The sequence below is a fragment of the Bufo bufo genome, chromosome 9 (assembly GCF_905171765.1).
Source record: "Bufo bufo chromosome 9, aBufBuf1.1, whole genome shotgun sequence".
NCBI classification, from domain to species: Eukaryota; Metazoa; Chordata; class Amphibia; order Anura; family Bufonidae; genus Bufo; species Bufo bufo.
In genome coordinates, this window is record NC_053397.1 from 164,513,091 (window position 1) to 164,756,883 (window position 243,793).

The following is a 243,793-nucleotide window of genomic DNA, read 5'->3' on the forward strand; positions in this document are numbered from 1 at the left end:
ATACCAACAGGGCAGCTTGAATATCAAAGAGTCCCAACTGCAGTCTAGACTTAGTAAAGGGCTGTGCTTAAACATACCCACTCAGCCATACTTAGGACAGGACATCAATATTACATTGATGGGGGTTTCCAGTCACCCCAACTGATCAGCTAAATAATGGGGGACAGCACACCAGCTATGTCAATGTCCTCCTCAATGTTTATCTAGGCACATCATCTTATACACAGCTGTGGCTGTGCCTGGTACTATAACTCAGTCCCATTCATGTTTTACTGGTGATCTGATGAACAAATTTGGGTTTGGCAATGCCTGTAGAATGCTAGCCAATGAAGACGGTGGACAAATCATAGGACTCCATAACAAAGCTTATTGCGGCCTGGTCCCCCCGGGAGATTTTCTGCCTAGGTACTTGCTCATTATGCAGCATCCCACTGCAATCGGGGTGTAAAGCAGTGCTTTCATGTTACATATGCATTTCATATATTTGTGCTGATCAAGGAGTTAATAGGCCATATTTACATCTGGAGCGTAATAATATTACAGGCTATAGCTACTAGAGAGGGGTCGTTGATCCAGGGAGTTATTCTGATTGCCTGATTGGAGTCGGGAAGGAATTTTTTATTCCCCTAAAGTGGGGAAAATTGGCTTCTACCTCACAGGGTTTTTTTTTTGCCTTCCTCTGGATCAACTTGCAGGATAACAGGCCGAACTGGATGGACAGATGTCTTTTTTCGGCCTTATGTACTATGTTACTATGTTACCACTAGATTGGGCTGTTGCCCTTTCTATATGGAGAGAAGGAGTTTGGACAGAATAGTTCAGTGTGTGTGAGTCTAAGGGCTCGTTCACACGACCGTGCCGTTTTTTGCGGTCCGCAAATTACGGATACGCAAAACACGGATGCGCCCGTGTGCCTTCCGCAACTTGCAGAACGGAACAGGAGGCCTATTATAGAAATGCCTATTCTTGTCCGCAAAACGGACAAGAAAAGAACAGGACTCTTTTTGCGGGGCCACGGAATGGAGCAACAGATGCGGACAGCACACAGAGTGCTGTCCGCATCTCTTGCGGACCCATTAAAATGAATAGTTCCGTATACAGACCGTATGGAACGAAAAAGACGTTCGTGTAAACGAGCCCTAACAGCAGAGAGGAGTGAGCACATGTTAATTGGGAGAGCTGAGAGAAAAGTCAGCCCTAGAAAGGTACCAGCCAGAGAAAGTCAAGAGAAAACAGAGAAGGCTCAAAAAGCATGCCAGATGTAAAGGAGGAGGTTTAGAGACAAGCTCTGTGGAGCACTGCTGTCTGAAAAGGACGGGTGAGTCTCCATAGTCATGTGTCAAGGAGATTAAAGTCTTATGGTACTTGGACACACCTGGGAGCAGATTGGCCATCTGCATAAGAGAATATCCAGTTCCCACCGAGAACCTTGTGGAAGCGTACATTGTAAGTATGTCAACCTGTAAAGAAGGTGAAGAGCATAATCTGATGTTGACGTCCACCCTTTGGTTGCATTGTGGAAAAAGAAGTGATACACCCCATTCCTGGATGCTTGTGCAAGATTCAGATAGAGAAGTGCAGTGTAAGGGGAATTGCTTTAAATAGACAGCTTATTCATTCGTTGCCCTCAAAGTGCTTCTTTCAGATTGCCCAGAGAGCCTACCACAGATAACCCCATACTGCCTGCTACAGATGCCCTTTAGGGCCTACCTAAGAACACCCCCAACTGGTAACACCAATCTGGCCCTTCATTGCAAACCACTAGCTATTCATTCATAACTTCTAGCAGGAATAATAGGGGAATGGAAAAACATAGTCAGATGCTCCAGAATTGTAATTACATGGGAAATACAAGTAGTTACTAAAGCAGACATTTCAGGGCCCCTTCCAAATCTTGGACAAGCACTGCAATAGGCTATAATAACAAAATGGTCTTATACTCACCAATTTCTCTGGCGCTGATCTGGTCAGCTGCCTCTGCTTGTTTACACACTGTTTTCGCAGTGACATGCAGGTATATGGAGCGTCAATGCTGCAGCCAATCACTGTCCTAAGCATTAGACCACTAAGGACAGTGATTGGCTGTAGCCAGGGCTGTTCCTTAGGGGGCCCACTCATTTCTTCACTTCAAAATTGTGGCATTCGCTGTCCCTTTAACATCACCCTGCCTTGACATACTGCCACTGTGCTGCCAGATCAACTCGTTTACCTTCCGATCCTGTGAACGCGCGCTCCTGTGAGCGCGCGTTCACAGGAAATCTCGGCTCACGCGAGAGGACGGATCGATGCGTCCAGGAGGAATAACCCGGCCGCCCGCAGGACGCATCCCTGCGTTAGGCGGTCGGGAGGTGGTTAAATATAGTGGTGCTGATACCCAGATGTAGGATTGCCAGAGTGGTGTAAGGGTGGCCTAATGTCCCTTGGTGGTGTGGCTGTGCACATGTCACGGCGCTCCTACCTGGTTATTCTTGGATCCCAGACGTGGTCGTCCGAAGTAGTGCAAGAGGAGTGATTAACTTGGAGGGGATGGTGAAAGAAATGGAGTCCAAACTTGATATAGCGTTGCACAACAGCTTTACTTGAATAAACTTGCACCAAAGACAATCTTCTGGCTTTATCTTGGTCCTCAGCAGACTTTGGCTTAATTTTTGGCAGGCAAACCATCTCAGCTCTGCGACATCTGAACTTTCTCAGGTCTGCTATGCTGACTGGATTAAATAGAAACTTTTCCTTTTCTGCTGAAGGCTGCAACTTAGATTTCTGTAGTCTGACTCTCACTGTAATCCTAGGAAACTTCTTCCTGGCTTCAAGCTTACTTGGCTTGGCTTGTTTGGCAATGCAAGCCCAGGAGGGGACATGCAACCATTTAGTACTCACAGGCAGGGTCTGTCTAGACAGGTCGAGGCCTGCTTCCTTCCCCAGCGGGGAATAACCTCTCCCCAAGGAGGGTGGGCTCGACTAAGTACACAACCTCTCCCCTAGGAGGGGAAGACTAGACTGACCTTCCACTAACTAACTAAACTCCTCTCTCTCTAGAGAGGGCTGGAATGGAACTAGGAGGTTCCTCTCCAGGGAAACTAGCTCTGCCAATGTTGCCGCCATCTGCTGGTGAACCAGGCACATTACATCTTAACTAGAGTTGAGCAGACACCTGAATGTTCGGGTTCGGCCGAACTTCACAAAAAAGTTCAAGTTCGGGACCTGAACTTGACCCAGAACCCCATTGAAGTCAATGGGGACACGAACTTTGGAGCACTAAAATGGCTCTAAAAAAGTAAGGGCTATCTACATTGGCTGTGGACAGGTGGCTGCGCTTCTCTTTGATAACCCCCTCCTGCCGTGCTAAACACACGTTCAGACAATACACTGGCTGCAGGGCAGGCCAGCACCTCCAAGGCGTAAAGGGCAAGCTCAGGCCATGTGCCCAATTTGGAGACCCAGAAGTTGAAGGGGGCAGACCCGTCATTCAGTACGTGTAGGCGTGTGCACACATACTGCTCCACCATGTCGCACGTCCCCGTGATGTCAACGATCCAATTGGATATCTTCTCTATCAACTTTCGATGTTATTTTATGCGCCTACCATAGTGATCACGGGTAACGGAGAATCAGGGTTCAATGCCGGAGAGGGAGCGTGAGAAAGGGATACCACACCCAAGGCAGGTCAATGGCTGCAAAGTGATTGAGCGGAAATGTGGGACAAGTTGTTAAAGCGGAAGCATCAAAGTAAAGTAGGGGGCGCGCGGCAATTACCCACTCCCGACTCGGGGAGGTAGTGACGATAAATAACAATACAGGACTCTTAAGATGCCCTGTTATTGGAATGATTAATAAAAAATTACAGGGAATGTCACTGCCGTATTTTGGATTTGTAAACGTTAGACAGGAGAGACTCTGCTGCCGCTTTGTTGACTCTAGATAACTTCTGCCTGATCGCACGTCCCCGTGACGTCCACGATCCATTTGGATATCTTCTCTATCAACTTTCGATGTTCTTTTCTGCGCCTATCATGGTGATCACAGGTGGCGGGGAATCAGGGTTCCACGTCGGAGAGGGAGCGTGAGAAAGGGATACCACATTCAAGGGAGGTCAATGGCTGAAATGTGATCGAGCGGAAATGTGGGACAAGTTATTAAAGCAGAAGGATCGAATGAAAGGAGGATGCGCGCGTCCATTAAAGACGAATTTTAGAAATTTAAGTCCCTGTCACCTATGCAGAGCAGGGTTTTTTCATCAGCAAAAATGGGCTAATGTCACCCACCAATGGAAAAGAGGATTGAAAAAAATTTTGGTCCCTGTCACCTATACAGAGCAGGGGTTTATTCATGGCAAAAATGGTAAAATGTCACCCAAGAATGTAACAGACGCTTTTGCACCCTGCTCCCTCTTTTGCTGTGCTGGTGCCTCTGTGCGACCACCGCCTCTTCCTCCGAACTAGACAGGTCACTTGCATGACCTTAATTCCATTTGGGGTCTAGTACTTCATCATCCTCCACATCATCTTCCACCCACTCTTCACCCCTGCCCTCCTTGTCGGTCTGCAGACTGCAGAAAGCCGCAGCAGTTGGCACCTGTGTTTCGTCATCATCAGAGACCTGCTGCGATGGTCTTCCCATGTCCTCATCCTGAAAGATAAGTGGTTGGGCATCAGTAAACTCAATCTCTTCCACTTCTGGGGCAGGGCTATGTGAATGGCCCACGAAAACCCTGCCAGCAGAGTCATCAAAAAGCAGAAGAGACTGCTGCATGACTTGGGGCTCAGACTGCTTGCCTGATTTGCAAGGGGGTGAGGTGAAAGACAGATGCCCATGGGCTGTAGGTGCCAACTCTGATCTTTCAGCAGGAGACTGGGTCGGAGACAATGTAAAGGAACTGGAGGCACTGTCAGCAACCAAATCTACTATTGTATGTACTTGTTCTGGCCTCACCATTCGTAGAGCCGCATTCGGCCCTACCAAATACCGCTACAGGTTCTGTCGCCTACATGCACCTGTGGAAGGTGTTTCACTTGTGCGTGTAGCTGGCACAGATCGACCACGTCCTCTCCCTGCAACAGGAGCTCCACCAGCAGCACCACGACCGGGGCCACGTCCCTTATTTGATGCTCTCCTCATTCTTTGCGTTCACCCACCAAACTAACAGATAGTTTATGTCAGGCGACAATGTAACCGCCAATAGTCAACAATTAAGTTCATTGACAGTAAGGCTGTGCCAGTGTCATAAAGAGAAAAAAATTTCTTGAGGTCACAGGCGAGTTTTATGCAATTACTTCACGGTCACAAAAAATGTTAATTTGTCAACCAACAATGTAACAGCAGTATTGACTGGTTGTATTGGACTGTCAGAAATGCAGCAAAGGTCGCAAATCTAGTATCTTGCACAAAATGGGTGTTTTTTTAATACCAGAATATAACAGCAGTATTTAACGCTTGTATTGGACTGTCACAAATGTAGCAAAGGCCGCAAAGGTACTTCATGAAAAAAAAAAAAGATTTTTTCAACCACAATATAACAGATGGATTTGACAGATTTTCTTTCACTATCACAAGTGCAGGGCGAAAATGTACTTTTTAGCAAAAAAGAAAAATTATTTGTCCCCATAGAATCTAACAGAATTTAATTGGATTGTACTTTACAGAAAAAAATGGGAATATGTCACCCCCTGGGTCCCTGAACTCACAGACGGATTCCCGATATTATTTTCCCTTGCCCTGGCACATATTCAGTGCAGGTGCACTTAAAAAATTGGTATATGTTGCCCACTGAACTAAAAGAACAAGGTTTTATTATTGTCCACATATGCAGTGCTGGTGCACTGAACTTGCACAAAATGGCCGCTGACGCCCACCTAACTCACAGACGGATAAAACTTATTTTTCTGTGTCACTGGGCTCAGGGCAGGGTACAAAAATGTTGCACTGCACCCACAAAACAAAATCACAGTAGATCGCAGAGTTATTAATAAGTTGTGATGTGAGATTATTTCTTTCCTATTCTCTCCCGCACAGCAGCAGCATCCTCTCCCTACACTAAGCACAGCAGAGTGACGTGCAGCGCTACGTGACTCCAGCTTATATAGAGGCTGGGTCACATGCTGCACTGGCCAATCACAGCCATGCCATTAGTAGGCATGGCTGTGATGGCTTCTAAGGGCACAGAGTTAAACGCTTGTTGATTGGCTGCTCTGCAGCCTTTCAAAAAGCGCCATTAAATCGCCGAACACCGAACTCGAACCCGAACTTTTACTGAAAAGTTCGGGTTCGGGTCCGGGTTCCAAAAATCCTAAAGTTTGGTACGAACCTGAACTTTACAGTTTGGGTTCACTCAACCCTAATCTTAACACAACTGTTGCATAGAAATAAATATACATTATGCAGGACATGGAAATAAATACACATGATGACACAGGATGCACCATTAAGGATAGCAGAGGGGTAAAAAGAGTGGTAATGTCCCCTAGCGGGGCGTTACAGATGTCACTGCGCAGGATGTCCAGGTGGGTGGAGCATCCGTGCGTGAGTACAGCCTGTACTGTACTAGTGGGGTGGGATCAGCAGGGCCGGCTCCAGCCATAAGCAGAGGATGCCACCGCGTAGAACGCCACCCTTGCTGGGGGCGCCGGCGTTCTGGAGTCTGGCCGCCAATGGCATTGCGAGGGATGTCACCCGCCGGACCCAAGTTCCCAACACCACTAGCACCCGCCCCCTTGTACTTGTGTCGCTGATCTGATCCTGTACGTGCCGGCTGCGCGGGCATGAGTTCAGTCACTTCGGCACGCAATCCCGTGAGACCCGTGACCTCCTGAGGTGGGTCTCGCGGGATCACGCGCCGCAAGACGGGATTGCACGCCGAAGACACTGAACTTAACTGAACTCATGCTCGCGCAGCCGACAAGTACAGCCGACAAGGAGGGGGGGTGCTTCAAACTACATAACGGAGGGCAGTCTGGGGGCAAAATTAACTTGTGTGGGGGCAAAATTACATAATGGAGGGCAATGTGGGGGCAAAATTACTTAGTGTGGGGGCAAATTACTTAGTGGGAGGCAAATTACATAATGGAGGGCAGTGTGGGGGGCAAACAACATAATGTGGGGCAAACAACATAATGGAGGGCAGTGTGAGGGGAAAATTAATGTGGGGCAGTGTGGGGGGCAAATTACATAATGTGGGGCAGTGTGGGTGGAAAATTACATAATGTGGGGCAGTGTGGGGGGCAAATTACATAATGTGGGGCAGTGTGGGGGGCAAATTACATAATATGGGGCAGTGTGGGAGGCAAATTACTTAATGTGGGGAAGTGTGGGGGCAAATTACATAATGTGAGGCAGTGTGGGGGGCAAATTACTTAATGTGGGGCAGTGTGGGGCAAATTACATAATGTGAGGCAGTGTGGGGGGCAAATTACATAATGTGAGGCAGTGTGGGGGCAAATTACATAATGTGGGGCAGTGTGGGGGGCAAATTACATAATGTGAGGCAGTGTGGGGGGCAAATTACCATAGATAATTAGCATTTATCTAGGGTGGCAAAAATCCTTGCACCAGCCCTGTTTACAAGGCACAGATTACATACGGAGGATTGATCACAGCAGGGGCGAATGGGTTTTTTGCGACTGTTGTGTCGCAGTCGCAGTGCGACACCATAGACTACCATTATATAAATTGTTGCACGACATTGGTGCGACAAAATGTAGCAGGCCTCTCCATAATGTGGGGTTATCCAGTGCCAGTGCTAGCTTCCTTGCTGTCTTACATTTAGACAATTTTCTATGCCTAAAACAGGCGTAGAACATGATGGCCGGCCCATCCCCTTACCTGCCCACTTTTCTAGACCTGGCGGAAGTCGGGACAAGTTACAGATTGCAGAGCCAGCAATACGCCTAATATAAGCCTATTTCTGGATAGTAAATGACCACCTAAGTGCATTAAACTGAAAGTGAGTGCCTTTGTGTCAGTCTCCTGCACTCACTTTCTTGCTGCTCTGCCTGTGTAAGTGTTTAATGCACTCAATTTCTGCCTCTTTTATGCCATTAGTTTTTGCTTGTGCTCAGTGCATAGGATCTTTTTTTACAGTTACCAACTGAAAACAATTGAAGATGTAAACTCTCTATGTAGTGAACCCCCCCAAGTGGTGGCTACCAGAGAATGCCCTGGATGTATATCAAGAACAGAAATTGGAGCTCAGAATCGGACCCCCGTCACCCTGGGTCTCAGAGCAATCATGTGGTCTGTCTCCATGGTACCTATGCCACTGCTGGAGTGCATAACTGCTGCAGAGCCCAAAATAAACGGTACACCTCCTTGTTTGTGTGATTATTGACCAAGCACCGCCAGCATTTTTTTATTTTGCCAATCGCAGCTCAATAGCATTACCTTTTCCAGGTGTTCTTTTTCTTTGTCCAGTAGTTTATTTTCTTTTGTGTTTCAGATGCGCCATCTAGTGGTCAAAATAAATATTATATCCTAAACTGTGTTTTTGGATTAGTGGATGATCTCTCACTTAGTGTAGCCCTGCATACTCTATTTAAAGGGTTTGTCTCATCTCAGAGAATGGGGGCATATCGCTAGGATAAGCCCCCATTGTCTTATAGGTGCGAGTCCCACGACTCCGGTCCTGCCACCACCAACGCGCTCCCCAAAGAAGTGAATGGGAGCGCGGATCCGTCTTGCCCCCGGAAGCGTTTTTTTCCGGTATTGAGACCCTATGACGGCTCTCCATACTGGAAAATAGAAACGCTAGTGTGAAAGTAGCCTTAGCCTAGTTTCACACTAATGCTTTTAGATCTGGCAGGCATTGCCACCTGGCCCCATTCACTATAATGGGGACCAGTGGAGATCCAGCCACAACCCGCGAATATGCAGAGAATCGGCTGGCTGAAAACCGCAGCGCACACGTTTGACGGATATCCCCCAGTCCGTACTATAGTAAATGGGTCTGGCTGGTATCAGATAGCGTCTGGCAATGCTGAATCCAGACATATCCGGCAGGCTGCTCCGTGCTGAAGATGTCTAATGCTAGTGTGAAACACGCCTTAGGCTACTTCCACACTAGCGTTTTTACTGGATCCGGCAGGGTTAAGCGAAACGCTTCTGTTACAGATAATACAACCGTCTGCATCCGTCATGCTCCGCACCACATCGCAGATAGAAAATCTCTGCTTGCAGCGTTATTCTGTCCGCGATGGGATCGCAACCAAATGAAACGGAATGCATTCTGGTGCACTCAGTTCTCTACAGTTCAGTTTTGTCCCCATTGACAATGAATGAGGACAAAACTGAAGCGTTTTCTTCCGCTATTGAGATCCTATGACTGATCTCAATAGCGGAATTGAAAAAACAGATTTAGGCCCCCTGCACACGACCGTTTTTTCCCCCCGTTTACTGGCCGTTTTTTGCGTTCCGTATACGGAACCATTCATTTCAATGGTTCCGCCCAAAAAACGGAATGTACTCCGTATGCATTCCGTTTCCGTATTTCCGTTCCGTTTAAAGATAGAACATGTCCTATTATTGCCCGCAAATCACGTTCCGTGGCACCAAGTCAATGGGTCCGCAAAAAACGGAACACATACAGAAATGCATCTGTATGTCTTCCGTTTCCGTTCCGTTTTTTGCGGAACCATCTATTGAAAATGTTATGCCCAGCCCAATTTTATCTATGTAATTACTGTAAACTGTATATGCCATACGGAAAAACAGAATGGAAAAACGGAACAGAAACGGATACACAACGGAAACAAAAAAACGGAACAACGGATCAGTGAAAAACGGACCGCAAAACACTGAAAAAGCCATACGGTCGTGTGCAGGAGGCCTTATACTATGTAGTTTGTGCCCCAAGCATAACATTGTATTTGCATCTATGTAAAGTGTGTGCACTTGTCTGCTTTGACTATACACCAGTTGTTTCCTCCACAAATGACTTTTTCTCCCGGCTAAAATAATGGATCTCTGACGGAGCTACCAAAAAGGCCGAATTCACACGGCTGTGGAACACGGACGTGAGCGGTCCGTGGTATCCCGGCCTGGCATCCTGCTGACAGCAGGAGCGCACAGCGTCATTGGTTGCTATGACGCCGTGCTCTTCATGCCGCCGCTGCACTACAGTAATACACTCGTATAGATCATACCTATGTATTACTGTAGTGCAGCGGCAGCAGGAAGCGCACGGCGTCATAGCAACCAATGACGCCAGGGCGCTCCTGCTGTCAGCAAGATGCCAGGCCGGGATACCACGGACCGCTCACGTCCGTGTTCCACGGCCGTGTGCATTCGGCCAAAGGGATGCAAAATGAGCATAACGGATGCTCAAAGTAAAGGATCTGTTATTTTTATTTTTCTCTTCTTCTGACGGATCAGAACCGAAAACAAAACGGTGATGTGAAATGTAAACAGCACTAAGGTAAGGCTGACACCTAGTGGCCAATTGTGTTAGTGCTGATGGATAATATGCTGTTGGGGGCACAGGAAATGTTTGGTCACATTATGCAGGTCTTCGAGCTATAGTGAAGCCCCATGGTGATAAATAAGACTGCAGACAAACCTCATGTTGAGGCACGGAAATACCGGAGACTGAGAGAGAAGCCATGCTCAACATGGAGATACTGGGGCACATTTACTATCGTGTTTGCACCTGAGTAAAAAGCCTGTTTCCAACTCTTAATTTTTAAAGAGGTTGTCCAGGTTTTTTAATATTGATGACCTATCCTCAGGATAAGTCATTAATATCAGATTGGTGGAGGTCCAATACCCGGCACCCCCGCCGATCAGCGGTATGATGAGACGGCAGCTGATCAGCGGGGGTGCCCAGTGTCGGACCCCCGCCGATCTGATATTGATGACCTATCCTGAGGACAAGTCATCAATATTAAAAGAAAACCTATAAACGGACACTGAGAGCTGCTAAGCTATAAAAATTTTATTTTATTGAATACATGATTTAAAACATCCAAAAAAGATGACAGACAAATGCAAAAGGTGCAGTACAATCCTGGGAGAATTTATAGAGTACAACAATATAATGAAGCAAGTGACCTAAACATAAGAGCCTAGAAGCGAAAAAACCGCCATATAAGATATAGATTTAAAAAGGTATCCACTATCCATGAGAGTGCAAATAATATCATCAGGTGTAAAGTGCAAGCTGCAATATAAGCAGGAAAAAACCAATAGCAACTCTCAGTTGTGAGTCTTGATTATATATATATCTTGTTCAATCAGATGCAGCAGAATACCATAGTAAAGTGCAAGCCACATGGGATGACAGAGAAATATAGTAAATGTTTGTGCAGAAGGCCCAAACCGCTAGGAAAAACATCAAACAAGCGGAAAGAGACAGAGGTCACATACCGTATCTTAAAAGTAACAAATCCACAGGAAGACTGCACACCCCCAGAGGAAGGTTTCAAATCGAAACGCGCGTCGGGGTGTGCAGTCGTCCCGTGGATTTGTTACTTTTAAGATACGGTATGTGACCTCTGTCTCTTTCCGCTTGTTTGAGAGTTGCTATTGGTTTTTTCCTGCTTATATTGCAGCTTGCACTTTACACCTGATGATATTATTTGCACTCTCATGGATAGTGGATACCTTTTTAAATCTATATCTTATATGGCGGTTTTTTCGCTTCTAGGCTCTTATGTTTAGGTCACTTGCTTCATTATATTGTTGTACTCTATAAATTCTCCCAGGATTGTACTGCACCTTTTGCATTTGTCTGTCATCTTTTTTGGATGTTTTAAATCATGTATTCAATAAAATAATATTTTTATAGCTTAGCAGCTCTCAGTGTCCGTTTATGGGTTTTCTAGTTGTTTCTGAGTTAAGCTCTTGTGAGGGGCTCTTTTGGTTATATCCTTGCTTTACGCAATTCTTTTGTAACCTATTTCTGTATTTCATCAATATTAAAAGCCCGGAGAACCCCTTTAAGTCTCATTTACCAAATGATTTTGCATCTGTTTTGGAGGCATTTGCGCCGGTTGCACCTACTTTGAGTTTTAAGACTAATTCAGAAGATATCAAACTTTTGCGTCTATTTTCTGACCTGTTTAAGGGTCCATTCACACATCCGCATTTTCATTCCGCAAAATGCGGACCCATTCATTTCTATAGGGCCGCACAATGTGCGGCCCGGATCCGGAATTGCGGACCCACACTTCCGGGTCCGCAATTCCGATCCGTAAAAAAATAGAACATGTCCTATTCTTGTCCACAATTGCGGACAAGAATAGGCATTTTCTATTAAGTGCCGACGATGTGCGGTCTGCAAAATGCAGAAACGCACATCACCGATGTCCGTGTTTTGCGGATCCACGGATCAGTGGATCCACAAAGCACTCACGGACGTGTGAATGGACCCAAAGTATATGTGCCTTATTTTGCACCTGATTTAGTTGTAAAAACAGACTAATTTCTACTTCACTCCAGGGCAGGTGTACTTTTCTGTCTCTGCTTTGAGTGAGGAGTTGCGCCAAATTATGCCTACTTTCATTGAGACATGCGCCTAATTTCAGCTCACTTGCGTCACAATTATTATGTGGATACTAAGTAGACAAGGCTTATTGAATATGAACCTGTTTTACAAGAAAACAACCACTAGATGTCAGACTTAAACCAAAAAATAAAAACCTGATTTTGAGACGCAAACATTGCCAATACGCCTGTTTTTATTTTTTACTCCAAAAAATAGGTGAGCTTGATAAATATGCCTCACTGAGTTGAGACACGCTGCAGATATTCCTGAGTGTAATTTGCTAGTAGTAGAGGTGAGCCACACTAGCCATATCGGTGTGCCACTTTAGGACCTAGATAGAGTAAGGGCTCATGCACACGCAGCCCGTATTGCGGCTCGTAAACAGCGGGTCCACAATATATGGGCACCTGCCATATGCTCACCATTTCACGGATGTCGACCGATTCAAGCTTGAATGGGTTTTCAATCCGGAAGATACGGTGCAGAAGAATGGAGCAGAAGGCCACGGAAGCACTACTGAGTGCTTCCGTGGCATGTCAGTCTGTGCCTCTGCACCGCAAAAAAATTTAACATGCTCTATATTTTGCGGTGCAGACGGATCGCAGGCCCATTTAAGTTATATAGGTCTGCATCCATCAGCACCGACCACACGTTGGGGACTGCAAATTGCGGTCCCCTATGCATGGCACGGGTGGCACACATTCGTGTGCATGAGCTCTAAGTTGCATCTGAGCAGCACAGAGGGTTTGAGGACAGAACAGGGCCATCTAGCCCCTGCATCCTGGAAGCAGCCTGTTAAGCTCCATTCACACGTCCGCAACGTGTTTTGCGGATCCACGGAGCCGTGGATCCGCAAAACACGGAAACGGCAATGTGCGTTCCGCATTTTGCGGACCGCACATTGCCGGCACTAATAGAATATGCTTGTTCTTGTCCGCAATTGCGGACAAGAATAGGACATGTTCTATTTTTTGGCGGAACGGAAGTGCGGACCCAGAAGTGCAGATCCGCAATTCCGTGTCCGGGCAGCACATTGTGCTGCCCCATAGGAATGAATGGGTCCGCAATTCCGTTCCGCAAAATGCAGAACGAAATTGCGGACGTGTGAATGGAGCCTAAAGTTCTCATCTGGTGGAGAGGGATCTGCTAAGCCTAAGTTGCACTGGTGCAGCAGGGTTAAAGAACAGATGTAGCAGAGCCAGTGAGGCAGCAGAACTGGAAAAGTAAGGCTACCTGCACATGGGTGCATTTTTTGGTGTGGATTTCTGTGCATTTCCGCACCAAAAAAAACACACTTGTGGGTTTTGGTGCAGATTTTCTGCAGATCTCATCCTTTCATTAAAAATAGTAAAATCTGTACAAAAAAAAATTACCCAAAAAATTTACATGCTGTTGATTTCAAAATCCGCACGGCAGGTCAAATTCCGCAAGGAGGACAAAAGCAAAGTGCATATGAAATGTGTCTGATCTCCTCCACTTTGCTGGTGCTGTATCACCCTGCGTTCTTTCTGCATGGGAATCTTCATGGAAAAAAGACACATAATTCACAGTGTGTGCAGTTAGCCTAACTAAGCTGGTGATGTAGCAGAACTGTAAATGTTGCAGAGCTAGAGATGTGACAGAGCTGGCCATGTAACACAATTGTAGAAGTAGCAGGTGGTGATGCAACAGAACTATAGATGTACTAGAGTTAATAATGTAGTGGAGCAGAAGATGCAGAGTCTGTGATGTAGCAGAGTGGGAGAAGTTGCAGAGGTAGGTATGTAGCAGAGCAGAAGATATTGCACACCCTTTGTTATAAAGCCTCTAAATATGGTCTGGCCGTGGAAATTAACTTCAGTAGTCACACAATTGACTAAGGTCCCTCTGTTTGCAAAGTGTCACATGATGTGAATATACACTCACCTAAAGAATTATTAGGAACACCATACTAATACGGTGTTGGACCCCCTTTTGCCTTCAGAACTGCCTTAATTCTACGTGGCATTGATTCAACAAGGTGCTGATAGCATTCTTTAGAAATGTTGGCCCATATTGATAGGATAGCATCTTGCAGTTGATGGAGATTTGAGGGATGCACATCCAGGGCCCGAAGCTCCCGTTCCACCACATCCCAAAGATGCTCTATTGGGTTGAGATCTGGTGACTGTGGGGGCCATTTTAGTACAGTGAACTCTTTGTCATGTTCAAGAAACCAATTTGAAATGATTCGAGCTTTGTGACATGGTGCATTATCCTGCTGGAAGTAGCCATCAGAGGATGGATACATGTTCTCATTCTGTTTACGCCAAATTCGGACTCTACCATTTGAATGTCTCAACAGAAATCGAGACTCATCAGACCAGGCAACATTTTTCCAGTCTTCAACAGTCCAATTTTGGTGAGCTCGTGCAAATTGTAGCCTCTTTTTCCTATTTGTAGTGGAGATGAGTGGTACCCGGTGGGGTCTTCTGCTGTTGTAGCCCATCCGCCTCAAGGTTGTGCGTGTTGTGGCTTCACAAATGCTTTGCTGCATACCTCGGTTGTAACGAGTGGTTATTTCAGTCAACGTTGCTCTTCTATCAGCTTGAATTAGTCGGCCCATTCTCCTCTGACCTCTAGCATCCACAAGGCATTTTTGCCCACAGGACTGCCGCATACTGGATGTTTTTCCCTTTTCACACCATTCTTTGTAAACCCTAGAAATGGTTGTGCGTGAAAATCCCAGTAACTGAGCAGATTGTGAAATACTCAGACCGGCCCGTCTGGCACCAACAACCATGCCACGCTCAAAATTGCTTAAATCACCTTTCTTTCCCATTCTGACATTCAGTTTGGAGTTCAGGAGATTGTCTTGACCAGGACCACCCCCCTAAATGCATTGAAGCAACTGCCATGTGATTGATTGACTAGATAATTGCATTAATGGAAATAGAACAGGTGTTCCTAATAATTCTTTAGGTGAGTGTAAATACACCTGTTCTTAAAGGGCCCTGAGCCTGCAATTCTACTAAGTAAAAAGTTGTCAAAAAGTATAAATCAGGTTGGGTCATAAAAATACCCCAAATTTTGAACATCTCACAGAGATGATAACAAATTGAACAGAATAAGTACAGACCAGACGAAGGAAGGCCAACCACCGAAACTGAAAGACCAGACAAGGAGGCCATTAATCAGACATTTAAAAGGGTTTTACAAGATTTTCTAACTGATGACCTATCCTCAGGTTGGTCATCAATATCATATAGGCGGGGGTCCGACACCTGGCAAACCTGCTGATCAGCTGTTTGAAGAGGTTGCGACACTCCGGTAAGCAACGTGGCGTCCCCGCAGTGTACCGATACCAATACTAAGCACAGCCGCTATGCAATAGATGGCGCTGTGCTTGGTATCGCAGCTCAGCACTTTTACTAGAATGGAACTGAGCTGCGCTTAGGCCATGTGACCAATGAGCATGACTTCACAAGCCTAGGAGGAGGCAACGGCGCTCACAGAAACTCGCGGTCCCCCACCAATCAGTCATTGATGACCAATCCTGACCGATCATCAATATTAATCACCCAGAAAACCCCTTTAAAGGGGTTATCCAAGATCTATAATGCCCCCCATATGCCCGGGCCCCTCACAGAGGTTGTACTTACCTTGCTCCCCGACACCCGCATCGCTTCTCATACTGACACGGCTGTCGCTGCATCTCCCCATCGTGTGGATGAAAACATCTGGCGCCTGGGGGGCAGCAAATAGCAGGCCACAACAGAGACGAGCCTCCCTAGTGTCACCCGCGATGCTAGCGAGGCTCATTCCTATCATGGCCTGCTATTGGCTGCCCCCTTTCCCCGACGCTGGATATTTTCATCCGCTCGATGGGGAGATGCAGCAGCGGCTGTGCTGGTATGAGAAGTGACGTGGGGGCCGGGGAGCGAGGTACCAATTCTCATCTGGCCATTTAGACCATAGGACGTCTTTTTTCATGCACTGCTAATTAAAAACTTTTTATTTTGTCTTTTTAACTAAGGTGCTCCATATTACTTATCTTTCAAAACAAGGCTGTGGGGCTATTTAAAATGTGCAGTAGAACTACAGCAGTCAGGCTTAGGCTCCATTCACACGTCTGCAAAATGGGTCCGCATCCTTTCCGCAATTTTGCGGAATGGGTGCGGACCCATTCATTCTCTATGGGGACGGAATGGATGCGGACAGCACACAGTGTGCTGTCTGCAGCTGCAATTGCGGAGCGCGGCCCCGATTTTGGGTCCTCAGCTCCGCAAAAAGATAGAGCATGTCCTATTCTTGTCCGCAGCTTGCGGACAAGAATAGGCATTTCTATGGGGGTGACGGGCTGGTGTGTTGCGGACCCGCAATTTGCGGCTCTGCAACACACCACAGACGTGTGAATGTAGCCTTAGGCCTCCTGCACACGACCGTTTCCCCCCCCCGTCTACTGGCCGTTTTTTTGCGGTCCGTATACAGAACCATTTATTTCAATGGTTCCGCAAAAAAAACGGAATGTACTCCGTATGCATTCCGTTTCCGTATTTCCATTTTTCCATTCCGTTACGGGTCCATTCACACGTCCGTAAGTGTTTTGCGGATCCATAAATTGTGGATCTGCAAAACACGGACACCTGCAATGTGCGATCCGCAATTTGTGGATCCGCACATCAGACACTATAATAGAAAATGCCTTTTCTGGTCCGCAATTGCGGACAAGAATAGGACATGTTCTATTTTTTCCAGGAACGAAATTGCGGATCCCAAAAAAACGGATGCGGATCCCGAAAATGCGTATGCAGATCCAGGAAATGTGGATTTGCATCTGTTCCAGCCCCATTGAAAGTGAATGGGTCCGCAAATTGCGGAACTAATGCGGAACCAAATTACGGACGTGTGAATGAAAGATAGAACATGTCCTATTATTGCCCGCAAATCACATTCCGTGGCTCCATTCAAGTCAATGGGTCCGCAAAAAAAGGAACACATACGGAAATGCATCCGTATGTCTTCCGTTTCCGTTCCGTTTTTTGCGGAACCATCTATTGAAAATGTTTGCCCAGCCCAATTTTATCTATGTAATTACTGTATACTGTATCTGCCATACGGAAAAACGGAACAGAAACAGAAACACAACGGAAGCAAAAAACGGAACAACGGATCCGTGGAAAAACAGACTGCAAAACACTGAAAAAGCCATACGGTCGTGTGCAGGAGGCCTTAGGCGATTTTTCAAGAGTGTATAAGGTGTTGATGTTATATCTCAAGAGCAACACTCTGCAACTTACTAGCAGTAGACAGTCAGTGACCGCTCTGGCTGGCTACATTTCGTTACAGCTAAGGCTACTTTCACACTGGCGTTTTGGCTTTCTGTTCGTGAGATCCGTTCAGGGCTCTCACAAGCGGTCCAAAACGGATCAGTTTGCATTCTGAATGGAAAAGGATCCGCTCAGAATGCATCAGTTTGCCTCCGATCAGTCTCCATTCCGCTTTGGAGGCTGCTTGCAGCGTTTTGGTGTCCGTCTGATGAAACTGAGCCAAACGGATCCGTCCTGGCAACACAATGTAAGTCAATGGGGACGGATCCGTTCTCAATGACATAATATGGCACCATAGAAAATGGACCCGTCCTCCGTTGACTTTCAATGGTGTTCAAGACGGATCCGTCTTGGCTATGTTACAGATAATACAAACCAGGGGCATCGTTAGGTCAAAAGATTCGGGGCTGGAGCCCCGGATGTTTTGTCCAGTGCGCCGAATGTTTATGCTGGAGGGATATTTTTTTATTTTTATTAAGCTATTCCTAGCCGTCTGGGCAATCCCACAGATCATCCCCCGACCCCCCTTGTACTTGTTCTGCTACTTGCAGGCTGCGCGGGCATGAGTTCAGAACTTCAGTCACTTCGGTCCGCGGGAGGTCACAGGTCTCTAGGGATCACGTGCCGCAGAACAGAATTGCGGACCGAAGTTCTGAACTCATGCCCGCACAGCCTGCGGAACAAGTACAAGGGGGGTTGATGGGTTCCAACTTCCTACACTTGTTGATGGGTTCCTTCACAGAATACAACTGATTCTGGCATCCCAGCAGCACAATCTGTGATTAGTTTATAGTTGGGGGGTTTGCTTAATTTTAAATTAGGCTGACCATGGGTTAGGATGATCTGTGGGGTTGCCCAGACGGCTAGTCCCTTCACTATAGTTATTAACCCCTTTCAGCAGTCCCCCATTCATTGAAGGGCTGCTGAAAGGGGTTAATAACTACTGTGAAGGCCCCCCCTGGTGGCGATGAGGGCGTGGCTTCATGGGGTGGGGGGGGGTGGCTTCACGGGGGCTCATGCCCCGGATGTCTTTAGACCCTAGCAACGCCCATGATACAAACGGATCTGTTCTGAACGGATGCAGACGGTTGTATTATCTGAACGGATCCATCCATGACGGATCCGCACAAAACGCGAGTGTGAAAGTAGCCTAAACCTACTTCTTTCTAATATGCTTCCTCTAATAGACTGACTGCTTGCTACTGTTTAAAAAACACATACAGACGCACACCCTGCCTCCCGACATGTTTCGCCAGCAAACTTCAGGGGATTGTGCAGGTATGTATGTTGGGGGCAGGGACCCTCTTTTATTAGGTTAGTAAATGATGTCACAGTGATTCCTCCCGTAGCGCTGTATCTTACATTCATTATCTCCCACAATTAATTATAGGCTTTCCTTCATAGGTTCACCCTCCTCCTACGTACCGCCTGAAGTACTGTGCCGCACCTTCTTCTCCCCAGCTATTCCGCCTGTCTATAACAGTTCGGGCAGGCGCACCAATTTAGAGATTTTTCCTTCATTCCCATAGCATAGCGCATGCGATGGAACTTAGGCCTCTTTCACACGACCGTTTTTTTTTCGTTTCCGTTCCGGTCGGGATACGGAACCATTTATTTCAATGGGTCCGCAAAAAAAAACGGAATGTACTCTATATGCATTCCGTTTCCGTTCCGTTCAAAGATAGAACATGTCCTATTATTGTCCTCATAACGGACAAGGATAGTACTGTTCTTCAAGCTGTTCCGTTCCGCAAAAAACTGAATGCACACGGACGTCATCTGTAGTTTTTGTGGATCCGTTTTTTGCGGACCACAAAATACTGAAAAAGCCATACGGTTGTGTGCAAAAGACCTTAGTGTGCGGCCTCTCCTATTGATCCCATTTGTTCTATACTTTGACTATAGCCCTCCTCTTCTTATTAGCTATCTATAATACCTACCTCACATTTGGATTACATGATTATGCTATAGAGACCATATTTATTACTACTAGATTATACAATCGATTACCTACTAAATCTTTATTTATTATACTTTATCAATCATGTATTTATATTTACTTAATTAATTGGTATTTCAGTAATTGGTCATCTGCAGCATAATAAACTTCTTTCTTTTCATTATATGGCTTTCAATCATGATGTATTATATCTTATCTTATCAATAAAAAGCATTGAGACAGATTTTTATGTTATATATATTTTATTTATGTTTATATGTCTGTCACAAACGTTTCCATGACAGGTGCCAGGAGATCAGAAAGACTGGCAACACGTTGATCTTACAAGTTCCTTGTGGATCAATTTGGATTTGGATTGTTTTGGTAATGGCCACACCCCTTGCTTCAGGTGTTGTATGTGTGGTCATTGACCTTGCCTATTTATTTCCGTCTCTCCCTCTCTGGGGTGCGGTTTATAGTTTCTTTCCCTGGACTTAAAGCTAGCTGTTTGCTGGATCTCTGCTGAGCTCCCTGGTGCTGCCGTTGTTCTACTTGAAGTTAAGTCTCGTCTTCCCTATTTGTATTTTGTTTGTTATATCTCCCTGTCTTTTGGTAATAGGCCTGAGGTAGACTCATGTTCCTTCAGCTGGGAAGGAATAGATCATCTGTAGCCCTGTCACTATCTTCAGGGTCCTTTAGGGTGAGCCTGGCTCCTAGGTTCCGGGTGGATGAACATTCCTACCTTGGAAGTCTGTTCATTCTGATAGCAGTCAGGGCTGAGATTAGGGTTTCATTAGGTGGTGACCTTATCCCTTTCCCTAGTTTTAGGCCTGATACCTTCTCCCTTCCTCTTGTGTTTGGTGTGAAGTTTCCCTTCCGCACCACGCCGTGACATTATAAACCGCCAAATAACCATCATTTTTTTGTTTGTCTGTATCAGTTCAGCCATGGATGTTATCTCTGCACTGACTAGACAGCTGCAGGGGTTGTCTCTGGAGGTAGCTAACCACATATTAAGGAGAGCCAGAGAGTGGCTGTGTTTATTTCGTTGCTTAAGGTCTCATGCACACGACCGTAGTTATGGTCCGCATCCGTTGCTCCGTTCCGAGGCCCCGCAAAAAAAAAATATAGCATGTCCTATTCTTGTCCGTTTTGCGGACAAGAATAGGCATGTCTACAATGGGCTGCCCGTTCCGTTTCGCGAATTGCGGAAGGCACATGGGTGGCTTCTGTTTTTTGCTGATCCGCGGTTTGCAGACTGCAAAAAACGGCACGGTTGTGTGCATGAGGCCTAAAGGGGACTCACAGTCATGGGCTTTTTCTCTGCCGACCGGATCACAGTCCCTCCGATCGGTGGATGCATTTTTCGGAGCTTTAGGTTTCATCTATGATGACCCAGACCGAACCACCCTGGCGAGACTAAGTTACGCAGCCTGCATCAGGGAGAGCGTTCGGCGGAGATTATTGTTGATCGAGCACCAAAGTGCTCAGGTGCTCTGGCCGAACACATCTGAATGGAAGTCAATGGAAGAACCCGAGCATTAAACCAGGCACACCCTGCTCTGAAGAGGGGAGGGTGCCCGGTTCATAGGAAAAGGTCAGAAATTGATGGAAACACCACCGAAATGGTTCGGGAACAGCATGGGTAGGATGTGTGGATGCATCTTAGACTCCCAGTTCACTGCTGGGAACGATGTTGTCCGAGTAGTATGCCACTTTTACAGACTGACAATAATACGCACAAAACCGAAGATAAAATTGATTTTAGAGGAAAAATTGTTAGGGAACATTCTTTCCTGTATATTTACTTGTATATAAAGTGCAAGTGCTGCCAAAAATTACAAAGAAGAGGCACTCCGATAAGACCTGTATATTACATAAAGGAGGGCCTCATTCACATTGTGATACAATTGTTCATGTAGTGGGACTCCTACACTCATAAAGCCTATGCACTAAGTGAAAGAGCTGCCAAAAATTACAAGGAACCGGCACTCCAATACACCTTTTGTTACACATAAAGGAGGGCATCATACACACCCTTGAAAAATTATGATTGATGGCCTGCTGGTGACCCTCAAAAACATTTGGAGCATGGGCCTGCTGATCTGACCATTTAAAACATTATGGGCGAGGGCCTGCTGCCGCTTTGGCGACTCTAGATATCCTGGGGCCGATCGCACGTCCCGTGATGGCGACGATCCATTCGGATGTCTGCCCTATCAACTTTCAATGTTATTTTCAGCCCAAACCATGTAGACCATGTGTAACGGAAAATAAAGGGTCGATTTCGGAGAAGGAGCCTGAGCAACGACTATGGCTATACCTATTAGGTATAATTAGGTGAGGGCCTGAAGGTGAGCTGACCCTGTAAAAGATTTTAGGTGTGGGCCTGCAGGTGAGCTGACCCTGTAAAAGATTTTAGGTGCGGGCCTGCAGGTGAGCTGACCCTGAAAAAGATTGTAGGTGAGGGCCTGCTGATGAGCTGACCCTATAAAAGGTTGTAGGTGAGGGCCTGCAGGTGAGCTGACCCTCTAAAACATTATATGCAAGGGCCTGCAGATGAGCTCACCCTGTAAAAGATTGTAGGTGAAGGCCTGCTGGTGAGCTGACCCCATAAAATATTATATGCGAGGGCCTGCTGGTGAGCTGACCCTGTAAAACATTATATGCGAGGGCCTGCTGGTGAGCTGACCCTGTAAAAAATTATATGCGAGGGCCTGCTGGTGAGCTGACACTGTAAAAAATTATATGCGAGTGGCTGGTGAGCTGACCCTGTCAAACATTATATGCGAGGGACTGCTGGTGAGCTGACCCTGTAAAAGATTGTAGGTGAGAGCCTGCAGTTGAGCTGACCCTCTAATACATTATATGCGAGGGCCTTCAGGTGAGCTGACCCTGTAAAAGATTGTAGGTGAAGGCCTGCTGGTGAGCTGACCCTGTAAAAGATTTACAGTGCGGGCCTGCTGGTTAGCTGACCCTGTAAAAGATTGTAGGTGAGCGCCTGCTGGTGAGCTGACCCTATAAAAGGATGTAGGTGAGGGCCTGCTGGTGAGCTGACCCTCTAAAACATTATATGCGAGGGCCTGCTGGTGAGCTAACCCTGTAAAACATTATATGTGAGGACCTGCTGGTGAGCTGACCCTGTAAAAGATTGTAGGTGAGGGCCTGCTGGTGAGCTGACCCTGTAAAAGATTGTAGGTGAGGGCCTGCTGGTGAGCTGACCCTCTAAAAGGTTGTAGGTGAGAGCCTGCAGGTGAGCTGACCCACTAATACATTATATGTGAGGGTCTTTAGGTGAGCTAACCCTGTAAAAGATTGTAGGTGAAGGCCTGCTGGTAAGCTGACCCTGTAAAACATTATATGCGAGGGCCTGCAGGTGAGCTGACCCTCTAAAACATTATATGCGAGGGCCTGCTGGTGAGCTAACCCTGTAAAACATTATATGTGAGGGCCTGCTGGTGAGCTGACCTTGTAAAAGATTGTAGGTGAGGGCCTGCTGGTGAGCTGACCCTCTAAAAGATTGTAGGTGAGGGCCTTCAGGTGAGCTAACCCTGTAAAACATTGTAGGTGAGGGCCTGCTGGTGAGCTGACCTTGTAAAAGATTGTAGGTTAGGGCCTGCTGGTGAGCTGACCCTGTAAAACATTGTAGGTGAGGGCCTTCAGGTGAGCTAACCCTGTAAAAGATTGTGGGTGAAGGCCTGCTGGTAAGCTGACCCTGTAAAACATTATATGCGAGGGCCTGCAGCTGAGCTGACCCTGTAAAAGATTATATGCGAAGGGCATATATGCGACAAATAAGCATGTTGATATGATGGAAGAGGAGAAGGAGGATGAGAAAAGGAAGATTCAACCATATACCCTTGTTTGTGGTGGAAGGGGTGCATGGAAATACAGTGTATTCAGTACATTATAAACAACACATTAAAAGAGAACCTTTCACCTGGATATCCCTAATCTAATTATTATCCTACCTTATAGTGCGGCCCCCACTGATGTCTTGGCACAATTTGTTTTCTAAAGAACCCCTCGTTCGTCCGCTGTGGTCCCCGTATCTTTTGGCGCCTCATATGCTAAGGCGTGTACTTGTATTTCTCCTGGGCGCGGTTATCTTCTCCTTGGCTGCGAGCGCATCCAATCAGAGCGCCCCGCTCTTAGCCAGTGAGAAGGAGCTTAAGTTCTCGCGAGAATCGCAGCTCCTTCTCCTGCAAGAACTTGAGCTCCTTCTCCCTGGCTAAGAGCGGGGCGCTCTGATTGGATGCGCTCGCAGCCAGGGAGAAAATAACCGCACCCAGGAGAAATACAAATCCACGCCTAATATAACCGAGTCGCCTCATTAGCATATGAGGCGCCAAAAGATACGGGGACCACAGCGGACGAACGGGGGGTTCTTTAGAAGAAAAAAATAAGTGCTATGACATCAGTGGGGGCCGCACTATAAGGTAGGAGTATAATTAGATTAAGGATATTCAGGTGAAAGGTCCTCTTTAAAGTGCCTTTGTGTTCATCAGCTTTCCTCTGGTGGAGTCAAGAAGTCATGGTCAATCCAGGCCTTGTTCATTTTTATAAGAGTCAACCTGTCAGCATTTTCAGTTGACAGGCAGATACACTTATCTGTTATAATGCCACCAGCAGCACTAAATACCCGCTCAAACAAAACGCTGGCGGCAGGGCAGGCCAGCACCTCCAAGGTGTAGAGTGCCAGTTCGTGCCACGTGTCCAGCTTGGACACCCAGTAGTTGTAAGGCACTGAGGGATCATTGAGGACGCTGACACGGTCTGCTATTTACTCCTTCACCATCTTCTAAAATTTTTCACTCCTTGTGACACTAGGCCGCGCATCAGGGTGAGGGTGCTGGCGGGGTGTCATGAAACTGTCCCAGGCTTTGGAGAGTGTTGCCCTGCCTCTGTTGGAACTGCTGGGTGTTCTCCTTGTCTCCCCTCCTCGGTTGGCCAATGAACTACGGACTCTGCTGCCAGCAATGTCAGATGGAAATTTTTGGAGCAATTTTTCAACAAGGATCTTCTGGTATTGCACCGTTTTGTTCATCCTCTTCAGCAGAGGTATGAGAGATGAGAAGTTCTCTTTATAGCGGGGGTCGAGAAGGTTGAACAACCAGTAATCCGTGTTGTCTAAAATTCGTATAACGCGCGGGTCGCGGGAAAGGCCTAGGTATCCTGCTTATGAATATTCCTACCTGCAAGGTCTATTCATATTGATAGGTAGTCAGGGCCCGGATTAGTGTTTTCTAGGAGGTGACCTGTTTCTTCCCTAGTTTCCAGGCCCAGTTACTGTTCCCCTTCCCCCCACACTGATCGTGACAATCACCCTGTGTAATGTCTTCCCCCATTTCCACCTCTTGCACATGCAAAGCGTCGTCCTTAATTGTGAGCAGCGAGCGTTCGAGTAGACACAGAAGTGGGATGGTTATGCTGATGATAGCGTTATCGCCACTCACCATCTGTGTGAGCTTCCCGAGCTCCAAAACCGCCACCATGTTACGGCCATTATCAGACACAACCATGCCTGGTTCTAGGTTGAGTGTCGAAAGCCACACAACAGTCTGGTCTCTTATCCCCTGCCACAGTTCTGCGGCGGTGTGCTGTTTGTCCCCTAAGCACATCAGCTTCAGCACGGCCTGTTGCCGCTTCCCCACTGCAGTGCTACACTGCTTCCAGCTACCGACTGATGACTAACTGGTGCTGCATGCGGATAATTCGGAGGTGGAAGTGGTGGAGGAGAAGTGGGGGTTGGAGCCACTAACGTAGGTGGTGGTGGAAACCCTGATGGAATTAGGGCCCACAATCCTTGGCGTTGGTAGCACCTGTGCCATCCCAGGGTACGACTCGCTCCCGGCCTCCACAACATTCACCCAGTGTGCTGTCAGGGAACTGTAGAGTCTGTAGCCGAATGCACTTGTCCATATGTCCGTGGTTAAGTGGACCTTCCCAGTAACTGCACTGGTCATGGCACGTGTGATGTTACGGGACACATGTTGGTGTAAGGCAGGCACGGCACACCTTGAAAAATAGTGGCAGCTGAGGACTGCGTAACGCGGTGCCGGCCACCGACATCAGACTCCAGAAGGCTTCAGTGTCCAAGAAAAAAATTGCAACATTTCCAGGGCCGGTAATTTGGAAAGCTGCGCATTTAGTGTTATGGCCTGTGGGTGGGTGGCTGGGTATTTGCGCTTGCGTACAAAGGCCTGGGTAAGGACATTTGGACGCGGCGCTGGGACACGGAAGTGGATGTGGTCGCTGATGGTGCTTGCGAAGGTCCAGGTGAAGGGCGGGAGGCATCTGGGCCTGCGCCTTCAACAGGGAATAGGCCTGCACGTAACACAGGGGAAGAAGAGGCAGTGGTGTGACCTGCAGACAAAGATTGTGGACCCAGTCGTTCGTCCCACTTATTACAGTGCTTGGATGCCATGTGGCGGATCATGCTGGTGGTGGTGAGGTTGCTAGTGTTCACGCCCCTGCTCATTTTGGTACGGCACCGGTTGCAAACTACTATTCTTTTGTCGTCCGCACTTTCCTCAAAAAAGTGCCATGCTGCAAAACACCTACCCCTTGGCAAGGGAGATTTCCGCAAGGGGCTTGGCAAGGGAGATTTCCGCAAGGGGGTGCTCCATGGAACAGTTGCGGGACTGTTTGGTGTGGCCCGCCTTCTCCCTTTTGCCACCCCACTGCCTCTTCCAGCCTGTTGCAGTGCAGCAGATCCCTCCCCCTCTGTACTGCTGTCCTCACTCAGCTTTCCACCTTCCCAGGTTGGGTCAGTGACTTCATCATCCACCACCTCCTCTTCCGCTTCCTCACTCTGCTCATCCTCCTGACTTGTTGACCTAACCACTACCTCAGTGATTGACAACTGTGTCTCATCCTCTTCATCAACCTCTTGAGACAGTAATTGCCGTTGAGTTATTGGCAACTGTGTGTCATCATCATCCACCTCATTAAACAGTAATTGTGTAACGGTCGCATACACACACACACAGGGGGAGGGAAGTGACCACTGCGCTCCACCCTTACCCCTGGCCCTGCCTACTTGCCTCGCGAGTCCTAATGACAGGGGACAACTGGACGGCAATCCCTAGCTTGAACTAAGTGCAGGGATGACAGACAGACAAACAACAGAACATGAACGGACCGAGTCAATACCAGGAAAGCTACAAAGTACAAATGGAGCAAGAGGAGAATTGTCAGGAGAAGCCGGGGTCATAAATACCAGGAGAGTGGTGAAGTACCAAAGGAGTCAGCAGAGGATCGTCAGGAGGAGGCCGGGGTCAGAATACCAGGAGAGCAGCAAAGTACACAAGGAACAGGCAGAGGATCGTCAGGAATTCAGCAGGAGGTAAGTACGCCAGGAAAGACAAAATCACAGGTGGAACCTAAATTAACAGGCAACCTGTGGCCAGCAGGCTGCCTGTATTTATAGTGGGGAGTGAGAGTCATGTGACGTGGCCAGCGTCACATGAACGACAGACCAACCAGTCGAGCACCGAGTGATCAGTTCGGCGCTCAAGGCAGACTTAGGAGCAGGGGACCTCCCAGCTAGCAAAGCCGCCCTGGGAACGAGGTCAAACACAGATCCTCGCTCCCGAAGCTAAGCAGTAGGTCTGCGGCTAATGGGAGACCGAGTGCACCTTCGGAACCCCGTTACAGTACCCCCCCTTTTACGAGGGGCCACCGGACCCAAGACTTCAGGCGATGGCTTTTCAGGGTGTTCTAAATGAAATTTTCGAACAAGTCTAGGAGCATGAACCTCCCTGGCAGGTACCCAAGATCTCTCTTCAGGTCCATACCCCTTCCAGTGAATCAGGTACTGCAAGGTATTACGCACCTTCCTGACCTCCACTATTTTAGACACCACATACTCGACAGCATCATTAACAAGAACCGGCGGAGGCGAGGCTTTCGATGGTACTACCGGTTCAACATATTTTTTAAGTAGGGATTTATGGAACACATTATGAATGCGGAATGACTCCGGCAGCTCCAACCTAAATGATACCGGGTTAATCACCTCCGTGATCTTATATGGTCCAATAAAACGAGGAGCAAACTTTTTAGAATCTACCTTAAGAGAGAGATTCTTGGAGGACAACCATACCTTATCCCCAAACTGAAAATTCACCCCCCTTGAACGTCTCCTATCGGCATTGAGTTTCTGAGAACTTTGAGCCTTTTCTAAGTTCGATTGAACCCGGGCCCAAACTGTGCACAGTTCAGAGGAGAGCCTATCCGCCTCAGGGTTAGAGGAGGAGACTGATGACCCAGAATGAAAACGGGGATGGAAACCATGGTTACAAAAGAAAGGTGAAACCCCAGCAGAAGAATTGACACGGTTATTCAAAGCAAATTCAGCCAATGGAAGAAATTTCACCCATAATTGCTGGTCATCAGCAACATACAACCTCAAGAATTGTTCCACAGACTGATTAAGGTGAGTCTGCCCATTACTCTCAGGGTGGTAGGCAGAAGAAAAAGACAATGAAATTTGACATTTTTGACAGAAGGCCCTCCAGAATTTGGACACAAACTGCACACCCCTGTCAGAAACAATATTTTCCGGGATACCATGCAATCGAACAATTTCTTTCACAAAAATAGACGCCAGGGTTTTGGCATTCGGGAGTTTAGCCAGGGGAATGAAATGGACCATCTTGTTAAACCTATCGACCACTACCCAAACTACAGTCTTACCCTCCGCCGGCGGTAGGTCCGTTATAAAGTCCATCGAGATATGGGACCAGGGTCTACTGGGAATGGGTAGGGGTCGTAGGTTACCAGCAGGGCGATTCCTAGGTGTCTTGGACCTGGCACAAACCTCACAGGCTGACACGTAGGACTTGACATCCCTAGTTAGAGTGGGCCACCAATAAGATCTAGAAACCAGATCCTTAGTGCCCTCAACACCCGGATATCCACAAAAGGCAGAATCATGACACTCACCCAACAGCTGGAGACGAAATTGTACGGGAACAAACAACTTATCTGTTGCGGTGGATACCAGTGCCAGATGTTGTTCAGACCTAATGCGAGCCGAGATATCCTGGGTTAGAGCTGCCATGAATATTTTTGCTGGTAGGATGGATTCAGGTGGTACCTCAGTAGGTTGAAAAGCATGGAAGCTCCGAGATAATGCGTCCGCCTTCACATTTTTACTTCCCGGCCTGAACGTAATGGAAAAATCAAAACGAGTAAAAAACAGAGCCCATCTGGCTTGACGGGGATTCAACCTCTTAGCAGACTCGAGAAACGTAAGGTTCTTATGGTCAATAACAACAGTTACACAATGCCTTGCCCCCTCCAGAAAATGCCTCCACTCCTCAAATGCCCATTTAATTGCCATCAGCTCCCTATTCCCTATGTCGTAGTTTCTCTCCGTGGGAGAGAATTTCCTGGAGAAGAAGGCACGCGGTCTCAGGTTAGTGAGGCTAGCAGGACCTTGTGAAAGGACTGCTCCTGCGCCGTCCTCGGACGCATCCACCTCCACAATAAAAGGTCTCTCCTGATCAGGCTGGATCAGAATAGGAGCGCTACTGAATGTCTTTTTTAATTTTTCAAATGAAGAAATGGCCTCAGTAGACCAATTCTCCAAATCCGCCCCTTTCTTAGTAAGGTCGGTCAACGGTTTAGCAATTACAGAAAAATTCATAATAAATTTACGATAGTAATTGGCGAAACCTAAGAATCGTTGTAAGGCCTTTAAGGATGAAGGTCTTACCCATTCCTTAATTGCTAGTACCTTACCAGGATCCATCTTGAAGGCATGAGGAGTCAGAATATGCCCTAGAAACAGGATCTCCTGTACACCAAAGACACATTTCTCTTGCTTAGCGGATAGCTGATTCTCCCTCAACACCTCTAATACTTGTTTTACATGAGACACATGGGATTCGAAGTCAGGAGAGAATATCAAAATGTCGTCAAGATAGACAATAACAAATTTACCTAAGAACTCCCTAAGAATGTCATTCATGAAGTTTTGGAACACAGCTGGGGCATTGCTGAGTCCAGAAGGCATCACCTGATATTCAAAGTGTCCTACCGGAGTATTGAACGCCGTCTTCCATTCGTCTCCCTCCTTGATTCGGATTAGATTGTATGCCCCTTTCAGGTCAATTTTGGAAAACCAGGTTGCCCCCAGAACCTGGTTAAATAAATCCGGAATCAATGGGAGGGAGTATCTATTCTGGACAGTGATTTTATTTAATCTCCGGTAATCGATACATGGCCTAAGACCACCATCTTTTTTCTTAACGAAGAAAACCCCCGCCCCCATAGGAGAGACAGAAGGTCTAATATGCCCTTTACCAAGGCTCTCCTTAATATAATCTTCCATGGCCTTGCGTTCGGGCTTAGAAAGATTATAAATTCGCCCCTTAGGAAACTTGGCCCCCTCTACTAGCTCTATAGTACAATCATAAGGTCTATGGGGGGGTAGAACCTCCGGGGTCGGTGATGAGAATACATCAGAATATTCCCTAACAACAGTGGGTAAAGTATCAGACTTTACTGAGACCCCAGCCTGTACCAAGGACAAGCACGAGTCACACTTAGGCCCCCATCTCACCAACTCCCCATTGGACCAATCTATAGTGGGGTTATGTAGTCGGAGCCAAGGCAACCCTAGTACCACCTCAGCCGGTAGGTTCTCCAGGACAAATAGGGAACATCTCTCCGAGTGGCACCCACCCAGGGTTAGAGAAATCTCTGAGGTACATGAGCTCACCTTACCACCAATAAGAGGAGTAGCATTAATAGCCATGACATGGATAGGAGTTGGTAAAGCAAACATAGGAATACCCAATCTTACAGCATACTCAGAGTCAATAAAGCTGGCCGCTGAGCCACAATCAATAAAGGCCTTACCCGGCCATTTATCTACTCCCAGAGAAATCGTAATGGGTACCAAAAGCTTACATTTAGAAAAATCAGGGTGTACCTGGTCTTTAGGTTGCCTTGCCTTAGGAGACTTGACAGAGAGGACCTTCTTAGGGCACTGGTTGATCCAATGGTCAGGATCTCCACAGTAAAAACATTCTCCACGTCTGCGGCGAAGATTCCCTCGGGTCATGCCAACCTGCATGGGTTCCTCGGTGGAGACCTCAGCATTGTCTCTGGGATAGGCCTCTGGCTGGACCACCATCTGGGAAGAGAACTGTTGTTCCTGTCGTCTCTCTCTAACCCGTCGGTCAAGTCGGACAACAAGGGTCATCATCTCCTCTAAGGTCTCTGGAGGTTGATAACTGACCAGAAGATTCTTTAAATTATCAGACAGACCTGACCTGAACTGACTCTTCAGCGCTGGTTCGTTCCATCCTGAGGGGACACACCACCTTCTGAATTGGGTGCAATAATCCTCCGCAGGTAAATTGCCCTGAACCAGTGCCTTTAGAGCCGTCTCGGCTACTAGAGCCCTGTCTGGTTCATCATAGAGGGTACCCAGGGCCTGAAAGAACCCCTCCACAGAAGATAAACAACTGGCGCCAGCAGGTAAAGAGAACGCCCAGTCCTGGGGATCACCGTGTAGTCGGGAAATGATAATGCCCACGCGTTGACTCTCGGGGCCAGAGGACACGGGGCGCAAACGGAAGTAAAGTTTTCAACTCTCCTTAAAAGAGAGAAACTTCTTCCGGTCTCCAGAAAAGGGTTCTGGGAGCTTAATCTGGGGCTCAAAATGCGGAGTGGAGGCCTGAGGAGTGGAAGAACCTTGCCCTAACTCAAAAGAACTGAGTTTTTCCCCTAACTCCTGCACCATCTGCGTCAGATTAGAGACATGGTCAGTCAGGGTCACCAGAGGATTCATTATACAGTGGTTATTGGGCCTGTTAATCTGTAACGGTCACGTACACACACACACAGGGGGGAGGGAAGTGACCACTGCGCTCCACCCTTACCCCTGGCCCTGCCTACTTGCCTCGCGAGTCCTAATGACAGGGGAAAACTGGACGGCAATCCCTAGCTTGAACTAAGTGCAGGGATGACAGACAGACAAACAACAGAACGTGAACGGACCGAGTCAATACCAGGAAAGCTACAAAGTACAAATGGAGCAAGCAGAGAATTGTCAGGAGAAGCCGGGGTCATAAATACCAGGAGAGTCATGAAGTACCAAAGGAGTCAGCAGAGGATCGTCAGGAGGAGGCCGGGGTCAGAATACCAGGAGAGCAGCAAAGTACACAAGGAACAGGCAGAGGATCGTCAGGAATTCAGCAGGAGGTAAGTACGCCAGGAAAGACAAAATCACAGGTGGAACCTAAATTAACAGGCAACCTGTGGCCAGCAGGCTGCCTGTATTTATAGTGGGGAGTGAGGGTCATGTGACGTGGCCAGCGTCACATGACCGACAGACCAACCAGTCGAGCACCGAGTGATCAGCTCGGCGCTCAAGGCAGACTTTGGAGCAGGGGACCTCCCAGCTAGCAAAGCCGCCCTGGGAACGAAGTCAAACACAGATCCTCTCTCCCGAAGCTAAGCAGTAGGTCTGCGGCTAATGGGAGACCGAGTGCACCTTCGGAACCCCGTTACAAATTGCCGTCCCCCACCGCCATCTTCTTGTGATTGTGGATGCTCAAGACTTTGGGAATCAGGGCACAAGATCTGTCCCTCTTCAAGCGTGCTTGGCGAGAGGGCTTAATCAAGGAATGGTGCTGAAAAGAGCTCCTCAGAATATCCAAGTGTGGGATCACTTGTTTGCCCAGACTCTCCATGGTGGGAGGAAGGAGAATCAGGGTGAGGATTGGGTTGAGCAGAATCTTGGCTACTGAGACTGGACTTGGTGGAAGACAGGGTGGTGCTTAACCGACTGGAACCACTGGTCTGACTTAGAGTGGTGTCCTGCGCCACGCTGCAAACTGGGACATGAAGCTAGGTATCTTGGATAATTGTTTTTCTTGTGCTCTGGCAGCAGGCACAGTTTCACCGCACCCAGGGCCACGCTCTGCGTGCACCATCAGCATCATGGCCACTGCCACGTCCCTTACTGCTCGCCTTCTTCATATTAAATGTTATATATGATTGAAAGTCTGTCACACGTACAGTAGCGTAGGATTTGGAAGTGTATGTGCAAACAAATTTAAAAGTATTTGGAATGTGGAAACATCACACAGGAGATATCCCGCAGGTAATGTCAATGCTGTCACCAGCGGCTAATGAAAAATTACAGGGAATGTCAGGTATTTGGGATGGGGAAGCGTTATACAGGAGAGGTACCACCGGTAATGTCACTGTCCGCAGCGTCTACGCAAAAAAGTACACTGTATATCACAGATATATTTTTTCAGGGCACACGTTACACTGCAGATGTGACACTGGTTATGTCACTGTCAGAAGCGGACACCGTCTATTGAAAAAGTACACTATGTCACAGATATTTTTTGGATGCGCACACTTTACAAAGGAGATGTGGTGCAGCTAATGTCACTGTCCGCTGCGGACACAGTCTACGGAAAAAGTACACTGGATGTCAGATATTTTTTGGGATGCGCACACTTTACACTAGAGATGTGGCGTAGCTAATGTCAGTGTCTGCAGCGGACACCGTCTACAGAAAAAGGACACTGTATGTCACAGATACATTTTTTCAGCGCACACATTACACTGCAGATGTGGCACTGGATATGTCACTGTCAGAAGTGGAAACCGTCTACGGAAAAAGTACACTGGATGTCACAGATTTTTTGGGATGCGCACACGTTACACAGGAGATGTGGCGCAGCTAATGTCGCTGTCTGCAGCGGCCTAACTATCCTTGATTCTTACCCTCTTCCTTTGATTCCCGATTTGTTTAACCAGACTATTGGTGCCAAGGTGTTCTCCAAGTTGGACTTAAGGGGGGCATATAATCTGGTTAGGATCAAGGAAAGAGATGAATGGAAGATGGCGTTTAATACTCCTGAGGGGCACTTTGAGAACCTGGTCATGCTTTTCGGGTTGACCAATGCTCCGGCGGTCTTCCTACATTTTGTGAATTACATTTTTCATCACCTGGTGGGGAGGTTTGTTGTATATTTGGATGACATTCTAATTTATTCTCCAGACATGGAAACACATCAGGATCATATGAGACAGGTGTTACAGATCCTAAAAGACAATAAATTGTTAGCAAAAATTAGAGAAGTGTGTTTTTGCCGTACACGAGGTGCAATTTTTGGGCTACCTGCTGTCATCTTCAGGTTTTCGAATGGATCCAAAGAAAGTCTGTGCTGTATTGTACTGGGTTTGACCCAAAAATATGAAGGCTCTTATGCGGTTTTTGGGGTTCACCCACTACTACCGAAAATGTATTCAGAATTATTCAACAATAGTAAAACCCTTAACTGACATGACTAAGAAAGAGACGGATGTCTCTGTATGGTCAGATTCGGCTTTGCAAGCCTTTTCTGCGAGTAAGGAATGCTTCTCTTCTGCCCCTATATTGGCACAGCCAGATGAGTCACAACCGTTTATTGTAGAAGTTAATGCGTCCGAGGTAGGGGTATGAGCAATTTTGTCGCAGGGCCCATCACCTGGTAAATGACTACCATGTGCATTTTTGCTCTCCCCAGCGGAGAAAACTTATGATGTGGGTAAAAGAGAGTTACTGGCCATTAAATTGGCTTTTGAGGAATGGCGTCATTGGTTGGAAGGGGCGATCCATCCGATCACGGTATTCACTGATCACAAAAATCAGGCTTATCTGGAGTCTGCAAAATGACTGAACCCGAGACAAGCCAGATGGTCCCTGTTTTTCACCAGATTCAATTTCACTGTCACCTATCGTCCTCGGGTTAAAAACGTCAAGACAGATGCAGGAATACCTAGAGTCCTATCTAGCCCTATAGGATCCTGGTACTAATGGCAGGAACGAGACTACCTGTTCCTCCAAAAGGAAGGACTAACAGGAGTCTACTTCAGGCCTAATACAAACTATAATGAAATGCAACACACAGAACCCAAACAAAATACAAAAGGAAAAGGAAAGACTTAACTTCAAAGAGGCTATTGAAGCACCAGGAACTCAGCCGAGATCCAACCACCAAATATCCACAGGCACAGAAACTATAAACCGCACAGCATAGTGGGAGAAGCAACTATAAATAAGGAAGGTTAAATGACCACATAAGCAACACCTGGAGGCAAGGTGTGTGGTCCTTACCAGAAACAACACAGACACCTATTGATCCACAAGGAAAACCTGTCATATCAAACCACGTGTTGCCAGTCTCACCGATCTCCTGCTATTCACTGTCGCCGGAACGTCCATATGTCTCGGTACGTCTGTGACATTCAGGCTTGTTATATATTGTGGTGATCTCTGTCCCTCTGCTAGATTAGCTAGTAAGCTAGCGAGACTTTTTGCCAAATTTGTGAAGTCTCGGCTCGAAGAACATGTGCGTTAATGATTCCCGTTCCTTCTCACACTGGTCAAAAACTCGGCGTGCTTCAACACATTTCTCTTAGTTATCCCTCATGGGGGAACTGGTAAATGCTAAATACGTTTGCCTGACTTTTTGACTCACCTGGTATAACTGGAGCAGTTCCTTCTTTTTCATGCCAAAGACATAGGTCATGATTCGGCCTCTCATGACCGCCTTACAGGCGTTCCAGAAGAGACCAGGGGAGTCTACATGAACGGCATTGTCACCACAATATTCCTCCCACCATCCTATCAGTTTACTTACGAAGTCTGCATTAGTAGTCAGCTGGGCAGGGAAACGCCACAAGTAATCTGGACCTCTGGGGTAGGTGTCCTTCAGCTGTAGCATGACTGGGGCGTGATCTGAGATAACCAAATCGCCCATCTCAGTCTGGTTTACTTTGCCCTGTAGGGAATGGTGATCAAAAATATAATCAATTCTGGAACATGACCCTCAGGAATGGGAATAAAAGGTAAAGCTTTTGTTGTCTGGTTTTAGCAGGCACCACGGGTCAATCAGGCCTACACTGCCATCAGCGGGCCCAGAACCCTATCTTGGGCTCCCCCGTCTCCTGACGATTGTATGGTCTGTCTTCAAGTAACCTCGCTTACCTGGACCACCGAGTTGAAGTCTCCCCCCACTACTTTATGAACGCAGGGATCCGCTAACAGGGTACTTTCTAAGTCTTGAAAGAAGTGGGTATTGCACGAATTAGGGACATATACAGTACAGACCAAAAGTTTGGACACACCTTCTCATTCAAAGAGTTTTCTTTATTTTCATAACTATGAAGGCATCAAAACTATGAATTAACACATGTGGAATTATATACATAACGAACAAGTGTGAAACAACTGAAAATATGTCATATTCTAGGTTCTTCAAAGTAACCACCTTTTGCTTTGATTACTGCTTTGCACACTCTTGGCATTCTCTTGATGAGCTTCAAGAGGTAGTCCCCTGAAATGGTCTTCCAACAGTCTTGAAGGAGTTCCCAGAGATGCTTAGCACTTGTTGGCCCTTTTGCCTTCACTCTGCGGTCCAGCTCACCCCAAACCATCTCGATTGGGTTCAGGTCCGGTGACTGTTTGAGGCCAGGTTATCTGGCGCAGCACCCCATCACTCTCCTTCATGGTAAAATAGCCCTTACTATCAAAGTTTTCCCAATTTTTCGGCTGACTGACTGACCTTCATTTCTTAAGGTAATGATGGCCACTCGTTTTTCTTTACTTAGCTGCTTTTTTTCTTGCCATAATACAAATTCTAACAGTCTATTCAGTAGGACTATCAGCTGTGTATCCACCTGACTTCTCAACGCAACTGATGGTCCCAACCCCATTTATAAGGCAAGAAATCCCACTTATTAAACCTGAGAGGGCACACCTGTGAAGTGAAAACCATTTCAGGGGACTACCTCTTGAAGCTCATCAAGAGAATGCCAAGAGTGTGCAAAGCAGTAATCAAAGCAAAAGGTGGCTACTTTGAAGAACCTAGAATATGACATATCTTCAGTTGTTTCACACTTGTTTATTATGTATATAATTCCACATGTGTTAATTCATAGTTTTGATGCCTTCAGTGTGAATCTACAATTTTCATAGTCATGAAAATAAAGAAAACTCTTTGAATGAGAAGGTGTGTCCAAACTTTTGGTCTGTACTGTATGTTATAGATGCTGTATTGAGCCCTATGCACCAATATGGACAATTGTACCCATCGTCCCTGACTATCTGCAGAAGACCCCAGGACTTGGCAACTCAGCTGTTTGTTGATCAAAGTTAAAACACCCGCCCTCTGCTTATCTGACGCAGAGCCAATCACCTGCCCAACCCACAGTTTCTTCATGCAATCGAAATCTCTAGACTCCAAATGTGTCTCTTGTAATAGCGATATGTCAGGTTTATATTTCTTAAGATGCCGGAGCACCATCCATCGTTTATGTGGGGATCGTAACCCCTGAACATTCTATGAGATTACTTTCATATAGCAATAAGAAAACCTGTTCTTTACCTATATTGGAGGACCAGGACACGTACCATGACCCCGGAGAGGCTGCAAACACTCGAGACTGAAACTCTAAACCCAGATTCCCCCCCCCCCCCTCATCCCCTTATAAACAAAAACCCCATCAGATTAACGTGCCTTTCCTTAACAGACTCCGCTTGCTCTACTTATTTCCTTTTTTCTGGGTTGCAATCTCCCCCTCCTTTCCTAATGACAGTTAAATCTATGGTGTCATAGTAAAATTGTAAACCTGGGGCAGAAACGCCCCTTTAACTCCCAACATAACTGACACCCAATACAACTTACATACTCCCCCAATCAAGTGGGCTATTGCCCCTTTACGTGGCATGAGTTCTTGCATGTTCGGAGGAGGTCCCACCCGGTGAACCCTCTCCACTTTCTGCAACCCCTCCAAGCCCAGTGCTGTTGGGAATTCCCTTTTGCATATAACTTTTAGAGCCTGGGGTTTAACATGTTCTGGTAGACCCAGTAGCCGTAGATTACTACGCCTGGAGCGGTTTTCCAGATCCTCCAGGCGGTCTTTCAATATGATGTTCTGCTTGTGGAGGTCTCGTATACGATGGTTGGCTTTGGTGGCATCATCCTCCATAGTGGCTACCGGCTGCTCCAGTTCCTATAAACACGCATCATGCTGCACCACTGCATCATGGAGTTGTTGCAAAGACACTGACAAAGTGTTAGATAAAGTCTCTTTGATATTAGGTGCCAGGTGTTTAACCATTTCGATAGCCAGTGTCTTGTAGTCAATTCCAGAGGCCCCAGTCAATTCCAGAGGCCCCAGCCAACTCCTCGAGCTGTGAGGGCTGGATTGGGCTAGATCTCTGCAGCTAGAAGGCGAGGTAGAGCGAGACTCCGCCATTTTTCTCAGCATGGTGTCTCAGGCCGTACCTTTGCAGTTAAATAATTTCCGGGGTGCATGGTACATGAACCGGGGTGCATGGTGTTGCAGGGGACCAATTCCCACCTTATAGACCGTTAGATGTGAGCAGAGCCACATATTAACATATTGAGCAAAAATAAAATGTTGAAAATACATTAAAAAAACTTATTAATTCATACAAAGTGCATATGGTCCATGTGCGGACAAAATCATAGGAGAGTGCAGTGTATATCTATTGATAAACGTAGAAAATACATAATAAAGTGCCAATAATTGTATACATCTGTGCATCATCATAATATAAATAAGTGGGAGGAATGATGCGATGCTAAAATACAAAGAGAGAGTGATGACATACCCTGTAAGAGCACCCGAGTTCCACACGCCAGCTGCCGCCGAACCCGGTGTTCGGAAGTTACCACTGCGCAAGCGCCAAGTTGCGTCAAAGACCCACGGCATGATGTCACAACGTGCCGTTTCGGGAGCATGCGCTCTGGTACTCCGCCATACTGGCGGCCATTTTACAATAGGTCGAGACCTCTTCTACCGTGTGAGCATGCCCATACACTGTGTGAAATGGGCAGCGCCATCACGGAGTGTGGCAATGTGTTCCACATCCTAGGACATGGGTATCTTGGAGAATATATGGGGAGGCTGCATCTCGTCAGAGACCCAGACCCTCTTCCCACGTGGGCATAATGTGTCGGCCAGCGCGACGGGACTCGCCACGCCCACCTCCACAAAGTCCACCACATACCTCCAATAACTACCCCTGGTGGAGATCTCAAAGTAGTCTAGGCATGGGAACATGGTCTATGATCCAACATTTGAGATCCTTCTCTGAATGATTAAGATGAGTGAAGTGTTTAGGGATTGGGAGGTCCTGTCTTTTTTTACGTATAGTGTACCGATGATTATTCAAACGCGTCTTCAAATCGGTAGACGTTTCCCCCACATACAGCCAGGTCCATAAATATTGGGACATCGACACAATTCTAAATTTTTTGGCTCTATACACCACCACAATGGATTTAAAATGAAACGAACAAGATGTGCTTTAACTGCAGACTGTCAGCTTTAATTTAAGGGTATTTACATCCAAATCAGGTGAACGGTGTAGGAATTACAACAGTTTGTATATGTGCCTCCCACTTGTTAAGGGTCCAAAAGTAATGGGACAATTGGCTTCTCAGCTGTTCCATGGCCAGGTGTGTGTTATTACCTCATTATCCCAATTACGATAAGCAAATAAAAGGTCCAGAGTTCATTTCAAGTGTGCTATTTGTATTTGGAATCTGTTGCTGTCAACTCTCAAGATGAGATCCAAAGAGCTGTCACTATCAGTGAAGCAAGCTATCATTAGGCTGAAAAAAAAAAAAAACATCAGAGAGATAGCAAAAACATTAGGCGTGGCCAAAACAACTGTTTGGAACATTATTAAAAAGAAGGAACGCACCGGTGAGCTCAGCAACACCAAAAGACCAGGAAGACCACAGAAAACAACTGTGGTGGATGACCGAAGAATTCTTCCCGGGTGAAGAACACACCCTTCACAACAGTTGGCCAGATCAAGAACACTCTCCAAGAGGTAGGTGTATGCGTGTCAAAGTCAACAATCAAGAGAAGAATTCACCAGAGTGAATACAGAGGGTTCACCACAAGATGTAAACCATTGGTGAGCCTCAAAAACAGGAAGGCCAGATTAGAGTTTACCAAACGACATCTAAAAAAGCCTTCACAGTTCTGGAACAACATCCTATGGACAGATGAGACAAAGATCAACTTGTACCAAAGTGATGGGAAGAGAAAAGTATGGAGAAGGAAAGGAACTGCTCATGATCCTAAGCATACCACCTCATCAGTGAAGCATGGTGGTGGTAGTGTCATGGCATGGGCATGTATGGCTGCCAATGGAACTGGTTCTCTTATATTTATTGATGATGTGACTGTTAACAAAAGCAGCAGGATGAATTCTGAAGTGTTTTGGGCAATATTATCTGCTCATATTCAGCCAAATGCTTAAGAACTCATTGGACGGCGCTTCACAGTGCAGATGGACAATGACCCAAAGCATACTGCAAAAGCAACCAAAGGGTTTTTTAAGGGAAAGAAGTGGAATGTTATACAATGGCCAAGTCAATAATGGCCAAGTCAATCACCTGACCTGAATCCGATTGAGCATGCATTTCACTTGCTGAAGACAAAACTGAAGGGAAAATGCCCCAAGAACAAGCAGAAACTGAAGGCAGTTGCAGTAGAGGCCTGGCAGAGCTTCACCAGGGATGAAACCCAGCGTCTGGTGATGTCTATGCGTTCCAGACTTCAGGCTGTAATTGACTGAAAAGGATTTGCAACCAAGTATTAAAAAGTGAAAGTTTGATTTATGATTATTATTATTATGTCCCATTACTTTTGGTACTTTGGATGTAAATACCCTCAAATTAAAGCTGACAGTCTGCAGTTTAGCACATCTTGATCGTTTCATTTCAAATCCATTGTGGTGGTGTATAGAGCCAAAAATGTTAGAATTGTGTCGATGTCCCAATATTTATGGACCTGACTGTATAATTATCTGCACGGGCAGGTCAAAACATAAACGACAAAATTAGAATTACATGTGAGATGGAAACGTATCGGATAAGAGACTCCTGTTGACGGATGTACAAATGATCTACCTTTACAACTTGCAATTGACACAACTTAGGCAGGGAAAACTTCCCTTGCCATGTGTGGTCAAGGCAGTTTGTGTCAGTCTGGATTTAGGGCCAATGTCTGCTTTTACTAATTGATCACGTAGATTTCTTGATCTGCAATATGAGAGAAGTGGAGGGGATCTAAATTCAGAGACCCCACTCAAACAACCCCCCAGGATCCCCCAGTGTCGTTTAACAATGCAATTGACATCTGCACTCTGTTCAGTGTATTTGGAAATTAAAGGGATCCTGGTCCGAGACTTATTGCTCTCCCTCCTCTCCAAAATGCTACTTCTGTCCATTGTGTGGATCTTAGCTATATGAGAGTCAAGTAACTGGGGGGGATATCCCCTTTTTTTTAAAAAATTCCGCCATCATATTTAGGGAGTGATCCACAATTTCTGGTTCAGAGACAATTCTTTTGACTCTGAGAAATTGAGAGAAGAGTAGATGTTTTATCATGTTACGCGGATGTCCGCTGTTAAAACATAGAAAGGTGTTTTTATCTGTGGGTTTCGTAAATAGCTGTGTGTGCAACTTCCCCTCACTATATTTGACTGTGGTATCCAGAAACTGTAATTCAGTCTCTGAGTGAATCAAAGTGAATTGTAGGTCTTTGTTCACACTGTTCAAAAATGTATGAAATTCAGACAATTGAACAACATTACCAGTCCATATGAGGAAGATGTCGTCATTATATCTCCATCACCGCAACAAGTGGCTGCGGTGGTGGGACAGATAGACGACATCCTCCTCAAAGCACCTCATAAAGATGTTTGCGTAAGTCGGTGCTCCGTTCGACCCCATAGCCACTCCTCGTTTTTGCTGATAAAATACATCCTGGAACAAGAAATAGTTGTATCTCAAAATAATTTGTAGTAAATCAATAATGAATGCCTTAGCAGGTGCAGTGTAGAATGAGCTGTCAAGCATACGTCCAATGGCACTTATACCCAGGTCATGGTCAATAGAAGTGTACAAAGAAGTCACATTGAACGATGCCAAATGGACGTCATGGACACCAGTGAGATCAATCATATCCAACTTGCATAGGAAATCAGTCGTATCCTGTATATACGACTCAGCCCCCATTGCAAAGTCGCGCAGAACCTTATCAAGAAGCACCGCAATGCTGCTAAAGATGGAGTCTGACCCGGATACGATCGGTCGTCCAGGGGGATCACTTAGTGATTTGTGCACTTTAGGAAGTATGTATAAAACAGGTGTGACCGGATGGTCAACAGTGAGAAATTCGCACAAATCCTCATCTATAATGCCCGCCATTGTTGCATCCATCAGACACCTCTTGATCAGCCTTGTGATGTCAAACTTCGGATCAGCCTGAAGAGCAGAGTACACCTCTGTATCGTCAAGCTGACGTTTGACCTCAGCGACATATTTACTAGTGTCCATGACGACCACTGCACCCCCCTTGTCAGCGGGTTTCACCGTCAGCAGGGGATCATTTCTTAACTGATCCAGTGCCTCAACCTCCAACCTAGAAAGGTTAGGATGTTTGAGTGAACTGTTGTCACATCTGGACTTATATATTGCTATATCAGATTTTACAGCTGTGATAAATGCATCTACAGAGGACTCATTGACATATGGAGTAAAATGGCTTTTCAATGACAGATCGAGGCGTCCCAGGGAGAACTCACTAGCCTGGGGCATCGCGATCTGTGTCTTGTTGTTGAACCAGGCCTTGAGTTTAATCCTATGAAAAAATGCACACAAATCTGCATCTAACTCGAACCAATTTAAAGAAGAAGTTGGACAAAAAGATAGTCCCCTATTTAGAACACTCACTTGAGCTGGAGTGAGCGTCCTAGGTGATAGGTTGATCACCGTCACTTTCTCTTGCTCGTCTGTGGTTTGCTGGCCTGAGCCTTGGTTTTGTTGTTCCGAAGTTTCACAGGCTCTCCGATGTTTACGACCCCCTCTTCTGGTATGCCTTCGTCTTTGTGTTGTAAATTCATTCTGTTCCCTAAAAAAAGAGGGGACTGTACGGGAGTTGACTGAAGATTCCTTTTCTTTTTCCTCAGATCTTTTTGATTATAATAGCTGTTGTCAGACTGCCAGGTGTAAATGGCCCCCTTTTTGTAGTCGTCGGAGTCTCGATTCCACTTGGATCTTTTTCCCTCCTCCAATTCCACCTTGGATCGTGTCACATGGATCAATAGATTATCACTAAATTGTGAATATTCCTCAGGAGACATGGATGTCCGTAGTGTTTGTTCAATTTCTGCCATATCACTGGCTATAATGGTTATTTCCTGTTGTAGGTACTGTATGTTCAAAAGAATAAAGTCCAAGGAATATCTGTTGGATAAGGCTTCAAATTTTTTACAATAAACTGCATTATTAGAAAACAAATTGGGTCTCAGGTGTGACCTCATACCACGGGGTATTCTTTGTGCTTTATAATATTCACCAAGCGTGGTCATGTGCAGGCGTAGTGAAGCAGTCTTTTTGGATAGAAATTCAAATTTCTTCTTGAGCTCATGGGTTGAGCGGGTATTCAGAAAAGCAGTATCTCGCCCAATGTCATGCAATATGCCATCAGTCTCCTCCTGGGAGTACATGAAACCACATGGGAATTCATGATAAAAAATATCCAAAAGTCTCAAAAAAACTCGATGGCGGCACTGGAAAAAAGGAGCTGGCGGGTGCTAAGTCCAGGGGTGTAGCTGCTTACCCCGTAACAATAGATAAGGAAACCGGACAGCACTCCAAGTAAAAAACAAATGGTGTTTATTCACCCATGTGGAAGGCAATGTTTCAGCTCATACAAAGAGCCTTTTTCAAGCAATGAACACAAGTGCATCATGGGGTATAAAAAGTCCAACCCCTATCATACAATAATCAATACAGCAATAAACATCAATTAACATATTGAGCAAAAATAAAATGTTGAAAATACATTAAAAAACTTATTAGTGCATATGGTCCATGTGCGGACAAAATCATAGGAGAGTGCAGTGTATATCTATTGATAAACGTACAAAATACATAATAAAGTGCCAAGTGCCAATAATTGTATACATCTGTGCATCATCATAAAATAAATAAGTGGGAGGAGTGATGCGATGCTAAAATATAAAGAGAGAGTGATGACATACCCTGTAAGAGCATCTGAGTTCCACACGCCATGATGATGCACAGATGTATACAATTATTGGCACTTGGCACTTTATTATGTATTTTGTACGTTTATCAATAGATATACACTGCACTCTCCTATGATTTTGTCCGCACATGGACCATATGCACTTTGTATGAATTAATACGTTTTTTAATGTATTTTCAACATTTTATTTTTGCTCAATATGTTAATTGATGTTTATTGCTGTATTGATTATTGTATGATAGGGGTTGGACTTTTTATACCCCATGATGCACTTGTGTTCATTGCTTGAAAAAGGCTCTTTGTATGAGCTGAAGCGTTGCCTTCCACATGGGTGAATAAACACCATTTGTTTTTTACTAGGAGTGCTGTCCGGTTTCCATATATATATATATATATATATATATATATATATATATATAAATGCAGTAACACAGTAATAAACAGTATAAGTTAACCCTTTCAACAGAAATAAAGTAAGCTGTTTTAACTTTGCATTGGGGATATAGGCAAATGTCCACAAATGTCCAAATGTCAAAGTACTCCCTGCTCCAGGGCACTTCACTAGTCCATGTGATGTCCCGTTCATCGGTCACATGTGCAATGAGCAGGACCGTGGTACGATTACACGGAAGCCAAATTATGCAGTGGGTCAGGATATGTGTATAATAGTCTATTGTTCGTTCGTGACGCCAATTGCAGCGTGCGCAGGGTACTAACACAGGGCCCTTTAAGGTGTTGTAACTCACGTACCAGGTTAGGAATGCCAGAGTGGTGTTATGTCTCTGTATGGTAGTGGTAATGGTGTCAACGGTGTCTCCTACATGGGTACAGATGGACTGGTAGTAAGAGTAATTGAGGGATTTGCAGCAGAAATTGAGATCCAGACCTTGGTAAAGTTCAAACTTGTCTTTACTGGTAGTAGTTTTCATCCAAGCAAGGTACAGGAATAGTCTTTGGTCCCAGCAGGTATTGGCAATGTGTGGCAGGAATATATCTTCTGCTCTATCATGTGCCTGGAGGTTTTGCAGGAAAAGGACGTCTGCTTATTGCTCTGTAATATGGCAGGAATTGTCACGGCCTATGGTGTGCGCTGTGACACTGTTGCTACAATTGCGGTTGCCCGCGGCAACGTGTTGCTGTGTGAGCATGCGGTGGCAGTGTCTCGGCCTTCTGGATTGCCGTGACATGGTTGCCACGAAAAAAAAACCTGGCCTTAGTTAGAGACTCATGTTCCTCCATGTTAAGGATGAACAGGTAGTCTCTCCCCTGCTCCTATGTGAGGGATTTCCAGGGGGACTCAGGATATTAGGTATCCCGTGTATGAGCTGTCCCACCATCGGGGTCCGCTCATACGGTGAGGAGTCAGGGAGAGGATTAGGGATGCAGTAGGAGGTGACCTGCTCCCTTATTACTCCTTTTGGCCAGGCTGGTCCCCTTTACCCTTTGACACCGCACGGTGGGGGGTTTCCCCCACTCCCCGTCGTGACAGTATGACCACAAAGGCTCCTTGCTTGGTGCCGTCGGAAGAGGGCCCAGCATGTGTCACCTGCCATTTTCTGGCGCACATGCTTATCCTCCGGAGGGAGGGTGAAAGGCGAGACGCTGTTAACAGTGCGGTTCCCTGTGACAGTTGGTCGCAGTTGGTGTGAACCGTCACTGGTGTTTGCGTCCCTCCTCGTCCATTCCTCAGTGGTTCAGGTGCGGGTGTTGTGTGCTGGATGCATTCCTTGGTGTACTGGCTGTGTGCTGGTTGGGGATGCATGCCGGCGGCGACCTGCTGTGAACCGTGTCTGAGATGGACGCAGCATTCGGTGCGGTTTCTCTGGGCTGTTTGGTGGCTGGTGCCCTGATTCCTGTTTGTTGTTCCGGGGGCTGGCGGCGGTCTTAGAGAGACATCCTTGCACTGACGCTGATCCTTTTACTCTCCCCTACACCACCCGTCCTGTTGTTTTTTGGGTATTCTGTTTTGTTCCCCTTTTTTTTTGGTGGGGGGGCTTTGAGGGCTGGGAGTGTTACGGCCTATGGTGTGCGCTGTCACACTTTTGCTACACTTGCGGTTGCCCGCGGCAACGTGTTGCTGTGTGAGCATGCAGTGGCAGTGTCTCGGCCTTCTGGGTGATTGCCGTGACATGGTTGCCACGAAAAAAAAACTGGCCTTAGTTAGAGACTCATGTTCCTCCATGTTGAGGATGAACAGGTAGTCTCTCCCCTGCTCCTATGTGAGGGATTTCCAGGGCGACTCAAGATATTAGGTATCCCGTGTATGAGCTGTCCCACCATCGGGGTCCGCTCATACGGTGAGGAGTCAGGGAGAGGATTAGGGATGCGGTAGGAGGTGACCTGCTCCCTTATTACTCTTTTTGGCCAGGCTGATCCCCTTTACCCTTTGACACTGCACGGTGGGGAGTTTCCCCCACTCCCCGTCGTGACAGGAATTTGGCTTCTGCACTATCTATCTTCTGCTGTCTGGGGACTGACTAGCTGAGGAGGAATAAGGCTTCTCCTGGGGTCTCTAGTCTTTGACTCACAGTTAGCTTCACAGGGTATGCTTCTTCCTGTAACTGGAGTTGTCTTCTTGCTTTCTTCCAGCTGAGGCTGAAGGACTCAGGATGGGGATGATGATCAATGCCCTATATCTGGGAGCTCCTACATGCACACCCTACCCCTAGCAGGGGGTGGGTTACACTAACTTAACTTCCTTCCCCACCCATGAGGCAGGATATGGGTGCAGCCCACTTCTGCTCACAGAAGGGGGAGCTGAAATGGAATGTACTATTCCAGCTCAGAAACACTAAACTGTAGCTAAGTCCTTGCTGAACACATTGCTGCCACCTGCTGGTGAACATGGAAATTACAGCAATATACATTTAAAGGGGTTATCCGAGTTATGGGGAAAAAAATTAAAACCTTATAAAATTCATAAGGACATACATATACATTGGTTAAGCTTGATTTCTTAAGAGAGAAACCCATATGTCCACCTTCTCATGGTTCTGTTATTGCTGTGTTTACATGCTGAGGAGGCGTATAACAACAATGCCTAAGTTCTCCCTCATGAATATTTGTGGGCGTGAACAACCTGACCTTCCCCTCACCCTGCTCTGCACATGATCATCTCCTAGCTCACACAGGCAGATCTTCCTGTCACATTGCAGATACATCTACGGCTCAGATACAGCTACGGCTCAGATACAGCGACGGCTAGGATGCAGCTACGGCTCAGATACAGCTACGGCTAGGATGCAGCTACGGTTCTATCTATAAGATGGACATATAGCTGTATCTAAGCTATTGCCGTATCTAAGCTATCACTGATTCTAAGCCACCGCTGTATCTAAGCTACAGCTGTATCTAAGCTACAGCTGTATCTAAGCTATTACAGTATCTAAGCTACAGCTGTATCTAAGCTACCGCTGTATCTAAGCTACCCCTGTATCTAAGCTACCCCTGTATCTAAGCTATCGCTGTATCTAAGCCACAGCTGTATCTAAGCTATCGCTGATTCTAAGCTACAGCTGTATCAAAGCTACCGCTGTATCTAAGCTACAGCTGTATCTAAGCTACAGCTGTATCTAAGCTATCGCTGTATCTAAGCTACCGCTGATTCTAAGCTACAGCTGTATCTAAGCTACAGCTGCATCTAAGCTATCGCTGTATCTAAGCTACCGCTGTATCTAAGCTATAGCTGTACCTAAGCTACCTCTGTATCTAAGCTACCTCTGTATCTAAGCTATCACTGTATCTAAGCTACAGCTGTATCTAAGCTATTACTGTATCTAAGCTACAGCTGTATCTAAGCTATTGCTGTATCTAAGCTACTGCTGATTCTAAGCTACTGCGGATTCTAAACTATCGCTGTATCTAAGCTACCGCTGTATCTAAGCTATTGCTGTATCTAAGCTACCTCTTTATCTAAGCTATCGCTGTATCTAAGCTACAGCTGTATCTAAGCTATTACTGTATCTAAGCTATAGATTAGATAAAGATATATCTTGGATGCAGATATAGATATAGCTATAGCTATATCTAAGCTATATGATGGACAATTATTTCCTTTTTTCCCCAGGGGGGGTATTAACATTATAATGGGGACTTGTTGAGGGGGCCAGGGCTGTAATAACAATCCCCAGAAGCGGGAGGGGAGCGTGTAAACTGGCCCAAGTGAGGGAAGGAGCCAGACACATACCCTGCTGCTGGTGCTGCTGCTGGAGAAAATCTATCACCTCGGCTCTGGTAAGTATCGCACATGAGCGATCGCTTACTATCACCGAGGCTGTGTGAGGAGAGGGAGAGAGGGGCGGGCACCAAAGGCTCTGACGTCTCGTTTACAGAGCTGGGCCACTCCCTCAAGCAGGGAGACGGCTGTAAACAAAACGTCATCAGCAGAGCAGAGCCGAGGCAGTGTGAGGAGAGCTGGAGGGGGAGGGGGGAGGGCACCAGAGGCTATGACGTTTCGTTTACAGAGCCTGGACACTTCCTCAAGCAGGGAGAAGCTTGTAAACGAGACGTCAGTGCCTGAGCAGGGTTGATGACGTCGGGGGTCACATGACCCAAATGTGAACTGGCTAAACAGAGCAAAATAGCTAATGTAAGTGATTTACAAAATAGTTTCATATAATACTATAAGAGTTATTAGCATAAATGTATTTAACTCGGATAACCCCTTTAACAAGGATTTGACTGCACATTTGTGAGAATATGATGTGAAATTGCATCTGATGACAATGTAAATGCTCTTAACAGGTTGTAGCGGGGTAAAAGAGTTTCGTAACACAACTCTGAGGTGTTACATACAGTACAGACTAAAAGTTTGGACACACCTTCTCATTCAAAGACTTTTCTTTATTTTCATGACTATGAAAATTGTAGATTCACACTGAAGGCATCAAAACTATGAATTAACACATGTGGAATTATATACATAACAAACAAGTGTGAAACAACTGAAAATATGTCATATTCTAGGTTCTTCAAAGTAGCCACCTTTTGCTTTGATTACTGCTTTGCACACTCTTGGCATTCTCTTGATGAGCTTCAAGAGGTCGTCCCCTGAAATGGTTTTCACTTCACAGGTGTGCCCTGTCAGGTTTAATAAGTGGGATTTCTTGCCTTATAAATGGGGTTGGGACCATCAGTTGCGTTGAGGAGAAGTCAGGTGGATACACAGCTGATTGTCCTACTGAATAGACTGTTAGAATTTGTATTATGGCAAGAAAAAAGCAGCTAAGTAAAGAAAATCGAGTGGCCATCATTACTTTAAGAAATGAAGGTCAGTCAGTCAGCCGAAAAATTGGGAAAACTTTGAAAGTAAGGGCTATTTGACCATTAAGGAGAGTGATGGGGTGCTGCGCCAGATGACCTGGCCTCCACAGTCACCGGACCTGAACCCAATCGAGATGGTTTGGGGTGAGCTGGACCGCAGAGTGAAGCCAAAAGGGCCAACAAGTGCTAAGCATCTCTGGGAACTTCTTCAAGACTGTTGGAAGACCATTTCAGGGGACTACCTCTTGAAGCTCATCAAGAGAATGCCAAGAGTGTGCAAAGCAGTAATCAAAGCAAAAGGTGGCTACTTTGAAGAAACTAGAATATGACATATTTTCAGTTGTTTCACACTTGTTTGTTATGTATATAATTCCACATGTGTTAATTCATAGTTTTGATGCCTTCATAGTCATGAAAATAAAGAAAACTCTTTGAATGAGAAGGTGTGTCCAAACTTTTGGTCTGTACTGTATGTCCTAGGCGCAGCTCAGTCCCATTAAAGTGAATATGGCTGAGCTTCAATACTAATTTAACACAACCAATTCTAGTCGGTCAAACTATAATAAAGTAATGGGCTAAACCCTTGATCAATATTTGAAATCACAGTGAATGGGTAGCTTTATAATATTTAAAACATAACATTTATTAATGTACGTAGATAAAATAATGGGCCCTACTATGCTTGACAAAAATGAATAGTTGCCACTAGTAACACTTATCTCCTGAAAGAATGGGCGGAGATGAGAAGGGACCAACAAGGGATAGTAATAAAGTAAAGAGATAGGATGAAGGGTAGCCAGGTACCAAGGCAGAGAGACACAATGCTGGGTCAAAATCCCTAAAACACCCTGTCTCTCAATATCCTCTCTCCTATCTGTCACAGTATCCCTATTGCAACCCTTCCTTAAGATGGACTGCCCAGCTTTGCCCGATAGCCAGAAATGGTCCTCAAGGTGGTTACCCTAGCACCAGGGGAGGGGGCGAGAAAGCTGGCAAAGATAAATGTGATGAATCAAGAGCAAGCGAATCCACAACTGGTGTGAAATCATTTACAGTACCAGACACGTTCATACACAAAAAAGATATGTAATCAAAAATAAATAACACATACTGATGGTGGTATAGTCCCGACGCGTTTCCTCAGTGTTACCTGATTCGTCAGGGGACAAGATTATATCTAGAGAGCCCTTCAGCTGGGCTCAATTATCCAACAAAATAGGGTCACAGGGGGCACACTGATAAATCAAACCCATAAGGCTTTTACAGTCTCCCTAATGGTGGAGAACTGTGCAGCAAATAAGGTATGAAGATGAACAATTGTGTGGCCTCCAATCGGCCAATCGTTGTAGAGTTAAAGACCAAGTCGCCCTCTATTTTGAAAGGCCTGTGGTGATTCCTGGTATTTAAACCTATATCCGTGTGGAAAAAGAGATCTAAGGTGCGCAATGTTTAATACACACCAATGTCCAGGTATAAGTGTCTAGACCTGGAGGATAAACCAGGAATAACCAGAGGTCAGTAGTCTTAACCAAACCGAGTTATATTGTTTGGTAAGACTTCAATCCAAACCTAGTAAACCGGTGATCATATATTCATAAATGCAACTCATTAGCTGAAAGTATCTGTTCAATATACTTCTAATAAGAAAAGCATTCTGTCAGTTGATAGTATCTGTTTAACACACATTGTAACTGATCTCCCACCAGTGATGTCACTAGCGGACGTTTAGAAATCAGTACAACATAACTTATCTAATGCTGATAACAGTCTGGTATACAAGCATAAAGTAATTAGCAGCTTATCTGTCCAGTCGTTGGTAATGACTGTTCCCAGATAGGGATGGATGGAAGGTATTCCCTGGCGTCCCGCGTGTAGCAGTGGCAGTGAGGCCAGGTTCGTGGGTCGTTTAAAAAGCTGAGAAGCCCCGCCTCCATACAACGCCCCCTCATTGTCAAATCGCGTCATCGTCACGTGGTCCTGCCGCTGTTCCGCCTATAGTCACGTGATACTCTGTTTTCCTATGACGTCTGGCGTGGAGGCGGATTCCTGTTACCAGGCAACCAAGACGACGCTCCGCTTTGATAATAGAGCCGAGGTCAGTACATGCCAGGTAGCCTGTCGGAACGCCGCCTTCCCTTGTTAGGTTACAGGCGGCTTAAAGTCTCCACTGCACTTGCTTGAGGTGGTTGTTATAGTGAGATGCAGGGATGAAATCAAAGGGCAAGTAAGTTCAACCTCTGCTCCCACCACAATCTAAGATGTTTTCCATTGGTCCGTCAGGTCTGCGGTTCTCCTAATGGAATATTTGAGTTTATAAGTTAGTTCTTCAGATAACTGTCTTTGGCACTTGATTGCTACAACGCAACCATACTTCAATATGCCTCTACTAATCAGATCCCCAAAGGGGGTTTAGTGACCTAGTTCGAGATGTCACTCCAACAGAATTTTTATTGTTTTCAAATTGTGGTGACCTGTGGTGACGTCACTCCGGTCATCACATGATCCATCACCATGGTAAAAGATTATGTGATGGATCATGTGATGACCGGAGTGACTTCACCACAGGTCCTTGACCTGTAATGAATGCTCACCACAGGTCCTGTTCAGTAAAGGAGACAGAAGGAGATGCCGGGCATCGCGATCAAGTGGACTAAGGTGAGTTACATTTTTATTTTATTTTTTTAACCCCTCCAGCGCTATTTTCCTATGCATTCTGTATTCAGAATGCTATTATTTTCCCTTATAACCATGTTATAAGGGAAAATAATAATAATCGGGTCTCCATCCCGATCGTCTCCTAGCAACCGTGCGTGAAAATCGCACCGCATCCGCACTTGCTTGCGGATGCTTGCGATTTTCATGCAACCCCATTCACTTCTATGGGGCCTGCGTTGCGTGAAAAACGCAGAATATAGAGCATGCTGCGATTTTCACGCAACGCACAAGTGATGCGTGAAAATCACCGCTCATGTGAACAACCCCATAGAAATTAATGGGTCGGTATTCAGTGCGGGTGCAATGCGTTCAACTCACGCATCGCATCCGCGCGGAATACTCGCCCGTGTGAAAGGGGCCTAATAGATTGTGCAGTGTATAGCCTGGAGTGTAACCTAGAGCTAATAGCAGCAGCCTCTTCAGCAAAAGATTTGTTGGTGGAGCAATTGCGTTGTGCTCTCACCATTTCTCCTTTTGGTATATTTTTCGTTACATGTGTAGGATGACATGAAGTTGCTAGCAATGTGGTGTTCCCCGCGGTTTCTTTTCTGTAAGTAACAGAGGAAACCTATGTTTTTGTACCATCTACAAATAAACGCAGATCCAAAAATGCAATAGAAAATGGATCATGGTGTAGAACAAAATTCAATGAATCCAAGTTGCCATTAAGATAATCTCCAAAAAGTGGTATGTCCGCCATATCACCTCACCATACAAAGAGCAGGTCATCGATATAACATCCATACCACCTTATGTTATGAAAAAAGGGATTATTAATATCAAACAAAAATTTGCTCTCCCACCATGCCATAAAGATGTTTGCTATGGAGGGCGAACATTTTGCACCCATAGAAACACTGGAGACCTGGAGAAAAAAACTGCATCCAACATAAACAAAATTGTGTTTCATAAAAAAATCGACTGAAATACAGATTAAATCTTGCAACTCCACAGTATAGTTTCTATAACTTCCCAAACACCATTTGATATATATATATATATATATATATATATATATATATATATATATATATAATCAAACCACATCAGCTGTAATCGATGTGAAAGCATCACACCATTCAAAATTATGAAAAGATTGCAAAACTGTATGAGTATCCTTAACCTCTTGGGGACACAGGGCATACAGGTACGCCCTGATGTCCCGATACTTAAGAACACAGGGTGTACATGTACGCCCCTGTGTATTTCCGATCACTGTGGCGGGTGGTGATCGGAACAGAGTGCCTACTGAAATCATTCAGCAGGCACTCTGTGACCATGCCGAGGGGGGCCCCACGTATTGGCGATCGCAGCAAACCGCAGGTCAATTCAGACCTGCGGTTTGCTGCGTTTTCGGGTTATTCGGGTCTCCGGTGACCCGATAACCCGGAATAGGATGGTGATCGGTGGCGTGATAATACACCACCAATCACCATCCTTAGATCCTAGGAGGTGGCGGTGACATCACCTCCCAGGATTGCTTCCTATTGGCTGCACGGGCGGGCGGGAGTTAACTTCCCCCAGCTCTGCTCTCCTCCTTCACACTGCGTTCTGGAGCCGTGGAGAGAGGAGCCTCATGAATCTTTGTGCCCAGCACTAGGGTTGAGCGAACCCGAACTGTAAAGTTTGGGTTCGTATCGAACTTTAGGATTTTTGGACCCCGGACCCGAACCTGAACATTTCCGTAAAAGTTCGGGTTCAGTGTTCAGCGCTTTCCTGGCGCTTTTTGAAAGGCTGCAGAGCAGCCAATCAACAAGCGGTTAACTGTCTGACCTTAGAAGCCATCACAGCCATGCCTACTAATTGCATGGCTGTGATTGGCCAGAGCAGCATGTGACCCAGCCTCTATATAAGCTTGGGTCACGTAGCGCTGCACGTCACTCTGCTGTTACAAGTGTAGGGAGAGGATGCTGCTGGACTTGTAATTTCAGGGAGAGAATAGGAGAGAATCTAACTCAGCGATCTACAGAGAAATAGTTGTGTGGGTGCAGGGCACAATCGTTTTACCCTGCCCTGAGCCCATTGACCAAAAAAAATAATACCTTTTATAATTCTGTTAGTTAGGTGGGCGGCGGCAGTGGCCATTCTATGCAAGCTCAGTGCACCAGCACTGCAACTGAGCTTTTGAAACATTGCAAATCACCATTTTTTTGGGCAAACTACAACATCTGGATTAGTCAGTGTGCAATTTAAGGTAGAAATACACCCATCATTTTCTTTTTAAAAACACACTTTTTTTCCCCAAAAAACAGTATTTTCCTGATCTGGAAGTGTTAAATTCAAGTTTAATATATACAGCTTTCATATTCTGTTACCAAAAAAACACTTTTTTGGCAATCTACAACATCTGGATTAGTCAGTGTGCAATTTAAGGTAGAAATACACCCATCATTTTCTGGGGTTTTAAAAACACACTTTTTTTGTAAAAGAACCCCAGTATTTTCCTGATCTGCAAGTGTTAAATTCAAGTTTAATATATACAGCTTTCATATTCTGTTACAAAAAAAACCACTTTTTTGGCAATCTACAACATCTGGATTAGTCAGTGTGCAATTTAAGCTAGAAATACACCCATCATTTTCTGGGGTTTAAAAAACACACTTTTTTGTCCAAAAAACTGTATTTTCCTGATCTGCAAGTGTTAAATTAAAGTTTAATATATACAGCTTTCATATTCTGTTACCAAAAAAACACTTTTTTGTCAATCTACAACATCTGGATTAGTCAGTGTGCAATTTAAGCTAAAAATACACTCATCATTTTCTGGGGTTTTAAAAACAAACTTTTTTGACAAAAAAAACAATTTTCAGGCCTTGCAGCATCAGCACGTGTGAAATTACAGGCTTATATACTGTTAAACAAACACTTGTTTGGGCACAAAAAATTTAGTTGGCAGCCTTTGATGCAGATGTCATTGTGAGATACACCCTTAATACATTTTGGTCATATTCAGAGATTTTAAATACCGCCATTTGGTGCACCAATATTTAAATCAGGCCTACACTGGTTCAGGCTGTGTGAGATACACCCTTTACATACAGGGGTTTGATTCAGGCATTTGAAATACAGCCATTTGAAATACAGCATTTTAGGCAAATAAATATTTAATTTAGGCCTACACTGGTTCAGGCCCTGGGAGATACACCCTCTACATACAGGGGTTTGATTCAGGCATTTGAAATACAGCCTTGTTGGGCAAAGAAATATTTAATTCAGGCCTTCACTGGTTCAGGCCCTGGGAGATACACCCTTTACATACAGGGGTTTGATTCAGGCATTTGAAATACAGCCTTGTTGGGCAAAGAAATATTTAATTCAGGCCTTCACTGGTTCAGACCGTGTGAGATACACCCTCTACGTACAGGGGTTTGATTCAGGCATTTGAAATACAGCCATTTGAGATACAGCCATTTTGGGCAAAGAAATATTTAATTTAGGCCTACACTGGTTCAGGCCCTGTGAGATACACCCTTTACATACAGGGGTTTGATTCAGGCATTTGAAATACAGCCATTTGAAATACAGACATTTTGTGCAAAGAAATCTTTAATTCAGGCCTACACTGGTTCAGGCCGTGTGAGATACTCCCTCTACATACAGGGGTTTGATTCAGGCATTTGAAATACAGCCATTTTGTGAAAGGAAATCTTTAATTCAGGCCTAGACTGATTCAGGCCATGTGAGATACACCCTCTACATACAGGGGTTTGATTCAGGCATTTGAAATACAGCCATTTGAAATACAGCCATTTTGTGCAAAGAAATCTTTAATTCAGGCCTGCACTGGTTCAGGCCGTGTGAGATATCCCCTCTACATACAGGGGTTTGATTCAGGCATTTGAAATACAGCCATTTGAAATACAACCATTTTGTGCAAAGAAATCTTTAATTCAGGCCTACAGTGGGTCAGGCCGTGTGAGATACACCCTTTACATACAGGGGTTTGATTCAGGCATTTGAAATACAGCCATTTTGGGCAAAGAAATCTTTGATTGAGGCCTAGTCTGGTTCAGGCCATGTGAGATACACCCTTTACATACTGTCGTTCTATTCTACTATTAATTTATTTTTATTTTTTTCCCCTCAAATCTTTATTTTATTTCCACCAGCAAAGTAAGAAATAACAGTAATAGAAGGGCAACAAGCCCCATAAATCGAGGAGGCATACATATTACAACGCATACATAGAATGTGAGCATGTTAGACAACATGTATTGGAACAGGCTATTTGATAGGCCATGTGTCAGGAGAAGCAGGGTAACATCGGTTAGATAAGGCGCAAGAACCTTAAGGCACTAAATACATTCAATGGAAAATGCACGTACATGATGGCAAGCCAAGAGGCACAAATAGCAACAAACATTATAGGACCATAAGTAAGAAAATACTAAGTACAAAGGTAAACCACATACAGAAGACATTTGTACCTAATTAAAATCAACTAGAGCTCGACCGACACCAGTCCATCCAGGGGCCCCATGTCACCAGAAATTTATCATATGAGAGAGTCTCCCAGCTTGACAATTCTTCAAACCTGCAGATCTCGTTAGCTCTAAGCTTCCAATCTGCTATGGAAGGGGCTCTTTCAGACAGCCAATTTAAAGGAACCAGTAATTTGGCCGCAGCCAGTAAGTGGGCCAATAAAGAGCGCTTGTGGAGGGGAGAATCCGTTGAGGAAACATTAAGGAGAACCAGAGAAGGAGAGAGTTTTGGACCTGGAGGGATGATCCGTTGGAGAAGACCCCCAAGCTCGGACCAAAAAGGGACAATGCCTTCGCACGACCACCAGATATGAGATAGCGTACCGACTGCCTTGTGACATCTCCAGCAGATCGGGGGGATACTCATATCAATTTTATTCATTACATCCGGGGAACGGTACCATTTTGGAAACAATTTGAAGGAGTTCTCCTGGATTCTGATACATCTAGAGAATCCATGAGAATTCCTCAGGATCAATGAGACCTCCTCATCTGAAAAGGTAACCCCAAAGCTCCTTTTCCCAATGCCCAATGAGGGGGGGTCTAGATTGAATACCGTCCAACAGTAACTTATTAAAAAGCAAAGAGACTAATTTCTTTGTCGGTCTGGGGGAGACTACAAGTATATCATACCACGAGGGGACGAAGTGCTTATTGGCAGATCTCAAATATTGCTGACATATGAAAGAGAAGTGGGCGTAATGTAATGGGGTCCATCTCTTAAACGGTGTCGATGTCTGAAGGTCGGATAAGGTGGGGATCCTCCTCCCTGCGGGTATATCCCCCAAAGGAGTGTTTCCAAAAGAATCCCAAATACCCAAATCATCGGAGTACCTCGGGTCAAGACAGTACGGCAGCAGGTGCAAAGGCATAACAGGGGAAGGGCAAGAAGCAAATTTAAATTTGGAGGCAAGCATGCGCCAAGAATGGAGATGACCTTTAAGTAGAGGGAATAGATCTAAATCATGAGCACGATCCGACTTTACCGACCATAGCCGAGCTAGCTCCGATGGTTTGAGCAAGAAACGCGCGATCTGGCAAGCTAATTTCGTGACATTGGGGTTTTTCAATTCTATTAGCAAGCGCAATTGGATTGCCTGATAATAAAGTTTTACGTCAGGTAGACCGAGACCTCCTTTATGTTTAGGAAGAATCAGCTGGGCATGTGATAGTCTCGGACGAGCTTGCTTCCGAACGAAGCCTGATATAATCTTACGAAGGGACAGAAAGAAAGAATCTGGTAAGTAAATGGGTAGCGTTTGGAGAAGGAATAATACTTTGGGTAAGATATACGTCTTGACGATGTTCTTACGTCCCATCCAAGAAACAAAGGGAATATCTAAGTTTTTTAATTGGTCTTTAATGTTAGTGAGTAGGGGGGAGTAGTTCAGAGAATAGGCCTGGTCGATACAGGCTGATATGTTCACTCCCAAATAAGAGATGTGTGAAGTCGCCCATAGGAAGGGGAAAGCACGGGACAGGGAGGATATAGTAGATTCGGGGACTCGAATTCCTAGTGCTGTGCATTTAGAAAGGTTTATTTTGAAGTTAGATATTTGTCCAAATGAGTCAAATAGGCTAAGCACAATAGGGAACGCTTTGGTAGGGTCAGGCAGAAGAAGTAACATGTCATCGACAAATGCCGCTACTTTATGGGTCAAAGGTCCCACTTTTAAACCTACAATGTCATTGTTTTGTCTAATCGCCTGAAGTAATGTCTCCAAGCACAAAATAAATAGAGAGGGGGAAAGGGGGCATCCCTGCCTAGTGCCATTGGTAATGGAAAAAGAGGAGGATAGGGTCCCATTAATTCTGACCTGCGCCCGAGGTGAGGAGTAGAGGGACAGCACCGCACGGACAAAGGAAGGAGGGAAGCCGAATTTAAGCAAAGAGGCCTCCATAAACTTCCAGTCCACACGGTCAAACGCCTTCTCAGCATCAGTACTGAGAAGGATAAGCTGCGTGTTGTTAGCTAGAGCATATTCGATGGCATGTAATACCCTAACGGTGCCGTCCCTGCACTCCCGGCCCCCAACAAAACCCACCTGGTCCAAGTGGATTAGTCTCTGAAGGAGGGGGTTAATTCTGTGAGCGAGAATCTTTGCCCATAATTTTGTGTCTGCATTAAGCAGCGAGATAGGGCGGTAACTGGAAGGAAGGGACGGGTCCTTCCCCTCCTTAGGGAGCACCACAATATAAGCCTCCAGGGACTGGGCAGACATAGGGGATCCAGAGAGTAAAGCGTTGAAATAAAGGACCAGTTGAGGACCAAGAACCGGGAGGAACTTTTTATAATAAGAAATCGGGAGCCCATCTGGGCCAGGGCTCTTGCCCGGGGGAATAGAGGATATGACCCTCTTCACTTCCTCCAAGGTGATAGGTGAAGTAAGGGACACCCTATCATCCTCAGACAAAACCGGTAGCTTGAGGGAGGACAAAAATTCTGAGGTCTGCCGCATGCGACCTTCCAAATCAACTGAGGTTTCACCTTGACGTATATTATAAAGGGAGTGATAATATGTGAAGACACTGGCAATATCCCCCGTGTCAGAAACCATGTTACCGCCAATCGAGTGCATGGACTTATTGTGGGCTTGCTCAGACCTTTTTTTGATCATGGCGGACATGATTTTGTTGCCCTTATCGCCATGAGCATACTGCCTATGTCTCAATCTGACGAAGGCATTCGCGTCCTTAGCATTAAGGGGTGATTTCAGGTCATTCCGGAGAGACACTAGTTGGGCATGGTCCCTAAGGGCCAGGGATTTCTTATGTGTGCATTCTAAGATCGCTATCTTGGACAGAAGGGCGTTAATGTCTGCTACATGCTTCTTCTTAACGAATGAGCCCAACGAGTTCAGTTCCCCCTGGATAACAGTTTTATGCGCCTCCCAAATTGAAGCCGGAGAGGCCTCAGAGGGGGAATTGGTGATGAAGTAATCAGTTAGAAGTTTTGAAAAATAACTGATTTGGGAGGGGCTACTCAGGAGGGTGGGGTTTAATTGCCAGGACCATTCTCGTGAGTTAACCCCAGGCAAGGACACGGATAAAAAGAGCGGGGCATGACCAGAGACATTCTACTATTAATTAAACACCCATTTAGGGCAAGATCCTAAATTAGAAAAATATGAGGAGAGCATCAAATAAGGGACGTGACCCAGGTCGTGGTGCTGCTGGTGGAGCTCCTGTTGCAGGGAGAGGATGTGGTCGATCTGTGCCAGCTACACGCACAAATGAAACCCCTTCCTCAGGTGCGAGTGGGCGACAGAACCTGCAGCGGTATTTGGTCGGGTCTAATGCGGCTCTACGAATGGTGAGGCCTGAACATGTACAGGCGATAGTAGATTTGGTTGCTGACAGTGGATCCAGTTCCTTCACATTGTCTCCCACCCAGTCTCCTGCTGAAAGACCACAGTTGGCACCTGCAGCCGATGTCCATCAGTCTTTCACCTCACCCCCTTGCAAATCAGCCAAGCAATCTGAGCCCCAAGTCATGCAGCAGTCTCTTCTGCTTTTTGATGACTCTGTTAGCAGGGTTTCCCAGGGCCATCCACCTAGCCCTGCCCCAGAAGTGGAAGAGATTGAGTGCACCGATGCCCAACCACTTATTTTTCAAGATGAGTACATGGGAGGACCATCGCAGCACGTCTCGGATGATGACGAAACACAGGTGCCAACTGCTGGGGCTTTCGAAAGTGTGCAGATCGACATAAATATATTCCAATTATTTCTTACTCAAAATGCCACTTGAGAGACCTTGTTGCAAGATCTTCATAAGTTTCAGCTGGAACATCCCATAATATCGATATTCTATTCACTGGCATGGTGGGAGAGCACATTTTTGTTTGATATTAATAATCCCTTTTTTCATAACATAAGGTGGTATGGACGTTATATCAATGACCTGCTCTTTGTATGGTGAGGTGATATTGGACATACGACTTTTTGGAGATTATCTTAATGGCAACTTGGATTCATTGAATTTTGTTCTACACCATGATCCATTTTCTATAGTATTTTTGGATCTGCGTTTATATGTAGATGGTACAAAAACAAAGGTTTCCTCTGTTACTTACAGAAAAGAAACCGCGGGGAACACCACATTGCTAGCAACTTCATGTCATCCTACACATGTAACGAAAAATATACCAAAAGGAGAAATGGTGAGAGCACGACGCAATTGCTCCACCAACAAATCTTTTGCTGAAGAGGCTGCTGCTATCAGCTCTAGGTTACACTCCAGGCTATACACTGCACAATCTATTAGGAAAGCCAGACAATGGGTGTTAACATTAGATAGAAATAGACTAGTATTTCCTGGAGAACCTATCACCAAAACAAATACCCAAGACAAAATGAAATCAGTTACTTTTACTACCAGTTATAGCGAGAAATACACTGACATTTGTAAAATTGTAAAAAGACATCTACCAGTGCTAAACTATGATGCCGAGTGGAGTGAAGTGATTTCAGCAGGCATCAGATGTGCTGCGAGCAGGGCCCCTACTTTGGGTCAAAGGATTAGTCCTAGCCTTTTTTGTGACCGCCCAAAGGCCAAACCAGTGTGGCTTTCGTATCGGGGTAGCTATAAATACGGCCACCGAAAATGCACATGCTGTAAACATGTCTTTAAGGGCTCATTCAGACGGCCGTATGCTGTCCACAAAAATGCGGATCCGTTTTTTTTGCGGACAGTTCAGCATGTCCGCAAAAAAACGTATTGAATTCCGTTTTTTTTGCTGAGCCATAGACTTTAATAGACACGCAATGTTTCTTCTGCCACTTTGTCATTGTACATAGGGGTAATACAAAAAGTTTTAGAGTTCAGGGTGTGGAGAGGGTCATGCTCCCAGTTAGGGGGGGGGGTGACCATAGAAGCAAACTACTAAGTAGAGAGGCATATTGGATGTTCGAACTTGGTAGCTGCTTCCCCACAGGTATGAACAAAAAACATGACTTGATTTTACAGTATCAATGAATTTGTTACGCTTTATTTTTTTTTCCTGCACATGTTGGATTTATCATTCCATGTTTTGTGATTGATTGGAGGAAGTGTATTTATATGGGAGAGTCACAGATGGCATTTTATATCATGAGTAAGGATCGTTAACTTGAGATCCGAAACGCGTCGATTTTGCATCTGTCTTGTTTTATATGGATTTTACGCATCGAATAAAGGATGTTTTTATCAGTAGCTGGACCCTCCTACATTTTACACAATGACTAATTGCTGGTTGCAGTCAGCGCAGGTACTATGTGCTGGAGTACTAGTATACTACATAATACTATGTTGCAATAATGTTTCTTTGCAGGTGTAATCTATTGTGGTAGCTTTGCTCATATCCTGTATGATCTTTGCTTCTGAACTCCTGTGTAGAATAAAGCAAACACAGCAGGGGCGTTGCTAGGCCAGGGCCCCAGACGTTTAGTCCAGAACCCCGAATGCGGCACATTCAATTGTATCCCCATCCCTATCCAACAGCTCCCTGCCCTGCTGTAAATCACTTTTATAGGCCACTAAGTCTGAAGCCTATTAGAGGTTGACATCACTGTAACCACCTGCACAGGGATGCAGGCAATGCAAGCTGAAAGAGTCCTGCATTGTAGGTGGAGGTGGGGAGCGGAAGTGAGGTATTGATTTATCACTTTGGGGGAATACAGCATTGGGGAACTATAGGGATCAGAGGCATTATAACTGCCGTGGCACTACATGAGGCAGGGTTATTATGGCTGGGGCATAACGGCCACTACTGGTGGTAGGGGCATCATAACTACTGGGGCACTACTGGTGGTAAAGGCATCATAACTACTAGGGCACTGGTATTATATCTACTGGGGCACTACAGTGGGCAGAGGCATTATAAGTGGTGGGGCATTACAGGGGGCATTATAGCTATTGGGACACTACAGTGGGCAGGGGCATTAAACATGCTGGGGCACTACAGGGGGTAATATAAGTAATAGGGCATTACAGGGTGCCTTTTAACTACTGGGCACTATAGGGGGAATTATAACTACTTAGGACACTACTGGGGCATTATAACTACTTGGGCACCACAGAAGGGCATTATAACTACTGGGACTATATAGGGGGAATTATATCTAGTGGGGCACTATGGGGGGCATTATAACTACCAGGATCACGATAGAGGGGTCTCAATACTATTGGAGGAACTACAGGGGGCCTTATTAATACGAGGGTCACTACAGAGAGGCCTTATTACTACTGGGTGCACTATGGTGGGTATTATTATTGGGAACAATATGGAGGGAACAACTACTAACAGGGGCACTCTTGGGGAGCATTATCATTATTGGGGCACTATTGCTAATGAGGACATGCTGGGAGAGAATTATATCTATTGGTATGACTTTTACATTACTATGGGGGACTATCTGTGTGACACTATTGTTTTTGCAGTGTAGTATTTGGGAGCATGGGGTAGCACAGTGGTCACAATATTGGTGGTGGCAGCAGGTAGGAAGGATGATAAAAAAGTGAGGAACCCAAGATGCCTTTTTTGGCAAACAGAGCATTATTACTTCTGGGGCAGAAACAAAACATGACTGAAAGAAATTGTCATGGCCAAAGAGAACATTTACATCAGAGGAGACCTGTAAGGCACTGGATGCTATAGATAAGTAGTGCTGTACAGTCCGGTATGTTTGGTAGGGTCCATCCAGCAAGTAAAATACGTCTTTAGTGCCAGAGCATGTGTGTCGGGGGGCACAGTGCAACGTGCCGGTCCGCAGGGGAGAACATGTGAGGTTCACGGTGGGCCGAAGGGTACAACAGTTCATCGGGTACTCACGGTTAGCAGATGCCTCCCTGGGCCAGCAGTGCAGTGAAGGGGAGAATAGCACCAAATTCTCTGGGGCACACTCTATTACAGGGGACATCGGCCAGGTGGTGATCGAGGTGCCCTTGATGGTGATTGGGTTTCTGAGTGCTTGTGCAGCTGGGCCCCTGACTTAAGGTAATGTCGTGACGCCAGCACCTTGCTGATGCAAAATGATGAGAGTTATTATAATATCGAGATGGAAGAATGAGGCAGGGTTTGAATCCAACTCAGAACTTTACTGTAACCAGGATCTTGACAGCAATTTTACATCCAGTTATAAACAGTCTCTTATGAACATGTAGGTTGGATGTGGCAAATCCCAGTAACAGGCTGTATGTGTGGCTATATCTCAGGCTATAGTAGGAGGTTGTGTACTCACAGGTATTTAGCTCTTTGCCTTGCTCCAATCTCAGTAAGGGTAGTTCAAGTTATCTTCTACACACAAGTGATGCAACAGATGGCCTGTCTGTCCTTGAAGTAACTGTGAGGCTGCTGGAAGCTAATAAACCTTCACCTTATTACAAAGGCTCCTAGAGCCTAGAATAATGGCTATTGTCCTTCCTTTGTCTTTCCACAATAAACATAGTAAAATCCACTTGGCACTCCGGAAGAGTAGACGGTAGAATAAAGGCTTCACCTGTGCCTATTTTCCTTTCCCCCAAGAGAGAGCTGAGAGGAGGGGGTCCTCTCCTTCCCCCTCACTCCATCTCCTCCTGCTTCCACACTCTAACTCCAACTCCCCTATCTAGGCCTGAACTGTAGTATATATACTGTGGTGCTATCCCTTTCCAGTGGTAAAATGTGTGTAGTGCACCTACAGCCTGTTAACATGGATCTTTATACAAAAGTGCAATATAGCATAATACAACATACATCATAACAAGATTTGCAGTGCCCACGTACACGAGTGGGAAGCTGCAACAGTTAGACTTCTGATCTTTTGAGACCCTAGCAAATCCCCCTCAAACACACAATTGGAAAGGAGATGACAATTGTTGAGTTTCACACGGCTGGAATACACACACCATGGTCTGGTTAGTGTTCTTAGTATATTCAAATCCTTCAGTCGCAGAGACACAGGCTGTAAGCCATGCTTCCTGACTGCCTTCCTTATAAACAATGAGTTATATTCCAGATCTTTTCCTCGCACATTTACGAATTCCTTGATGCACGATGAGGTGGTAGTGTTTATAAAATGGAGTCAGCGAGTTCTAATAAATCGTAGAGAAATGTAAACTTGATTCACGCCTGTAGATGACAAAGTGTCACACAAGATGGGAGAATAAAGAAATAAATGATATGCTGTAAGAGAGGAACACGATAAAAACTCTGATGACCTGCATACAAGCAGGATAAAATACCAGTCAGGATCTTCCCAAACAATGGAGCAGGCCCTTCACCTTGAACTTCGTCACCAGTGGGTTGTGCTCCCCTAGGTTCAAATCCAAGACCACCTTGAATTAAAGATCATGTATAAAACATGACAGCAGCACTGTCTGCAAGGATATCTGGCCAGAGAAGCAATATACAACAGTGTGCTAGTGGAGAGCGCTGTAGACCAATATGTAGTCCATTAGGATTACGCCAGAGTATCAACTCACCCCTTGCCTCCATGGACCCCTACCCCTGATTCCAGGAACACATGTGTGTAAATCACCACATATGTTCATCTATGTGGAGGTCCAATAACCCACCGATAATCCAAGATACCTTTTATTGGATGTAACCTCTGTCTCATTGACCTTTAGACTTCCAAGATGCATACTTAGATTCTCTGGCAATCATGAGAAACTATCAGCTGTCTCATATTGTAAGGGAAACCCAAGACGCATACTATAGACCAGGGATCAGCAACCTTCGGCACTCCAGCTGCTGTGAAACTACAACTCCCAGCATTCAAACATGCTCGGCTGTTCTCACAACTCCCATAGAAGTGAATGGAGCATTCTGGAAGTTGTAGTTTCAGAACAGCTGGAGTGCCGGAGGTTGCTGATCCCGGCTATAGACTGTTTAGGGTAAAGATCAGATTTGTCTGTGGAAACTACACAGGTTTTTATGAGTAGCAGTAAAGTGTATAAGATTTTTTTTTAATCTCATCCTCACACTGACAAAAGCTGAAGTAAATTGACCTCTGGTGCTGAGTTTGGATCTGCAGTATGTAATACTACAAATTTACACCAGAGCAATAGGGTGAAATATGTGGCAAAGCTGCACCAAGGACTGCAGTAGATCTGCATTTACGACATGTGGATTTTGCAGTGTGATGTATTACTTTTTTTTTATTTTTTATACCTATTTATGTGCCCAGAAAATATGAGTGAATCGATGAGCAAGGGGCTGACTGAGCTGCTCGAGACTCCTCCTCCCCTTGATTGACAGGGTCAGATGTCTTGCCTCGACCTGTCAATCTCACGCTAACGTTGTTACTCCAAGTATTGGTGCAAGCGCAAAGGATCTGCTGCTGCTGCTACCTGACATGTGCCGCTGACATGAGTGCATCCAGAAGTGGAGGGAGCGGTTTTGGACAGCCTCTACTTTCAGGCATACCCAGACGTCAGCAGAACATGTGCAGTCTGTATCTGTGCTGCTCAAGTAGCAGCAGATCCTCTGTGCTTGCACTGATACTTGGAGGAGTCTCTTGAGCGGTAGGGCCAGGCCCTTCGCTGATCAGTAAGGGTGTTTTTATTTTAACTAATGAAATTTGTTAAAATTGATTTGCTGTCACGGCCTCGGTGTTGTGCGCGTGACTCGTTTGCCGTAACACTTTCGCCGCACATGCTGGTTGCCAGTGGCAACGTGTTGTTGTATCTATGCGTGTGTGCTTTCCCTTTATTGCTGTTTTCCTTCCTTCCTGGTGTGCACGGGCTTAAGTTGTGTGCTTGGTGGAGCTGGTTGTGGTCTCTTGTCTCTTTATATATTGTTGCTGTGAGACTGAGATCAGTTGGATGCCTGCCTTTGCTATAGAGATGGGAAGTGGATCTTTCACATGAATCGGTTCATTTGAATCAGTCCATTCAAATGAACAGATTCATGAATCGAATCTTCGGTTCACTCGCTGATGTTAAAGTCGCCCTAAATTAGAGCATTTGAGATGCACTCTGGTGCTCCACATTAATGTACCCCCCAGGGGTTAATATCCACGCGTGGTTGAGAGACTGGACACTGACACAGACGCTGGTCAAAGCAATCTCTACCTTTATTACAAAGAGTAAACGTTATAAACATCTTCAGAAGAGGGCAGTCCTCTCTGAGGCTTAAATATTGTTTCATTGGTCAAAGGGGAAAAAGATATAAGAGAAACAGAGATAACACTCTAACATCTGCACACTGTGCACCACTTTGGAATGTGAAATAATGTAAACATCAAGTAGACGCCATGTTCTAATGGCGTCCATTCTATCAAGAATACTGCATACGTCATTTGTGACACTTCAAGTAGGTGCTTCTCTATAGGCAGTGAATAATATGTATATATCATCAAGCCATATAATTGGCTTATGCATTCCTCCACAGTCTATACACCTCCCTTGGGACACCAGTACAAAGGTGAGAAAACAGACAATTCCCACAGCACAGCTCTTTGCCCCCCCCCTCTCTTCTCCAGTCTTGAAACAAAGAGGGGGGTGGGAGGCACTTGTAAGAAGGAAAAGTTAACCAATTACAGTCCTAGAGATACAAAACATAGAATAAAATTCACACATCTCTATCAGTCCCCCCTTGAATTTCATTCTCTCCCTAAACCTAAACATCTGTCCCAATGCTCCGACATCCTCTTCACCAGCTTCCACGACAAGCCATTCCTAGCGAACAGCCTCCCGTGACACTGGATTTGAGTACGGGGAAGTCAGATGATCTTTCCTTAACTGGCGTTGACATTATATGGGGGGACTGGAGGTCATCAGTGCTCCTGATTTTCTGGATCGAAGTCTTCATACAATTCTCCCATCATCATCTCTGGTGTGGCTTTATTAACTGCCTTGTTGAACAATTGTTTGTTGTGTCCTCTGGAAGGGGGTCTCATGGTTCCCGGGAGAGGGAACCAAAAGTCAACCAAAAGTCAAGTCTAGTCTATGAGCTATTGCTGGAGTGCTGGTTCCTGTGTCAGTACGTACTGCATCCGTTTGGTGTTTGGATTGCATTAAGTTTGTATGGGTTCGAGTTTATCTCGGTGTGTTCTTCTTAAGGTGCGGCAGGTAAGTCACCAAGTATTCCGTTGTTCTTGGTTCAGTGGTTTCTTGCCACTGGATACTTACCTGCCGTTCCACTTGGCTTCCTCTCCTTGCTGTTAGGCCTGCAGAGACTCCTGATCTTCCGTGTCTTAGAAGAGCAGGTCGTCTCTGACCCTGACCTTACTCATCCAGGGATTGCTAGGGTCAGTAGGGCCCTGGTTCCGGAGAATGAGCCCCCTACCATTGAGGCCGGCTCATACAGTTAGGAGGTCAGGGAAAGGATGAGGTATGTGCTAGGAGGTGTCCCATTCCCTTATCCATGGTATCTGGCCTGGTAGCATCCTATTTATCCCTGAAATTGTATGGTGGGGGGTTTCCCCCACTCCCCACCGTGACATTTGCTCTTCTCTGCTGACTAGATGCCATGTGTTGAAGTTTCCAGTTATATATGTTCCAGATGCTGGTCAGTATTTTCACAGGGGACTGGCGTGGATTAAAATCAATGTCCATAGCCAGCAGCAGTTAGAATATGTACATTGATTTGGTTATGATGTGGGGCACCATTAGCTACCATGGCCGTTGATGTCTGGTATTTGTGAAGGGAACATTGACCACCCTTCGGTATCTCCAGGACATTGGGGAAAACTGTCATACTACCTTTGTTGACTCAGGAGACGTGGTGTTCCAACAAGACAACACCCTTCCCATGCAACATGCTCTTCAGGGTATGCAGAAACTCCACTGGCCAGCTTCATAACCAAATCTTTCCCCATCGAGAATGTCTGGGACTGGATTGGGTGACGGATCTCCCATGTACAGCACCCAACAACCACCTTGGCTGAACTATAGGTCTGAGTTGAAAGAGCTTAGAATGACCACAGGAGGATATCCAGCATCTGTATGACCATTACCATGCCAGAGTGGCAGCCTCTATAGCACTAAGGGTGGATGTCACCAGTGGCGTAGTGTGGGGGGAGGGGGGCCGTTGCCCCGGGAGCAAAAATGCAGGGGGCGCCAGCAGGGCGAGGTGAGGTGATCGCCTCAGGCAGCGCGGCCCTGGTGACAAGTGGGGGGGGGCAGCAGCAAGGCACAGGGTGATGAGCGCTTCCATTGTGGAAGCGCTCATCTCCATAGTCATCTGTATCGCCATCCTCAGGACAGCGATACAAATGGATGCTGCGGGGCAGAGGAGAGGTGTCTCCCTTCCCCTTTCCTGCAGGCACATTATTTGGGGGCATCTATGGGGAAAACTTCTTACTGGCACATTATTGGGGGGCACTTCTTACTGGCACATTATTTGGGGCACTATGGGGGCACTTCTTACAGGCACATTATTGGGGGGCACTATGGGGACATCTACTGAGGCCACAAAGAAGGGGTATTTTATAAGGGGGCTCTGTATAGGGGCATTTTATACTGGGACACATGGTGGGTACTATGGGGAAGGGGAGAGAGAAGCACTATGGGGGCATCTACGGGGGCACTAAGAAGGAGTATTTTATACCTGCAAATTATGGGGGACACTGAGGGCATCTACTGGGGCACTATATATGGGGCACTTTATACTGGTACATTATGAGGGGCACTAGGAGGAAGGGGGGAGAAGAGCACTATGGGGGCATTTACTGGGGGCACTATAAAGAGGTATTTTATATTGGCACATTATGGAGGCACTATGGGGACATTAGTTCAACTGGGGGCATTAAAAGGGGGTATTTTTTGCACTGGCACACATAAGGGGGTATTTTTTGTACTGTCACATTATAAGGCCTCATGCACACTGTCAGTGATTTGGCTTCAGTCGTCCGTGTCCAATTTTGCTTCAGTTGTGTTTCCTTGTGTCTTCCTTTTTTTTTGTCTGACAGGGGAAAAAAAGGGAAGGTTAATGAAAAGTGTAATTTTATTGCACCAAGGTCTTGTAGAAAAAAACGGACACGGACGCGGACACGGATAACATACCAGTTGTGCATCCGTTTTTTTTGACGGACCCATTGACTTGAATGGGTCCGTCCTCCGTTTTCCACTAAGAAGAATAAGATAGGTTATATTTTTTTGACGGACTGGAATCACGGATCACGGATCACGGACGCGGAGAAAATACTATCAGTTTTTTTTCACAGCTCCATAGAAATTAATGGGACCTCCGCTAAACTGTGAAAAATGACGGAACGGACGCGGATGCACACAACGGTCGTGTGCATGAGGCCTAAGGAGAATTATTACTACTGAAGGGCATTATGGTGGGCTTTATTACTACTGGGGGTCTATGGGAAACATGATTACTAGTATGGGCACTATGGGAACATGTTGGGGGCACTGTAGGAGCACTATTACTACCATGTGTGCTCTAGCAGAGAATTATTACTATAGACACTATAGGGGACTTTATTACTACTGCATGCTTTTATAGGGTTATCTTATAAAGGGGACTTGTTACTGCTGGGGGCATTTTTATTGAGCACATATTAATGGGGTTGCTATTGGAGGTACTGTAGGGCAGTGCTCCTCCACTCCACTCCCCAGGGATCACTTACCGTAAGTCATAATTTGAGAATATCACACAGAATCAATATCTGAGGTAAGTCCTGATGCAATGACACTAATTGTATCATCTGCTCAATACTAAGGAAATCCTGAAAACATTACCGTCAGGTGGGCCCTGAGGATTGGAGTTGAGGAACCCTGCTTTAGGGAACGCTATTACCATTGAGGACAGTTTGGGAGCATGTTATTATGGGGGACTATCTGTATAGCTCTACCACAGTATTGGAGGTAGCAGCAGGATGAGTGTTAAGGCACCAAGAGGGGGAGAATGATAGTAAAGGTATCTAAAAAAAAAAATCTGTGAAACTCTGCAGAGACGAGACGCAGCTGATAGAAGGTATCGTGGCAGTTTTAACTCCGAATGAAGACATTGAAGAAGGTCTACATCACAGGAGATTAGGGGTGCACCGAAATTTCGGCAGCCGAAAATATCGGCCGAAAATGCACCTAATCCACTTAACCATATCGGCCGAAAATATGGGGTGTGGGATTTGTCACCCACCATCTGCGGGCGGGCGCCGGGCGGGCGGTTTACTTTGTCACTGCATCTTAATTTTACCTTACAATCGTGAGGCTCCAGTAACTAACAACTCTGCAGGCAGAGCGGAGGACGGCGTAACGTCACTTACTCACGTGACGCGCCTGCTCCGCCTCCTTCATTCATAAAGTGGGCGGAGCAGGTGCGTCACGTGAGTAAGTGACGTTACGCCGCCCTCCGCTCTGCCTGCAGAGTTGTTAGTTACTGGAGCCTCACGATTGTAAGGTAAAATTAAGATGCAGTGAGTGATGCTGTGAGCAGCAGGGCCGGGGCTGTTATGGGTAGGGGGATCGGTCTATGGCACTGCTATGGGGAGGGGGGATCTGTGCACTGCTATGGGGAGGGGGGATCTGTGCACTGTTATGGGGAAAGGGATCTGTGCACTGTTATGGGGAAAGGGATCTGTGCACTGTTATGGGGAAAGGGATCTGTGCACTGTTATGGGGAAAGGGATCTGTGCACTGTTATGCCCATAACAGTGCACATATCCCCCCCTCCATAACAGAGCCACCCACAGATCCCCCTCTCCATAACAGCGCCACCCACAGATCCCCCTCTCCATAACAGTGCACAGATCCCCCTCTCCATAACAGCGCCACCCACAGATCCCCCTCTCCATAACAGCGCCACCCACAGATCCCCCTCTCCATAACAGCGCCACCCACAGATCCCCCTCTCCATAACAGTGCCACCCACAGATCCCCCTCTCCATAACAGCGCCACCCACAGATCCCCCTCTCCATAACAGCGCCACCCACAGATCCCCCTCTCCATAACAGCGCCACCCACAGATCCCCCTCTCCATAACAGCGCCACCCACAGATCCCCCTCTCCATAGCGCCACCCACAGATCCCCCTTTCCATAGCGCCACCCACAGATCCCCCTCTCCATAACAGCGCCACCCACAGATCCCCCTCTCCATAACAGCGCCACCCACAGATCCCCCTCTCCATAACAGCGCCACCCACAGATCCCCCTCTCCATAGCGCCACCCACAGATCCCCCTTTCCATAGCGCCACCCACAGATCCCCCTCTCCATAACAGCGCCACCCACAGATCCCCCTCTCCATAACAGCGCCACCCACAGATGAATTTCATTCATGAAAAAGAATTATTAATAAAATCATTAAAAAAAAAGTATTTTAAAAGTATTTGGGCAAAAAGGCAGTTTCGGTTTCGGTTTTCGGTCAAGGGCATCCTGAATTTTCGGTTTCGGTTTCGGACCAGAATTTTCATTTCGGTGCACCCCTACAGGAGATGTCACGAGATTTAAGAGGTACTGTATGTGGTGCTGTGTTCTACTGTATATGCCATAGCAAAGTATGTAATGTCCATCCAAATATCTGTTTCATGGTAGGATTGGGGGGGGTGGGGGGTGGATATAGAATTTGGCCCACACTGCTGCAGCCCAGCCCCAGACTTCAGGTCACACTGTGCGTGTTCTGAATTCTGGGGGCTCACTGTCACGCTTCAGTGTGGGAGGGAAACATCACACTGAGCATAGGAGGGAAGGGGGAACAGGGAATCAGACCTGAGAACTAGGGAAGGAAAATGGACACCTCCTAGTGAAAACCCTAACCAAAATCCTGACTTCCAGTATGAACAGACCCCAAAGGTAGGTGAGTTCATAGGCATGAATACCTAGAATCCTATCAAGCCCTATAGGACCCTGGTACTAATGGCAGGGACGAGACTACCCGTTCTTCCAAAAAGAAGGACGAACAGGAGTCTCCTTCAGGCCTAATGCAAACAATAGGGAAATGCAACACACAGAACCCAAACAAAATACAAAAGGGAAAGGAAAGACTTAACTTCAAAGAGGCTATTGACGCACCAGGAACTCAGCCGAGATCCAACCACAATCTATCCAAAAGGTCCAAACAGAAGCTATAAACTGCACAGCATTGTGGAAGAAGAAACTATAAATAGAGAAGGTTAAATGACCCTAATAGCCACACCTGGGGAAAGAAGGTGTGGCAAGCACCAGAAACAACACAGATGTCATTTGATCCAAACAGAAAACATGTCAGATCAAACCACATGTTGCCAGTCTCACTGATCTCCTGCCACCTGTCGCGGGAACGTCCGTGACAGTACCCCCCTTCTACAGGTGACCTCCGGACACCCAGGACCGACCTTATCCGGGTGAAACCTGTGAAAAGCTTTCACCAAACGACTGGCATTCACGTCAGATGCCGATACCCACATCCTCTCCTCTGGTCCATAACTCTTCCAGTGAACAAGATACTGAAGAGATTTACGGAGAACTCGAGAGTCAATTATCTTGGCGATCTGAAATTCCAAACTACCGTCCACCATGACAGGAGCGGGTCGCAAGGAAGACGGCTCCAAAGGTTCAACATATCTCTTCAACAAATATTTATGAAACACATTATGAATTTTCAGGTCCTGAGGGAGTTCAAGACAAAAAGCTACAGGATTAATAATGGCAGTGATCTTATATGGACCAATAAATGTTGAACCCAACTTCCAAGAAGGTACCTTCAACTTAATGTTTCTTTTGGATAGCCAGTAGCCACACAGAATCACCCAATCTTAGGTCCGGACTTTTCATACGTTTCCTGTCAGTCACACGTTTATACTTGTTGCCCATATTCATCAAGTTATCTTTAATTTTCCGCCATATAGATGACAATGTGTCACAACCAGACAGCTGAGAAGCTCTGACAGAAGCCTTTCAGAACCTCCTCCTTGAGTTTTCTTTGTTTTGGTTTCAGTTCCTCATCTCGTTAGCCTCTCTCAGCTGTCATGCAGTTGGACTGATTGCTTCCCTTTAAATTCCTCCCCATAATGCAGTAGTGTGCGGCTTATACAACTTCCTGGAGTGTGTGTGCATGCTGTTCCTATATCCCAGTCTTCTGCAAGATAAGTGCTGTATATTTATTTGTGATTTTCTGTTTGCTGGATCTTAGGAGACCCTGACTCCCTCCGTGTCTAGTGTAGGGAGCCGGTGGTCGTGTCCCCTCACTATTGTAGGGTCTTCAGGCGTTAGATAGTCGAGGTACGTGGATATGCGACCATCCACCTTTGGGGTGTTCGCATAGGCTGAGCAGTCAGGGAGAGTGTGCCAGGTCTCATGCAGGGGTCTCCCTTTTGTTCCTTAGTTGTGGATCCAGTGAGTCATAGATTATTTTGCATTGTCTTGTTTCCTGTACACCATCCGTGACATTATAAGCCGCCAAAACTGTCTTAAGCATGGATCCGGTTTCACTTTTGGCTGAACGCTTCCAGGGTCTTTCATTGGAGGTAGCTGATCTCCGTAAGACTTTTTCTCAGTTTCAAGTGACCGGTTCAGCTTGCGTTCATGGAGTTTGTTCTGAGCCTAAGATCTCGCTCCCGGATACGTTCTCCGGGGGTAGTGAGAATTTTGTGCGTTTTAGAGAGGCTTGCAAACTCCATTTTCGCCTTCTTCCCCATTCCTCTGGTGATGAGGAACGGAGGGTGGGGATCATTATATCGCTGCTCAGGGGTAACGCTCAGTCCTGGGCCTTTTCGCTGCCGGAGGGGGCACGTTCAGTGGATGAATTCTTTTCAGCCCTGGGTCAGATATATGATGATCCGGATCGTATTGCTCTGGCTGAGTCTAGACTACGTCTGTTATGCCAGGGTAAACAATCCGCAGAGATATACTGCTCAGAATTTCGGAGATGGGCAGCTGATACTGGTTGGAATGATGCTGCACTCCGAAGTCAATTTTGCCATAGTCTTTCAGAGGGATTGAAAGATGCATTTGCCTTTCATGAGAGGCCTATCTCCTTGGACTCTGCTATGTCTCAGGCCGTTCGTATTGACAGGCGTCTTAGAGAGAGAGGAGAGATCTCTCCTTCCTGTCATACTCAGTCCCGGGACAGTGCAGCGGTCTCATTCTGTGCGCAGGGGTCTCAGTCGCTGTCAGCCCCTTCTGAGCAGGAGCCCATGCAGCTGGGGTTGATTGCCTCTGACAATAGAAGATTCAGCCCGCATGGCAGGGTTTGTTTTTGTTGTGGAGGTATAAATCATTTGGCAAATGTTTGTCCCTCTAGGAGATTCAGGCAGTTTTCTGGGAGTAATAAAGAAACAAAAAGGAAAAAATCTTTTAAAAATGTTCCGTCTGTTACTATTGGCAGGGTTGAGGCGGAAATTGAAGGTTTTCCGTTTGCTTGTAGTTCCCGTTTTGTCCTGCCTGCTAGGGTGGCGCTAGAGAGCAAGAGCATTTTTTGTGAAATTTTTGTGGATAGTGGAGCAGCTGTCAATCTCATTGATAGTCAATTTGCAATAACTCATGGTTTCCAGGTATGCACTTTGGGAAAGGATATTCCTGTTTTTGCTATTGATTCCGCTCCACTTTCTCAGAGATCATTAAAGGGCATAGTTCACAATATCCGTTTAATTGTGAGTGATACTCATGTTGAGGATGTGTCATGTTTCGTCCTTAGCGGTTTGCCTACTCCTCTAGTGTTGGGGCTACCCTGGCTCACTAAACATAACCCCACCATTGATTGGCAAGCGAGGCAAATAAATGGTTGGAGTGACTTTTGCAGAGAGAATTGCCTCACGACATCTGTTTCTGAGGTTTCTACTAAGATTGTACCACCTTTCCTCTCTGAATTTTCGGATGTCTTCTCTGAGAGTGGAGTTCAGGATTTGCCCCCGCACAGGGAGTACGATTGCCCTATTAATCTCATCCCAGGCGCCAAACTGCCTAAATCTCGTTTATACAATCTTTCCCAACCTGAGAGGGTCGCTATGCGTACTTATATCTCTGAGAGTCTGAGAAAAGGACACATACGACCCTCGAAGTCACCTGTTGCCGCTGGTTTTTTCTTTGTTAAGAAAAAAGATGGTTCTTTAAGACCTTGTCTGGATTTCAGGGAGCTGAACAGTATCACTATTCGTGACCCTTATCCGCTTCCTCTGATCCCGGACCTGTTTAACCAGGTTGTTGGGGCTAAAGTCTTTTCCAAATTAGACCTAAGAGGGGCATACAACCTGGTCAGGGTCAGAGAAGGAGACGAATGGAAGACGGCCTTCAATACCCCTGAGGGCCATTTTGAGAATTTGGTTATGCCTTTTGGTTTGATGAATGCCCCAGCCGTTTTTCAGCATTTCGTGAACAGCATTTTTTATCATTTAATGGGAAAATTTGTATTAGTGTATTTGGATGACATTTTGATTTTTTCTCCTGATTTCAAAACTCATAAGGAACACTTACGTCAGGTCTTGCTCATCCTGCGGGAGAATAAATTATACGCGAAACTGGAAAAATGTGTGTTTGCGGTTCCAGAAATTCAATTTCTGGGGTTTCTTCTCTCCGCTTCTGGTTTTCGCATGGACCCCGAGAAGGTCCGCGCTGTGCTTGAGTGGGAGCTTCCTGAGAATCAGAAGGCGCTGATGCGTTTTTTGGGCTTTGCCAATTATTACAGGAAGTTTATTTTGAATTATTCCTCTGTTGTTAAACCACTCACTGATATGACCAGAAAGGGGGTAGATTTTTCTTCCTGGTCGGTAGAGGCGCGTAAGGCTTTTTCTAATATCAAGGAGAGTTTTGCTTCCGCTCCCATCCTGGTACAACCTGATATTTCTTTACCCTTCATAGTTGAGGTTGATGCTTCTGAGGTAGGTGTGGGTGCGGTCTTGTCTCAGGGTTCCTCTCCTGCCAAATGGCGACCGTGTGCCTTTTTCTCGAAGAAACTCTCCTCCGCAGAGAGAAATTACGATGTGGGAGATAGGGAATTGTTGGCCATCAAGTTGGCTTTTGAGGAATGGCGCCATTGGCTAGAGGGAGCCAGACACCCTATTACCGTGTTTACTGACCATAAAAATCTGGCCTACTTGGAGTCAGCCAAGCGTCTGAACCCGAGACAGGCCAGATGGTCTTTGTTCTTTTCAAGGTTTGATTTTGTTGTCACGTTCCGCCCTGGGGTTAAGAATGTGAAGGCAGATGCCCTGTCACGTTGTTTTCCGGGAGGTGGGAATTTTGACTGAAGGTGTGGTGGTCTCTGCTCTTTTTCCTGAATTGGAGGCAGAGGTGCAGGCAGCCCAGTCAGAGGCTCCTGATCTTTGTCCTCCTGGGAGGTTGTTTGTGCCTCTCGCTTTGAGACACAAGATTTTTAAGGAACACCACGATACGGTCCTTGCTGGGCACCCGGGGGCAAGAGCCACACTGGATCTCATCGCTCGGAGATTCTGGTGGCCTGCGCTTCGTAAGTCGGTTGAGGGTTTTGTGGCAGCCTGCGAGACTTGCGCTCGTGCCAAAGTCCCTCATTCACGGCCATCAGGTCCTCTCCTTCCCTTACCCATTCCTTCCCGTCCTTGGACACATCTGTCCATGGACTTCATAACGGACCTGCCTCGTTCCTCGGGGAAGACTGTGATTGTGGTGGTTGTGGACCGTTTTAGCAAAATGGTGCATTTCATCCCTTTTCCGGGTTTGCCCAATGCTAAGACGCTGGCGCAGGCATTCATTGACCACATTGTCAAATTGCATGGTATTCCTTCAGACATAGTCTCTGATAGGGGCACGCAGTTTGTTTCCAGATTCTGGAAGGCTTTCTGTTCTCGCTTGGGGGTTCGGTTGTCATTCTCTTCTGCTTTCCACCCGCAGTCGAATGGCCAGACGGAGCGCGTCAATCAGAATCTGGAGACATATCTGCGCTGTTTTGTGGCGGAGAATCAGGAGGATTGGTGTTCTTTTTTGTCCCTTGCTGAGTTTGCTTTAAATAACCGTCGTCAGGAGTCCTCTGATAAGTCACCATTTTTTGGTGCATATGGGTTTCATCCGCAGTTTGGGACTTTCTCGGGAGAGGGGTCTTCTGGTTTACCTGATGAGGACAGATTCTTCTCGTCTTTGTCATCTATTTGGCAAAAGATTCAGGATAATCTAAAGAGCATGAGTGAGAGATATAAGCGTGTGGCAGATAAGAGACGTGTGCCTGGTCCGGACCTGAATGTTGGTGATCTGGTGTGGTTGTCTACCAAGAATATCAAATTGAAGGTTCCCTCCTGGAAGTTGGGTCCTAGGTTTATTGGGCCTTACAAGATCCTGTCTGTCATCAATCCTGTTGCCTACCGTCTTGATCTTCCTCAGACTTGGAAGAACCATAATGTTTTTCATAAGTCCTTATTGAAACCTTATGTTCAACCCATTGTACCCTCGCCTTTGCCTCCTCCTCCGATTATGGTTGATGGGAATCTTGAATTTCAGGTCTCTAGGATTGTGGATTCTCGTCTTGTCCGCGGTTCTCTCCAGTACCTCGTTCATTGGGAGGGTTATGGTCCTGAGGAGAGGATGTGGGTCCCAGTGACGGACATTAAGGCCACTCGTCTCATCAGAGCTTTCCATAGGTCCCATCCTGAGAAGGTGGGCTCTGAGTGTCCGGAGTCCACTCGTAGAGGGAGGGGTACTGTCACAACCAGACAGCTGAGAAGCTCTGACAGAAGCCTTTCAGAACCTCCTCCTTGAGTTTTCTTTGCTTTGGTTTCAGTTCCTCATCTCGTTAGCCTCTCTCAGCTGTCATGCAGTTGGACTGATTGCTTCCCTTTAAATTCCTCCCCATAATGCAGTAGTGTGCGGCTTATACAACTTCCTGGAGTGTGTGTGCATGCTGTTCCTATATCCTAGTCTTCTGCAAGATAAGTGCTGTATATTTATTTGTGATTTTCTGTTTGCTGGATCTTAGGAGACCCTGACTCCCTCCGTGTCTAGTGTAGGGAGCCGGTGGTCGTGTCCCCTCACTATTGTAGGGTTTTCAGGCGTTAGATAGTCGAGGTACGTGGATATGCGACCATCCACCTTTGGGGTGTTCGCATAGGCTGAGCAGTCAGGGAGAGTGTGCCAGGTCTCATGCAGGGGTCTCCCTTTTGTTCCTTAGTTGTGGATCCAGTGAGTCATAGATTATTTTGCATTGTCTTGTTTCCTGTACACCATCCGTGACACAATGATGAGGAAAAACGTTCCTCCTCAGGTAAATCAGAAGGATCTGAACCAGAAAATCTGCCAAACTGTGGGTGAAAATCATATGCCCCAAAAAATGGCGACTTTCCAGTAGATTCCTGTCTACGATTATTTATGGCAAACTCTGCCAAAGACAAAATGAAGATCACTCCTCCTGGTTCTCAGAAACAAAACATTTCAAGTACCTAAGTCTCCAGACTCTGATTAGTGCGCTCCATCTGTCCGTTCGACTGAAGATGAAAAGCCGAAGAAAAGCACAGTTGTACCCCCATTCGAGTACAGAACGCTTTCCAGAATCTGAAACAAACTGAGTCCCATGATCCGAGACCACGTCAGAGGGAATGCCATGGAGTTTCACAATGTTGTCAACAAACACTTGTGCAATTGTTTTAGCATTAGGTAGACAAGGCAATGCTAATAAAGTGCACAATTTTACTAAAGGGATCAACTACCACTAGAATAACTGTCTTTCCTGAAGTATTAGGTAGATCAGTGATGAAATCCATGGATAAGTGAGTCCATGGTCTGGACAGGATGGGCAATGGAAGTAGAAATCCGGAAGGCCGAGTATGTGTCACCTTAGCGCGTGCACAGGTACTACAGGCTGACACATAGTCCTCAACACACTTATGCAACCCTGGCCACCAGAACCTACTAGAGATGAGGTCAGCAGTGGATCTGCTCCCAGGGTGTCCCGTAAGAACCGTACAGCGATGTTCCTCAAACACCTTGTGATGCAATTCCGATGGCACAAACAGTTTCCCAGAGCGACAAGAATCTGCTGCATCTCTCTGGGCCTCTAACACCTTCACCTCTAGATCAGGGTAAAGAGCGGATATCACCACCCCTTCCGACAGTATAGGACTTGGATTTTCAAAATCACCACCTCCAGGAAAACTACGTGACAAGGCATATGCCTTGACGTTCTTAACCCCAGGACGATCAGTGACAATAAAATTGAATCTGGTGAAAAACAAAGACCATCTGGCCTGCCTCGGGTTCAGTTGTTTAGCCGACTCCAGGTAAGCCAGGTTTTTGTGATCTGTGAACACCGTGATCCGATGAATCGCCCCTTCCAACCAATGAGGCCATTCCTCAAAAGCCAACTTAATGGCCAGTAACTCTCTATTCCCCACATCATAATTTCTCTCTGCAGAAGAGTTTTTTTTTGAGAAAAAGGCACATGGACGCCATTTACCAGGTACTGCTCCTACCCCCATCTCGGACGCGATACAGGTTGCGATACATCAGGGGCTAAAGAGAAGCATTCCTTAATCGCAGAAAAGGCTCGCAACACCAAATCAGACCACACTGAAACATCTGTCCCTTTCTTAGTCATGTCAGTTATGGGATTTACTATTGTCGAATAGTTCTGAATACATTTTCGGTAATAGTTGGTGAATCCCAAAAACTGCATAAGAGCCTTCAGATTTTCGGGTCGATTCCAGTCCAATACAGCACAGACTTTCTCTGGATCCATTTGAAAACCTTGAAGATGACAGCAGGTAGCCCAAAAACTGCACAACGTGGACAGCAAAAACCCACTTCTCTAATTTTGTGTACAATTTATTATCTTTTAGGATCTGTAACACCTGTCTAACATGATCCTGATGTATCTCCACACCTGGAGAATAAATTAGAATGTCATTCAAATACACGACTACAAACCTCCCCACAAAGTAATGAAAAATGTCACTCACAAAATGCATTGGTCAACCCGAATGGCATGACCAGGTTCTCAAAGTGCCCCTCAGGAGGTCTAAAAGCCGTCTTCCATTCATCCCCTTCTTTGACCCTAACCAGATTATATGTCCCCCTTAAGTTCAACTTGGAGAACACCTTGGAACCAACAATCTGATTAAACAAATTGGGAATCAAAGGAAGAGGGTAAGGATCACGGACAGTAACCCGATTGAGTTCACGGAAATCCAGACATGGCCGAAGACCTCCGTCCTTTTTTGTTTTAACAAAAAAGAACCCTGCTGCCACTAGAGACTTAGAAGGTCTTATGTGTTCATTAGCCAAACTCTATACTCAATATACTCTCTCATGGCCAGTCTTTCAGGTCCAGAAAGGTTATACAATCTAGATTTTGGCAACTTAACTCTGGCAATAAGGTTGATAGGACAATCATATTCCCGATGCGGAGGTAAATCCTGGCATCCACTCTCAGATAATACATAGGCGAAATCAGATTTAAAAGAGGGTAATGTCTAAGTAGTTAAAACAGAAAAACAATATTCAGACAATTGTCAATGCAATAATCACCCCAATCCAAAATCTGTCTAGCTTGCCAATCGATGGTTGGATTGTGCTTGTTTAACCATGGTAAACCCAGAACCACCAGTGCAGGGAGACCCTCCAACACAAAACACAAGATAAATTCTTGATGAAAATCACCCACTTTTAATCTGACATCATGCACCACTTGAGATAAACACTTCATGTTAAAGTGTTAACCACTTCCCGCAACTGTAACGCCGAAAGGCGTCATTGCGGCGGCTCCCCCAGGCTACGCTAACGCCAATAGGCGTCATCTCGCGTGAGCCGAGATTTCCTGTGAACGCGCGCACACAGGCGCGCGCGCTCACAGGAACGGAAGGTAAGAGAGTTGATCTCCAGCCTGCCAGCGGCGATCGTTCGCTGGCAGGCTGGAGATGTGTTTTTTTTAACCCCTAACAGGTATATTAGACGCTGTTTTGATAACAGCGTCTAATATACCTGCTACCTGGTCCTCTGGTGGTCCCCTTTGTTTGGATCGACCACCAGAGGACACAGGTAGCTCAGTAAAGTAGCACCAAGCACCACTACACTACACTACACCCCCCCCCGTCACTTATTAACCCCTATTAGCCCCTGATCACCCCTGATCACCCCATATAGACTCCCTGATCACCCCCTGTCATTGATTACCCCCCTGTCATTGATCACCCCCCTGTAAAGCTCCATTCAGACGTCCGCATGATTTTTACGGATCCACTGATAGATGGATCGGATCCGCAAAACGCATCCGGACGTCTGAATGAAGCCTTACAGGGGCGTGATCAATGACTGTGGTGATCACCCCATATAGACTCCCTGATCACCCCCCTGTCATTGATTACCCCCCTGTCATTGATTACCCCCCTGTAAAGCTCCATTCAGACGTCCGCATGATTTTTACGGATCCACTGATAGATGGATCGGATCCGCAAAACGCATCCGGACGTCTGAATGAAGCCTTACAGGGGCATGATCAATGACTGTGGTGATCACCCCATATAGACTCCCTGATCACCCCCCTGTAAAGCTCCATTCAGATGTCCGCATGATTTTTACGGATGCACTGATAGATGGATCGGATCCGCAAAACGCATCCGGACGTCTGAATGAAGCCTTACAGGGGCATGATCAATGATTGTGGTGATCACCCCATATAGACTCCCTGATCACCCCCCTGTCATTGATTACACCCCTGTCATTGATCACCCCCCTGTAAAGCTCCATTCAGATGTCCGCATGATTTTTACGGATGCACTGATAGATGGATCGGATCCGCAAAACGCATACAGACGTCTGAATGAAGCCTTACAGGGGCATGATCAATGACTGTGGTGATCACCCCCCTGTCATTGATTACCCCCCTGTAAAGCTCCATTCAGATGTCCGCATGATTTTTACGGATGCACTGATAGATGGATCGGATCCGCAAAACGCATCCGGACGTCTGAATGAAGCCTTACAGGGGCGTGATCAATGACTGTGGTTATCACCCCATATAGACTCCCTGATCACCCCCCTGTCATTGATTACACCCCTGTCATTGATCACCCCCCTGTAAAGCTCCATTCAGATGTCCGCATGATTTTTACGGATCCACTGATAGATGGATCGGATCCGCAAAACGCATCCGGACGTCTGAATGAAGCCTTACAGGGGCATGATCAATGACTGTGGTGATCACCCCATATAGACTCCCTGATCACCCCCCTGTCATTGATTACCCCCCTGTAAAGCTCCATTCAGATGTCCGCATGATTTTTACGGATCCACTGATAGATGGATCGGATCCGCAAAACGCATCCGGACGTCTGAATGAAGCCTTACAGGGGCGTGATCAATGACTGTGGTGATCACCCCATATAGACTCCCTGATCACCCCCCTGTCATTGATTACCCCCCTGTCATTGATTACCCCCCTGTAAAGCTCCATTCAGATGTCCGCATGATTTTTACGGATCCACTGATAGATGGATCGGATCCGCAAAACGCATCCGGACGTCTGAATGAAGCCTTACAGGGGCGTGATCAATGACTGTGGTGATCACCCCATATAGACTCCCTGATCACCCCCCTGTCATTGATTACCCCCCTGTAAAGCTCCATTCAGATGTCCGCATGATTTTTACGGATGCACTGATAGATGGATCGGATCCGCAAAACGCATACGGACGTCTGAATGAAGCCTTACACGGGCGTGATCAATGACTGTGGTTATCACCCCATATTGACTCCCTGATCACCCCCCTGTCATTGATCACCCCCCTGTCATTGATCACCCCCCCTGTCATTGATCACCCCCCTGTCATTGATCACCCCCCTGTCATTGATCACCCCCCCTGTCATTGATCACCCCCCCTGTCATTGATCACCCCCCCTGTCATTGATCACCCCCCCTGTCATTGATCACCCCCCCTGTCATTGATCACCCCCCCTGTCATTGATCACCCCCCCTGTCATTGATCACCCCCCCTGTCATTGATCCCCCCCCTGTCATTGATTACCCCCCCTGTCATTGATCACCCCCCCTGTCATTGATCACCCCCCTGTCATTGATCACCCCTCTGTAAGGCTCCATTCAGACATTTTTTTGGCCCAAGTTAGCGGAATTATTATTTTTTTTTTCTTACAAAGTCTCATATTCCACTAACTTGTGTCAAAAAATGAAATCTCACATGAACTCACCATACCCCTCACGGAAACCAAATGCGTAAAATTTTTTAGACATTTATATTCCAGACTTCTTCTCACGCTTTAGGGCCCCTAGAATGCCAGGGCAGTATAAATACCCCACATGTGACCCCATTTCGGAAAGAAGACACCCCCAGGTATTCCGTGAGGGGCATATTGAGTCCATGAAAGATTGAAATTTTTGTCCCAAGTTAGCGGAAAGGGAGACTTTGTGAGAAAAAAATTAAAAATATCAATTTCCGCTAACTTGTGCCAAAAAAAAAAAATTTCTATGAACTCGCCATGCCCCTCATTGAATACCTTGGGGTGTCTTCTTTCCAAAATGGGGTCACATGTGGGGTATTTATACTGCCCTGGCATTCTAGGGGCCCCAAAGCGTGAGAAGAAGTCTGGTATCCAAATGTCTAAAAATGCCCTCCTAAAAGGAATTTGGGCACCTTTGCGCATCTAGGCTGCAATAAAGTGTCACACATCTGGTATCGCCGTACTCAGGAGAAGTTGGGGAATGTGTTTTGGGGTGTCATTTTACATATACCCATGCTGGGTGAGAGAAATATCTTGGTCAAATGCCAACTTTGTATAAAAAAATGGGAAAAGTTGTCTTTTGCCAAGATATTTCTCTCACCCAGCAAGGGTATATGTAAAATGACACCCCAAAACACATTCCCCAACTTCTCCTGAATACGGCGATACCACATGTGTGACACTTTTTTGCAGCCTAGGTGGGCAAAGGGGCCCATATTCCAAAGAGCACCTTTAGGATTTCACAGGTCATTTACCTACTTACCACACATTAGGGCCCCTGGAAAATGCCAGGGCAGTATAACTACCCCACAAGTGACCCCATTTTGGAAAGAAGACACCCCAAGGTATTCCGTGAGGGGCATGGCAAGTTCCTAGAATTTTTTATTTTTTGTCACAAGTTAGTGGAAAATGCAGATTTTTTTTTTTTTTTTTTTTTCATACAAAGTCTCATATTCCACTAACTTGTGACAAAAAATAAAAACTTCCATGAACTCACTATGCCCATCAGCGAATACCTTGGGGTCTCTTCTTTCCAAAATGGGGTCACTTGTGGGGTAGTTATACTGCCCTGGCATTCTAGGGGCCCAAATGTGTGGTAAGGAGTTTGAAATCAAATTCTGTAAAAAATGACCTGTGAAATCCGAAAGGTGCTCTTTGGAATATGGGCCCCTTTGCCCACCTAGGCTGCAAAAAAGTGTCACACATCTGGTATCCCCGTACTCAGGAGAAGGTGGGGAATGTGTTTTGGGGTGTCATTTTACATATACCCCTGCTGGGTGAGAGAAATATCTTGGCAAAAGACAACTTTTCCCATTTTTTTATACAAAGTTGGCATTTGACCAAGATATTTATCTCACCCAGCATGGGTATATGTAAAAAGACACCCCAAAACACATTCCTCAACTTCTCCTGAATACAGAGATACCAGATGTGTGACACTTTTTTGCAGCCTAGGTGGGCAAAGGGGCCCATATTCCAAAGAGCACCTTTCGGATTTCACAGGTCATTTTTTACAGAATTTGATTTCAAACTCCTTACCACACATTCGGGCCCCTAGAATGCCAGGGCAGTATAACTACCCCACAAGTGACCCCATTTTGGAAAGAAGAGACCCCAAGGTATTCGCTGATGGGCATAGTGAGTTCATGGAAGTTTTTATTTTTTGTCACAAGTTAGTGGAATATGAGACTTTGTATGAAAAAAAAAAAAAAAAAAAAAAATCATCATTTTCCACTAACTTGTGACAAAAAATAAAAAATTCTAGGAACTTGCCATGCCCCTCACGGAATACCTTGGGGTGTCTTCTTTCCAAAATGGGGTCACTTGTGGGGTAGTTATACTGCCCTGGCATTCTAGGGGCCCAAATGTGTGGTAAGGAGTTTGAAATCAAATTCTGTAAAAAATGACGAGTGAAATCCGAAAGGTGCTCTTTGGAATATGGGCCCCTTTGCCCACCTAGGCTGCAAAAAAGTGTCACACATCTGGTATCTCCGTACTCAGGAGAAGGTGGGGAATGTGTTTTGGGGTGTCATTTTACATATACCCATGCTGGGTGAGAGAAATATCTTGGCAAAAGACAACTTTTCCCATTTTTTTATACAAAGTTGGCATTTGACCAAGATATTTATCTCACCCAGCATGGGTATATGTAAAATGACACCCCAAAACACATTCCTCAACTTCTCCTGAGTACGTAGATACCAGATGTGTGACACTTTTTTGCAGCCTAGGTGGGCAAAGGGGCCCATATTCCAAAGAGCACCTTTCGGATTTCACTGGTCATTTTTTACAGAATTTGATTTCAAACTCCTTACCACACATTTGGGCCCCTAGAATGCCAGGGCAGTATAACTACCCCACAAGTGACCCCATTTTGGAAAGAAGAGACCCCAAGGTATTTCGTGATGGGCATAATGAGTTCATGGAAGTTTTTATTTTTTGTCACAAGTTAGTGGAATATGAGACTTTGTAGGAAAAAAAATAAAATAAAAAAAAATCATCATTTTCCGCTAACTTGTGACAAAAAATAAAAAGTTCTATGAACTCACTATGCCCATCAGCGAATACCTTAGGGTGTGTACTTTCCGAAATGGGGTCATTTGTGGGGTGTTTGTACTGTCTGGGCATTGTAGAACCTCAGGAAACATGACAGGTGCTCAGAAAGTCAGAGCTGCTTCAAAAAGCGGAAATTCACATTTTTGTACCATAGTTTGTAAACGCTATAACTTTTACCCAAACCATTTTTTTTTTACCCAAACATTTTTTTTTTATCAAAGACATGTAGAACTATAAATTTAGAGCAAAATTTCTATATGGATCTCGTTTTTTTTGCAAAATTTTACAACTGAAAGTGAAAAATGTCATTTTTTTGCAAAAAAATCGTTAAATTTCGATTAATAACAAAAAAAGTAAAAATGTCAGCAGCAATGAAATACCACCAAATGAAAGCTCTATTAGTGAGAAGAAAAGGAGGTAAAATTCATTTGGGTGGTAAGTTGCATGACCGAGCAATAAACGGTGAAAGTAGTGTAGTGCCGATTTGTAAAAAAGGGCCTGGTCTTTAGGGGGGTATAAACCTGTGGTCCTTAAGTGGTTAGAGATGCAGAATCAATAGCAAAAACGTAATTTTTTTTTCTAATGCACTCGGTGACAACCCGTGCATATGGACGAACTGAGCATCAATCAGGTTCACCCCGACCCCGATGTCGTTAAACACCTCAATCCCCACAGTTTTTGACTCTAGCGCCACCTCAGAAGTCATGAGAAGTCGGGTACTACCAGTCAAAGACAAATGCACATTTTCTGACTCTCCCCTCCCCCTCCCCCTCACATGTCGGATGGCATTAAATGTCCCTCTTTTTTCTTTTTGCCATTGAATGTATGGACATACTCTGATAAAATGTCCCTTCTGTCCGCAGAAAAAACACTCCCTTCCTATTACCAGTATGCTTAAAAGCGGATCCTGGACTAGCTCCCCCTAATTGCATGGGTTTGTCCCCAGACATAAACCCAGGAGTAGCTTCACCCAAAGTGTCAAAGGAGGACGATACAACATGTGATAGTACGTCCTGAGAGTAGGGGCCCCTAGATCTCTCTCTCAGGCATCTATCAATGCGTATAGCAAGAGAAATAGCAGCTTGCAGAGACACTGGGGTTTCATGAAAGGCCAAAGCATCCTTCAGCCTCTCTGATAACCCTTGACAAAACTGGCTACGGAGGGCAGGATCGTTTCACTTCATATCCATAGCCCACCTCCTAAACTCAGAACAATAAATCTCAGTAGAACGATCACCCTGACAAAGGCCGCGCAGCTTGGTTTCAGCTAGAAGGTCCGATCCGGATCATCATAGATAAGACCCAAAGCTTTGAAAAAATTAATCTACTGACCGGAGAGACTGCGATCCGGTCAGCAGCGAAAAAGCCCATGACTGTGCTTCCCCGTTAAGCAACGAAATAACCACACCGACTCGCTGTTTCTCATCCCCAGATGAGTGTGGAGGTAGCCTAAAATACAGTTTGCACGCCTCCCTAAACAAAATGAATTGATCACGTCCCCCAGAAAATCTGTCCGGGAGGGCAATTTTAGGCTCTAGATAGGCCTGGTCTCCACCACTACCACCAGAACCAACAGCCTGTGATCTCTGCATCTGCGAGACGGTCATGCGGAGGTCAGCTACCTCCAAAGATAGCCCTTGCAGCTGCCAGTGCAGCAATAGGATCCATGGCTGCACACAAACAGAAAATGACGGTTTAAGCGGTTTATATTGTCAAGCTTCGGTGTGGGAGGGAAACACCACACCGAGCATAGGGAGGAAGGGGGGAACAGGGAATCAGGCCTTAGAACTAGGGAAGGAAAATGGACACCTAGTGAAAACCCTAACCAAAATCCTCACTGACTACCAGTATGAACAGACCCCAAAGGTAGGTGAGTTTATATGCAGGAATACCTAGAGTCCTATCTAGCCCTCTAGGACCCTGGTACTAATGGCAGGGACGAGACTACCTGTTCCTCCAAAAGGAAGGACGAATAGGAGTCTCCTTCAGGCTTAATACAAACAATAGGGAAATGCAAAACACAGAACCCAAACAAAATACAAAAGGGAAAGGAAAGACTTAACTTCAAAGGAGCAATGGAAGCACCAGGAACTCAGCCGAGATCCAACCACAATTTATCCAAAAGGTCCAAACAGAAGCTATAAACTGCACAGCATTGTAGGAGAAGCAACTATAAATAGAGAAGGTTAAATAACCCTAATAGCCACACCTGGGGAAAAAATGTGTGGCAAGCACCAGAAACAACACAGTTGTCATTTGATCCAAACGGAAAACATGTCAGATCAAAACACGTGTTGCCAGTCTCACCGATCTTCTGCCACCTGTCGCGGGAACGTACGTGACACTCACACCCATCTACTACATTACCTGTACTCAGAGTTATCACTGTGTAATCTGTGGTGTTATGTATGACTGCAAGTGACATCTACTACGTTATTTGTAAAAAGGGGCGTGGCCACAGGTTGGCGGGGGGCGCAATACTTTGCTTGCCCCAGGTGCTGGCAACCCACGCTACGCCACTGGATGCCACCCAGTATTAATGTGACCCTGCCGCAACATATACCCTGCTGAAGAACCCAAAATACCGGGTGCACCCCTTATGTGATCATCGATCAAGCACCACTAGCAGTTTATAGTTTGTCAATCCCAACTCAATCAGGTTTTCTACATGTTTTTTCATTTTCCGGTAATAAAAGCAGTGGTGTGATGTAGAGCAGTCATTCGCATTACAAATTTTGTTTCCCAGTGAAACATTTCTTCTAGTAATCCAATGGCAATTCACAGATTATGCCCAACTCTATTAGGACTCATGCACCTGCCCGGCACTACGGAGTACTTACGTGGGTTTTCTGTCCGTGCCTTCTGCGCACCGTCAGATGCGGATTGCGGACCCTATTCAAGTGAATGGGTCCCCGATCCGCATGCGCCTGCCCCATGGTCGGTTCCCGTGCATTGCGGACAGCAAATTGGTGGTCTGCAGCACGGGCCTGGCCAGCACACGGTCGTGTGCATGAGCACTTAGATTGCTGATAATCTCCTTTAAGGAATAATCTTCAGCTGCTACATCCAATGCTTGTTTTATTCATGGTGAACATGGCACAAATTGCCTTTGGGGGCTTTCACAAGATCATGTTTTACAGTCCACAAAACACAGATACCGGCTGTGTACACACGCTACATCACGGGGCGGACCCACCGACTTCAATGAGTCTGTATGTTGCAGCAAAGTATAGGACATGTCCTATCTTTTGCAGAGCATTCGCAGAAATGGGTTTCCATATGCTGCCACATCCGTGAAGCTGTTGCACAAAAGATAGGACATGTCCTATACTTCGGCACAGCAATGCGGACTACAAACCCATGATTGAAGTCAATGGGTCCACCCCATGATGCAGCGTGCACAAGGCCACTATCCATGATTTACGGACCTCAAAACACTCATGGTTGTACCCTTACTGTGTGGAACAAGGTGTTATTGATCTCATCCAGTTCTAGTGGCATGTCGAAGTAGGAGGATGTACCACCAGCTACATCAAGTCTCCGGACAATGCTCCTCCTGACCTATCTCCTGACTAGGATTTTGTCTCATGGCCAAGCTTCTCACATCCTAACTGATATTCTGATGCTTACATCTGGCTACTTTCCTGAAATAGCTATATACAGTGGGATGCGAAAGTTTAGGCAACCTTGTTAATCGTCATGATTTTCCTGTATAAATCGTTGGTTGTTACGAAAAAATATCTCAGTTAAATATATCATATAGGAGACACACACAGTAATATTTGAGAAGTGAAATGAAGTTTATTGGATTTACAGAAAGTGTGCTATAATTGTTTAAACAAAATTAGGCAGGTGCATAAATTTGGGCACCACAAAAAAGAAATGAAATCAATATTTAGTAGATCCTCCTTTTGCATAAATTTCAGCCTCTAAATGCTTCCTGTAGGTTCCAATGAGAGTCTGGATTCTGGTTGAAGGTATTTTGGACCATTCCTCTTTACAAAACATCTTTAGTTCATTCAGGTTTGATGGCTTCCGAGCATGGACAGCTCTCTTTAAGTCACACCACAGATTTTCAATTATATTCAGGTCTGGGGACTGAGATGGCCATTCCAGAACGTTGTACTTGTTCCTCTGCATAAATGCCTTAGTGGATTTTGAGCAGTGTTTAGGGTCGTTGTCTTGTTGAAAGATCCAGCCCCGGCGCAGCTTCAGCTTTGTCACTGCTTCCTGGTCTCCAGAATCTGCTGATACTGAGTGGAATCCATGCGTCCCTCAACTTTGACAAGATTCCCAGTCCCTGCACTGGCCACACAGCCCCACAGCATGATGGAACCACCACCATATTTTACTGTAGGTAGCAGGTGTTTTTCTTGGAATGCTGTGTTCTTTTTCCTCCATGCATAACGCCCCTTGTTATGGCCAAATAACTCAATTTTAGTTTCATCAGTCCACAGCACCTTATTCCAAAATGAAGCTGGCTTGTCCAAATGTGCTTTAGCCCACCTCAAGCGGCACTTTTTGTGCTGTGGGCGGAGAAAAGGCTTCCTCTGCATCACTCTCGCATACAGCATCTCCTTGTGTAAAGTGCGCCGAATGGTTGAACGATGCACAGTGACTCCATCTGCAGCAAGATGATGTTGTAGGTCTTTGGTGCTGGTCTGTGGGTTGACTCTGACTGTTCTCACCATTCGTCGCTTCTGTCTATCCGAGATTTTTCTTGGTCTGCCACTTCGAGCCTTAACTTGAACTGAGGCTGTGGTCTTCCATTTCCTCAATATGTTCCTAAGGGCTCATTCAGACGGCCGTATGCTGTCCGCAAAAATACTGAATGCTATCCGTTTTTTTGCGGAGCCGCAAAAAAACGGATCTGCAAAAAAACGGATAGCATTCAGTATTTTTGCGGACCCATAGACTTCAATGGGGCCATGTCCTGATTTTCACGGACAAGTATAGGACATGTTTCATTTTTTTTGCGGATCCGCAAAAAAACGGATAGCATTCAGTATTTTTGCGGACAGCATATGGCCGTCTGAATGAGCCCTAACTGTGGAAACAGACAGCTGAAATTTCTGAGACAGCTTTCTGTATCCTTCCCCTAAACCATGATGGTGAACAATCTTTGTCTTCAGGTCATTTGAGAGTTGTTTTGAGACCCCCATGTTGCTACTCTTCAGAGAAAATTAAAAGAGGAGGGAAACTTAAATACTCTTTCTCATAATTGGATTCACCTGTGTATGTAGGTCAGGGGTCACTGAGCTTACCAAGCCAATTTGAGTTCCAATAATTAGTTCTAAAGGTTTTGGAATCAATAAAATGACAACAGTGCCCAAATTTATGCACCTGCCTAATTTTGTTTAAACAATTATAGCACACTTTCTGTAAATCCAATAAACTTCATTTCACTTCTCAAATATCACTGTGTGTGTCTCCTATATGATATATTTAACTGAGATATTTTTTCGTAACAACCAACGATTTATACAGGAAAATCATGACGATTAACAAGGTTGCCCAAACTTTCGCATCCCACTGTATTATTCATTAATATACAACCACAACTCTGGGGAAAGACCTCCTTGTGAGGGTTAGGGTCCATTCACACGTCCGTTGTTTCTTTCCTGATCTGTTCCGTTTTTTGCTGAACAGATCTGGACCAGATCTGGACCCATTCATTTTCAATGGGTCCTGGAAAAAATCAGACATTGAGCTGTCCGTTTTTTTCCAGGACCCATTGAAAATGAATGGGTCCAGATCTGGTCCAGATCTGTTTAGCAAAAAACGGAACAGATCAGGAAAGAAAAAACGGACGTGTGAATGGACCCTTAAAGGGGTTTTCTGGTTTTGAATTAATATCCTTTAAAATAATCTCTTATATATATATAAAAATGAGTTTCTGTCTGTCTGGACGTTCTTTATGCGCGACCAAACGACTGGACCGATCTTCACCAAATTTGGCACACAGGTACATCAGGTGTCTGGGAAGGTTTTAGACCGGCTCTCTAAGACGTACCGTTCCTGAGATATTTCCCAAAAATGACCTACATTAGCCAATACAAGCCTGCAAGTCTTTCTCTTCAAATCCCAACTGCCATAAACACAGTTTTACTCCAGGTTTCCATAACAACCCAGCCATTTTTGTTTACTGCTTAAAGGGGCGGCACTGTGGAGGTCACTGTTATTAAAGGGGTGGGCACTGTGGAGGTCACTGTTATTAAATGGGCGGGTGCTATGAAGGTCCCTGTTAAAGGGGCCGGCACTATGAAGGTCACTGTTAAAGGGGCGGGCCCTATGGAGGTCACTGTTAAAGTGGTGGGCACTGTGGAGGTCATTGATAAAGGGGCGGGCACTGTGAAGGTCACTCTTAAAGGGGCAGGCATTGTGCAGGTCACTGTTAAAGGGGCAGGCACTGTGGAAGTCAATGTTAAAGGGGCGGCCACTGTGGAGGTCAATGTTAAAGGGGCGTCCACTGTGAAACTCACTGTTAAAGGGAAGGGCACTGTGGAGATCACTGGTAAAGGGTCGGGAACTGTGGAGGTCATTGTTAAAGGGGCGGGTACTGTAGAGATCACTGTTATGGGGGAAAATGTTGATATCTTTTTACGACACATGGAAACATAAAATGAAATAGATGAAATATACCCGGGCGATGCCAGGTCCTTCTGCTAGTAATTTATAAAAGGTAGCCGTCATTTTGTAATATATCTCTTTTCCCTTTATTGCTCCTATCTTCCGTTCTGGGCCGTGGTCACATGACCATGTCCATGCAGCTCTTTCTTACTTCCTGTGATGTTATGTCCATAGGTGTGGCAGTGCTAGGGGAGTGTCTATGTAACTGGCTGGGGAGGAGGGGATATAAACTGGGTATTGTTAGGGGCGGTGCTGGATCTGTGGCAGAGAAAATAGAAGAGCATCATGGGTTTGGTTGGATACAGGAACAGGAAGTGCTACATACAGGATGGAAACAAACCAGAGTGACTTCTTGTCTACATGGTGAAAACGGGTCAGAAAAGTCAAAATTGGAAAATTTAAGAGAAGGGGGAGGATGTACGGGAGGTAAGCAACTAAGCATATCTGTTATAAACCATAGGAATCCTGGAAAACCCCTTTAAGGATGCTTTTACACAGTCCGTGTTTAATCAGTGATTTCCATCAGTGATTGTGAGCCAAAACCAGGGCCAGGTCAAAAACACTGAACAGGTGGAAAGCTTTCCATTATACCTTATCTCTGTGTAGCCACCACTCCTGGTTTTGGCTCACAAAACCAGTGAACAAACAATGACTGTTTGAAAGAGGCCTAAGGGTGAAAAATAAGAGGATCTTTAGAGTCCACACCCAATCTAGCCAGCGCCAAACCGACTACAGCTTAGAAGACCCACTGTGTAGTTCTGGAGCTACTTCATTTTCCTTGATCAATATCTAAGGGTCCATTCACACGTCTGCAAAATGGGTCCGCATCCGTTCCGCAATTTTGCAGAACGGGTGCAGACGCATTAATTTTCAATGGGGCCGCAAAAGATGCGGACAGCACACTGTGTACTGTCCGCATCCGCACTTCCGTTTCTCGGCCCTGCAAAAAAATAGAACATGTCCTATTCTTGTCCGCAGCTACGGACAAGAATAGGCATTTCCATCATAGAGCCCGCCAATTGCGGACATGTGAATGGACCATTAAAGGGATTTTCCGGGAGTAAGATATTGATAGGTGGTATCTGATTGTGATGGTCCGGCCTCAGTGCGCAGGCGAGTGCCTATGCTTAGGCCTGTGACATCACGTTCATCAGTCATGTGGCCTAAGCGCAGCTCAGTCCTATTCAAGAGGCTCCTGCAATACCAAGCACAGCTGCTATCCAATGAATGCCACTGTACTTGGTATACTCACTAGAGCATTGCACCCTCTTCAAACAGCTGATTGGCGGCAGTACCCTCATCAATTAGATATTGATGACCTAACTTGAGGATGGGTCGTTAGTATTCTACTCCCAGAAAACCCCTTTAAAGGGGTATTCCAGGATTTTAGTATTGATTAATCCAGGGGCGGACACAGACAGCAGAGGGCCCCTGTGCAAAGCATGTGCCTGGGCCCCCTCCCCTCCAAGCCAAGTTCTCAACATAACCTATTCCGCCCTAACATTACTTATAGCAATACAAAACATACAGCTTAACCACTTCCCATCTGGGCCCTTTGCCCCCTTCCTGACCAGGCCAAATTTTGCAAAACGGACATATCTCACTTTATGTGGTAATAACTTTGGAACGCCTTTATTTATCCAAGTCATTCAGAGATTGTTTTCTCGTGACACATTGTACTTCATGATAGTCATAAATTTGAGTCAAAATATTTCACCTTTATTTATGAAAAAATCCCAAATTTACCCAAAAATTTAAAAAAAATCGCAATTTTCTAAATTTCAATTTCTCTGCTTTTAAAACAGAAAGTGATACCTCATAAAATATTTATTATTTAACATTCCCCATATGTCTACTTTATGTGGGCATCATTTTGGAAATGTCATTTTATTTTTTTAGGACGTTAGAAGGCTTAGAAGTTTAGAAGCAATTCTTCAAATTTTTAAGAAAATTGCCAAAACCCACTTTATAAGGACCAGTTCAGGTCTGAAGTCACTTTGTGGGGCCTACATAGTGGATACCCCCATAAATGACCCCATTGTAGAAACTACACCCCTCAAGGTATTCAAAACCGATTTTACAAACTTTGTTAACCCTTTAGGCGTTCCACAAGAATTAAAGGAAAATGGAGATCAAATTTTTAAATTTCACTTTTTTGGCAGATTTTCCATTTTAATCAATTTTTTTCTCTAACACATCGATGGTTAACAGCCAAACAAAACTCAATATTTATTACCCAGATTCTGCGGTTTACAGAAACACCCCACATGTGGTCGTAAACTGCTGTATGGGCACACGGCAGGGCGCAGAAGGAAAGGAACTCCGCATGGTTTTTAGATGCCATGTCCCATTTGAAGCCCCCTGATGCACCCTTACAGTAGAAACTCCCAAGAAGTGACCCCATTTTGGAAACTAGGGGATAAGGTGCCAGTTTTATTAGTACTATTTTTGGGTACATATGATTTTTTGATCATTCAATATAACACTTTATGGGGCAAGGTGACCAAAAAATTGGTTGTTTTAGCACAGTTTCTATTTATTTATTTTTACAGCGTTCACCTTAGGGGTTCAGTCAAGTGACATTTTTATAGAGCAGATTGTTACGGACGTGGCGATACCTAATATGTATACTTTTTCTCATTTATTAAAGTTTTACACAATAATAGCATTTTTGAAACCAAAAAATTATGTTTTAATGTGTCCATGTTCTGAGAGCTATAGTTTTTTTATTTTTTGAGAGATTTTCTTATGTAGGGGCTCATTTTTTGCGGGATGAGGTGACGGTTTTATTGGTACCATTTTGTGGGACATACGCGTTTTTGATCACTTGGTGTTGCACCTTTTGTGATGCAACGTGACAAAAATTGCTTGTTTTGACACAGTTTTTTTTTTTTTTTTTTACGGTGTTCACCCGAGGGGTTAGGTCATGTGATATTTTTATAGAGCTGGTTTTTACGGACGCGGCAATACCTAATATGTATACTTTTTTTTATTTGTTTCACTTTACACAATAATAGCATTTTTGAAACCAAAAAAATTATGTTTTAGTGTCTCCATGTTCTAAGAGCTATAGTTTTTTTATTTTTTGAGAGATTTTCTTATGTAGGCGCTCATTTTTTGCGGGATGAGGTGACGGTTTTATTGGTACCATTTTGTGGGACATACGCGTTTTTGATCACTTGGTGTTGCACCTTTTGTGATGCAAGGTGACAAAAATTGCTTGTTTTGACACCGTTTTTTTTTTTTTTTTTTTACGGTGTTCACCCGAGGGGTTAGGTCATGTGATATTTTTATAGAGCTGGTTTTTACGGACGCGGCAATACTAAATATGTCTATTTTACTTTATTTTTTCTATTTTAATTTTTTTTTTTTTATTCCTAACTTGGGAACTTTTTTTTTTTTTACATGTGAAACTTTATTTTATTTTATTTTTTCAACCCTTTATTTTTTTTATTTTTTTTTACACTTTTCGTCCCCCATAAGGTCATACAAGACCTCTGGGGGACATTTGCTTCACTTTTTCTTTTTTTTTTCACAGTTGATTTCTCCTGTAACTGGGGCTGAGATAGTAGCCCCAGTTACAGGACAAATGCACCCCTATAGAGGCTGTACAGCAGCAATCCTGCGCTGTACAGCCTCACAGCAGGGCTGATCGAGGTCTCTGAGAGACCTCACACAGCTCCTGCACTCTCCGGTCACGGCGGTCACATGACCGCCGGGCCGGAACAGGAAGCGCACAGCGCTTCCTGCTCTGCAGACACAGCGCTCGGTGAGCGCTGTGTCTGCAGCGATCGTGAAGGCAGGGACACCTGGGAACTGTCCCTGCCTTGTCTTAGGGTTGCCCTGCTGTCACTGACAGCGGGCAACCCGATCAGCAGCTGCACGATTAGCGTGCAGCTGCTATTTCTGACAGGACGTTTTAAAACGTGCTGTCAGAAATAGACGTCCACCCATAGGACGTTTATATCCTATGGGCGGACGTGAGGCGGTTAAGGCTACTTTCACACCTGCAGCACTACGCTCCGGACACCTAATCCGGCAAAGAATGCAAGGAATTGGCCGGACACAAACTCAGGCATGCAGCGGTTTGTGTCCCGCTGATTCCCTGCATTTTTGCCAGATTGTGGCCGGATCTCTGCCAGACACCATTATAGTTAATGGGGCCGGCGGACATTCTGTCTGCATTCAGCAGTGCTGCAGCATACCGGCAGGCTGTTCTCTGCTGGGAGAGCCTGCCAGAATCACTAACTCAGATGTGAAGGTAGCCTAATGTAGGTCCACATACCTCTTACATCCAGGGACGTCTTCTTTGATGTAGATGTTCTCTGTCCTCATCTTCTCCTTTCAGACCAGACCGCCATAACATAGTAACATAGTACATAAGGCCGAAAAAAGACATCTGTCCATCCAGTTCGGGCTGTTATCCTGCAAGTTGATCCAGAGGAAGGCAAAAAAAAACTGTGAGGTAGAAGCCAATTTTCCCCACTTTAGGGGAATAAAAAATTCCTTCCCGACTCCAATCAGGCAATCAGAATAACTCCCTGGATCAACGACCCCTCTCTAGTAGCTATAGCCTGTAATACTATTACACTCCAGAAATACATCCAGGCCCCTCTTATTGTTCCTTTATTGTACTCACCATCACCACCTCCTCAGGCAGAGAGTTCCATAGTATCACTGCTCTTACCGTAAAGAATCCTCTTTTATGTTTGTGTACAAACCTTCTTTCCTCCAGACGCAGAGGATGTCCCCTCGTCACAGTCACAGTCCTGGGGATGAATAGATGATGGGAGAGATCTCTATACTGACCCCTGATATATTTATACATATTAATTAGATCTCCCCTCAGTCGTCTTTTTTCTAAAGTGAATAACCCAAATTTTGATAATCTTTCAGGGTCTGTAATTGCCCCATTCTAGTTATTACTTTAGTTGCCCTCCTCTGGACCTTCTCCAGCTCTGCTATGTCTGCCTTGTTCACAGGAGCCCAGAACTGTACACAGTACTCCATGTGTGGTCTGACTAATGATTTGTAAAGTAGTAGGAATATGTTCTCATCACGGGCATCTATGCCCCTTCTGATGCAACCCATTATCTTGTTGGCCTTGGCAGCAGCTGCCTGACACTGGTTTTTGCTGCTTAGTTTGCTGTTTATTAAAATTCCTAGATCCTTTTCCATGTCAGTGTTACCCAGTGTTTTACCATTTACTATGTACGGGTGACTTGCATTATTCCTTCCCATGTGCATAACCTTACATTTGTCAGTGTTAAACCTCATCTGCCACTTATCTGCCCAAGCCTCCAATCTATCCAGATCCCTCTGTAGTAGTATACTGTCCTCTTCAGTGTAAATTACTTTACACAGTTTAGTGTCATCTGCAAAAATGTATATTTTACTATGCAAGCCTTCTACAAGATCATTAATAAATATATTGAAGAGTATAGGGCCCAATACTGACCCCTGAGGTACCCTACTAGTGACAGTGACCTAAACTGAGTGTGTACTGTTAATAACCACCCTGTGTTTTCTATCACTCAGCCAGTTACTTACCCACATACAGACGTTTTCTCCCAGTCCGAGCATTCTCATTTTATATACTAACCTTTTATGCGGTACAGTGTCAAATGCTTTGGAGAAGTCCAGATATACGACATCCTTTGATTCGCCGCTGTCAAGTCTAGAACTTACCTCCTCATAGAAACTGATTAAATTAGTTTTGCATGATCGATCCCTCATGAAGCCATGCTGATATGGCGTTATTTGCTTATTTCCATTGAGATGCTCTAAGATAGCATCTCTCAGAAAACCTTCAAACAGTTTACCCACAACAGATGTTAAACTTACCGGCCTATAGTTTCCTGGCTTTGTTTTTGGACCCTTTTTGAATATTGGCACCACATTTGCCATGCGCCAATCCTGTGGGACATTCCCTGTCAGTATAGAGTCCGCAAATATCAGAAATAAGGGTCTGGCTATGACATTACTTAATTCCCTTAGGATACGGGGGTGTATGCCATCCGGTCCTGGCGATTTGTCTATTTTAAGCTTTTTAAGTCGCTGATGTACTTCTTCCTGGGTCAGACAGGACACTTTTAATGGGGAATTTATTTTTACACTAGACATTAAGCCTGTTATAATAACGGGCGCTAGAACAGTAGTCTATAAACATTAGTAGAAACATTTAACCACATTGTATTTCTTGAATTGATCTATTTGCTTGTTTTTTTCTTTGTTTTTCAGCCTTTCTTTTTTTGATTTTTACTTGCTGACTTGACTGTTTCTCCAGGAGAATTTGGTTATGTAGGGTTTCATTGTGTCTTTTGTCCTACTTGATGTGTCCTTTTTTTGGGTGGCATGTTGTTAGTAAAAAGTCCAAGTAATATAGGCTTGTACTTTTATAATATTCTCTCTTACGGTAATACTGACTTATATGTAGCTGTAATATGCGTCACTGGCACTGACTTTTGGCTGAGACTGCAGGCACTGTGACTGGTGGCTGATATGACTGCCACTGACTGGTAGTGCTGAGACCACTTGCACTGTGACTGGTGGCTGATACAGCTGGCACTGACTGGTGGTGCTGAGACCACTGGCACTGTGACTGGTGGCTGATACGGCTGGCACTGACTGGTGGTGCTGAGACTGTGGGCACTGTGACTGGTGCCTGAGATGGCTGGCACGGACTGGTGGTGCTGAGACTGCAGCTGATGGCTGCAACAGCTGTCACTTACTGGTGGCTGAGACGACTGGCAGTGCCACGTGGTGCTGAGACTGCTGTCACTGTGACTGGTGGCTGATACGGCTGGCACTGACTGGTAGTGCTGAGACCACTGGCACTGTGACTGGTGGTGGCTGATAGAGCTGGCACTAACTGGTGGTGCTGAAACCACTGTCACTGTGACTGGTGGCTAATACGCTTGCCACTGACTGGTGGTGCTGAGACTGCTGTCACTGTGACTGGTGGCTGATACGGCTGGCACTGACTGGTGGTGCTCAGATCACTGGCACTGTGACTGGTGGCTGATACAGCTGGCACTGACTGCTAGGACTGACTGGTGGTGCTGAGACTGTGGGCACTGTGACTGGTGCCTGAGATGGCTGGCACTGACTGGTGGTGCTGAGACTGCAGCTGATGGCTGAAACAGCTGGCGCTGACTGGTGGCTGAGACGACTGGCAGTGCCACGTGGTGCTGAGACTGCTGGCACTGTGACTGTTGGCTGATACTGACTGGTGGTGCTAAGACCACTGGCACTGTGACTGGTGGCTGATACAGCTGGCACTGATTGGTGGTGCTAATACGGCGGGCACTGTGACTGATAAAGCTGGCACTAACTGGTGGTGCAGAAACCACTGTCACTGTGACTGGTGGCTAATACGCTTGGCACTGACTGTTGATGCTGAGACTGCTGTCACTGTGACTGGTGGGTGATACGGCTGGCACTGTCTGGTGGTGCTAAGAGCACTGGCACTGTGACTGGTGGCTGATACGGCTGGCACTGACTGGTGGTGCTGAGACCACTGGACTGTGACTGGTGGCTGATACAGCTCGCACTTACTGCTGGCACTGACTCGTTGTGCTAAGAGCACTGGCACTGTGACTGGTGGCTGATAGAGCTGGCACTAACTGGTGGTGTTGAGACCACTGGCACTGTGACTGGTGGCTGATACGGCTGGCACTGACTGGTGGCTGATAGGGCTGGCACTGACTGGTGGCTGATACGGCTGGCACTGACTGATGGTGCTGAGACCACAGGCACTGTGACTGGTGGCTGATAGAGCTGGCACTAACTGGTGGTGCTGAAACCACTGTCACTGTGACTGGTGGCTAATACGGTTGGCACTGACTGCTGTCACTGTGACTGGTGGCTGATACAGCTGGCACTGACTGGTGGTGCTGAGACCACTGGTACTGTGACTGGTGGCTGATACAGCTGGCACTGACTGCTAGGACTGACTGGTGGTGCTGAGACTGTGGGCACTGTGACTGGTGCCTGAGATGGCTGGCACGAACTGCTGGCACTGACTGGTAGTGCTGAGACTGCAGCTGATGGCTGAAATAGCTGGCGCTGACTGGTGGCTGAGACGACTGGTAGTGCCACCTGTTGCTGAGACTGCTGGCACTGTGACTGTTGGCTGATACTGACTGGTGGTGCTAAGACCACTGGCACTGTGACTGGTGGCTGATACAGCTGGCACTGATTGGTGGTGCTAATACGGCGGGCACTGTGACTGATAAAGCTGGCACTAACTGGTGGTGCAGAAACCACTGTCACTGTGACTGGTGGCTAATACGCTTGGCACTGACTGTTGATGCTGAGACTGCTGTCACTGTGACTGGTGGGTGATACGGCTGGCACTGTCTGGTGGTGCTAAGAGCACTGGCACTGTGACTGGTGGCTGATACGGCTGGCACTGACTGGTGGTGCTGAGACCACTGGACTGTGACTGGTGGCTGATACAGCTCGCACTTACTGCTGGCACTGACTCGTTGTGCTAAGAGCACTGGCACTGTGACTGGTGGCTGATAGAGCTGGCACTAACTGGTGGTGTTGAGACCACTGGCACTGTGACTGGTGGCTGATACGGCTGGCACTGACTGGTGGCTGATAGGGCTGGCACTGACTGGTGGCTGATACGGCTGGCACTGACTGATGGTGCTGAGACCACAGGCACTGTGACTGGTGGCTGATAGAGCTGGCACTAACTGGTGGTGCTGAAACCACTGTCACTGTGACTGGTGGCTAATACGGTTGGCACTGACTGGTGGTGCTGAGACTGCTGTCACTGTGACTGGTGGCTGATACAGCTGGCACTGACTGGTGGTGCTGAGACCACTGGTACTGTGACTGGTGGCTGATACAGCTGGCACTGACTGCTAGGACTGACTGGTGGTGCTGAGACTGTGGGCACTGTGACTGGTGCCTGAGATGGCTGGCACGAACTGCTGGCACTGACTGGTAGTGCTGAGACTGCAGCTGATGGCTGAAATAGCTGGCGCTGACTGGTGGCTGAGACGACTGGTAGTGCCACGTGTTGCTGAGACTGCTGGCACTGTGACTGGTGGCTGATACGGCTGGCACTGACTGGTGGTGCTGAGACCACTGTCACTGTGACTGGTGGCTGATACAGCTGGCACTGATTGGTGGTGCTAATACGGCGGGCACTGTGACTGGTGGCTGATACTAACTGGTTGTGCCGAAACCACTGTCACTGTGACTGGTGGCTAATACGCTTGGCACTGACTGTTGATGCTGAGACTGCTGTCACTGTTACTGGTGGCTGATACGGCTGGCACTGACTGGTGGTGCTGAGACCACTGGCACTGTGACTGGTGGCTGATACGGCTGGCACTGACTGGTGGTGCTGAGACGGCGGGCACTGTGACTGGTGGCTGATACGGCTGGCACTGACTGGTGGTGCTGAGACCACTGGCACTGTGACTGGTGGCTGATACAGCTGGCATTGACTGGTGGTGCTGAGACGGCGGGCACTGTGACTGGTGGCTGATACGGCTGGCACTGACTGGTGGTGCTGATACCACTGGCACTGTGACTGGTGGCTGATACAGCTGGCATTGACTGGTGGTGCTGAAACGGCGGGCACTGTGACTGGTGGCTGATACGGCTGGCAGACTGCTAGGACTGACTGGTGGTGCTGAGACCACTGTCACTGTGACTGGTGGCTGATACAGCTGGCATTGACTGGTGGTGCTGAGACGGCGGGCACTGTGACTGGTGGCTGATACGGCTGGCAGACTGCTAGGACTGACTGGTGGTGCTGAGACCACTGTGACTGGTGGCTGATACAGCTGGCATTGACTGGTGGTGCTGAGACGGCAGGCACTGTGACTGGTGGCTGATAGGGCTGGCACTGACTGCTGTTACTGTGACTGGTGGCAATGATTGATGGCTGGCAATTATTGCTGGCACTGATTGGTGGTGCTGGCTAACACTGCTGGCAGCAGCTGCAGTGTGTATCTGAGAGCAATTTCTGTCACTGTGCATGTAATGGCGGCGCTTCTTACGCACTCTGCTCCAACTGACACCACACACCATGAGAGGCGGTTATTGGCCAGCGGCCCAGTTGTGGGGATGGTGTGATTGGACGGCTCCATGCTGTGGGCGGTCCGTACAGAGTGTGGTGCGCTGTGTGTTTATTGGCTGGCGCAATTGTGGGCGGTCCGGGCGGCGACTTTGATTGGACGGCCGCGCTGCTGTGGGCTGTCTGGGGTGCATGTGATTCGCCGTGTTTTTATTGGCCGCCGGCGTGGTGCTTTGGGCGGTCCCTGCTGTGTGTGTGTGTGGAGTGTGTGCTGATTGGTTTGTGCGCCGCGCATGCGCACTTCACTAAGGCTACTTTCACACTGGCGTTTCAGGGTCCACCTGTGAGATCCGTTTCAAGGCTACAGTTTAGCCCCAATGCATTCTGAATGGATGCGGATCCATTCAGAATGCATCAGTTTGGCTCCGTTCCGCCTCCATTCCGCTCTTGAGGCGGACACCAAAACGCTTGGAGCGTTTTGGTGTCCGCCTGGCGGTGCGGAGCCGAACGGATCCATCCTGACACACAATGTAAGTCAATGGGGACGGATCCGTTTACATTGACACAATATTGGTGCAATTGTAAACGGATCCGTCCCCCATTGACTTTTAATGTAAAGTCAGGAGTCCCTATTAATATACCATAGGAGAAAGCAAAGCTGGTAAATATTTTTTCTCCAATGTATTCACTGAGGAAAATAAACTGTCAGATGAGGAGGACGCCACGATTATATACTCCGCCATCTGATATATTCAGTATACGTCCGCAACACAAGAATAAGGAGATAAGAAAATACCGCACACGATTACGCTTATATTTACGGATCGCCATTCTCACTACTCATAAAGAGATGACATCCAATCGTGAGTAATACATGGATATATCTACACGTATGAATATTGATGTAATATTTGGATCAAAGTGACATCTGAATACAATATTTACAATTATACTGTTTCAATCTGTGGATACCTTGAAGATAACACAACGGATCCAGTATACTAACTACAGTCTAAAGGATATAACGTTACGACTGTTTTGAGTTACCAAGCTTTGTACTTTGTCACTGTCACATATATACAGTGTGGAGGGGACATCGCAGCCTTGCACAGCTCATTATATCGACGACAGCCTCTATTGATTAGAGAAAAGAACAGCTTTCTCATCTCATATTTATATCATCGAAAAAGATTTTTTCTGAAAGCATCGATACAGTTTATTTTGGACTGTGACAGTATAATATGTTGGTGTGAGAGGGATGTGAGTAATTAACCTACCATATCAAGGAAACACGAATCCGTTACTTATTCACCCCTCATATACCAATATAAACTATATATGGGTCTAACACATATATCTCAACAGACGTATGTTGAAGCTCATTGAATGTGTTTATGTTATATGCGCCTATATTTGTATGATGTTTTAAATAGAGATACATGTTTTATATCTATAATATTGCTGTAATAAAATCGAAGAACGATATAGATTTATCCGAGTGAGGTGTGCCCAACCCACCAATATACTATATATTTTTGTTTTTCACAGATTGGGAGTATCTGATCTGGTTGGAGGCACCCCACCATAAGCACAGAATAGTGCAGCCAACACTACGCTTCTAATAAGTCTTTATCAAGACTTATCAAGGTTTAAGTCGAAACGTCGCTGTAATTGTATGCTGCTTGTCAAACAAAGAACAGGATTTTGATAATGGAAGAGTGCTGTGGATCTCTCTAAACTACTATTGCATCAAGGGACCCTTGGCCTGGACCCCAATCTGCGAGCACCACACTTGGACCATTGATTCCGGTACCGAAAGAATTGGATGTTTGCCCCATGGCAGGGTATGTAGTGCTGCTGACTGTGTTTATTTACGATAGTTGATAACTTGTCACAACTGAAATACCCCTTTAAATCCGCAGCATAGATGCCCGTGATGAGAACATAGTCCTACCACTTTACAAATCATTAGTCAGACCACACATGGAGTACTGTGTACAGTTCTGGGCTCCTGTGAACAAGGCAGACATAGCAGAGCTGGAGAGGGTCCAGAGGAGGGCAACTAAAGTAATAACTGGAATGGGTGGACTACAGGACCCAGAAAGATTATCAAAATTAGGGTTATTCACTTTAGGAAAAAGACGACTGAGGGGAGATCTAATTACTAGGTAAAAATATATCAGGGGTCAGTACAGAGATCTCTCCCTGGACCGTGACGAGGGGACATCCTCTGCATCTAGCGCAGGGGTGGGGAACCTTTTTGCTGCCAAGGGCCATTTGGATATTAGTAACATCGTTCGGGAGCCATACAAAATTCTCAACTTAAAAATTTGACGGCTATATTTGGTCAAACATATAAGTGACTTAGGGGTAAGTTATAGAAATTGCGCTTCAATTTAAAAAATCTACAGCACTGTTTTTGAAGCACAAAATGGCGCCTGCACTATATATATTACATATAGTACAGGCGCCATTTTGACCACATATAGCAGTCAAATTTTTGAGAATGTTATATATTTAGTTGTTTATTTGGCATTAATAGCAGCCAAGCTCATCCCAGGGGGTCCAGACAGGGGTGCACCGCCAATGAGGCGAGGTGAGGCGATTGCCTCAGGCAGCACCAGGTAGGGACACGTAGGGGGCAGCAGAAAGGTCTTGGAAAATGAGCGCTTTCATTGTGGAAGCGTTTATCTCTGCATATTGAATTGTATAGCTAAATTAACCAGTAGTTTTTGTAGCACTATATGTAATGTTTTCCGAATATGCCTTTAAGGCCTCTTTCACACGGGCGTCATGGATTTGGGCCGGATAAGATGCGGATGCGTTGCGGGAAAATGCGCGATTTTTCAATGCGAGTGCAAAACATTTTAATGCGTTTTGCACGCGCGTGAGAAAAATCGGCATGTTTGGTACCCAAACCCGAACTTCTTCACAGAAGTTCAGGTTTGGGATCGGTGTTGTGTAGATTGTATTATTTTCCCTTATAACATAGTTATAAGGGAAAATAATAGCATTCTAAATACAGAATGCATAGTACAATAGGGCTGGAGGGGTTAAAAAAATATAAAAAATAATTTAACTCACCTTAATCCACTTGTTCGTGCAGCCGGCTTCTCTTCTGTCTTCAGGACCTGGGTAAAGGACCTTTGATGACATCACTGCGGTCATCACATGGTCCATCACATGATCCATCACCATGGTGCGCGAACAAGTGGATTAAGGTGAGTCAAATTATAAAAAAAAAAAAATGTAACCCCCTCCAGCCCTATTGTACTAAGCATTCTGTATTCGGAATGCTATTATTTTCCATTATAACCATGTTATAAGGGAAAATAATAAAGATCGGGTCCCCATCCCGATCGTCTCCTAGCAACCATGCATGAAAATCGCACCGCATCCGCACTTGCTTGCGATTTTCACGCAGCCCCATTCACTTCTAGGGGGCCTGCGCTGCGTGAAAAACGCACAAGATAGAGCATGCTGCGATTTTCACGCAACGCACAAGTGATGCGTAAAAAACACTGCTCATGTGCACAGCCCCATAGAAATGAATGGGTCCGGATTCAGTGCGGGTGCAATGCGTTCAACTCACGCATTGCACCCGCGCGGAAATCTCGCCCGTGTGAAAGAGGCCTAAAAGTATGGCTGGAGGGAAGGGTTTAGGCTGAGAAATTGGTATGGGGGGGGGGGGGGGGGGAGGAGTGGTCTTTTCAGGTTTCGCCTCAGGTAGCAGAAAGGCTAGGAGTTACTTCGCATCTGTCCCTTTCTCAGCCTCAGATCTGCCCCCCACCTCCATCAGTCTCAAATCAGCCTACTATCAGACCCCCAGCCTATATCAGCCTTAGATCACACCCTGATCAGACCTCCCAACCTCAGATCAGACCCTCATCAGACCCTCCCTAGCCTCAGATCAGACCCTCATCAGACCCCACAGCCTCAGATCAGACATTTAATATAAAAAATAAACTTACCTCTCCAGCTCCAGACGTCGCTGCCACTTGGCAGATTCACTTACCCTCCCTAGTCTTCTTCCCGCCGCGCTGTACTGTGACCTGACAGCGCACAGCGTCAGGTCAAAGCGCGTGTCTATGTCCATTACGTCTTGACACTGTACGTGTCAGGACACAGAGCGGGGCCAGAAGAAGACCAGGGAAGGTGAGTGCAGCTAGCAATTTGCTGTTCTCACCCACCTTCCATAATGGAAGCGGTCATTAGCATTTTCACAATATGTTCTGGTAGAAGGCCGGGGGCAACATGAAATGGTCCCGTGGTTCCCCACCCCTGATCTAGAGGAAAGGTTTGTACACAAACATAGAAAAGGATTCTTTACGGTAAGAGCAGTGAGACTATGGAACTCTCTGCCTGAGGAGGTGGTGATGGTGAGTACAATAAAGGAATTCAAGAGGGGCCTGGATGTATTTCTGGAGTGTAATAATATTACAGGCTATAGCTACTAGAGAGGGGTCGTTGATCCAGGTAGTTAGGGCTCATTCACACGAACGTATTTTCTTTCCGTGTCCGTTTTTTTTTTGCAGACCGTATACAGAACCATTCATTTCAATGGGTCCGCAAAAAAAAAACGGAAGTTACTCCGTGTGCATTCCGTTTCTGTTCCGCAAAAAAATAATGTCCTATTATTGTCCTCATTACGGACAAGGATAGTACTGTTCTATTAGGGGCCAGCTGTTCCGTTTCGCAAAATACGGAATGCATACGGACGTCATCTGTATTTTTTGCGTACGGCCGTGTGCATGAGGCCTTATTCTGATAGAGTTAGGGAGGATTTTTTTTCCCCCTAAAGTGAGGAAATTGGCTTCTACCTGACAGGGGTTTTATTTTTCCTCAACATGCAGGAGAACAGGCCGAACAGAACCTTACTATGTTACTATGTATTTGAAAATCCACGATCCAGGAGGCAGAATCTGCTTCCTCCATCATGCCGTGGCTTTTCCATGCACTTCTGCAGCACATCCACGACCTTTACAGTAAAGCATTAAAAAATGTAAAAAATATTGCTTCCGGCGTCAAGCGAAACCAGCCTCAGTCATGAAACGGTTAAAAAACACACCCCTCTGCTCCATGAATAGACCCGTATGTAAATTCGGGGTGTCAGCCCTCAGGAAGGGAACTTCTACAGGGACTACATCACGAAGTGACAGCCCCACGCGTCTCCTGTGACCTAAACACGTACGACCCCTTTAAATCTGGGGCGACACAAGTGTCCCTCCTGCCGCTCCGTGACCACGCTTCCGCTCTATGGTCATGAACCCGTCAGCTTGGACCAATCAGAGGGCAGTGACCCGCTCGGTGGGCGGGGCTGGCGGCGGTGGGCCGGACGTAGCGGGTCTAGTTGTGTCTGTCGCTAGCAGCAGGGCGCAGACTGTGACACGCCGGGAGTGCGGTCCATGCTGGACACAGGCGACACCTGACCCTGCGGCACCAGACGCGTCCCGACCACCTCCCGACCGCCCGTGTGCTCCGGGGAGCTCAGCCAGCGCCGGCCCCCAGTCAGTGCTCCGGGGATGGAAGCGGAGAAGATGGACGAGAATGAATGGAGTTACCACGGGGAGGGGAACAAAAGCCTGGTGGTGGCTCACTCACAGGTGAGGGTGGACTGGGGCCTGGAGGGGGAGGGGTGCTCAGGGTGGTCCTAGTGTGTCAGGTGTCTGTGAGCTGTGTAAACAATGCTGTCTTCTTCCTGCTGGAGCTCCCCTTTAAGCTCTCTCCTCTGTCCTATAGGCCGTAATGCAGTCCAGTGTTTACATAGCCCTGCATAGGAGAAGAGGCGAGGATCTGATGGGGGAACTTATAGACGTCCTCCTCTGGAGTATGATGATAGGTCGCTGGGCTGTGCAGGGAAGGGGCCCCGCTGTCCTCCTAGTCTGTCCGTGGACTGAGCCAGTGGCCCCGCTGTCCTAGTCTGTCCGTGGACTGAGCCAGTACTGAGGCGGACTTCTCTCCTGGTGCCCGTTCAGACATGGCTGGTGTGTTGCACGCGTTTCTGCTGCTGTTTTTATGCGGAATCCCATTCAGATGTACAGAGCCACGTAAATATATCTGAGATTCTCACGTAGGTCCCACCGCTGGGACCGTTCTCTAGAACCGCTGGCTGTTCACTGGGCCATGCCGTGTGAGCTGAGAATACCCCTTTAATATCTCTGGGCGTGCTTACTGTACGGCGGCAGGCGCGGACTCGGTAAACACGCTGGGCAGCCACAAAGAAGTCAGATTCTTGGCGCTGGCACTAAGACCGGGCACCTGCTCTCACTCAGCACTGGATCAGTAAACAGCAGTTGAATGTAGAGGGCAGGAGCAGGTTGGAGCTGCTCCTGGATGAAGACGATGGGTGTGTATTGGGGAATTGCTGTGAGTCAGGGTCTCTGTAGGCATTCCCTGGTAATGATGTAGTGCTGTCATCATGCTGTACACCGTGTACCGCAATCTACGGTGAGGACACTTGGTTTTTGGTTTGTCCACACGAGACGGGGGGGATCTGTTGCAGATTTCGCTGTAAATTCGACATGATTTACATGCAGATTTTGTCCCTGATTTGTGGTGGTCCTGTGGATTGCAAAGGGTTAAATCCGCAGAAAGAATTGACATACTGTGGCTTTAAAGGGGTCGTCTCATCCCAGACACTGATGGCAGATCGTAAGGTTGTCCCATCTCTAGGACCCGCACCCTGAAGTGAAGAAGAGCGGCCACCTTCCATTCAGCGTTACGGGAATTCCGAAAATTTCCCAGCGCTTGCTCGGCTGTTTTCGGCAGTTCCATAGTGGGGTGTGGGTGCATGTGCGGTGTGTTCTCCATTCACTTCTATGGGACTTCTGAACCATAACTCCCAGGGGCCACACTGAGCGTGCACGGTGCATTCTCCTTCACTTTGGGGGGCCCATTCTAGAGATAGCAGTGGGTCCCACTTCTAGGAGCCGCTCCCATCTGACATTGACGGCATGTCCTAGCGATATGCCCCCATTGTCTGAGATGGGACAACCCCCCCCTCAAAACCTTCACCCTGCATTATTTACATTTGTTTATGTGCTGATCTGTCGGGGCTCGACCACACGGCAATGTCGTGACGCGGGTTTGAGGTGGTCACACGAGCTAAAGGGAACCTGTCACCTCCAAAAACCATCCCCAGCCGTCAGCAGCCTGTTCCCCACGATGACGCCTTTCTTCCTGAAGGCAGATGCAGCTAAAGCTCAGAAAACGTTCTTTCATCCCCTCCCGGCGCGCTTCTCCACACATGCTCGAAGTCAAGGGGACCGCGGCTTGAAGCAGGGAGGCCGCGGTGCGGAGAAGCGCGCCGGCAGGGGATGAAAGAACGTTTTCTGAGCTTTAGCCGCATCTGCCTTCAGGAAGAAAGGAGTCATCGTGGGGAACAGGCTGCTGGCGGCTTAGGAGGGTTTTTGGAGGTGACCGGTCCCCTTTAACTAACTAGGACCGCATTGTTTAGGTGGTCTTCACTGACCACATGTCAGGGGTGCACTCTGTTCTCTGGGGGTTATATGAAGCCCACTACATTGCAGGATGTTTGTATTCTCTCTGTGTACGTCAGGTGTTTGGGTTCTACGTAGGCGCAAAGGGTTTTTCAGATCCTTCCACATCATGGCGGACTGCCAGCATTTTTAAAAGCGGGTTTGCCAGGAATACGCTTTGAAGGTCCAGGTAGAGTGAATAACATTGTGACAGTGGCACATATCACAGTGTGGCATATATTAGGCAGCAAGTAGAGTGTTAATGTGGTGGAAGCAGGAAAACGGGCAAGCGTAAGGATCTGAGTCACTGTGATGGCTCAACGACTGGGTCAGAGCATCTCCAGAAAGGCAAGTGATGGTGGTACTGCGGAGCTCTGAGCAGTGGTCTCTGCTGGGAAACCTTGGTCCTGGCATTCATGTGGATGTTACTGTGAACCGTGTCCTGTCCCTTCATGGCAGACGTATTCCCTAATGGCCGTGGCTTCTTTCAGCAGGACGTTCCACCCAGACGCATTCGGAAGGGTTCAAGGTGATGACTTGACCGTCCAAATCCCTCGATCTCTTTCACTTGAGCTAGGGATGTGCTAGAAAAACAAGTCTGATCCATGGAGGCCCAACTCGCATCTTAGAGGACTTAAAGGGGTTGTGTCATTTCACATAGTGGCATTTGTAATGTAGAGAAAGTGAATACAAGGCACTTACTAATGTATTGTGATTATCAATATTGCTTCCTTTCCTGGCTGGATTCAGTTTTCCATCACATTATACACTGTTCGTTTCCATGGTAACGAACAACTTTCCATCCAGCTGCGGTGGCCGGGCTTGCACACTATAGGAACACACTATATAGGTGTTTGTAACCATGGGAATGAGCATTGCTAATGTGATGGAAAACTGAATCCAGCCAGGAAAGGAAGCAATATTGATAATCACAATACATTAGTAATCGCCTTGTATTAACCTTGTCTACTTAATAAATGCCATTAGCTGAAGTCGGACAACCCCTTTAAATCCAAAAGATAGGTAATCAGTATTTAACTCTGTTCACCCTGGAGACCTTTTCTGCAGACCTGGCCAGACCCGCTGTGGGAATCGTACTTACCTGATCTTTGCCGCTGTGTTCTGGCTCCATCGCTCCTCCTCGGTTCTCCGGTTTGGCTGCTGTACCCAATGACTGGCCGCAGTGGTGACGAGTCACCCATGTGTCAGGTCTCTGGGTCACGTGACACATGGGCGCTGCTAATGTTTTACTACCAGATACCACAGCGCACCATCGGAGGTCTTGTGGAGTCCATGCTTTCATGGGTCAGATTTGTTTTAGCGCCACGAGGGGGGGGGGGCTACACAATTTTGCAGATGGTTTCAATGTTATGGCTGATGAAGGCATTCCATCTTCAGAGACACACACGAAAAATTGGTGGTTGTGGACTGCTACAGCGTGAATGGACTGTTTGGCCTTACCCTGTAGCCGTCCTACATTGTATGCAGCACTTGGGTTTTATGTATCCGGTCTATACTGTTAGCATGGAGCTCTGAAACCTTGAGCTGCCCATAGTTTTATATCCGCTACCTATTGTCTGACCTGGAAGTATTTTTCAGGTGTCTGCGGTACCATTATTTTCTTACTGTCTCCGCCATTAAAGGGGCGCCTGGTTATTCTTGGATCATTGCAGAATAATTCGGGCGCACAAGACGTATCTTTTCTACACGGCCACAAACCGTCTTTTTCAAAATTGCACAATATGTAAATTGCATGTGTGTGTCCTAACCTGCATTCCATGTCATTCGCGATATTTAGGGTGCACTACCAATGAAATCAGAACATATCTCAGCTATTCCACATGTCAAAAGTAGAAACGGCTCGGCAGCCAGACTACGTTTTGCTACAGTCCATGGAGCTGATGCTTCATTAGTTGTTCAGAGTATTGAACGAGTCAAAGGGCTTGTGCACCTTTTGGGGAGAGGTTTGGCAAACAACCCCCCCCCCCCCCCCCCCCCTTCTTGGGCAGACCTGCTTCCTGGCACTTGTACCCGGCTCCTTCTCTCCCCTGCCTGGGCGGCTCTGCTGCGCTCTCAGAATGTAAACTGCTGTTGATGCCACTGCAGCCAATCCCTGGCCACAGTGGTGACCTGCTCCCCTTGCATCACTTGACCATTTGACACGACACAAGGGGAGCAGGTCACCAAGGCTGGAGAGATGGGGAGCAGGTAAATATGTGCTTCCCTTTGCAGGTTTGCCCAAAAGGGGGAAGGGAGGCAGAACTACCAAGGTAAGGATGACAACCCCTTTAATACCCCCTACAAGGAAGCTAAAATGTGCATCCTCTACTGTCTGAATATAAACATGGTTTAAAGGGGTTGTCAACAAATGGTATTTATCATGTAGAGAAAGTTAATACAAGGCACTTACTAATGTATTGGGATTGTCCATATTGCCTCCTTTGTTGGCTAGATTCATTTTTCCATTACATTATACACTGCTCATTTCCATGGTTACGACCACCTTGCAATCCATCGGTGGTGGTCGTGCTTGCACACTATAGGAAAAATCACTAGCCTAAGTGCGCTCCCACGGTCCCGGTGCTTGTTAGTTAGTGCCTTGTATTAAAGATGTTATCCAAGGCTGGAAATGGCCCCCCATACGCCTGGGCCCCTCACACTGATTCTAGTTACCTGGCTCCCCACTTCCCGCGCCGCTCCTGGTCCCTGCACCGCCGCTTCTCCCTGTGCACGGATTGGGGGGGGTGAAGCAGTCACCCGCGATGCTAGGGAGGCTCGTCCCTGTCACCGCCTGCCCTCTCCCCCGACACCGGATGTTTTCATCTGCGCATAGGGAGAAGCAGCAGCGGCCGTGCGGGGACAAGGAGCAGTGTTAAATTTTTGCCGTCTATGCATCTGCACACCTTGTAATGTCAGTTTGTTTTTTATTTTTTATTTTATTTGTTTGACAGAAAAAATACAAAATCATTTTCCAAACAACCCAATCTTCAACATTATCAAACTTCTCATTTTTACCCCAAAACTCCACTGCCAACCCTCCCCCTCGCTTGCGGTGCGTCTCCTATCCCCTCCGTCCACTAGGACGGAGCAGGGGTGACGGTGGGGTGAAAAGAAGAAGAATTAAAACTTCCTAATCCCCCATACCTTTTCCCATTTCTCCTCAATATTTCTTTGTTTAACTTTATATAAGATGTTTTCATATCTCTTAATCTTATTGACCAGATTTAACCATATATATACACTAGGAGCATTTCGTGAGAACCAACCCCGATTTTAAAAGTCTTGCCAAAAAAATGTATTTTAATCAGCAGGGTTCTTTTATACTTATCGCATTTAATTTGGGAAAAATCACCCAGAATCCAACATTCCATCGTATAAGGAATTACTATTTTCAGTTTTTGGGTAATAAGTGTAGCTATTGCCTCCCAATATTCTGTTAATTTTATACAAGACCAAAACATGTGTAAATAATCAGCCTCAAGTGAATCACATCGTGGACGATTAGATTAGACATACTCCTCAACCCACATTTATTAAGCCATACGTGTGTGACATGATGTAGTCTATGTATAATTTTGAATTGTACCAAAACAATTGACATTAATCTTAAGTTAGTCATTATTTTCCCCCAGTCATCTGGTTGGATCCTTAAAACAGATCCCCAAACCTTTTTGTCCGGGGGAATGTATACCATTTGTAACACAGTGAGATGTTTTGTCTGGTAAAACAGGTATTTTTCTCCCAGCATGAGCTGCTGGGCTGATTTACAGCCAGGTGAGGTCAAATACCGGACCGGATTTAAGTGCCGATCTGGGTTTTGGCAGCACCTGGCTGTCCTTAAATAGACAAAATGGAGGCTGTTGTGAAGGCCCTCATGGAGGCTAATCTGCAGCAGCGAGCGAAAAACCTGCAGCAACGCGAGGCTAATAAACAGCAGCAGGAGACTAACTAGTTGCTGCTACAACACGTGATGGCTTTGCAGACAGCAGGAGCAACCCCCAAGTGTCCATGATGCCCGGAAAGCAGTCCATGCCGCGATTCCAAAGATGACCCCCGCAGACAACATCGAAACCTACCTGGCGATGTACGAGAAAATGGCCATCAGGGAAAAGCTACCCCGTGACCAGTGGGGTGAGTTCGTCGCTCCGACGATCAAGCGGCTGACTATCAGAAAGTCAAGGGTGAGATTCTGGCAAGGTTACGAGTAAGGACTAACAAGTCCGAAACATATCAACCTAATTGTGGAGGGAGAAGCTGTCCATGTATGTGAATTGTGACCATTATGAATAAAGAAAACATCTAGGTTTTATCCTGAATGCTGGAATTTCTCTTTCTTCCTGTTTCAAGTGAGGACTGGTCCGGTCTGTTCCTTGCATGGGAAAAGATATGGTGAGCTGGAAAAACTTGTTTGTTTATACTGAGATTCTGGCAAGACTGGGGGTGAATGTGTTGGTCTGGGCCCAGCGGGTGCATCAGTGGGGGTATAACTTACTTCACCTTTTTCAAAAAATGGCTACAGCCTGATGTGCTGAGTCCCGGTGCTATGCTGGATCGTATGTTAGCCGATATGGTCTGGAGGGCTTTGCCATACCCTCTCCAGCACTGGATCGGTCAGGTGTCTCCTGGCAATGCCCTTGAGATGGTGGACCTGGTGGAATGCTATGAAGCTACCAGGAATCTAAAGGAGGGTTTTGTCAGGAGGGGGGTCTGCATACCCCGGGAAATCTCCACCCCAGGCCTGGAGATTTGAGCCAATAAAATCCGCCTGGGATGTACCCAGGGCAAACCTGGCTCCGATAGTCTGCAGGCAGTGTCAGGAGCCTGCCTATGTAAGGGCTGACTATCCCCATCGGGTTAAGCCCTAGGACACTAACTATGGCTACCGTCAGTCGCTATATGCCAGGAGGCTGTGTGCAACAGGTACCTCAGAGTCTCTAGATCTCTGTGCCAGGTGGAAGTGGGAGACACTCCGGCGGAGGCTCTGCTGGATTCAGGGAGTCTGGTGACCCTAGTAAGGGCTACCCTGGTGCGGTCCCCTGAGTATATTACCCGGAAAGTCGGGGTGATGTGCATCCACTGAGACTTAAGACTACTCCACCGCGTTGGTGTCTCTAACTACGGTGGCCAGTAGATGGACCCACGAGGTGGCTATCGCCACGAATCTACACAATGAACTCATAATAGGGAGAGACTTCCCGGCACTGTGGCACTAAGAGAGTGACCGATACCCATGAGATGGGGTAACCCTAGCAGAGTGGCCCGGCTCAGGGGGGAGACCAGAACCCTGGGAACCTGAGACCGAAGGGCCAGCAGTAGGGGTGACCGCCACTTCGGTGGAAGAGGGGGAGAGCACCCTGCTAAGTGTGATGGTGGAGGACTTGCCCGCCGGGTCCTGAACTGGCAGAACTCAATGTCTCCGGGGATAATTTTGGTGTTGCCCAACGTTGGGACCCAACCCTATCCCGCACCTGGGAAAATGTGTTAATAGTAGATGGTGAACCACAACGACCTGGGGCAGAGTCAATGTTTCCCCGTTTTGTGGTTCATCAGGATATGTTGTATCGGGTAAACAAAGTACGGAGTGAGCCTATTGAAAAGTTGGTGGTCCCCAAGGCTTATCGCAAGCTTGTGTTAGATCTAGCCCACCAACACGTTCTCGGGGGTCACCTGGGGCTGTAGAAAACTCAGGATCGTATTCTACAGCAGTTTTACTGGCCCAGCATATTCAAAGAAGTGGAACAGTTTTGTAAGTCTTGCCCGACCTGCCAGATAACTAGCCCCCAGCCACATTTCTGTAGTCCCCTAGTACCTCTCCCGATTATCGAAGTACTGTTTGACTGAAAAGCTATGGACCTCATAGGCCCAGTACCGAAGTCCGCCAGAGGGCATCAACACATCTTAGTCATTCTAGACTACGCCACTTGGTACCCAGACGCGGTGCCACTGCGACATAACTCGGCCGAACTCATAGTTAAGGAATTAATGGAGATGGTTTCTCGAGTAGGACTACCTGAAGAGGTTCTGACCGACCAAGGGACCCCTTTTATATCCACAAGGTGATGAGGGAACTCTAAGTTGCTGCATATAAAACTGCTACGGACGTCCGTTTACCATCCACAAACAGTTGGTCTGGTAGAAGCCATTAACCAAACAATAAAAAATATGTTGAAAAGGGTGGTGGCTAAAGATGGGAAGGACTGGGACCTTCTTCTGCCTTATCTCATGTTCGCAGTGCGAGAGGTACCTCAGGGATCTACTGGGTTCTCGCCCTTCAAACTGCTATATGGCAGACACCCTCTTGGTCTCTTGGACGTGGCCAAAGAGGCGTGGGAACAACAACCCACTCCACATTATAGTGTCATTGAGTACGTTATCCAGATGCAAGATCGGATAGAGAGAGTGTTGCCTCTTGTTAGGGAGCATATGGAGGCAGCTCAATGAGCCCAGCGTCAGGTATATAATCTGCAGGCTCGGGTATTGGTTCTGGTGCCGATATGGACAGTAAGTTCCTAGCTAGGCGGCAGGGGCCCTACGAGGTACTTGAGAAAATTGGAGATGTAAACTACAAGGTACACCAGCCAGGGCGGCGAAAGCCGAAGCAGGTTTACCATGTGAATTTACTCAAACCGTGGAAAGATATGGAAACCTGTACAGAAGACAGCCCGCAGCCGGGTTTTCTAGGAGAAGCGGTACCGGCCCCTCTGTCTGATGCAAGAGAGGCAGCTACCACAGTAAAAATTGCTGACAGTCTCAATTCTAAACAGACTTGGGAGGCCAGAGAGTTCGTTAGTCGGAACACTGATGTGTTCTCGGACCTCCCTGGACACACTTCCATAATCCAGCATGACATTGTCACTGAGCCTCAGGCAAAAGTCAGATTAAAACCATACTGGGTACCCGAGGCTTGGCGACAAGCCATATCGGAGGAGGTGCAGCTAATGTTGCAGATAGATTAAGGAGTCAAAAAGTGAGTCGGCCAGTCCTATAGTATTGATACCCAAGCCAAACGGGACGTTGCGGTTTTGTAACGACTTTTGAAAACTTAACGAGGTTTCCAAATTCAATGCGTATCCCATGCCCTGGGTGGATGAGCTCATCAAGAGGGTAGGACAAGCCTGGTATTTTTCTGTTTTGGACCTCACGAAAGGGTACTGGCAGGTTCCCTTAACGGAGGCTGCCAAAGAGAAAACTGCCTTCATTACGCCTGAGGGGCTGTATCGATATAAGGTATTAACCTTTGGTCTGCATGGTGACTCCGCCCCTTTTCAGCGACTAATGGACATCGTGCTTCGTCCACATCGTCTGTACGCTTCGGCTTACCTGGACGATGTTGTCATTTACAGTACCGACTGGGAAAGTCATCTACCCAAAGTGCAGGCTGTAGTGGACTCCCTTCGGAAAGCTGGTCTAACTGCTAACCCCCAAAAAAATGTGTGATGGGGTTAGAAGAGACCAAGTACCTGGGGTATATCACTGGACGTGGAGTCATCGAACCCTAAGTGAACAAAATAGAGGTGATACGGCATTGGCCCTGACCTGTCACCACTAGGCAAATAAAGTAATTCCTGGGAATAGTGGGCTATTGCATGAGATTTGTTCCCCACTTTGCTACTCTATGTGTGCCCTTGACAGGACTCTTGAAGGTATACACGTGAATGATTGTTTGCTGGGATGATCGGGCGGAAGGGGCTTTCTCCACTTTGAAATTGGCCCTGTGCGGGTCCCCGATTTTGGTGACTCCTGACTTCAAAAGGGAGTTTATAGTACAGACCGATGCCTCGGTGCTGTACTGTCTCAGGAAGTCAACGGGGAGGAGCATACCGCTGTCTTCCTCAGCCGTAAGCTCACCCCAGCCTAGACCAGGTATATTATAGTGGAGAGAGAGTGCCTGGCTATTAAGTGGACACTAGAATCTCTCCGCTATTATTTATTGGGGAGAAAATTCCGCCTGGTGACTGACCACTCCCCTCTCAAGTGGATGAGCCAGGCCAAGGACAGAAATGCCCGGGTCACCTGATGGTTTCTCTCCCTACGGAACTTTAAGTTTTCGGTGGAATTCAGGGCAGGCCGGTTACAAGGAAACGCGAATGCCCTGTCCCGGGTACACTGTCTGGCAGGTGTTCACCCCCTCAGGGTTTAACAAAGGTGTGTGTTTGTGTATGTGACACAGTGAGAGGTTTTGTCTGGCAAGGCAGGTATTTTTCTCCCAGCATGTGCTGCTGGGCTGATTTACAGCCAGGTGAGGTCAAATACCAGACCGGATTTTAAGTGCCGGTCCGGGTTTTGGCAGCACCTGGCTAACCCTAAATAGGCAGCTGGGCTCAGAAGCCGTGTCTCTGTGTTGGGATCTGGGAGCCTTGTGTCTGGATAAAGGCTTGCTACCTGTTTGGCGTGAAAACAGGTTGGTGCTGCTATCAGCAAGGACTCTTGGAGGCAGAGTTGCCGCATGGTGTGAATTACCACCAACACCGCAAGGTGACGTTTTGTTTGATTATGACTGTTTTGTCACTTGCCTAAAGTGTGTGAATAAAACACTGAACTGTTTGATCCAAAGAACTTGTTGCCTCTATACTGCATCCGCTAATCCTGTCTGCCAGAGAGAAACCCCACACATTATAAATTGCTTCTTGAATCACTATTTAAAGTTGAGAAATGGAGAACTTCTGCCCCAAATTTCCCATCAATTCATTCAAAGGTGAAAATCTGTAGCAAAAAAATTCCCCTTTACACTAAAAAGTGCCAAACTTAACTGTAAATATCTAAACCAAGATAAATTAATTATATGCTCTGTGTCAACGCCAAAAAAGGAAGTATATCTCCATTACTCACCACTTCTGCAACATACAGACTATTGTTTTTTTTGCCAATATTTATCTTCAGCTAAAACACCAACTCCTGTAAATAGTAATTATGCCAGAGAGGCGTGCAGTGGAGAGATCCCCTTACTCCCAACTAGGGCTGAAACGATTACTCGATTGAATCGAGTAATTTGACGCAAAAAAATCCTCGATGCAAATTTTGGGCATTAAGGATTCGTTTGTGTCATGTGGCCACAGAGCAGGAGTGAAGCACTTGCTATTACTTACCGCTCCGTGGTCACGCGTCGGTCCGCACCGTGCTGCACTTTCTTCCTGGCACATCGTCAGGTCATAGTGCACATAAGTGTGCACTATGACTCGACGCTGTGTGATGTCAGGACGACAGTGCAGCGCGCAAAGAAGAAGATGGAGGCGCCCCTACAGGAAATTTAAGTACTGTTGCTGGGGACATGGCTAGGCGGGGCAGTTGATGGCACGGGGGGGGGGGGGGGCAGCTGAAGGCACAGGGGGAGAGCGGAGCTGATGGCAATAGGGGTTAGTGGAACTGATAGCACTGGGGGGAAAAGAGCTGATGGCACTGGGGGAACTGATGCACTTGGGCTGATCGCACAGGGGGGAACAAAGGGTGTTGGGGACTGATGGCAGGGGGTCTGAGTTTTTATAAAGAAAAACAGTCTATTAATTAATTTTTTTTTCTTATTAGATTACTCGATTAATTGATAGAATACTTGTAACGGACCGTTTCAGCAGACAAGGGGTTAAAATCCGTTTAGGCGATGTGCCCCTTTCTGAGAGACAGGCCCAGCTACTGCAGAACACCAAGCTCCCGAACTGGATACAAAATAGCACTCCAAACTGGAACCTCACAAATAGCTGCTAGCAGACCAACAGGAATCAGCTTACACTCCTGGCAATCAGTCTCTAACAGCATACAGCGGATCCCCCCCAATAACGAGACAAGGCTCCGTGTTGAGGGTCAAGCAGTGGTCTGAGGTGCTGGCACACCCAGCCTGGTTTTTATTACAGTTGTTGCAATTACAGGTCCGCCCACAGGGAGGTATAAAACAACCAAGCCCATCTGGTGTACACGCCCCTAGGGGACCAGAAGGAAGCCTGTGACATAGGACAGATATGCAGCACTGTAGGATACACAGAGACAATACATCCCCACAATGCATCATGGTTTCCTCCTCTCTGCCCTGGAGACACCCGAGGCGTAATCCAATTATCTCTCAAAACAAAGAGAAGTCACCAATACACATGTGCAGACAACAGGACAGACATCACCCTTTAAACACACAATGGGACATTGGCACAATAGAAACACTCCCAGCATTTTCCTCCCAAGCTGACAAGTTACACTTATTATAAATTGTTACAACTTTGTGAGTTTACATTGGCCATACATATAACTTACATCAATTTAAACAGTATAACTTGGGGACAAACCTATCCAAAATTCCCTTGAATAGGTTCAGGGGTTTAAAAGTTAGTATATGGCCCATAATCCTGGGGCAAGAGGCCAGCAGCCAGGCCTCTCCAAAACCCAGTGGCGAGGTTGGTTTCGCCACAATACTCTATTTGTAAAATAATTGTTTACTGCAGCCCTACTTCCAACCACCCACTAATAGTGCTCTACGCCTTAATAATTAACTTTCTAGATTCTCTATAGTCCTGTTGAACTCTGGATAGTGACCCAGACTCTAATAATGTAAACATATTATTATCATATATAGATCTACTCAATAAATTCCTACAGAGTGGACTTTCCTCCCATTGGTTATAAAGCCATAGCTGTGAAGCTATAAAATAAACTTAAAGGAAACCTGTCACCTGGATTTTGTGCATGGAGCTGGGGACATGGGCTGCTAGATGGCCGCTAGCACATCTGCAATACCCAGTCCCCACAGCTCTCTGTGCTTTTATTGTGTTAAAAAATCGTTTTGATCCATATGCAAATGAACCTGATATGAGACCTGTGTCCGGAGACGAGTCCAGCGGAAAGGAGTCCAGCACCGCCCCGCGTCCTCCGAATCTCCTCCTTGCTGGCTGACGTCACAGAGCTGGAGCGCCGAAATCTCGCGATGCGCGAGCTAGCATCATGTTAATTCCCTGTGCTGGCATCAGCACAGGGAACGAACTACGCATGCGCTAGCTCGCTCATCGCGAGATTTCGGCGCTCCAGCTCTGTGACGTCAGCCAGCAAGGAGGAGATTCGGAGGACGCGGGGCGGTGCTGGACTCCTTTCCGCTGGACTCATCTCCGGACACATATATCAGGTTCATTTGCATATGGATCAAAACGATTTTTTAACACAATAAAAGCACAGAGAGCTGTGGGGACTGGGTATTGCAGATGTGCTAGCGGCCATCTAGCAGCCCATGTCCCCAGCTCCATGCACAAAATCCAGGTGACAGGTTCCCTTTAAAATAGGGAAGGTTCAGCCCTCCCTGTTCCATCGGCTTATAAAGGTATTCCAATTTAAGCCTCACCAGCTTTCTTTCCCACAACAGATCGTTAATAATTCTCCCAATTAACTTAAAGAATTTATCCTCAATCCACAATGGGGAATTCCTAAGAATATAGGGGAGTTGGAGTAATATCACCATCTTAACCAGGGATATCCTATCGGCTCTAGACAAAGTAAGTCAAAGCCATACCGTCACTTTAGACCTTAACTTGCTTATCAATGGAATCAGATTTAGGTGCAAAAAATCTTCAATTCTAGGGGATATAATCATGCCCAAATATTCAAATGAATCAGAAATCCTAAGTAAACTCAAGGGCCCCTCAATAGAATATTCAGGTCTATCCACCGGCATAATTGTTGTCTTTGACCAGTTGATGTCAAAGCCTGAGACTGCACCAAAGGTGTTTAACTATTTGAATGAGTTCGGGAAGTGAGGTATTAGTATGCTTTTATAAAAAAACTTCATCCGCATATAGAGATGCAGTCCTCTATTCCTGACATCCCAAACCCCTCAATCCCGGAATCCTGCCTAATTCTAGCAGCAAGGGGCTCAATATAAAGATCAAATAATAATGGAGAGGGTGGACAACCCTGACTGGTACCTCTACTCAAGGAGAAGCTCTCCGTCAAGCTTCCATTAATATTCAATCTTGCAATAGAGGATTTATACAATAACTTAATCAAATGTATAAATCTATTACCAAATCCCATCTTCCCCAAAACCTTCCAAAGGAATCCCCACTCCACCCTTTCAAACGCCTTAGATGCGTCTAAAGACAGAATGGAGTCAGTACCCTTATTAGGAATAAACCCATTTTGATCATAGTGTATAATTGATGTAATTACCTTGGATAGCCTTGTAGCCAGAATTTTTGTGAGAAGCTTCATATCTGTATTCAGTAAGAAAATAGGCCTATATGACCCCATATCTAGGGAGTCCTTCCCCTTTTTCAGTATTAATATTATTACAGCCTCTATCATTGACACTGGAAGGCTATCCTTCCCAGATGATCCTAAAAAAACCCTCAATAAACGAGGGAGGATAATCTCCCCATACTTACAATAGAATTCATATGGGAGTGCATCTGACTCGGGGAAGAATTCCCCGACTATGCCTTCAGTGCAGCCTCTAGTTCCTCCAGAGAGAGATCTAAATCCAGAAGCTCCCTCTGAGCATCGGTAAGAACTGGGAGAGAAATAGAGTCCAAATATGAATTCATCTCTTCCTCTGATTTTACCTTATCTGATTTATATAATGACCGAATGCTAACTATCTCTTTTTATTTTGTTATTGATTAGAGATCACCCTCGCCAGAAGTTTTCCTGGTCTCCCCACTTCAGAAAAATATTTTTGTTCCTTTTTAAAATAGTCTCTGCTGGGCCTTTTCCAAGAGAGAGTCAGCATTCACCTGGCTTGCTATCTGCATAGTTTACTTATTTCCTGGTGTTTTGTTCCTAGAGAACTCATTCATGGCGACTAACACTGTTTCTTTTCACTCCTTCCTTCTTACCGTGTCCCCTTTTTTTAGATTTGAAATATTATTAACAAAAATTGCCCTCATAAAGGCCTTAAATGTGTCCCATACCAGTTAGACTTCTAGCTGTGTTCTCATTACTATCCTAAAAACGCCCCATCTCCTGTTTCACCAATTCAGGAGTATCCTTATCCATTATAAAAATCCAAAGGGGGTTCAGTCTAAATAGGTCTTACTTTATACTCATTGCCCCCATGGTTAATTCAATAAATAAGGGTACATGGTCCGATAACGACCTGGCCTCGTATTTCATTGATTTTAATAAATGTAAGATGGTTTTTATTTATCAAGGCCAAGTCTATCATAGACATGGAGTTTCCAGATTTACTTATACAGGAGTAAGCTCTTTTCCCTTTTCCAATCCATCCCCATACATCCACATAACCTGCTTCCAAACAAAAGCGTGCCAAAGGGGACCCTTGGGCTTGAGTGTAACTATCTCCCCCCAAAGAAATCCTATCTGTTTCTGGGTTCATGACACAGTTAAAGTCCCCAATCACTAGAGAGGGACATTTAGGCCACTAATCCACTAATAAACTAGTAAGTACATCTAAAGAAAAGGGGGGCGGCATATAAACAAAAGCCAAGATACAGAATCTTCCCGACAGTTTCCCCATAGAGAAAAACAAACCTCCCCTGCTTATCTATAGAGGATGCCTCGCAGACAAAATCAATCCCCCTATGAATCAAAACTGTAACCTCTGGAGTAGAGTTGTTGCGATACCAAATTTTTGATTCGGTTTCGATACCATGAAAAAGTATTGCGATACTCGATACCATTCGATACCACGCGAAAAAAATAAACAAAAAAAGCCACGTGCATTCCTCATTTTTAAAAATGGCGAATCGCGCAGTTTTTATTTTATTTTTTCTGTTCCGGCATTCACCACCTAGATTTTTTTTTTATATTTTAATAGTTTGGACTTTTCTGACGTGGCGATGTAATATGTTTATTTATATATTTTATATGTGAAATTGGGAAAAGGGGGGTGATTTATACTTCATATTTTAGTGTTTGTTTTTTTTCACTTTTTATTTAATAACTATTTCCCCCCTTAGGGGCGAGAACCTGGGATCTTTCATCCCTTTTCCTATTCACCCTGATAGATCTCTATCAGGGTGAATAGGACTCCACACTGTCCCTGCTGCTCTGTGCTTTGTGCACACAGCATCAGGGATGTTACCATGGCAACCAGGGCTTCTGTAGCGTCCTGGCTGCCATGGTAACCGATCGGAGCCCCAGGCTTACACAGCTGGGGCTCCGATCAGAAGCTGCCACTGCACCACCAATGAGGGGGAGTGGAGAGGTCCCTGTGGCCACTGCCACCAATGATTTTAATACTAGAGGGTTGAGAGGGGCCGGCGCACTGTGCCACCAATGATTTTAATGGGATGGGGGGATTGAGGGGGGGGGGGGCACACTGCACCACCAATGATTTTGGACCACCGCTGATCGCAGCTCCCTGTCAGGGGCAGGGTGCCGGCAATGCGATTCTGCTGCCGGCACCCGCCTCCTGTATGTGTTAAAGACTGACTACTGTATATGAGTCCAGACTTTCACTATTAGGCCACACAGAGCGGCGCCCAGCGATGTCTCAGCACTCACCATTTAGTCCTGGGCGCCGCTCCGTTCGCCCGCAGTGCCTAGGGTTGCCACCTTTTCTTCAAGCCAAACCCGAACAGAAGGGAGGGAGGGCCCTTTCCAGGCCCCACCCATGTCCCACCTCCAGCCACACCCATGCCCCGCCTCCAACCACGCCCATGTCCCACCTCCACCCCTGATTGCTGTCGCACCGCAATCGTTACGCCCCTGATCCCACGCCTGCGCCGTACTGTTTAGTATTCGACGCAGACGCAGGATTTACGGGACGAAGAGGAGAACTCGGACGTCAATCAACTAAACATGGGCGTGCCACTGCCAAAGGTGAATGGACGGAGCCTCTAGGTGCTGCAGCAACGCCCTCATAGCACCTAGAGGCTCATTAGCATATCATGTCTTTATTTTAAAGGGCTTCTGTCACCCCACTAAAGTGATTTTTTTTTTGGGGCTAGTTAAATTAGTTATATTGCGATATATGAAAATATAATGGTGTTACTTACTTTGATCCAGCAGTTTATTAAAAAAATGAAGTTTTATAATATGTAAATTCGGTCTCTACCAGCAAGTAGGGCGGCTACTTGCTGGTAGCTGCTGCAGAAATCTGCCCCCTCGTCGTGTTGATTGACAGGGCCAGCCGGCATTTCAAAAATCGCGCGCCTGTGTGGATTCGGCGCAGGCGCTCTGAGATGAGGAGGCTCGTCTCCTCAGAACTCCCTCAGTGCGCCTGCGCCGATGACGTCTTCTATTTTGGTGATGTCATCGGCGCAAGCGCACTGAGGGAGTTCTGAGGAGACGAGCCTCCTCATCTCAGAGCGCCTGCGCCGAATCAACACAGGCGCGCGATTTTTGAAATGCCGACAGGGCCAGCCGGAGGAGGAGATCCCGGCTGGCCCTGTCAATCAACACGACGAGGGGGCGGTTTTCTGCAGCAGCTACCAGCAAGTAGCCGCCCTACTTGCTGGTAGAGACCGAATTTACATATGATAAAACTTCATTTTTTGAATAAACTGCTGGATCAAAGTAAGTAACACCATTATATTTTCATATATCGCAATATAACTAATTTAACTGGCCCCAAAAAAAAACAACACTTTAGTGGGGTGACAGAAGCCCTTTAAGAGAACGGCAGCAGGCAGGGAGTTATAAAACACACTGTTATGCACTGCTGACATCAGCCCATCGCTAATGTCAATCAGCTACATAACATAAATGTTTTTTCTGATTGACAGATTCAGAAACCTGAGGCTGTTTAAACACTGTTACAAACATGCTTCAAATGTTTTATATTTATACCTTTTTAGAAGTAAAGTAAGTGATTACCTAGTGTCACAGTCAGACTCAGTCTTGGTCATGTTGAAAAACTAGCAGGGCACAGCGGGCACAGTCTGGGCTGGGCACTAGTTGGGCAGGCTGCTGGAGCCTGGAGCTGCTGGAAGAATGATTTCAAATCTCCCTCCCTGCCTCTCTCTCTGATGTCACTTCCTGTGGACTTGACTTAGTTCCTTATCAGAGAGAAGGAGGGAGGGACTGAGAGGCAGAGGAGGAGCGAGGAGACTGGAGACTACTAAACAGTGAGTGAGCTGCTGCGGCTGCGCTGCCTGCCTGGCAGCCGCATCACTGTAGTGATTGTAGACTGGAGGAGGAGGGGGACTGGGGGAGGGAGCGCTCCGCTCAGCTGATCATCAGTGACAGTGCAGTGCACTCAGACAGCAGCAGCTTAAATATGCGATCGGACGGACTCCACACTGACTGTCTGCAGTTTCAATGAATAGAATAGAATAATCCTGTGTCCGGGTCTAAGAAAGGCTTGTACCCGGGCACAGGATTGCAAACCCGGACTGTCCGGGTCAATCCCGGACGGGTGGCAACCCTAGCAGTGCCCCATTACTGTCTCCTCTCCTGCTCCACATGCTGCTGATTACTATCGGAGCGATGGGAGGAGACATCAGCTTCACTAGTGGGCGTTCCTTCTCCCTGGCTGTAGCGCTGTCCAATCGCAGCGCAGGGAAAAGGAACGCCCACTAGTGAAGCTGATGTCTCCTCCCATCGCTCCGATAGTAATCCTATCATTGGTGGCGCAGTGCGCCCGCCCCTCCTCCGCCCCTCTCTTCTCATTGCCGCCCCTCCTCCACCCCCTCTCTTCTCATTGCCGCCCCTCCTCCGCCCCTCTCTTCTCATTGCCGCCCCTCCTCCGCCCCTCCTCCGCCCCTCTCTTCTCATTGGTGGCAGCGGCAGCAGCACAGGGGGAGGGAGGACAGCTTCCTTCTCCCCGTGCTGCTGAGAGAGAACATGAGCGCGCCGATAGCAGCGCGCTCATGTTCAGAGATACTAGACTGCGCAGCAGCGCAGCCCAGTATCGAAAAAACGGAAATCCCGGTATCGTATCGATACCGGGACAAAAGTATCGATTGGGTATCGAAATTTCGATACCCGCAACAACCCTACTCTGGAGTAGCTAGTAAAGGTAGTGGTTAATGGTAAATCTTCACAGCCAGAGTTGCAAAACCGCAGTAGCATGTGTCTCGACCAGTAAACGCTGGTAGATGTTACTTAACTTGGTCAAAAACCGCCTGTCTTTAATCTTATCCCCAAGACCTTGCACATTCCAAGTAAAAATTGTAACTGCCATCAGACCCGCCAACAAATTCCCATAATATAGATATAATCCAAACCTCCAACCCCACCATCTTAGGAGACTCATCGCAACTCCCCCCCCCCCCCCCCCCCCACTTCATGATCTGCCACATCACTCACCCAAGACCACCGCTCCCGCTCTCCCCCTTCCCACCGACATCTAAAGTAGAAAAAGGGAACATCAAAAGGAAAAGTGATCATAAAGAAACTACCTAAATATTATTCCGATCCAGCCAGTCTATAGTCCGAGGTATTAAAAAAATGGGTTTCACCATTAAAAATGATTCTCAGTTTAGCTGGATAGACAAATGAATATCTAACGTCTCTTTTCCTAGATCTCTTTAGAGAAATCCGGGGAAGGAAAAAAGCTATTTACTTCCATTATATACGATAGGAGGACACTCCCTTACACTTCTCCAAACCGTGTCTGTTTCGTGACTTCAAAATCTTCACCAAAAGTATCTGTGGCTGCCTCCCAGGGATAGATTTGCCCCCTGGCCCCTGGTGTGCCCTTTCCACCAGAAACAGAGGAGAGAAATGTTCCTTCCCAAACCTTTGCTGAATTAAGGTCTGTATCAATTTGGCAAGATTTCTTTCCTCAGAGCCTTCAACTAGACCCCAAATTCTCAAGTTGCATCTCCTAGACCTGTCCTCCAGATCCACCATCTTCTTTTTAAGAATGTTTACCTCCATTCTCAATGTGGAATTTACAGATTTCGATATTTTAGCTTCATTCTCCAAAGCCCCCACAGTTTTTTCTATAGTTGTAACTCTGTCCCAGATCTTTGTAACATCGTCCCTTATCAGAGCCACATCTGTCTAATCACCCCGAGCTGCGTTGAGATATTTTGTATTAAATCTCCATTTATTTATTTTTTGACAGCGGCCAGAATTTCTTTTAGTGCAGAAGGCTCCACAGTAGATGAATCATTTAACTCTTCCCCTCCTTACCACTTCATTCTGAAGATCCTGCTCCATTACTTCGCCCACTTTAAGGCTAGGTCTACACAACGACATTTGTCACGCAACAATTTTAATGATATATGAACAAATATAATAGTCTATGGCAGGGCTCGACAAATCCCAGGCGCCAGGTCGCCATGGCGACCAGGAATTTAGTCCTGGCGCTTGGGTATTTGTCAGCCCGTTTTCAAAGGTGCCCGGGCGATGGGTGCAGAGCTGCCGTTCTGTCCGGAGGCAGCACCGTTTGAAACAGCTCCGTCACAGCACACAATAGCAGAGACGCTGGCAGCAGGGAGGGGAGGGGCTCGGGAGGAGTGTAATCTGATCCTAGAGTGGAAGCTGCTTCTGCCAGCCCCTCCCCTCCCTGCCCACCAACCAATCAGAGCTGAGGCAAGGCAAGCACTAGCAGCTCTGAGCCCGAGTCACTGACACAAGTACAGGAGGGAGTCTAAGTAAGAAAGAATCGAATGAGTCTCAGGTTAAAAGAATCTAAAGATCCGATCAGTTAGTGACTCATTCGATTCTTTGAGTTAAAAGAACAGTCAGTCAGACTCTAGAACAGTTTACACTGAGGCTCTCGGCTGATGCTTTTGCAGCAGTGATAAGATTAAGGGACAGAAGCAGAGAGATAAGAGAAGTGACAGGACAGTTTAGATTAGTTTGAATTAACCCTTTAGGATCAAATTAGCTTCTCAAGGAGATCTATATGTTAAAGGCATCCCTTCTTCTGTCTCATTCAGTAGCTATATAACTATAAGGGTACTTTCACACTTGCGGCAGGATGGATCTGGCAGGCTGTTCACCCTGTCGGATCCGTCCTTCCACTGTTTCGCCGTAATTACACTTGGGGACTTTAAAAACCTAGTTTATTTTTGCAGATTCTAATGTTTTCTGCCCCATTTTTTTGAGACGCATGTTCCGCTGAGCGTCTATTTTGCTTAGGGGCCATTTCCTTTCCCCCCCTTTCCCTTCCTCTCTTTTTATGTATATTGTTTTTGGTTTTTTTCCCTCTCCCCTTTTCCTCTTCTGCTTCTTCTTCTTTCCCTACCACCTTCCTCTCTCCCCATCCCCCTTCTTTCCCTCCAATTCAGTTGTATTTCAATACTCCAAATGAGGTTAAAGAGCGAAGGAAGAAGGAAAAAAACGTACCAAAAGAAAAAAACTAAACAAAAAATATTCTCAATATAAACCATTCCCAATAGTTTTTCCATGCAGGTTAAGAAAGTTCAGCAACAGTTCACCAAAATCAGTCCCAGTGCATATTTGATAGCAACATCTAAAGTATCACAAACTGTCACGGTCTGACTGATGTCAGGAAATCAAGGAGATTGACTGAGCTTGGAGGAATCTAACCGCCTCCTTGATTTCTCATAATTCAGTCTTGATAGGGTTAATTACCACTTCCCTTTTCTCAGCTGTTGCTCAGTGGTCATCACTTCTACCCTTTATAGTCTGACCCCACCCTTCTGACTATGCGGTTGATAGCTTCATTTGGGTTTGGCTGAGTTGGTGTGAGATCCTCTCTGGTGTTCCTGTTCTTCCATCTCTACAGAAGTTAAGTGTCGCTTTTTTTTGTATTTGTTATATTCCGTGTTGTTGTATCTGGGCCTGAGATGGAGACGTCCATTCGTCCATCTGGGGAGGATTGGGTTGTCTCAGGTCCTATACTTATTCCAGGGACTTATAGGAAAATCCGGGCCTAGTTATACTGCTTGTGGATATTCCTACCTTCAATGTCTATTTATATTGATAGGTAGTCAGGGCCCGGATTAGGCATGTCTAGGAGGTGACCTGTTTCTTCCCTAGGTTCCAGGCCCAGTTACTGTTCCCCTTCCCTCCTGTGTGCAGTTTCCCCCCCACGTTGATCGTGACACAAACAGAACAAGCTGTAGACACCTATTCACACATATACAGTACAGACCAAAAGTTTGGACACACCTTCTCATTCAAAGAGTTTTCTTTATTTTCACGACTATGAAAATTGTAGATTCACACTGAAGGCATCAAAACTATGAATTAACACATGTGGAATTATATACATTACAAACAAGTATGAAACAACTGAAAAAATGTCATATTCTAGGTTCTTCAAAGTAGCCACCTTTTGCTTTGATTACTGCTTTGCACACTCTTTGCATTCTCTTGATGAGTTTCAAGAGGTAGCCCCCTGAAATGGTTTTCACTTCACAGGTGTGCCCTGTCAGGTTTAATAAGTGGGATTTCTTGCCTTATAAATGGGGTTGGGACCATCAGTTGCGTTGAGGAGAAGTCAGGTGGATACACAGCTGATAGTCCTACTGAATAGACTGTTAGAATTTGTATTATGGCAAGAAAAAAGCAGCTAAGTAAAGAAAAACGAGTGGCCATCATTACTTTAAGAAATGAAGGTCAGTCAGTCAGCCGAAAAATTGGGAAAACTTTGAAAGTAAGGGCTATTTGACCATGAAGGAGAGTGATGGGGTGCTGCGCCAGATGACCTGGCCTCCACAGTCACCGGACCCGAACCCAATCGAGATGGTTTGGGGTGAGCTGGACCGCAGAGTGAAGGCAAAAGGGGCAACAAGTGCTAAGCATCTCTGGGAACTCCTTCAAGACTGTTGGAAGACCATTTCAGGGGACTACCTCTTGAAGCTCATCAAAAGAATGCCAAGAGTGTGCAAAGCAGTAATCAAAGCAAAAGGTGGCTACTTTGAAGAACCTAGAATATGACATATTTTCAGTTGTTTCACACTTGTTTGTTATGTATATAATTCCACATGTGTTAATTCATAGTTTTGATGCCTTCATAGTCATTAAAATAAAGAAAATTCTTTGAATGAGAAGGTGTGTCCAAACTTTTGGTCTGTACTGTATATCATAAGGGGTCAGGGAGGTAGCTTACTCGTGGAGGCAGAAGATGGCTTATTCATAGAACCAGGAGGTGACATTGAGGCAGGTGAAAACAGATAGAGGCAACAAACAGACAGCCAAACCTTCCGATCCCATCGGGACTTGAGGCAGGAGGTAACTTGATCATGGAGCCTGGCAGCAAGAGTAGCATTGAGGCAGGTGGAGGCGGATAAAGACGAAAAAGTCAGACCGCCAACCTTCCGATCCTCCTGTCTATAGTAGAGTAGAGGAGACGGAGAAAGCCGGTAGGAGCCCGCCTCTCCTAAGTCCAGGGAGTGCAGACTCCGATGGGGGGCACCTCCACAAATCACTGGCGGCACCATCAACATCCAGAGAGGCTCCATTACATGCGGACGCCGAAGTTCACCACAGCGGGGTAGGAGGAGAGAGGAGGCGCGACGTAGCTCCTCCCTACGCCATCACGTCGTCGTTAGCCACGTGATATCAGTTGTTCCTAATGCGTGTTCACGCCTGTGGTCACTAGCGTGGCCTTTTCTACAGCTATATATTCATGTTTTATGGTATTGCAGCCTCATCACGAGGAAGGATCAGTATGTATAGATATGAAATGCGTAGATGCTCTACTGTCCTGTTTTTCTGGTTTTAAGACGCTGCAATAAAAATCTTTCATTAGCTGCTGGATTTCTCTCTTGGTCTTCAGTATTTCTACGCTTTTTCTCCTTGCTTCCGTGCACCCTAGCAGCTGAGCTGGACTGACTTTTTTTTTAATTTTATTTATTTTTTATTGCTTTCTTGTGATCAGCTGCACTTTTCGAGGCTAAATGGGTTTGCCCAAAATTTTGTGGCCTATTAATCAGACATGTCCTACAGGTTGCTGGGCTGGGACTCCCTTCAGTGCTGAAAACAAAAAAGTCCTGTTTCAAGTGACCTTCAGGCCAGAACATTTGCTCCTGTTGACTCTGCTGGCTATGTGTTTGTTCAGGTAGTGGTCTCCTCTTTAACCCCTTTCTGCAGTAAAACATGCATTGGAAGCTGGAGGAAGACGTACGCTCCATCACCAAAAGGAGTGCAGGGGTTTGTCTCCCAAAATTATGCTGAAAATACCAAAGCACCATATGGTTATATGGTAAAGATAAAGTTATAGCTGCTAGAATGCTGGGCGGCAGAACACCAGCTTTTCTTCTGGTCCTTCAGGCTTAACTTGCTACAATAACTTGGGGTGTATGTGCACGTCATCACTACAGCCAAGGTAAAAAATAAATAAAAGCCAAGAGTTAAAAGGGTTCCTCTGGATAGCTCATATGTATCTGATCGGTGGGGATCCTATACCTGGGCCCCCGCCGATCAGCTGTTTGAGAAGACACCGGCTCCTGTGAGCACCGCTGCCTTCTCAGTCCTTGCAAAGTACAGCTGCGTACATAGTATAGTGGCTTGCTTGGTCGTGGAGCTCAGCCCCATTCACTTCTATGGAGCTGAGCAGCGCCTAGGCCATGTGACCAATGAACGTGTCACTACTTGGGCACTACTGCGAGCACTGGTGCCTTCTCAAACAGCTGGTAGGCGGGATACCGAGTGTCGGACCCCCACCGATCAGATACTGATGACCTATCCAGAGGATAGGTCATCAGTATAAATGTCTCGGAAAACCCCTTTAAAGGGAGTCTGTCATCTCATTTTCACCAATATAAGGCCTCTTGCACACGAACCGTGTTTTTGCAAATTGGGGATCCACAAAACACGGATGCCGTCCATGTGCCTTTCGCAATTTGCGGAACGGAACAGACGGCCCATTATAGAAATGACTATTCTTGTCCGCAAAACAGACAGGAATAGGACATGATCTATAATTTTTGCGTGGCCACGGAACGGAGCAACGGATGCGGACCGCACAGGGAGTGCTGTCCGCATCTTTTGCAGCCCCATTGAAGTGAATAAGTCCACACCCGAGCCGCAATAAATGCGTCTCGGATGCGGAACCAAACCACGGTAGTGTGCAAGTGGCCTAACTAAGAGCACTGCCCCACAGAAGACTGCAGACACATTCCAAACCTACCTGTGTGCACTATGTCTCTGTATTCCATGTCCAGGAAAAGCACTTTGTCTGCTGGAAAACGGCTCCCAAGTGCCCAGCTGAAAGTGAAAGTCAAAACCGCTTTCACTCCTGACTCGATTTCTGACGGCTATATCTATATATAATGCTATGATTCTGGTATCGTTTGAAAGGTTGGAATGCCAGCTTTCAAACAAGGTCATAGGCTACTTTCACACTAGCGTTCGGAGCGGATCCGTCTGATGTTTCATCAGACGGATCCGCTCCTATAATGCAAACGCTTGCATCCGTTCAGAACGGATCCGTTTGCATAACAGTTTATTTCAGATCTGATTTTTCACTTCGGAAAACTCAGATCCGACAGTATATTCTAAACACAGAAGCGTTCCCATGGTGATGGGGACGCTTCAAGTTAGAATATACTGAGAACTGTGTACATGACTGCCCCCTGCTGCCTGGCAGGTGCTTCCAGGCAGCAGGGGGCAGACCCCCCCCCCCCCTCCTGTATTTAACTTATTGGTGGCCAGTGCGGCCCCCCCTCCCTCCCCAGTATTAATTGTAAGCAGTGCGGCCCCCCTCCCTCTATATTCATCGGTGGCCAGTGCGGATATTAAATATGAGCAGTGCGGTCTCCCCTCCCCCCCTCCCTCCCCAGTATTAAATATGAGCAGTGCGGTCTCCCCCTCCCTCCCTCCCCAGTATTAAATATGAGCAGTGCGGTCTCCCCCTCCCTCCCTCCCCAGTATTAAATATGAGCAGTGCGGTCTCCCCCTCCCTCCCTCCCCAGTATTAAATATGAGCAGTGCGGCCTCCCCCTCCCTCTATTCATTGGTGGCCAGTGCGGATTCAAAGTATTGTGATCAGTGCGGCCTCTCCTCTCGACCCCCCCATCATTGGTGGCAGCGGAGAGTACTGATCGGAGTCCCAGTTTAAATCGCTGGGGCTCCGATCGGTTACCATGGCAGCCAAGACGCTATTGCAGTCTTGGCTGCCATGGTTACTTAGCAACAAATAGCAGCATTATACTTACCTGAAGAGCTGCGATCTATGTGACCGGCCGGGAGCTCCTCCTACTGGTAAGTGACAGGTCTATAGGCAATGCGCCGCACAGACCTGTCACTTTACCAGTAGGAGGAGCTCCCGGCCGGTCACATAGATCGCAGCTCTTCAGGTAAGTATAATGCTGCTATTTGTTGCTAAGTAACCATGGCAGCCAAGACTGCAATAGCGTCTTGGCTGCCATGGTAACCGATCGGAGCCCCAGCGATTTAAACTGGGACTCCGATCAGTACTCTCCGCTGCCACCAATGATGGGGGGGGGGGGGGGGGGTCGAGAGGAGAGGCCGCACTGATCACAATACTTTGAATCCGCACTGGCCACCAATGAATAGAGGGAGGGGGAGGCCGCACTGCTCATATTTAATACTGGGGAGGGAGGGAGGGGGAGACCGCACTGCTCATATTTAATACTGGGGAGGGAGGGAGGGGGAGACCGCACTGCTCATATTTAATACTGGGGAGGGAGGGAGGGGGAGACCGCACTGCTCATATTTAATACTGGGGAGGGAGGGAGGGGGAGACCGCACTGCTCATATTTAATATCCGCACTGGCCACCGATGAATATAGAGGGAGGGGGGCCGCACTGCTTACAATTAATACGGGGGAGGGGGGGGGGGCCCCACTGGCCACCAATAAGTTAAATACAGGAGGGGGGGGGGGGGGGGTCTGCCCCCTGCTGCCTGGCAGCACCTGCCAGGCAGCAGGGGGCAGTCATGTACACAGTTCTCATTATATTCTAACTTGAAGCGTCCCCATCACCATGGGAACGCCTCTGTGTTAGAATATACTGTCGGATTTGAGTTTCACGATGTAACTCAAATCCGATGGTATATTCTAACATAGAGGCGTTCCCATGGTGATGGGGACGCTTCAAGTTAAAATATACCATCGGATTGGAGAAAACTCCGATCTGATGGTATAATCCTGACTTTACATTGAAAGTCAATGGGGGACGGATCCGTTTGAAATTGCACCATATTGTGTCAATGTCAAATGGATCCGTCCCCATTGACTTGCATTGTAAGTCTGGACGGATCCGTTTGGCTCCGCACGGCCAGGCGGACACCAAAACGCTGCAAGCTGCGTTCGGGTGTCCGCCTGCTGAGCGGAGCGGAGGCCAAACGGTGCCAAACTGATGCATTCTGAGCGGATCCGCATCCACTCAGAATGCATTGGGGCAGTACGGATCCGTTCGGGGCCGCTTGTGAGAGCCTTCAAACGGAACTCACAAGCGGAGCCCCGAACGCTAGTGTGAAAGTAGCCTCAGATTTCTAGCCGGTCCTAATCCCAAGATATAAGCAACTAAAGCAGCCGAGCCGGGCACTTGGGAGCTGTTTTCCAGCAGAATAAAAGTGCTTTTCCTAGACATGGAATACAGACACACAGTGCACACAGGTATGCTGGGAATGTGTCTGCAATCTTCTATGGGGCAGTGCTCTTAGTTATATTGGTGAAAAAGAGGTGACAGACTCCCTTTAAGGACCAGAGAAGCAGCCCTCCCCCGGCAGGGGATTAAATAGGTATAGCTCCTCTTTTGATATTTTATATTTGTCAGTCTCTTTGGGCAAACTTTTGATTGTCTTGGAAAATCAATTTAGGGATCATTCACATCAGTCATTCATATTGGTATTGTGTCCACGGATCCATTGAATTCTATATGTGTAGCCAGACATCCACTGGAGCACATACTACGCACTTTGGTCCGTTTTGTGGACAGAAGGCGTCCACTCTATTCTTTGGGTCTGTGGATGCCTCCGATAGCACACAGATACCCTTCATCTGCACTCATCCATTAAATGGGAGATTGGCTAAGTTTTCAAAGTAAAACATAAGGTTGCTGTTTTATGTAGGCGCAAAAAACTGATCAGCGATTGTGAAAAAACACTGACATGCCCTGAACTCAGACATTTGCATCCACAAAACGGTCTTCATCCACAGGATGGGGAAAAGTGTGTGATGGGTGGGTGTTCACCAATCACAACAATGGGGGGCGCTATTCTCCGTTTGAATGGAGTGGCATATGTACATACATGCCTGCAGCTCTATTTAACTCTATGGGACTGGTGGAGATAGTAGTACAGAAGTGCTTCTAGAAGTACCCTAATCACTTTCAAACTATTAGTTTCTGCAATGTGACTCATGTGTTTGCGATCTATAAGAATAATGAGGTTATTGTGGTGACCCCATGACTGGCCCGCATGAATCCTAAACCACACTGGTTATTTTTGGTAAAATTACCATGCTACCGAAATAATTCAGATGAAAAGAGCGAGTGACTTTATAATGAAATGGGGCTGGTCGGCGTCATCCTGAGAGGGTGCTGCTAGCTGTCCACTCCACGTGACTGCTGAGATCACCAGTGTCATTGTAGGTAGGACCTCAGTAGTCATTAGACCATGAGTTATTGTTGGCGTGCAGCTTAGGTCACTTGTATAACTTGTGGTCACCCTTCCTCAGAAGTCCTCCTGACATTAAAAGTCAGGAAACGCTGCGGCCACCGATTGGCTGAGCAGATATCTTCTGTCATTTCCTGTGTTTGCTGATTTGGAACAGGAAGTGAAGAGCAGCAGAGAACCAATGAGCTGCAACGGGTATAGATGATGGTAAAGGGTAACCATTCTTTCCAGGACGTCCTCCATGACAGACACATGGGGGATTTCCTTATATACCTCTAAAGGGACAGGAAGCACAGAGAGGTTAAAAGCCCATCCCTTCCAAAACCAGTGTTCTTTCTGTCCCTTACAGGTCAGCAGCCAACAGAGAGGATCCCTGTTATGGGAAGAAGTTTATGCATTGGCATAGGATCGGGGGGTTTATGTCTCTCCTTCCATCCCAGAACCGGAGGACTCGGCTTGCAACCCTTATGGCGGGGTCCCCTGGTCTTACCAGTACCCATTGAGGCCGCTGGGTCTAGTTGCGATGTTTGCTTCCTCTCTGGAGAGGTTCTCGGCTCCATACTGCATCCTCCTTCTCCGTTGCTTTCAACGTGCAGGGCGCAGCCATGTAGGGGGTGGACCCAGGAGCATCACTTTCGGCAGCTTCGGCTGGCTTTTGCTGGCCTAGCAATGCAGGAGTCCCCATTAGGAGTGAACTCGCATTATCCAGATCGGGATTCCCCTGTAGGATGGAGTCCCAGAAGAGGGGGGGAGCAGACTTGCGGCGGCAGGGGGCAGGATGTTAAAGGTATGGTGGGAGATCAAATGTTTGTGTACTCCACCATGGAAGGTCCAGTGTCTGGTCGGTCTATGCTGGGTTCAGAACCTCCTGCCCAGGGTCATGTAAGTCAGGTGTGCTGGATAGGCCCTGTAATAATACTTTCTGATTTCTGCATAGCTAGCAGTTTGCTTTGTAATTTCAGGATGATAAAGATGTGGTGCATAAAAATCCTTCTGAACCTAAAAAGAAAGTGAAAAGATGCACTACTTGTGCTAAGAAGCTGGCAGAGTCTTACTTTAAGCAACCTTGCAGCTCCCTGCATTGATGAATTGATAAAAGAAGAACAGCCATCTTTATTAGCTGAAATTACGAAGATCATAAAGGTGGAAGTACGCTCCTCAGTGGTCAAATTAATGCCACAATCTGTTCCGCAGTCTCATGTTAAAAGACCTAGAGTTGATATTGACTTAGATTCAGAGTTTGAGTCCACTAGTAACATTAGATCAGAGGGATCACACAAATATTTAGACAGCACGCCTTAAGTGATGATGATTAATGGTTTTATTTCACTTCATATTATTTCAGCCGGAGTAAGTGGTATATCAGTTGCAACGTTTCAGGCTACCAATCGCCCTTCATCAGGCATTCTGAGGACCACAGTGTGCTTACAGCTGGCGCTTGGCTGTAAGCACACTGTGGTCCTCAGAGTGCCTGATGAAGGGCGATTTGTTAGCCCGAAACGTTGCAACTGATATACCACTTACTCCGGCTGAAATAATATGAAGTGAAGTAAAACCATTAATTATCATCACTTAAGGAGTGCTGTCTAAATATTTGTGTGATGCCTACAGTTCTTGAGGTGGAGCTACAGAACACAACCCGGACGTGCACCCACCCTTGCCTTTTATTGAAAAGAGTGCTGTGGCCTATTTACTTGAAAAGATTAGATCAGAGGGAGAAATAGATGATAATGGGGAAGATGTAATTGCTTCTTGTCCTGTGGAAGAGGGGAATAAAGTTATTTATTTATTTTTCGTCAGATTTAGACGTTCTCATTTCTGGTGTCCGTCGGACAATGAACGTAGAATTAGTCGCCCAACCACATTCTTTACAGGACGAGATGTTTGGCGGACTAAAAGCAAAAAAGAAAACTGTCTTCCCAGTGAATGAAAATTTTAAATTGCTCATATTGGAAGAATGGGAGGAAGCAGAAAAGAGGCTTTACATATCTCGTGAGTTTAAGAATCATCTAGCCTTCAATGCAGAAGATACAAAGTTGTGGGTGGATACCCGAATATTGATCTGCCCATTGCAAAAGTAATAAAAAAACTAAAACAAAAAAAAACTCCTTGCCCTTTGAGGATTCCTCTCAACTTAAGGACTATGGATAGAAAAATAGATGGTCTTCTAAAAAAAAATCCTGGGAGGTATCTTCTGCATTGATCAAAACAAACATTGCCGCTACTTCATTGTCTCGATCGTTATTTTTATGGCTCTCCCAGCTAGAGAACAATCCAAAGGTGAAAACCTCCAGGGAAGAAATTCCACTCTTAAAAATGGCAACTGCGTTTGTCTCTGATGCTTGCTGCACAATTTTTTAGATTCGCTGCTAGAGGCAGTTCCCTTTCAAATGCCTCCAGACGGGCGTTGTGGCTTAAAACTTGGTCAGGGGACATTCCATCAAAAAATAAGCTTTGTAATATTCCATTTTCAGGTACTTATGTTTTTGGCCCTGTTCTAGATTCTATTCTGGAAAAGGCTACAGACAAAAAGAAAGGGTTTCCAGAGGACAAAACTAAAAAGTCCCAGTCCTTTCAGAAGCCAGGACCCCGATATATGTCACAGTGTTACAGAGGCAAGGGTGAATCAGGAAGGTGGAGTTACCGAAAGGAAGGTAAGGGTAGAGGTTTCCTCCTTAATCCCAATACTAAACAGAAACAATGACGTTCTTCAAGTGGGAGGAAGACTGAAAACCTTCCTTCAACAGTGGGAAGAAATTACTCACAATACTTGGATTTTAAAAACAATAGAGGAAGGATACAGAATAGAATTTTTATATCCTCCCCCAAAGAAATTTGGTGTGACACATTTCGCGCAACCAGAACCGAATTCTGCAATAATGTCAGATTTGAAAAAACGATTGCGTCTACAAGCCATCAAGCCAGTACCTCCCAGAAGAAATCGGTCTGGGACATTACTCGAGAGTTATAACAACCGTGCTACAAAGTAACAAGAGGGTTACTTCTGCCATCTATGGTAAGATCTGGAAGACCTTCCATTCCTGGTTTGTTTCTCTTAACAAAGAGTCAGTTTTCCCTTCTATTCAGGACATTTTAGAATTTCTAGAGAAGGTTTTGACATGGGTCTCAGGCCCAGTACTATAAAAGTTCAGTTTTCGGCTTTGAGTTGGTTTCTTGACTTCCCTCTAGCAGAGCACAGTTGGATTAAAACAATTCCTCGGGCCATCTCCAGAATCCGGCCTCCTGTTTCAAAACGGTATTTCTAGTGACCATAACATCGGCTAGGAGAGATGCAGGCTTTTTCTTCAAGAGAACCATATATGAGGATTCTGGATGACAGGGTGATCTTAAAATTTGGTCCAGCCTTTATGCCAAGTCATCATATCTTTTCATCGTAATCAGGAAATAGTTCTACCCTCTTTTTGTACAGATCTGAAGAATGCAAAAGAACGTTTCCATACTCTAGATGTTTGTCGTTCAGTAATACAATATTTAGAAGTCACTCGCCCCTTCAGGAAAGATTCAGCTTTATTTGTACAATTTGCAGAGAAGAATAAAGGAAAACAAGCTTCAAAATCCACTATTGCAAGATGGATTAAATCCACAACAATCCAGCAAGTTTATACTTCCCAGAACAAAGACTGCCCATTCAAAGTCCCAACCCATTCTACTCGAGCAGTGGCTGCTTCTTGGGCGGAAGAGCTAATGTCTCAGTGGAAGAAGTCTGCAGGGCAGCTACCTGGTCTAGTTTTCAAACCTTCTGCACACACTACAGACTAGACCTATCAGCTAATAGAGACCAAGCCTTTGGACGTAAAGTCCTATAGGCTTTGGTCCCTCCCTAAAGTAGTAATTTCATGCAGAACGCTGTGCAGGAGGCTGTATGGAGTCTTGGGCTTCATGCTATGGACACGCTGGCACTCTGTGTGCTGTTTATGGTGCCCCAGTGGGCGAGTGCGCCATATTTAGGCTTTAGCATAACAAATCTGTCTAAAGGTTTAAGCCACACCACCTCCAAGTAAACTACACCCATAGTTTAGTCGTTTGTCTAGCATGCCTCCAAAAAGGGAATTTTTTTTTTAATACAATTTTTGAGTTTTTAAGTATAAAACAGGTGAAAACTGATTAATAAATGTGGACCTTTGTGTCCAGTTCTAGAACTGTATTATTTCTGTGTAATCAGTTATTGTTTTAGGCTGCATCCACATCTGCATTCCTAATCCTGGTATTCTGTTCCTGCATAGGAACAGAGTACTGGAATTGCTAGATTTGGCATACATGGCCGGACACCACCGGCAACTGTGTGCTGTTCACAATAATGGAGTCCGCTGAGTTTCCGACATGAATACTGGCACTATACCAGACAAAATACCAATGCATGCACCATTATTTTGTCTGACAGAATGCCGGTATTTATGCCGGAAACCTAGTGGACTGCAATATAGTGAATGGGATCCGCCGGGCAGTTCCAGTATTCTGTACATATGCCGGATTAGGAATGCAGATATGGACGGAGCCTGACACACATTTACAATGGCCGCTACACAGGGAGATGATCGGAATGAACCATTTATTCAAGGTCATTGCCCCTCATTAGCTGCATTTACATGCAGGAGTCATCACTTATGCATGGGGATGGATGATCCCTGATGTGATTGTTTATTCCCTTATAAATTCATCATTTGTTGGCAGCACATCCCTGTTTACACAGGGCTATCTGCTGCCGACATACAATGACTTTATGTGCTGATTATTTGTCAGGTGATCCGCTGACCATGGGGCAATTATTAGGAACAAGCGTTTGTATAAGCATTTGTCCCCACTAATAGTCCCAATCCTTGGTCCATGTAAAAGGGCCTAATGGGATTGAAAGTTGCATCTCTCCTGAATTGTTTTGCCTAATCCTAAGGGCCCATGGACACGAACGTGGGTCACCCGTGCCATGCATTGAGGACTGCAAAATGTGGTCCCAAATGTATGGGCACCGTCCGTGTGGCCTGCTCTGGCGGGTGCCAGGGGTGCACCTAGCCTTTCTGCTGCCCTAGGCGAATACTGGATCGGCGCCCCCCTTTCCCATGCCAATTTCTTAACCTAACCCCTTTGCCACAATGAAAGCACTCATTCTGCTGCCCCCCTCTTGTCCGTCCCTACCTGGTGCTGCCTGAGGCGTTCACCTCACCTGGCCTCATTAGTGGTGAAGTTAAAGAGAAAAAAGTTTTTACCACTTAAAAGGCGCCACCTGAGTCAGAGAAAAAAAAATCATTAAATGAAAGGAGCAAAAGAGCTATTAATAAGATTCTGGATAAAATACTGGTAGTGAACAAAAAATCTGGATAAAATCAGATTTACTCACTTCACCCAGGAGGAGAGATGAGGGATAAGCACAAAACACCCTCATCAACTACCTCCTGCGCCTGGTTCGCTTGGAAGATTTTTCTGGAAAGACAGCAGTCCACAATCTGGATATCTTGAAATTCCAAAATGCTTTATTCAACATAAGGTATTGGTGAGGAAAGAGCCCAAGGCGTTTCGGGGAATCCCCTTCTTCAAGAGCCATAATATACATAATTAACAAAGACATATTTATACATTGAAAAAAGCGGCAAAAGACAACTGCATGACATCACTTCCGGTCGCTGGGTGCGTTCCAACGTGGAGCGCACCGGAACCGGAAGCCAGATCCCTGGAGTGATACATCCGGTCGCTGGGTGCGTTCCACCGTGGAACGCACCGGGAGGGGACTAGATTCCCTAAGGCTCAATTCACACCTGAGCGTTCTGAAAGGAGCGCTCTGTATGCGCGATTGTACGGACGTTTACAAGCGCGCATACAGAGACAAGTGTGCACACAGTGTCGCGCGTTCCCGAAAGTCTATGTACGGGAACGCGCGACAAGCGCCCAAAAAAACGCTCCTGTACTTGTGTGAGCGTCGGGCGTTTTACAGCGCGATCGTACGCGCTGTAAAACGCCCAGGTGAGAACCATTCCCATAGGGAAGCATTGGTTTCTCCTTGTTGAGCGTTTTACTGCGCGTAGGAACGCGCTGTAAAACGCTCAGGTGTGAATTGAGCCTAAGTGTGATATAAATAGGCTGTCGGAACACCGTTCTAATATAAAACGAGGCGTCATTACACATAGCGTCTCCAGACATTTTCTAGAGAAACACAACAGTGATTCATCACTCTTGATTTTGACTCCCATAGAACATGTCGCACAATCCTATCAGCTCCTCTGTAGAAAAGAGATGCACTGGATCTACCGTTTGAACACCCTATCTCCATATGGGCTGAATGAGACCTTAGAATACTCCAATTAATAATTGGAGTATTCTATGTTTAGAATACAATAGACCCGTATCGGCATTCTTATATATTGGTTAGGTCTACCACTGAACAATATACTGGTTTTTACTGTCTACATCTTTAAGGATACACTAAGTTACCGTCATCGATTAAGTGCCATAGAGCCTGTCCCTTATGTATACATATACTCTTTTATTATAACTGTTCCCCATAACCGTATTTATCGATTATTTTCTATGGAGCTTTTTCTATATACATTTTTTAATTTATTTTATTTTATATATTTTATCAATCCAACTCCAACTTATATACCTATCCAGCTACATATACTCTCGCTTTAGGTGTAGAGTATTTCTTTATTATCTCTAGTGCTGATAGCAAATATGAGATAGCCAAGCATCTATCTATTTGATACTAATGTTTTGACATTAATGTATTTATTCATTCATTTATCTATTCTTATTTGATTTTAATGTATCCATTTATCTGCTCTTAGTTGCCTCTGAGCCCATCTTCATTTTACTAATTTGAGCCAAAATCCAAAGACTTTTATATACACTTTCTTTCAATCTAGATTATCTCTAGGTCTTTTACATTATAATAACACACAAAAATCTCTTTGAGCGCGATGCCCAAGGGTACTTGCGCTTTAGGCTACTTTCACACCTGCGTTAGGTGCGGATCCGTCTGGTATCTGCACAGACGGATCCGCACCTTTTAATGCAAACGCTTAGATCCGTTCAGAACGGATCCGTTTGCATTAGCATGAACAAAAAATAAATATATATATATATATATATATATATATATATATATATAATAAAGAAAGACACCGCAGCACATCCGTTTGGTGAAAAAAAGTGGGACCCTTTATTCACCTGTGCGACGTCGCACAGGTGAATAAAGGGTCCCACTTTTTTTCACCAAACGGATGTGCTGCGGTGTCTTTCTTTATTCTATATCGTACACCTTGGTAAGGTGTTTATCGCCGCTGGCACCCACACCCGACCACCAGGAGTGCTGCCCTGATTTCTTTTCCTATATATATATATATATATATATATATATATATATATATATATATATATATATATATATATATATTTTGTTCATGATAATGCAAACGGATCCGTTTTGACTTTACATTGAAAGTCAATGGGGGACGGATCCGTTTGAAAATTGAGCCATACTGTGTCAACTTCAAACGGATCCGTCCCCATTGACTTACATTGTAAGTCTGGACGGATCCGTTTGCCTCCGCGCGGCCAGGCGGACACCCGAACGCTGCAAGCTGCGTTCAGGTGTCCGCCTGCTGAGCGGAGCGGAGGACAAACGGTGCCAGACTGATGCATTCCGAGCGGATCCGCATCCATTCAGAATGCATTAGGGCTGGACGGATCCGTTCGGGGCCACTTGTGAGAGCCTTTAAACGGAACTCACAAGCGGAGCCCCGAACGCTAGTGTGAAAGTAGCCTTAAGTGCACGTTCTATTACATTAGAGGTGTGGCTGTCTCATCTCTATGGGAATTTGCGTTCCAAAGGTGCATTCCACGACACCGGAAGTGACACCATCACCCCTCTATCCCGCGACACCTTAGTGCTTTCCATACCACTTGAGATCTCACTTGGGCCGAGATCTCGCGAGATTCAGGTATTCGGCCCTTATATACATATTTGTATCATCTTTTAATGTACAAGATGTATTCTCAGATAGCCATGTCCTTACTCATATTGTATATGGATCTATATATGTTAACTATTGGTATTTAACTATTTTTAACTTTTTTATAATGTACTAATCGGGCATCACTTCCGGTGCGTTCCACCTTGGAACACATCGAGCCTTCTGAAGTTACTCCATCTCTTTTCTTTAGACCCGAGACCAGTCATTTTGAGGTTCATGGTATATACAGGGGTGCCCCGGCCTTGGGGCAGGTCCGCCTAACAATCTATATCACACTTAGGGAATCTAGTCCCCTCCCGGTGCGTTCCACGGTGGAACGCACCCAGCGACCGGATGTATCACTCCAGGGATCTGGCTTCCGGTTCCGGTGCGCTCCACGTTGGAACGCACCCAGTGACCGGAAGTGATGTCATGCAGTTGTATTTTGCCGCTTTTTTCAATGTATAAATATGTCCGTGTTAATTATGTATATTCTGGCTCTTGAAGAAGGGGATTCCTAGATGAAAATCCCCGAAACGCCTTGGGCTCTTTCCTCACCAATACCTTTATGTTGAATAAAGCATTTTGGAATTTCAAGATATCCAGATTGTGGACTGCTGTCTTTCCAGAAAAATCTTCCAAGCAAACCAGGCGCAGGAGGTAGTTGATGAGGGTGTTTTGTGCTTATCCCTAATCTCTCCTCCTGGGTGAAGTGAGTAAATCTGATTTTATCCAGATTTTTTGTTCACTACCAGTATTTTATCCAGAATCTTATTATTAATAGCTCTTTTGCTCCTTTCATTTAATGATTTATTTATTTTTTCTCTGACTCAGGTGGCGCCTTTTAAGTGGTAAAAACTTTTTTCTCTTTATCTAACTTCAACACTGTCCTATCCGCCCGGATATCTTACCACTGGCAGCCTCTGTTTTCTCATCCCACAGTGTCTTTTCTCTTCTTCACTACTCCAACCTTTGACGCCGTGCTATATTAGTCCGGAGCTACCCATTACGGTAGCAGAGTGACTAACCCTCTCCTTTTTCTTCACGTCTCTGACTCATTAGTGGTGCACCCCGCTACCTTGAATAGGTCTGTGATCCGTCTGCACCGCAAAAAAATAGAGTATGTTCTGTTGTTTTTACCTTTCTGGAAGCACGGACCGGAATGCCACGCTCTGTAGCGCCTCAGTGGCCCTCTGCTCCGTGCTCCGCTCTGTATCTTCCGGATTGCGGACCCATTCACATCCCGAGGATAGATCATCAGTAGGGATGAGCGAATCAACTTCGGATGAAACATCGATTTGCATAAAACTTTGTTAGAATACTGTATGGAGCGAGCGCTACGTACAGTATTAGAATGTATTGGCTCCTATAAGGCGAAGTTATTACTTCGCAAAGTCTTGCGAGACTTAAGGTAATAACTTCAAAAATTAATTTCTACTGTAAAAAAAAACATTTCCCGAACTCTGGTTCAGGTACAGTATTCTAACAAAGTTTTATCCAAATCGACTTTTGCTCATCCCTAAGTCATCAATATTAAAATCGTGGAAAACCCCTTTAATTTTTTTCTTTCTTATGGTAAAAGCTGGAATGAGATCTCGCCCACTATGTAATGCACTAGTTCTCGGTATGGCTGCCGTTACTGCAAGTATCATTTACTAAAGGTGTGAAGTTACAGGACTAAAATAAGTGTTCTGGTTAAATTTAGCCGAGCATCTGCCTGTGGCCCGGGGAGAACACACAGGATCCTCTATGATTGATATTCACACATTACTTGTGCTACTGATGCTTGGAGGTTGCACGGCCAACAGAAGGCGTGGGATGGGAGAAAATAAAAAAAATAACCAAAGTACTGTGCTATGGTATGTTGCCACTGAGGCCAGTGATTGGATGCAGTGGTCACATGGGAATACAGGCACATCATAGCATCAGTCAAGTAGACCATGGTGGGGGGGTGGGGGGGTGGGGGGGGCGGGCAGGGGGCTGGAGCTATGAAGGATTTATCAGGTAACTGTTATGTTATTTCATTTAAGGTGGGTTTAGCTGACTAGAAGCAGATTGTCAGGGATAAGGCAGTCCTTCCTGACAGTCGGCTGCTCGCTCAGTGGAGGTGAAGCGCTGCATTTACATGCAGAGATCACCTCCACAGTATGCGAACGAGGGATTGCGATCACTTGTCATCATACAGCACCGTTGTTTCTGTGCAGCAGACGATCTGCTGCCCAGAAATGGTACTTTAGGTGCCTGCATTTACTATAATTTCACCCAATAAACAAGCATTTCGCTCGTTCATCGGGTGATCAGCGGCACATTTAGACGGGCAGATTGTCAGGAACTCACCTTTACTCCCTGTAGCCAATTGTTCCCTGAATTTGGAAGACTTTCTCAACCTCCCACAATACTGAGGGTATGACCACACGTCGTGGAAAAGTCTGCTGCAAATCCACGGCGTATGTGCCACGTGTGAACATGCTCTTAGTTTGAAAAAGATCATTTTCTCTTGTCGAGATAAGGAAATATTACACTAGAATAATTGGAAAGTACATGTGATAATGTCTCACGCTCATCATCAGTTTGATAGCCGGCCGACATATTGCACATCATTGATCTCTTCTCGAAACGAGGATAAGTGCTCTTCCGATCCTAGTAAAGGCTTAATACAACGGAGCTTGATGGATGTTATCTGTTAAGAGCTAATGGACGCACTTACGTAGATGTGACAATCTGCGATCATGCTTTTAGCCTCCATAGTGAAGTCCGGAGTGTGATACTTGAGGGGAGTCTTACAAGGGTCTTCATGGTGTGCGGAGCCTTCTACTACTACCATAATCCTGCAGAGCAGTTGTCTTCAGTTTAGAAAAGATCTAAGTGGTCTTGGTCTAAGCCCAACAAAGGCAACATTTGCATCGGGCAGGGGTAGGCAACCTCTGGCACTCCAGCTGTTGTGGAACTACAACTCCCAGCATGCATACTTGCTCTGCTGTTCTCAGAACTAAAATAAAAATGAATGGAGCATGCTAGGAATTTTGCCGAAGGTTGCTGACCCCTGGCATAGGGTTTGTATAGGATGCCATCAAAATACAGCACATGTATATCAACTCTCACAGACCATTCTTAGTGCATACCTAACATGCATTTGGTGGATACATAGAATTGTGCACATCTTGCAAATTGACTGCCATCTTGATTGAGAGAAAATCGTTCCTAGTGATTAGGATAATGGGGTATTGCAAGCAGAGATGTTCAAATGGGTTGTCCAACCAGTCCTCAGGATAGGCCATTACTATCTGATCAGTAGGGGTCCGACACCCGGCTCCCCTGCCGATTATCTGCACTAGCTCCAGCTCTGTAAGTACACAACACCACCCTTTGTGCAGTGAACAGAACACCACATTTAAAGTAAACTACAATTACCAGCTCTGTCCACTGCACGAAGGGTGGTGCTGTGTAGTTTCGGCTACTACAGAACAGCCAATCGGTAGGGGTGCGGGTGTCGAACCCTTGCCGATCAGATAGTGATATACTAAAGAAGGGAGGGTGAAGGGTTGTACAGCCTCTGTAAACATCACTGCTTGCAGACATTGAATAGCAAGATTGTAAGCCCTCACGGGCAGGTCCCTCTCTCCTTCTGTACCAGTCTGTAACTCGTACTGTTCATGCTTAGTGCAATTGTCTGTATTATGTATGTGCACCCCTTATAATATGAATGGCGCTATAATAATAACCTTCAGTGGATAGAAATGTACCCGGTCATAGACTGATAGCATTTAGTTTATTTTTCGGACTGTTTCAACCCTCTGGTAGGTTGGGTAGCAATAGCTCCCTTTATCCCTTATTTAAGCTGTCTTTTGGGAATATTAAAGGAGTAGACAACCCCTGTAATAGCTTAAGAAAATAATGTTCTTGCCCCTTTCTCATGGGCTTAACTGCTGCAGCCAATCACTGTCTTCATTCTTGGCTGGCGTAGATTTTGTTTTAGCAGGCCGCAACGGGGACAAGCCTCTCCCGCGTCACCTGTTGAGGAGGCTGCCCTGTTGCCTGATGTTTTGATCCGCGCGATTGGGAGTTGAAGCGGTGCCCGTGTGGGGAGCAGGAGCGGGCTAAGTATAACCTATGAGGTGCCTGGACACTGGTGGGTGGGGGGGCGGCATTATAGAATTGGATAACCCCTTTAAAAGAAATAAACACTTCATATAGATCACTCTGTGTGTAATGACTATAATATACACGAGTCACTTTTTGAATTAAGTGACTGAAATAACGTTTCGATGATATTGTAATTTATTGAGATACACTAGTAATATAGCTGACATGTCCCCTTAAAAGTAGTTATATACTTTTAATGCCATAGGAGTGTCCTGTGTCCTACGCCCTGACATCGGGTGGAGTCCTGTAACATATTTAGATGTGAAATTCTTCCCACAGCAGAATGTGGCCCTGCTCTTCTACACTGGGACATCCCTCTGTTCCAATAACTGCAAGAAGACGCTCCTCATGTTTCCATCTCCACCGAGTTTTCTATTGTGTGGTTTGTTGATCTCAGTTTGGCCATTTTTTTGTAGTGTGTTTTATTGATGGCATCAGCCGTGAAGCGGGGTTATATTAGGAAGGGATTTGCATAATGAGTGAGGTCACACGCGGAGTTATAGTTATCCTATGACTATTTCAGTAGTGCGTTACACCCAAGCTGGCAATACGCTATACTATGTGTTGGTAGATGCTCCTGACCTCAATGAGATCCACCAACGATCTCATCGGGGCACATTTCTGAGAGGGGGCCTTCAGTAAAGGCAAAAATTGGGGGTGTTGGCGTTAACAGGCTCCTCTGGCATAGGCTTATCTCGCGCATCCCTAGTGGCTTATCTCCGCAAAACTGGCAGGTTTGCAGGGTCGGATGGATATAGAAGGTGAGAAAGTCTGCACCACTAGGTTGAAGAGAAGATGCGGCTCTCGTCACTGTAAGAACTTTAATGCTTTATCAATCCCCCAGAATCAGGCTGACAGAGATGCAGAATGCGGTCTAGGTAACTGCTGTTTCACGGATGTGCGCTCTTACCTTTCAGAGGCCGATGGGTTGCCTTTGCACTCGGACTATTGCAGTGTGTTGTTAAAGTGATCAAATGAGTCCCCAAGCAGGACTAAACTGGCGTAAAAAAAAAAAGTTGCAAACCTGTTGCGACTTTTTACATGGCATTGCGCCTGAATCTAGGCCCAAGTAGTATTTCCAGAACACCCTCACTAGCTTTCTGAAAAAGCAGGTGTGGCGAGGGAGCGGGCTCGGTGACTTCATCTTCTTTTACATCAGTTTTCTGGCATCAATATCAGCTCTGCAAGGTCCGTGGCCTCCTCACAGCTCACCAAGCACGGCTCCTTACATCGTATAGCGGCTATACGTGGCATTGCAGCCCAGGCCAGTTCATTTAATAGGACTGAATGGCAAAGAAGCCAAGTGACCAATGAACCTGACGTCACTGGCCTAGGAAGAGGTCGCAGTATTCAGAGAGTGGCGTAGCCTCTTCGTACAACTGATCGGTGGGGGTCCCAGGAGTCAGACCCCCACAGATCTGATATTGATGACCTATGCTGAGGATAGGCTATCAATATTACATTTCCCCAAAACTCCTTTAAATGACTGAAAGCCGTGCTATATTGCAAAGTGACATGCAATTTGATAGTTAAACCACAGGAGATTACTGCTTGGGGATTTTACTGAAGGGTTTATATTTAATCTGATTATATGTGTTCTGGAATCCTTTTAATATCTTATGCTTATATTAATGAGCGTTTCTTAGTACACCTCTAATACACAGGCATAATACTCTGTATATGAAAAGAGCATGCTTTAAAGGGAACCTGCCACCACAAAAATGCAGTGCAATCCCTGCTCCTTCTGGGCTTTGAAGTCCAGGAGACGGTCCTATCGGTGATTGACAGCCTGCCAGGGGCAGATTGGCCATAGACCCTATAGGGAAATTTCCTGGTGGGCCGATGCCCAGTTGGCCACACAAGCCCTCTTGATGGCCACAGATGCTCTCCTGAACTCAACTGTGATACAGTTGAATACTGTGGTTGGGGCGTCAGTATTCTGTTCTGCACTATGGTATTGCTGGCTCTGCCTACTTGTTTTGTCCTGTCTTCTGTCAATCTGGACACCCCTACAACATGAGCCCCCTTTTTTGGTTTTTTTCCCACGGCCATTTTAAGTTCCCAGTCTGCCCCTGCAGCCTCCCCTCTACGACTGTGAATACAGAGATACCTGTCAGTCACCCCTGGACTTCACAGCCCAGAATGAGCAGGAATGTAAATAAATGTAATACAAGTCTTACTGAATCTTTTCCCATAAGAATACATACCAATCTGCTCAGCTCCTCCTGCTCTATAACATTCTGCCTGCAGCCCCGACACCATGTTCCCCGTGACGGGTTCCCTTTGAGGCCCTGTCGCCTCTCCTGACAGCGATTTAGAAAAATAGATTCATATCAAAGGAAACTCCTTACATTAGAAACTGACTGTGAACGCATCCAATAGACTGATGTAATAAGTGGCCCAGTAAAAAGTTGTTTTATAGACAGGCAAGTTAGTGGGAACCAGTCACCGGGATTTGATGTATAGAGCTGAGGACATGGGTTGCTAGATGGCCGCTAGCACATCCGCAATATCCAGTCCCCATAGCTCTGTGTGCTTTTATTGTGTAAAAAAAACTATTTGATCCATATGCAAATTAATCTGAAATGTGTAACCTGAGTCCGAGCTAGCGCATGCGCAGTTCCTTCCCTGAGGCTGATGCCAGCACAGGGAAGGAACACTATGACAACACTGCGCATGTGCTAGCTCACGCATCACGAGATTACGGCGCTCTGGCTTTCTGACGTTGGGGAGCAAGGAGGAGATTCTGAGGATGCGGGGCGGAGCTGGGCTCCTTCACGCTGGACTCATCTCAGGTTAAGTTGCATATGGATCAAATCTCTTTTTATACGCAATAAAAGCACACAGAGCTATGGGGACTGGGTATTGCAGATGTGCTAGCGGCCATCTAGCAACCCATGTCATCAGCTCTATACATCAAATCCCGGTGACAGGTTCCCTTTAATGGGTAAAAGGACATGTCTGATTTACTAGTTCCTTGCATTCTCCATGTAATAAAAATTCTGGAGCATCTCTTAATATCTCTCCATGTTGTGCTGTACCTCTGGTATTCCCACTAAAAGTTTATGAATTTGTAGTGAAGGTTCAGCTGGGTGTTACCAGTTGTGGGTGTGTCCCTGCACAGTCTGACACCGGCAGCACTAATTGGACAGTGTCAGACTGTCATTTTGTGTATTTTGCAGACCGCAAAATACATCCAGTCATGTGAATGTACCCATTTGTTTCCTTCCTGGTTTGGAATACTGATGCCAAATACCGAGTGTGAAAGCTGCCTTATATGATTCTGGAATAGTCAGCAGAATGTGCTTGTACTGACAGTCAAGTGATAGAGGAGCAAAGTCATTTTCTTACAGTGTCTATGCAAATATTATGACATCCTGTTAGAGACATATGATTCTTGCACTAACTCCAACAATATTAACCACCTTTAGTAACCTCTATGGCACAGGTCTAAGCTGAGATACACCGCTCCCCCCGCACACAGAGCCTGCTCATGTTCTCAACGGGAAGAAGCCTCAACCTGCGGCTTACCTCCTGTGAGAGTAAAGCCTCATGCACACGGCCGTTGGGCGACCGTATTGTGGCCCGCAAACGACAGGTCGGAGCACCGGAAGCACTACGGAGTGCTTCCGTGGCGTTTTTTTTTTTTTCTGTTGTTCAGCACCGTACGGACAGATCACGGACCCATTCAGGTTGCAATTGGCCACGGCCACCCAACGGTCGTGTGCATGAGGCCTAAAGGATTAGGCCTGTTGAAATCTAACATGTCTGCTCTATGTTTTCTGTTTTCACCCTGAAATCTGTGGATTTGGCTTGTTTTCATCAGTGTATGGACACCTTAAAGACATTAAAACTTTACCTGACAATTCGCCACTGTTTACAGTCTTAAAAGGGTTGTCTGCCTTTTTCTTACTGATGATCTATCCTCTGGATCAGACTTGCCGATCAGCTGTTTGAGAAGGCAGTGGCGCTGCGTCCTTCTGGCTGCCTCCCGCAGGCCAGTGACGTCATGACCGTGTCACCTGGCTTGGGCGCAGCCCTGCACTATGGAAGTGAATGCAAGTGACGCTTTCTTCTCAAACAGCTGATGCGGGGCCTGGTTGTCGGACCCCCACTGATGACCTATCCAAAGGATAGTAAGTAAGTACTGTATCATCAGCATCTGTATACATCAGTAAGAAAAAGGGCATCTGTCAGCAGTTTTGTCCCTATGACACCGGCTGACCTGTTACATGTGCACTTGGCAGCTGAAGGCATCTGAGTTGGTCCCATGTTCATGTGTGCCCGCATTGCTGAGGGAAATTATGCAGGGGAGTTGCCTTTGATCATTGAAGCTCTACTTTCTCTGCAACGGCCGCGCCCGCCGCACTTTGACAGTACCAAGCATTATAATCAGAGACTGGGTGGATTTGATTTAAATCACTAGTCAGTAAGGCTGGATTTAAATCATAGTTTTCTACATAAAGACTAATTCTTGCTGGTATAACTTATAATATGCAAGTAGATGAAGATTTTTAGAATAACAACTTTTCATATTAGTTTGATTAGGTTGCTTCTGCATTCATAGGTTTGTAGAAGTTAGGATTAAGGTATTTTTCTCATCTCTGTTCATGTTATAACATTTTTGCTGTGAAGAAGAGGCATGTGATCTCTGCTGAGTCAAATTCAGTTTTGAGAACTGCAAAAGTAAACCAAGCATCTGTGATAATATCTTGTAGGCAGAGAAACTGCCCAATAATCTTACAAAAACCTCTGGAAGAGCATGAAATTGTGAATGGATTAATGAAATTTTTTTACCAAAAAAATGACACATATAGAAACCTAGAATGTTTTGGCAGATAAGAACCATTTGGCCCATCTAGTCTGCCCAATATACTGAATACTATGGATAGCCCCTGGCCCTATCTTATATGAAGGATGGCCTTATGCCTATCCCATGCATGCTTAAACTCCTTCTGTGAGAGTAAAGCCTCATGCACACGGCCGTTGGGCGACCGTATTGTGGCCCGCAAACGACAGGTCGGAGCACCGGAAGCACTACGGATTTGCAGCTACCACTTCTGCAGGAAGGCTATTCCATGCATCCACTACTCTCTCAGTAAAGTAATACTTCCTGATATTACTTTTAAACCTTTGCCCCTCTAATTTAAAACTATGTCCTCTTGTAGCAGTTTTTCTTCTTTTAAATATTCTCTCCTCTTTTACCTTGTTGAGTCCCTTTATGTATTTAAAAGTTTCTATCATATCCCCTCTGTCTCGTCTTTCTTCCAAGCTATACATGTTAAGGTCCTTTAATCTTTCCTGGTAAGTTTTGTCCTGCAATCCATGTACCAGTTTAGTAGCTCTTCTCTGAACTCTCTTCAAAGTATTAATATCCTTCTGGAGATATGGCCTCCAGTATTGGCTTACTGAATTTGTATATACCTCCCTAACATGTGTTGGAACTTTCTATATTTGTTATTTACAATTGGTCAATAGACCATAGGTGTCCCTTGATTAGCACATGTTAATAAACATAAAATTTAACATTTATTGATTATTTCTTAAAACATTTAGAACGTCTGAATTTAAAAATATCAGCTCTGCCTGCTTTATGTGTTTACTCGTCACTCAGGGTCGAATTGTGAGGTGTATCCACTAGGGGGCACTCTCCCCTATCTGCTTTTGGGATCTCTGTTTCATTATTATCCACATTCAGTTGTTGCACACTGTTACTATCACAATGCGCTACCAGCTAACAATTTTGTCCCCTCCTGTGGATACATTCCTTTATAAGTGTGTCAACCAGACCTATGTTTGCTAGGCAATCGCTGCTTAAAACGCCCTATTAGCACTTTCTGCTCCCCGACATGTTTCGCCAGCAACTGTGGCGTCTTCAGGGGTATGAGCAGGGGTCTCCAGTATTGCGCACAATACTCCAAATGAGGTCTCACTAGTGCTCTGTAGAGCGGCATGAGCACCTCCCTCTTTCTACTGGTAATGCCTCTCCCTATACACCCAAGCATTCTGCTAGCATTTCCTGCTGCTCTATGACATTGTCTGCCTACCTTTAAGTCTTCTGAAATAATGACCCCTAAATCCTTTTCCTCAGATACTGAGGTTAGGACTGTATCACTGATTTTATATTCTGCTCTTGGGTTTTTACGCCCCAGGTGCATTATCTTGCACTTATCAACATAAAATTTTGGTTGCCAGATTTTTGACCATTCCTCTAGTTTTCCTAAATCCTTTTCCATTTGGTGTATCCCTCCAGGAACATCAACCCTGTTACAAATCTTTGTGTCATCAGCAAAAAGACACCTTACCATCGAGGCCTTCTGCAATTTCGCTGATAAAGATATTAAACAATATGGGTCCCAGAACAGATCCCTGAGGGACCCCACTGGTAACAAGACCTTGGTCTGAATATACTCCATTGACTACAACCCTCTGTTGTCTGTCCCTCAGCCACTGCCTAATCCATTCAACAATATGGGAGTCTACGTACAGCCTTATTCTACATAATTAAAAAACTAATCTTTATTTCAAGATGGAATAACCTGTTGGATGGTAATATATTTTCCTCAAAAAGCATTTTTATATAAAAAAAATCCAATTTAAATAATACAAATCAGATATATATATATTTTTTAATTATAGATTTTTATCCACCCTGAATTCAGAGATGAGTGAATTTCATATTTTTTACTGGTAAAAGGTGAATTGCGTTATGGATTCCGTTACCATGGACCATAATGCAATTCTATGACGAATGCATAATGGAATGCCTTTAGAGGCTTTATTCATCTCGTCATAATAGAAGTCTATCGGCTGCAAAACGGATCCGTCTTGTTTCCGGTATGCAGGAGAGTACTCTTCTAAAGGATAGTGCCATCACTTGCAAGGGGTATGATGACAACCCCTTTAAGTTGCTCACCCCTTGTTTATTACAAAATGGCTGCCGAGAGTCATGTGACCAAACCCATCTATCAGTGGCCTCCATTGGATCAACACTCCCAAACCAAGTGCCATTCGACCATATAGCGGCACTCCTTAAGGGGCACACCACAATGCAAAGTGAATTGGGGAGGAGTGATACTACTATTCAGGTTTCAAATTGTCGGCAGGACATCCTCTGCTTAGGCTACTTTGACACTAGCGGCAGGACGGATCCGACAGGTTGTTCACCCTGTCGGATCCGTCCTGCCGCTATTTCGCCGTGCCGCCGGACTACCGCTCCGTCACCATTGACTATAATGGGGACGGGGTGCAGAGCTCCGGCGCAGCACTAAAAGTACTGCATGTCCGACTTTTTAGTCCGACTGCCTCTCACTGTGCACTGCCGTGCTGCGCTGGAGCTCCGCCCCCGTCCCCATTATAGTCCAATGGGGACAGAGCGGCAGTTCGGTGGCAGGACGGATCCGACAGGGTGAACAGCCTGTCGGATTCGTCCTGCCGCTAGTGTGAAAGTAGCCTTATACAGGACAATGTGCTGCCAACAAATGAGGATTTGTTGAACTTTTTTTTAAAATGGAAATACTATGGATGCCGAACTCACCCGACTGTCTTGGCACTTTTTAGTATTGTCATTTTTCTAATTTAAGGGCGGTTTTATGTGTAGCAACTTGTGCTGTAGATGTTCAGGGATTTAGATTGCATCCCTGTGAATACTTTGTAACTGGAAATACTTGTTATAATCTACACCCACTTACCGTATAATTTTACAGGTCTAGGTTTCACGCACGCAACCATGTCTATTTCTATATCGCCTATAGTTGATATACTAGTCCACAAATATCACAAGAGTAACCAACCAATTGTAAGTAATGATACAAAATATACCCATATAATTTGTGTGTCCTAGGGAATGTGCATAGCCAGTGCCTTGAAAAAGTATTCATACCCCTTAAACTTTTCCACATTTTTTCCCGTTACACCCACATATTGGGGATTATTATTGGGCTTTTATGTGATACTTGCTACTTTGGCTCTATCACATAAGATCCAAATAAAATACATTTAAGTTTGTGGGTGTAACGTGAAAAAATAATGTGCAAAAGTTCAAGGGGTATGGATACTTTTTTTAAAGTAAAATGTATGGTGTGGAGCATGTACATAAAGGTGACAGAAGTAGTAAGTGAACAAATTGGACCCCAAAACAAATGCAAAAATATTAACCAAGAACCAAATATATAAATATCGAGAGAGACTGATCAAAAAGAAATAAAATATATGTGCAAACCCATAAAGGACACCCAGTAACAGCAGCAACAGACCACCACCTAAGTACCCCAATGCATGTTACACGCTCATCTTCCTCAGTTTTATATTTTTATTTTTGATTAATCAGTTTCTCTCGACGTTTAAATATTTGGGGTTTTTTTTTGTGCATATTTTTGCATTTTATTTTATTTTTTTCCTCCATTTACATCTACCTGTTACCTTTTATACACATTTTTGTGCATGTTTTCCTTTACACATTTTAGTTTACTTTCACACTGGCGTTTTGGCTTTCCGTTTGTGAGATCCGTTCAGGGCTCTCAGAAGCGGTCCAAAACCGATCAGTTTTGCCCTAATGCATTCTGAATGGAAAAGGATCCGCTCAGAATGCATCAGTTTAGTCTCCATTCCGCTTTAGAGACGGACACCAAAACGCTGCTTGCAGCATTTTCGTGTCCGTCTGATGAAACTGAGGCAAACGGATCCGTCCTGGCACACAATGTAAGTCAATGGGGACGGATCTGTTTTCACTGACACAATCTGGCAGAATAGACAACTGATCCGTCTCCCATTGACTTTCAATGGTGTTCAAGATGGATCCGTCTTGGCCATGTTACAGATGATACAAACGGATCCGTTCTGAACGGATGCAGACGGTGCTTTTATCTGAACGGATCCGTGAAAGTAGCCTAACTTTGTGATTATCTAATTGACTAAAACTACTTGTATTGCTACATGTATGGTTATGTAGATTCCCTAGGACACACATAATGGGGCAAATTCACTAAGATTGGCTTTTTACGCTGGTCCTAGTTTTCACCTCTGCGCTGCTGTAAGATCGGCCTAATTTATGACAAGGCATGCACAAATTTTAGTAAATATTGTCACATGGAACAGAAAAGGGGACTTGTGAAGTCCCTTGATAAATACCCCCCCTCCCCCCCCATGAGTATATTTTGTACCATTACTTACCATATTCTATTTGTTAATTTTTGACATTGTTCTCATCTGCTGTGCGGACCAGAATAGGACATGTTCTATCATTTGCGGAGCGGCCACAAAGATATGTACAAAATATGGATGTGTGCATGCCCCATAGTAATAAACGAGTCGGTGTGCTGTCTGCAAAAAGTGCGAATAGCGCACGGATGAAAAATATGGCTTTTTTAGCATTTTATATACAGTACATACAAATTTGAGTGACTGAATATCACAAGACAGTTATTACAGATAATTGATAAGATTGATAAGATTTCAAAGTTTTCCCAATTTTTCGGCTGACTGACTGACCTTCATTTCTTAAAGTAATGATGGCCACTCGTTTTTCTTTACTTAGCTGCTTTTTTCTTGCCATAATACAAATTCTAAGTAAAGAAAAACGAGTGGCCATTACTTTAAGAAATGAAGGTCAGTCAGTCAGCCGAAAAATTGGGAAAACTTTGAAAGTAAGGGCTATTTGACCATGAAGGAGAGTGATGGGGTGCTGCGCCAGATGACCTGGCCTCCACAGTCACCGGACCTGAACCCAATCGAGATGGTTTGGGGTGAGCTGGACCGCAGAGTGAAGGCAAAAGGGCCAACAAGTGCTAAGCATCTCTGGGAACTCCTTCAAGACTGTTGGAAGACCATTTCAGGGGACTACCTCTTGAAGCTCATCAAGAGAATGCCAAGAGTGTGCAAAGCAGTAATCAAAGCAAAAGGTGGCTACTTTGAAGAACCTAGAATATGACATATTTCCATAGCATCATCACGACGGCATACAAGGAGATTGACCCCTGACCTCTGTAGGGGCAGGAACAGAGAAAGGTTAAATACCCTCCTCCCACCACCAACACCAGTGTTTCCTGTCCCTACAGAGGACAGGGCAGAGAAAGGTCTCCCTGTATGCAGGGAGATGAAGCTAAGGAAATGGAACCTGTTTATTTTTTATTTTCCGTTACCTTTGGAAAACGCCGGCATCCAGCATGGCGTCCCCCTGCCCTCCCGCGGTCCAAGTACTAACGCTGGGCAGGGGGTTCAGGGCTATCTCGTCCTGGTTATTCCGGGGCCTGTCCCTGGCGCAGACTCCCTCCTAGCCTAAGGGGGCGATAGCTGGGTGCGCGCCGGCGCATGGAGCGCATGTTTCTGACGTCACGGCCGGCGACCCGGAAGTGACGTCGCGGCGGCAGCGTGGAGCCCAGTTTAAAACCGAGGCATAAACGCTGGTTACCGCCCGTGTCAGAACGCTCCCAGGATCGGTCCCCACTGGTGCGGAACCCTTGCCTACAGAGAGGACGATGTCAGCATCTGAGCGATCCCCCAGAGCTGAGCCACCGGCGCTGCTACCAACTGTGAGTCCCCTTCGGGGGTATTGTTTGTGCAGGTCAGGGAGTCTGTTGATCCCCCTCTCCTGCTGTAATGGGTGGAAGGGGGAAAAAAGAGAGAGAGGAAGTTATTTCCAGGGGCAGCTAGCTCGCCTCTGCTGTCCCCCTCTTGCTCTCTCTCTCTCTCCCTCTAGTGGTCATACCCTGATGCCCTGCCTTCTCCTCTCTTTTAGGCTAAAGAAGCCCCGAAAAAAATCAAAAAGACACTCAAATGTATCTCCTGCAATAGCAGACTTCCTGACTGCTACCCTAAAAAGTTGTGCAAGTCTTGTATTTCTAATATTGTACGGGATGAAGCACCCTCCTTAAAAGAGGAATTGAAAACCATGATTCAGGAAGAGATCCGTTCATCCCTGGCCCACCTGTCCACTAATCCCCCCGACTTGCCGCAACCTAAGAGGAAGCGGGCTAGGTCTCCGTCCCCTTCGGACCTAGAAGTTATGGCGGATGAAAGTGCCCACTCCGTTAAGTCATGGGAAGAGGGGGAGAGAGTCTCTGATACAGACTCAGTGGATGACAGTCGTAGATATTACTTTTCTACAGAAGAAATGTCCGACCTATTAAAGGCAGTAAGGTCGACCATGGGCGTGGAGGAAGTGCAACGTACCCATTCAGTACAAGAAGAAATGTTTGGGGGCCTAAGAGTCAAGAAAACTCGTGTGTTCCCCATTAACGAGAGTATTAGGGATATGGTCCTTGATGAGTGGGCAGATCCAGAAAGACGTCTGGGAGTCCCGGCTGCGTTCAAAAATAGGTTGCTTTTTGATCCAGAGGAATCTAAAATTTTCAATGAAATTCCCAAGATCGATGTACAGGTGGCCAAAGTGAACAAAAAAACATCTCTCCCATTTGAAGATACCTCCCAACTTAAAGATTCAATGGATCGTAAAGCGGACAGTCTTCTCAGGAAATCCTGGGAGGCGTCCATGTTCAATATTAAAACCAATATTGCGGCTACCTCAGTCGCCCGATCCATGTATCTTTGGTTGGGAGAATTGGAAACTCATATTAAGGATAGAACATCTAGGGAACAAATTCTTAGTTCTCTCCCTCTTTTAAAATCCGCCACGGCCTTCCTGGCGGATGCCTCTGCCGAATCAGTCCGATTCTCAGCCAGAGACGCGGCACTTTCCAATGCAGCCAGAAGAGCCCTCTGGATGAAGTGCTGGTCAGGGGACAAGACGTCTAAATTGAAGCTCTGTTCCATACCCTTTTCTGGAGAATATGTGTTTGGCCCGGTGCTAGATAAGATTCTAGAGAAGGCCGCGGACAGAAAGAAGGGGTTTCCGGAAGATCGCCCCTCCAGACGCCGGTATCCTTTTCGCCCCTCCTCGGGTCAAGAAAAAAGCTACAGGGGGAAAGGGAAATCAGGACATTGGAGCTATCCAAAAGGGGGAAGAGGAAGAGGCCAATCCTTCTCCCACCCAAAATCCTCCGATAAGCAATGACGTCGGGGTGGGGGGAAGACTCTCAAGATTCCTGGGGTCATGAGAATCCATCTCCCAGAACCCCTGGATTTCCAAGGTAGTCGGGGCAGGCTACCAAATAGAGTGGTCTTCAAGACCCCCAAACAAATTTTCACTGACACGGTTCCAAATGAACCTTTGGCAAGGAGTCCAGAAACTTCACTTAATGAATGTAATCTCACCGGTCCCGCCTCCAGAAAGAGGCAGGGGTTTCTATTCAACCCTATTTCTAATCAGGAAGAAAGAAGGCGCTTTTCGGACTATCATAAACCTGAAACCACTAAACAGATTCATCCGTTATCAAAAATTCAGGATGGAGACCCTAGCATCTACAATCCCTCTGCTAAGCAAAGACGTCTTCATGTGCACAATAGACCTACAAGACGCTTATTACCACATTCCCATTCACACCGACTCACAAAAGTTTCTCCGGTTTGCAATCCAGGATATATCAGGAAACGTCCATCACTACCAGTTCAGGGCCCTTCCCTTCGGGATTTCATCTGCGCCAAGAATATTTACCAAAGTAGTGGTAGAGATGGTCGCCTTTGCCCGAAGACAGGGACTTATGATAATCCCTTATTTGGACGATTTCCTTCTAGTCAGCGAAAGTCTCAGCCAAATCAGTTCGAACCTGAAGCTTTTTCTCTCCATCCTAGACGATCTGGGGTGGATCGTGAACAAAGGAAAGTCCGTCCTCACCCCCTCAAGGGAAGTTCGTTTCTTAGGGATGATCCTAGACTCCCGAAGGCAAGCGGTATTCCTACCTCGAGACAAAATATCAGTTCTCCAACAAAAGATCAGGTCCTTTCAAAAAAGAAGATCCTGCTCTATCAGAGAGGCGATGAGTCTGCTGGGCCTGCTAACATCCTGTATTCAGGCAGTTCCCTGGTGTCAAATACACTTCAGACCCCTACAGTCCTGGATCCTGAGTGTCTGGGACAAGTGCCAATCCTCTCTAGATCATCAAGTAAGTCCACCAACTCAGATTCTGCAGTCCCTAAATTGGTGGAAAGACCACGGAAACTTATCTCGGGGAAATCCGTGGCAGAAAACTCCCCAGGTCCAGGTAATAACAGACGCAAGTCTGTCCGGCTGGGGTGCAAAGGTGGGGGATCGTATGTTCCAGGGCACTTGGCCAGATTCGATCAGATCCCAGTCATCGAACTTCAGGGAACTGAGAGCAGTCTGGGAGGTGTTAAAGGTAGCAGAGGAAATGTTGTGTCATCATCACATAAAAGTGCTGTCGGACAACACTACGGCCATTGCCTACCTCTCCCATCAAGGGGGAACGCGGTCCGTAACCCTACAAGCACTGTCAACAAAAATCTTTGCTTGGGCAGAACAGAATGTGGCCTCGATATCGGCAGTTCATCTGAAGGGAATACTAAATCAGGAAGCGGATTTTCTCAGTCGCCACAGAATCGACCATACAGAATGGTCTCTAAGTCCAGAAATATTCGGGCTAGTAGTAAGGAAATGGGGTATGCCCGACGTGGATCTGTTTGCCACCAGGGCAAACTCAAAGGTGGAAACATTCTGTTCCCTAAACCCCAGGGACAGACCTCATGCCTTAGACGCCTTCGCCATTCGTTGGCATTGGAATCTGTGCTATGCCTTCCCTCCACTTCCTCTAATTCCGAAGGTGGTACAAAAAATTCTTCAAGACAAGGCCACGGTGATTGTGATCGCTCCCCTATGGCCAAAGAGAAGCTGGTTCTCATCCCTCCAAAAATTTTCCCTACAAGATCCATGGCTCCTTCCTGTGCGGGGGGATCTACTCCAGCAGGGTCCAGTTCTACACCCAAACCCACAGTTTCTGAAATTGGCGGCTTGGATCCTGAGTCCCAAACCCTGAAGCTTCAGGGCCTGTCAGACGGAGTTATTGCTACTTTGAAAGCCTCCAGAAAGAAGGTAACAATTTACCTTAAGATATGGAAACGTTTTTGTTCCTGGAGTGGGGACGAATCGCCACATTTGCGTAAACCCAACATCCAAAGAATACTGGATTTCCTACAGCAAGGTCTGGACCTGGGACTTAGACCCTCTACCTTGAAAGTCCAAATTTTAGCCCTAGGTTGTTTCTTTGACCAAGATATAGCCGGCCATCGTTGGATCAAAAGATTCATTAAGGCGGCGACGAGGCTCCGCCCAACGATCACCGCCCGTGTCCCTTCCTGGGATCTGAACGTCGTTCTTGCAGGCCTTACTTTACCACCCTTTGAACCCATGTCTGACTGTCCAATAAAATTATGGTCCTTGAAAACGGCCTTCTTAATTGCGATAACTTCGGCCCGCAGAGTAGGGGAATTACAAGCCCTATCAATCAGGGAACCCTACCTCCGTATTCTAGATGATAGGATTATTCTCCGTTTGGATCCTGGATTTCTCCCCAAAGTCGTATCCAATTTTCATCGGAGCCAGGAGGTTACCCTACCTTCTTTTTGCCAGCACCCCTCTAATGATAAAGAATCGGCGTTTCACTCTCTGGACGTTAGACGGGCAGTCCTAAACTATATCACGGTGACTGAGAAGTTTAGAAAATCTGACAATCTTCTAGTCCTGTTTGGAGGAAGATTTAAGGGCCAAAAAGCCTCCCGGTCCTCTATAGCTAGATGGCTCAAAGAAGCCATTAGTCTTTGTTACCAGATACAAAACCTTACATGTCCAGTCAACATTAGGGCCCATTCCACTCGAGCCATGTCTTCCTCTCAGGCGGAGAGAGCTGGGGCTTCTCTGGAGGAAATCTGTCGTGCTGCCACTTGGTCCAGCATTCATACATTTATAAAGCACTATCGCCTGGATCTTTCCAGATCTTCTGATCTGTCCTTCGGGCGGAAAGTCCTCCAGGCTGTAGCCCCCCCTTAACTGATATATTTTTTATATCTCCTTGTATGCCGTCGTGATGATGCTATGGAAAAACCGGAATTAGTCTTACCGGTAATTCTGTTTCCATGAGATCATCACGACGGCACGTTATTCCCTCCCTATGATTTAAATCATTTTGACCTAGTAGGTCTCTAGAAGGTATGAAGTAATACCTTTGTTTCACTATTTTCCACCACCGGGTTGCTCTGTGTGATTTTGGAAACACTGGTGTTGGTGGTGGGAGGAGGGTATTTAACCTTTCTCTGTTCCTGCCCCTACAGAGGTCAGGGGTCAATCTCCTTGTATGCCGTCGTGATGATCTCATGGAAACAGAATTACCGGTAAGACTAATTCCGGTTTTTTCAGTTGTTTCACACTTGTTTGTTATGTATATAATTCCACATGTGTTAATTCATAGTTTTGATACCTTCATAGTCATGAAAATAAAGAAAACTCTTTGAATGAGAAGGTGTGTCCCAACTTTTGGTCTGTACTGTATATATACACTCACCTAAAGAATTATTAGGAACACCATACTAATACGGTGTTGGACCCCCTTTTGCCTTCAGAACTGCCTTAATTCTACGTGGCATTGATTCAACAAGGTGCTGATAGCATTCTTTAGAAATGTTGGCCCATATTGATAGGATAGCATCTTGCAGTTGATGGAGATTTGAGGGATGCACATCCAGGGCACGAAGCTCCCGTTCCACCACATCCCAAAGATGCTCTATTGGGTGGAGATCTGGTGACTCTGGGGGCCATTTTAGTACAGTGAACTCATTGTCATGTTCAAGAAACCAATTTGAAATGATTCGAGCTTTGTGACATGGTGCATTATCCTGCTGGAAGTAGCCATCAGAGGATGGATACATGTTCTCATTCTGTTTACGCCAAATTCGGACTCTACCATTTGAATGTCTCAACAGAAATCGAGACTCATCAGACCAGGCAACATTTTTCCAGTCTTCAACAGTCCAATTTTGGTGAGCTCGTGCAAATTTGTAGCCTTTTTTCCTATTTGTAGTGGAGATGAGTGGTACCCGGTGGGGGTCTTCTGCTGTTGTAGCCCATCCGCCTCAAGGTTGTGCGTGTTGTGGCTTCACAAATGCTTTGCTGCATACCTCGGTTGTAACGAGTGGTTATTTCAGTCAACGTTGCTCTTCTATCAGCTTGAATCAGTCGGCCCATTCTCCTCTGACATCTAGCATCCACAAGGCATTTTTGCCCACAGGACTGCCGCATACTGGATGTTTTTCCCTTTTCACACCATTCTTTGTAAACCCTAGAAATGGTTGTGCGTGAAAATCCCAGTAACTGAGCAGATTGTGAAATACTCAGACCGGCCCGTCTGGCACCAACAACCATGCCACGCTCAAAATTGCTTAAATCACCTTTCTTTTCCATTCTTTTTTAACAAAAATCTGTTTATTGGTTTTTCAATGTAGTTATATGCAACAAATTACATCACATTTGTGAAAAATATGAGATACTGTTACAGTGAATACGGAGTACATTAGCAAATAATTAAAGAACGTAAAGCAGGTATTTGCTCTACTAGGCACCTCTTTTTACATTTTACATAGCGAAAAGCAATTTAATAAAACAAGTTAAAACAAATTCTCTATATTAGCTTTTATCTTGTTGCCTAGTTAAGGCGGTGAGAAAAAACCCATTAAGGGTTAATCTAGTTGTCTTTGGTAAAATGTTTTAGATCACAGATATTTAAACAAACCAGCGGAGGTTAAAACATCCTCCGAACAATACTTAGTTCGCAAGTCTTTATTATGATTTCTATCTCACCTTTCTTTCCCATTCTGACATTCAGTTTGGAGTTCAGGAGATTGTCTTGACCAGGACCACACCCCTAAATGCATTGAAGCAACTGCCATGTGATTGGTTGACTAGATAATTGCATTAATGAGAAATAGAACAGGTGTTCCTAATAATTCTTTAGGTGAGTGTGTGTGTGTGTGTGTATGTATGTATATATTACATTCACATCTGACTTTAACCCCTTAAGGACCCTGGGATTTTCCATTTTTGCATTTGTTTTTCACTCCCCACCTTCCCATAGTCCTAGCTTTTTTATTTTTCCATTCACACGAGGGCTTTCTTTTTTGCGTGACAAGTTGTACTTTCTAATGGCACCATTTACGGTTGTATACCATGTACACTGTACACTATGCGGTAAAATTGTCCTGTTATCTTCATTCTCCAGTTCAGTGCAGTTACAATGATTGTATAATTTTTATTGCGTTTTTAATACTGAAAAATAAAAGTTGAAAACCTTTTAGGAAAAATACATTTTTTTATAACCATATTCTGACCCCTATAACTTTTTTGTACGGGGATGTGTGAGGGCTCATATTTTTTGCGGAAGATCTGTTCTTTTCAGTGATACCAATTTGAAATGTTTGTGACTTTTTGATCACTTTAAAAAAATAAATAAATTATTGGGTAGTTGAAGTGACAAAAAATGGCAAATTGGCTGTTCTCCCCCCCCCCCCCCCCCCAAGTTGCGCCATTTGCCATATGCCATTAATATTGTTATATTTTAATAGTATGGGCATTTTTGCAAGTGACGATGCCCATGATATTTTTTTTTTATTGGGTAAGTATTTTTATTTTAAGGAAAGGGGGGGGGGGGTGATTTGAACTTATTTTTATAATTTTTTTTTGCAAAAACTTTTTTACTTAAAAAAATAAAATAAAAAATTACTTTTTTTTTTTTTTGTCTACTTGGGTGACAATAACTGGCAATCATTAGATTGCCTATTGTGTTCATTGATGTCTATATAGAGACCATTGAACACTTCATTTGCGCTATACCAATACAATGCTGCCACCTAGTTGCCTGTATTGGTATAGTCATCTAATAGGCACTGAAGCCTGCTTGAGGATTCAGCCTATTAGATCAATGTAAGAGGTTCCCCGATCTCAGCCGGGGAACACGGTTACCAGAGCGGAAGTGCGCAACTTCCCCTTCCGGACTGCGCAGATGCCGTAGTCACATTTGACCACAGCATCTGAAAGGGAAAATGTATGCGATCAGCTTATTTAAAATAGCAGAAACCCTGCGGCTATGGCGCCCGCTGCATGTGCGAGCGGGCGCCATGTTTAGCGGACTTCCACTGTACATGTACGGCGGAGGTCTTTAAAGGGTTAAAAATCCGGCAAGAGGAACATCCAGCCGGATAATGCTGTGCACCGCCTGACCCCCATTAACTATAATGGAATCCGACCACTTTCTGGCATTAATGTTGGGTTTCAGTCAGGTAGCATCTGGGTCAGAGCTGGATCCTGTTATAGTCAGTAGGGACCTCGCCATGTGCGGCATTATCTGGCTAGGCCTGGTCCATTCGATTTCGGCAGCCTTCCAGATTTTTTTAAGACTGATGTGAATGTCGCATTAAATAGTAGTCGGCCAAATGCTCGCTTGACCAACTGCTATCAATCCTGACTACCTCATGCATGTGCATACTTGGCTTAGCTGAGCATGCATGTGTTGTCAGTAGGGACCAGACACCTCTGATGGAGACTCTCCAAGGTCATAAGGATTGAGCATAGGGGTGGGCGATATAGACGATAAGCGATATAAACGATAGAGATTTTGTTTATATTGCCATATCGCGGTAAAACATGGCATGCGCTGCTCTCGGCACGCACCATGTTCTCCTGAGCCGGCATGTGTGTCGCTGCTGCTGACCACCAATGAGAACAGAGTAGGAGGAGGAGGGGAGGGACTGTGGCCACTGCGCTACCAATGAGAACAGAGAGGAGGAGGAGGAGGAGTGGCACTGTGGCCACTGCGCCACCAATGAGAACAGAGAGGAGGGACTGTGGCCACTGTGCCACAAATGAGAACTGAGAGGAGGGGGAGGGGAGGGACTGTGGCCACTGCGCCACTAATGAATATAGTTAATATGCCTGAATACAAATCTAGCCTGCATGTGCCGGCCATATCCCATACCTGGCCTCTTATTACTGCGCGCTGTGATCTGCGCCCCCCCCCCCCCTCCCTCCACACGATCAACTCATTGGTGGCAGTGGCCCCAGGGTGGCAGCTTCTGATCGGAGCCCCAGCAGTGTAATCGCGGGGCTCCGATCGGTTACCATGGCAGACAGGACGCTACTGAAGCCCTGGCTGCCATAGTCAGCTCCCTGATGCTGTGTGCACTATGCACAGGGCAGCAGGGAGTGTGTGAGGTCCTATTCACCCTGATAGAGCTCTATATATATATATATATATATATATATATATATATATATATATATATATATATATATATATATCTCACAAATACTAAAAGTTTAAATTGCCTCCTTTCCCAGTTTTACATATAAAATTTACAAACAATAAAAAATAAACATATTATGTATCGCCACGCCTGTAAAAGTGTGAACTATTAAAATATAAAAAAATATCTCCTATACAGTGAACGCTGTAACAGAAAAAACAAAACCACGCGATTCGCCTTTTTTAGTCACCTTGACCCCCCAAAAAATAGGATAGGACTGATCTATTATGGGCCGGATGTTCCATAAATATGGATCGCACATGGCTTTTATTTTATTTTTTTATGGTATCGAAATCTAATAAAAATTTTGGTATCGTGACAACCCTAAACACGCCCATATATTTCTGTTCTAAGATATAATTGTCCATTGTGACAGTGCAAGTCCCATGACACCAGAATGCGATATTTCATAACTGAACATGCCATTAGTCGGTGAGTGACCCTGGCGGTACTGCTAGGAGTTGTTCTGCAAGGGTTCAAATTCCTGGCCTTGCTCCTGGGTAGCTGTGCCTCATTGCCTCCGCGTGTACATTCCTGGAGCTGATCATGTCGTTTGTGACCCGCGATTGATGTAATGAAAACACATTAGTGTATTAGAGTTGGCTTCTACATCAGATAAGATTTTCTTCTGCCCCGGCTGCTGCTCGAACACTCACCTTTCAATTTTTTTAAACCTGAAAAGCTGTAAGTGATCCCACTCTCGGGGCTAATTCACATGTACCCATTTATTTTAATATGTTTGATTACACATCAGTACGTTTCCACTTAACGCAGGCCAGTAAAAAAAATCTGAGACCTGCATTACTTTGGTCCATGATGTGCACGGCCGTGGCTGTATTGTGGCCCCCAAACAGCGGGTCTGCAATACATGGGAATCTGGCACCGTGTGCATCCCGCATCAAGGATGCTGCCCAATTAACTTGAATGGGTCCGGAAGGTGCGGAAGCACTCCGTAGGTTTCTGTACGTGCCTCTGCACCGCAAAAAAGTAGTGCATGCACTACTTTATTGCAGTGCCGTTCGCGGACCCCATTCAAGTGAATGGGTCCGCGTCCGCATGCAGCGGCCCTATGGTCGGTGCCCGTGCATTGCAGACGGCACTTTGCAGGCCACAGCACAGGCCCGGCCGGCACACGTTCGTGTGCATGAGGCCTTCTAGTCTATGGGTCAGTGAAACTCATGGACACAACACGGATGGTATCTGTGTTCAGTCTGTTTTTCACTGATGAGAGATGCTATTGAAATAAATTTTCAGCTGAGCATTGTATGTGGAATGTGGATGACACACGGACCAAACACGGATGCTTCACAGATGAAACAGACTGTGTAAAGCCGCCCATCCAGTAGCTGTTTGCCGATTGTTCTCCTGACTCCCTCCCGACTTCCCCATACACATGTGTTTTGGCCAAACGTGTATGTCTATTGTATGGGGAGAGCGGAGAAAGCTGCTGCCAGACACTAACGATGGTGGTGAATCTCCTGGGAGAACAAAAAGATTGGGAGAAAATATTCTTTTTGCCTGACCCTGGTCTGTCTGGGGAGAGTCGGGAGCTCCCCACACATGAGTGTTGGACCAACCTGCTGCGCCCCTGTTTAGGGGCCCCTGGCAGCTCTGGAAAACCGAGGCTGCCCCCCTACTGCCAAGAAGATGACTACCTTCTCCTGTGAAAGTGTACCACATCTACAGCCATCATCCCTGACCCGAGACCCACAGGTGGTCCTATGTATGTAAAAGATTGCAGAAGGCATTTTTGACAATAAAATAAATAAATAAATAGATGGGCATACGGTTTTTGCTGTAGTCCTAAACCGCGTCCCCTGTTAACTAGTTGCTGCAGGTCTGCCAGTCATGGTTGGCTGAAATGCTTGCGGGAAATCTCCTGTGTAGACGACATCGTGTTTACTGTAAGACATTAGAATAAAAATGCTATTTCCTTCTGATGGTGATGTATGAGGAATGTGCGACAGCCTTCCCACGTTACTCATTACCAGCAGTACCATGTTGTGGTAGGCAGGCGCTGGAGCCCTATACTTGCCCCCTGCTGCTATGAAAGCATTGCATTCCTCCCTAATCTTCCTTATTTGAACTGTGCTGGAGCCCTGTCTCTCCAGTTAACCCCTGTGGTTCTACGTGAATTTTATGCATCAGGACATGTCACAATAGGTTCATTATTTACATTTGCCTGTGGTGATATTGTCGGGTGAATGGACAGTTTTCACGTGAAATTTAGTTCTTGTTCTAGCAAAAGAACTTAAGATAGATGTTGTTTGTCTATAGAAAAGTTGTACAATGTTCCAGTATTGTTTCTCTCTTCATTCCTCATTTTTTACATTTTTTTTTTTATTCACTGGGAAATAGTGTTGAGTGAACTTGTGTTTTCAAGTTCAACGTACAAGGTTCGGTTTCAGGTTATCCAAGAATTCCGTTATGGATTCCACTATCCCGGACCGTGGTAGCGGAATCCATAACAAATTCCTACATAACCCGAACCTTGTACGCCGAACTTGAAAACAGAAGTTCGCTCATCCCTAGTGGGAATCTTCACTCTTCACTTCCAGTGGATAAAGATCTGTCCTGGTCGTGTAGTGGACACACATGTGCGGCGTATCATAGTGGTGTCTGGTAATGGGTTGTGCACCCGTGTGTCCATCACATGGCCAGTCAGTTGTATTGAGTAGCACTCAGGGTACAGTGGGAGTTGCTTTGTGAGAGGGATTTACCCTTAGGCCTCTTTCACACAGGCGTCGCGTGTGAGGGCCAGACAAGATGCGGGTGCCTTGCGGGAAAATGCTTTTTTTTTTTTTTCTGCACGAGTGCAAAGTGTTTTAATGCGTTTTGCACGCGCTTGAGAAAAATCGGCATGTTTGGTACCCAGACCCGAACCCGGGCTTCTTCACAGAAGTTCGGGTTTGGGTTAGGTGATCTGTAGATTTTATAATTTTCCTTTTATAACATGGTTATAAGGGAAAATAATAGCATTCTTAATACAGAATGCTAAGTAAAATGTCCATTGAGGGGTTAAAAGTAATAAATTTAACTCACCCCATCCACTTGGTTGCGTAGCGGATCTCCTCTTCATTCTATTTTCTTCAGGACCTGGCTAAAGGATCTTTTGATGATGTCACTGCGCTCATCACATGGTCCATCACCATGATGATGGACCATGGGTAGACGTCACCAAAGGTCCTTTAGGCAGGTCCTGAAGAAAGTAGAAAGAAGAGGAGATCCGCTACGCGACCAAGTGGATGGGGTGAGTTAAATGTATTACTTTTAACCCCTCAATGGACATTTTACTTAGCATTCTGTATTAAGAATGCTATTATTTTCTCTTATAACCATGTTATAAGGGAAAATAATAAAGATCGGGTCCCGATCGTCTCCTAATCCCGATCGTCTCCTAGCAACCATGCGTGAAAATCGCACCGCATCTGCACTTGCTTGCGGATGCTTCCGATTTTCACGCAGCCTCATTCACTTCTCTAACTCACAGTATAGAGCTTGCTGCTGTAATGACCGGTGTCACACACAGGGAGGGAAAAGGGGAAACCCTGCCCAAGGGAGAGGGAAAGGTGGTGACCCCTGACTCACCTTGCGGCTAGCACCTGACTGCCCTGACGTCCTTAGACGGGTTCCTCACCCGTGCGGCGATCACGTGCCTAAACCCTGGCTTTCCCTAGAATGAGCCCTAGATGGTGAACGGGCCGGTGGGATCACTAGTCCGCACCACTGACACTAAGAGGGAAATACCAGGGAGAGGACATACAATACAGACAAACACATACACCCAGGTGGGCGACCACAGCAGACCACAAAGGTCCAACAGGGATCCGGAGGGTAACGTTCTGGACCAACTACCAGAGAACGCAGAAACACAGCTCCAGAAGGTCAGAATAGATGTCCAGGCAGGAAGCTCTATATCTGGCAACCAGAGAAGTGTGAGAGGGGAATATAAGAAGTTTGGGAGTGCTGGACAAGGAACAGCTGAGGAGAAGGAGCTACGGATCCCTGAGTGAGCCAAAAAGGGTTGCAAAGCAAACCCAGAAAGCTACCATAAGGAAACAGCCCTATCTTACATAGAGCGCGCAGCCAACCGATGTGACTTCCTGACCCCGGGTATAACTGAGTCAGGCGTGGGTCTTGACACCCTCGTGACAGCTGCGATTTTCATGCAACGCACAAGTGATGCGTGAAAATCACCGCTCATGTACACAGCCCCATTGAAGTGAATGGGTCCGGATTCAGTGCGGGTGCAATGCGTTCACCTCGTGCATTGCACCCATGCGGAATTCTTGCCCGTGTGAAAGGGGCCTTAGAGTAAACCAGAGCACTTTCTGATAACAATGCCATGATGATGGGGTTATTTAGGCCTCATGCACACGACCGTGTCTGTATTGCGGCCTGAAAAGCATGAATCTGCAAAATGCGGATACCTTCCGTGTGCATTTTTCTCACTCCTTTCAATAGTAATGACTATTCTCGTTCAGGCAAGAATAGGACATGTTCTACAATTTGCAGAACGGACATACAGATGTGGACAGCACATGGATGTACATGTGCTGTAGTGTGTGTCGTGTCCCCCTCCCCCCCCCTTCCCTGCGAAACCCATAGAAATGAATTGGTCCGTGTGCAAGCCTCACAAGAAAGCCGATCGTGTGCGTGATCCCTTAATTTTACAGTATGGATGATTGTCAGATTACAGGCAGCGGTGGTGACATTTTGGTCCTTCCAGGACTTGCTCAGAGACCAATATTTAACCAAAAATATACATACAAATACACACAAGAGGGTGTAGTAATATAATATCAGGTTCTTGCCCAATGCTGGCTACAAGACTAAAACAGAAGTAAGGCTACTTTCACACTGGCGTTTTGGCTTTCCGTTTCTGAGATCCATTCAGGGCTCTCACAAGCGTCCAAAACGGATCAGTTTTGCCCTAATGCATTCTGAATGGAAAAGGATCCGCTCAGAATGTATCAGTTTGCCTCCGATCAGTCTCCATTCTGCTTGACGAATAGGAATAGAGGCTCCAGGATAGTTATTACATGGGGAATGCATGAAACTATTAACACAGGAATGTCAGGAGAGGTGAAAGGTCCTGTGTACGGCAGTGGGGGCAGACGCTCCATACACGGGGTAGTGGCCGTGCCGGGGTACTGTGGCTCAGCTGAGTGAGCTGGGCTGAAGTACTCCTGTATCAGAAACTTTGCAGAGTATACAGCCTCCTTCTCTGGACACTGTATAGTTTATGGGGCCACAGCCGCCCAAATCAGCTGGTGGGTGGGGGTGTTGGATCCCACCGACCTGATATCCTGATGATAGGCCATCAATATCTGTAGCCTGGACAATCCCTTTAGGTAAATGTCTAAAGCCCAAAATACATATAAAGGATCCCGTGAAAGCACATAAAATACATACTGCACAGCCGCTTGATCTAAAAGTACACAGTAAAGGCGGTCAGCATGACGAGAAAGGGGTCCTGGAAAGGCGCTTATGGCACTGTAGAACATCAGATGATGGCCGTGGCAGCAGTATTGTCTGTACGAGCAGTGGTACCCCATAAAGGTGCAGGTGTTCTGGAAAGTGGACACTGGATCTCTGTCTGGACAGAGCACGCGCCGAGCTTGGGGCATAGGTGCCAGCCACGGCAGATAACATGATCATGCCTGGCTCTGTCAATCAAAGTGGAGAGGTTGCAGAGAGAGCAGAGCCTCTAGGTGCAACAACACCACCCCCATTGCTCCTAGAGGATCAGTTACATCATGTAGTGAAACAGAATTTTTCTCAGCAATGCGGGCACATAAGAACATGGGACCAACACAGATGCCCTTTTTAGGTACAAAATTAAAGCAACCAAACAGTGTATTGTAGAAGAATAGGGGAAGAGACCTACGCCTGTGACGGACTGTCTGTCTGTGTTTAGCTTTTTTACAGTAAGTTACTCTTTGGTGTTGCAGAAACGTAAGCAACTTCTCTTTATTCAGTCCCCTGGGGCGGCATCGATCATCTCCCCCTCAGTATATGGGTAGAAATACCCTACTGTGCAGTGTTGTAGAAAATACAAAATGTCACTGAGTGGAAGTATATTACACAGCATAAAGGAATGTTTTACTTATCGCTTGTAGATGGTTTCCCTGCCTGTGCATTAGAGGAAGTGTGGTGTAGTAGATGAATAGGCAATCAACTGAAGTTGCCACATGATAGATATATCACCCGTAGGGGATATGGGACATAAGCGCTGGTATACACAATCAGAAACAGCTAGTCCTTTAAGTTGGCACTATCAATTAGTGCCAGTCTGAATGACTGAGTGGTTAGCTGCAAGAGTAGGTTATGCCAAGATAAATAAATATGGGGATCGGAGCATATAATCAGTTGGTGAGAAGCAAATAAAATATAATATATAAGTATTTGCACTGGGAGTTGAACGGTGAGGGAAAGGTTAATACTGATATTACTAATACCATTGGTACCTTGTCTTTCCTCCAAAATGTTCCCTTGGTTAATGTTCCGCTATGCCGTTTCTTGTTTCTGAGTTTCTCTTATTGTTTCTAATGGAGATGCTGTTATCCTTTCAAATCGCGGCGTCCTTCTTGCTCACCTGCCAGCAGCAGCGCGGCCCCGGCCGGAAGCACGCGCGGCGCGAGGGAGCTTGGTCTGTTACCCGGGAAACCGCTTGCGGAGACATCACCGATACAAGTACAGGCGCCTCCGTAGGACAAAAGACGGTTCCTACGCGTTTCAGAGCCTATCGGGCTCCTTTGTCAGGCTTAGTCTGCTAGTTGTCCATTGGAGGTTTAAATAGCTCATCCGGTTTCCCATGGCAACGGACAAACACTGGTCTTGGACTAAAGGAGGTGCCAGTCTGTCGATCTGTAGTGGACATGCTAAATGCGATTTATTTCCCCATGGATTTTTTGGGATGTTCACTTATTTGTTTGTTAATGCGATATTTGGGATTAAATTATACTAGAGTGACGGCTACAGTTTATTTTGACTGTATACATATCCATAAAGCACCACCAATATATTATTTTATATTTTTATGTAATTTTTAGTATTTTTGGGGTGTTTATTTGTTGCTGAAATGCGAACAGTTCTATTTCCTGGTTTAGTCCGTTTGGGGCTAAACTGTTGCATCTAAAAATCCATTTGCTCTCGGTTCTGGACATGGCTTTGATATAGTCGCCTCCCCTCTTGATATAGTCGCCTCCCCTCTTGATATAGTCGCCTCCCCTCTTGATTTAGTCGCCTCCCCTCTTGATATAGTCGCCTCCCCTCTTGATATAGTCGCCTCCCCTCTTATCTTGCTTGACTCTTTCTATGCTCCCAAAATTGGATCCTAAGAATTTTCCCTGGTGAAATTCTGTGTAGTGGCGTGACAGTGGATGATTCTCTGATTTCTTATTGATGTTATTAATATGTTCCCTTAGAGTTAGACTAAGTTCTCTTTTGGTTCGCCCCACATACATTTTACCACATGGGCACTTAATATAGTAGCTAACTCCTTTGGTATGACAGGTAATGTAGTCTTTTATTGTGTGTTTGCCTTGTGGGGTGTCTATTTGGAGTGTGGGTTTAACCTGGTGCCTCAGGATTTTGCAGTTGGTACATAGTCTACAGGGGTAAAAGCCCTTTTGGCACATATTTTCGGGTTCACTTTATCTTTCTTAACGGAGGGGGCCACCAGGTTAGCCAAGTTTGGAGCTTTTTTGAAGATAAATGTGGGGTTATTGGGGATCTTATTACCAATAATCTTGTCGTACGGGTGATATATCTATTTTGTATACACTTACCTAAGGAGAACAATAGCTCCTTATCAGACATTAAGCAGCAGGATCTTCCTATACAGGTAGATTTACACATATGTATACAATAGGAGCGCAGGGGGGTCTTTTTCCTATTTATTTAACCCCGTCATTTCTGAAGTTGTACACATGATTAAAGGAGCACTCCAGCATAAAAAATGTCTCTCTATATAGTGCAGCATAGGCCATCATGGTAATGTAGCAGCTCTTGTGCATGCATAGTGTATACCTGTTCTAGTTGCTAAGCCATTTATACGTTTTCTGCTATCTTCCCTGAGATACGGTTCTCCTAACGCCCCCGACATTTCCGATTATTATGCTTCTGGCAGTGCAGAGTCTCTTCATACTGCAGTTGCTCTACTCTACATCCTATCTTACGGCAGCAGGTCACTGATCAGTGACGTATAACTACCATCTCCTAATTCGTTGCAGAATCTGCGTGTATATTTGAGGCAACTTCAGCCTGTCTCCCCTGCCTCCTGCTTGTGATGGGATTCTCCCTGTCAGTTCTTAGGAAAGCTTCACAGAGTTTTTATGGAGGAGGTTTAGAGGCAGATTTTCCTGCAGGTTTTTCAGCCAGAAGTGTAAGGGTCCTTTTACATGTATAGTTCTGGCAGACTATCGGGAACAAAGCAGACACTCCGAATATCTGTCAGATCATCAGTGGAAATGAGGGGTGCATTTACTAGCTGCAATCATCCCCGCTGAATCTGATGCCTAGATAACTACATGATCACCTGATGTATGCTCTTTCCCCAATTGCCATATCATGGGTCCATGTGAAAGGACCTCAAGTCCTTCCTTTATATTTCCGATACCTTTCTAATTCGCTTCTGGCTTTGGCGGAAAAACTTGAAGGAAAATCTGCCTCAAAATCTTCTCCAAAAAACTGTGAACCTACCCTTGCGCAGGAGAGCAACATGAAGCTGCATCAGACAGAAATGCACGGAATATTCTGTACACAGCAAACAATAGTGTACTCATTTAGTGTGACCCAGGAAACTCTTAACTCTGCCGCTGTCATCTCCTTTGTCTGGGAATAAGCAAGCATTATTGCTATTGCTGGTCCTCCAAAAGAATCATTGTTTCTGGCCAGCACATGACCACATAGTGCGATCCACTGCCCAGGAACTAGGATGTGGGTGCCCGCATCAATAATGCTTTCACCCTATGAATGAATGTTGAATGGGTCGAGAACAAATGTTCATTCCACATAAGAGTCCAGTGTAAAGGGAACTTTAGAAATTGTCATTGAAAGGTTCGGGGGGGGGGGGGGGGGGGGTCTGTTTGTTCATAGAGAGGAACAAAGAGTATGGTTCTGAGTGGGAAAAGAAGATGCTTGGCAAGGGATTTTTACTAGTTTATAATCTAGAAATGTAGCTATACGGATGTAAAAGCTCACCTGGTGATTCCACCATAGATTGGAAGTAGTTCTTTATCATATGACCAGCTCTGTGCTGCATCTTTTGTTTTGATGCTGCCAGGGCTTGTTTTGGCCAGAATCATAATGTAAAAAAAACTGCAGTCCCATGATTCCTCTTGAGATTGGGGGAGATTTATCAAACCAATAGCAACCAATCGGATATCGCCTTTCGTTTTCCAAAGGAGCTCTGACGAATGAAAGTTGGAATCTGACTGGTTGCTTCGGGCAACAAAGCCAGTTCTCTTTTCCACCAGTTTTGATAAATCTCCCCGCTGACTATATTTACAGCTCCTTATGTGCCCTTCTGCGGCTGTTCTGCTTGTTCACTAGATGCTGCACTATCTGTGCCCTCCAGAGATGGGCAGAGAAGAGAGCGGGAGAGCCATGGGGCAGTAGAGACCAGAGGCTTGTAATGTGTGGCACAAGGATGCATGGCTATATGTGAGACTGACTCAAATCAAGTCCTCAGGCCCCATGTTTTCAGGGTTTCCTTAGTATTGAGCTGGTGGTCACGTTTTTATGTTTAACATTTTTTTTTTCTTCATATTTTTAATTTTCCATGTCAATATCTATATTTAAACAAAGAACTTTAAAATCAATCATTCACAATAGGTGATTGTCAAATCTTATCTATTCTTTCCTTGCATAATGACCTCTGCAGCGGTCACAGATCGTGCCTAGAAAACTCTCCCATAGAAGTCAGTGAGGTGCAAGATGTCCGCCCCCATAATCATGTTCAGGAAACAGTAGGAAAAATGTGCAATACTAAAATTTAAATGGATAAAAAAAGGACATGTGCTACTATCTGGTTTTAATTGATTTAATTGGGGTGTTTGATTGTTACCGTTCGTAGGGACTTTAATGCCGTACACTTACAGTAAATATCATAGACACCAAAGGGCTGTGGTGATGGTCTTCTTGGGCTAGGCATTCTGTTGGGACTGTATTACACCAACAGATTTTCTGACCAATTATTGGTCAGGTGGCGGTTTAAACACACAGATCTTTTGTTATACACACCAACTTTTGGTCTGATTGGACAGAAATTGGTCAGATAATCTGCAGGTGTAATACAGGCCTAAAGGGGTGTTTTATATTACACAATGTAGCAGCCGATTGTCCGAAGGCAAGTGTTCCTTCCTGTCGGCTGCTCGCTCAGTGAAGGAGACTGCTGCATTTCCATGAGGATCCCTCATCACCATACGGAATCATTGTTTCTGGGCAGCAGATCGCTGTTTAGACAGCGCAATCTGCTGCCCAGAAAGGATGATTGGATTACAGGATCACCCGATGAACGAGCGTTTCGCTTGTTCATCTGCACATTTACACGGGTAGATTGTCGGAAACGGTCGTGCCCGAAAATTGGCTTGTGTAAATCCTCCTTAACCGTAATGCCGTCTCAAGTGAGTGTTTAGTTGTATTATCTAGATTTGGAAATTGTTCTTCTTGCATCCGGGTCAGTGTGCCAGAGTTGATAAGTCTGCAGTCCGTGTGGTGCGGGGATGCCTCCCAGTTTGCCTCAGTCCCAGGACGCAACTTTCCTGGTCTCTTTACACTGGCTGATTATCAGTAATAAACCTTTGCACAAACACTCCTGATAAGTTATCTGTGTAAAGGTTCCACCGATCTCCCGACTTCGTATTTGGGTGGAAGCATTGCTAATGTGGACACCAAAATGATCTGCCCGTGTAAACCTGGATCTGCTGCCCAGAAACAATGAATCTATGTGGACAAGAGATCGCAGCACCAATCGCTTGTCTCCATACAGAGGAGATGATTGCTGCATGTTAAATGCAGCTCTCACCGCCTCTGACAAACAGGCAGTTATCAGGAACGAATGCTTCAGTTCTGATAATTGCCTGCAAAGTTGGCCTTTACCCGTTATCAGCAAACTGAATTAAAATATTCTACATTTTTCAAACCAGCACCTGGATCTGAATACTCTTTGTAATTTGCACATAATTAAACATTTGGTGTAGTCACGTATCTGTATTGCGCCACCTGCTGTTTTCTATTTTTCTCTAAGGCTAGTTTCACACTAAAATTCACAGGTCTGGCTGGGAACAGCCTGCCAGATGCTGCTTGAGTGCCCGCCAGCCCCATTAACTATAATAGGGGCCGGCGGAGATCCAGCAGCAACCCGGCAAATATGCTGAGAATCGGCCGGACAAATACCGCTGCTCACGGATTGTTGTCCAGCCCATAACCCAGCTTTTTATGCTGGAACGATAAACCTGTAGTGTAAAACAAGCTTGATTTCTCTGTCCACTTCTTGAGGTGGACGCACACGCTCACTTCTATCCTTCCACTGCCACCAGCTGTGGCAGAAAGGACACGCCCCCTGAGCTGCCAGCTGGAAATAAACCTTGCGGAGCAATTAGAAAAATTAATGGGAAGATCTCTACTGTCTGAAGTATGATGATTTCTTTTACATTAATCATGGGGACAACCCCTTTAATGTATATACGGTAAATGTACAAGTGGATTGATGCCCTGGAAGGCACTGGGTGATGAGCCAGCAATGAGACTCATAAACCTGGTCCCCGCACACTTTATTGGTCTATAAACACTTTCGGATGTTGTCCTTTCCGTGTGTCCCGGGTGCAGTTGTAGATGGCAGATATGCACGCTTAGCAGGACCTGCTATCAGTGGAACTGTACGTGTGCGCTTCGTATTGTACTTCAGTCTCATTAGGAGTCGCAGAGAAGGAACATGCCCCTTGTAAACTGGTCTGAAAATCTGTGCGGAAATAAACAGCGGCCAAATGAACGGCAGGGTGGACTCCCATGGGAGGCGTATTCCATGGAGTTTTCTGCAATGAAATCTGCACCCGAAATACACCAAGACCTTACACTGTCTACATTTTAGACCGGATTAATACATCTGGTCAGAGGATAGTCTGCTAAAGAGTATCTGTCACCTGTCCTGACATGTCTGTTTCCGGAAATATTTGAAGGTAGCAATCCTGGAACATAGTTTCTAGAACGCCATGTTCCACTGTTATTCTTATTGGAAATGTTGGAATAAAGTGACAGTCCGTTTTGCTATGGGGGTGGGTCCCGGGACTGTCTGACACTGTTGAATCCACGCTGTCATGCCATATTAATAAAGTGATTAGTAATGCCTAAATGTTCACAGTTTGTGTACAGCGTTGCAGAGTATGTTGGTGCTATACAAGCAGCAGGAAGTAACTTCTTTGTGCTGTCTTTCCTCAGTCATTGTTTCCTATTGTAATGCTGTTTTTGTTCCTTTCTTTCAGAGATGTGTCGTCCTAAGGTTCCTGAAGTTTCTCCCAAACAGAAATCTGGTAAGAAGTCTTTCTGTTTAGATCTGTATGGCAGAAATCCTTGGAGTCGACTTTTACCCTCCATTGAGAAATCCATCGATTGCAGCCATTACATTTTCCTCATGTGACTGACTGACTTTTTATGGATCCAGGAGAAATGTGCAGTACTTACCTTTGTACTTATTTGAATAGTTTACTGACTAGATTCCCCTTTAGCCTTGTGGAAATATAAATTGTAGGTTTCCTGCCACAAGTCCCAAAGATTAGTCTAGCAGTCCTTAAAGGGCATCTGTCTGCAGGATCGACCCTATTAAACCAGGCGCACTGCCCGACTAGGATGATTCTGCTGATTAAAATAATGCCTGTCTTGTGAAAATCAGTTGTGGCGTTCCCAAAAAAGACTTTTATTCTTTATGCAAATGATGGCTTCAGTCACCGGGGCGTGTGGCCAGCACTGGCAAGTTAGGGTGCATCAAGGATCTAGGCCCCACCCCTCAGTGCACTGAAGCTCTCACTTAAAGAATATGTATGGAATGCTGCAACAGATTTTCACCAGACTGATATTTTAATAATCAGGATCGACCCTATAATAGAGTTGAACCTGCTGACGGGCGCTCTATAAAGGAAGGTACCAACTGAATATCCCCTGCATTCAACGGAATAGACCTCAGGTGATCACTGGGTCTGGCTGCTGAAACTCATATTGGTGGCCGCATATTTTCAGAAGCTAGATATATCTGCACTTATGCAATTCAATCCTCATTGAGCACAATGCTTAAAGCATACCTGAGTTTTGAGAAAAAAAAGTTGGCATAATGACTGTACTTCATTTTAGAATCATAACTGTGAAGGAACATGTCTTTTTTGGGCATCCCTAATGTCCTCCTCCACCATGTTATTCCCTGCTTCACTTGCGAGCTAGATGCATTTCTCTCACAAGCAGTCTCTTCAGTGGAATACGCCAGCACTGTACTGCAGCGACCGCATTTCCCTTACTTACCACTATGTTTGGTTTCTTGTAGAGATCTCAGAAGCCTGATAAGGAGGGAGTGTTCAGACTTAGACACAAAGGAGCTTCTTTGCTCTTCAGAAGCAGTGTAGAAGCAGTTCCTCTATCATGCTAAGGAGCTCAGCTTGCTTTGACACGCCCCCATTTCCAGTTAACCATCTTGTGTTTCTGTTACTAGTGACTGATCTAGCCTTACAGGCAGTGGACTACAAGTTAGGTGGAAGTGAGACGTCTAGTGGCCATGACTTTTTATTTTTTATGAAGTGAGTTTGAAATATGCTAATTACACCATTCTAGGGGTTATCCGAGACTAAAAAATGCCGCCCATATGCCGGGCCCCTCACACTGAATCTACTTGCCTGACTCCCCGCACCGCCGCTGCTGCTTCTCCCCCCCGTGCGCGTGTTAAAACATCCAGTGTCGGGAGAGAGCAGGCGGTGACAGGGGTGGGCCTCCTTAGCGTTTCCCGCGATGCTAGGGAGACTCGTCCCAGTCACCGCCTGCCATTGGCTCTCCACCCCCCCCCCCCCCCCCCTTCCTGACACCGGATGTTTTCATCCGCACATGGGGAGAAGCAGCTGTGGCGGTGCAGGGACCAGGAGCGGCGCAGGGAGCAAGGTAAGTAGAATCAGTGTGAGGATAACCCCTTTTAAATTATGTGAAAGTATAGTGACTCTTTAAAAGTGTTGCAAAAATACAAGTTGCATGAGAGAATAGTTTGGGATATTTTACAGCGTTATGGGCTACAAAAAGTATAATGAATGCAAAAAATAAAACTTGTGCATTAACTAAAGCCAGCCGTGTAGAACTCAAATAAATAACTTTGTGTGGGCAACATCTTCCTCTTCCAGCTAATAGTTCAGTTTTCCATTTCGTCCACCATGACGGCTTACTATGAGATTGACCCCTTGACCTCTGTAGGGGCAGGAACACAGAGAGTTTAAAAGGCCACCACCCACTCTCACCCTCAGTCTTTCCTGTCCCTACTGGGGCACCTCACAGAGAGGCCTCCTGATGGAGGTGAAGACTTTTATTATTTTAAAGAAATACCTTGGGATTTGTGTTCCTTTCCTCTGCCCTCCTGCGGTTGAGTCCAAAGCTGGGCAGAGGATACCTATGGAGCTGATCTCGTTCCGGTCTGCAGGAGCCTGTATCTCTCCCCACAGCGTCGGTCCCCCTTCCCTGCATTGAGGAAGCTGACCACGCGTCGCAGAGCACGCTGCACGCTCACTCCGGATTGAAGCTTCAGCGCTGTACTCTGCTTCGGCCGGAAGGGGCGGAGCTTGGACCGGGGCCCACCGCGATGACGTCAGACGCCGCTCTGAGTATTAGAAGCGGCAAGTTTGAATAGGTTGAGGCACACAACCAGATCTCTCTCCTAGAGCAGACAAACCACAGATGTCTGTCCCTGAAGCCCCTGACGCCCCTGCAGTCCATATGGAATCTGAAACCCCCTCGGCTACTCCAACCGTGAGTTCCCCTGTGGGAAGAGAGACAAATGATGTATCATATCGACTTGTTTTATTATCATGTCTATTGATACCTGGTTGCTCCTCTCTTCTAGGGAGTAAAAGAGCCCAGAACCGGAACTAAAGTTTATAGGTGTGCGACTTGTAGCAAGAGACTTCCTGAGAATCATAAAAAGAAACTCTGCCAAGTTTGCATCAATGATCTTGTAAAAGAGGAGCAACCATCCATACTGATGGAGGTCAAATCCCTAATTCAGAACGAAATAAAGTCCTCCCTGGCCTCTCTCATATCTGTCCCTCATACACCTCCAGCGAAAAAACCTAGGATGTCTGTCCCATCCTCCTCTGATTCAGAGGATATGGACGAGGAGGCCTCCACCTCTAGACGTTGATATTGACGCTCTATCAGAGGGTGAAATTGTGGAGGATAGTAAAAAATATTTTTTCTCTTCCGAGGACATGGAGAAATTATTGGGCGCTGTCAGAGCAACCATGGGTATTGAGGAGGTGAAAAAAACACGATCTGTCCTGGATGAGATGTTTGGGGGACTCAGAGCCAAAAAACTAAAAGTATTTCCAATGAATGAAAACATTAAAGATATGATCCTGGATGAGTGGACGGACCCTGAAAGACGACTGGGGGTATCCAGGGAATTCAGGAATAGGCTATTATTCGATCTAGCAGACGTTAAACTGTTTAATGAAACCCCAAAAATTGACATCAAGGTAGTCAAGAAGACCTCCCTCCCATTCGAGGACTCGTCACAACTGCAGGACCCAATGGAAAGGAATGCCGACTCGCTTCTAAAAAAAATCCTGGGAGGCATCTATGTTTGGTATTAAAACCAACATAGCTGCGATGTCGGTGGCTAGGTCCATGTATTTCTGGCTCAATGAGTTGGAAGACCATATTAAAAACAAAACCCCAAGAGAGGAAATATTAAATTCTATTCCACTCCTCAGATCAGCCACTGCCTTCCTGGCGGATGCCTCAGCGGAGTCGGTGAGGTTTGCCGCCAAGGATGCTGCTCTCACCAATTCATCTAGAAGGGCATTGTGGATGAAAGCATGGGGAGGGGATAGAACATCAAAAGCCAAGCTATGTTCAATAGCTTTTTCCGGGGAATACGTTTTCGGACCCGTGTTAGACTCAATTCTTGAGAAGGCTGCTGATAAAAAGAAGGGGTTTCCGGAGGAAAATAAAAAGAAGCCCATTCATTCAATTCCCAGACTAGACCCTATAGGGGCAAAGGGAAATCGGGTAGGTGGAGCTACCAGAAGGGGGAGGGGGAGGGGAAAGGCAGAAGTTTCCTTCTCAACCCCAGAATAAACAGTCAGATAAACAATGACGCCAGAGTAGGGGGAAGACTGAGGAATTTTCTGTCCCGGTGGGTATCAGTCACCAAAAATACGTGGGCCTCAGACGATATGAAATGGCTACCGAATAGAATTTTCCTCAGCCCCTCCAAAAAAGTTCAAAATAACATCACACAGCCCAAAAATTCAAGAAAAAAATCTGGCAAGGGGTCCTTCAACTTATAGATTCAGGAGTGGTAGCAGAAGTCCCCAGTATGGAAAGAGGAAGGGGTTACTATTCCAGTTTATTTCTGGTTCAGAAACCAGACGGTACCTTCCACACTATTATAAATCTAATCTAAAGGGACTGAACAAAGCTGTCACATACAGAAAGTTCAGGATGGAATCCATAACATCCATGATTCCTTTGATTAAAGCTGGAGATTTCATAACGTCCATAGACTTAAAGGACGCTTACTATCACGTCCCCATAAACAAGACATCTCAGAAGTACCTCAGATTCGGACAATTTAAGAGAAGTAAAACACTTCCAGTTCACCGTGTTACCCTTTGGAATCTCCTCTGCCCCAAGGATATTCACGAAGCTCGTAGTGGAAATGATATCCCCCCTGAGAGCAGGAATAAAAATATTTCCATATTTGGACGATTTCCTAGTTCTAGGATCCTCGGAACTGGAAACAACCAGTCTTACCAACGACCTAATACGCAGGTTATCAGACCTAGGCTGGATAATGAACCTAAAGAAATCATGCAGAATTCCATCAACCAGAATGAAATTTTTGGGAGTGATCCTGGACTCAGTTTCCCAGATTACATCCCTCCCTCAGGAGAAAATAAAATCCTTTATAGACAAAACAAGAAAATTCCAGAGTCAGTCTCAGTGCTCCATATGCAGTGCCATGAGCCTCTTTGGAATGATGACTTCCTGTATAACGGCAGTATCTTGGTCCCAGGCTCATCATACCAGGATAGTCCAGTCTCTGGATCCTGAAGAATTGGCAGTGCTAGAGGCAGTGCTCTCTAGAAAAAAGAATCTCCATCCGAAACCACGTAAGATCAGATTTAAACTGGTGGACGGAAAACAGAAACTTGCTAAGAGGTGTACCCTGGATAAAGAATCCAGAGATACAAATTTATACAGATGCAAGCGGCACAGGATGGGGAGCAAAAATAGGCTCGCTAAGCTACCAGGGCACTTGGTCGGACATCATAAGAACAAAGTCATCGAACCACAGAGAACTGAGGGCGATCTGGGATTTTCTGAACGCGTCACAAGACAAGGTATCCGTAAAACACCTGAAGATCCTTTCAGACACTGTAACAGCAGTCGCATATCTGAAGCATCAGGGGGGCACAAGATCCCCAAGCTTAAAAAATCTGGCGGAAAAAATATTCTTCTGGGCAGAAAGAAATGTTCCCTTCATCACAGCTATCCATTTAAAGGGTACAGAAAATATACAGGCAGGCTTCCTCAGCAGGATGACCATAGATCCAGGAAAATGGGCCCTAGACTCAGAGGTTTTTCCATCAGATCACCAGGAGATGGGGGATATCCCAGATAGACCTGTTTGCGTCAATAAAAAATGCAAAAGTCCATCCTTTCTGCTCTCTAAACCCCAGGGACAACCCTTGGGCAGTGGACGCATACTCAATCAGGTGGACTTGGGATCCAGCCTATGCTTTTCCCCCTTGGCCGCTAATACCCAGAGTGCTGCAAAAAATAAGGTCGGACCCAGTAACCGTAATACTGGTTGTTCCATACTGGACAAAAAGAAATTGGTTCCCAGTACTAAGGGAACTAGCTCTGGAAGAACCCTGGAGAATTCCCCCACAGGAGAACATCATTTCTCAGGGCCCAATCCTTCATCAGAATCCAGGTCTGTTCAAATTATCAGCCTGGATCCTGAGCGCGAGGTCCTAAAAAGCAGGGGGGTTATCTGAGAAGGTTATAAATACCCTCAAATCCAGCAGGAAAGAGGTCACCTCCAGGTAAGGCCATTCTTAACCCATAGGACGCCTCAATGTGACTGGAACTTGGTCCTGAGGAGTCTTACAAGGTCACCATTTTCTCCTATTCAGGATATTTCACTCAAACACCTGTCATTAAAAGCGGCCTTCCTAGTAGCCATAACTTCAGCCAGACGATTGGGCGAAATCCAGGCACTGTCCTGCCGGGAACCATACCTCACTATCTTTCCAGACAGAATAGTTTTACATCTGGATCCGGGTTTCCTGCCGAAGGTCGTGTCGGACTTTCACAGAGATCAGGAAATTGTCCTTCCATCTTTTCCCAAAGATTGTTCAACAAAGGAATTTAGAAAGGATGATAATCTTCTTGTTCAATACGCAGGTCCAAGCAAGAGAAAAAAGGCATCCAAAGCCTCCATTGGACGATGGATTAGATCTACCATTGCCTGTTGCTATCAAAAATCGGGTTTAAACAGCCCCACAAATATAAAAGCCCACTCTACAAGAGCTATGGCTTCTTTGTGGGCAGAAAAAGGGCGTGTCTCCTTAGACAAAATTTATAGAGCGGCCACCTGGTCAAGTATAAATACTTTTATACTGCAAGCAGTTGCCCACCCTATTTAGTAATCTGGTAGCTCTCATAGTAGAGCCGTCATGGTGGACGAAATGGAAAAACCGTAATTAGACTTACCGGTAATTCTGTTTCCTTGAGTCCACCATGACGGCCCAGATATTCCCTCCCCCCTGAGAATTAAGGAGGGGTTGAGTATGAATTAATACTCAAAAAATATATATATTAGGGCTGCACCCACTTGGTAATTTGGAAAGCACTGAGGGTGAGAGCCGTCATGGTGGACTCAAGGAAACAGAATTACCGGTTAGTCTAATTGCGGTTTTTCTTCCCTTTTTTCCAGGCATTTTTAAAGGGGTTGTCTGGAAGTAAATTATTTTTATTGATGCCCTTAGCCGGACTCCAGTATTGAGAGCATCATACTTGCCTCCTCCCTGCTGCCCTGATCCTGTGCACTGGCTCCTGCATGTCCATCTTGTTTACATCCTCCTTGTCATGGACATGGTCACCTGCTCCAGCTTCAACAGTGATGTGTCCACAGGCGTCCCAGCACCTGTCTTCTAGTCTATATACCATACCTCAGATAGCTGTTGGCCAACAGATATTCCACCTGACCCAGCCATATATGCTGAGCATGCATATGTTCTCAATGGGGAGAGAGAGGAGTAAAGGTCCTATTACTCTGCCCGCTATTTGGACAGGACAAGCTCCGATTGATAAGCTGGTTGATCAGTGCGCTCTTGTATCAGCCTGGTACACTGGGTGATGCACAGTATATTCTACCACAATCGTTCCTGCCCCATCCAGTTATATAATTATCGGCAGCACACCTCTGATTGCACAGGACAAGGTGCTTCCGATAATTAAGCATTTTTTAATGCTGATTTGTTGGCTGATATCAGGAATGAGTATTCCTATGAATGTCCAGCAAATCAGGCGTTGTTAGTGGCGGCTTATCTCCTTGAAAACAATGGATCGGTAATGTTGACCGTTATGACGCCACTCTAGTCATTAGATGTTTGGCAGACCCACATATTGTACGGTAGCTTATTACCTGTATGTATCAGCGATCCCTCGTCTTATCAGATGATAAAGGCTACGTTCACAGTAGCGTTATAAAATCCAGCAGGCTGTTCCAGTAGAAGAACGGCCTGCTGGAGTTCACAGCGTCTGGCATAGACGGATAATGCTAGGAACCACAAGATCCCCATTAACTACAATGGGATCTGATGGGGGTCCAGCTGCTTTCCAGCATAAATGGCGGCTTTTGGCCAGACAAAGTGTAGCCAGCTGGATTTCATAACTCTACTGTGAACATAGCCAAACCCTTTTATATGTGGATAAGTCAAAACAGGATTTCCTTTATATGGATGCTATAAAGTTTCAATTCTTCCGTGGGTTACAGTATGTATAAGGCATCATGAATACACAAATACCTGCTGTGGGCATGCCATTTTATTTTTAACTTCTGTTGAAATGTCCTGTACTTGTCCTCAAAACTGACAATAATAGTACATGTCATGTGCATAATGTCTTAAAGCGTACCTGATAAAAAAAAATAAAAAAAAGTTAGCATAATGGCTTTGCTTCTTTGCACAGATATGTGAAGGTACGGTTATGTTTGGACTTCCCTAACGTTTTTTTCGGCATATTATTGCCCTCTCCTGCTGCACAGTTAGATGCATTTCACTCAGAAGCAGGAGAATCTGCCAGCACATTATTGCTATGGCATCCTTTTCCCTTACTTGCCACTATGTTTGTTTTTAGGTCCGGAGCTCACAGAACAGATAAGGAGGGAGGGATCACACTTACAGAAAGACGGTGTGTTCCTGAGATGTTCAGAAGCTGTGTAGAAGCAGTTATTTTTTATCAGACTCAGCATCTCGGCTAGCTCTGAGACCCCTAGTGGCCATTATATTAGTTTGTTTGTTTTTCAGGCAGATGCAGGCATATTTTTTTAAATCAAGTGATTTAGGAATTTGCTAGTTACACTATTCTCTAATAGATTTAATTGTGTGAAAGTACAGTGACTGCTTAGATTGTGCAGGACTAGGTGTACAGCTGGGTCACCACCATCTCGCTCTCCCATAGCAAACACCGTTTATGAAGACAGTGATGCGTGACTGCTCTCTATCAGCCCTTCCCGAATTACTAATGGTTTTATATGTAGCAAATATTTGGTGCAGATTATCTCTTGTATAGCTAAATAGAATAGATGCATACAGCCAGAGCATAATTCATACATTTTTATTATTTTTCCCCTAGACTCTGTAGGATGTACTATGCTTTTGCATCCATTTGTCCCAATGTATATGTTAAAAGTGGGTTGTCAACCCCAAACTTTGTGTTAGTTTAACTGGGTGGATGTGTCACGTAGTGCGTCAGAATCTGTCACTTTCTCAAACCACTTGATTTAAAGAACTTGTGTCCCCTGTGCCACCTACAGTAGAGGCTGTCGCGCTTACAGACTCTTCTGCGTCGCTGTTTGCTCTTCACATTACAGGTGGTGGCGGAAGCAGGGCAGTGTTTGCCCAGGAACTGCTTCCTCTCCTGCACAAACACTTGGTAGGGTAAAGGTGACATAAGTGCCAGGTCTGAAGCCGGGAAATGTCACTGACACCCTCTGTGTACAGCACGGTGCATGACTTTTTTTTTGGGAAAGTGTAGTAGACTTTGCTTCTCTATACATTTAGAAAAAAATGTTTTCGGGAAATTATCCATTAATAAATACCATTGTATGAACCTTACATCCAAACATGATCATTACTCCAAGAGCAGTGGCGCCACATAGATACTGCTTATCTCTTCCTGCAGCAGCAACCCATCACTGATCTCATTTACTGGAAATCCCTTCTGTGCCGACCATGTCCTTTGTTTAAGGGAACATCTTATATTAGAGTATTCAAAATCATACATGAGTCTTAGTAAATCAAAATTTAAATCCACAAAAAAGAAAAGACCCTTAAAACTACAACGTTTAATGATAATTCTTAAAGGGAACCTGTCACCGGGTTTTTGCCTATAGAGCTGAGGACATGGGTTGCTAGATGGCCGCTAGCACATCCGCAATATCCAGTCCCCATAGCTCTGTGTGCTTTTATTGTGGCAAAAAACCGATTTGATACATATGCAAATTAACCTGAGATGTGTCCTGTACGTGAGATGAGTCAGGGACAGGACACATCTCAGGTTAATTTGCATATGTATCAAATCAGGTTTTTTTACACAATAAAAGCACACAGAGCTATGGGGACTGGGTATTGCAGATGTGCTAGCGGCCATCTAGCAATCCATGTCCTCAGCTCTATACACAAAATCCCGGTGATACAATGCCAGTCAATCATTTAAAGGGGTTCTGCAGCTTTTTTAAACTGATGATCTATTCTCTGGATAGATCATCAGCATCTGATCGGTGGGGTTCCAACACCCGGGTCCCCTGCTGATCAGCTGTTTGAGAAGGCAGCGGCGCTGGCAGTAGTGCCGCGGCCTTCTCACTGTTTACCGCAGGCCCAGTGATGTCACGACTAGTATCACTGGCCTGGGCGGGGCTAAGCTCTGTTCACTTGAATGGGGCTTAGCCCCGCCCAGGCCATTGATACTAGTCGTGACGTCACTGGGCCTGCGGTAAACAGACGATAGATCATCAGTTTAAAAAAAATTGCAGAACCCCTTTAACCACCTCCGGACCGCCGTACGCAGCGACGCGTCCTGGAGGTGGTTGATTGATTCCGCCTGGAGGCGCCGGCGCGTCCTCTCGCGAGACGCGAGATTTCCTGTGAACGCGCGCACACAGGCGCGCGCGTTCACAGGATCGGAAGGTAAGCGCTGGCAGGCTGGAGATGTGATTTTTTAACCCCTAACAGGTATATTAGACGCTGTTTTGATAACAGCGTCTAATATACCTGCTACCTGGTCCTCTGGTGGTCCCTTTTGTTTGGATCGACCACCAGAGGACACAGATAGCTCAGCAATATGTAGCACCAAGCACCACACTACACTACACCCCCCCTGTCACTTATTAACCCCTTATTAGCCCCTGATCACCCCATATAGACTCCCTGATCACCCCCCTGTCATTGATTACCCCCCTGTCATTGATCACCCCCCCTGTAAAGCTCCATTCAGACGTCCGCATGATTTTTACGGATCCACTGATAGATGGATCGGATCCGCAAAACGCATACGGACGTCTGAATGGAGCCTTATAGGGGGGTGACAATGACAGGGGGGTGATCACCCCATATAGACTCCCTGATCACCCCCCTGTCATTGATCACCCCCCTGTAAGGCTCCATTCAGACATTTTTTTGGCCCAAGTTAGCGGAAATTATTTTATTTTTTTTCTTACAAAGTCTCATATTCCACTAACTTGTGTCAAAAAATAAAATCTCACATGAACTCACCATACCCCTCACGGAATCCAAATGCGTAAAAATTTTTAGACATTTATATTCCAGACTTCTTCTCACGCTTTAGGGCCCCTAGAATGCCAGGGCAGTATAAATACCCCACATGTGACCCCATTTTGGAAAGAAGACACCCCAAGGTATTCCGTGAGGGGCATATTGAGTCCATGGAAGATTGAAATTTTTGTCCCAAGTTAGCGGAAAGGGAGACTTTGTGAGAAAAAAAAAAAAATAATCAATTTCTGCTAACTTGTGCCAAAAAAAAAAAATTTCTATGAACTCGCCATGCCCCTCATTGAATACCTTGGGGTGTCTTCTTTCCAAAATGGGGTCACATGTGGGGTATTTATACTGCCCTGGCATTCTAGGGGCCCTAAAGCGTGAGAAGAAGTCTGGGATCCAAATGTCTAAAAATGCCCTCATAAAATGAATGTGGGCCCCTTTGCGCATCTAGGCTGCAAAAAAGTGTCACACATGTGGTATCGCCGTACTCAGGAGAAGTTGGGCAATGTGTTTTGGGGTGTCATTTTACATATACCCATGCTGGGTGAGAAATATCTTGGTCAAATGCCAACTTTGTATAAAAAAATGGGAAAAGTTGTCTTTTGCCGAGATATTTCTCTCACCCAGCATGAGTATATGTAAAAAGACACCCCAAAACACATTGCCCAACTTCTCCTGAATACGGCGATACCACATGTGTGACACTTTTTTGCAGCCTAGGTGGGCAAAGGGGCCCACATTCCAAAGAGCACCTTTAGGATTTCACAGGTCATTTACCTACTTACCACACATTTGGGCCCCTGGAAAATGCCAGGGCAGTATAACTACCCCACAAGTGACCCCATTTTGGAAAGAAGACACCCCAAGGTATTCCGTGAGGGGCATGCCGAGTTCCTAGAATTTTATATTTTTTGTCACAAGTTAGCGGAAAATGATTTTATTTTATTTTTTTCCCCTTACAAAGTCTCATATTCCACTAACTTGTGACAAAAAATAAAAACTTCCATGAACTCACTATGCCCATCACGAAATACCTTGGGGTGTCTTCTTTCCAAAATGGGGTCACTTGTGGGGTAGTTATACTGCCCTGGCATTCTAGGGGCCCAATACACAATAGAACAGAAAGTCAATCCTGTGTCCCAACTCGGACAATTTACTTGCGCTGCTGCTGGTCCCGGAATAGTGTGGTAGGTTATTCACACTGGTAAAGACAAGTCAAAAGGTTTTGGAACCGCGCTGCTGGAAACTATGTGTTCCGGTCACAAGTGGATGGTACAAGGGTATCAGCCCCTCTCATCGACACCCAAAGGATACGATCCTCCCAGACCTCCTCCTCTACAGGGTTCAAGGAGATAAGCAGAAATAGTGAAGCACCCTTGAGAATCTTGTAAGTAGAATAAAACCTTTTATAACAACAGGTTAGTAGACAAAAGGCATAAAAATACAAAGTGATCGTCACGTTCCTGCCCGACCCGGGTTTCGCTGCCTCGCTTCTTCAGGGGCGATGACTGCGCATGCTCGCAATCGAGCCCTTTAAATAACCCAGCTGTCTCATTATTCAAGCCGGTGTGGTTCCGATCCTTATAACATACTTCCAAAAGTAACAGTTTTACATCATACAACATAAAATCACATTCATTAATTCTTTTAGTACAATCACCTTTAAAATATAAACATAAAATACACATGGGAGCAGATTATTACTCCCTATTGCCAATTCATATATAAACCCTTTCGGGTTACCGCTAATGTCCACATTCAATATATAAATTCAGCCTCCTGGTAGGGATCTATCCCCTAACTAGTCTTCTCGTATCCTAGAATTTTTCCAACTCAATCTATTATAATGATCATACCATCCTATACATACCATTCCCTCCTAGAATATTATGCAGGTATTCTCCACCAACTCCCGGAGCGTCACTCAGGTGATCTCCACCCACACCTAGAGCGTCACTCTGAAAGACGCCGTGTGTTCCTGGAGTGTCACTCAGGTGATCTCCACCCACTCCTGGAGCATCACTTGGGAGGACGCCACCCACTCCGGTAGCGTCATTCAGGTGTTCTCGACCCCGCCTCCATCTCTGACGTTCCTATCACGAGACGTCATGGTCCAATAGAGCGGCCAGGGAACCTGACATCACCCAAAGGTCCTTAAGAGGCCGGGTAGAGAACAGCCGAACGACATCACCGGTAAGCTCGTTTTACAGTAAGCATGGTTTTAGGTCAAATTCAATGTTAAGCCCTCTGGGTTGTAGGGTTCCTAGCTGGTAAATCCACTCCACCTCTTTTTTATTGATTTGTGCCAGCGAGTCCCCTCCACGCCAGTGTGGCTTAACAGTTTCAACTCCAGCAAATCTTAACCCGTACGGATTCTTTCCATGCACTAATTTAAAGTGTGCTGATACACTATGGGTCATTAGGCCTTTTCTGATGTTCCGTAGGTGTTCTTGTATCCTAACCTTCAACTTCCTAATTGTCCGTCCTACGTACTGGAGTCCGCAAGGGCATTCCAGTACGTAGATTATGCCCTCATTTTCGCATGAGCAATTATTCTTTATACGAAATTCGACCCCATTCATTTTAGACACTATATGGGTAATATTTATTTGACGTTCTTTGGGGTTCCGATTTTTACAACCTGCACAAAATCCACACCAGGTGAATTTTCCTTCTTTTTTCACCTTTATGCTTACTGGGGGAATGGCACTACGTACGAGTTTCTCTCTAATGTTGGTGGCTTTTTTAAAAATAAAAGAGGGATTTGCGGGTATTATTTTTCCTATCGTTGGATCATTTTTTAAAACTCCCCAGTTCTTTTTCACCATTTTCTTAATGTTATCTGACATGGAGCAAAATTTGGTCACAAAAGAAAATCTGCAGTCCCTATCTTCCTTTGCCACTATTCCTTTTGTATGTTCCTTTCTTCCCCTTGTTTCCATCTCCACATTCTGTATGCACACATCTAGATTGGCCTCATCATATCCTCTTTCCACAAATCTATTTTATTAACACCCCACATTTTGTTCTATACTCACTCACTTCTGTACAATTACGGGCCATCCTCTTGAACTGTCCTTTCGGAATGTTCCTGAGCCATGCGCCGTAATGACAGCTCTTCATATCGATATAGGAATTCACATCTGTTTCTTTAAAATAGGAGCTAGTGAGAAAACGCCCATCTTCTATCCGGATACATAAATCCAGAAAATTAACGCTTATGTTGCTAATTTCCCCCACGAATCGTAGATTCCAATTGTTGAGGTTCAGTTGAGAGATGAAAGACTCGAGTCCCTCCCTCCCTCCCTCCCACACTAGGAGACAGTCATCAATATACCTCCTCCAGAAGGTCAATTTACCCCCTGGGGTGTCCGCTCCTAGTGTGGGAAGGATGAAGCTCTCCTCCCAAGCCCCCATAAAAATATTAGCAGTGACACTCCAGGAACACACGGCGTCTTTCGGAGTGACGCTCTAGGAGTGGGTGGAGATCACCTGAGTGACGCTCCGGGAGTTGGTGGAGAATACCTGCATAATATTCTAGGAGGGGATGGTATGTATAGGATGGTATGATCATTATAATAGATTGAGTTGGAAAAATTCTAGGATACGAGAAGACTAGTTAGGGGATAGATCCCTACCAGGAGGCTGAATTTATATATTGAATGTGGACATTAGCGGTAACCCGAAAGGGTTTATATATGAATTGGCAATAGGGAGTAATAATCTGCTCCCATGTGTATTTTATGTTTATATTTTAAAGGTGATTGTACTAAAAGAATTAATGAATGTGATTTTATGTTGTATGATGTAAAACTGTTACTTTTGGAAGTATGTTATACGGATCGGAACCACACCGGCTTGAATAATGAGACAGCTGGGTTATTTAAAGGGCTCGATTGCGAGCATGCGCAGTCATCGCCCCTGAAGAAGCGAGGCAGGGAAACCCGGGTCGGGCAGGAACGTGACGATCACTTTGTATTTTTATGCCTTTTGTCTACTAACCTGTTGTAAGTAGAATAAAACCTTTTATAACAAGATTCTCAAGGGTGCTTCACTATTTCTGCTTATCTCCTTGAACCCTGTAGAGGAGGAGGTCTGGGAGGATCGTATCCTTTGGGTGTCGATGAGAGGGGCTGATACCCTTGTACCATCCACTTGTGACCGGAACACATAGTTTCCAGCAGCGCGGTTCCAAAACCTTTTGACTATTCTAGGGGCCCAAATGTATGGTAAGAAGTTTGAAATCAAAATGTGTAAAAAATGACCTGTGAAATCCGAAAGGTGCTCTTTGTAATATGGGCCCCTTTGCCCACCTAGGCTGCAAAAAAGTGTCACACATGTGGTATCTCCGTACTCAGGAGAAGTTGGGGAATGTGTTTTGGGGTGTCATTTTACATATACCCATGCTGGGTGAGAGAAATATCTTGGCAAAAGACAACTTTCCCCATTTTTTTTATACAAAGTTGGCATTTGACCAAGATATTTATCTCACCCAGCATGGGTATATATAAAATGACACCCCAAAACACATTCCCCAACTTCTCCTGAATACGGAGATACCAGATGTGTGACACTTTTTTGCAGCCTAGGTGGGCAAAGGGGCCCACATTCCAAAGAGCACCTTTCGGATTTCACCAACCATTTTTTACAGAATTTGATTTCAAACTCCTTACCACACATTTGGGCCCCTAGAATGCCAGGGCTGTATAACTACCCCACAAGTGACCCCATTTTGGAAAGAAGACACCCCAAGGTATTCGCTGATGGGCATAGTGAGTTCATGGAAGTTTTTATTTTTTGTCACAAGTTAGTGGAATATGAGACTTTGTAAGAAAAAAAAAATAAATCATCATTTTCCGCTAACTTGTGACAAAAAATAAAAAGTTCTATGAACTCACTATGCCAATCAGCGAATACCTTAGGGTGTCTGCTTTCCGAAATGGGGTGATTTGTGGGGTGTTTGTACTGTCTGGGCATTGTAGAACCTCAGGAAACATGACAGGTGCTCAGAAAGTCAGAGCTGCTTCAAAAAGCGGAAATTCACATTTTTGTACCATAGTTTGTAAACGCTATAACTTTTACCCAAACCATTTTTTTTTTTTATCAAAGACATGTAGAACAATAAATTTAGAGCAAAATTTATATATGGATGTCGTTTTTTTTGCAAAATTTTACAACTGAAAGTGAAAAATGTCATTTTTTTGCAAAAAAATCGTTAAATTTCGATTAATAACAAAAAAAGTAAAAATGTCAGCAGCAATGAAATACCACCAAATGAAAGCTCTATTAGTGAGAAGAAAAGGAGGTAAAATTCATCTGGGTGGTAAGTTGCATGACCGAGCAATAAACGGTGAAAGTAGGGTAGGTCAGAAGTGTAAAAAGTGGACTGGTCTTTCAGGATGTTTTAAGCTATGGGGGCTGGGGTGGTTAAAGATAGAGTAAATTACAAGATATAGTGAGGAACGAGCTCTGGGTCACTGAGGAACGGAGAAAACTTACCCTAAGTATCACCCTATCGTGCCCCTAAACCCAGAGACGAATCCCAATGGTGGAGACTATCTGTCCTCGTACCTCAGCGGTTATGCCCTCAGTAGCCCTGACAATGAAATGAGGAAAAGACCCCCAAAAGAGAAAAAACCCTGACATGTTTCCCCCAGCAATATGGGTTCCTCGGGGGGTAAATATACAGGGTCTATGTATCACATCAAAAAACATAGAAGTAATCATGCCAAAAATGATATGGCGAAATCTAGATACTTTGCCAGATAAGTAAAGCGTAATAACCAAAACGGTTGAAGGGTATATATGATATGTGATAGAATGAAGTAAGGGAAGATGGTGGCAGAAACAGACAGAAGACCAATATGGGACTAGACGTCTATCTCACAGTCTAGGAGTCCACCAGGTTAATGCTGGCTGCGCAATACCTACAAAGAAAACCATATATACAATAAGGGTCCATCCTTTGCAGCCTAGTGCCCGATGATGTCAATGACAGAAACATAGAAAGTGGACACTTACATGGACTCCCAGGAACGTAGACGCACCACCCCTTACAGATGCCAGATGCTGTGGGCATGTGGAGGTATGGAGGAGCTGACATTTAATCATAGTGCGCCCAGGCAGCACATCCTCCGCCAATCCAGTTTGGACACTTCACGCGTCACAGGCTCAGTTAGGGCTAAAAATTTCTCCCTTCTTCAGTGACCCAGAGCTCCTTCCTCACTATATCTTGTAATTTACTCTGTATATTTAAATGATTTGGCATTGTATCCTAATCATAGTTTGTGCATTTAAGTTTTAAGAATTATCATTTAAATATTGTAGTTTTAAGGGTCTTTTTTTTATTTTTATTTTTTATTTATTTTTGTGGATTTGAACATCTTATATTACATTTACAGGGGTTGTCTCACTGGCATTTATCATGTAGAGAAAGTTAATACAAGGCACTTACTAATGTATTCCAATTCTCCATATTGCTTCCTTTGTTGGCTAGATTCATTTTTCCTTTGCATTATACACTGTTGGTATCCAGGGGCTATAACCACCGCTGCAGCGCAGATACAAGGTGGTCAGGACAGGAGCTGCTGCATATGCATGCCTCTGCGCGTTCCCACGGTTCTGGCAACCAGAGAGGCTGGTGCTTTTTCCTATAGTGAGAAAGCATGACCACCACTGCTTGATTGTAGGGTGGTCATCACCATGGAAAGCAGAAAAGGCGGCAATATGGAGAATTGGAATACATTAGTAAGTGCCTTGTATTAACTTTTCTACATGATGATAAATGCAATTTTATGAAGTGAAACATACCTTTTCATAGGAGTGCACCTACATTTTGGAAGAAATTGTGCCAAAAAGTGGCACATTATGGTGCATCTAGGTTTTACAAAGGGTTTTAGCCCCTAGTACAAAAAAAAGGATCCATGGCTTACAAAAGTGATGTGATTTAGTGGGGAAAAGGGTTTTGCTCCAAAATTGTGCCACAATTCTGGCATGAAATTCTGCCTCAAGGTAAGCCAACCAATAGTTGGTATGGAGCTAGAGAAGTGTCTATCCTTGTACCAGATGTATTGTCCAGCCTGAGCCTCAGGTCTAGGTGGCCGGTCTGAGCTTATGCCATCTACAGCAGGCGGAGCCGCGTCATAAAGCCCCCAGTAGAGGCCCCCATAGTGCTCCCCCCACTTCTCCATAGAGCCCCCCAATAATGCATGCCAGTACATAGGGCCCCCAGTAGAGGCCCCCATAGTGCTCCCCCCCACTTCTCCATAGAGCCCCCCAATAATGCATGCCAGTACATAGGGCCCACAGTAGATGCCCCATAGTGCTCCTTCCCCTCTTCTCCATAGTGCCCCCCCATAATGTGCCAGTATATAGGGCCCCCATAGTGCTTCCACTCTTCTCCATAGTGCCCGCCCCCCCCCCATAATGTGCCAGTATATAGGGCCCCCGTAGTGCTTCCACTCTTCTCCATAGTGCCCCCCCCATATTGTGCCAGTATATAGGGCCCCCACCCCCCTTTTTGCCACAGTATACTATAAATAATAAAAACAAACACATATACTTACCTTATGCAGCTGTCAGTGATGCGATGCAGGCCTCTTCCGGCCTGTGTCCCGCACTGTACGGCTCAGGCGGTGCGATGACGTCATCGTGCCGCCTGCACCGGCCTCTGATGGGCTACAGGCCTAGTGCCTGTAGCCCATCGGAGGAACAGGCAAGGGAGACGTCTCTGCACCATTCATCTGTATCGCTGTCCTGAGGACGGCGATACAGATGAATATGGAGATGAGCGCTTCCACAATGGAGGCGCTCATCTCCACTCTTGCTGCCTCTGGACAGAACGGGCCCCCCTCCGGCGCTTCGCACCTGTCGCCCGTGCACCTTTGAAAACGGGCTGACAAATACCCAAGCTCCAGGACCAAATTCCTGATCGCCATGGCGACCTGGCGCCTGGGATTTGTTGAGCCCTGATCTACAGGATTTGTAAATCTAGGCTGTTTGCCTTTACACATAAATTATTGAATATGCGGTCATTTTTAATTAATGTGATATCTGATCATTCCCACTGGAGAGCCTTCACGCTGCGGATTTTGCAGCAGAAATTTCCAAAAAGAAAATCCATTCCATTCACCTGGGGCTTGCAGAAATCCACGTGCTTACCGCCCCCAGTCCAATGAAGGAACGGATTTTTCAGGTACGGAAATTTCTGCAACAAAATTTGCAGTATAGAAGGGTGCCTACCCTTCCTTACACAAGTTTGTGAGGACTCGTAAACTCTTCTTTGTATTATTGTGTTGATGTACATGCCGCTAAGGGTACGTTCACATGTGCGGCAGCGGATCTGGCAGGCTGTTCTGATTTCGCCGGATCCAGCATTGCCGTATTCTACAGTTCAACACATTCGTACTTGGCTGATTTGGATGTGTGAATGGGTATCAGGAGGAATAGCTGTCGGCCCAATGATAGGAGGACAGGTAAAATGTATGGCCAGGCTCTCAATGCGACAGCAGACTTTTCATCTGTGTCTTCTTATCCATGATTTTTGCTCTTAATTTTTCTGTTCTGTTTTTTTTTTTTTTTTTTTATTTCAGATGGCAGAAGAAGTTTATCAGCACCTGCACAATATCCTAGATTTTGGCAAGCACATAATGAAGCAGTTTTTAGGTGAAAACTATGTTCACCATGGGGTAAGTACACCCTTACTGGGCGTTAGCAGTAGTGTTGATCGAGCACCAAAGTGCTCGGGTCGTACACCTCGGGAGCACGATGAAAGTCAATAGAAGAACCCGAGCATTAAACCAGGCACCCCCTGCTCTGAAGAGGGGAGGGTGTCTGGTTCATAGGAAAAGGTCAGAAAATGATGGAAACACCACTGAAATGGTTGGGGAACAGCATGGGGAGGATAGCTGGATGCATCTTGGACTCCCAGGTCGCTGCTGGGAACTATGTTGTCCGAGTAGTACGCCACTTTTACAGACTGACAATAATAGGCACAAAACCAAAGATAAAATCAATTTTACAGGAAATATTCTTAGGAAACATTCTTTCCTGCATATTTACTTGTATATAAAGTGCAAGTGCTGCCATAAATTGCAAGGAAGAGGCACTCCGATACAACCTGTATATCACATAAAGGAGGGCCTCATTTACATTGTGGTACAATTGTTCAGGTAGTGAGACTCCTACACTCATAAAGCCTATGCAATAAGTGAAAGGGCAAAAATTACAAGGAACCGGCACTACAATACACCCTTTATTACACATAAAGGAGGGCATCATACACCCTTAAAAAATAATGATTGATGGCCTGCTAGCGACCCTCTAAAACATTACGGGTGAGGGCCTGCTGATCTAACCATCTAAAACATTAGGGGCGAGGGCCTGCTGCTGAGCTGACCATTGGAAAAATTATGGCCGAGTTGCTGCCGCTTGGCTAACGATTGAAAAAATTATGGGCGAGGGCCTGCTGGTGAGCTAACCCTGTAAAACATTATGGTTGAGGGCCTGCTGGTGAGCTGACCCTCTAAGAGGTTTTGTCTGCAGCGGCCTAACTATTGCACGCTATTTAGTGCAGGTTGCGCTAAAAATATATATTGCTGCTGCCACACACAACAATAATCCTTAAAAGGACTTTTTGAATGAAAAAGGGTGTATTCCGCATTTTTCTCACTTCCTTCAAATAGAAATGCCTATTCTCGTTTACAAAATGGACAACAATAGCACAAAATAGAGATGTGTGCATGGCCCCATAGAAATGAATGTCAGTGTGCTATCCTCAAAAAATCAGAATAAGGCCTTTTTGCACACGACCGTGGTTTGGTTCCACATCTGAGCCGAATTTTTTTGCAGCTCGGGTGCGGACCCATTCATTTCAACGGGGCTGCAAAAGATGCGGACAGCACTCCGTTGCTCTGTTCCGTGGCCCCTCAAAAATTATAGATCATGTCCTATTCCTGTCCGTTTTGCAGACAAGAATAGGCATTTCTATAGTGGGCCATCTGTTCCCTTGCGCAAATTGTGCAAGGCACACGGGCAGCATCCGTGTTATGTGGATCCGCAATTTGCGGACTGCAAAACACGGCACGTTCGTGTGCAAGAGGCCTAACACACATGCTCGTTAGCATGAGCTCTAAAACCTATCTCTGAATGCTGTTAACAGTAGCTTAGGCAAGATCATAATCAAGTACAGAAAATAGAATAAAATAAATCTTCCATTAGAAAATAGGTTTGAAAAAATGAATATCTGTCACTAACTGATTTTGACTGGTAAAAAATGAAATCTCGGTGCGACATTCCCTCTAAAGCTACTTTCACACTAGCGTTGATATTTTCCGGTATTGAGATCCGTCATAGGGACTCGATACCGAAAAAAATATATATTATGTTTTGTCCGCATTCATTGTCAATGGGGACAAAACTTGAACAGAACGGAATGCTCCAAAATGCATTCCGTTCCGTTTTGTTGCGTTCCCGTACCGGAGAGCAAACCGCAGCATGCTGTAGTTTTCTTTCAGTCATGTGATGCGGAGCAAAACAGATCCATCATGACCCCCAAAATGCAAGTCAATGGGGACGGATCTGATTTCTCTGACACTGACACAATAGACTTTCAGTGGAGTTCATGACGGATCCGTCTTGGCTATTTTAAAGATGATACAACCGGATCCGTTCATAACGGATGCAGATGGTTGTATTATCAGTAACGGAAGCGTTTTTGCTGAACCCTGCTGGATCCAGTAAAAACGCTAGTGTGGAAGTAGCCTATGCCAGTAATGCAGATTTTGACTTGGATGGCCTATTAGAGGATGGACTGGCTTGTGATGACGGTAATGAGGACAGATTATGACGGTCGCTCTGCATTGTTTTACAGGATGTGGTGAAATTACCCTTGGATTTTCTGAAACGCCTCTGCTTGAAGGTGCAGTCTGAAAGACCAGGCAAGTGACTGGCTGTAGTACAAGCAGCAATGATTTCCTTTATGTAGAGACCTCCTTTGCTTAATGGTGGCAATTTGCAATTTAAAGCATCTCCTTGATCATCCTGTTAAACATCCATGTACATTTGCATGCTCCCTTACAGTCTCCACACCCCTGTGAAGGTATTCTCCTGGATAATAACTCCTTTAGTGCCCAAATATTTTCAGGGCATGCACAGGATATTGTCAAGGATGCTTCAGCTCATGCTGAAGACACACGAGCACACAGACATACATGCATGGACTCTATAGTATGCTGCTATATACATGTATCTATAGTATATACATACACAAAGACTCATTCAGCTATGCACACACCTGCATTGACTCGTGCAGCTCCTCACACATGGATCCTGAAAACAGGATATCCAGCATCTGGGACGGACTGGAAACCTAAAGTGACCCTGGAAAAAAAACCATAAAGTGGCCCCATGTTGTAGGCAGGTGCAAATTGACAGAAGGCGGGACAACACGAGTAGGCAGGACCAGCAATATCGTAGAGCAGAACAATATACCGCCCCAGCAGAACCAATAACCCCAGTGCAGCACAATATACCGCCCCAGCGGAACCAATAACCCCAGTGCAGCACAATATACCGCCCCAGCAGAACCAAATACCCCAGTGCAGCACAATATACCGCCCCAGCAGAACCAAATACCCCAGTGCAGCACAATATACCGCCCCAGCAGAACCAAATACCCCAGTGCAGCACAATATACCGCCCCAGCAGAACCAAATACCCCAGTGCAGCACAATATACCGCCCCAGCAGAACCAAATACCCCAGTTCAGCACAATATACCGCCCCAGCAGAACCAAATACCCCAGTGCAGCACAATATACCGCCCCAGCAGAACCAAATACCCCAGTGCAGCACAATATACCGCCCCAGCAGAACCAAATACCCCAGTGCAGCACAATATACCGCCCCAGCAGAACCAAATACCCCAGTGCAGCACAATATACCGCCCCAGCAGAACCAAATACCCCAGTGTAGCACAATATACTGCCCCAGCAGAACCAAATACCCCAGTGCAGCACAATATACCGCCCCAGCAGAACCAAATACCCCAGTGCAGCACAATATACCGCCCCAGCAGAACCAAATACCCCAGTGCAGCACAATATACCGCCCCAGCAGAACCAAATACCCCAGTGCAGCACAATATACCGCCCCAGCAGAACCAAATACCCCAGTGCAGCACAATATACCGCCCCAGCAGAACCAAATACCCCAGTGCAGCACAATATACCGCCCCAGCAGAACCAAATACCCCAGTGCAGCACAATATACCGCCCCAGCAGAACCAAATACCCCAGTGCAGCACAATATACCGCCCCAGCAGAACCAAATACCACAGTGTAGCACAATATACTGCCCCAGCAGAACCAAATACTACAGTGTAGCACAATATACCGCCCCAGCAGAACCAAATACCACAGTGTAGCACAATATACCGCCCCAGCAGAACCAAGGGGGACTTGATTTCAGCCATGGGTTTGATTCCAGCAATCTGTGCAAACATCTGATGTGGTGGGACGCTGTGGCCTGACAGACGTTTCTCTTGTAGCGACCTTTAGGCTGGGTTCAGACCTGAGCGTCTTTGATATGCGCGTTTAACGCGCGTTTTTGACGCGCGTTTTTTGCAATAGTAAACGCGCGTTTTGTGTGATTCACTGCAATGTCCTATGGCCACAAACGCGCGTCAAAACGCCCCAAAGAAGCTCAAGTACTTGTTTGAGCGTAGGGCGTTTTACAGCGCGTTTTTCAGCGCTGTAAAACGCTCAAGTGAGAACCAGGGCCATAGGGAAGCATTGGTTTTCATGTGTTGAGCGTTTTACAGCGCGTTTGAACGCGCTGTAAAACGCTCAAGTGTGAACCCAGCCTAATGGATCATATGGACAGGGATTAATCTTGAGATGAAGACCCCATTAACGATAACCTACAAGATAAAGGTCATAAATGCCATTAGAGATGAGCAAAGTTCCTTTAAATTCAATTTGGCTGCTTCGCTGAATTTTACAAAAATAAATTTGCTTAGTCACGAAGAGCATTTTTTTTTTTGTAAGTAGTGGGTGCAATGAGAGGGAACGGTGATTGCACCTCCACCTGTCATTGAGCCCCTCAGATGCAGCGTTCATCACTGATTGCGGCATCTGAGATCAATATTAAAGCATTTTAGTGGTTGCTCATAAAAAAGAAACAAAAAGATTTCATCATACTTGCCTAATCCATTTGAGCGCGAAGAGACCGCCACAGCCATTGTCGTCGCAATTCATGCGACTCTCCTTCTTCTTTGTGTGGTGCCAAATCAATTAGAAGAATAAGTATGTGTACAGCATACTGTTTTATAATGAGACCAGACACTAGGTGGTTTCATGAAAGCATCTTCTCATCCTCTTTGAGCCATGGTACAAGAAGAGCAGGCGAGAGAGCCTTTTATTCACAGTACATTCACTTAAATAGCAGACATGACATCACAAAAGGGGTGTTCCTTAAGAAGAGGCTATTGGCTCCTTAACCTGATAGGAGTGGTTTCAGAATCCCCTCTTCCCCCTCCCTCATTGACCTTCTCATACATATGGTTTGCAGCCATCTAGTGGACAGAAATGTGTACTACAGAATATTCTCATTATATATTCATAAAATCATAAATCCTTCTCTCACACCATCTTGCTTAAAGATTCAGCGTGAAATCTCATGTGGCGCGTGATGTCATCACGTCGTCCAGCATTGTGAAGTCATACCTCACCATGTGAGAGATTTCACGTGGGATCTTCAAGCAAGATGGCCACAGCGGCCTCTTTGCGCTTAAATGGATGATGTAAGTATGAGTTGTTTTTTGTTTGTTTTTTCATTGCCATTTCAGGGAAAATCGATTTGTTACCACAAAGCACGAGGAAATTCGGCTTTGCAGCTAATCAGATTTTCCCTAAAATTCAGATCGAAGTCCATTTCGTGAATTTCGATTCGCTAAACACTTACAGTTGCAAGAAAAAGTATGTGAACCCTTTGGAATGATATGGATTTCTGCACAAATTGGTCATAAAATGTGATCTGATCTTCATCTAAGTCAAAACAATAGACAATCACAGTCTGCTTAAACTAATAACACACAAAGAATTAAATGTTACCATGTTTTTATTGAACACACCATGTAAACATTCACAGTGCAGGTGGAAAAAGTATGTGAACCCCTAGACTAATGACATCTCCAAGAGCTAATTGGAGTGAGGTGTCAGCCAACTGGAGTCCAATCAATGAGATGAGATTGGAGGTGTTGGTTACAGTTGCCCTGCCCTATAAAAAACACATACCAGTTCTGGGTTTGCTTTTCACAAGAAGCATTGCCTGATGTGAATGATGCCTCGCACAAAAGAGCTCTCAGAAGACCTGCGATTAAGAATTATTGACTTGCATAAAGCTGGAAAGGGTTATAAAAGTATCTCCAAAACCCTTGCTGTTCATCAGTCCACGGTAAGACAAATTGTCTATAAATGGAGAAAGTTCAGCACTGCGGATACTCTCTCTAGGAGTGGCCGTCCTGTAAAGATAACTGCACGAGCACAGCGCAGACTGCTCAATGAGGTGAAGAAGGATCCTAAAGTGTCAGCTAAAGACTTACAAAAGTCTCTGGCATATGCTAACATCCCCGTTAGCAAATCTATGATACGTAAAACACTAAACAAGAATGGATTTCATGGGAGGATACCACAGAGGAAGCCACTGCTGTCCAAAAAAAACATTGCTGCACGTTTACAGTTTGCACAAGAGCACCTGGATGTTCCACAGCAGTAGTGGCAAAATATTCTGTGGACAGATAAAACCAAAGTTGAGTTGTTTGGAAGAAACACACAACACTATGTGTGGAGAAAAAGAGGCACAGCACACCAACATCAAAACCTCATCCCAACTGTGAAGTATGGTGGTGGGGGCATCATGGTTTGGGGCTGCTTTGCTGCATCAGGGCCTGGACGGATTGCTATCATCGAAGGAAAGATGAATTCCCAAGTTTATCAAGACATTTTGCAGGAGAACTTAAAGCAATCTGTCCACCAGCTGAAGCTCAACAGAAGATGGGTGTTGCAACAGGACAACGACCCAAAGCATAGAAGTAAATCAACAACAGAATGGCTTAAACAGAAGAAAATATGCCTTCTGGAGTGGCCCAGTCAGAGTCCTGACCTCAACCCGATTGAGATGCTGTAGCATGACCTCAAGAAAGCGATTCACACCAGACATCCCAAGAATATTGCTGAACTGAAACAGTTCTGTAAAGAGGAATGGTCAAGAATTACTCCTGACCGTTGTGCACGTCTGATCTGCAACTACAAGAAACGTTTGGTTGAAGTTATTGCTGCCAAAGGAGGTTCAACCAGTTATTAAATCCAAGGGTTCACATACTTTTTCCACCTGCACTGTGAATGTTTACATGGTGTGTTCAATAAAAACATGGTAACATTTAATTCTTTGTGTGTTATTAGTTTAAGCAGACTGTGATTGTCTATTGTTGTGACTTAGATGAAGATCAGATCACATTTTATGACCAATTTGTGCAGAAATCCATATAATTCAAAAGGGTTCACATACTTTTTCTTGCAACTGTAGGCTACTTTCACAGCAGCATTTTTGCTGGATCAGTCATGGATCCATTTTCTATTGTGTCTGAGAAAATGGATTTGTCCGACTTGATTCGCACCACATCGCTTGCAGCGTTATTCTGTCTGTGATGGGGACGCAACCAAACGAAACTGAATGCATTCTGGTGCACTCCCTTTAATTCAGTTCAGTTTTGTCCCCATTGACAATGGGAACAAAACGGAAGAGTTTCCCCCCTCCTATTGAGATCCTGTGACGGATCTCAATAGCGAAAAGGGAAAGCGCAGGTGTGAAAGTAGCCTAAATGCCATTGTCAATGGGTGAAATTTCTTGACAGGTGTGGTCACGCCCTTGCAGGGGTGAAAAAGGAGGGATTGTAATATAATATGCAGTCCATTGACGGCACACAGGCTGCCATCTTTGCTGTGATGCCTTTGGGTTTATTACTGGATTGTCACAGTTGGGGTCCATTTACACGTCCGTAAGTGTTTTGCGGATCCGCAAAACATGGACACTGGTAATGTGCGTTCTGCTTTTTGCAGACCGCACACTTAATAGAAAATGCCTAATCTAGTCTGCAATTGCGGACAAGAATAGGACATGTTCTATTTTTTTCGGGAACGGAATTGCAGACCCAGAAGTGCGAATCTGCTATTCCATATCCAGGCAGCACATCGTGAGGCATAGAAATGAATGGGTCCGCAATTCCGAAACAGACAACTTTTGTATTGGAATCCTTTTAAAGTCTGCTGGTGTCTAGATATTGCTGTTTTTGCATGTTATGGCGCCCCCTGCTGTTCTTTTGATTCCCTATAGGAACATGTAATGTGTCTGATTCTTATTGACTGGTTGTCCAATAACAGTAACCGCTCCACCGCCTGTGTGCATCAGGATCCAAATTGTGGGACTGAGCATGGGGGTCCATCAGCAGTGGTCACATTAGGTGGACGGTCCAAGGGAAATTCAAAGAAAATCAGGGGGCGTCACAACTTTCTAACTGAATCTCTTGTTCTAACAGAAATGTATTATTAAATCATTGGGCTACTCCCTTAAAGAGGTCCCGTCACTTCTCCTGACATGTCTGTTTTTGTAACTACTTACATTCCCCATGAAATAACAATTCTGGGGCATCTATTTTTATGACTATTTTGTGCTGTTCCTCTATTATTCCTTTTAGGAATGAAGTTCCAGATGGGGTGTTACCAGTTGGGGGTTGGAGTGTCCCTGCCCAGTGTGACACTATTTAGTCAGTTCCGCTGGTATCAGACTGTGCAGGGACACCACCTCCTACTGGCAACACCCTTCTGAACCTTCATTGCAAACTGCTTGTAATTCATTCACCGCTTTTAGCAGGAGTAATGGAGGAATGGCACAATATAGTCATAGGGATTGAGGCCCTAGAATTGTTATTACTTGGGGTATACAAGTAGTTGCTAAAATAGACATGTCAGGAGAGGTGACGGGTAGCTTCATCTGCACGTGCTGACACTTGACAAGACACGGACTGTGATAGTAGTTGGAAGCCATTGTATGTGAAGATCTGCTGTCAGTAATGTGAACGGGGCCTTTAGTCATTACTTCACAGGAGGTGAAGGACTTGGCTTTCCGCTGTCCAGACACCTACATCTCAGGGGATGGAAGAAATCTAGTCTGACTAAATGGATTCAGAAACTTAAATACTGATGACCTCTCCTCAGGTTGGGTCATCAGTATCTGATCGGTGGGGTCCAACACCCGGGCTGTACAGTCGTGGCCAAAAGTTTTGAGAATGACAAAAATATTAGTTTTCACAAAGTTTGCTGCTAAACTGCTTTTAGATCTTTGTTTCAGTTGTTTCTGTGATGTATGAAGTGCATGTAATTATATTTCACTACGTTTCAAAGGCTTTTATCGACAATTACATGACATTTATGCAAAGAGTCAGTATTTGCAGTGTTGGCCCTTCTTTTTCAGGACCCCTGCAATTCGACTGGGCATGCTCTCAATCAACTTCTGGGCCAATTCCTGACTGGTAGCAACCCATTCTTTCATAATCACTTCTTGGAGTTTGTCAGAATTAATGGCTTTTTGTTTGTCCACCCGCCTCTTGAGGATTGACCACAAGTTCTCAATGGGATTAAGATCTGGGGAGTTTCCAGGCCATGGACCCAAAATGTCAACGTTTTGGTCCCCGAGCCACTTATTTATCACTTTTGCCTTATGGCACGGTGCTCCATCGTGCTGCAAAATGCATTGTTCTTCACCAAACTGTTGTTGGATTGTTGGAAGAAGTTGCTGTTGGAGGGTGTTTTGGTACCATTCTTTATTCATGGCTGTGTTTTTGGGCAAAATTGTGAGTGAGCCCACTCCCTTGTATGAGAAACAACCCCACACATGAATGGTCTCAGGATGCTTTACTGTTGGCATGACACAGGACTGATGGTAGCGCTCACCTTTTCTTCTCCGGACAAGCCTTTTTCCAGATGCCCCAAACAATCGGAAAGAGGCTTCATCGGAGAATATGACTTTGCCCCAGTCCTCAGCAGTCCATTCACCAAACTTTCTGCAGAAGATCAATCTGTCCCTGATGTTTTTTTTGGAGAGAAGTGGCTTCTTTGCTGCCCTTCTTGACACCAGGCCATCTTCCAAAAGTCTTCGCCTCACTGTGCGTGCAGATGCGCTCACACCTGCCTGCTGCCATTCCTGAGCAAGCTCTGCACTGGTGGCACTCCGATCCCGCAGCTGAATCCTCTTTAGGAGACTATCCTGGCGCTTGCTGGACTTTCTTGGACGCCCTGAAGCCTTCTTAACAAGAATTGAACCTCTTTCCTTGAAGTTCTTGATGATCCTATAAATTGTTGATTGAGGTGCAATCTTAGTAGCCACAATATCCTTGCCTGTGAAGCCATTTTTATGCAACGCAATGATGGCTGCACGCGTTTCTTTGCAGGTCACCATGGTTAACAATGGAAGAACAATGATTTCAAGCATCACCCTCCTTTTAACATGTCAAGTCTGCCATTTTAACCCAATCAGCCTGACATAATGATCTCCAGCCTTGTGCTCGTCAACATTCTCACCTGAGTTAACAAGACGATTACTGAAATGATTTCAGCAGGTCCTTTAATGACAGCAATGAAATGCAGTGGAAAGTTTTATTGGGGATTAAGTTAATTTTCATGGCAAAGAAGGACTATGCAATTCATCTGATCACTCTACATAACATTCTGGAGTATAAGCAAATTGCTGTTATAAAAACTTAAGCAGCAACTTTTCCAATTTCCAATATTTATGTAATTCTCAAAACTTTTGGCCACGACTGTACATTGTATAGTGGTTGTGCTTGGTATCACAGGCATGGCCGCTCATCCACTTCCCTACCAGTCTTTAATGCACACGCATTTCCCCAGTATTCACGCAGTGCCCCCACCACACACATCTTTAAACATTTGGCCAGCCCCTCTTACTACTTAGTGATTGTTGGGGGCTTTTTCATGTCGTATTACTATTTTATTACGGTATGTATTTTGGGTCTTATACACTAATGGTTTATTACGTGTGTGCTCTTCCTGTGTATTTTTACTGTGTTTCTTGCCTCTTGTTGCAGAGTCTCGATGTGAGAAAGAGATGGATGTCAGCGGGTACGCCATGTGCCTTCCTAACCTCACCCGTCTGCAGACTTTCCCTTTTGTCGAGCACAGGCCTATATTCTGCATAGAGATTAAGGTAAACAAAATAGTGATGTTTGGTAACGCATTGTAAATTCCAGGGTCCTGGAGCTGGTAAACCAACCTTCTGACTCCTCTCCTGGGCCGCACTTTATAAATGTGCTTCACAGTGTAACTCCTTTTTTTCAGCCTTCGTGTTTGGCATATTACAAGGGTAATTGTAGGTTGTAGGCTTCCCTGAAGAGTTTGTAAAATAGAAGAAAAAGAACTGGATCGCACATCCTCAATACTATGCTTTTATCTAATAACTGCTTCTCTGCGCAATATATAGTATACCTACCCCTATGCTGCATACTGTACATGAGGCATTTGTATACAATTTGATCAAAAAGCATAGGCCCACTCACCGCGACAAGGTTGCCTCTTTGAATGGGAACCTACTCTAAATTTGCTGCGGCGCTGCGTGGCGACCACCGGCGCCCCAGCACCGCATCAATAGGCAACGGGACCCAGCAGCCAAACAACGCCCCCGCTGTCTGGCAGAGCCACCTTGGCACTGGGCCCCACCAACCCACCAGCGCAGCACCAGAGCAACAATGGCCGCCACACAGTACCGCACCTTGTGAACAGTTGTCAAAGCTCACCTTATCACATGCTCTCAGGAACTCCATCTGAGAGGAGGTAGGAATTTACACCCTTGTGCAGACTCCTGCTAATTCCTACCTCTCAGTTGGAGTTCCTGAGAGTATGTGATGGGGTGAGTTCCACACCTGTTCACATGGTGCAGTACCGCACAGCGGCCATTGTTGCTTTGGTGCTGTCCTGGTGGGTTGGTGGGGCCCAGTGCCAGGGTGGCTTTGTCTGACAGCGGGGGTGCTGTTTGACTGCTGGGTCCCGATGCCTGCCGGGGTGGTGCTGCAGCGTCGGGGGTCGCCGTGCAGTGCTGCGCCAAATTTAGAATAGGGTCCCATTCCTAGAGGCAACCTTGTCGCGTTGAGTGGGTCTATGCTTTTTGATCAAATTGTATACTAATGCCTCATGTCTAGCATGCAGCATAGGGGTAGGTATACGATAAATTGCGCTGAGAAGCGATGTTAATCTATGATAAAAGCATAGTGTTGAGGATGTGCGATCCAGTTCTTTTTCTTATATTTTACATTCCCTGAAGAGTTTTCAGGTTGCTTTTCAAGGTTTGGATAGTGGAGGGGGGGGTCTGGTGTGCTGAGGTAGTGGGTTTCAGAGTATGGGGGATGTATGAAGATTTTGTGAGTAGCACACCAAAGGCAGGCAAGGAAGGAGGTCTTGTGGGGAGATATTGGGAGAGTAGATCAGAGATGTTTGGATGGGACAGGTTGTGGACAGCCTTGCATGTTGCCGTTATTTGAATTTGCTGGGCCGAAGGCAGCCAGTGACTTGATTGGCAGAGGGGAAACGAGGTCAGAGGTGGGTTCGCCCGGTAGCAGAGTTGTGAATGGGGCGCAAGAGAGTTTGATGGGAGGCCACACAGGAGGATGTTGCAGTAGTCTAAGCAGGAGATCATGAGGGTGCTAGTATGGTTAGCTTGGCTGAGGAATGAGCAGATACAAGAAATGACTTTGAGCTTGAGGTGGTAAGGGTTTAGACGTGCAGTTTGAATGACGGGGTGGAATCCAAGGTTCCTCCGAGACAGCTGACGTTAGGTTCTGTTCATTTTGCTCATTATCACTGTAAGGTCTTGTTCACACTTGTGTCTATAATAGAGTGATGGCAGCTATGCCCTGTCATTTTTCCAACTGATACCTCAACTGGATCAGTCACATTGATGGCAACACCATATTGTAAGTGTTGAACAGAAGCCTGGGGTGTCACGTGGGTGTCCTTTTTGGTAGCTCACAGTAAAAAGTTCTTCTTAAGGTTTGTCCTGTTGTAGTCTAAAACATGGAGGACACATAGTTTATATAATTGTCACAAATACATTTCCGGGAGGTGACAAAACCAAAATGCATGTAACCCCATACTCCATGGGTAATCCAGTACCTGTATACATGCATGGTTCCTACACAGAGAACTTGACCGCTGCAGGGAGAAGGTAGGTGGGGTATCCTGTTCCAGTGATAGAGACTTGTAGGAACCTGAGGTCATTGCCTGAACAAAGCTGCATTGTCTTCCTGCTCCCGTTTCATCTGCGTCCAGTTCTAGACTTTGCAGGACGGAGACCATTAACACGTTCATGTACTGTGCATGTTTATATACCAGGTTTTCTCTTTTGTGCAGAACTACACAGGAAATGATTGAGCTATTTTCTTTGCTTTATAGCCCAAATGTGGATTCATCCCGTCTTCAGCCCATATCACAAAGGAGATCAAGAAGAAGGTGTGTCGGTTCTGTATGTACCAGCATCTTAAGGTGAGAAATGTCAACACTATACGCAGCACTTCATTATCTGTCACACAGCCCCAAGGATCTACAGTACACTACCACCTAGTTTACTGTGCAAATGCCTTGCAGACAATCTGACGGAGGCTCCCAGCTAAATAATTTATTTTTGTTTGCCCAAATATATATGTTGGCCGAGAGGTTTATCTTCCTGAGCAGCTGAAATGGGTCTTGTGATAATAAAGCTGAGATGTACAATGCAAATTCTCATAGTTGAGGAGTATTTTCCCCACATGAATGGGCCGTGCACACGCATGAGCGCTGCTTCAGTCACTGCTTATGGGACTCCGGTCCCATAGAAGTGAATAGAGCAGTGGTTACACATATATACAAGGGCGAACCGGCCATAACCCTAAAGGGACATTTTCAAGGTGGGCCCTCCTTTCAGCCACCGGCCAGGTTCAGATCAATCTGATGCTCTCACCATTAATTAATGCTAGGAGCATCAGCTCTTTATGCACTTACCTGGCGGCCACAAGAGCTGTTCGGAATTCAACTAGATCGCTGTCCTCAGGATACTGCGGCTGGGGAAGCAGTATATTGTGCTGCACTGTGGTATTTGGTTCCGCTGGGGCCGTATTTCGTGCTGCACTACAGTAGTGTTGGCGCTGCGTACTTCTGTTCCTGACTACTTGTATTGTCCCACCTTCTGTCAATCTGGACCCGCCTACAATGCTGGGCCACTTTTAGCTTATTTTGCAGGGCCCCTTTAAGTTCCCAGTCCTCCCCTACATGTGCATTAGTGCTTCATTAGCATGGGGAATTGGGGACTTCCATTTTTGTGAAGGTTGAGTTTCTCCGAGGTCAGACCCCTAGCAGTCAGGCTACGTATCCCCTATCCTGCTCATAGGGGAGTAAGTTGTCTTTGCGGTAAAACCCCTTAAATGCATTTCCAGTACAGTAGATGTTATGAAGTCTGGTCCCTTGAATTGACTACATTTATTAAAATGTAAGATTACTTTTTGTGACTCTGGGGGAGTTTCATCTTAGATCAGAATTTTCCATCAGTCTTTGATCTCCCCTGCGCTGCCAGATGTGCCTAATGTTAGGTCGAGGGACAGGCCTTGTAATGTATTGGGTGCATCGGCGAGCAGTCCGTGCACCTAATCTGAAATCTATGGCAGCTCCGAGCTGCCATAAATGTCTGTCGTCTTTTACGCCAGAGTAGCATAAAATAATATAATTGTGGCGGGCCCTATTGCCACTCTCATGCCCACTCTTGCCATGCCCCCTTTTTGGAAAAGAGACAAGGACGGTGCAGAAAACTTTTTGTCGCAGTGGTGTTTTAAAGTTTGCAAACACTTCTTTTGTCCTGAAAACTGGCATAGGGGAAAAAACAATGCTTCAGGCCTGCTACAAATGGCTGTTCCGATTTACATCCGCAAATAACACGTGTGTCAGTCGTGTGGACATCTATATGGAGTCTGGGGTTGGAGTCATACAGACGTGTGAATTGAACCATTGACTTTAATGGGTTCATGTTCATTCCATTGTGCATGTGGATAGCACGCGGATGGAAAATCTGGCCATTTGAATTGGGGGAGCGCTACGGCCTCCTCACATCATCTCAAGGACTTCACCGTACATTGTGTAGCAGCTGTGCATGATACTGCGTCCCAGACCTATTCTGCACCACTATTGTGACTGCAGTGGTGCCGTGAGGAAGAATGGGGGGGGGGGGGGAACGGACCTTTAGATGATAGACTTCAGTTGTCAGAAACCCCTTGAACCCCACATCCTGTTGTAGTCGGATGTTTGAAGCACGGAAAGACACATTGTTGTGTATGAATTGTCTACACATTACGCATATTAGAAGATCAGCAGCTTTTTTGTAATTCTATCATTGTTTCTTTTACAGGTTGCCAAAGGAAAATGGAAGCGGATTAGCAAATACTGCCCTTTGGATCTTTTCTCGGGGTGATTGTTCATTTACTGGGTTTCTGCAACTGATTTTCTGGGAAACGTAATAGCGTAGTAGTGGCAACAAATGGTTAAATTGATTTGTTTCTCTTTATTTTGACAGTCTATAGCAAAACTGAAGCTTTAAGGTGGCCATACACATGAGGCTAAACCTGAGTAAAAATTACGATTTCAACCAAATGTTAGTAGGTTGAAATATCACCACAAATGATCGTTTTCACACGACGATGGTCTATCATCAAGCGGCTAAAAGAAGTTGGATGTGTTCAGTATTTTCATCCAATAGACGGACAAAAGATCTTTCTTTGAAAGAAGGTTCTCAGAAGGATCTTTCATCCATCGCCCGGTTGGATTGACTGTGTATGGGCAGTTTGAACAACTGTAATGTACAATATGGACCAAAATGTGTATGGCCGTGTCTGCAAGGTTAACCTCCACCAGATGATTGTTCAACTGCTGTTCCACCAACCTCTATCTAAGGCTGCTTTCACACTAGCGGTTTTACTGGATCCGGCAGGGTTCAGCAAAAACGCTTCCGTTACCGATAATACAACCGTCTGCATCCGTTACAAATGGATCCGGTTGTATTATCTTTAACATAGCCAAGACGGATCCGCCGTGAACTCCATTGAAAGTCAATGGGGACGGATCTGTTTTCTATTGTGTCAGATAAAACGGATCCGTCCCCATTGGCTTGCATTGTGGGTCATGACGGATCCGTCTTGCTCCGCATCCCAGGACGGAAAGCAAACCGTAGCATCCTCTCCGGTATGAGAATAGAACGGAATGGATTTTGGAGCACTCCATTCTGTTAAGTTACATTTTTGTCCCCGTTGACAATGAATGGGGACAAAACTGAAGCGTTTTTTTTCCGGTATTGCGACCCTATGATGGATCTCAATACCAAGAAATAGAAATGCTAGTGTGAAAGTAGCCTAATGTGTATGGCCAGCTTTGCATATTCCTTCACCCATTGCATTGTGTCTGGGAGAAATAAAGTTGGCCATATCCATAAGGCCTCATGCACACGTCCGTATGTGTTTTTCAGTCCGCAGACAGCGGATCCACAAAACGCGGATACCACCGCCCATGTGCGTCTCTCATTTTCCCGTTCCGCACGTCACCCCTTGTTATAAAAATGCCTATTCTTGTCCCCAAACAGACAAGAATGAGACATGTTTCGTTACTTTTGTGGAACAGACATTCAGCCACACGGATGCAGACAGCACACGGATGACGTGTGCATTTTTTTTGGGGCTCCATAGAGATGAATGGGCCGTGTGTGATCCGCAAAAAAAAAAAAAAAGCGGTTTGGATGCAGACCGAAAATACATTCATGTGCATGAGGCCTTAGCCTAAAGTTAATCAAAAGGATGACGTCAAATTTAACAGTGAACGTCCAAAGGCAGAAGATTATCGGTTGCGTATAAAATTTTCGCCTGATAGTTGGATGAAAGATTCGATTTTCGTTTAATGTGTGTGGACAGTTTAAACAACTTTAATGGCCAATTTGGACTGAATGTGTATGGCCCCTTAGTTTATGGCAGCCGTGAATGAGTTCAATAAAGACCAGAGTCAGGGCTGATCTTTCCACCCATCAGAATGTCCCGGTAGGGCCTTTTATAAGGGCTCGCTGGGCGATAAAAAAAATTCTGAAAAAATAACCGTAAGCAGAGACCAGAATGGGGCGGGTGTCAAGTCATCTTCTGTGATGCCAAAGTAATCCATTCATTCTGCTAGAAATCCATGATGGTGTCACATTCATGTTCTACTCCTACACTGCTGCCAGAGCCATCGTACAGCAGAGACCTGCAAAGTGACTGTTAGGGCCCCAGTCAAGTGATGGAACGCGCATCCACGTTTTAAAAACAATTGATTTTCCATCTTTGAGGAATGTGACTTGACTCAGACTGCGTTTCGTTTGTCCGTTTTTTTCTTCTTTTCTTATCTGTATGGCATTATTAGCTCCTCCATTTTTCATGTTACAGGGGTTATCCGGGAAAAGATATTGATAACCTATCCTGAGGATAGGTTATCAATATCAGATTGGCAGGGGTCTGACTCCTGGGACCCTCACCAATCAGCTGTAAGAAGATGCTGGGCGCTATGCGAGTGCCGCGGCCTCTTCCTATGCCAATGACCTCAGCGTACATCAGCCCCCTTGCCTAGTTGCAGCTCAGCTTTTCATTGAACCATTGACTTTAGTGGGTGACTGTCGTAAAAATGGGGCTAAGTTGGTGCATGCTGCTATGATCATATGACGGAGTTTGTGGCAGTTGTGGGGTTCCCAGTTGTCATCCTAGGGATCGCTGTTACTGCAGTACCCCTTTTGTATTTTAGGAAATGGTCAGAGCAGATCTCTCCTTCTTGTAGAAGAAGGCCACAGTAGTGAACATCTAGTCTGGGAGAAAGCTTCTCGTGCTGACCATAGACCTTTCCTTCTTTTCGCAGCCATAAACAGAGAATGCACTTTGCCTTGATGAGTTTACTTCAGGAGTCGCAAAACAACTTAAAAATCTTTAAGGTACGAGCCTGTTTATGCCGATCTGTGAATATGATGAGACCATTCTCCGCCATCTCCATGTCTTGGCTTTTGTTTTTTAGAACGGAGAATTAATCTATGGATGTCGGGATGACCAGGAGTACCTCCCAGACCTGAACGAGCTAGCTCGCCAACTGAAGCCATTTTTCTTCCCTGCAAATGGATTGGTTGGTGGTCCTCAGTGCACAAAGAATGTCCTGAAAGAACTGATTCATGTGCTGACGAGCACGCTGCTAAGCACCAGTGCAGACCAAGGGCGAGCTGGCAACATGAAGCCCATCCCGGTGTCTCAGGGAAGGAATTACTGTGAGGCTAGTCACTTCTGCACAGAGTATCTGAGAAGTGGTAAGAACTACACTTTCTGAATGACTTCTGCCAGGGTCCCCGTGGTGTAAATTGATGGGTTTCTATATTCACGAATAAGTCCTGCTTCTGTCCACTTGGCAGAGGCTTCTGTCAGTGATGTTTCCAGTCCTATGGATGTACACATTAGACGGAATCGCATGCACTGCTGCAGACAATCACTGGCTTCAGTGGCAGAGTGTCGTCAAGTGATACATGGGGAAAAAAAACAAACATTCCAGTTCAGAGAGATTGCTTATACTTCATTCTAATGGCGCCCCCTGATGTTTGATCTGTGTAGTAATGGGCACATCCACCTACTAAGTTGGTCGCACATGCTCAGTTCCATCCTTCAACTGCCAACAGCCATATCTACTGTTAGAAGCTCTGCCATCTACAGAGAGTGAGCTGCGGCAGAAAGGACACGTCCCCTGAGCTGCCAATCTGAAGAAAATCTTGCAGAGCTATTGGAGCAATAAATAGCGGAAGCTCCGGATCCATGTGAGGTACAGGGCAGGTTCTAGCTGTGCTAGGCCTCATGCACACTGCCGTTGTTTTGGTCCGCATCCGAGCCGCAGTTTTGGCGGCCCGGATGCGGACCCATTCACTTCAATGGGGCCGCAAAACATGCGGACAGCACTTCGTGTGCTGTCCACATCCGTTGCTCCGTTCCGTGGCCCCGCAAAAAAGAAATATAACCTGTCCGTTTCTTGTCCGCGCAGTTATGTGTAAAGGCTGGCCGTGCCGTTCAACAAATTGAGAGAACGCGCACGGACGCCATCCGTGTTTTGCGGAGCTGCGGTTTGCGGACTGAAAAACACACCACAGTCGTGTGCATGCGGCCTTAGAAAGAGATTATTATTATGATGTCTGATTTTCATTGTTTACATCAGTCATGGCATAACCTGTTTAACCCTTTCAGTACAGAGCCACTTTTCACCTTAAAGAGGACCTTTCACTAGAATAAAACATCTAAACAGACATGTAGAGCGGCGCCCAGGGATCTCCCTGCACTTACTGTTATCCCCGGGCGCCGCTTCGTTCGCCCGGTATAGCCTCCGGTATCTTCATAGTTAGGCTCCACCCAGGGGAACCTGCCGGCGTCTCATTTTCCCATGCTGTAGCGCTGGCCAATCGCAGCACTCAGCTCATAGCCTGAGAGAAAAAAAAGCCTCTCAGGCTATAAGCTGAGCGCTGCGATTGGCCAGCGCTACAGCATGAAAGAATGAGATGCCTGCAGGCTCAACTGGGTGGAGCCTAACTATGAAGATACCGGACGCTATACCGGGCGAACGAAGCGGCGCCCGGGGATAACAGGAAGTGCAGGGAGATCCCTGGGCGCCGCTCTACATGTCTGTTTAGATGTTTTATTCTAGTGAAAGGTCCTCTTTAAATCCCAGACCGATTTTTGAAAATCTGACATGTGTCACTTTATGTGGTAATAGCTTTGGAATGCTTTTACTTATCCAGACCATTCAGAGAGTGTTTTCTCGTGACACATCGTACTTCATGTTAATGGTGAATTCGATATATTTCAACTTTTATGTATAAAATAATCCAAAATTCACCAAAAATTTGAAAAAATTCACAATTTTCTAAATTTGAATTTCTCTACTCTTAAGGGTACTTTCACACTTGCAGCAGAGGATTCCGGCAGGCAGTTCCGTCACCGGAACTGCATGCCGTATCCGGCAGTCCGGATGCCAACGGATGCATTTGTGAGACGGATCCGGATGCGTCTCACAAATGCATTGCAATACCGGATCAATCTCTCCGGTGTCATCTGCAGACCAGAAATCCGGATCCGTTTTGCCGAAACACTTAAAGGGTTTCTGTCACCAAATGTAACCCTATTAAGCTAGCTGACAATAGCGATGTGCTAATATCAGCTGAACCTAACTAGCCTATTCCTACTTTTATTTATGCCCCCGTTATGCCAGAAATCTAACTTTTCGAATATGCTAATTAGCCTCTAGGAGCAGGGGGTGTTGTTCCAGCTCCTAGAGCAGTGATGGCGAACCTATGGCACGGGTGCCAGAGGTGGCACTCAGAGCCCTCTCTGTGGGCACCCCGCCCTGGAAAAAGTCTAAGGTGTACCAATAGGCCTTTGATTTTTCCTGCCATTCATAAGAGCAGGGCGCACTATGAACGGCACAGACAACGCACAGAATGTAGGCAGGCTATTATAACTAAATGATAAAGTACCGTATATACTCGAGTATAAGCCGACCCGAATATAAGCCGAGGCCCCTAATTTTACCCCAAAAAAAGGGAAAAATTATTGACTCGAGTATAAGACTAGGGTGGGAAATGCAGCTATAATGCAGAGTGTATGTGTATATAATGCACACACTCTACATTATATACACACATCTGCAAGAGGGTGACTCAGATTGATGGGAGTCTGACTCTGACTTCCTGTATTTAATGCAGTGTGTGTGCATTATATACACACACACTCTGCATTAAATACTGGGAGCCATCCACAGATCTCCCCCCTAAACAGTGCCATCCACAGATCTCCCCCCTAAACAGTGCCATCCACAGATCTCCCCCCTAAACAGTGCCATCTACAGATCCCCCTACAGTGCCATCCACAGATCCCCCTCCCCGACGCTCACAGCAGTATATTTATAAACGAATCAGTAACTACGGTATCTTACTTTGTCTTAGCTCCGGTAATAGCAGGCAGTGCGGGGGGCGGCGCTCACTCACTGACGTCACGCGCCTGCTCTCACTAGGCGGCGCAGGCGCGTGACGTCAGTGAGTGAGCGCCGCCCCCCCCCCCGCACTGCCTGCTATTACCGGAGCTAAGACAGACCTAGACTCGAGTATAAGACGAGGGGGCTTTTTGAGCACAAAAATATGTGCCAAAAAACTCGTCTTATACTCGAGTATATACGGTACATGGAAGATATACTGTTCGAGTGTAGTATTCAGGGTAAATTGCTGTGTTGGCTCTTTGCGATAAATAAGTGGGTTTTGGGTTGCAGTTTGGGCACTAGGTCTTTAAAAGGTTCAACATTACTGTCCTTGAGGCTCCGTTCTCCCACCTTTGTCCCATCCGTCCAAGTCCTGATTGACAGGGCCAGGCAGTGCTCGCATCTGTCTGCCAGCCCTGTGCTCTGGGGAAATCTCGCGCCGTTCGGCATTTGGCGCAGGCACGGTGAGGGAAAGACGCTCGTAGGCTGCCAGCTTCCTCATTGCAGGTTTTACTATTATTTTTTTTCTGTTACGGCGTTCACCGCATAGGAAATATTTTTTGGTATTTTAATAGTTTGGACTTTTCGGATGTGGCGATATGTAATATGTTTATTTATTGTTTATATATTTTATATGTAAAATTGGGAAAGGGGCGATTTAGACTTAAAGGGACACTGACAGGCCAAATCAGCATATATAGTTAGATATATGACATTACAGGTCTTATAGAGTCTTAAAGCGAAATATAAAGTTTTATAACCTGCTTGTCCGGTCAGCAATCTGCCCAAGGGTCGGCGTTTCATGTGAAAATGCGCCCAGCCAGCCACTCCCAACTGCCGTTCTTAAGCCCCGCCCAGCTCATCATTATTCACTTCGCTGGGCGGCAGCTTGAACTCTCCCCAGTCCCGATCCTGCGCATGGGCAATTCAATCCTCTGGGACGCACTATTAACCCCTTTGACGATGTGAGTGAGCAGCGCTCTGAAGCTCTGCTCTGAACAGTGCATGGCTGAGGCTGCAGCTGCCTCCAAGACGCAGGCAGGCTGTGTGTGTACGCATGCGCGATCTAACCACGGCGGGGCGCAGGCGCAGAAGATTGGGCATGAACGATGCCCAGAGGATTGAATTGCCCATGCGCAGGATCGGGACTGGGGAGAGTTCTAGCCGCCGCCCAGCGAAGTGAATAATGATGAGCTGGGCGGGGCTTAAGAACGGCAGTTGGGAGCGGCTAGCTGGGCGCATTTTCACATGAAACGCCGCCCCTTGGGCAGATTGCTGACCGGACAAGCAGGTTATAAAACTTTATATTTCGCTCTTTATAAGGTGGACAGGGGGGATACTTATATGCTTTTAAAAGACTCTATAAGACCTGTAATGTCATATATCTAACTATATATGCTGATTTGGCCTGTCAGTGTCCCTTTAATATTTCGGTTTTTGTTTGTTTGTTTTTTAAACAATTTTTTATTTTATTTTTTTACTTTTTATTTACCATTTCCCCTCTTAGGGGCTAGAACCATTGTCCTATTCACCCTAATAGAGATCTATTAGGGTGAATAGGACTTCACACTTCCCCTGTGCATAGTACACACAGCAGCAGGGAGCTTACCATGGCAGCCAGGGCTTCACTAGCATCCTTGCTGCCATGGTAACCGTTCGGAGCCCCGCGATTACACTGCTGGGGCTCCAATCGGAACGGCCACCAATGAGGAGGAGGGGTCCCTGTGGCCACTGCCACCAATGACTTTAATACTTGGGGGGGCGGGGGGTGCACTGAGCCACCAATGAAGATAACTCACCCATTAATTCAAATACAGGAGGCTATACGATTCTGCAGATGGCACCCGACCTCTATGCCAAGGTGCTGCGATTCACGGCAGTTAACCCCTCAGGTGCCGCACCTAAGCGGTTAACTGTCGTGGATCGCAGTGCCTGGTCATCGAGGTCGGGTGCCGGCTATATGATTATGCAGCCGGCACCCGCCTCCTGTATCTTCATTGGTGGCGCAGTAGCCACAGCCCCTCCTCTTCCCCTCTGTGTTCTCATTGGTGGCAGCGGCACAGTGGGGAGGGAGAGAAGAGACTCCCCTGTGCTGCTGAGGGAACATGGCCATGTTCTCTGATACTAGGCTGTGCTGTTTTTATAAAGCCGGTCGATATGGACACGGCGATACCTAATGTACTATTTTTTCTTAAAAATAATTTCCCCCTATTTTTTACAATTTTCTTTTTTACTTTATTTTAGGAAAATTACTTATTTTTATTTTTTTTATTTATTTTTTTTTTACTTTAAAGAAGACCTTTCACCAGAATAAAGTATCTAAACTGACTATACAGACGTGTAGAGCGGCGCCCAGGGATCCCCCTGCACTTACTATTATCCCCGGGCGCCGCTCCGTTCTCCGGTTATAGCCTCCGGTATGTTCATAGTTAGGCTCCACCCAGGGGAACCTGACGCCGTCTCTTTCTCCTATGCTGTAGCGCTGGCCAATCGCAGCGCTCAGCTCATAGCCTGGCTATGAGCTGAGCGCTGCGATTGGCCAGCGCTACAGCATAGGAGAAAGAGACGGCGTCAGGTTCCCCTGGGTGGAGCCTAACTATGAACATACCGGAGGCTATAACCGGAGAACGGAGCGGCGCCCGGGGATAATAGTAAGTGCAGGGGGATCCCTGGGCGCCGCGCTACACATCTGTATAGTCAGTTTAGATACTTTATTCTGGTGAAAGGTCTTCTTTAATTTAATTTTTTATTTGAAAAACTTTTTATTTATTTTTTTACTACATAATTTTTTTGTCCCACTCTGGGACTTCAACTTTTCGTTGGCTGAACCCTGTTGCAATGCATTACAATATATCTATTGTAATGCATTGGCTGTAAGTGTATTACTGCTTCCTGTGAGATTCAGGGGGCTGGATCTCACAGGCTGACAGGGAAGGCATCAGGCTGACGTCCCAGCCATCGTCACAGTAGCGCGGGATCTGTGAGGATACCGCACATGCCACAGTCGGCACGGACTTCGGCAGTGCAAGGGTTAATGCGCTGGCATCAGTGTTTTCACCAATGCAGGTGCATACAGCAGGGGTCCGGCTATCAGTTACTGCCGGACCCCTGCAGCTCCTGTCCCCGCCCGATCAGCGCTCTGTAACTGTACGGCGCTGGGATTTCAGACCCATACATATACGGCGCTGGTATCCTACGGGTTAAGATGCAGAGCTGTCTTTAGAATTGGGCATAAGGCAGAGTCTGAAAGTGAGTAAATGTGTAGTAGCATCATCACTGTTCCTGGTTTCCAGGAGGGTGACTTATAAAAATATATCTATTAGAGAATAGCTTAAAGGGGTTTTATCTTCTGGATGGGTAACTTGCTGTGAGTGAGGACGGAGTTGAGCATGTGCTGTCCTCGACTTTTCCGGTCAGGCTTAGAGTTTGTCGCTACAGCACTAATGATTGACTTCCACTTCATTCAGACTTCTCCTTGGCAGACCCTACAGCTGGGGGAGGAGGGGACGAGGTACGAACGCCCCTTGTTCTAATAATCAGTGGGGGGGTCACAGTACTGAACTCCTAAAAAATTTTAATTTCTTGTACTAACTTAAGTTAGGTGATGCATGTTTTTATCTAAAATACCCCTATAAAGGAGTCTTCGGAGACTTTTAGCTCTGGATAGGTCATCAGTATCTGATTGGTGGGTCACATGGTCCGACACCTTGGACCCTGTGACGTCATGTTCACGTTTTCCTTGCTGATCACGCCCTCCCCACTTTGACAGGGCCAAGCAGTGTAGACATGCTCACGCCTGGCCCGGAAGCTGTACAGCAGTGCGTTTGGCGCACACGGCTGGAGATCGCCAGGCAGATGGAATTTCAAAACAAACTAAATGATTGGGCATTGAAACTCAACATTCTATTAATGTGTAGAGTGAATCTGAATCGCACATCCTCATCCCTATGCTTCTGATATGATCATTGTTTACAAATAATCAGCATTTCTTATGATAAAACATGGCTATACAGCGATGCTATCAATCATTTGCTGTGCACTATAAAGAGGCAATTAGTATACAGTTTGATCAAAGAGCATAGGCCCACTTACCGCGACAAGGTTGCCTCTTATTTAAGTGGGAACCTACTCTAACCATGGCGCGGCTCCGTGCGGCGACCACCGCGCCTCCACACCGCTCCAGCAGGCAATGGGACCCAGCAGCCGCACAGCGGCCCCACTGTACAGTGAGGCCACTTGGGCCCCGGGTCCCATCACTCCACCGGGATGAGGATGTGCGCTTCAGATTCACTCTACACATCAATAGAATTTCCGCTATGATGTCTTTTCTCACCTTCTGAATCAGCACTCCTCCCCATTTTAGCTCAGGTGCTTTTAAATTAGCAGAAGTCTGCAAAGGTTCTATAAATTCCTACCACATCCCAGTTGGAGTTCCTGGGAGGTTGTGAACAGGTGAGCCTTTAGCACCAGTTCACATGCGGCGCTGGACGGCGGCCGTCGCTGCTTCTGTGCCGTGCCGGTGGAGTGATGGGACCCGGGGCCCAGGTGGCCTCACTGTACAGTGGGGCCGCTGTGCGGCTGCTGGGTCCCATTGCCTGCTGGAGCGGTGTGGAGGCGCGGTGGTCGCCGCACGGAGCCGCGCCATGGTTAGAGTGGGTTCCCACTTAAATAAGAGGCAACCTTGTCGCGGTAAGTGGGCCTATGCTCTTTGATCAAACTGTATACTAATTGCCTCTTTATAGTGCACAGCAAATGATTGATAACATTGCTGTATAGCCATGTTTTATCATAAGAAATGCTGATTATTTGTAAACAATGATCATATCAGAAGCATAGGTATGAGGATGTGCGATTCAGATTCACTCTACACATTAATAGAAACTCAACATGCCCGATCCTTCATCACCCTGACAGATCATTAAATGGGACCTCCTCGTGCACATTAACTTGTCGGACAAATCTGCCATTTTTGAGGGTTTGGCAGACAGTAGTGTAATCTGTGTGGAGGCCTTCAGCTTGGTGTGATCTAAGGAGAAGGGGACAAGCTTTCTATACGGCCGGGTTCACATCTGCGTTGTGAACTCTAGCACTGTATCCGACGTACATGCCGGCTTTTAGCCAGACAAAAAAAATGCTACATGCAATATTTTTTGGTCATCATATATGCTGGAAAGTGGCTGGATACGGTGAAATACGGCAGTCTGTTCCTCCATGCAGATGTGAACCCAGCCTACATAAGGTCCAATTGTGCCCAACCTCATAACTACTGAGATCAATGTACAGTCACTGGTGTTGGTAATTCACTTGTCTTCCTGAGGAGTGAGACCATTAAATTTTTTCTGGCAGATAAACACAAGATGGAGAGCACAGGATTGCCTAAAGGCTGCATCTTGTACAAGACGCTTCAGGCTCAAATGCTGGACATGCTGGACATTGAAGGACTACACCCTTTGTATAAGAGGGTGGAGAAGTATTTGGAGGAGTGCCCTGAGGAGCGGTAAGAAGAATTCTGCTGTCCTGATCTGTTGTCTTATCTGATGACCTTTGGGGTCCTTACAGTTCTCAGATTATTTTTTGTGGATAAGAAAACTTGACCATTTCCCTCAGGCCTGGCCGGAAACTGTTATGTAGTCTCATCTGGGGACAACCTGAAAGAGGAGGATTGTCCAGTACATAGAACTAACAGAACACATTAACGTAGCTGCATGTGTGTTGTATGTAGGTTATAAGACACATTCAAATGCTATAGTTCAGGGATACTCAAGTACTTTTTATAAAGGTCCACATACCTGAGGCTGCGTCGGGTGAAGGTCTGAGCCTCAAAAATAAATAAATATATATTTAAGGAGAAAAAAACATCAGCGGGGCCACACCTCTAAGTCCACCTTATCCCCTTTCTGCTGATCACACAGGAAGAGTGCCCCCTTAGTGCCTCCCCACACAGTAAGAATGTCCTCTTAGTGCCACCATCTATAATGATGCCCCTTAGTGCCCCTCAGACATTACGATATTCCTCTAGTGTCCCCCACAGAGTATGATGCCCCCCTCACAGCAGGGTAATCCCTTGGTGCCCCTACACAGTATGATGCTCCTTTAGTAGCCCTGACAGTGTGATGCCTCCTTAGTGCCTCCCCACACAGTATGATGCCCCCTCACAGTAGGATGATCCCTTAACTGCTCCTACGCAGAATGAGGCCCCCAGAACAAAGTGGTGTCCTCTAAGTTCCCCCTCACACAGTATCATGTCCTCTTAGATGCTCCTCGCAGAGTGACGTCCCCATTAAGTGGCTTCCACCCAGTGTAATGTCCCCTTAAGTGGCCCTCATCACAGTATGATGGTCCCTTAAATGGCCCACACAGTATACCCCTTAGATGGACCCCTACACTGGGTTATGCCCCCTTGGATATACTGTCTATAACAATTCTGGAGCAGCTTTTTTTTTTTTATAGAACTCTGTGTTGTGCTGTTCTTTCATTATTTCTTATAGAAGTTTATGAATGAATTGCCCCGGCATACTGTTCAATAAATACTGCCATGGTACTAGTGGAGGCTATGCCCCTGCACACTGTCCAATCAGTACTGCCATGTTACTAGTGGAGGCTATGCCCCTGCACACTGTCCAATCAGTACTGCCATGTTACTAGTGGAGGATATGCCCTGACACACTGTCCAATCAGTACTGCCATGTTACTAGTGGAGGATATGTCCCTGCGCACTGTTCATCAATACTGCCATGTTACTAATGGAGGATATGTCCTGACACACTGTCCAATCAGTACTGCCATGTTACTAATGGAGGATATGCCCTGACACACTGTCCAATCAGTACTGCCATGTTACTAATGGAGGATATGCCCTGACACACTGTCCAATCAGTACTGCCACGTTACTAGTGGAGGATATGTCCCTGCGCACTGTTCATCAGTACTGCCATGTTACTAATGGAGGATATGCCCTGACACACTGTCCAATCAGTACTGCCAGTGTCAGACTGTGCAGGGACGCACCCTCCACTGGTAGTACCCAGCTTGATTTTTATTGGACTGCTGGCAATTTATTCAAAAACTGCTAGAAGGAATAATGGAAGAACAGCACAGCAGAGTCTATAAGAATAATTGTTACATATGAGGAATGTAAGTAGTTACTGAAACAGACCGGTCAGGGGAGGTGACGGCTCCTCCTTCTATGATGACAGAATTATATATAATATGGTTATTATCCTACTGTTAAAGGGCCTGTCCAATCTGAACATTTATGATGCATCCACAGAATACAGTTAAAGATAGATTGGCTTATACCAACCCATAAACCTCAAACTTTACAGAATGGGTTAATTGGGCAGGTTCGCCGCACCGCCTTTTCATGATGGTGATGCTTCCCGTATTCGTGTCCTCAGGAGAAGCCGTCTCGCTTCTCAGTGCAGTCTTAATGGCTTTGAAAGGATTACCCAAAAGTTTTTCCCACAACAAAGCCGCCTAGTTTCTCATTTTTGCCACACCCAGTGAATTTGGAAGAGAAACCACCACGGCTCTAGGAGCGAGATGGGTGTGGGAAGAATATAGCGAAGCAGGAAAGTAGTGCGATCCAAGAAGGAGCCGTGAGCCTGAAATAACAGATGCCATTGTATGTAACACAGACAGTTACCCCCAACACCCCAATAGATGAATAACAATCCTGTATCAATGTTCGCTCTACTCACTGTATGTACAGTTCAGCAGTTCACCACTAGATGGCAGAGCAGCATTATTTTAGAATCTCGTTTTTATTATGTTGGCTACTTACAAAACTAGAGCAAAGTATAGGAAATGTAGACTGTAAATTTCAGAGAGTATTTAGTCATGTCCCCCCCCCCCCATACCCAGCATGGTTTAATAGGATAATAATATGGGCCACATTAAGATTCAGTATTATGTAAGTGAGTTTTAAAATAATGGAGTTGTAGTGTTTTCTAGAAATATAGGGCAGAATTTATCATTAAGAAGAACACATGTCCCCAGACTAGAGGAGGAGTGTAATTTTAAAATAAAATATAATCTTTAATAGATATGCAGTAAAAAAGTGTCCTAACGAACACCAATAGTGTAGTACAAAAATATAATTAAAACTGATAGGGTCCCATTGATAATAGGTCCCCCCGTATTGGTAGTGATCACAAAAAGATCTGAAGTGAATAATATATTGAAACAGGCTTACCAGATCCACTGTAGGTTTGTCTAATCGGATGGGATTTCATGCAGGGGACCGGGTCCAATGAGGTTATTTCAGATGTGATCCCTAGTTAACCCTAGAGAGAAGGGAGGGAACTGATGTGACCCTTCCTATCTACACAGAGCATCCACCCCGAAACGGGCAACCTCGTCGGGATACCTGGCCCTATAAACGGCCAATTCCCTAATCTAAGATCCCTAGTGAATTTATAATTTCAGCCATCGTTATAGTGAAAAAAATAAAGTTAAAGCCCAGGGTTTGACTTTTTAAATGCCTTTTCACCTTAATCTAGGTGCAAGTAGCATTTATAAGTCACCCTTGCCAATAAGGGGCCGGGGGAGGAGCAGTGGGTCTGGCACATTTATGTTTTTGCACCTTTTTTTTGGCATAAGAGGACAGAAATTTACTGCAACTCTGAGCTGCCGTAGATTTCCGTTTAGGCGACTGTTGGTGGATGTGTCTCGTTATAAATTGGGCGCGTCCTCCTGCAGCCCAGGGGATATCATAGACCAGTGTCAAGTGTTAATCTATGATACATTTCCCCCCCGAGTGCAGAGCAAGGCCTCGTTCACCCATATGTACTTGACCTGCTAATGATTTTGGCCTAAAAAAACAAGCGACATATTGCTCAAATACACAAATCTTTATTCCCGTGAGTGAACTACGCCTCCATGACAGTGCTGTGCACCCTGTCGGAAATCCAGGGTGAACCCTTTTACCATTACAGTGAATAATTTTGGAGCTTTGTGATAGAGGATCCATACTGACTGTGGGTGCCCAGACGATTGAGGCTGCGGCTGTATCTCCAGTGCAAGCTTTACCAAACCCACTCTATGCCCAGCTTTACAGTCCACCTTGCTCCATCTCTCAAGGGACTGAAGAACTTCAAATCGGGCTGACAAACCCTGTGTAAATGGCCTGTTGGAGGCGTCTGTACATCCTAGAAGGGTGTCCCTGATTGGGACTTTTTTCCCAAGAGTTAAGACAGACTAGTGCACCCATGTGTTACTTGGGCACTCATTTGTTTGAATGGTCAAGTGCAGTGTAATATTGTCCCTGCAAGATACATGTATAACCAGACATAGCTTCCCCCAGTGATAACCGCTGATCACCAGCGATTAGCCAAGCTGACTTTTATTTAAAAAGATATTGGGGTGATTTATCATGGCCGTATGCCAGTTTTCAGGCATATAAAAGTAGCACGTGCCAGTTTTCGGCCTGTTTCAATATCAACATTTAACCTCCACTACCTGATCCATTTAACAACCTGGCGCACATCACACCAGAAATCTACTTGACCTCCTGGCCGCAATAAATTTCAGCTCTGTTGCTCAGACGGCTTGACATGGGCCACAGTTATTAAGAGGCATGCACCACTTAGGCTGCGTTCTAGAGTTGCACCGGGTATCTCAACCCAATCAATTCTTTTAGGTGTGGCACACGAGGGGTTAATTGCTGTGGTTTGCGGGATTGCATGCCCTGTTATTGAGGCTGGGTATGTGATACCGCCGCCTACACTTGAATTAATGTGTTAATTACATTATATGGTAGCGCAATGCGCCCCCCCTCACCCCATTATTATAAATTATAACCATTGCTGGCGCAGTGCACCCAACAAACTCCCAACCCCCCCCCCCCATCATTGGTGGCACAGGCGCCCCCCCCTTCCCTCATTGTTATATTCATTGGTGGCAGTGGCCACAGGGTCTCCTCCCCTCCTCTTTATTGGTGGCAGTAGCAGTTCCGATCGGTGGGGATCGTGGGGCTCTGATCGGTTACCATGGCAGCTAGGACACTTCTGAAGCCATCCCTGGCTGCCATGGTAAGCTCCCTCTTCTGTGTGCACAAAGCACAGGGCAGCAGGGAGAGTGTAAGATCCTGTTTACCGTAATAGATCTCCATTAGGGTGAATAGGACAAGACTTATAGCCCCTAAGGGGGCTAATAGTAAATAAAAAGTTAAAAAAAACAAAACACCAGAATACTAAAAGTTTAAATTGCCCCCTTTCCCATTTTTACATATAAAATTTAAAAACCATAAAAAAAATAAACCTATTAAATATCGCCATTCCTGAAAAAGTGCGAACTATTAAAATATTGAAAAATATTTCGTATGCGGTGAACGTCGTAACAGAAAAAAAAAAATATCAAAACCGCGCGATTCGAAATTTTTTTTGTCACCTTGTCCCCCCCCAAAAATAGGATAGGAATGTTGGAATTTGGGCCAGATGTTCCATAAAATGCGGCTTGAACGAGACATTTTTGGTGTTTTTTATTTTTTTCGCGTGGTATCGAAATACTTTTTTATGGTATCAAAATTTAATAAAAATTTTGGTATCGTGACATTGGTTGATTTCATTTTCCGCTCTTCTGATCCGTCAGAAGAACAGTAAAAGAAAAAACAGATCCTATTAAAAATATATAAATAAACTGACCCTGTGCATCAGTTGCGCACCTTTTGCATCCATTTTAGTCATTTCTGCCTGAGGTCCGATTTCCGTCTGAAAAACGCATCTCAGATGGAAATGGCTAAAACAGATGCACAGGAACCTGTTTTTATTTTCTGTTCTGATGGATCAGAAGAACGGAAAATGAAATGATGTCAATCCAGCCTTAATTGGGATGCATCTCATACCAGCACATGAGAAATTAAGACCAGTGCACTCAACACCGGAGTTTATACATGTCCTCCATGGTCTTTAGAAGCCGATTCTGTTGTGACCAGCATTGTGTACACCAGTCCTAATAATTGTGGCACATGTTGGGCCTTCCATGCACCAGAATGGAGTCTGCTCCAGTCAGGAGTAGATTTCGGGTATTTTTTGCATTACTTTCTTGGTGCACGTGTTTTAAGTGAGTTGGGCCGCAGAGGTCCCACCCACGCTTTGCCTCCTCACGGCCATCTTTTTTTTTTAAATGACAAGGGTGTCGGAGAAAGCTTAAAGTCTCAAATTTAGTTGCAGACCGGCGACAGAATTTCCAACTTTTCCACGGTAGAAAACTGGCATAGAGCCCTCCTATATCTCCCCAGTTTTACAATTATTCCAACTTCAAGTTGTTGCCCCAGTTTCTAGTGACATGGATAGCTAGCTCCACAGCTGGACATTAAAGATTCAGAACCGCATCAAGTAGCTCCAGTCTTAATGAATCACATGGGAAATAAGTCTCTGCCTTTTTATAAAGATTTGATTCAAGGCAGTACATATAACATTACAATAACCCCAAGATGAAATAACCTAATCTAAAACCACTAGATAAACTTCTTCATGATCATATCTACCATCCAGCGGTCTTTTCCTCCACAGTGTGATGTTCCTTCTCCCCTGGTTCTTCACCTCACCGGACTCTTTGTAGACATTGACTATAATCTGACCTCTCCTGATTAGTGACATCACAGATGATTGTATATTTTGTGCTGGAATGTCTTTGTATGTATCCAAATAAGACAAGTTGGAATATGTCATCGTTCATGGCCGTCCCCTAGTTGTGATATGGATGCTTGGATGTAGACAAGGAACTGGTTCTGTGGGCGATAATGATCCGCTCCTGTCTATCCCATCACAACTGCCTGACATATCCACCTCCATACCTGCGATATACAAACTCAACCATGTGGGGTGAAACGTTGACTATTGATACCAGCACATTGATATAACTTTATATTAACTGTTTATTTCGAGGAAGAAAGTGAATAAGCAATTATACTTATTCACTTTTCTTCCAAATGGGTAATGTGTTGTGGATCATACATGTACCAATGCTCAGCTCTGTATTAAATAAACTATAGTGACTTAAAGGGAACCTGTCAGGTGGGCATGGTGCCTGATCTGTGGGCAGCAGGTTATAGAGCAGGAGGAGCTGAGCAGATTGATATATAGTTTTGAGGAGAGAGATTCTGTATAATTTTGTATTTCATTCATTTAAATTCCTGCTCATTCTGATCTTTAAAGTCCAGGAGACGTCCTATCCGTGACGGACCACCTTCCCCCTATGACAGTGTATACAGAGAGAGCTGTCAATCACTGATAGTGCGTCTCCTTGACTTCAAAGCTCAGAATGAGCAGGACTGTAAATGTATAAAATAAAAGTTGAATCTTCTCCCATAAAATGATATAACCGTCTGCTCAGCTTCTCCTGCCCACAGATCAGACCCCATGTTCCATCTGACAGGTTCCCTGTAATTGACTCTAAGTAGGAAGATGTTATGTGCACATCATATGGTTTGTTTTTATGATTCAATTCCTTTTCAGAAGTACTCTACTCTTGGATGGACCTTATGATGAAACCTTCTTTGAGAGGCTAAAGGATCTTTCACTGGAAGACGATGGCAGTGTGGAGTATGCAGTAACTAAGGTAGGTCAACACGACAAGATTTGAGGTGCATCTCCCAGGTATACACTATAGATTACTAACTGCTGCACCCAACTTTTCCAGAGTCTGATATTGTCCACACCCTCATCTTTTCTCTTCATTCTTTGGTATGTCTGCATTGAACCATTAATGTCTCTTTCCCTGCTGGATTTATGGAGTATTTGTTTACATTGAGTATTTCACCCCTGTATCTGGTCCTCCCTTGATTAGGCCATATGTAGCCCCCTCCCCTCTTGGTCACACCTGATTGAACACTGAGTGGTATAAATCTAAGGCTACTTTCACACTCGCATCTGTTCACAAATCTGTCTTGAACACCATTGAAAGTCAATGGGGGGCGGATCCGTTTTCTATTGTGTCAGTGAAAACTGATTCGTCCCTATGGACTTACATTGTGTGTCAGGACGGATCCGTTTGACTCAGTTTCGTCCGACACGCAGCGTTTTGGTGTCCGCCTCCAAAGCAGAATGGAGAGGAAACGGAGGCAAACTGATGCATTCTGAGCAGACCCTTATCCATTCAGAGCAAAACCGATCCGTTTTGGACCGCTTGTGAGAGCCCTGAACGGATCTCAGACGGAAACCAAAACTCCAGTGTGAAAGTAGCCAAAGTCCTTGGGTCTTTTCAACATGCAACACCTTTCAAGTGCAACTCTTTAAGTGCGGACCAAATTTAATTAAAGACATGGTTAATGCAAACCATGTTTCTATCTTTCATCTTACTTATCCCACTTTTCCATCACCTCCTGAAATCCCCCTACATCCATTCACCGAGGAAGGAACTATTCATCTCTCCCTCCATCTTACCTTCTCACCTGACCGCTTGCACAAACCTGTTTGGCAACATAAAACACTTCCTTCCCAAACACACACAGATACCTGCTGCCCTTGCTTATTCTCACCTACTAACACTTTCTCTGCTTCTTCTTATTGCTGTTGATATCTCTCCAAATCCAGGCCCTCCTCAGCAAATCCCCACTATCACCTCTACATCCTACTAAAAATCTCCTTCTACAAATTTCTGCAACCCCTTAAGGCTCCAATTGCGGACAAGTATAGGCAGTTCTATGGGGGGTGCCGGCCGGTTGTATTGCAGATCCGCAATACACCACAGACATGTGAATGGACCCTAAACCATTCCTCTGACCCCTGCTCCTTTGGTTCCTCTTGCAGGAGCATTATGGAATGCATGCTCTGTCTGTAAAAAACTGTCCTACATTCATGACCTCTTCATCTCTCCAAAACTTTCCTTTCTGGGTCTCACAGAAACATGGCTGACACCCTCTGACACCTCTTCCCCTGCTGCACTCTCTTATAGCGGTTTTCATTTCACTCACACACCCCGCCCTGGCTGCAGACATGGTGGAGGAGTTGGTCTTCTTCTATCAGACACCTGTTCCTACAGCCCAACTCCACTGCCACCCTCCATTACGCTCACTTCATTTGAAGTACACTCTGTTCGCATCTACTCTCCCTCCAACCTCCAAGTAGCTGTCATTTACCCCCCCCCAGGCCCAGCCACCATCTTTCTTGACCACTTTAACACATGGCTACTACACTTTCTCTCTGCCGACATCCCCACTATCATAATGGGTGACTTCAACATCCCTATTGACACCTGCCACTCGGCCGCCTCTAAACTCCTGTCACTCTCTTCGTCCTTCGGCCTCTCACAGTGGTCTTCCGCTCCCACCCACAGAGATGGTCACACTCTGGATCTTATCTTTACCCGCCTCTGCTCCCTATCTAACCTTTCTAATTCGCCTCTCCCCCTATCCGACCACAACCTACTCACCTTCTCTTCACTCGTCTCTTCTGCTGCTCCCCCGGTCCACACACTACCACACCCTTACAGGAACCTTAAACATCTCGACTTTCACTTGCTCTCTGACTCTCTTCTTCCACTCTCCATTTGTTTCCTCCAAGACCCAGATGCTGCCACCACCCTTTATAACACCACAATAAGTACAACTCTGACCATTGTTGTCCCCCTCAAACACAATAAAACCTGAAAAATCAACAGACAACCTGGCACACCAACCTGACCAAAAAACTCCAGGGCTGCTGAGCGGCGATGGAAGAAATCCAATTCTAAGGATCACTTCACCGCATACAAGCAATCCCTCCTCATTTTCAAATCCTAACTTGCTGATGCAAAACAGGCGACTTCTCATCTCTCATATCTTACCTGGCTCACAGCCCTAAACAACTTTTTAACACTTTTAACTCCCTTCACTTCGTCCCCCAGCGCCCCACCCTCTCCTCTCATCTGAGGACTTTGCCGCATACTTCAAACAAAAGATTGTCAACATTAGAGAAAGCTTCAGTACACGTTCCCACAGACCCTCTACACAACTGCTGAGTCCTCTTCTCCCAAAACCCGCTTCTCCACCATTACAGAAGAAAAACTCTCCACTCTACTCTCCAGGTCACATCTCACCACCTGTGCACTTGACCCAATCCCATCCCACCTCATCCCTAACCTCACCACAGTGTTTATCCCAGCCTTAACTCATTTATTCAACCTATCACTTACCTCTGGTGTCTTCCCCTCTGCTTTTTAAACATGCTAGCATTACACCCATCCTCAAAGTCTTCACTTGACCCATCTGATTTGTTCAGTTATCGCCCCATATCACTACTTCCATTTGCCTCAAAACTACTTGAGCAACATGTCCATTCAGAACTGTCCTCTTACCTCTCCTCCTGCTCCCTCTTTGACCGCCTACAATCTGGCTTCCGACCCCACCACTCGACCGAGACTGCCCTTACCAAAGTCACCACTGACCTACTAACAGCCAAAACCAGAAAACATTACTCTGTCTTCCTTCTCCTTGACCTGTCCTCTGCCTTTGACACTGTCGATCACTCCCTTCTGTTACAAACTCTCTCATCTCTTGGCATCACTGACCTGGCCCTCTCCTGGATCACATCATACCTCACAGAAAGGACATTTCGCTTCTCCCACTCCCACTCCCGCACCACCTCCACGTCTCATCCCTCTCTGTTGGTGTCCCGCAATGCTCTGTCCTAGGACCCCTGCTCTTCTCTATCTACACTTTTGGCCTGGGACAGCTCATAGTCCCATGGCTTTCAGTATCAATTTTATGCTGACGACACACAAATCTACCTCTCTGGCCCAGACATCACCACCCTATTAACCAGAATCCCACAATGCCTATTTTCCATATCCTCCTTCTTCTCTCGCTTTCTAAAACTTAACATGGATAAAACAGAATTCATCAACCCCCCCAACAGACCTATCTATCACAATCAATGGCTGCACACTCTCCCAGGTCAACTAAGTCCGCTGCCTTGGAGTGACCTTGGATTCTGCCCTCTCCTTCCGACCACACATTCAAGCCCTTTCCACCACCTGCCGCCTCCAACTCAAAAATGATAGGGAGAAGGATTGCGCTGCAAGAGAAGATTCTTTTAAATATTCCTATTATCTTCTCAAATTCTGAAAATTCTTCAGTTAGATGGACCACATTCAATAACTTTCAACAGTTGCATGGAAACCTAAAATGCAGTGAAAAAAAACGCACTATGGTGTAGTATGTTCCAAACACCAATCGCATCGGATGTATGCCATATACTCAAAAGGATCACTCATACTGCGCACAGAAAGACCGGTGTGTCTTCAATCAAGGAGCTCTAGTTGTAAGACCAGCAAGGACCAGGAGCCGCTTATTAGGAGATGTTTGGTCTGAACTCCGATCTCCTAATAAGCGGCTCCTGGTCCTTGGTTTTTTTTCACTGCATTTTAGGTTTCCATGCAACTGTTGAAAGTTATTGAATGTGGTCCATCTAACTGAAGAATTTTCCGAATTTGAGAAGATAATAGGAATATTTAAAAGAATCTTCTCTTGCAGCGCAATCCTTCTCCCTATCATTTATTCTACGGACTTTTTTCCCACATTGTCTTGGGATTTGCAGCGCTTGAGGGGACTGATTTCCTACGCAGAGACATTGTGTTTTTATTCCAACTCAAAAATATCTCCCGCATCCGCGCTTTCCTCAACTTTTGAGTCTGCGAAACTAATTGTACATGCCCTCATCATCTCCTGCCTAGACTACTGCTCCATTCTCCTCTGTGGCCTTCCATCTTGCACTCACGCACCCCTCCAATCTATCCTCAACTCTGCTGCACGACTGATCCACCTCTCACTCTGTTAGTATTTTGAACTGAATTCGTTGGGCAATGGGGAGCCAGTGAAGAGATTGGCAGAGGGGAGAGGCAGAGGAGTAACAAATACATACAAGGCTGTCCACAACCTGTCCCATCCCTATATCTCTGAGCTACTTTCCCGATACATCCCCACACGCAATCTCCGATCCTCACAATCGCCTCCAAGATTTCTCCCGTGCATCCCCCATTCTCTAGAACTAGCTACCCCGACAGTGGAATCCTTCAAAAGACACCTAAAAACCCACCTCTTCAGACAAGCCTACAACCAGTGACCCTGCTGCCTCTATACCGCCATGACCAGCTTCACCTGCACCTACTGTGTCCTTCTCCCATACCATGTAGATTGTAAGCCCTCACGTGCAGGGCCCTCTTTCCTTCTGTACCAGTTTGTAACCCGTCTTGTTTATGATTAGTGCAATTGTCTGTATTATGTATGTATACCTCTTCTCATATGTACAGCGCTATGGAATGAATGGCGCTTTAATAATAATTTATATTAATAATAAATTGGAAATGACAATATTCCCATTTCAACCATTCATGGCTAAGTCTGGATTGGCCATCTTATGCGGCGGCCAGTATTGCGGAAATAGCTGAGCGGGCTGTGTTATGCTATTTCCGGAACACCTATAGAAGTGAAGAGACGCTACAGAACTAGGGCTAGCATAGTGAGATTCTGTAGCACAGCAAGCTGTGCCATTTTTGTAACTCTCATGCACTTTTATGAAAGTTACAGAAACTTTGTCGCACAGCCCGCACAACTGTTCCCATAACTACAGAAATAGCCGCAGCTGTGGAATAATTCTTCATAAATGTCATTAATGTAAATGGTAGAAAGACCCCTATGGGGTATAGTAGATAAAATCTACAGACAATGATGTGGGTGCTTTTTTTTTTCTACTATAAAGTAGAGCCTAGGCTCTCAACCTCTGCTACATGCTCTCTTAACAGCAGTGATGTGTGAGCCCTGGGGAAGGCTTTTTATATATGACTGTTTTTTTAAGGTCTGCATTTCAGTTCCCCAATATTTGTTGGGTTGACAACCTGTACTCTAGGTCCAACGCTATGATCATACCCTGTTCTGTGTCCAGTGAAAGTCTACTTTAATTTGACAAGGGATACTTAAAAATACTGGAGTACTTTGGAAGCATTGGCGCACATGCCCATAAACCCGACTTTCCACACAACCTGAATCTTGCATGTGCCTTCCTTTTTTCAGATTCAGCAATACCGAGTAGCCATGACAGCCAAGGACTGTTCAGTGATGATTGCACTTTCCCCCACTGGTCAGGAAGAATGGTAAGAGCATATCAGTCACATTTTTATATAGCTGTGTAAGTATTAAAGGGGTTATCCAACTTTTAGACTATTGGTCACGTGGCCTAGGCATACCTCAGTTCCTTTCACTTGAATGGGGCTGAGCTGTGCCTAGGCTATGTGACCAGTGGTCGTGACATTACTGGGCTAGGGTAAGCTGTAAGAAGGCCACAGCTCTCACAGGAGTGCTGGGGCCTTCTCAAATAGCTGATTGGCGGAGGTCCTGGGTGTCAGAGTCCCACCAATCAGATGCTGATGACCTATCTAGAGGAATTAGATAACCCCCTTTTAATCTGACTGCCTCAGGTCACATAGATGCTGAGTGATACAGGGGTCCATTATTTGGGGGAAGTAGTACACTAGTGATTACCAGCAGATATGATCTTGTCCTTGATTAGTGGAGGTCCAAGCTGTCTACTATCGTGGCATCTACAAGACCATTGTGAACACTTGGCACCACTGATTGGAGGAGAGCATCTGACTGGTTACAGAGCACAGTTAGGTGGTCTGGTTTACTTTGGGTGTCTCACCTTTTTTAATAGCCTTGGTGGCCACCATAGGGAAGTGATCAATTTTAAGAACTGTTAAATTCAGTACAGTTGCAATAGAACTCAACTGCAGCTGATTGTAAAGAATCGACCTTAGACTCAAGGACAATAGACCTTGTCCTTGTTTTTACTACCTGGAATCGGAACATTCAGTCTCGTATCAGACATTAAGGTTCTCAGTGTATAGATGGTTGATATAGGTTTGGTATTGGTATGCCCTCAGCCTTCATCTACTTGCATTACTTCTATTTGTGGCCTTTTGTTTCAGCTTTGATTCAAGACCTTTAATAAAAACCTCAAGATCCAGCTTCATGTATTCAGTTTCCATCTTGGACTTGGATTTAAAGCCCTATGAGAACATACCCTACCAGTACAGTCGGGACAGTAAGATTGTAAACCATTACCTAAAAAGCATCCAGACCCGAGAGGAGCCGAGCACATCGCTCATCTTTCCAGAAAGTGAAGAGTGCACCCTGCTCTTGCACCAAGTATAGTTTAAGGATAATTCTTTTTTATTTGTGAGCGCTGAATGCTGCTGTCATCCTGTCACTTTGTCTTGCTGATCGGGCATGCAGGGCAGAGCGCCACAATTATTAATTTTGAAAAGTGAATTTTTGTGAACCATGACCAGGAAAGGGAATATCACTCATTGCTGCATGGTGCAACCTGTAAATAAAGTTTTTGCTTCTCTTGTTGGTTTGATACATGAAGACAACCTACAACATATTTGTATTTAAAATTTATAAGATTTCCAAACCTTTGTATACGGAGAACAGACCTGCTACCATTAACTAGACGATTCCTGGTCCTTTGCATTCATTTTGCTGCTTTCATATAGAGTGCCTAAGGGGAGGTCCAGGCATATGTCTAACTGAGCCTTATGCAAAGGTCTGTGCTGTATCTGGGTAAGGACTTGTAGGAATCTCATTACAGGCTGTGGTTTTTTATAATGTGCAATGCAAACAGATAGAATTTCCTTAATGTGTATAGGCCATTAAAGCCAATACTGTTTCCATTCTCCGTTCCAGAGATGGTTTGTCGTCTGCTGACGTCCTATAGATTGTCATGTGAAAAAGCAGAACTACGTCCAAAAACCTCTATTATTGTTCTTGTATTCCTAATGAGTTTTTTTTTTTTTTTAGCTTAATTATTAAATAATTTATTAGATGTCTATTTTACAGTTCACTGGAAAGTCCCTCTAAAGCATTAGAATCCCTGATTCACTGAATTTACTTAATGTTCCACTGAGGACATGTGATGTTGGAGGCAGCAGTGAGACGTCTATTGGGAATTGGTGAACTCCCTTCTTGTATTAGAGTAGTTACAGACTCTCACGTGCTGCACTTCAATATAGGAGACGCTTATTTTTGGGCTGTATTGTGCTGCCCCCAGTTAGGTGCTAATTGTATTTGAAGACTTGAAGTTTTAGCTCAATTATTCAAATATTAAAGGGTTCGCCCGGGAATAGGAGTCTGAGTTGTGCCCTACAGCTTAACCTCTTTGAAGTGAACAGAGCCTATAGACATGGGCGGTGCTGCTGTGGGCGCACAATAGCTTCTTTCTTATCCTGGACAAACCCTTTAATGCCGGAGGACTGCTCATATAACACTGTATTATACATGGATCTCTGCCATTATTATTTTTTTAATCACTGCTGTGTCTACACGTTAGGTTTTAGGTGTACGCCTATATCACGCCTTCACAGCTATTCTGTATTTTCTATTAAAGAACCACTAACCTCTACAAATGTGAAACATAATTCTAATAATGTTCACTGTGCCAGGCAGTCTGTATAAGCCTACAGTGACCTGTGACACTTTTTGCCGCTTTTCAGGATTCACAGTAAAGTTAACATGATAAAGATTTTGACCCAAAATGTACAATTAGTCATCTATTGGTAAATAAGTCACTAAAGGGGATCTGTCGGCAGTTTTGACCATGCTAAACTGCTGACAGCAATAGGTAGTGGCTGGCGAGAGCAGTTAATATGTACCATGTAGAGCAGTGGCCCCCAACTTTTTTTTGCACAATGGACCAGTTTCATGCAAGACGATTTTCCCAGGGACCGGGTGGGGGGGTTCTGGGACAGGCAGGGCTTAGGGGTGCTGGTCGGCGCTGACTGATGTGCGATTAATATAATACACCATTTTGAGGGTCAAACACACTTTGTGCTGGGCACCTATGAAAAAAGAGGCAGAGCAGGCAGAGAGAGGCTGAGGACAGCAGCAGCCATTTCAGTCAGATTAGAGCCAAATGGCGGCTGCTGATGGCCTCAGTGAGTCTCTCTGCTGCTCTGAGTTCCTCTCACTCACATCCCACTACCCTGCCCTGCCGCCCCTCAACATCCATTAAAATTTACTATTGCTGGAGCTTTGGCTGCTGCTAGTCCTCCTCCTTGCTGCTTTCTTAGTTGCCACAATGACACTTCTAATCTGCAGCTGCCCACAGACCCAGCCGAAGCTGTGCTGGCACTGAGAAGACTGGGGACGGGCACATCGGCTCTGGTGGGGATAAAGCACTGCCGCTTGGAGCCCTCCTCTCTTCCACTGTGGCGCTGATGGCGGCGGGACCAACCCAGCTGTTAGAGTCTGCAGCAGGCTGCTGCAGATATGTAATTTGCTATTACTGTGGCGCAATCACGATGTCAGCGATGGGCTCTTTTGCCGCGCCCGGCAAACAATCTTCCAGGGCCCGGCCCTGGGCAGCTGCCCGGTGGTTGGGGACCACTGATGTAGAGCTTTTATCATGAGTACTGTGAATATGAAATTTTATTCTGCTCCTGCATGTACACTGGAGATGAAGCTTTAAGCCTCATTCACATTTGACGTCTATGGAAAATCCGTCCAGGTTTCATCTGTGTTTGGTCTGTGTGTCCATTTTATGCCCCCTGTGGGTCATCTGTATTCCAAGGAGACACTAATCAGCTGAAAATTTATTTCCAGAGCATCATCTGCTACTGATCCGTGAAAAACCACTGGCAGAACACTGATGTCATACGTGTTGTGCAAGTGGTTTTTCACGCCCATAGACTTTGATGGGCGTGTTTGGCCCGCATCACGGACCAAAGTAGTGCATGTCTCCATGATTCATTCACTGACCCACATTCAGTGGAAGACCATGTGTGAACAAACGCATTAAAATCAATGGGTACGTGTGCTGTGGAGAACATGAACATCACAGGTCCGTGATTCACTGAAGTGTGAATGAGCCTTTACTTTGAAGTGCTCCCTGCATTGAGCTGCTTCACAGCCCCTCCCCTCTGAGTGACAGCTGTAGTGGTCTTCTGGTTGGCTGCTACAGCTGTCACTCAGCAGAAGGGACGAGCTGTGAAGCAGCTTAATGCAGAGAGCATTTCACAGGAAAGCTCTGCCTCCAGGGCACTTGAAGGAGCAGAACCTGGCAGAATAAATGTTCATATTCACACTACTCAAGATAATAAAAGCTTGGTTTGTACTGCTCTACCCAGCCATACCTAGCATGGTTAAAACTTCTGCCATATTCCCTTTATCAAAACTGGGCTTTTTTTTTATTTTTTATTCTTTTTTTTTTTTTCATGTTTTGTTGTGCAGTTGTATTGGTTGTTACCCTTGAGTTTGCTTCTTAGAGACTAGTTTCTCGACCTAGAATAAAGCGATAATCTAAAGAAAGATGGCTAAAAAGCCAATAGCTGTAAATCAATAGTGATAAAAATTAAAAAAACTGAAAAATTCTGGTTTGCTAATAAATGGCCATTTTTAGGCTAGATTTTCATGCAGTGACCACAGGGTGGTAGTGTGCGTCGTGGTGCTGCAAAATGACATTGGTTTGCTGTGGGCATACTACTGCCACGTGGCCACTGCATGAGAACCCAGCCTTCTTTCTTAGTTGAAGTCCTATTTAATAGTGTATGTCTGGCCACCTTACCCTACTGCCACAACTATCTCGTGCTGCTATTTTAGCATTTGTGTATGGCTAAAAGATACTGCTTTCATCCTTCCACCTCTAGTTTGAACGGGGTCATCTCTTTGCCCCAAAACACCAAATTCTCTTTTTTAGCCAAAACTTCTTGAATTTGAGAAACAGCAGTTTGCTTGCAGAAGTGATGTGAGTAGACAGCAGTGTATCCTGCTCTGCACCTTCTGTATATGTGAATTGCTTCTGCTGGCGATGAGTGATATGGCGAGTGACTGTGTATAAGGGAATTGAATGGATTTTATTCATAGGCCTCTTTCACACAAGCGTGACGGATTGGCTCCGGATGCGTCCAGTGAAACTCGCACCATTTTGCAAGCAAGTTCATCAGTTTTGACTGTGATTGCGTTCAGCTCAGTTTTTTCCGCGCGGATGCAATCTGTTTTGATGCTGAAGGTTTACAAACAACAGCAACCATCAGTGAAAAACGCATTGCATACGGATGCAGTCCGAGGCCCGTTCACTTATGTGGGGCCAGGGCTGCGTGAAAAATTGAGAATATAGAACATGCTACGATTTTCATGCAACGCAGAACAGACCTGTAATGAATAGGTCAGGATTCAGTGCAGGTGCCATGTGTTCACTTCACGCATCGCACGGAAAACTCGCTCGTGTCAAAGGGGTCGTTGGGTTCTACACATTGCAGGTACTTTTACTTTTTTTTTTGTAATTGTTGCTGATGATGGCTTTTTAGGTTCACACGGCATGATCTGTCCACTGCTTGCTGCTACAATGCTCTCTGCGTAATTAAGACACAAATAATTACTCTTAATATCTCAAGCCTGTAAATTCAGTTCAGCCCACGGTATAGTCACTGCATTGTATCCTGGTGTGTCTCTAAGCTCTTTCATATAAGGGAGACACGCAAACATTGTCTGGGATAGGAAAGGCATCCATCTTTGTTTTCTAGCAGTGGTAAGCAGGTTCTGTCATAGAGTAATGAGAGCCTATATCTATTCCCTGTGACAATGCAGGTAAAAACGGTGCCTAGTGATGCTATTATTTATTTTAATTTTTATTTCTGCAAGTTGTATTATTCCAATTGTATTTGTGGGCATATAGTAATTATTAGGGATGAACGAATTTCATATTTTTAAATTCGTATTCGGTTCA

General features: G+C 45.7%; 1 protein-coding gene across 2 annotated transcripts; it reads left to right on the forward strand.

Moving 5' to 3' along the window:
* The first annotated feature begins 107,870 nt into the window (after nucleotides 1-107,870).
* Nucleotides 107,871-240,858, forward strand: IPPK (inositol-pentakisphosphate 2-kinase). 2 transcript variants are annotated; one of them, XM_040407391.1, is made up of 13 exons: nucleotides 107,871-108,137; nucleotides 180,182-180,229; nucleotides 199,543-199,638; nucleotides 201,822-201,888; nucleotides 210,113-210,231; nucleotides 212,469-212,558; nucleotides 214,447-214,505; nucleotides 216,960-217,032; nucleotides 217,113-217,395; nucleotides 225,441-225,591; nucleotides 232,553-232,655; nucleotides 238,084-238,163; nucleotides 238,998-240,858. In XM_040407391.1, exons 1-13 carry the CDS (start codon nucleotides 108,057-108,059, stop codon nucleotides 239,221-239,223), a joined length of 1,476 nt encoding a protein of 491 aa, XP_040263325.1. In that variant the 5' UTR covers nucleotides 107,871-108,056; the 3' UTR covers nucleotides 239,224-240,858. The 2 variants fall into 2 exon arrangements, with proteins under 2 accessions (XP_040263325.1, XP_040263326.1); XM_040407392.1 differs by having other exon boundaries at nucleotides 232,556-232,655.
* Nucleotides 240,859-243,793: the final 2,935 nt, after the last annotated feature.

Excerpts from the sequence above, each read along its gene's own strand:
- IPPK (XM_040407391.1), top strand. The coding sequence starts at position 108,057 with ATGGAAGCGGAGAAGATGGACGAGAATGAATGGAGTTACCACGGGGAG. Across the intron at positions 210,232-212,468 it reads TATTCTGCATAGAGATTAAG|CCCAAATGTGGATTCATCCC; the intron begins GTAAACAAAATA and ends TTTGCTTTATAG. Across the intron at positions 217,396-225,440 it reads CACAGAGTATCTGAGAAGTG|ATAAACACAAGATGGAGAGC; the intron begins GTAAGAACTACA and ends TTTTTCTGGCAG.